General features: G+C 38.0%; 10 protein-coding genes across 24 annotated transcripts; 6 read left to right on the top strand and 4 right to left on the bottom strand.

The window, feature by feature from the left end:
* Positions 1-9,422: 9,422 nt before the first annotated feature.
* Positions 9,423-40,183, top strand: kcnk2b (potassium channel, subfamily K, member 2b). 3 transcript variants are annotated; one of them, XM_043220216.1, is made up of 8 exons: positions 9,423-9,644; positions 15,643-15,953; positions 22,120-22,237; positions 27,455-27,615; positions 33,725-33,836; positions 33,915-34,054; positions 34,981-35,744; positions 39,082-40,183. In XM_043220216.1, coding segments are annotated over exons 1-7 (1,167 nt in total). In that variant the 5' UTR covers positions 9,423-9,643; the 3' UTR covers positions 35,305-35,744; positions 39,082-40,183. The 3 variants fall into 3 exon arrangements, with proteins under 3 accessions (XP_043076151.1, XP_043076149.1, XP_043076150.1); XM_043220214.1 differs by having other exon boundaries at positions 9,425-9,644; positions 33,614-33,836; XM_043220215.1 differs by lacking the exon at positions 39,082-40,183 and adding an exon at positions 37,271-37,901 and having other exon boundaries at positions 9,425-9,644; positions 33,614-33,836.
* Positions 40,184-40,233: 50 nt separating this feature from the next.
* prkg3 (protein kinase cGMP-dependent 3) lies at positions 40,234-51,633 on the bottom strand. Of its 2 annotated transcripts, none has more exons than XM_043220212.1 (22): positions 51,574-51,633; positions 49,773-49,899; positions 49,603-49,665; positions 48,828-48,954; positions 48,318-48,484; positions 46,014-46,127; positions 45,819-45,924; positions 45,610-45,673; positions 45,059-45,136; positions 44,843-44,931; positions 44,548-44,613; positions 44,406-44,453; positions 44,156-44,197; positions 43,652-43,763; positions 43,432-43,568; positions 43,259-43,348; positions 42,837-42,978; positions 41,797-41,960; positions 41,501-41,617; positions 41,112-41,174; positions 40,835-40,910; positions 40,234-40,721 (listed from the first exon to the last, which is right to left on the bottom strand). In XM_043220212.1, exons 2-22 carry the CDS (start codon positions 49,858-49,860, stop codon positions 40,635-40,637), a joined length of 2,040 nt encoding a protein of 679 aa, XP_043076147.1. In that variant the 5' UTR covers positions 49,861-49,899; positions 51,574-51,633; the 3' UTR covers positions 40,234-40,634. The 2 variants fall into 2 exon arrangements, with proteins under 2 accessions (XP_043076147.1, XP_043076146.1); XM_043220211.1 differs by having other exon boundaries at positions 49,773-49,903; positions 51,574-51,624.
* A 15,623-nt stretch (positions 51,634-67,256) lies between these two features.
* nrl (neural retina leucine zipper) lies at positions 67,257-72,358 on the top strand. The gene is made up of 4 exons (XM_043218622.1): positions 67,257-67,853; positions 69,651-69,923; positions 71,477-71,692; positions 72,145-72,358. The coding sequence occupies exons 1-4, from the start codon at positions 67,257-67,259 to the stop codon at positions 72,292-72,294; spliced, it is 1,236 nt and encodes a 411-aa protein (XP_043074557.1). The 3' UTR covers positions 72,295-72,358.
* A 5,588-nt stretch (positions 72,359-77,946) lies between these two features.
* Positions 77,947-95,398, top strand: senp6a (SUMO specific peptidase 6a). Of its 3 annotated transcripts, XM_043220163.1 has the most exons (23): positions 77,947-78,356; positions 79,584-79,677; positions 80,568-80,631; positions 81,556-81,653; positions 82,555-82,704; positions 83,946-84,007; positions 84,219-84,307; positions 85,026-85,413; positions 86,428-86,669; positions 86,798-86,935; positions 87,265-87,298; positions 87,388-87,576; positions 88,214-88,401; positions 88,493-88,728; positions 89,773-89,889; positions 89,986-90,108; positions 90,725-90,817; positions 91,750-91,934; positions 92,011-92,084; positions 92,532-92,620; positions 93,427-93,495; positions 93,594-93,744; positions 94,955-95,398. In XM_043220163.1, exons 1-23 carry the CDS (start codon positions 78,326-78,328, stop codon positions 95,168-95,170), a joined length of 3,120 nt encoding a protein of 1,039 aa, XP_043076098.1. In that variant the 5' UTR covers positions 77,947-78,325; the 3' UTR covers positions 95,171-95,398. The 3 variants fall into 3 exon arrangements, with proteins under 3 accessions (XP_043076098.1, XP_043076099.1, XP_043076100.1); XM_043220164.1 differs by lacking the exon at positions 79,584-79,677; XM_043220165.1 differs by lacking the exons at positions 77,947-78,356; positions 79,584-79,677; positions 80,568-80,631; positions 81,556-81,653; positions 82,555-82,704 and adding an exon at positions 83,166-83,238.
* Positions 95,399-98,427: 3,029 nt separating this feature from the next.
* On the top strand, positions 98,428-134,592 carry myo6a (myosin VIa). 6 transcript variants are annotated; one of them, XM_043219215.1, is made up of 35 exons: positions 98,428-98,580; positions 108,478-108,601; positions 110,951-111,020; positions 111,964-112,037; positions 113,397-113,526; positions 113,710-113,815; positions 113,942-113,997; positions 114,090-114,187; positions 115,643-115,807; positions 116,061-116,141; positions 118,776-118,956; positions 120,093-120,237; positions 120,317-120,474; positions 120,589-120,680; positions 121,129-121,201; positions 121,321-121,448; positions 121,525-121,620; positions 122,333-122,503; positions 123,006-123,044; positions 123,150-123,243; positions 123,741-123,871; positions 124,022-124,099; positions 124,269-124,398; positions 125,204-125,294; positions 125,448-125,598; positions 125,680-125,888; positions 126,283-126,361; positions 126,760-126,920; positions 128,375-128,413; positions 128,719-128,757; positions 129,240-129,343; positions 129,672-129,803; positions 129,931-129,960; positions 130,500-130,718; positions 133,684-134,592. In XM_043219215.1, the coding sequence occupies exons 2-35, from the start codon at positions 108,485-108,487 to the stop codon at positions 133,881-133,883; spliced, it is 3,867 nt and encodes a 1,288-aa protein (XP_043075150.1). In that variant the 5' UTR covers positions 98,428-98,580; positions 108,478-108,484; the 3' UTR covers positions 133,884-134,592. The 6 variants fall into 6 exon arrangements, 5 of the variants coding, with proteins under 5 accessions (XP_043075150.1, XP_043075152.1, XP_043075151.1 ...); XM_043219217.1 differs by lacking the exon at positions 128,719-128,757; XM_043219216.1 differs by lacking the exon at positions 129,931-129,960.
* A 1,182-nt stretch (positions 134,593-135,774) lies between these two features.
* LOC122324792 (interphotoreceptor matrix proteoglycan 1) lies at positions 135,775-151,206 on the bottom strand. Its single transcript, XM_043219472.1, has 18 exons — positions 151,110-151,206; positions 150,137-150,352; positions 146,613-146,779; positions 145,609-145,640; positions 145,448-145,494; positions 145,270-145,367; positions 144,450-144,599; positions 143,937-143,995; positions 143,776-143,796; positions 143,470-143,654; positions 143,289-143,350; positions 141,225-142,881; positions 140,436-140,702; positions 139,597-140,045; positions 139,098-139,317; positions 138,739-138,949; positions 138,058-138,243; positions 135,775-135,814 (listed from the first exon to the last, which is right to left on the bottom strand). Exons 1-18 carry the CDS (start codon positions 151,204-151,206, stop codon positions 135,775-135,777), a joined length of 4,164 nt encoding a protein of 1,387 aa, XP_043075407.1.
* Positions 151,207-155,326: 4,120 nt separating this feature from the next.
* Positions 155,327-166,615, top strand: mei4 (meiosis-specific, MEI4 homolog (S. cerevisiae)). Of its 3 annotated transcripts, none has more exons than XM_043219245.1 (5): positions 155,327-155,462; positions 156,434-156,673; positions 160,745-161,259; positions 164,561-164,692; positions 166,293-166,615. In XM_043219245.1, the coding sequence occupies exons 1-5, from the start codon at positions 155,432-155,434 to the stop codon at positions 166,503-166,505; spliced, it is 1,131 nt and encodes a 376-aa protein (XP_043075180.1). In that variant the 5' UTR covers positions 155,327-155,431; the 3' UTR covers positions 166,506-166,615. The 3 variants fall into 3 exon arrangements, with proteins under 3 accessions (XP_043075180.1, XP_043075181.1, XP_043075179.1); XM_043219246.1 differs by lacking the exon at positions 155,327-155,462 and adding an exon at positions 156,246-156,308; XM_043219244.1 differs by lacking the exon at positions 155,327-155,462 and having other exon boundaries at positions 156,352-156,673.
* Positions 166,616-172,756: 6,141 nt separating this feature from the next.
* On the top strand, positions 172,757-184,684 carry nt5e (5'-nucleotidase, ecto (CD73)). The gene is made up of 9 exons (XM_043219243.1): positions 172,757-173,113; positions 174,669-174,891; positions 179,857-180,045; positions 181,287-181,484; positions 181,911-182,065; positions 182,658-182,766; positions 182,947-183,096; positions 183,210-183,410; positions 183,481-184,684. The coding sequence occupies exons 1-9, from the start codon at positions 172,757-172,759 to the stop codon at positions 183,639-183,641; spliced, it is 1,743 nt and encodes a 580-aa protein (XP_043075178.1). The 3' UTR covers positions 183,642-184,684.
* snx14 (sorting nexin 14) lies at positions 184,343-215,149 on the bottom strand. Of its 3 annotated transcripts, none has more exons than XM_043219242.1 (30): positions 214,992-215,149; positions 214,411-214,552; positions 214,072-214,192; positions 208,123-208,199; positions 207,079-207,157; positions 206,949-206,992; positions 206,781-206,868; positions 206,581-206,665; positions 206,219-206,375; positions 205,440-205,515; positions 204,684-204,728; positions 204,513-204,593; positions 204,232-204,346; positions 200,628-200,783; positions 200,422-200,546; positions 200,278-200,336; positions 199,582-199,605; positions 195,968-196,100; positions 193,888-194,080; positions 193,700-193,783; positions 193,511-193,611; positions 193,027-193,138; positions 191,052-191,092; positions 189,710-189,829; positions 189,170-189,293; positions 188,856-189,020; positions 185,582-185,677; positions 184,983-185,074; positions 184,839-184,895; positions 184,343-184,747 (listed from the first exon to the last, which is right to left on the bottom strand). In XM_043219242.1, exons 2-30 carry the CDS (start codon positions 214,545-214,547, stop codon positions 184,706-184,708), a joined length of 2,829 nt encoding a protein of 942 aa, XP_043075177.1. In that variant the 5' UTR covers positions 214,548-214,552; positions 214,992-215,149; the 3' UTR covers positions 184,343-184,705. The 3 variants fall into 3 exon arrangements, with proteins under 3 accessions (XP_043075177.1, XP_043075175.1, XP_043075176.1); XM_043219240.1 differs by having other exon boundaries at positions 214,909-215,147; XM_043219241.1 differs by lacking the exon at positions 199,582-199,605 and having other exon boundaries at positions 214,909-215,147.
* Positions 215,150-217,598: 2,449 nt separating this feature from the next.
* On the bottom strand, positions 217,599-221,342 carry cnr1 (cannabinoid receptor 1). Its single transcript, XM_043220386.1, has 2 exons — positions 220,995-221,342; positions 217,599-220,266 (listed from the first exon to the last, which is right to left on the bottom strand). Exon 2 carries the CDS (start codon positions 220,240-220,242, stop codon positions 218,794-218,796), a length of 1,449 nt encoding a protein of 482 aa, XP_043076321.1. The 5' UTR covers positions 220,243-220,266; positions 220,995-221,342; the 3' UTR covers positions 217,599-218,793.
* Positions 221,343-230,699: the final 9,357 nt, after the last annotated feature.

Below are 230,699 nucleotides of genomic sequence, written 5' to 3'. Positions count from 1 at the left end.
GAGAATGTAATAAAACGTCTCTCACATGGCTCCAGGGAGTGAATTAAGGGCCCCTGTAGTGAATACATTTTTGTAAGATATATGTCCATATTTCAACCATATTCAACAACTCTCACTTCTACAATATATATATATATATATATATATATATATAAATATAAAAGTGTTCAGTAACTTTTGACAGGTACTCTAAATAAGACTTTGACGTTGACGAAGTCTCCAGTGAGAAAAAGCAGATGTGGTTCAGGCAGCACCCTCTGTCCCGAATTCCAGCTAATCTGTGACTTAGAATTAATAACTTAATAAAATGTGCACTTTAAATACAATATAACTTGCTTTGTGTTTACACTTATGTATTTGCCATATTCATTTATTCATTGTAAAACAAAAGGTTTTGGTTTACCCAATTCTGCATTTCTGTAAAATGGACAGCTGGCTGTAGAGTATGATGATTCTGCCCTTCAGTCAGGATGCTGTTTTTGCTTGGAGAAATCTCCTGTAACAGACAGTGTCACAACATGGTTTTTGTGTTAGTTTATGATCCGAAAAAAATGACTGTGTAGTAAAAGAATTTACATTTTACTAAAATAAACATTTTAAAATATTTATCAGCAAAACGTATTGCTATATTGTTAGCCTATTCCTTTCTTTAAAAGTCAAGCTATTCTGTGAGCTAGTGAAGAACGGCAGATAAAGGCTACTTTATGTCATTTAGTAACATTATAAAGTTGATAGAAGTTAGGGTGACCTATGTGCCATTTTTTTCCAGATGTGCCCTGGCCAGGATTTATATATTGCTTTGATTCAAAGCACCTCGAGAGCGTTTTGAAAACATAAGTAATCGATGTCATACACCGATCGGTCTGCACACGTAAGCAAAGCCAAAACCTAGCAGTTTTATGTTAGTGTACTTCTGTCTGTGTATTTTTAAAAAAGTAACATTGGTACACACATTTCTAAGTTAGTGAACTTGGGCTAAATGAGATTAACTTACCAGTTAATGTTACTGTCAATATGGCATTCACAAGGCTCAAAAATACCCCTCAAATACAAAAGACATTACTTGAAAAGTTAGAAAGTACTGTGTAAATTCTCCACTGAAACAGTGGTGTTGCCTAACTCACTTTACCATAGTATTTCACCTTGCATTAAAGGGCAAGTGGACATACAAATGTGTTTCTTGGTTTATTCATAGAGTTTATTTCGACTAGTATCTACAATAAGCCTCTTATTAAGAAACCACATCTTGATCCCAAAGACTTAGTAAATTACATACCAATCTCTAATCTCCCTTTTCTGTCAAAGATACTAGAAAAGGTAGTATCCTCACAACTGTATTCCTTTTTAGAAAAAAATGGTGTCTGTGAGGATTTCCAATCAGGTTTTAGACCGTACCATAGTACTGAGACTGCTCTCATTAGAGTTACTAATGACCTGCTTCTATCATCGGATCGTGGTTTTATCTCGTTATTAGTGCTATTAGATCTTAGCCAGCATTCAATACTATTGATCACAACATTCTCTAGGATAGACTAGAAAACTATGTTGGCATTAGAGGAAGCGCCTTAGCATGGTTTAAATCATATCTATCTGACCGCTATCAGTTTGTAGCATTAAATGAGGAGGTATCATATCAATCACAAGTGAAATATGGAGTTCCTCAAGGCTCAGTGCTAGGACCGTTACTTTTCAACCTGTACATGTTACCTCTGGGAGATATATTATCAGGAGTCATGGTGTTAGCTTTCACTGCTATGCTGATGATACTCAGCTCTATATTTCAGCGCAGCCTGGTGATACACACCAAATTGAGAATCTAACAGAATGCATAGTCGATATAAAAAGCTGGATGATGAGTAACTTCCTAATGCTAAATTCTGAAAAAACAGAGATGCTAATAATTGGACCTAAAAACCCCACATATAATAATCTAGAACACAGCCTATCACTTGATGGCTGCTCTGTTAATTCTTCATCATCAGTTAGGAACCTAGGTGTGCTGTTTGACAGCAATCTTTCCTTCGAAAATCATGTTTCTAGCATCTGTAAAACTGCGTTTTTCCATCTTAAAAATATATCTAAATTACGACCTATGCTTTCAACCTCTAATGCAGAAATACTAATTCATGCGTTTATGACCTCGAGGTTAGATTATTGCAATGCTTTATTGGGTGGTTGTTCTGCACGCTTAATAAACAAACTTCAGCTAGTCCAAAACGCAGCAGCCAGAGTTCTTACTAGAACTAGGAAGTATGATCATATTAGCCCGGTTCTGTCAACACTGCACTGGCTCCTTATCAAACATCGGATAGATTTTAAAATCTTATTAATTACCTATAAAGCCCTGAATGGTTTAGCTCCTCAATACTTGAGCGAGCTCTTATCACATTATAGTCCTGCACGTCCGCTACGTTCTCAAAACTCTGGCCATTTGATAATACCTAGAATATCACAATCAACTGCGGGCGGCAGATCATTTTCCTATCTAGCACCTAAACTCTGGAACAATCTCCCTAACTCTGTTCGGGAAGCAGACACACTCTGCCAGTTTAAATCTAGATTAAAGACACATCTTTTTAACTTAGCCTACACATAACACACCAACACACTTTTTATTATTCAAATCCGTTAAAGGATTTTTAGGCTGCATTACTTAGATTTGCTGGAACCGGGAACACTACTCCTAAAATACGATGTACTTGTGACATCGTAAAAAGAATGGCATCTACGCTAATATTAGTCCTGTCTCTTTCTCAATCTGTTTTCACAGTTTGTATCCAGACTAGATGGTGGATCAGCACCCAGAGATTATGTTCATCAGAGACCAGAAAACCTAGATGCGCCTGTTGACAGATCACCAGATCCTGATGCACACACACATACACACACACACTAAGTCATTTACACTATCTGACACAGTTGCGTTTAAAATTGAACTGGAAGTTAAGTGCTGGGCGTCCGGTCAGAGGAGAACTGACCCTAACTGAGTCTGGTTTCTCCCAAGGTTTTTTTTTCTCCATTCTGTATGCATGGGGTTTTGTTTCCTTGCCGCTGTCGCCTCTGGCTTGCTTTGTTGGGGACACTTAACTTCTAGTGATTATCGTTGAATTGATTAGAGACCGTCTCTGCATTTAATAAGAAATTGGTCACTCTCGTCATTATACATCCCTGTCATTATACTGTACAGTGCTTTGATGCAACCTGTGTTGTTAAAAGCGCTATATAAATAAAAATGATTGATTGATTGATTGATTGATAGTATAGGTGACGTGTCACTCATAGTTTTAAATGGGGAAAAATGCAACGCTTAAAATGACCTGACGCTGATCAATCACAAGAAACCCCACCTTCTTAGTAAAATAGCCAATCGCAGATCTGTGTAGTCAGTGCATCACCGCATCTGACTTTAGAAGTTCTGGTTGCTATAGAAACGGTCAGCATTCTGAGATGTACGCCTAGGACTGCACATACACACTGGCTGATCTCGCCTGAGAAATAAGCTTTTTATAATGCTATTTAAAAAAAAACCCATCAACATTTATTGTACAGTTGTTGTTAGATTTCATTGGTGATTTTAAATGTGAAATTTAATCTTAATCTTAGTGAACAGTTTGGGAGGATTTCATGTTTCCCAATACAAACAGTTGGATGCCCAAAAAGCGCTTCAAAGATGGCCACCAAGTGACATGTCTTAAAAAGACTTTCCTTACTCACCAGTCAATGTTGTCAGTGTTTTGGTGGCATTCTGGTCATTAGTCAGAAAAAAGGCTATGACGGTGAATATTGTTAGTTTGCTGAAGTGAAAACATCTTAAAATATTGTAAAAATAATATACTGGTGTGATAAGGGCAAAGTGTGTGACACAATGTATTTTAATTGCTTTTTTAATCTATGCATGATATCACTTGAATTATTTGATGTGGATTGCTGTGTTTTTCTTCTCTCCAATTGTAAGCAGTATTCCAAGCCATACCCCTAATTAGGAACTAACAATTAAGATTGGACGCTGGATTAGAACTGAAAATGTTCTTCTATAAAAGGCCATTGGTGACTGAGACACAAAGGGGCAGCAGCATGTAATTGAAATTGAAATGGAACAAATGGGAGATGAGCCAAAGAAGAGGTTTTGATACAGCGAGTACTTTGCATGTGGTGAGATGGCTTATAGCGAGCGTGCAGTACTTGGAAGTGTGTCCAGTCGGGGAAACCAGCGGCCTATGGTGGCGGTTGGACAAGCAACGTGAGACTGGTGGATGCCGGCTGCGAGAGTCAATGGTGTATGCTGAGCTGTGAGGATGGGAGTGAATGGTGACTCTGTTCTTCTGCATGTGATTACATTGGACTGGGTAGCAGGGTTGGTATCCGGTCATGCTGTGAGTATGAATTCCATCAATTTAGTGGTGGGCCTATTCTTGTTTCATCAATCCCATTAAAGGAAGGGGATGAGTCTATGATTGATTGAATTTTTAAGTGACTTTTAGTCTGCCATTTTTAGCCAATTTTAAAACCAATTTTATTGAATAAACTGTGGATAGTTGTATTATTTGGATACTTGCAGCTGCTTTCTCTATTTTTTCAGTATCACCATTCTAAGATGTTCTTTAGGACTGTGGGGATAAAAGAACAGCGTTTCTACTGCGTGAGGCCTAACTGAGACCATTTTGAGTCTGGAAAGCTTTGAGGGTGGATGTTGTATCCTTTTTTTTAATTGATTGTAATGTGGATTTACAGTAGTGGAGAAATACAGTAGTGACCATATTTTCCCATAATCCTTTGTTATTTACAGTAAAATGTTAAATTAATACTGCTTCAGAGTGTATTTGGTCCCACTCAAAATAGTGTTAAAGTAACACTGAAGCAGAGTTAAAGTTACTACAGCATTAAAATAAAACATTGCAATTTTATTTTATGTGCATACGATTTTTCGAACATCTGCACCTTGCAGACACACAGACATCAAGAAGCAGCATATAAATCTCAGCAATAGTGACAAATCAACAAAACATGCTGGGTAACACCATAGTAAACACTCCCATCATGCACCGCAGCATGAATAATTATCAGGCTCGTTTGAGATGCTTCTATCCTCACCTGAAATGGAGACTAGAGTAGGCAGCTGCAGTGAAGGGAGGAGTGAAATAAACGCAGTAAAGACGGGTAGTTCTGGCCTCTTGGAGTGAAACAGCAACTGCGCTTAACTGCTTAAGTCGACACACCTGCCTCACCGTCTTCTACACACCTGCTTACCTTCAGCTTCTTGCCACACGTCAGCATGACATCAGAGCAAGGCAGACATAACCTAGACACTTTTGTAACCGGCATGATTTTGCTCATTGCAAACAAGCCTATTGTTACCACTGTGTGTGTGTGTGTGTGTGTGAGAGAGAGAGAATTCTGTGTTTAGTATTCAAGTGCTTGATAAGCAAACAACCTAAATAGACGTCAAATAGATATCTCCTAGATATACATATGCTGTCAGGGTCTATGGATGGTCAGTTGTAGGGCCCAGTCAAAATATCCAGAGTTGTTGATGCAGCCTGCATGCTAGTGCAACTTACTGAAGACACACTGGTTGGTTGTGGAAGAGGAGGCTCTTGACTAGGTTGAAAAGACAACTTAGAACAAAGCCTGTTGTTTGAAGTGGCTACATTTGAATTTGTAATGTGTAATGCATCAGTCAGGCGTGGGTTATACTGTTTATGGTCACTAGTCCTGCTGCTCGGGATAGGGATGAAGATCAACGAATAAACGCTTGGATTTGGGTGTGTTCCTCTCAGTCGTATGGATCTGGAAGACTCGCACAAATAAAATTATTTCATTTTGTAATCATGTTGCATTTTGGTATATTTTATAAATACTGAAAATGCGTAGGTATTTTTACGTTCAGATGCTGAAAATATGTCAGTGTTTTAGTGCCGGTAAAAATATATTTTAAAGAACAACATTTTACATGCATACGAATTTTCATGAGATTACATTGCAAGCTGAGCTGACAGACCAGAACTCCCAGATAACATCAGAATTGCAAAGAAAAGATTTGAGAGCCTTCAGAGAAGGTTGCGGTCGGATGTAGTGCTGTGTCACAAATGTAATGAAGTTGTGAATAATTACCTTGAGCAGGGGAATCATCGAAGGCATGGTGGATGAGGAGTCGTCTCTGACAGCTGTAAAGTACTACATGACTCATCACGCTGTCCTGGGTGTAAACAAGGCAACAACAAAGCTGTTTGATGCCTTATCATATGGCACTGGCTTCCCATCACTTGTCTACTTACAGGTCCTGATCTAAATCGAAATCTGCACAGCATTTTAATACAATTCTGACTGTATGCAATTGTTTTTACAGCACATATCGAAAAGGTTTTTCGCGGATTTCTCTTGCTCAGAAGGATAGAGTTGCGGTGTGGTTCCTCTGGCGTAACATTTGCAAATGGATGACTAACTGTCCAGAATCGAAAGACAAATTGGAGACAATGCTGAAAGAGCTTGCAGAGACATCTGGCTCTGTAATGAAGGTATTAGGCTTGGTCTGGAGAACTAAAAAGGATGATCTTTGATCTGACTGCATTGCTGGATGCTGTAGCAAAAAGGGAGAACATTAAACAGAGCATTTTAAAACTCTATGGTTGCAGTTTAAACCGTGCAAGTGAAATGCCTTTTACAAGAGATGTGGACAAGAGGCCTCAGCTGGGATGAAGAGCTACATACATATCTTGTCGAAGAACGGCAAAGATGTTGTTTAGAATTTCCACAGATCCACCCCTATAGTCATCCCAGGTGAGGCCTAACGGATAGAGAGCCAGACCTATAAGGCGAAGGTTGTGAGTTTAAGTTCCAAGTCCGGCAGAGATTGTATGTGTAGGCTGTGAATAATCTCGCTTTCTCTGCTTTCAATTCCACAACTGAGGTGAAGGCACTGAAACAAGGCACTGAAACCCCAACTGTACTCTGTGTTCACTGCTGTGCTCTTTGGATGGGTTAAATGCAGAGCACAAATTCCAAGTATGGGTCTCCAAACTTGGCCACAAGTCAGTTCACTTTCCCCTGCTGTTACGATTACTGATGGCACATTTTTGTGTACTCCATAAACTCAGAATGTAAGCCTGAGTTGACTAAATTGATGATCTGTGTCATGGTATCAAGGTGGATTGAACTGCTTTCAATTTAAAGCTTATCTTGTCACCCTGATTTTGTTCAATCATCATGATGGTAAGAGTTTCTGGTCCTGCCCTGATTATTCGAAATTAGGGGCCCAATCCTATTTCTACCCCCTTAGTCCTTCCCCTTTCCCCTAAAACTCTGTTTGGCACATTGGGGGGTAGGGGAAGGGGTATAAAATAGAATTGGGATTTGGCCTAACAGTTAATGTGGTGTTGGACCATACAAGTAAAACACTGGCCAGATTGCCAGACTTGATTTCTAAGCTGTTGCTGCACCTCTGGTGAGTTGAACCTTAGAAAGGTTCATTTAGAGTGCCCCGAGCTCGTGAGTCACCTGACTCTAAGCTAACAGAGCAGGGACATTGCCACTTAATGCATCCTCACATGATGCCAAGAATTGCAGCTACTGTATTGTATTTAATGCCTCACTTCAATAGAATCAAGCATTAAAGCTATGGTATACAGGCTTTCTTTGATCTCCTTCAGGCAACATGAAACCTGTGCACTGGAGAATTCTGTAAAGTCCTTGCATGGTGGTAATATAAACATTTGTATCAGAAGCTTCCCCTTAAAAGACGGCACAAACAAACCATGTGTACAACCGAAGCTGTGTCACACAGATATGATAGGCCCATACCCAGAACTACTTTCCACTACCGGTTGGAAAACTTCCTCACATATTTAGGTCACATGTGTGATTTATAAGTACTAATAAAAAGCCAATATGCTAGTAATATGCATGCTTATAAGCAACTAGTTAATATTAAGAACTGGTCAGCAAAAAGTGTCAAGTAAAATAAAAACAAAAAAAAACCAAACAAAAAAACATTAAAAAAGGCTCTGTAATTGTCAGATATGTTAGATTCGGCCATCTCCAGTTGCTAAAAGATGTGTTCCCGGTTGCTATGGCAACTCTACCTTTCTGCCACCACTGTTTTTTTAACAGTGTCACATCAGCAATAGTGATGTTGTTACAAATACCAGCACAATCATATTTTGATTAGAGGCATAAGTAATATAGTGTAAAAAAAAAAAAAAAAAAAAAAAGATTATTGAATTTTAAAAAAATAGTAGTAGTAACAGATTTTCATCATTCATGGTTCCTTGACAAACAATGTGTGAGAAAAGAAAACAATATGACTGTGTTTTGGCTGTTTGGACTTTAGAGGGACAGCTGAATGAAAGTCTATGCAGGTTTGGAATGACACGAGGGTGAATACGCGATGACAGAATTTTCATTTTTGAACTATCCTATTTATAATAAAAAATGTGAGCTTCATTAATAATATAAAGTATAGTGTTATAAATGTACATACATTATTAAAATAAATAAATAAAAGTTTGGAAGATGATGATGATGCCTACTGAAAAGTGTCCTCACAGTGTTATGAGCAGGAAAGTTTCATCCCAGAAGTCAGTTTCCTCTTTACAATAATGTGAATGGTCATAAAAAGTTTTGGGTGAACTATAGCTTTAACTGATTATTCTATAATAGTAGTAGTAATAATAATATAATTTACACAACTACAATTATATAATAAATATGACTGTGTTAAGGTCATGTGTGTGTTTGATTTTGTAAGGACAGCTAAATTAAAGTATTTAACATACATTTAATATATATATAGTATATACACACACACACACACACACATTACAAACAACTAGCATAATGCTAGATGACACATTTAAGAAAATATACCAAATAAGGACTGTATATTACCAAAACCACTTTAACTCAATTATATTATGTGGCTGATATTTTTGACCAGGTGTGTTTGTTTTAATATTGTGATACTAACCAAAAACAGAGATAGCATAAGATGGTGTACCAGCCACTGGCTTTTAGAGGTCTTCCCGGTTGCCATGACTACTCTGCTTCAAAAGTGCTTATGTGTAATATGTCAAATTTTCTGACTTGGCTAAAAGAAAGAATTGTGCTATATCTTATAAAAATAAAAATAAAAAACCTTTCTTATGCTGTGACGGGGCTGCACACGTTATTATTACAAAGTTGTATAGTAGAACTGGCTCGGGGACGTTGCGTTTTCTTAGAACAACATAAGACGCTGATGGTCCTGCATCAATTTTTTAATTATTAAAGTCATTAAAATGACCATGATTTCGAGTAAATTATTTATCTGATACTTCCTGTGTCAACCGGGCTGATTTTGAGGGTAAGGAACAACATTTACGACGGTTTAGAAATCAACGCGGTTCAAACCTATTACCTTTAGTTACCGTTCAGATCCCGGTCACTCTCGCGCGTCTTGCGTCATTTGGGTCTGCGATCTAGAGGAGGCGCGTTTCAGTTCCCTCCGCTTTCACTCATTCAACAAGCTGTGCGTTTTTCGAGAGGTTCTGGCAGTTTTAACAGCTAAATACAACCCTGCCACTGAACAGAAGAAATGGAGTTGGAAACATCGAACCGAACCTCTGCGACTACACGGTAACGCGAGCGTCGATGAGGAGAAGACTGAAGAAGTAAGTTACATAAACAGGAATACAACCGGCTTTAAATACATCGGACGTGTTTTATTTTGCGCGCGCGCGCGTGCTTAAGAGAGGATGCGCGTGAGGTTTAGATTTGACACGGTCGTCTTTGAAGTAAAGACGGGAATAAACGACATTCTAAATGTGTGTTAAATGATCGACATAGCCTTGAATAATTTCACCAGATCAAAAGGCAGAGCATTCAAGAGGGGGATAGAGAAAGAGAGAGAGAGAAAACCTGCAGCCTACAGAAAAGGTCCATAAATTATCAATGTGTTGCGTGTAGCGAACTGCGTAATACATGCACGTGCACGTATCACATCATTTCATATCACCTGAATATCTCTTATTTTAATTTGGAGGACTGTTCATAGGACATAACTGAATACTGATCAGATGCTTTGATCCAATGTGTCTTTTAATAGAAAACTTTTTCAGAAAACATTGGTGCTGCTCATTCATACATACATGCTGTGTATACGGTAGACTTGTTTTTACACCTTATTTGCAATATGAATTTCAATTATCAAGAACATTAAAGGATTATTTGGGTTTCAATGCAAATTAATTTGCACAGTCGAAAGCGTGTATTATTTGTTAACGTTGATACCTCACCTCTCCTTTATCAATGAGAATTCACAAATAACATCTAAAGCTTATACATCCATGAAAGCACTTCAGTTTATTAAAAACGTATGTATTATTTAAGGTATAAAGTTGTTTTAAACATAATCATTACAGTAAAATGGCATAAAGTATAGCTTTGTTAATGCATTGAATCTGAAAAAAAAAATAGAATAGTACTAGATTAATCACGTTATAATTCATACTATTTTAATATTGTGGCTGTGAATATTTCAATATTTATAAATCACACCATAAGTGTACATGTTTTACTGTATCCCAGATTTTTGCTTTTTTTTTCTGGTAATCTGAACATTATGCCACACATGCTGGCAATTAATCTTAACTTGTACTGAGTATCCCTTGTACAATTAATAAAATCTGAACTCATTTTAAGAATGAAAACATAAAATTTTAGCAAACTGTTAAATGAAATATAGGTTTATAACCCACTGCGAAAAATGTATTAAAGGTGATTTAATTTTAATTTAAGTGTATTTAATGATTTGTGCCTGTCTTGTGTATTTAAGCCCTAATTTACTAAATGACTACACATATGAAATTGTGCGCAATTTAGTTTTTTTTCAGTGTTTCTGTTGCGTTCTTTATGGTTCTCAGGCCTATGTCATGTGCATCTTTCTGGCAGTGCATCAGTGCTGAAGTCCTTCATCAGAGTAGACACCATAATTAATTTTACATGGATGACAACAAGGCTGTGAGAGGCAGACTTTACAATGACATGTGCTGTATATTTGTCCTAGATCACAAATATTTTCAAATCTCAATTTTTAAAATAGTTTTTCCAAGTTTCTGTCTGCAGAAAGAAAATCTTTGAAAGACTTTTTATATTTTAGCATGTGGATAAATAACTGAAATAAGATTTCAGTTCTGTCAAAAATAAAATGAATATTCTCTTATATTCTCTTCTTCTCTGTCTACTAGAAACGACTAGATAACTAGATATTATGAATAGTTAAAAGTTAAAAACTACATTTTTGAGGTGTGAAGAGATTTGAAACTACCTACCAACCTGCTTAGGATGAACTACAAGTAATAAATGTTCTGTCGTGACATCTCTCAGAGGGATTAGCATGGAAATGGAAATGATCACGTAGACAAACATGCCACTGTGAGCATGTAAGAAATATTGCTGAAGCACATATAACAAATATGATTAACACCCATATAGTGCCCCAACCTGTCCCCCAACCAATACATACGTATAGGTTGTTTTTTTCAAATCCCTGAAATACGACCCATCAGAGCGCACACTACAATTGCGCCCCTGTCTGCCTTGTGATTCAGGGAACATTTAGCTCAGTTTGTAGAGTGACACATTATAAGATGTAATCATAAGATCATGAGTTTGAACCCAGAGAAAGCATGCACTCATAAAACGTTCATTTTGATGACAGTAATACATCATTTGATGACAACAAACACAACAGAACACTCATTATTTTTACGCCCGCTAGAGGGTACTTACCTTTAAAACGTATCTGTAGGTCATAATAAGGTACTTGCGCAAACAATCTGTAGGGTAATTTTTGTTGTAGGACAGGCTCTAGAATACATATAGCAGATCTGCATACTGTAGGTAGAGCTTACTAGCCATAAATATTTTCTAGGGCCATGAAACTGAATTCTACTATACAGGGGTTGGACAATGAAACTAAATGCTTGGTTTTAGACCACAATAATTCATTTGTATGCTGTTGGGCCTCCTTTTGCGGCCGGTACAGCATCAATTGATCTTGGGAATGACAGATGTAAGTCCTTTACAGTGGCCAGAGGGATTTTGAGCCATTCTTGCAAAATAGTTGCCAGGTCCACGTGATGCTGGTGGAGGAAAATGTTTCCTGACTCGCTGCTCCAAAACACCCCAAAGTGGCTCAATAATATATAGATCTGGTGACTGTGCAGGACGTGGGAGATGTTCAACTTCACTTTCATGTTCATCAAATCACCAGTCTTCAACCTGTCACCAGTCTTGCTGTGTGTATTGATGCATTATCATCCTGATACACAGCACAGGATATAATGTTTGAACCACTGGGTGAACATGGTCCCCCAGAATGGTTTGGTAGTCTTTGGCAGTGACGCACCCATCTAGCACAAGTATCGGGCCATGATATTGCAGCCCAAACCATCACTAATCCCCTCCATGCTTCACTCTGGTCATGCAACATTCTGGGTGGTACGCTTTTTTGGGCCTTCTCCACACCGTAACTCTCCCGGATGTGAGAAAGACAGTGAAGGTGGACTCATCAGAGAACAATACATGTATCACATTGTCCACAGCCCAACCAACGTTTGGCATTGGCACGAGTAGCAGCCCGGCCATGTATATTGACCCTGTAGAAGTCCAGGCAGACTATTTTGGTAGAAACAGGAGAGTTTTTAAGTTTTTAATTCTGCAGTGAGTTGGGCAGCTGTGGGTTAGCACCCAGACAATCCTTTTCAGACAGCTTCATCTTGCATACAGTTACTCCTGTTGGATGTAGTTTGTCCTTCTTGTTGGTATGCTGACAATACCCTGGATACCGTGGCTCTTGATACATCACAAAGACTTGCTGTCTGGGTCACAGATGCGCCAGTAAGACTTGCAACAACAGTTTGTTCTCTTTTGAACTGTTAATATGAACTACAATATTTTAAGCAAAACTGTGATATTACTCTGTTAACCTTCACACTCTGCTCTTACTGGTGGAATCTGTGTCAATGAAGACTGGCCACCAGGCTGCTCAAATTTAGCCATAAAACCGCCAACACTAAATTGGCCAGTGTTTTAGTTTCATTGTCCAATCCCCAACTTACCAATGGCTATTGTGAGTCATATTTAATGCTTGGTGAATTCAGGAATTATTTGAAAAATAATGAAAAAGTTTATAGGGGGCTAATAAATTCTTTCTTCAGTGGAACATGGTAAGTACATTTTTAGCAAGTCTATTTATGGTTTTTAACAAACTGCAGAGACAAGTGAGCAAAAGAGGCACTTTTTACATGGACGATACAACCTTACATATTTTCCCACCGATTCTGAGACACAGATTCCCACAGACTTGTACACACAGAATTTCAGAGTCAAGTCTAAAACTGTGTAAAATGGCATTAAAAACAGCATAGAATGCAGGCTTTCTCACCCTCAAGGACTTAAGTCTCAATGGTGAGAGGCTGCCCACACAAAGAAGCCTTCGAAGTCTTCTTTGTTTTGCTTGTCCATCGCATACAACAAACGACGTCTTGGCTTTCAAATCAGAATCCAGCTGATGATTTTTTTGGCTGTGTCCCAACTCATCAGAGCTCTATGGTATAAAGCTGTGGATTTCAATCTTCAAACTCCATACACATATGCAAGACCTCAATCTGAGGTCATGTGACAAAAATGGTGTAGTTGGGCTAGTGTGTGGCACTATAATAGGAAAAAAATGGCACTTGAAAACATAAAAATTCTCATGAACCGCTGTCCAAAATTAAGTGGCATGTCGGTCTATTTGTGTTCCTCAAAAAAACATGGCCTCCATCAGCCAATGTAATTTATCACCTATTAGATGGGATTAATGTAGACTGATTGGAACAAAGTTGAGTAGGCCTTTTTGACCCACTGCCCTAAGGTCTGTGAGAAATTTGAAAGAAATCGGCCACTGGGTGCAATATTTCATTTAGAAATAATTATACAGTATACACTGATCATTTTGAAGCAATAATTGGAACAAAATTCTGTTTAATGATAACAGAACCCAGGTTTGTAATTATATTTTTAGGAGGTACAACCCTCATCCTCCTGCAATTTTACAGCCCTGGTTTATAGTGTGATGTTCAGGTCGTAACAGTTCTGTCAGTTTCAGTTCAGACATTCATGCTGTTGTCTTTGTTGTGAGCGCACTTGTTGAGTGTTCGTTCTCTCACCATGCGGTCTTGTCTCATGCCTTTTTTCTTGTGTAATGTTTGTTTTAGCATACGGCTTGTGAGCGGTCTCACTGGACATGTGTTCCTGTGTTATGTTTTGTGTGAACAGATGGCAGTGTTCTTTTCTCCATTGAACACTCTTATTACCTGATCATTGGATAATTTGTTCACCCGTCCTCCTTTGTTATCCTCACTGTTTGCTTTCCAGTTGATCTTTTCTTTGTGTTTTCAGACCTGTGATAATTCGTTGTCTTTAATATCCTTGTGTTTTGTGTCCTGACCCATTTTTTCAATGTTGTTTTATTGTTTTATTATTCAATGTCTGCGAGGCTGCAGACCAAGAAAAATTATGCATATAAGAAACATGTGCTTTGGTCAGATGAGACAAAAAAGTTGTTTGGCCATAGAGGTAGTTCTAATCCTGTATAAAAAAAGTTTGTAATGAAGCTGTTTTGGGTCACTATTGACTTCCATAGTATTTTTTTTCCTACTATGGAAGTCAGTAGTGACCAAAACAGCCTGGTTACAAACTTTGGTAATACTTTATTATAAGGTGTCATAATACAGAGTAATTACCTAATTAGGTACTTAGTAGTAGCCATTGTACTTACATGAAATAAAATGTACTTATCATGTAACTAAGTTATGGAACAGCCTGTAATTACAGTTTGTAACAGATCAAGTTACACAGGTAATTACACTTAAGTACAAACTTGATACCATTTTTTAAGTAGCTATTCCTGTGTAATATTCTGTAATTTTAATGTAATTAGAAAGGTATTACATGTATTTAAGCTGTGTACTAATAAGTTAAATCAAACGAAGGTGCAGCTAGATAAGATGTACAGTATAGATACACATGCAGCACACTGAAGTACACTCTTGTTACACTATGTTTTAAGTAGCTTATGCCTGTGTAATATCATGACTCTGTCTTTTACAAATGTGTAACAGTAGCAGTCTGTTACATCTATGTAATTACAAACTGTAAGTACAAACTTTTCCATAACTTAGTTACATGATAAGTAAATTATTTTTATGTAAGTTCAATGGCTACTACTAAGTACTAGGTATTTGCTCTGTATTATGGACACCTCAAAATAAAGAGTTACTCAAGTTTTTTTCAAACTAGTGTTTGTGCTTCAGAATCAGTATCACTGCCAAGGTCTTAGGTTTGGATTTAGAAAATATATGAACTGTACTATGAATGCAGTGAGATGCTTTGGGTACAAGTGTTTTATAAACATATAAACTAAAGGTTATAATTAATTTAATTTGTGTAAGCAACGCAGTTAGTACTTTGAAACAGTTTGACATTAGCTTTATTCTGTGCAGTGTTGATGACTTCATATTAGAGCACACATAAAAAATTCAGTTTATCAGTAAATTGATGTTAGACTACTGATGTGAATGTCATGTAATATTATATTATGTCTTTCTTTCTTCTCTGTGTTAGTGGCTGCTCCTGACCTCCTTGATCCTAAAACAGCCACTCACAACTCCAAACCACGTCTGTCGTTCTCAGCTCAGCCTGTGCTGCTGAAGTCTCCGGATGACTTTGAGCCTCGCGTGACTGTTATGCGCTGGAAAACAGTGCTGAGCGTCTTCCTGCTGGTGGTACTGTACTTGATCCTCGGAGCAACTGTGTTTAAAGAGCTGGAACAGCCTCATGAGACGTCCCAGAAACTGGCCATCCTGGTGGAAAAACTGGAATTCCTTGAGCAGCATTCGTGTGTCAACTCATCAGACCTGGAAAACTTAGTGAAGGTGAAACCGCTCACATGCACACAAACCAGATATTGGACAAAACACATGTTGGGCTACTTGGGTTACACATTTTAGGTTTCTCATTCAGTTTACTTACTTTTTTGGACCATTTTACTGATTATTTTCATTTTTAAAGTAAGAATGTTGATGTTTGGTATCAAGCAATTGTACAGCTCTGAGGTAAGATTCTTAGGTCACACGTTTTGAATGTTGCTGCTCTTTTGTTGGTTTTGATTGCTTCTATTGTCTTCACTTCTAAGTCACTTTGTATAAAAATGCTACTTTTATGCAAATTGCTAATTTTCACATCCTGTCAAACCAGTGTCAGGATCAAGACTCTATACTATATTGCTTTCATCACTTTAGTTGAACCTGACAATTGAAGATTGGTTGATTAAAAAACACATTAGGTTAAGCACACATCTGTAATACAATGTGCCTCACACAACTCCATGGCGTGAATAAAGACCCCCTTTAGTGAATCCATGTGGATGCCTCTGAGATATGCTAGCTTCACAAGTTTGTTTACAGGTGCAAAGGAAGCAAAGGAAAACCTCCTTTTGTCTTTTATCGAAATCCTTTATAGAAAACATTTTTCTATATTATAAGAGGGGGTCTCTTCTCAACCACCACCAGTATTCAGCATCCACCTGAATGATGCAAAAGCAGCCACAGCCAATTCAATGCATGAGGATTAATAGGAGACCATGATTGACATGGGCCAGTGGAGGAGATTTGGCCAGGATTCCGTGGTTACACCACTACTCTTTGCCGTGGGATTTTTTAGTGACCACAGAGAGTCAGGACCTCGGTTTAATATCTCATCCAAAGGACGGTCTTCACAGCATCCAGTACAAATCAGGAAGATAAAGGTAAGTTATGCAGCTTGACTGATTGTACAGTAGTTGAAGAATTAGCTAAAACTATATGCCAAACTAACTAACTATGATAAACTTTGCATTTTATATAAAAACTACTGTTATTCAGTTTAATACTAAATAGAATAATTAATAATAGCAGAGTAATGATATAAAGTTAAAGATGGAACACAGCACAATCATACATTGGCACACACACACAGTTAACTCTATTCAGAGAACAATTGGTCCCTCTCTAATTAGAGTTAAATGAACTCTGAAGCAGAGTTAATTATCTAATTAAGTGACTAATTAAATGAAGATTGAGCATTACTAATGAACACCTGCTGTTAACAATCAACACCATTGAAGAAAAAAAAGCACTACACCTACAACTGACTTCAGCTACAAACAAGATCTCTGAAGATCTCTGCAGAGGAAAAGCATCTCCAGCATCACTCATTACTAACCAGACTTACGTTATTTCAGTCAGACATTTACATTTACTTGGAGTTAAAGAGGATCATATGTTGGTGTTTTACTGGTTAAAATTATGTCACCATCATGGAGATCAGTGATTGCTTTAGTTGGGCTCTTGACCCTTGACTCCTGTCAGACAATCAATCAATCTTTTTTATTTGTATAGTGCTTTTAACAATACAGATTGTATCAAAACACTGAATGGTATCAAATGGGAGAATAGAATGATAGGGATGTATAATAATAAGATAATAATAATAAATTGTTATTAAATGTGGAGATGATCTCTGTAATCAAATCGATGATAATTGCTAGAAATTAAGCTAAACCATTCAGAGCTTTATAAGTTATAAACAAGATTTAAAAATCTATCCAATGTTTGATAGAGAGCTAGTGCAGTGTTGACAGAACCTGGCTAATATGTTCATACTTCCTAGTTCTAGTAAGGACTCTAGCTGCTGTATATTGGACTAGCTGAAGTTTGTTTATCAAGCATGAAGAACAAGCACCCAATAAAGCATCACGATAGTCTAACCTCGAGGTCATTAACGCATGAAATACTATTTCGGCATTTGACGTTGAGAGATAGATAGGTCATAATTTAGATATATTTATAAGATGGAAAAACACAGTTTTACCTATGCTAGAAACATGATTTTCAAAGGAAAGATTGGTATCAAACAGCACACGTAGGTTCCTAACTGATGAAGAAGAATTAACAGAGCAGCCATCAAGTGTTAGACAGTGTTCTAGATTATTACATGTGGAGTTTTTAGGTCCAATTATTAGCACCCTGCTTTTTCAGAATTTAGCATAAAGAAGTTAATAATCATCCAGTTTTTTTATGTCCAATATGCATTCTGTTGGTTTCTCAATTTGGTGTCTATCACCAGGCCACAAAGAAATATAGAGCTGAGTATCTTCAGCATAGCAGTGAAAGCTAACACCATGTCTCCTGATAATATCTCCCAGAAGTAACATGTAAAGTGTGAAAAGTAACGGCCCTAGTATTGAGCCTTGAGGTACTCCATATTCACTTGTGAATGCTATGATACCTCCTCATTTACTGCTACAAACTGATGGCGGTCAGATAAATAAGATTTAAACCATTCTAAGGTGCTTCAAGAGAATGTTGTGATCGATAGTGTCGAATGCTGGCTAAGATCTAATAGCACTAATAACGAAATACAACAACAATCAAGATGATAGAAGCAGGTCATTTGTAACTTTGATGAGACTAGTCTCAGTACTATGGTACAGTCTAAATCCTGATTGGAAATCTTTGCAGATACCATTTTTCTCTAAGAATGAATATAACCTTATCAAGGATCTTTGACAGAAAAGAGAGATTTGAGATTGGTCACTGGGGTCAAGATGTGGTTTCTTAATGAGAGGGTCCAATTTAAGGGTCTTGTGTTAGATCTCACTCTGTCACAGTACATGTGGTGTTGTGAAGCCGAGAAATCAATACTTCACATTAAGCATTTTATGAAATGCATTAATCATTTTGAGCTTGTGTGGTTATATGAACATATTGTTTTTCTTTTTCCAGTTTATGTTTTGCATTATCGGCCATGAAACTACAACAAGGTCAGCTCTAATAGCTATTGTGAATGAACTGAAGTTTATACAATACATAAATTATACTTCTGTGTGATGTAGATACACAGACATCAAGAAGCGAATTATGAATCTCAACAATGGTGACAATCAAACAAAGTTCTTCATGCTGCAGTGCATGCTGGGTAACACTATAGGAAAAACTCCCATCATGCATAGCAGTATGAATAATTATTGTCAATTATTGTGTTTACGTCTAAAAGCTTGAGCAAATGCAGTCATTTATGTTCAAAACAGAGGCATTATTTATATATATATATACATATATAGAGAGAGAGATTTTTTTGGCTTTGTGGTTTACCATTAGTTGAACGTCAGTCAATAAACCAAAGAAAAAACACTTCATGATGTTCCTTCAAAAGAGTTATAAACAAAAAATAAAAGCTTGTCTGCTATCGCAAGCTCTTGAGTCAACAACGCACAAATGTTTTGCTGAGAAACAATATTATAATTGCTCAGAAGCAAACAAAAGTTTATTAAAAGAGTCAAGAGCCCAAGTAAAGTAAACACTGACCACAATTATGGTGGCATTGACTCACTTAGAGCTTCTGTAGACATACAATAAACTCAATCCGGTTAACAATGAGTGCATCTGATGATGTTGTTTGTGGATTTGTTTAATCAAATCTTGAGAGATTTATTTATGTATTTATTTTTCGCTTGATTTCCTCCAAGGCTGTGGCTGAAATTCTTGCTTTTTTTACTTCAGTGATATTGAATATAATTAAAATATAGCTCTACATAAGTGTTAATTTCACTCTATTCAAAAATCAGACCAACAACACTCATTCATCATTAATGCACAATCATTTAATTATTCACTTAATTAGCTTATTAACTATAACTCTCATCTGGAGTTGATGTAACTCTATGTAGAGAGGGACCAAATATTCTCTGAATAGAGTTAATTTTACTCTGGGGAGTTTGCTGTGTAGTAAATTAACTGTTTCTAATGCTATAATATATGTATAAAAGTACAATACAATCCAATATAGTTGATTAATTATTAAGATGTTTATTTAATTTGTATTTGGCTATGTATTGATGGGTATGTGGGGATTTGTGTATGTATTGATTTTTTTCCCTTTTACAGGGTGGTCACGCATTCACTGTTGGTTCGTCGTGATCAGCCAATGATCAAAGAAGCATTCCTGCATCAGGCTGCATGTGGACCTTAATCTATCTGAGCCGAAGAAATCAGTCAGGCCATAGTAAATTGCATTGCTAAGGACATGATACCCATTCACACAACAGGATTTTAAAAATAGAAACTGACGGAAACTACAGTTCCAAATTACAAATTTCCCACACAGACACCAAACATAACAATCTCAAAGTCTAAAAGCATTTAGCAAAAGGAAAACCGTATGCAGCAACCACTGGCCTATAAACCAGCAGTGAAGGCACTGATCCATACGCAATCTTCATAATTCACTTGCTCAATAATTGTAAACCTCAGTCAAATTGACTTGGATACAGCATGAGGTTAAAAAAAAGGACATCATCAAAATTGCCAAAGAATCCTTGAAGTAATCTTTTATAGATGCTTTGGCTTCAGAGAGCAGTGTAAGACTGTAAGAGTAATGCTGGTGCCATTCTCCCAGACGTTCTCGACATGAAAAATGAAGACTGTACAGTTAATAAAAATTATTTGCATCCTATTTTTCATCCTCATTCTTTTTGTAATGATCAGAAAAGATCTCAATGAATATCATGTAATTAAATATCCTCTCATGCTTACAATAATCACATTCAGGGATGTAACAATTACTGAAAATTACTGGCTTCCAGTTGCCCCTAAGAACAGTTGCCTCATCCTCGCTTTTACCTTTTTCACATTATCTTCATCAGAGTCACACTTTATTGCAGGGCTCGCCAAACTTCTTCCTGGAGGGCCGGTGTCCTGCTGAGTTTACCTCCAACCCAGTCTTGCTAGGTATACTTGAAACTTTCAGGCAGGTGTGTTGAGGCAAGTTGAAGCTAAATTCTGCTGGAAACTGGCCCTCCAGTACTGACTGTGATGACCCCTGCTTTATTGGATTAGCTTTTTCCTCTTTGATGCAGAGAGATACGTTACTAGTTTTAATAAAGAAACGTAAACACCCACAACGTCTGTGCTGAATGTAATTTGCATGGCGCAGTTCATGTGGGTCGATCTCAGTGCAGTATTTTAGAGAAAGCAGCTGTGCCATTTCAGTGGTGATTGCACTTGCTTAAACCAGTCTGTGGGTGGTTAGTATAATATGATTTTTTTTTGCTAGAATGAAATAAAAAAAATGTTTAGCTAATTATTGCTCAGACAGATGCAACAGGCAATTCTATTGTGTCTTTACGTGAAGCTATTTTCATTGGACTTAAGACATCAGTGTGCCAGGAAATGGAGATAGGTCATTGAGTTTCCTTAATACAGTGCTTGGGTTTAAGTCTTCTGTGCCTTTGTTGAGTCTAAGAAAGCTCACAGATCTGTGTTTTCTAGTCACACACACACACACACACACCCCTCACAGATGTCCCAGTGCTTTCCTACGTGTTTGCTACTTGATACAGTGCACCTGTACGGCTCTTTGTCATTCAGATAATAGATCACATGTGTCACATTGGAGCTATCCGTGCTCCTGATCACCCTCCATCATCCAGCCGTGTACCTAATGGCTCAATCACAAAAGTGTACTTTATTACACTAGCACAGACTGGAAGAGTCTTTCCATGGTGTAGTGATCAGTGCAGGCTGATTACAGGTGATAGGTGTATATATGTACAAGAGTAGAGACCCCTGAATATTGATGGGGCAAACTGCATGCACACATGGCAGAAGTGTTCATATTAGTAGAATGTTTTGATATATTTTGCAGACAACTTGTTATGGGTCACAACCATTTTATTTAGAAAAAAATGTGAGTTTGCACTTAAAATGTGTGGAGCCCCAGACATGTGTTCCACACGTTAAATATTTTTCTCGCTGTAATTTTGTGTTAAAATGAAGAAATAACATTTTTTTATACTTGAGAATATGTGAATTTCCATTTTATATGTATTTATTAAAATACAGCACTGCAGTTAACTTCCTGAACATGTGAAGTCTGTAGCAATTTCAAAACATTGCTCTGTTTGTTTGAGCGGTTCAACATATTCATTTCCTTCTTAGTGAGTTGCATGATACAAGGAATTTTGGAATGTGTAATAATAGAAACCTTTTTCTCTTATCACAGCAAGTGGTTTCAGCGTTACGAGCAGGAGTGAATCCTTCAGGAAACTCATCCAATCAGAGCAGTTTATGGGATCTCAGCAACTCCTTCTTCTTCGCCGGAACAGTTATTACAACCATAGGTAGTAAAGGACACACACAAACATACATGCAGTAGAGGACCTAGTGAGTCATCTTTGTTGACTTTATCTATTGTTTCTGTTTAAGGCTCATAAGAGCAGTGATTGTTCTCAACATGTGTGTTAAAACTGCCAGAGTAAACCAAAAGGCTTTGTTCTGATGAAAACTACGGCATATTTTACTCACCCCAAGCCATCCTAGGTGTAGGTCTTCCTGCAGATGAACACATTCAGAGTTTTTAAAAAAAATATAAAAATGATAACCTAAATAACTGACTTCCAGCAACTTCCACCCACATGCACGTCCCAGAGTGTGGCTTCTTAGCTGACTTCTGACTCGTATGATGTATGACAACGCTCTTGGGGATGTGTGCCCATGTGGCCGTTGCCAGGAAAGTCAGTTATTTAAGTTCTAAATTTAAAACTAGACATACAAAAAAACATCTATCTGCTTCAGAGGATGTGTGATAACCCCCTGAAGGCGTATAGGTTAGTTTTTCAAAGCAAGTACTTGCAGATAAATACGATTTATGGAGCTTCAAAGTCACCATTCACCAGCATTACCAAGCTTAGAAAAGCCAGGATAAATTTCAAATGAAAAAAGTCATTATTTTTTGTCACTCATTTCAGAAAGTGAAATATTCAATACTCAATACTTGACTGGGCCTCCTTTTGCATGAATTATTTCATCAATGCAAAAGTGCCCTTGGCACTGCTCAAGTGGAATGGAAGCTCAGGTTTAAAAGTGGCCTTCAGGTCATCTTCATTGTTGGGTCTGGTGTCTCTCATCTTCTTATTGACATTACATTATAGATTCTCTATCGGGTTCAGTTCAGGCGAATTTGCTGGCCAGTCAAGAATAGCAAAACCATGGTCATTGAACCAGCTTTTGCTATCTTTGACATCTCCCGCTGAAAAAAAGAAATCAGCATCTCCATAAAGCTTGTCAGCAGATGGAAGCATGAAGTGCTCTAAAATTCCCTGGTAGATGGCTGCATTGACTGTGGACTTCAGAAAACACAGTGGACCAACACCAGCAGATGACATGGCAGCTCTGATTGTGGAAACTTCACACTGGACTTCAAGCAACTTGATTTCTGTGCCTCTCCACTCCAGACTCTGGGACCTTGACTTCCAAAAGAAATTTAAAATTTGCTTTTATCTGAAAAACGGACTTTGGACCACTGAGCAACAGTTCAGTTATTTTTTTCCAATGCCCTGTTAGACGTTTCTGATTGTGTTGTCTCTGGTTCAGGAGTGGCTTGACACAAGGAATGTCACTACTGACAAGCTCAATGGACTTGGCATCCATGGCCTCTATGCCACACCCTATTGATGCAGTAATTCATGCAAAAGGAGGCCCAACCAAGTATTGAGTGCACAGAAATGAACATTCCTTTTAGAAGCCTGACATTTCTGTTTAAAATATACTTTTTTTATTGATCTTATAAAATTTTCACATTTTTTGAGAAACTGAACTTTGGGTTTTCATTATGTGTTATCAAAATTTCAAGAAATAAACTAATGAATGTATATCCATCAATCACTTTTTTATATAGCGCTTTTAACAATACAGATTGTATCAAAGCACTGAACTGTATCAAATAGGAGAATAGAGTGATAGTAATGTATAATGATGAGATTTATTTTTTTTACTGAATTCAGAGATGCTCTCTGTAATCAAATATAATATATGGGTTTCACTTTCTGAAATGAGTGACAAAAAATATTAACCTTTTTCATATGTTTTGAGATGTATCTGTACACATAGGATGGCTTGGGGTGAGTAAAATATGCTGTAATTTTCATTTCCAGTTAAACTACTCCTTTAACAGTTAAAAATGTTGGAGAAATGTAATATTTATTGGTCACAGCGGAAGAGCAGCTAACAGATGGTTTGGTGCATACAAGGCATACACATTAAACAGGCACTTTATATAGCAAACTCATTTTCACTCAAATTCCAAGAAAGCACAATTCTTAGAAAAGAATGCTGTTATTCGTTGGACCCCTATAGTCTATGTTGCATCTTTCTCTTCTTCTTAAAGTGCTTTTGTGAATAATGTTATATGATGTTCTCCTTTAGCTCTATTCATTTAGTTTAAATTCTGAATTCTTCAATTCTTAAGCCAACTTTTGAAATTTCATGTACCAATTTAGACAGGACTAACATCTCCGTGTTTATTACTGAGATGGGTGTGTCTTATAGATGTGATGTGGTTGCAATGCATTACATATCAATCAGTCACTTTTTTATATAGCACTTTTAACAATACAGATTGTATCAAAGCACTGAACAGTATCAAATAGGAGAACAGAATGATAGAGATGTATAACGATGAGATTGAACCATTTTTTATTGTATCCAGAGATGGTCTCTGTAATTAAATTGACGATACTTGCTAGAAAATGAGTGCCCCAAGTAAGCAAGCTAGGACCAACAGCGGCAAGGAACCAAAAGCCCATCCATACAGAATAGAAAAAAAAGAAAGAGAAACCAGGCTCAGTTGGGGCCAGTTCTCCTCTGATCGGACACAGCACTTCATTTCCAGTTAAATTTTAAACACACCTGTGTCAGATTGTGCAAAGAACTTCCAGTGAACGTCATCTCTTGGTGCTGATTCACCACCTGATCTGGATACGAACTGAGAAACAGAATAAGAAACAAACACACTGATATTAGCATAGATTCCATTCTTTTTACAATGTAACGAGTACATTGTCTTTTATGAGGAGTTCCGGCTGATCTAATTAATGCAGCCTAAAAGTCCTTTAACAGATTTGAATAATAAAAGTGCATTATGTGTAAGCCAGGTTAAAAAGATGTGTCTTTAATCTAGATTTAAACTGACAGAGTGTGTCTGCTTCCCGAACAGAGTTAGGGAGATTGTTCCAGAGTTTGGGTGATAGATAGGAAAAGGATCTGCTGCCTGCAGACGATTTTGATATTCTCTGTATTATCAAACATCCAGAGTTTTGAGAACGCAGCAGACTATAATGTGATAAAATATGGCGTATTTGTCTAAATAAATATGTATTAATATAATAAAATTTATTCTTCAACTCACATTAATTTATAGAAGTGGCTGATAAAAATTAACTCATGTAAGAGAGCAGTAAAATCTAGAAAAGTATTACCTGACGCTGATTTTAAAAGGGGCCAGTCACAGCATTGACCTTGATTTTCATCTCTTTTCTCACGTAGTATTAGTTTCTCAGAGGACTGTTGAGTTTTTGAGGGCCTACATCCACTTATGTATTCCTACCTAATTTAATTTTCATATCATAATTGAGTTCTTGAAAATATTTAATTGCCAAGAACAGTGGCTGTAATCAAACATGGTCTTAAATAATTCACAAAGAACTCTCAAGAGATTGTAGGACAGGCAATCCTGCTCCTGGCCATTGACTGTCCTGCAAAGTTCAGCTCCAATTCTAATCGAACACACCTGCCTTTATACTTCATTGTCTGAACACATGATTGTATCTGTCTATCACCTGAAAATTGAAATACTGCACAGAATATGATTAACAGAACGTGTGTAAACTAATTAGGAACTAAGGAGACTGACTAACTCTGAAACAAAAAACAGGACAGAACGTAGTACACGCAACAAAACCAGAACATAACCCTGACAGAACGCTGTGCTGGTGTTTTTATTATTACATTTCATAAATATTATAATAAATGTGTTTAAAAATTCAAATATATTAATTATACATTATTGCCGTTTTAATTATATACAACTAAAATAGACATTTATATAAATCTTAGAATTATGTTTCAGATGTATTATTAAATATAGAAATAAATAATAAGTACAACACAATATAAATATTTGTTTTAGTGGTTTACATTACCCAGGCGAAGTTAGACAAGACCAGTGTTGCTTTCTTCAACAAAAATCATGAGTAAATATCGTCGTCAACACCCCTTTTTCACGCAAGGAAAAAGATTCAACGTTAATGCTGGTGACTACAATTATAATGCAATATTGTTGACGAATAAAAACAAGATTAAAATATGCTAAAATGTCTCTTAATTTTCGTTAATTAGTCATGTTATTATTTTGCAGTATTTCCTGTGTCTCACTTCAGGGGCTGCATCAGGTCACTTCCTAAAGCCACACTCGAGGAATTATTTAGGAGATGACAACAAACTGAGCTTTTTGCACAGAACGGCACGGTTCCGTTAGGTTTGAGTTTCCACTGCATTCACTCATTCAGATGCCCCTTTCATTCCTCGTCAGCCCATCAAGCTCTTGCCTGATCCGCTCCTCGGCTATCACAGAGAGTCCATACTTCGTAACAAACCACAAAACATGTTTTTGGTTGTTGAAGAATGTACGCTCGTTCTAAACAGTTGCGTTCGTTCCTTCACTGGTTGTGCTGATTCAAATCTAGCGGGTCTGTGTCTCGCGCAAGTCAACGCAGGTAGTGACGTTTGGTTAAGAGTATCTTCCGTGGTTAGAATCGATGTATTCTTGAATCTATAAGGTAACAATATTATAATATGATAACGTTGTTTGAAATAGTTTTGGCTAAAAGAAAATTTTGGTTTCCTCCAAAATTAGTAGTTAGGCCTACTTATAGTATATTGAGTTAAATAGCATTGCATTACTAAAAAGAGACTAAAATACAATTTTCATTGACTAAACTAGACTAAAAGTTGTCTTCAACTAAAACTAGATGAAAATCGTCATGAATAATGACTAAAAGAAGACTAAAATTCTCACGCTTTTAGTTAACTAAATCTTGACTAGACTAAAAAGAGTATGACTAAAACTAATAAACAAAAGTCTAGACTAAAACTAAAATGAAAACTGTCAATAACAACACTAATACAGTCGTATCATTAATTACACAAATTAAAGATGTACATAAAATGTTATTTGATAAAAAGACCATTTAATTTAATTTATTTTTCGTAGATGTTGAGGAACATAATGAGCATTTAGCGGCACTTGTTGTTTCTTCTTTATTTTTTTAATTTAATGTTTTGTTTTTTTTTTATCATGCAAACATATACAATTTACAGTTGCATAATTGAGATTTTATTTATCACATCATGTCTCATCAAGTTACATTATTGTATTAAACTGCTTGCGCGTTTTAAACAAATGCAACCTCAAGAGGTAACACCAATCTGTACAATTTTGAAAAAGTAATTTCTCAAATACTTTTTAAACACCTTTTATTATTTTTGTTTATTCACTCCAGGATTTGGGAATATCTCACCTCACACAGAGGGCGGGCGCATCTTCTGTATTATCTATGCCCTGTTGGGAATTCCTCTGTTTGGGTTCTTGCTGGCAGGAGTGGGAGACCAGCTTGGAACCATCTTCGGAAAGGCAATTGCTAAAGTGGAAGGGATGATTGATGTGAGTTAAAGCAGTTTTTACATTGATATTACATATTGATATTACATGTCGTTTTACATTTATGTAAAACAATTGTCAAAACAATTTTTAACATCCTGCGCGATCTAAGTATAGCATTGGGTTTTGGTTTAGGGGATAGAGCATTAATCTTTAGCGGTCTAATAAAAACGCAGCAAATAATGCCTCTACCAACATAATAAAAACGCACCACCATCACATTTTGAATGCGTGTTTTAGTGCAACTTTCTGGACCTTCCACTTTGAAACTGCTGCAAAACATGCCGTGAGGTATGTGATGTATAGAACCACATATTTTCATGAGCCTGGGTTGCTCAAGATTATATTTTCGATAAAGGTACTAAAATATAAAGTCAATGCAACAAAAGTCAGTAGTGCAATCCTATTCCTGGAGATTACCTTTATGCTAAATTAAAGCTGTAATCCTGATCCAGCTGTACTGGATCTTCACGAGCACATGATCACGCTGCGCTGAAGCAGGACTGGAACTGAACTCTGCAGGTAGACACGGTAGATCTCTATGCACCCATGAAAAGCGAATACAGCTGTGATCACAGTAAAACTAGTAAGGGCATCTGTACGAACATGGTGAGAAAACGGGCGATTTTGAGACTGCACAAGAATACAGGAAGATTGCTCACAAACCAAAAATCAGTTGAAACTTGATTGTGGCAGAAATCTGTATGAATGGTACGATTAATCAGTGCTGCAGTGGCCATCTTTCTGACGTAATGATACGGGCAGCGTGCTACTTGTACAACCTCAGTCTGAAAAGCAGACCCAGCTCAGGGTTTATTAATGGAAATCAGAAATTCTGCGACTGCTCAGACAGCACTAAGGACATTTCATTTCTTATTCTTTATGTCTTCTACTTTTTTTTTCCGTTTCTTCAGGAGATTATGAGTATATGTCACATCACATTCCCAATGCTGCCCTGTCCCAGCTGATAAAGTCCCTTTAGCTTTTCTATGCCAGCTCTCTGTTGACTTCCTGTTTGTACAGCATGATCAAAGACAGCACAGATGAAAACACGCTGCCAAGTGCTTTTGCTGATCGTTGATCAAACATGTTCCACTTAATTAATTGTACTTTCATTCGGTCTGTCCCGGAAGCCATTTCATTAAAACAGGTGACATTTATCGAAGTGGACACTTCAACTAGGTAGCTGATAGATTTAATATGTAACATAATAACTACTGAATATTAAACAATTAAAATGAGTGAGGCAGAGAAGGAGAACTGTCAGAAATATAATTAAATATGAATTGTTATATGTGACAAAAGATTTAAAAAAAATGAATCACACATGATAACTAGTGTTCTTAACACAAATGTTTTTTTTTCTCCTTTTCATTTAATTAAAAATCATGACATTACATTTTTAATTACTCCCTCTAACTCCCCCATCCTGACAGCCTAATGCAATACCTATTAAATATTTATTTAACTTAGGGCACTGCATGCTCAGGGTCTTTAGTATTCAATATTTCATACAGCCTCGTTTTTACAATTATATTTATACAGGTTTTGACAGGAACAGGCATTTGTAGCCTTGAATCTGAATATCTGAATATTCAGCTGCTGTGAATTTTGTAGTGCCATATAGTCTTGGCATGTAATCCAAAAAAAACTTTCCACTTCAGCTTGCGATGACAGGTTGCTGTTTTTATTAGTACTCCCTAATGCAATATTTAAAGGCGCATTTAGTTGATGCTTCTTACTATGTTAATCGATATTTCAACGCTCCCCCAGCCTGTGACCAGAAAATCCATCGTCTGTCATCATGAAGGATGTATTAATTCTGTAACTGAACTACAGCTGACCCTTTCTGCTTTTTAAGGGCAGGTGCTTTATCTATGTCCTACGCAAAATTATATCAAGGGATGGTTTGTTTACTGATGCAGTCAATGGTTTCGAAATAAATCTGTTCGAATGCAGTTCATCACCGCGTGAAAAAAATCACATGCACTTTCAGAGACGAATATCCCAGCTATTTTAAGGGAGTCAATGGAGTGATTTGTCACACCAAGGACATTTTTGCCTTAAGGCTAAACAAACCTGTCAGGGTTTTGACAAACAATTAGTTAGTGGGTCTCGGGCTAAATTTACCCAGCTACATTTTTACCATTAATTTGTGGTGTACGTATGGAGATGTTCGAAGCTCTGAGACAGGTCTTTCGCAGGCTGAGAAAGGACCTGAGTCCACCAAAGGTTGCTACAGTTGGTGGGTGCTGTCTTGACACAGAAACGATATGATGGCAACCTGTCACATACAGTAGTCTGCAATCCAGTAGTCTGATGTATACTGACAGCTGAAAACCAGTCGCTGGCAGTGATTTTGGAGTGTGAAAGACTTTACAGGGTTTCATATCTACAGGGTCTGCAATTCGCTATACATAGTGACCATAATCTTTAAAAAAGATGAATCTTTTAATAATAATAATGACTAAAAAAGCATGCTTTTGAGTAACAGTATCAGTAATAGCCAATGCCAATTGTGAGGGATGAACTGGCAATTAACAGGGGCTTTGTTGCAAGAATGCCACCAAAATGAACAAAAATGGCCACAAATTCAAGATAATGGGGCAAAAAATGCCACAGTTAAACAACTGGTACCAATTGTTACCTATTATCTATTGAAGTCACCTTCGTTTCTATTGCGCTTTTAACAATATTATGTCAGAGCACTTTATCCGGCTATTAACTTTTCCCTCAATAAATTCTTAATTTGCTGCTTATTAATAGTTAGTAAGGTAGTTCCCAAGTTTAGGTATCGGGTATTAGGGATGTAGAATGAGGTTGTATAGAATAAAGGCCTTCATATACTTCAAACAAACTTGTTTTTCGGTCTTTGTTTGAGGGCAAAAAGAAGTTTGAAAAGGCTGAGTGACCTTTTCTGAATGTAAACATGACTCACGGTGCTTGCACATAGCCTATTAGTTGATTAAAAAGGTTTATTTATTGTATAACTTTTTTATTTCAAACAACAATGCAGCAGCAGCAGTATGGTGTCATATTTATTTGCTTGCTACCTTTCCTTTCATTCTTTTAATGAAAAAAACGTTTCTGTACGTCGCTTTTTTGCATAACTCTGGGTCGTTGACACAAGCTTCATTGTGACTTCTTTGTGAGAATGTCTTAATGTCTCTCCACGGATTGATCGTAGAGGTGCAGATATATCTGTGGCATCTATGTATATACTGACTTGGAGATGTTGCTCCCCTAATTGACCTCGGCTGAATAAGAAATGAACCAGGAAGAGAAAAATCTCACGTCAAAGAGTGTTTAGGAGCTAAAACGAAAAAGTTTGCTCTAGTGAGCTGAAACAAACTCATAATGAACCTGGTTTTGGCCTAATTTAGTTCGAAATGACATCATTTATCAAGTAATATATGTGCTTAATTAGCACAAAAAATTCTAATATTCTAGTAATGTGCATGCCAATAACCAACTAATAGGTGTAGCCATAAAATAAAGTGTAACCAAACAGTCTATTGTGGCTGTCGTGATTATGATCTATTTGCTCTAGACTAAACTAACTTCATTAGACCGAGATGTTTGCTTAAGCCGGAGCCAGAATATACGACAAGCGGTTTCCCCAAAACACAGACACAAAACAAACAAGTTTATATGTATTCCGTTAATCAACATTGCACATTATTACATTATTACAGGGAAATTGCCCCTTAATGGAAAAGTCCATTTCTGACCCTGGTGACCTGGTATATCCTCAAATAATCACCAACAGGTTGCGCGAGGCACACATATAATCAGCAAAGACTCTCTCATTGTGAACCACCACTACCTACTTCTTTTCTAGCACTTCCTTGGCAAAAAATGGATCACATATAGCTAGACCTGTTAGATATGATTCACAAGGAAGAAGAAAAGGAGAAAGCACCAGGCAGTGAAGTACATCATATTCAAGCTGCATCACATTTGGAGAGATAGGGGCACCGCAGAGAAACAAATCTCCTGATAGACTTAATGTTTTATGAAATTAAATTAAATAGAACTATAAAGGGTGAAAAAAATTGCTTAAGATGTTTTTAAATAAATCCTGACAAGAATGTGTTGTTAAGAAAAGAAAAAAAAGAGTTCAAATTATCTTGCACTAAAAATAAAATTGTGTCAAAGGTGCTGTATGCAAGTATTCAATTTGAAAATATCATATTATGTTTGCAGATATTTAAGAAACATAAGTTAACATACTTGTTTATCTGAAAAACAATGCTGGTCAGTTTTTCTCCTTTGAAAATTTGCGCTCTGGGCCTGAATGGTCGGTTTTTATTTGGTCTTTTTAACCCGGCCACTGCCGATTTACTCAACCGTATTTCGTCACCCTGGGCTGCCAGTTAGCAGAAAACACAATTTCATTCATCGTCATGTGTGCTCTTTCCGGTTGGTGTCCAAGTCCCAGCATAAGCAAATCAGTGTACGACGGGGCAGGAAGGAATAAACACAGATCTGGCGAGAGGCACCCAGGTGCCGGTAGTCTTGCTTAATGTCATTGCTGAGATGATAACCGCTTTATTAACAGATGTCCGAAGTGTTTGTCTCATGTGAGTGAAATGATTTTTCTCAAACGTGTTTTTCATTATGCGTAAAGCATTTTTAATTTGAAATTGGAGTGCAACCTGAAATGAGCAGAACCGGACCACACTGTAGTGTACAGTAACATTTGTTTCAGGGACACATGAAGATAATGCAAAGCATTATAGAGACATGTTTATGGGTTCAAGTTCTGTGTGGTAGTTTGCTAAGGTTTAGCCATTATTTTCATATCTCTTGACCAGAATACTGTAGAAAATGTTTAAAAAAAAAAAATTATTATTTGGGACAGCGGGAAACAACTCCTCAATGCAGTCCGTTGGTCATTGACCATGATTGTTTGCCATGCTGCTTACTTTATACTGGTCTAGTTACTTATTCCGTTCTTCACATGACAGGTAGACACATGAACGTTTTAAAATGATTAAGAGGATTAAAATGGCTAAGGCAAGATGTAAAACCGTTAAAACTCAAATATATTGATATTTATTGAAGCGGTATAAAACGTGTGTCTTTGTGTGATAGTGTCACAAGTGTACTCTTAGGGCTTTTGGGGTCCTTAGAGGGTAAACTCTTCAGGGCCAGGTTTGGACACTTCTGGTCAAAGAACAGGGGTTATCTAATTGACCTATCAGTAAGCCCCTCCCCTTGAACGCAGATGAGCCAGTGGCAGTTGGGTGTCAGTTGCATGGGAAGCGTAACTCATCACAGTAACATTGGAAGATTCAAAGCCCTCATCAGTTTGATGACGTTAGGGTTAGTGGAAAAAATGTGCCTAGGGTTCCAGCTATCATGAGAAGATAGAAAATGGAAACTGGAATTCATTTTATTATTCAACATTCATTTCTGGTTGTCATACACGCTCTGGCTAAAGTTGTTAAAGCTATGAGTCCATGCCAACATACAAACCTCTTCTCAAGCCATGTACAATGTAGGCCAAAAACACATGAAGTAAACTCAGTTCATTTTACATTTACTGATTAAAAGTTAATGAATTTAATCATACCCTGAACAGTATTGATTCTAGAGAGATTAATTTAAACAACAGTTGTCTGCGACCATAGCATGAGTCTTCTGCCGCTAGCTTTGTGCTCTGTAAACACTTGCTTCCAAATTTATTTTTAAATCTTTTATCCCTCCATTGTATATTTAAGTCCCACTTGAATGCTCCTTTTGTGTCCAAAACTAATCAAAAAACATTTTCACACAGTTTTCACACTGACAGCTGTCATTGTGAATAGCGGTAGCTAAAGGGGCTGGGGCTTACGGATATATCAGTTCTGTTTCTTGAGGTCCATCTTCCTGCATAGTTTAACTCCAACACAATTTACTGGAAGTTTCTAATGATATGTATATAGATGTATGGATATCTATATATACACCATCTTTGCCTTCATCTCTCCAGCTATGCTCTTTTTTCTTTCCACAGAAGTGGAATGTGAGTCAAACCAAGATCCGTGTGATTTCTACCGTTCTTTTCATTTTGTTTGGTTGTCTCCTCTTCGTCACCCTGCCGGCCATCATATTCAAACACATTGAGGGCTGGAGCGCACTGGAGTCCATTTACTTTGTCGTCATTACCTTGACAACCATCGGCTTCGGAGATTTTGTCGCGGGCGAGGGCGAGCGACGCCAGCAAGAAGAGAACAGCGGTGAGCATAAACGGGACACACTTGCTTGTGCTTAGTGGTTTGCAAAATGAAATATAGCATCTTGTGGTGTTTGTTCAGGTGGTTCTGAGTTGGAGTACCTGGACTATTACAAGCCGTTGGTGTGGTTCTGGATCCTGATTGGTTTAGCCTACTTCGCTGCTGTTCTCAGTATGATTGGAGACTGGTTTCGTGTCATATCCAAGAAAACAAAGGAGGAGGTATGTTCTCATGTGAAGCAATAAATTATGCAGTCTGTAAACAACAGCTGCACCCCCATATCTATGCAAGGCTTTGAAACCAACATGAAATTAAACCTCAGCGTTAGTTCACCACAAAATAAAAATTCTGTCATAATTTGTTACTCCTCATGCTGTTTCAAACACAATGCAATGTGATGTACAGTATGAGTGTATAAGTAACTATTTTAGAGCATATCTCTTCGAAAGACTTGGATTCATATGGATAACATTTATTTTAGAATCTCAATTAAACATTATTTTAACATTATTATTGTTTATTGACTTAAACATTATTATTGTTAACATAATTATTAAATATGAGATATTGGTTCTCTATTTTATGATTCCCCATGATGTTGTTCCAAAACCAATTTTCTGTATTTGTTTTTTGTTCTCCAATGGCAGATGGTCATATCTGTCAATTGCTATATTTACATATAATAGCATTTGTGTGTAGAACAAACTAAAACACTTTTAGAACTTAAAAGAACTTTTAGAAGAGGTCTTTCACTATTAACATTCTCCATGGGTCCAAATGTCCTAAATGTCGTTCTCATTCCACAAATCTGAAATGAAACACTGTGTTTATTAAGACATGTGAGAACATATGGCATTTGGTTTCTGCTTAGTTATGTCTAAATTTGTACTTGCAAATAATGATGAATTTCATAAAGGCAACCATATGCTTTCAGAAAACTTGGCACATGAGTGACTCAGACCGCTTTATGTTTTTTTTTTTCCTTTTGGAGCATGTGGCTTGATCACAGTAAAGTGCTATTATGTTGAAAAGAACTATATGTTCCTTTAAAAAGTTACTTCAAAAATTTCCCTGCAGAGGAGGAAAAAGAGTAGTTAGTGTTTGAACATTTCGTGCACTAACCAAAAAACTTCTTTTTGGCATATAGGTAGGAGAATTTCGAGCTCATGCCGCTGAATGGACTGCTAATGTGTCCGCTGAGTTTAAAGAGACACGACGGCGACTGAGCGTCGACATTTACGACAAATTCCAGCGCGCTGCATCCATCAAGCGCAAACTGTCTGCTGAAATTAACCTCAGCCCACCTGTCAATCAGCAGATGACACCAGGCAAACGTGCACGTTCGGTTAACCTCGGAGATGAGAGGGAGGCGTATCCCTACACGTTTGTACGAAACGGAAGCTTGTTCCTCAACGGTCTCATCCCGGATTACGCTGACCATCGGGATATCACTAAAATACAAACGAAATGAACTGATAAACTGTGAAAAGATAAAATGTATAAAACAGAATGCAATGAAAGAAGAAAAGACAAAATATGCTTTTAACGTTGGCATGTGGACAAAAATCATTGTTTTCCACTGACGGCCTTGCGAAAGTAGCCATGTATTCTAATGAATCATTTTGTTAAGCCACGTATAATAAGTTATTTGAATTTATATGATTGCAGATTAATATACTGTAGATGTTTCACAAGCTTTCTGGGTCAAGGATCTACAAGGCATGACGGTCTTTCTGCTGCAAGAATGGCGTAATATAGACAGCCGAGCAACGGCAATTGGCGTGAACGGGAATGCTAACGGAGAGCTCTCTTGAGGTTGTGTCTAACACGCTATAAGACTATGTCTACAAAGCCTGACTTTTGATTCTGCCAGCATAATGAAGTCACAACCAGAAGAGACGCAGTCAACAGGTAAGTGAATGTGACCATAGCGGTCAATCATGTCGACACAAGCACACATAAACATCAACACAACGTCTCCATCTCCAGTGACAGACTTCTTTAAGGATTGGTTTAACCCTCCTAAGAAAAAAGGGTCAAACATTGGCTGCTGGCTGGTTTTATTTCATTTATTTCATTATTTTTGGATCCGATTTGTGTGGCAAATTCGGTTTCACCGTTATTTGCACACTCAAACAAAAGGGACCGCTGGGGCAATACCAAAAAGGTTGGCTACTAATATCATTTTGTTATATTTACACATTTAAAATACACACTTCTGATGTGTTTTTAGACAGGGCTGCTTTCATTTGAAGAAAATATATAAATCCCACTATGATAGCTTAACTGTTCTATGCATCCTGCACAACATTTCTAGATTATTCTTAAAATTGGGGATATGTTGTCTAGACTTAAAAGTATGACTTTTTGTAAAACTGCTTTGAAAAGTCACTATACACATAACTGTAACTCATCTTACGACCAAAGCCAACAGCATACTTTTCCATGTTTTCTGGTCTCACCCACATATTGATCTCACTCAAAATAATTAAAAACATTTTCTGCCTTACAGTCCTTCCCATTGATTTCCTATGACCAGTCACCTTTGACCGCAGCCAGTGTGTGCCTTTTTTATGACCACTCATCAAATGAAGGCCCTTTTTTTTCCAGATTGTGTATATCAAAAAGTAACAAGTTTTGGACTTGCGAAAACAAAAATGAAATCAGTCAAAAAAGAGTGACTGAAAAGCTTTTTGGACCCTTTGAATGTATCGATGTGTGACTTGAGGTCTCAAGTTGTCGTCAAAAGTATTTGAGCACAGTGTAGGGGGTCATTGTGGAGGCAGGCATAAAAGCCTTCTTTATATAACTTATTCCTTCAGATATAATCAACAAAGCTTTTAACGCTGCAAGTATTCGTGCAGTGCATCTTCAGTTGAACCATTTACGTTTTTGATGCGCTGCGTGACTACTCCTGGCACGTTTTCCTGTGTCCTTGCAATTTGCTGTTTCTGGACCCAAGCCTCTACTTCGATTCAAGAGAGAACGCTCTCAGCAGCTGTGTATACTTTTAAAAATTCACAGCATACATTAAAGTCTGTGAATTCATGGAAAAAAACGATTCAAAAAACACAAATCCCTATTGAGCCATTTGATATATTGGCATGGAGATAAAAGTTAGGGTCTTGATTTTTATGTGGTAATGTAGGTGTATATCAGGACCGTTTATTTTTTGCTTGTGGGGTCTGGAGCATCATTTGGAGCTGAAACGATGATGCATGACATTAGACTTAAGCGCATGAGGATTTGACCTTCTTTCTTCTTAACCTCCTTTCATTATTATGTTCTCTTACAATATCAGCTTTACTGTACAAAACAAAGAATTCCACTGAATGTTACTGATATATATCTCTAATCTCAAGCTGATCCATGGCTGGTCGGCAGCTTAAACATATGCAGATTAGACAAGCTCAAACCATTGACCTTTTTCCGTGCAGAGACGGTGAAGGAGGATATGAGGAGACTAATTGGATTTCAATGGGAGAACATACTCACCTTCTTGCTCATAACGATGATGTTGCTCCTTATGGTTTGTGTTTAATTGGGAACAGGTGCCTTCAGTTCATGGTTAATTATTGTTTCCCGTGGCAACCCTCACAGGCTCACAGAGGGCCATCCAGTATGTAATCAACTAAAGCTGTTTTCATTATTACCAGAGAACACATTTGAAACAGTCACTTATAATCAAATGTTTAGTTTCAAGTGTATCCTTTTTGCCAACATTAACTACCACTCAAAAGTGTGAGGTTTTACATTTGGTCACTTTTAGTGTCAGATATTCCTGCTGCCCTGGACTAAAACTCAACTTCTGATATTCCTGACAAATATTGCTTAACCCACACTAACCAATTAAATTTCGAATATCTCTCTGTAACCTGCAGCTGAGCAGATTACTTTTTTTTTTTGTAACATAATCAAGGTTACTCAGGAAATGTTTTCTCTGCACTTTTCAGTTAACTTTTTTTATCAGAATTGTTTTAAACTTACTATTAAATGTACAATATTGAGATATGTGACCCTGGATCTCAACTGAATCAAATTGCATTATTTATTATATAAACCTATATAAAACTGTAAAAAAAAAAAACTGTTCTTATGAATATTCGTGAGAAGATACAATATATTATAAAGTTATTTATAATGCATTACATGTAAGAACACCGTTGTAATGTATTATATATATATAGGATTCATTATCTTAATCTGATTTTTGGCATAACAGAAAAATCTATGATTTTGACCCATATTATGTATTTTTGGCTATTGCTACGAATATATCTGTGCTACCTAAGATGTGTTTTGTGCTCCAGGAACTCATATAACAAAGGGAAAATATGGTATTGCTTTAGTATAGTGGCAAATTCACATGCTAATAGTTTATTAGTGTGCATATTACTAGCATATTGGCTATTTATAAGCACGTTTTGCTCGGCCATATTCTACATCCCTAATACTACCTAACACCTCAACTCCCTCATAACTATTAATGGGCAGCAAATTTGATAACTGAGGCAAAAGTCACAGTTAATAGCAAGAATTGGACCTTAAAAATACATTTGAACACTAAAAACCTACTCACATTTAACTCACACCAAAGAACTGCAAACGTGTTGGGAAATTAATAGAAATATTAACTTCCTCAGAGATGTAAATACTTTGTTTTGCTGACAAAAACATTTGAAATCCCTGCATTATCCAAAAACATGCATTATTGAACATGAAAACACAAAGGATTATTTAGTTTTAGAAAGGAATATTGAAAAAATGTATTAGGGAGAATCAATAAATTATGAATCATTTACAACCCTTATGTATGAATAATATGTAATCAAGTAATCCATAAAAATGTAACTAATTATTATGATCAAATTACAAGTACTTTTTGTTACCATTTTATTTTATGGTGTTCTCAACTCAACAGGTACTTACTATTATAATTACTATTAATGAGGCATAATTACATGCAAGCAACCCCAAGTCAAGCCCTAATCTTAACCATATTGTACGTGCATGTAGTTCATCAGTACTTGTTACACTGTGAAATAAAGTTTTGCATCTGATTATGTAAAACAGATTACATGTAATCAGTTACTACCCAGAAACAATCACTGAGCTTACTGGAGACATCACATTTGCTTTTCACGAGCGTTCAATGCAAACCAAGCACACCAAAATATTTTAGCACGATGTTTTTTGTGCTGATGCCTCGTTACAGCTCGGTTTAATGCATCTGTATTGTTCTGCTTAGCGAGCGCCTCAACCTCTGACATCCAGATCGCCGGGCTGAGATGGAGAGATTGCAGTTGCCATGGAGATCCGAGACACGTTTTAAGCCACAGCTCCACTCCGCTGCGGGGGAATACTACGGGTGCCGAGCCACGAGCGCACATTTCGTCCTTCTCCTACCCACTTGACACTCTTCAGGGAATGACGAGAGACAGACAAATCACACACGAGACCGTTTACAGGAGATGAAATGTGTCCTCAGATTATTTACTCTGAAGGAGGCAGGAACCGACGTTTCTTTCATAGTAGACTCACAGCTTGAAAACGTTCAGGACTTGGTGTTTATAAACGAATCATACCAATTTTTCTCTCTCTCTAAAAAGTCTGTAGGCTACTAAAATGCCTTTTTTCTTGTACAGGGTAGCTCCGGCTGAACGAAATGCACTGATTTCAATATGACTGCGATATTTAAGCGCTATTCCGTTTCGCCTCTGCTTGGTTAACAACACAAAGAAAGAAGCAATTAAGATCTTCATGCTGTTTTTTTTAAACTGTGCGCGAAGCAGATTCTGACCATTTCATTTATCGTGCAGCATAGCCATAGAGGTGCATCGCGTTTCATTTCTGAAGGCGTTTCAGAGCCTCGTTTTTGTGAAATTCACAAAACGTCACAATGGTGATGATCATGATGAGCATTTTCAGGCATCAAAAGGCGAAGAGCAGAGGTTAGTCGGTAAACTGTTATCGGAACCAAATTATGTGAAATTGAGCTAGAAGCATTTACCTTCCTGTTTTGGATGAAGTTAGTTTCAGACTAGAAAACTAGAAGAAAGCTCAAAGAAACTTTGCGAAATCCGCCATATGTAAGCACGCAAATTCTGCAGTTAGAATTTATATTGCATTTTGTAATAATACACAGTATTTATACACTATAGGATCACCATGGCATAGGTCAAATGTTTTAGGGGTGAAATAAGAATCATAGTTGACGAATGATTGTATGTTAGTATATTGGTGCTCTGCATCTTTAAGCCAAAATAGGAGGAGTAACGCTGATAATAAATGTGATTGTTAATGGGTTCTTAACTGCACCAGCCCGTTTCAAATATACTGAATCACATACGTTTGATGTGTTTTCAATGGCTGTTCTGTGGCAATAAATCTTGACAACAAATAGGAATTAACGGTGTTTCATTTTGTGAAAAATTATAACAATACAATAGAGGATCACGGAATCTAAAACTTGCTCTGTAGGTGCACTTTTCTGCAAAGATGCTGTTGATGACTTGACCACACAAATTTTTTACTTTAAAGGTACCAGTCAGAACTTCATTCGTTTCATAGCTATTACTTTTTCATGCTTTTAAGAAGATATCACACATTCTTTTAATTACTGTAAATGTGTATTATATAAAATACTATTATAATGCATCACATGCATTTGAATTTAATATGCAATATGCACATTCATTTGAATTTTAATATGTAAGGTAAGTTTATCGAGCTGGGCGTATTTCAGAGTAAATGACTTGAAAAGTGAAGATATCCTATGGATGTCAGAGACCTCAAGATGGTTCAAAAGTCACAGTCCCAGCCTGAAAAGTCCTCCTCTGCTTGGGTCTTATCATAGGGAAAGCGGTCAAAGTTTATATAACAAGGACCCTGTAAACCAAAGAAACAGTAAGCGAAACAGACTTTGTTACTTTTCAGGTTTTTCACATGTGTGTTACTTGTTTACTTGCGTGTTACTTTTAAAAGTTGTGAAAAAAATTGACCTTTCTTATGAGTCGAATAGTTGGTGCCTCCAGCTGCCCCATTCTCAATTTATGCCAGTTAATGCTGTTAAACCACCTGAGAAATAATTGACAAAAAATGTCAATACGCACATTCAAACAAAAACAGTAATAACAAAAAACCCAGCATGCGTCACATGAGTATACTCAGTACCCTAGCCATACTCAATTTAGTACTCAGTACTACTCAGTGTGCACGCACACATATTTAAATTTAATATACACTATATAATAAGCAATATACATTGATAAAGCTTACCTGTGATGCCGGACATCTTTTATTCCATTTTTTGTATTGCCCAGACGCTGGCCTGGACGTGATCTGCATGTCATGTATGCACATAATAACGTGAATACCTTAATAACGTTAAGGGTGACACTTATTCACAATTTGCTATGATGCCTCCATGAATTATTTGCTGCTTTAATAGTTAAGATTAGGTACTGGATACGATTAAAGATAGGATAAGGTCATGTAGTATAATTTAATTTATTAATTTATTTTTAATTACTACCAATAAATGACTAATATTCTAGTAATATGCATACCGGTAAGCAACTAGTCTCTAAAATAAAGTGCCACCAGGGTGATGTTTAATTAAAATTTAAAAAAGTAAAAAAAAAAGCAAAAGTCAAGGATTAAGTCACCTGCACAATTTACTGATGAGAGATTTGGCGCCTTCCCCCATATACGATGGGAAATTTAGCAGACCATCCAAGATCTTGGCATAGATCTTCTGTGGGTCTGAACTGGAGAACGGCGGACTTCAGGACAAATAAAACGAGAAAAATACATTTAAACGCGCACATAAATCAAATCGATTTATTTTCACTCACAAAATGTATTCGCAATGATTTAAAAAAAAAAAAAAAAAAAGTACAGATTACAGATTCTTCCAATTATTTAACTGCTACACGTGTGGATTACATGAGAACTTTATTACCTGCCCACAAGTAGCTCATAGATTAAAACGCCAAGTGACCAGAAGTCGGCAGCAAAGTCATGACCCTGGTTCTGGATGATCTCTGGAGGGATGTACTCAGGAGTACCACAAAACGAATAGGTCTTCTCACCACGAGAAAGCTCCTTTGCAAAACCAAAATCAACCTGAAAAGGATAAAAGAGCACGAGAGAAAAATGATACAAATAGCTGTGACATCATCATAAATGCTTAAAAAAATATTGATTTGGACTTTATTACGATTGTGTTTTATTGACAAGGTTTGTCGCCTATTACAGATATATTACAGAATATTTACCCTCAGCTCTATTATACCAAACCAATCAATAAATAAATACAATTATATGAAAAGAAAAGGACTGATAGTGAGAAAACATGTGCACAAACTTAATAACTTTCATTTACTTACAATATTTTTCCAGTTTTATCAATTGTGCACATCATATACTGTGATTTTTGAAAAAAACTACCAGAATTATTCAAAAAAGTTCTGACTATAATTCAAGCAAAATTCACATTTCAGCCTTCGTTGGACTTATAGGTGACTAAATGCTTTAAGATATAATTTGATGCCTTTAAATTTGGTCATTAGTTCCTCTTAAGCCTCTTATACTTTTACAGCAGCTATTATTATTCATTAAAACTGACATAAAAGGCAGAGTTGTCATGTTTATCGTACCATACTGTAGTGTACTGTATTGTACTGACCAGCCATATCATGCGTATCATTTACAAATCTAAGATGCAAAGAAGTAAAAAGGAAATATATATTGTATACTTCATCCTTTTCTATTAAGGTAACGAGGGCCTATGATAGCCTGGCAGCATGAGGACTGATAAAATGTATATTTTAGTGGCCTTGTTGAATTGTCACAATACACAATACTGTTAGCTTATCAATGTAAATGCCTGTAATTGCCAACTACTTGTTTAAACACGTCACAGTTGCATGCTGCATCCCATTAAAAAAGAATTAAAGGGGGAAAAGTAGCAGGGGAAAAAAGGAAATTCGTTTATTTTACCAGTTTCACATATCCTTTAGAGTCCAGCATGAGGTTTTCTGGCTTCAGGTCTCGATACAGGATCCCTTTGTTATGAAGGTATGCAAAGGCTTCAACCACACACGCTGTTACGAAAACGGCTATATTCTCCTGGAAGCGCCCTCTGCAACACGACATCACATGCGCCCACATTCACACGTTCACACAGCGCTAATTAGGGAAATACATATCTGCAGTCCAACATTTGACAGAGACAGGAAATGGATTCTAATTAACGGTCTAGATTATGCATTTTCTAAGAACGCATAAGATGTTCTGAGTGGTTGTTAATGCAACGTTATGCGGTGTTGCAAGGGTTTTCCTGCTAGTTTCTATGCGGCGCAGCAACAACATAAGGATGCTTCGCTTAGCAGACAACGCTAATTCATCTGTGAATGTCTTACGCCTCTTTCAGCTTGGTCCAGATTTCCCCACCGGGACAAAACTCCATGATCATGTAGATGTAGCGAGAATCTTTGAAAGCAGCATGCAGCCTGAACAACACCAGAAAAGTCGTGTGTGAACAGCTTGAGCGAAATAAGATACGATTGTAAGCTAGGTAGGGAGCTGCGCTAACCTGACAATGAAGTCACATTGGATTGCTTGGAGAATTTTCTTTTCTAGGAGCATGTGCGCTTCCTGCTTCTTTGCAACAACGTGCTGTTTACTGACCTTCTTCATAGCGAAGTACGTTCTGTGCTGTAAGGTGGTCACCTGGTAAATAAACAACCGATCGTCATTAACCTGGCCCAGTTGGTGTTTTGACATTAAAAGGACTTTCTTCTTTCTTCTCGTACCAGTTCCACTTTTCCAAAGCCCCCGACTCCAAGAGTGACAGGCTCTCCTTGATAACTTCCCTCCTGGTACAGTACAGGGACGAGATCTCTCAGCTTTAGAGATGTTTCTGGCCTGGACACGGCAAAACTTACGATGTATAATTCAACAGAATTTACAACATGATGTTTAATTCATATTATAACTCATTTAAAGGCTGCGTTTAGCTGTAGACAGGCAGCTGTATGCTTAGAAAAACACAGATTCATTCAAACTCAGATTAAAGATGGGCTTATAGAGATGCCACTGAACAATTATATGAAAATAAATAAAATGCAGTAATACTGTACATGATTTTGAGAGAGTTTTTTTTAGTAGCACTTGATGGCTTTAATTACTATGTAATATAAAGTTCATAATACCTCTTTTCGTTTGGTAAATAGCTTAAAATGTAACTGAATTAAGCTTAATATGAATGCAAGTTTGTTCTCTGTCCTGTTTGAAAAATAACAAAATATCAAACGTACCCAACTTTCTCTGGCTTTGCATCATCCTCCAGTAAATCAGCACTGCAAAAAATTTTGGAAACTATTATTTGAAAGTAATTAATAAAGTTAATAATGAGCCAGCTGTAAACATGCTTATGTATACTGCACACCAGTTGTTTGCAAGATAATTTTCTGATGGCCTTTCCCCTTTAAATGTTAACTCCACATGTTAAATGTGACTATATAGAAAGTTTTCACAAAGCTAAGTTACAAAAGCAGTAAAACTCACTCGTCATGGAGCTCAAGGCTTTCAAAAGGAATGGTCTCCTCAAAAACCCTGTGAGAAAATAAAGGACAGTGATTTATTCATCAGATTTTGTGATTGCATCTACCAAGAAAAGCGATATTGCCATCACTGACATCAAACTCACTCTTTATCAATGGAGAAGCAAGTGACAGCTCCCACCGCTGTGCATGTGGCTGTCCTGAGGATCTCGCTGCATTAAACACAATACAAGATTTACCTGACTCTATCAGAATTCTGTGATACCTGTCTATGGCTCACATCATTTACAAAGATAGCTACCTGATAGCCGTATCTGGAAAATTACATCTTTAAAAACAATCATTTAAAATAAACAGCCGATCAAGGATTAACAAATATTTATTCATGCTATTGTATAATGATCCCATTATTTGTCACTAAGTAACAGTGACCATGGTTACCGTATTAGAGCCAGTTCTCCAAAGTGTTCCCCCTCACCCATCTTACGAATGATTTTCTGCTGTCCGTTCACTTTTTTCGTCACTAATACCTAATAGACAAGAAATAGACACACCAGTTTTGAAAAAAACGTATTTTAGTATTGAACAAACGCAAGTTTGGCTCTTTCATGTGTTGTTTCTGCTCGAATACAAATAGTTGTAATATGTATCTTTCACCTCTCCTTTTAGAATGATGTAAAAAGTATTGCCCTCTGCTCCCTCTCGGACAATCACTTCATTATTCTGAAACTTCACCTTGCGGGGGAACAAACACAAAAAAGACTTTGAATCATCATGCCACGCTTTGCTAGAAGACAATATACTGGATTTTGTGTCAAACTAAAAAGATAGAAATCTTTCCCTAGCCAGTCACTGAATGACTACAGCATCTCTTTTGAGTTTAGATACTTTTATGCTGGAAAAACTTCTCTCAGACAGACGTACGACATTGTGAAGGAGGTTCACTAAATCTCTGGGGGTTGGCAAAACACCATTGCGCAAATGCTAGTTTTAACATTTTTAACCGAATGGAAATTTTTAAGCTAAAGACCTGACTCAAAATACGTCTTCATTTGTGAAAAGTCTGGTATATTATCTTTTCTTCTATATATATCCTTCAAGAATACTTCAGAAATCCTCTATTTGCAAAATTCATGAGTCTGAGCTCAAACATTTAATCATTTAGCAGACATGTTATTTACTATTTATAAGAGAAAAATCACACTGACTTCTTCCATGGAATCAATGATTTTCGACAGCTGCACATCTTTCAGGGCTTTCAAGGTTTGAGCCCTGAGGAAACAATTGAAAAAAACCCACAGAACTCACTCAACAATAATATATACAAACAGTGAGAATCAGAAGCACCTTATATTTTACTAATGCAAGTGAAATCGCAAGCAGGAATTGATGCAAAAGTGGTGCCAAAATGTCTTACGTTTTCAGGAAGCCCATAATCTGCTCTCTTTTCTTCTTGGATTTGTTGGTCATGATACTTCGATATGTTTGTCGCTCAATACACCATAACTTCACCGTAGTGATGGCTGTCGAAAAAAAGCATCAAAACGCTTATTTACCACACCAGCAGAGGGCAACCCAAATCAGCAGCCATCACTCCAAAACAACAGCTGACCTTTGACAGATGCTGTGCGTTTACAGTTGTATAGAATGGCCAGTTCTCCAAACACATCGCCGGAGCTCAAAGTGCGTAGACCGCGTCCAGCCTGAGTAACTTTTAGCTCCCCCTCTAGAATAAAAATGCTCATCAACTATTTCACATTTTATTTAAGATTGATCTGACAACATTCAGTGCTCCACTCAGAGATCTGATCGTCATCCAGTCTCCGTGGAACGACATGAAGAAACAGAACAACCTGAGGAAGACCAAATCTAGAAGAACTGTGGAGACGGCTCCAGGATGGTTCAAGAAAAACCTCCTTGCAAAGTACCGTTAAAAGTTTTAGGAATTTGTTTAAAATGGCAATGCTGTCAAAAGTAATTTCATAAATAGATTTTCTTTATCCATTAACTAACTCAAATCAATAATTTGGAGCCCTTTTGCCCTAGGTGCACTTGTGCATAGTTTTTCAGGAAGTTTAGCAGGTAGGTTTCTTGAAACATCTTAGAGACGTTGTCAGCCAAAATTCACACTGGATTATTAGAATTAATGGCAAAATGAATGTTTGGAAATGTAAACTGATATTTCCTATCTTGAATAACAAATTGGGCTGCCAATCTCATAGTGAAAACCGTGTGGCCAGGGTTGCCAGGTCTGTGAAAACAAAACCATCCCCGGTTTTATTAGCCCAAATTTAAAATATAAACTTCTGGACTTGGCGACACTGTATGTAGTGTACCAAAATGTAATTTTGTAAGTTAAATCATATTGTAGTCTTGAAACCAGCCTGAGAGAAAACAGTAGTGCAATAAACAGTTTAAACAGGCCTCGCTTGGCTCCTCAGATCATCTATTCCTCTGCCTTGCTGGGTTCACTCTTGTTCTTTGGCTCCACCGGCTCCTCTCACAGAAGGTCATCCTCACTCCCCTCCACAGCATCTGAGATGCAGCATCTTTTGAAGCGGCTGATGATGCTCTCCGGGGGAGGATTCGATCACAGAGCAGCCTCACCGCAGGCTCCTGGACGTTTCCAGATGGTGCGAGTGTGTTATTGCCAGACAGCACCCATTCTGTGTATCTCTAGCTCAGATTATCTTTGAATGGCTTGTTTACCACTACATCCAACACCTGTAGCTGACTCGTCATCCCTCAGGTAGGATCACAAGTACATTGCCTGCAGTTGAGTTTTGACAGGTGCAGTCACACGTCTGCGGAAAGTGCAGTGACGGATGGCAGATGTCGGCATGTCAAAAAACACGTGTTTGATCCACAATGCCTATGTGATCCAGCCATCTTCTAAATGTTACACATCTTTCCTGGCTGCTCGAGAGTTGTTTCCGTTAATCACCATGGGCTTTAAGTTTGCATCATAACCAGTCCTCAGTCGCTGGTTCACTTGCTTCACTTTTAAATCGCTCTGTTTAGAACAGTCACAGGGCCAACCTGCTTCAACGCTGACTACTTTTACATATTTGGCGCCACCTATTGTTGTGGGTGTATCAATGACGTAAAAAAGTCTGGAACCAGATTTTCGACTCCAATTTTCAGCTTTATTACCATGAAAAACATGTGTACCATACGGTACCATATTGGAGTAATTTCTGAGGAATTATATTGGTCGCCAAAATTAATAGTGTGTATTTTCAACAGCTGAAAATAAATCAATGTGTCAGTAGGAAATGAGTTTACATTTCCAAACATAATGAATGCCATTCAATTTCTATCAATTCTAATAATCCAGTGAGATTGTTGTCCTTCTGATCTGATCATCATCCAGTCTGTCTAGAATGACATGAAGAAACAGAACAAACTGAGACAGATTGAATCCAGACGAATAGTGTCAATGTCTCCAAGCTAATTGAAAAAAACCTACATACAAAGCTTCCTAAAAACCATGCACAAGTGCAGAGAAGGCAAAAGCTGCTTTAAACACAAAGGATGCTCAAACCAAATGTTTATTTAATTTAGTCAATAGTAGTTGATAAAGAAAATCTATTTATGGCATTACTTTTGACAGTGTTGTCATTTGACTAAAACTTTTAACAATACTGTAGCTTTGCAAGGAAGTTTTTCTTGATGCATCTCAGAGACGTCTGCACAGTTCTTCTGGATTTATCCTTTCTGATTTTGTTCTGTTTCTTCATGACAGACCGGTTTTAGTGTGATCAGATCTCTGTGTGAAGCACTGGCTGTTGCCAGGCAAAAATCACACTGGATCAGTCAAATAATACCATTAAAAAGTCATATAATATTTATTAGTAATTAGCCCAATTTTAATAGTAAGGGTGGTACGTTAAGGCGGTTATCTCTTTATACACACCAGCGACAATGTATAGGCTGTCTCCCTCTGTGCCCTCTCGAATGATGTCCTCACCAGGCCGACAGTCCAGGACCTTCATCAGATCCACCATCATACTGATCTGCTCCTCATCCAGACGACAGAGGAAGTCATTCTTGTGTATGGCCTTCACTATCTGAGCCTTCTCACTGATGGCAAAGCATAACTTTTGAGGTTAGTAAAACAAAAGCGTTTGTTAACTTATTTTGAGACTGTTTCTAAAGTAGGCCTTGTTCAGTTTTTTGCATATCCATATATTGAATGTCAGGACAGCAAAAAAAATACCTAAAACATAAAATTGTTGTTCAAATATGATTCAAACAAACACATCAGGTGGCTTGAGATTCAATTCAGATTTTTACAATATGTTTCAGTCTAAATGCCGTGGTTTTTCAAATCAGATTTTAAATAGTGTTTTTCAACACTATTGCCTGCAGTCTGAACACAGCCTTTAATTCCCAGGGTTCAAGATTGGAATGTGTTTAAAGGAACCTGGCAGTTTTATTGACTCTGTTGGTGGTGATTTCCAGGACTTCTGGTACTCTCTCCGGAGCCATGACAGCTGCCCGACTCTGCCGAACTTCAGGCATTTCATTACTGTTTTGTTGTTGTGCAAAATCTGACAGAAAACATTACGAGTGAGCCAATATATCAGACTTATAAAACTTTATACTCAATAACAATCAGACTGAAATTATATGGGATAATACAGGGATGTTTTTATTATAAATAATGGCGGATTTTACACAGAATATACAAATAATTAATAAAATCAATGTATCAGTTACAGCGACTGAGAAAAAATTGTAATTAAAGTCTAATTAAATTACAATTACTTATGAAAATGTCATTGATTTCAAAAGGAGTTACATCCGTTTTTTCACACCCACATACAGATTTCATTGTTTTCCTTCATAAATTGTTCTGACCGCTCTATATAACATTTGGGATAAGACACAACTATGTATACATTCTATATATTTTTAAGGTTAGTTTTTTTTCCAAGTTATTGTTAGGTACTAGTGTTTCCTGTCATAGCTATGCAAAGATTTGATTTCAAAAACAGTATGATATAGCTATTAAATTGTATAATGCTATGGTTTGGTCTGATTTTATGGTGGCTGTGCTTTAAATAATTATAATCTTGATTCAAGTGAAATTTTGAAAGTCACAGTATAACCTTCCCAACCTGTTTGGCAACTAAAAGTTTGTTAGGAAGCAGATAAAATAGGATGCAGATAATATTCATTGGTGTGTTGTGTCTCACCAAGCTCATCCAGCTGTCCTTGCAGCAGCTGTAATAATCTGTCTTTCTGTTCAAGCTGTTTCTCTGTAAAAAGAAAACAATATTTTATTGTGCATTAAAATATCATAAAAATGTGTGCTCAAGAAATCAGATAAACAGTGACAGAAGTCAGGGCTCAGATCTTGTCTTACTCAGCTCTTTGTTCTGGTTCTGGAGTTCCTGGCTGAGCTGGCATTCTTTCTCCAGCATTTGTCGTAATTTCTTGAGTTGGGCTTCCATTGGCCTGGTGAGATTCACCTTTACTAGAGCAGCATGACACTGACAAAGAGCAGTAAAAACTCACACGTTAAACTAACAACAATTAATAACATGAAAAAAAGATACAGATTTATTAGACCAGTCTTAAAAATTATGAATAACCATCAGTTACAGTGACAAAGCACACAACAAACAAAATTTTAGGAAGACTAAATTAAAAACAATGTTCCTATAACATTTTATACTGTAAAAATCCTTTAGCTAAATACTTGGTTAAGGGTATGAATACTTATGCAGTGTACCTATTTCAGTTTTTGTGTAGATTGATGTGGGGAAAAAAGCAATTTAAAGCAGTTTAACATAAAAATTAAGGGGTATGAATACTTTTGCAAGCCACTGTGTTAGTTCTTTCCATCCCCTTCAACTAGTCCAGAAAGCAGCAAAGAGTAGTCTTTTATGAGCCATTAAAAAAAAGCATGTCTCATTCTGTTCATCAGTTTGCACAATAGTTTTCACATAAAATTCATAGCACTGAGGTTTGCGTACAAAACTACAACTGGTTCTACACCTCTTTAAATTCACGATAGATGGCATTCTGCAAGTGATTGACACATTATTGTGCCATCACAACAAGTAGCATTAAACTCGTAGTGGAATGACCTGTTCAACTCAGCCAAGCCTTTCAGCCATCTAAAGACAATGTAATGGCTAACAAAAGTTAAGGTTCTTTACTGGCATCAGTGGTTCTATGAAGAACCTTGAACATGTATTGAACTTTTCAAATGCAGAAATGTTTCATTCTCAGAATGTTTTTTTTTTAGGAACTGTTCATTGAAAGGTTCTTTTGGGAACCAAAAATAGTTCTTCTATGGCATCACAATAAAATTTAAATGTTATTATAAGTCATTTTGCATGCATTTCTTAAACTTTACCCCTGAGGACCATCTTGCAGTGGGATTCTTCAAATAATTGTACATTTTGTACTTTGACAACTCAGTTAGTGAACGTTTCTGTTTACTTCCCTTCATTACATGAGCCAGTGTATCATGAGCCATCACCAGGACAGAAATTGTAAAATTACATATGTTATTTTACATAAGTGTTTTTTTTTCACAGCCAGTAACAGACACTGTTTCACTACCATTTAATATTTATCCTTGTGCAGGTCTGTTACTGTAGTACTGATCAACTTAAAAGTCATGTAGAAACAAAGCAAACTGTTAACAGACACGTCGGTGTCTTTCTGTTGACGTGGATGGTTCTTATGCTTCTAGTCAGGCTTAACTAGGAATGACTCTCTTTCAAATGGCATCCATTTTATAAAGTGTGTTGAATAGCAGCATTTCAAAACCATTGTTAACTTTGAGGAAATGATTAGCTAGCCTTATTACTCTCTATGCTGTACACTTTATGACTGAAGAGGCGGCCAGGGTCTACTAAAATCCTGCCGGTGCCCAGCCATCATTGCTTGCTAAAGGAAATTTGAGGGTTTAGATAGGATTGGTGGACAACATAATGGATAACGCTATCGTTTATACTGGTGCAGAGATATAAAATGATCTTTGGATTAAAGCTCTCTGCCCTGTCACGTGTCTAGAATATTGTCAATTGTAAAGGCACTTGACAGAGTACAGCTACAAAGAATACCCACTGCTAATCCGTGCAAATAAGACCAGTTTGTCACCTCTACTGACTACAATCAAATCTCGGGTTGTATTTCTTAATGAAACCTACCTGAGCATTCACGCTCTCACTTCCTTCAGATCAGTGTGTGTTCTGGCAGAAAGATCAGCTTGATGGATATAAATCATTAACCTGACGCTCCACCCTTCCTCTCAGGTAAAAAGAGAAAAGTGGTTATGCTAGAACAGAACCATAAGAACATGTTTATATGCTTAGGCAATATAAGTTTTACTGTAGCTTTTTTAGTTATGTTTTATTTACCAATATCTCCTACCATTAAAAGAAAAAATGCACGCGCGCACACACAAAAGACTCGAAGGACAGTAATCGAGGCCAGTAAGAAAAGCTCTTAAATTTCTAATCCTTAGTAGCCTCTATTGAACAATCCTGTGCCAATCCATCAGTGTTATTATAATGTGCTCACTTGTAAACAGTGCAGGCCTGCATATGCTAAGAGAAAATCAATCACATGAGCCAAAACAGTACCTAATCAGTAATGCAAAGGAGAATTTCCAAATATGTCTAAAACAAAAAAAAATGTTATACAGAAATGAAATAATAATAATAAAGAATGGTGTAAAGTTTTGTGTAAAGTTTGAGCTTGTCTGAAAACACCTCTGGGTGTCACTACAAAATCACTTTTAATGGCCGGTCAAAAGTCAGTTTTTCCACAGTGAAAATAGTTTTCTTACTCAACCCTATTCTCCAGCCTGTTTTGTCTAGAAGGGCTAGAGTATTTCTGTTTATATATATATATATATATACACCATGACAAAAGTTTTGTCGCCTATCCAAGCTGTAGGAAAAATAAATAATAACTTGATTTCTAGTTGATCATTTGAAATCTAATATCAAGGTCTTATCATGCCTTGATTTTAATTATTTATTTAGGACAGAAAGGTCAGACTGAAAAATCTTGTCACATCTTTAAAGGATTCAACCAATCACAGATTAGAGCGCCACCTGTGTGTACAAATACTTTAATGAACACATTCCCAGGTGTGCAGAAGAAGAACCCGGCACACCCAACCTTCATTTGAAAGGCATCCTGACCTCTGACAGCATGCCAAAGATTCAACTCAGATGAAAGTCCTGATTGTCAAGAGCCTGAAGACCAAGTCTCCTGCTGAGGGGGCAGACATCTTTAATGCAACTAAAGGTCAAGTGGAGAGGATGAGAAAAAGATTTGATGAAACTGGTGAAGTCCATGACAGGCCCAGGTCAGGTAGATCCTGTAAGACAACTGTTCGAGAGAACCGTTTATTGGTTTGACAGTCGAGGGCCTGAGCTTTTTCAATTACATAATTACAACTGGTCACCAGAAATCCCTGTATCTATTAAAACAGTTTGTCCAATTCTCTCATGCAGTGGTCCCAATGGCCTAATTAGTGTTCAGAAAACAGCATTAAACAGAAGACAAGTAAAAAATCGTCTTGCATTTGCCAAGGCCCACAGCTTGCAGGAAGGATGGACATCAAAGTTCCTGAAAGCCAAGAAGGTCAAGGTGCTCCAGGATTGGCCAGCCCAGTCAGCAGACATGAACATTATTGAGCATGTCTTGGGTAAGATGAAGGAGGAGGCATTGAAGATGAAATCAAAGATTCTTGATGAACTCCAAGAGTCATGAAATAATTCTTTCTTTGCCATTCCAGATGACATTAATAATTAAAATTTTAACTTAAGTTATTTGAGTCATTGCCGAGACGTATGGATGCAGTCCTCCAAAGTCATGGGAGTCATGCACAATATTAATAATTTTTCCACTGCACCATGACTTTATGTTCTGTACTGTTGTCACATACTTGGACTATTTGTTGTTGTTTTTCATGTCCCATGTGCTCTGTTTTCTAATGATTGTCTCATTGTGTTCAGGTGTGTTGAGTCATTTCCTTTGTCTTTGAACTTTATAAGTTCCTGTTTGTTCCATGTTAAATTGTTCAGTCTTGTCTATGTATGTGTGTGGTTCCTCTTCAGGAGCTGCGTCACAAACGCTTTGGGAACGCCTTCGGCGTGAGCCGTTCTGAACCACGTGTGAAATCTGTCCAATGGAGAGGAGCGACGTCATGGACGAGATGACGTCGCCGACCAGGAAGTATAAAGTCACGCTCTGCGATGCCGGCACCAGCTTTCTGCTGTTCAGTAAGTGCTACGTGTTATTTTGTCTGTCTGTTTGCTGTCTGTTTGTCCAGCTTAAATACTGTATTATGGCTGATAATCAGGGGCTAAAGAGGAAATCTAAAAAGGGTGATCCGTCTGTTTCAAGCGGTGTGCTGATCCCTGTCCTCGTGGCGTGCCTGGGAGCGGAGCACTCGGCGTCAGCCCTCGAGGGGACTGATTGCCCGCACTGTTCGCAGCTACCACTGCGAACACTCCGCTCCCGGAGGGCTCTCTTCAAGGAGGGAGCCTTCACCTGCGTTCCCAGAGGTGCGGGACCCGCTGCCGCCGAGGCGGAGCGGCGAACGCACGGCTGGGGATCGCAACTCGATCTGGCGGAGGAGATGGAGACGGGCTCGTCCTTTTTTCCGTCGGAATCCGCCAGATCGGGCGCTCGATCCCGTGTGTCCGAAGCCCGAACCTCGGCTTCTTCGGCCACGGGGGAGACGTCCACTCGCGCTCACTCTTCCTCCGAGGAGGTTGATGTTGACGTGGTGGACGATGCGCCATTGCACACGCCCCAGTATGAGGAGCTCTTGGAGGTGGTTACTCGTGCGGTAGCTAGACTTAATATCGATTGGCCCGACGAGCAATTTGCTGAGCCTCAGAAGTCTAAATTAGAGGAGAGATTTCTGAGAGCGAAGCAGCCACCTCTAAGACGGAGCCTTCCGCTCTTCCCAGACCTCCACAGTGAGCTGTCGAGGTCCTGGGAGGGCCGACTCGCTCGCGCGTTCCCCCACCGCTGTTAGTTATTATAGCAATGTGGCGGGAGTCGCGGAGTGCGGCTATAAGGCGATGCCCCGGGTAGAACAGTCTCTTGTTACCTATCTGTCCCCCGGTATGGCATCGTCTTGGAAGGCTCCGACCTTACCATCGAAGCCGCTGAGAACAACGTCGGCTTTGGTGGCTAAGGGGTACGCGGCAGCAGGTCTGGCTGGGTCTTGCATGCACACATTGGCGGTGTTGCAGGCATACCAAGCCGACATGCTGAAAGACATCGATCTCAGGGGGCATCAGGACGAGAGATGCCCCCACCGCGTACCAGCTCCTCATACAGGCGAGCGCAGAAACAGAGCGTAGCCTCTCGTTCCCCCTCCTAAAAAACAGCAGGGGGGGGCGAAGCGACGCTCTGGGCCGGGGACTTCCGGGTCTAAAGACCTGAGGGCCTTTTTGGACAGAAAGTCCACGGCCAAGAAGCCCTGAGTGGTTCAGGGCTTCTGAGGGCTGCCCCTCCTGGGGAGGATCAGGTTACGCCTGGTCAGACGGCACCCGTTCCTCCTCAGGGCCCTCAGGGAGTAACTCCGCTATCTCTGCCCAGCCGGATTCACCCGAGGGTGCGTCACGGTCAGGGAGCGCGCCACCCCCGCGGGGGTCCCGTTTACAGCTAGCCCGGTGTCTGCCTGCCGGTCAGCCGCTTCAGGCCACCGAGTTACCCGTATCTCACATACCAGAGGTCAGCTTCGAGGGGCTGATTCCCTTAGTAGATTATTTGGCAGCGTGGAAACTTCTGCCAAATGTATCTCAATGGGTCATACGAACGATAGAGAAAGGCTATCGAATTCAGTTTGGTTTACAGCCGCTACCTCATTGTTCCGAAGAAGGACGGGGTGGTTGCGTCCTATCATAGATCTGAGGGTCTTGAACCGCTCAGTCAACAGACTGAAGTTCAAAATGCTTACCAATCAAGCATGTGGTGACTCTAATCAGATCCGAGGACTGGTTTGTCAACATAGATCTGAAGGACGCATACTTTCACATATCCATCCTTCCTCAACACGGGAAGTTTCTGAGGTTCGCTTCGGGGGCGTAGCAAACCAATATCGAGTACTTCCGTTCGGCCTAGCACTCTCACCCCGCACATCTACGAAGTGTATGGATGCAGCCCTGGCTCCATTGAGACTCCAGGGCATCCGCATACTCAATTATATCGACGATTGCTTGATATTAGCTCAATCCGAGCAGATGGCAGTTCAACATCGAGATGTTGTTCTGTCTCACATGGGGGAGTTGGGTTTGAGACCGAACGCCATCAAGAGTGTATTGCGTCCCGCTCAGAGGACCACATACTTAGGCGTGGTGCGGGATTCGACCACGATGTGGGCACGTTTGTCTCCTGCTCGTGTGCAGTCGATCCTCATGTCAGTCGAGAGAGTCAGGGAAGGCCAGTCACTCACTGTCAAGCAGTATCAGAGACTGCTGGGCCTGATGGCAGCTGCGTCCAACGTGATACCTTTTGGCCTGCTGCTCATGAGACCCCTACAGTGGTGGCTCAGGACCAAGGGGTTCTCCCCGAGGGGAAACCCACTCCGCAAAATCAAAGTGTCACGCCGTACAGTTCGGGCCTTAGACTTGTGGAGGAAGCCTTGGTTCCTGAATCAGGGCCCAAGGTTAGGAGCTCTATGTCGCCGGACTCCCCTTGCGACAGATGCATCCCTAACCGGTTGGGGCGCGGTGTTGAACGGGCGCCCGGCCCACGGTCTGTGGATCACCACCAGAGGTGGCATATCAATCTGCTACAGATGTTAGCTGTATTTCGTGCGTGAAGCACTTTCTCCCAGACCTGAGAGCACAGCAGTGGTCTCTTACATCAACCACCAGGGAGAACTGTGTTCGCGCCCCTTGAACAAGCTGGCGCACCAGATCCGGGTGTGATTAAAGGCTCTCACCCAGCACAATTACAAAGTGTATGAATGCAGCTCTGGCTCCACTGCGACTCCAGCGCATTCGTATACTCAACTATATCGACGATGGGTTGATATTAGCTCAATCAGAGCAGATGGCAGTTCAACATTGAGATGTTGTTCTGTCCCATATGGGGGAGTGGGGTTTGAGACTGAACGCCAAGAAGAGGTATTGCGTCCCGATCAGAGGGCCATATACCCAGGCGTGGTATGGGATTCGACCACGATGCGGGCACAATTATCTCCTGCTCGTGTGCAGTTGATCCTCACGTCAGTCGTGAGAGTCAGGGAGGCCAGTCAATCACTGTCAAGCAGTATCAAAAACTGCTGGGGCTGATGGCAGCTGCGTCCAACGTGATACCTTTTGGCCTGCTGTACATGAGACTCCTAAAGTGGCGACTCAGGACCAAGGGGCTTTCCCCGAGGAGAAACCCACTCCACAAAATCAAGCATCATGTCATGCCTACATGGATTAACCTTGGTTTCTGAATCAGGGCCCAGTGTTAGGAGCTCTTTGTCGCCGCATCTTGCTTGCGACAGATGCATTCCTAACCGGTTGGGGCGCAGTGCTGAACGAGCGCCTGGCCCACGGTCTGTGGCTATCACCACCAGGGGTGGTATATCATGCAGCTAGGGATGTTAGCTGTATTTCGTGCTTTGAAGCACCTCCTCCCAGACCGGAGAGGTCACCATGTGTTGGTGCACACCGACAACACAGCGGTGGTCTCTTATATCAACCACCAGGGAGGTCTGTGTTTGCGCCCCTTGAACAAGCTGGCGCACCAGATCCTTGTGTGGTCCCAGGACAAAATCTGCTCGCCGAGAGCGACCTACATCCCTGGGCATCTCAATACGGGAGCCGACACCCTGTCGAGACAGGGGTTGAGGCCGGGGGAATGGATGCTTCACCCCGATGGGGTGAAGCAGATCTGGTCGGCATTGTACCAGGCAGAGGTGGACCTCTTTGCTTCTCGAGGGAATGCACAATGTCCCCTCTGGTTCTCTCTAGTTCATCCAGCTCCCCTGGGACTGGATGCCATGTCACAGGCGTGGCTAAGACGTCGCCTGTACGCATTTCCTCCGATTGCCCTGCTCCCAGGAGTTCTGGTGAGAGTGCGCCAGGACGGAATCAGACTACTGCTCGTAGCCCCGTTCTGGCCGGGCCGAGTATGGTTCACGGACCTCATCGGCCTAGTAGACGTGGGAGATCCCCCTGAGGCCAGATCTACTCTCTCAGGCGGAGGGAACAATAGTTCACCCTCGCCCGGAGTTACTGAAGTTGTGAGTGTGGCCCCTGACGGGGCACGACTCATAGCCTCTGGTCTTTCAGCTGAGGTTGTCGAGACCATCCTCCAATCCAGAGCTCCCTCTACGAGGAGCGTGTATGCCAGGAGGTGAGGAATGTTCACTTCCTGGTGTGGAGACCGCCACTTGAACCCAGTTAACTGCCCAGTAGGTTCAGTGCTGGAGTTCCTCCAGGCGACATTCTCCACCGGGTTAACCACTCCACCCTAAGGTCTACATGCCAGTCATATCTGCATATCATGACCCTATTGGTGGCCACTCAGTGGGCAGACACCCATTTGTTACACGATTCCTCCATGGTGTGCTGAGGCTGAGACCTCCAGTGTGGACCAGAGTTCCCCCCTGGGATTTGGTTGTGGTGTTAGAGGCTCTGTGTAAGGCACCCTTCGAGCCCCTCGAAGAGGTTCCCTTACCTGTCTTATAGGATAAGACAGCATTTCTCCTCGCCATCACCTCTCTTTGGAGGGTAGGAGATCTGCAGGCCCTCTCCGTGGCCCCTACTTACTTGGACTTTGCCCCAGGCATGGCCAAGGTTTTTGCATACCCAAGAGTGGGTTATACACCTAAAGTGCCCTCTGTTACACCGCAACCGATCGTACTGCAGGCCTCCTGTCCTCACCCCTTCCAGGCAGCTAAAGTCCAACTGCAAATGCGTCCAGTGCGAGTACTGGACATGTAGTGCAGAACTGTGTCTCTGCGGAGGTCGGGCCAGTTACTTATCCGTTTGGCCCGACAGATAGGGGTTGTGCTGCTATTAAGCAAACTTCAGCAGGTGGATAGTCGAGGCTATCCACCTGGCCTATGAGGCCTCGGCACTCACGTGCCCTCTTGGGCTCAAGGCCCACTCAACAAGGGATATGGCGGCCTCCATGGCCTACCTTAGCAGTGTGCCCCTCGGGGACATTTGCAACGCTGCGGGGTGGTCCACGCCCTCCACTTTGCCCTTTCTATAATTTCGACACTCCTGGCTCCTCTGTCTTATTCTGATGGGTGGTCTGAGGACCCCTTTTCAGGCAGGGCCTTGGAATTATGGCGGCGTGGGCATCTCGTTCCCAAAGCGTTTGTGACGCAGCTCGAGTTCCTGAAGGGGAATGTCTCAGGTTACGAATGTAACCATAGTTCCTCTAGGGAACGAGACGCTGCATCCCGATGCCATACTTCCCGCACCCCTGCCGGCGCTTACTTCACTACAGAGGCTGGTGCCGGCATCGCAGAGCGTGACTTTATACTTCCTGGTCGGCGACGTCATCTCGTCCATGATGTCGCTCCTCTCCATTGGACAGATTTCACACGTGGTTCAGAACGGCTCACGCCGAAGGCGTTCCCAAAGCGTTTGTGACGCAGCGTCTCGTTCCCTAGAGGAACCATGGTTACATTCGTAACCTGAGACGTTCCATTCTGCCTACCTGCCTGCCTGTATTATTATTTACTCTTTTGTGGAAGATTAAAGACTGTTAAGAGTGATATTCTTGTTGAGTGCTCTTTCCCTCAACCACACTGTGACTGGACAACCCTAAACAGTTAGTTAGCGATGTGCTTTCCCTGTTTTTTTGGTTTGTTAGCTCTAATGTACGATCCAAATTTCCTCATCGTTCTCTCGAGGACCACACAGAGGATTTTGTGTTCCTCACCAACGGCTCACCTTGCACGGACATCTTTCTGTGCACAATTTACTTTCGCTGACTTAATACCTAATGGTCCTTGAGAGAGCGTGTCCGCTTAAATCGAGTGGGTGCAGGTGTCATGCCATTCTTTGGTCACTGTTCAGCCCGTGGACGACAAAAACAGCCCAATTTTGGATCCAGAGCCCAGCCCACCATTTTACCATGACGCGGGGTCAGAGCCCACCGGAGATGGAGTTTCAGAGTTTGCAGCGACCACTGAGCCATCGCCAGAGAGAGCAACAGAGCAGAGGATTACCACTAGACCCTAGCTGATGTCAGACCAGGTGCGTGAGCTGGCAAAGCACGCCACGGTGGAGAAAGCCTGGTACATTGAGAGCATGGAGTGGAGACCCGCCCACTGCACCAAAGCGGAGGGTGAGCTCATCATCCATCTGGGGCTGCTGGATCCACAAGAGGAGCTAGAGGACTGGGACCTGGAGATGGACATTAACCCTTCCCTGTATCCTGAGTCCCCACTGGTTCCGTCCAACCCTCCAGAGACTGCTCCTCCAGTGGCCGGGCATTAAGAATTCCCACTCTCCCACCTGTTACAGTCTCTGTCGATGCCTCCTGGCATACCATCTGGTGGTGGGATTCGCCACGGGTCTGCCAGTCACCATCGCCTTCGTGGGTGGAGGATCCCTCACCTCGTCATCCAGTCCCTCAACCACACAGTGACAACTGTACTCTATTTCTGTGACAAGACTTTTGTCTAAGCAAAGTCTGACCTTTCTGTCTTAATTAAAAATCAAGGCATGGTAAGATCTTTTGAAGCAATTTGTTGAGTGTAGTGATCTGAAGGTAGCTCAACATGAACAGTGAACAGTTCCTGTGAGAGTGAATGTTGATGCTAACATACACCATTGTACATAGCAAACGTCCATTGTCCATTATAAAACTTTTGCCAGACATTCGGCCAAACTGAAATGTGCTCGTAAAGCAATCAGAGAGTGCACAGACATGGTTTGTTTATTTGCACACTAATAATAACGGACTCGTCTCTGCTTTGGTTTCATTGGTTGAATCTGTAAACCAATCATTTTCCTTTCTGCCCTCAGGACTTTCAGAGTTTGAAGAAGTAAAACTCCCTGAATAATCACAGAAGAGCGGGAACACAGAAAGCTTTTAATGATGTTTATAAATTAAAATACATATCTTCACATGGGCATAAAATATTACATGAAATATTACAAAACTGATGATTTTTGCTTTAAAAAATTTGTTTTCTTAATGCTGAAAATTAAATAACTCACTGTGAAATCATCATTAGGTGAAGATTCATATGAAATAATTCTACAGCACGTTTTCTTCATTTTTCAAATTAAGAAACATTTTCGACATTAAAGTATTAAAATGTTTAAGTAAAAAAAGTTTCATCGCTTTAATGTACTCTCAAAAAAAAACTTTCAAAAGTAATTTATAGGATATAGGTACTGATATGCGGCCTTAAAGTATTAAATATTTTTCGTTTAGGGATAAATAAGGCACAAAGGTCTAACTTTTTAGAGTTTACCACCCCAGTGACTGCATCTGTGCCTTTTTTTCCGAGAGTGTGTGTAAATGGGCTATACCTAGTGACTTTAACCTGAGCTTCTCTAACACTTTAGTGCTCCCTTCTGGTGCAACAGAGGGTTACACGTCCTGCGATTACGTCTCTCTAATTCCATTATTTATTACATAACTTGTTCAAACTCGGTATGAGAAAGAAAGAACAGCCTTTTAGTGATATTAGAAAGCTGAAAACATATAACATTATAAATGCCATTTACCTTGCCAGTCACTTTTTTAATGCGTTAATTGAATTATTTATTTAATGCATTAATGCTAAAAAAAGTATTGTGTATATGTATATGTATAAAAGTAGATACAATTTGTTTGTTGAGCAGCAATACAGCATATTAGAATGATTTCTGAGGGATCATGTGACACTAAAGACTTCTGATGCAGAAAATTTAGATTTGAAACAGATTTCATAAAATTGCATTGTTTATAGCTATGTATATATGCTGATGGGACTGACAGAGTGGGGTTGGATGAGAGGTGGGAATCATGGGTGGGTGAGTTTAACAGATTTAGTGTCATCTTTCAGACTGGAGGGTAAGATAATATGTATCGACCTTGCTAATCCTCTGATCCCTTACTTCTTCCCCTCTACTTAACTTCTTTTAACCCTCTTTTTACCACTTACTGTCTGCCAGTTCTAGCAGTTTTTTTTGCATTGGTTTATCCAGATTACAGCTAATGCCCATGTTTGTGTGGTTGTTTTGAGGGTTTCAGGGTCAAACACAGACACTGTCACCAGACAAGCGTAATTAACTCTAGCCAACGGCACCTAGACAAAACACAACAAAACCTACCAGGAGCAGCATGGACTAATCTTACCTTATTTTCATAAACTAGTCATATCTGGGGGTTAGATGGTCATTCACTGTAGTCGAGCACCTCTTTTTTTTCTCCCACTTCAGGTACAGTCCAGACCACAATTTGAGGGAACACAAATATTTAGATTCAAATTCAGAAATGATGTGACTGTAAAGCTACTCTGGTGAAAAAATGTAAAAAAAAAAAAAAAAATAGAATAAATAAAAATAATAAACTTAAAAAATGAGTTGATTTTATTATTTTAAATATTAAAAATTGTATTTATTGACAATATGACACAACAGTGTTGAACAAAAAGTGCGCAAAAATGACATAAAGGTGTGTGTGTTCCTAACAAACACGCTTTATACTTTTTTTTGCACTTTTAACACAAATTTCCCACTTATTACAAAGAAAGGTGATGGACAGAAACATGAAATAGCTAATAATCCAATGTAACACAATCATATAAATATCAAATGAATGTTTTATTTGAAAAGTTGAATGTATCGGATGCTGTGAAATGCTGGATTAATCTGCAGGAAATGACTGAAAAACATCTTTTGTTCACTGGATTTGGTGTTTTTCTTGGTTTAAAGCTGTGTGTCTTTACACAGGTGGGAGGTGTGTCTACATTACAGACAGTTTACCAGATCAGTCAAATCTGCTAATCTGACACCAGATTACTGCGGTAGAATCAGCCTCTTAATCCAGAGAGTAGTCTGTTAATCACACACAGACACGGCTGCATGCCCCATGCACGAGCTACATTCACATTCATGCAGTCATGTTCTTAAATATTAAAACACACACAGGCAATACTTCCACATACATAGCAGGACTATCGCTTTTTCTGCTCAGTGTAAAATGCTGAAACCTGCTCAGTTAGTGCTTATCAAGTCATGCACTTGTTCATACTTTGATGCTTCAAACTGTTGTTTAGGAGATACTTTAGGAGATGTTTAGGACCACTATCATGATTTGTAGCGGACATGCTGTCTAGTGCGGCCCGAAATTGTAGCGGCGCCCCTGATTATAAATTATGCAATTATGAAAATCTATCTAATCTTAAACTATTAAACCGAAGATCGTCCGCACGCAGCAGCGTAAAGAACCATTATTATGCATTATTCCTGTTATTATGAACCTGTATAGAGCAGATCTTAGGCAAGTATACTGATTAGAAAACAGTGAACTTCCACATTCAAATAAACACTATTATTTACTTCATTCCTTATTCAGAGTATCTTGTTAGATAGTAGTAGTTATTAGAGCGCTAATATTCCTTTACTTATGTGTTCTCATGTAGTTATTAAGCAGTGATGCAGCAGTACACTGAACATTTGTTAAAAGAATCTATTGTTTCTCAGTGTGAAGAACGGTGACGCTTGGGCTGGGAAGCAGATTCACGTAACTCTATCCAGGATTAATCGCTATTCAGTATTTTCTTGGGGACACTACAGAGACTGGGAGTGCTGGATGAAATAGTTAATCTGTAGCTTGTAACAGTGTTAAGAGTGGATTAGGACATGTATCTCAGGATCAGATGGGGTGCTGGAAGGTCTGCTTGCTCACTTTGGAATTTGTATTAAAGTGTGTGTTATATACATATATTACACATACATATACATATATATATATATATATATATATATATATAGAATATAAGATGAATTTCAGAATGAGCATTGGCCAAATTAGCTTTCTCTCCTTTGCATATCATAATCTTTTTCAATCTACATGACCTCGTTTGAGGTTATGTTTGGGGTAAAATCCAGGACATTTAAGTAATCCCAATTCCAGTTTATGTATGTATGTATTTACTAGAGTACTGGTAGTGGTGATTTGTGAAAGGTGTTATTCAAGAATGTATCAGACAATTCTAATTTAAAAATGATATGTCAGACCTAAAGATAACTGGACATAATAGAAGAGTTTTAGCCATCCTGTTCACTGTATGTGACATTATGTATATGCAGTTTTATCACCTGTCATATTACCGTAATGTCTGTTTTATGCAAGAATCATGTAATTGTAAGCTTGTGTCTAATGTGTGTGTGTGTGCTGTTTTTGTGGTTTATGGGTAATGACATGAGTATGACAGAGATTTCAAGGTTTTTTATGAGGACACTGCCAATGTCCCCATAATTCAAAACTGAAAAAGCATACTAAATGGTGCGCTTACGTTTTTTACAGTATAAAAACCATTACGCCTATGGACTGCGTGTGTGTGTGTGTGTGTGTGTCAGAGAGATTACATATCTCACTGTATTACTCCCGGTGTCTAAATCAGATTTACTCAGACATTATTACCAAAACTGATTCCTCAACGAGACATTATTAGGACTTCAGATTAACAACTTCAACCCCCCAGGATGGCTAAAAGTGCTAGTTTGGCAGTTTCTGCCCAACCACTAACCCTCTGCAGTTACACTGCGCTTAACACATCAACCCCACAGAAACATGTATTATTACTTCTGAATCGCAGGGAATGTCACCCGCTTTCCAGTCCTGCTGATTCTCAGTCCTATTAAGTGTCAAACGAAAATCATCTATAAATATATAGAAAGAGAATTCTACATTTTTTGGCGGAATTTGTACTTATGTCAGAATAAGGAATAATGGGCAGTCCTTTTGGGCATTCAGAATGTTTAGTTATATAACATACAGTAAGATTATTTGGGATTGCTTCAAAATGAAGATGTAATTGCGCTTCTGTTACAGTTTTATTAGATAGTTTTGTTACAGCACGACCCAGTTGATGTTTCAGTCAGTGCACTAGGTGGCAGCATGACTCTCTGATTTCTGTGAGCCAGTCTGTCTATTTACTCTATCAATATAATATAGTATATAATAAAAACTGGTCATGTTAGACATATATATATATATATATATATATATATATATATATATATATATATATATATATATATATATATATATACGTGACAAAAAACACCCAGTAAATTCATATATAAATTTCCTGTATCAAGTTTTGGAAGTCAACATCTTAAATATAAAGCAATGCTTTTGTAAAGGGCCTTACGTATTAGACTGAGAGAGAAAAAAACAATATTTCTGTTAATAGTTTTATTATTAGATTTGTAACGTCTTGTTTTAAAACTTTACAGGAGAATTTAAAGACGTGTGCTGCTCATTTGACAGTTTACCATTTTAGTTTAAGTTGATTGGAGGAAAAATGACAGGAGAATGAGAGAGAGAGAGAGAGAGAGAGAGAGAGAGAGAGAGAGAGAGAGAGAGAGAGAGAGAGAGAGAGAGAGAGAGAGAGAGAGAGAGAGAGAGAGAGAGAGAGAGAGAGAGAGAGAGAGACAGAGAGAGAGAGATGAGAGAGAGAGAGATTTGGGGGATGGATGGGATTTGGGGGGTTCAGAGGGGGAGGGCTGGGGCTCTGTTAGTGGCAATCAGCTCCAAAGTGGCTCACACACACACACACACACACACACTCACGTCAAACACATGCTCTCACAGTGACACACACTCATATACACACACTGGCAGGAATCAATCTGTCAGTCAATACCTCAGGATGTGTGTAAGCTGTCCACATGAACACACGGTAAGAAACATGGGCATTTTAAAACAAACTTTTTCTCCCGTTGTCTTTCCTTTTCTCCCTCTGTCGCTACGTAGTTGTGCTAGTTTTATCCTGACACTCTTTTTTTTTACCCTCTTTTGTTCTCTCACTCTTTTATCCCGCTCTCAAACCCTCACTTTATCTATTCTTTTATTCTTTCTGTAAAACGAAAGACCATCTAAAACAACCGAAGGCAAATCATTTTCTTATCAGCTAAAATAGTTATTTAAATCGTTAAGACTTAAAAGGTGTTTTAGATGTTTATTGGCAGTTTATTAACTGTTAATTAATTATTTTACAAGTTTATTAATGCTAATATTTCAACATGAACGTTGTAATTGTAGTTGATTGTAATAATTTAATTATTTTAATATATAAAAACTAATCATTACTGATCAAATTGAAATAAGTAATTTTAGTAGTTATCAGTTTTATTAGTTTATAATCTAGCCTCTTAATTTAAGCCTACTTTATATCAAGCAAAACTTATTTATCATTATAATACACGTATTAACTTTAGTAACAAATACTGTATGAATGTTTTCAGCTATTAAAATGAATTACTGCCCGACGAAAATAATTTAAAAAAATTATTTCCTCTAAAGAGAAGATTTAAAGGTGTTAAACGTAACTCTTGGCAATACTGGAAATTACATTTGGATTTGTTTAAATTGGGATTACTTGAAGCCTAAAATATTTCTTTATTATTTAATCTCCAAATCAGTTTTTTTTTTTTTTTTTTTTTTGGCAGATTTAGTTTATGATCTAATCGTTTATGTGTGCCTTTTTGCTTGCTACTGTATAAAAAATAAATGAAAAAATTGACTTTTTTGTAAATTTCATCATATGGATTGTCAATTCCAAAATATGTAAACTTGTTTTCGGTTTTTAACACAAAATGCTTTAAATGTTTTCAAAGATGTGTCTGCTCCGTGTCTGTTACAGTATAAAGAATACCTGACAGCATTAAATATTGTATGAGTTGTGCATAACACTTGTGTTAAGGAGCAACTGTTCAGTGGAATAACTAGATTGATGGATTAAGATTATGGGATTGGATTTAGGCTTTTCCTCTATTAATCTGATACTGTTTGCGACCCATACATCATCAGGATACATAATTAGCCAATAAACGAACAGCCGTTTATCACAAATGTTCTATAATTTCCAATAAATATGAACACACTGTGGGGTTTTTGTTGTTGCTGTTTTGATTATTTAATAATCACTATCAGCCTTTACTGTAATATCAGACCAGGCTTTGGAATCATCTGATGTGACATAACCTTTAAGAACATCAGACAGTATGTTAGTCATTCCCTGCTCATGTAGAACTAGTATAATTGGTCACAGATTACCATATGTAACCAGTCATAAGTGGCGGTAAATAAGTTGAATAAATACGTTTTCCATTGATAAATGGTTTGTTAGAATAGGACAATATTTGGCCAATATACAGCTGTTTGAAAATCTGATAGTGTAAAAAATTCTAAATATTAAAAAACAAAAATCACCTTTGAAGTTGTCCAAACTAAGTACTTATTAAAAATTTGGTTGTGATATATTTGCAGTAGGATATTTACAAATCATTTTCATGGAACATGATCTTTGTTTAATATCTCAATGATTGTTGGCATGAAAGAAAATCAATCATTTTGACCCATACAGTGGTTTTTAGGCTATTGCTATAAATATACCCGTACTACTTATGGCCGGTTTATGGCTGCCCCATGGTCACATTATAGAATCTGCACCATATAGCTGGAGAAGACTAATGGCTAATCACTATTTTTTTCTCTTTGCCAGTTTCAGATGCTAAAACAGGAAGCCCTAAAATCAAAGGAACAGGCATTTTAACTACCGAGTCTAATTTGGCCCATTAGTGTTTCCATTTCTGTGTAAAAACCAAAGTCTGTTGTTGTTCTCTTTGAAAACTCAAAGACGACAACTTGCATACTTCCTGTCGACACAGCAATGTCTTCATCTCTGCCGCTGCCCTCTTTACCTCCAAGCCCTCTGGCCATGGAGTATCTCAACGACTTCGACCTGCTGAAGTTCGAAGTGAAGCCTGACACCCCTCCACCTCCTCCAGCCTGCCTTTACCCCAAACCAGGCGTCCATCAGGAGACGGCCGGTTCTCCTTATGCTCCTCACCCTCCTCCTGACTCCAGCCTCAGCTCCAGTCCCTACACCTCCCTTCCTCCGTCACCCACGCTAAGTGACGGACACCCGCCGCCATCTGCGTCCTCCTCTTCCTCCTCTCTCTCGTTCCCGCTCTCCATCTCCACCGGGTACATGTCAGGCCAGAGCTCCGGCTCTCAAGGAAACCTGGACGGGAGCCCAGAGGCCGGAGGCCCCACGCCGTGCTCAAACCCCACCTCTTTGGAGGACCTGCTGTGGTTGGCTGCATTGCAGCAGCAGTTCGGTGGGGAGCCCGGAGGAGCCGCGTCTCTGCTGGGAGCTCTTGGAGGAGTGCCGGACCGAGGGGACCGGGATCGAGGAGGGTTCCTGGGATGTGAAGATGCAGTGGAGGCCCTGCTGAACTCTGCTGCAGCCGCCGTAACTTCACAGGTATGAGATATGATATTTAGACAGTGTATTTCTTTGTCCTTCTTTGTCCCAAAACTTTGAATGCTTTCCATTATACATTCGGCGCAATGCAGTTATCATTTTCATGGTTTGCATCACGTTATTTTAATAGCAAATGCATTTGCTCCCCAAACTGAAATAGACTTAGCCTTTGACCAACTAAAACCTGCTCTAAAGTCATTGTCAAATGTCAATGTCAAAATGCCTACATGTCATGATGTACCTATTTGCAGTAGCAGATCTGTTTCCTTGCTAGAAAAGCGCTCAGTTTTTCCTCTTCCAAATTTTGCACTGTAAATATCTAATCAACCATGGCGCTAGCACAAATGGCTTTTAAAGGGAGATGAGACTCTGAATGGTATATTGCACATTAAATCTGAAACATACCCAGGACTCTTTAAGAGAACAGGAGCAAACCTTTTAGACCACGCCGGTCATTTTTCCCATCGTTAAACAAGCAAAAGTGGATTCAGACTGAGGGACTTGCATCATGCTTTTTAGACCATGTGCATAGAAATAGCACCATAAAGCACAATTTCAGACAGCATTCCATTACAAAATAAAGCAATGGGAGTATGTTGCATTCTTAAGCTGAAAGTATGCTTCCCTTTGGTTGCGTATGCTAGCATGTGGTTACAGTTGAATGCGCAGCCCTTAAAATATCTTTTATTTGAAAACGCAGGCAGCCAACACATGCACTCTAGAAAGTTGAATCTAGAAGCTGTGACCAATTAAATTGTTTTTGTATTCTTTTATACTTAAGTTATTTCATAAACCCCTCAAACAAGCACTTAACATTTTCACACTTCATTTTCCACCATTTTCCAGCAGCCTGGCCCAGTGCGACCTGCATGTGTAAGGTATATGCGGTTAAAAAAAATCAAAAGGACTGAAAAACCAAAGTATACTTTGGGCTTTATCATGAAACTGAAATGTTAAAATAGCATTAATTATGTTCTGTGGTTAGTCTCAATATTCCGGTCATATACTGCCAACATCCTGAAGATAATTTTTAAAATGCGCAGCTTTCTCTAACGCCCCTTTGAGTACCCAGGACTACTGCGGTAATGAAAGAAAACCTATTTAATACTCTGTGTACAACATGTATTGCTGATTAGCTGGTTCAGGCGTGTTTGACTAAAGTTGAATTCTGCAGAACAGGAACTCTTTAGCACTGTATCCATTCCTAATTGTACCCAGGAAAGCATATGCCTCTTATGATGTACTTTTTCTTAGGTTATTGAAGCAACATTTGCTAAGAGATGAGTCCACTGGTTTGTTTAGTAATCCAATCACATGAACTGTTGAGGCAGTCACATGAGTTTTTTCTTGTCTGCAAGGAACTTATTTGGTAAATGTATTTCCATCATAGTTTATCTGCGTGTTTTATTACTTACCTCACACGAATTTCAAAAACTAGTACATGCGGGTTAGGTATGTTTTGAAGCTGGGATGCTTGGTTAAGCTGGTTTAAGATGGCCCTTTGTTGGTTTAAGCTGGTCATATGCTGGTCTTAAACTGGTCGGACCATTTTAGGACCAACACATGACCAGCTTAAACCAGTTCACGCCAACATCCCAGCTTCAAAACACACCTAACCATCATATGATGACTGGTGTTTTTCCCTGATAGGTATTTTTGATCGGGGAAACACACAAAACATTTTTTTTAAAAATCTGGTCACAAGAAGCACTGGCCGAATGAGTTTGTCCAAATGTAGCCATTTTCATCATAATCTCTTTCTAATGTGCTCTTTGCCTCTCTTCTACTCTTTTGCAGTTCCCAGTTTTGTCGCAGAGTTCGAGCAGCAGTCACATGGGTGACTCCAGCAGCGACAGCGGTGTCGATGTTGTTCTTAACAAGTCGTCAGACATGTGTCACCGGCCTATACTGGTCGTTTCTTCCACCCCTCCATCTCTCTCTAATGTCAACACATCCACCAGTCCCTTCTCACAACCCCTCAGTCCACAGAGCCGCCTCCATCACCCACACCATCCAATGCAAGGCCATTATCATCATCATCATCATCATCATCATCTGCAAGTCACTCAGGTACTTGCAGTCACTAAGTTTTCCTCCTGAAATGGTTGTAGACACAATCGCACGCACGCTCTCAGCACAGAGGTCCGAAAATCATTTAAAGCATTTTAGGAAACACTTCCAAAGCTGAAGAAAACATCATTTTGCCATCACAAAAGATGATAACCACATTCTTCAAATTCTTCTGTGCTCACAAGAAGAAAGAAATAAATTTTGAACAACATCAGGTGGAGTAAATTATATCCGCTTTCATTTTTGGGTGAACTATGCCTTTTCATTTTATTGTCGTTAAGTTTTAAATATAGATCTAAACGCAATTAAGCAGACTTAAGGGTTTGCACAAGTTTAATGAGAATGGTTGGCAATTTTGTTTTGAAGTGTGTTGAAAACTGGCTGGTGCCTGTCTCTAAATGTGGAGCAGCGCTATCAGATTATGGTAATATCTACTATTATTGTGATGTAATCCTGATCACTGTCACTTACACTCAGTCAGATTATGCTGTATGGAAATGTGCTGCCAAAATCACACACACTTTACACTACACCTCTAGGCCAAACTACGTTACACACAAAGCTCATTTTTGATATATTATTGTATTATTATCCAACGTGATGTCAAGAGAATACAGCACAGTCATACAGTATAGCATTAATTATTTAGTTTGGCTGCGAGTAGTGAGTGTAGTTTGTTTTCTCAAGGCTTTTATGTCACTGCTAGAGTTATATTCAATCCAGTTATCGAGAACATAAGGAAGTTCGCTGAGAGTTATTCGACTGATAGTTACTTGAGTCGATTGATTGGTTTATTTTCAGTTAAGCACTTTTGTTTCAGTGTGTATATACTTTGCCAGCACTTCCCAATCCTAGTTCTCGTGCCCATAGGAAATTGGATAGGATTGGAAAACACTGTGCTGGTTGATGGGTAGGATTAGGGTTGCGCGGTAGATGCATCACATGTGTGCGAACAAATCAACCTAACTCTCCATATTATATGCACGCCAAACACAAGTACAAAATAAAAGTTGAAATTACAAAGTACATTTTTGGCCAATATAAGATGCTGATACTTGGTTGCGATGTCGAGTGACCAAAATTCAGTGTAAATTTAAAATCAAACGCGTCAACGTTGAATTGATTTCCAATACCGCCATCAGCTGACTTGATATTTAGTTGTTTTTTGGTTGTGCAACCAAATTCCAGCGATAAAATCAATGTCGAAATAACGTAAAATACTGACATCGACTTAATTTTCGCTTTCAACTAAAATAAACATAATTAGTAACAAAATTTTACTCGTTCAACTATGTGAATGCTTTTTTTGGTACTGTTGTGATTATTATTATGGCGTTTTCGGTTTGAATTCAATTCTACCTGTTTTCATTTTGTTGTTGACACATCAGACATTTTGTTGCTGTACATCAGACATTTCAACCATTGGGTGCTCAATATTTATCCGTTTTGCCCATGTGAGTGTTTGTTAAAGCTTTGATTGTCATTATCACACTTTGTTTCCATCCCCTGACAAATCTCTCAGACTTACCTCTTATTGTCTCTTTGCCTTTCAGTGCGGGATGGATGAGCGTTTTTCCGATGAGCAGTTGGTAAGTCTGTCAGTGCGAGAGCTGAACAGGCATTTGCGTGGGGTAAGCAAAGATGAGGTGGTCCGTTTGAAACAGAAAAGACGGACGCTGAAGAACCGCGGTTACGCCCAGTCCTGCCGTTACAAACGCCTCCAGCACCGGCACGCGCTCGAGTCCGAGAAACACATCCTCACACAGCAGGTACAGCGCACACACACCAAGCACTGAAATATGACACAAACTAGAGAAATGCAACCACAAACAACAAAAGTTATCAATAATAACCAGTGTTGGGGAAAGCTGATATTCAAAGAAATGCATATCAATATGTGTTTACTCGGGTAACTTTAAAGTAACATAATGTTTTCTCATCTAGCCTGGGCATGATGAATAGGATGAGAGTGAAGAACATTCAATGCTCTTTTCTCAATCACACAAAAATGTAAAAAAAAAATACATACCGGATGATTAAAGGTCAGCATTGGTTAATAAAATGGGTTTAAAAACATAAAGGATGTTTTCATAAAGGCTTTTTCTCATCGCAGAAGCAGTTTCATTCACAATCTGAGAAAGATGATCGCTAGTCCCGTTAGAAAGTTCATATGATTTCAGCATTGAAAGTATATGATTCCTCTCTGTTCTGGTTCCTCTAGCTGGAGCAGCTGCAGTGTGAGCTGTCCCGCGTGTTGAGAGAGCGAGACACGTACAAAGCTCGATACGAGAAGCTCATCAGTTCAACCGAGACTCAGCCTTCCCACCCCAACACCTCGCCTTCTCCTACTCCTCCGGATTACTTTTTGTGACAAAATGAACATTGTACAGACGAGAATTGAAGGAGAGCTGATTATTGTGATGGGTGAAAGTAATTCAAAAGAGCTGTGACTACAACTCAACTTAAAATAAGCTATTAAACCAAAGCGGACTGATTGTGAGGTGGACCTGGATTGTGACATAATGGCGTCATGCTACTGCTGATGGGATTGCTTTTTTTGCCCATTGTGAGCTTGTGTAGCGCCAACACGATTTCATTAGCATTCATAGGTATTCGTGCACAAAAGGGTACATTTCGAGATTTGGATAGACACTTAAAATATACAGAATCAGCAATCGCAGCATTTAAAAAAACGAAGCATTTTCTGTATTTATAACGGATTGAATTTAAATACCGAATTTTTATTTATTTTATCAAATTATATTGGGTTTATTATATTATATTGTACAAATCAATACATTAGTAATATTCTAAATCTTAGATGACCATAGAAAGCCTACATGTGACTTAAAGGGAAGATTCTGTCATCATTTAATCACTGTTGATCTAAACCTTTATGAATTTCTCTCATTAGCAGTATGCCGACATTCCTCAAAATATCTTACTTTGTGTTAAGCAGAAGAACAAACTTCACACGGGTTTAAAACAATGTCAGGCTTTAATCGCTTCAGGAGTGCATTTATGAATACATTTGACATGAAAAATGATTTTCCATCATTTACTTGTTCTCAGCCGTTAGATGATTCCGCTAAAGAAAAACCGGTGTACCTGTGTGAAAACATTTTCATTTCAACTGCTGTTAATATTGATACTGTAAAGTTTTAACGTCTGAACGTACAAAAAAGTACGTGCGCACATTATCTGCTAATACCTATGAATAAGAATGAGATCATCCGTGGTGGCACAAAAGGCTCGCTATCTCATTGTGTTGAGCTATTTGTCACGACGAGTTCGAGTTTCATTAGCACGTTTATTTGGCATTCACCAAAATGACTGTTGGAGATATAAATCTATGAAGAACTGCTGACTTTTTGAGCGAGAATGCAACACACGTAGAATCCATGATTATGTGTATAAGCCATCTGTGTGATATTTTCATAGTAGCTACTGCAACCCGGAAAAAACAATGCAATCGACAACCAAACTCAAACCAAGTGAAAATCATTACAAAACTTGGAGTGACTGTGTCTTTGGAAAGTTACATCTTCTGATTAAGTTAAGGGTGTAATTTAACTGTGACATCGAAATCATTTAGCAATTCACAGAGCTGGTCACTGTGGGTGTTAGCGGATGCCTGTTTAGATGCGGACGTTTCTAGGAGGTTAACTTGGCTCGCCATAGGTTTATAAATTGAAATTTATCTGGCTATTTTCATTATTTATTCACAGTATTTATTCATCGTTTGTAACGTGATAATTGTGTTCAATTGATAGTGTGTATTCATTTCATTAATATTTTGTAGAAGGGTAAAACAAATATTATAAGAAAGATTATATTGATTATGCTCTGTTTGTAGTGGTTTCTTATGAAATAAACATACTTTTACCAATAGTTATTTTATTTTATTTTGCTGTTTTTCCATGAGGCCCACTTATAATGTTCGTGTTGGGGCATCTTCTCCTCTCAGGATATAGTTCACCCAAAAATAAAAATGTACTCGCTCTCAGACTTGTTTCTCCATCTAAATGGGTACCATCATTCAGCCCATCAGTTAACATCTTGTGAAGTGAAAAGCTCAGTGTTTGTAAGAAACTAATCCATCATGAGGGCCATCTCCTGTTGTCCTTTCTCTTCAGATAGGATAGGTCCAGGCTATCTCAGAGAGGTGCCTCAGGGCTCAGTCCTTGGACCGCTTCTCTTCCTACATGGAATCACTAGGTTCTGTAATTCTTAAACGTACTTTTCATCTCACCTCTACCTCTCATTCCTGTCTGATGATCCAATGATAGCTGCTCACATCATAGCTTGTCTAACAGACATTTCTTGCTGGATGAAGGACCATCACCTTCAACTCAACCTTGCCAAGGCAGACCTCCTTGCTAAAGCTACGGTTCTGTACATATTGCAACACCCTCTTGGTAGATCTTTCAGACAGTTCTATCAAACCTCTTCAACTAATTCAAAAGGCGGCAACAAGATCAGAAATACCTCTGTTCATCAGTTTGCGATTGGTGGCTACCAATAGCCACTCGCATAAAATTCAAGGCATTAATGCTTGCCTAAAAAAGCTCTAGGCCTTCACCTCTTCACTTCAGACTTAACGTGTCCAGAAGCTTATGTTCTGCAAATGAGGGGTGCATTGAAGTGCCACAAACCACTTTTACTGACTTTTACTTCCCAACTCAATCCTCAGTCAACTCGGTCTTGAACAAAGTAATAAAAAGATGCGAGATTGACAAGCCATTATTTAAAGGCCTTTCATTTTTTGAGCAGGAACACCAAAATTGGTAAAAGATTTCAGCACAGCACGAGGGTTAAAGTATATCATTTACATAAGTACTCTTTTTGTAAAATATGCTAAAGTTCAGCAGTGAGCAAGGTATAACATGACATGTCTGAAAATAAAGACTACTTAAAACTAACTATGTTATATTACGGCATGTGTCTGAAAGCTCTTAAAGAGGTGCTCTTAAAGAGACAGTAATCAGATTAACTTGGGTAACAAAAATTTATACACTAAGGAAAGCAGTATAAGTCAAGCAAAATTAATAAAAAAACTGAAGAGATAGGTAAATAGTTTCAACCACTAATAAATAAGCGCTTTAAGGGGAAAAAATACGAAATAAAATTATTCTTGGCGAGCAAGATGACTAAAACCACCTTGTTTTTCACTCAATTCAATTTGAACAAACCACCAGACCAGCCAAGAACACACTAATGTCACGGTTTCAAGTTTTGCAACGACATATTTTCTTGTGCAAAATGATCACATAAAACTAAAACTTTTATACAGCTCCGGTTTTTGAAAGCTTTATTTCCTGTTCGTCTCTTTGGCTTCAAACGCGTCTCTGCGATTGTTTCTTTTCCACCGTTCTCTCTTTGTGCCTCTCTGTGGATCTGACCCTGGATGAGAGTTGTTTAGGATGAGCTCACGTTTGTCCCTCCTCCCTCTTTCTCTCTTTCTGTCTCTCTCGCTCTCTCTCTCGGCAGAGCACAAAGCCACGGGGATTATGGGTATAATAGAGCGCGGGCCGCTCTCTGCCGGGCCTCATTGTCTATTAGAGGGGCGCTATTGTGGACAGGACATACACACACTCACCCCACGGCCGTGCTATACACACATATCTAAACAACCACACACAAAACACGAAAACACAATTTTCCCAAAATTACGTCTACATTAATAATTGATAGCAACAGCTTGTATGCTGTCGAGAAAAAAGGTACAGAGCTGTCACTGGGGCGGTAGACCTAAAGTGCAAAATCTAAAAGGTACACTTTTTGCACCAAATTTACCCTTAAACGGTATACATTAGGAACCTTTAAGGTACATATCAGTTATTTAAAAGTACATTTTACCTAAAGAGTACCAGCCAGTGATAGCTTTGTGTAGATAAATATTGTGGAATTTAAAATAAATTATTATTGTGGAATATTGTGGAATTTAAAATAAATGATTTGCATTTCAGCCTCTAATTAAATAGAAGGTTATAGAACTTTTTAAAAAGTAAAATGAACATAAAAAAATGATAAAAAGATATTTAACATTCTGCACATTTCTGGGTAACTTGTTACATATTTACACCAAAGGGTGTTCTTTTCAGACTGTAAGATGTTTTGGTTGTTAAACTGATATTGATTTAGCAGTCTTAATGAAAATGAATAGCAATATTTCAGAATTTCAGCAAAATATTAAAGCATCAGAGCAGCGATTTGAGTTTGTATAACATACTTAATATGGTTAGTGATATTTCTTATTCACTATAATTTAGTATGCGTGTTTTAGAATAATAAGGTATGTTGTAACTTAAGATATGGTTTGATCTGAATGACATTCGTGTAAAAATATGATTTGAATTGTTCTCTGCTGCCTCCCAGCCGATCAATGCTTAAACTGCACCTGGTTTTATTCCGAAAAAAACTTTGTGCTCATTCTTTATTATTCATTTCATTTCATTATTTATTTGAATGATCAATAGCCGTTTAAATAAATACATTTTAGAAGCCAATAAAACATTTAAATCATAGCTTACTAGGGATTTCTCTCCTATTATTATCTATTGGAATAATATAATAAAATGCATTTATTAACATAAATGTTATTTTTAAATGTATACTTTTATTTAAAATTGTCTTATTAAATTGTATTATAATAGTCATAATTATTATTATTATCAATGTTAATATTACAAAGGATAAAAAACTAAAAAAACACAAATGTTGTTTCATTAAGCACCATTTGTTATTAAAAGACTATCCGACACTGTCGACTGGAGTAACGATGCTGGAAATAAATTACATTTGATTTAAAAATATATTCACATACAGTTAGTTTAAGTCAAAGAAATGGCTCGCAATATTATTTAATCGCATTATCAAATCAAATAAATGCCTTGGTTAACGTAACAATCTTCTTTTAAAACAAAATACCGATCTCAGAGTGAACAGACATTTATAAATTGATTACATTTATTTTATTGTCCCATTTCTGACAAAGTGTGAAAAGGTATCACGTGTTATCTCTTGATTGACAGCGCCACCTGCTGGAGAACCTAATCAATGATCAACGATGACTCTAATCAAAAGCCTTTGAAGGCATCTCTTTATTATTTTAACTATGCTGAGATGTCTTCAACAATCCTGTGTGTGTGTGTGTGTGTGTGTGTGTGTGTGTGTGTGTGTGTGTGTGTGTGTGTGTGTGTGTGTGTGTGTGTGTGTGTGTAGATCAGTAATGGCGTGATCTGAAGAAACAGTCACTGGCGTTTTCTGTTTTAACTCATTGAAGTGTGCAACAAGGGCTGAAATTATTATTTAGTCTTCCCCTGAAACCTTTCTTAAAGGAATCATTCTCAGCGTGAAGAACCTTTTTTCCCCCCGCTATAAAGAACCTTGTGGAAATGTCGCAGATGTTAAACGATCTTCACGGAACCGTTGATACAAATAAAGAACTTTTTTTTTTTTTTTTTTTTTTTTTTTAAGTGTGATGTTTTTTCAACCAGTTGTTGTTTTTGTGTATTTGCGTAAAATAGACAGTTATTTGTCCAGTTTTATGACCTGTGAAATAATCTTGCTATCGATGCACTTTTTTCTTCTTCTAGTTAACTGCTTATTACATTACATTACATTAAATAATAAACCAGCCTTTTAATGTGCAGTGTGCATAGAATCAGTTTTTTTAAAAAAAACTATTTTCCCAAATCATAGCTGGGTGACGAGCAAGGCGTTTTCAAACAGAAATAAGCATCTATTATTTATATTAAAGTTAGTATTCTCCAAACTTTATTTTCTAGTTTTCATATGGCATGCACTTGCATGGAATTCATGAATCATGGCATTATAGGATCTACAAAAATAAATATTCATACGGTCAAATGTATTAGTATTTAATTTTTACATATTTCTGGTTGTTATTCACTAGTTAAGAAATTTTTTTATACAGTTAAGAATGATATTTAGACAGAATATGCCAAAGCACTATCGAATAGATTTACGACATTTTAGTAATATTGCACAAAAGTCTTGGCGGAAGTGACTCAAAAGCGCTTCATGCTGCAGAATAATGCACTTATTACCGCTTTACAAAATGTCTTAAAATCCCATGTTTTACTAAATGCATATTAGTTTCTCACGCTGCTCGCTCAAATACCTTCGTGAGTTATTAAGCCTTTATCGCCGCAGTCATTTTTTTTTTTTACTTTGGTCATGTTTTCAGCGGGATTTCTACACGTTTGGACTTAAGATGGACTGAAAAACACAAGGCGACATAATTCGATAGCGTAAATTGAGTTAAATCGGGTTAAGAACCCACGGAATCAAATATTAAAACGTTTTAAGCGTTGAAGGGACAGAAGTCTCTTAAGTGCGGTGCGCGAGATTAAACTCGTTTGAAGGGATGGACCAATATGAATCATAAAAAGAGTCTATTTATTGAAGGTAAGAGGCGAGGTTTGTGTATTTGTGTTAATTCGAGCCTTTATTGTGTTGTAATGTGCCGCTTGTCTCCTGTTGGTGCGCAAATCTATATTATTAGCCGTCAGATTTCATCGCGTGTTCGTTAGCGCGTGTGCTAACCGAGCAGCTGCATTCACGCTGCAAAAATATAAACGTCTGAGGTGATTAAACAACAAATACACTTTATATATCACATTATATACACGTAGTGTAAAGGTCTGTCCCCTTGCTAACGTATTTGTTAAAGTGCATGGATGCTAAAACAGACAGAGGCCTGTCGCTATGCGCCGATATAAACAAAGTTCAGAAATCAATGAATTAAAACACACACATTAAATCAACGTAAATTTACTCATTCTAGCTTGCCCTAAAGAATAAACAAGAACGCGTTGTCACCGCTGTCTTTATATTTCTTAACTGTGTTTCTCATTGGTTCAACGTGGGCCCTTGCAGTAATAACGTTAATATGTGCATTAAAATGTTGTTTTCCTCTCACGTGAGAATGGCTGTGTTCATCATAATGCCATTCAAATACATAAAACACAGGAATAACATGTTGGCATACACTTGCATAATACTCCAATGCAAACGTGATACTGTTAAATATGTTTCTAATTTCTATTTTACTAATAAAAAAGCTTGGCCTTCGATGAAGCTTTGCCTGAAGAGTGGTTTTAGGTCGAGCTTTAAGTGCTTTATTTTACAGATGAGCTTTTTTGAAAATAAGCTTTTGCTCAATAGCATTTAACTGATCAAAAATAATAATTGACAGACATAATGCATGCTTTGCATTCACAGAGCTCTCTAAGTTCAAGAGTCTCTAAGGAACGTCCTGCTTGTTCAGAAAATGACTTAAATTGTTAATGTTACATTTTTTAGTAACATTTAGTAAGTAACATTTCAGAGCATACCACGTTTATGGCAGTCTAGTGTGAGCAAAACCATCTCATTAAAGTACAACTTTGTTCCTAATGTCATCGTTCTTTGAAAAGTTAGCTTAGCAGGCTGATGGTGAACGTAGCCGTCGTTCCCGAAGCTAAATTGTTGTATGATTTCCCGTCGAAATGCACCTGTTTCAGGAGAAGAGCGATTACGCGGATCATCACGGGCTCGTTGTTTCGTTCAAATTCTGAATAATTTCACATACAGCTAAAAATGATAAACCATCGTTTGTTTTAACAGCGGTGTTTGTTCTGATGTGTTTGATAGCTCTGGATAAATGTGAGGACAGGAGAGATGGAGGCTTTAAGCAGTCCTGGAGGTGTTCCCTCTCAGATGATAGTGAAGACGACAGCAGACACGAGTAAGGTTATTTAGCACAGAGCGGCTTCCAGCCCACTCGAGCATCTCTGCATGACCGCTTCCCGCACGCTTAAAGCTGCTTCGAGTCAGTGCCATTATTGCGCTTTACAGAAACGTCAAGGCCGAATGGGAGGTAGAGAGACACCGAATCAAATGTGTCTGGAGTGCATACGTAAGCAATCCCACTCCAGTCTGCATGATGTAGCTTTTCTCATCGGCACCGCGCTTCAAATACGGATGTTCAGTGAATGCGCGCTTTTTCCTATCTGCAAAAGCATACAGTGAGCAGAAGAAAAACGCTCCATTTAAAACACGGTACGAAGTAGACTCGGCGCATATTAACGTGGAGCAAGGAAGCAAACATTCCAGGTCAAGAAGTCAAACCAAGTGTGACACAGAACACATTTTTGCATTGGTTTTGTATGCAAGTGCTTTCTAGGCAAGCAGAGCTGGGTAGTAACTGATAACATGTGGTCTAGATTAGGTAAGATTAAAAAAAATACTCATTTGCGTGTTCGATGTTTTGACTTTGGTTAATATTTACATGACATGCTGGCAAACAAATCAAATAGTTCGGCGCTTTTAGTAAGTGTTTTGATGGATGTTATTTTGACATGATTTTAATCTTACGTTTTCTTCTTTAAATCGGTGTGATAAGCGGGTTTGGTCCAAAGTAATCAAAAATTGATTATGTTAACTGAATTGTGTAATATATTTCATTACTGACTACAGTTTATAAGTGATCTAGCCAGCTCTGTAAACAGGCATCTTAGTTTGGTTCTTAAAATGCAGGCTTCACGTGTCTTGAGACCTTGCGTTCCAGCCGCCTGTGTGGTTCAGCTCGCTCAAAATCGGCCCCTAAATGTCTTTGTTTTTTTTGTTTCTCTCTAGCGCCGCCCTTGTGACCATGGAGCGAGTGAGTGGCCAGCAGGAGCTTTCCTCCGAGGGAATGAAGGTATCCACGATCTTTCTATCCTTCTCATGCGATCCATCATCTTTCGTTTATCTGTCAGTGATCCTCTTTCCCGATTCACCTTGGGTGCGGATTGTTTTTCTACTGTCTGTTTTTGCCCACTGTTGCTGTATAACAAAATTGTACCGTAATTATGGTGTGGGTTGTCTTCTCAGTCTGTCATATCACGATCTTGTCACACAGTCTCTACGATCTGAATTGTGATCTTCCTAATTTTGAGAGGTATTATCAAGAATATCCAGACTAGTGCTTGTCAAACGATTTAATTGTGACTAATCTCATCCAGAATAAAAGTTTTTGTTTACATAATGTGTATGCTTTGTCTATTTATTATGTATATATAAATACACACATAAAGGGTGTCTTAAAAATTATATATATATATATATATATATATATACTGGACCAAAGGCCGATTACTTTTTTTTTTTGCCTTTTCTCTTTTGAACTTTGAACCCTGGCCAACAAGCAGGGTTCCTGCAGTGTGATTGGAATGGGCTATCCGTGCATTAGAAAACAACCGTTTGCAGTTTATTTACTAAGCATTCGGCATTTCGCAAATTCGGTCAACGGATAGTTACCAGCAACAGCCACCTTTTTCTTCCCATCGGTGACATGAGATGCAGTGCTAATCGGTGCTTGTAATGATTGTAGCATCTCGGACACTTTTAAATGCCTTTAAGCTGCGACATGTTTGCTGCTTTGGTTATTTGGGCGAACGCCAGTTTTGAACGAACAGTTTTGGTTGCGGAGCATTCAGCGCATCCCTAAATACAACCTTCTTTTGGCCTTGTAGAGTAATTGTGGTTAGTTACATGTTAATGAGCTCTGGTTTGGTGGTAGTTAGGGTTGGTCTGCGTTGAGCTGTGATTTTATAACCTGAGCACTCTGATCTGTCTTTGGCAGACTCCATCCATGAAGCGCTTCAGTGCTAATGGTTCTATGGAGACTCATGAACGACGTCCAAATCAATTAAGGCCACTCAACAGAACCGGCAAACTTAGGTATTGTATTGTGTGTGTGTGTGTATTAGTGTTGCACAATTATTCTTATCTAAATTTCTCTCAATTATTTAAATGTAAAATATATGCCCTCTGGTTCAAATAATTAATTTTCAGTTGATATTTCGATATCTTGCGTTGGTAACAAGCTTTCACCTCCACACCCCCCAATTAGGGCTTTTTTCTAAAAGTTGCTTTTTATAGTGTTTTGCTGAAATTCACATTCTGGCAACCATGCAAGAACTCATTAGTTGACAACATGGCAAACACGCAACTTGGAGTTTAGTGATCTGACCTGATCTGTGGCTCAATCTGTAATCCAAACTAAATAAATCGGAATATGATTCTCTATTATATTGTTTGCAATTGTGATTGCTGAATCCTATACAGTTATACAGTTCTGTCTTTTTAATTTTGTCAATAAAAGTTTAAATAAATTTCGTTTAGCTATTAAGAGAAGCTTATTGCACCATTTTCTTAATGTAAAGAGTGTGTTAATTTACATGATAATCATTACATTAGGATACTAGTTGATGTTCTCTTGATTTGAAAGTGCGATGATTCTGATGAAATGAAATTAAAATTCTAAAATGGATCTTGATTTGATAATTGTCATGAATATTTAATTAACCATTATCGTGTGACCTATGGAAAATGGGCAAAAAAATAAATAAACAAAATGTAGTTCTATAAATGCTATAGTTTAAGATATTTCCATGAATTAGAAGTATATTTTATTTTTTTCGGATCCTTTGTATCATCATTTGTTTGTTTTTCTTGGCATGGCATTAAAATTAAATGGGAAAAAAAAACATTTATTGTTCTTGAAAATTTTTTAAAAATTCTTTTTATTCATATTGAATGTATATACTCATGCCCTGTGCTGTTGTTGATGGTCTCCCAGTGAAGCAACTCATTCAGTGAGTGTATCTCCGCTCCCCAATCGAACCAGCTATCTGATAATGAGTCCAGCACCATCCCAAGGAGTCATGGTTCAGGGGCGGCTCTTCCAGCACGCACAGTTCACTGCTCCCATCAGAAAGCTGGAGCAAAGGTATGGCAAAATTAGTCAAATCCAGCTTTGGATGTTTGATATAAGATTAAGTAGAAATGCATGCATTGGTAGTAATGCTGTCTTACTTCCTGAGCATTTGTGGTATAACGTTGATTACCACAGAAAATGATTTTTCCCTCTAAAAATGATCAAAAAAGGCTTCTTTTTTTGAACCTGGAAGATCAGCTGTGAAGTTTTTGAGTGAATCTGATATATTTCATAGTACTTGTACAGGTGCATCTCAATAACTTACTGTTCATTTATTTCAGTACTTCAACTGAAATTGTGAAACTTGTGTATTAAATTAATTCAGTGGACACAGACTAATTGTGATGATTTTGGCTCACATTTAACAAAAACCCACCAATTAACTGTCTCCACAAATTAGAATATGATGACAGGCCAATTAGCTAATCCGCTAAACTCAAAACACCTGCAAAGGTTTCCTGAGCCTTCAAAATGGTCACCCGGCTTGATTCATTAGGCTACACAATCATGGGGAAGACTACTGATCTGACAGCCTTTGCAAGGAGGGTAAGACAACATTCATTGCCAAAGAAGCTGGCTGTTGACAGAGTGCTGTATCCGAGCATGTTAACAGAAAGTTGAGTGGAAGGAAAAAGTTGGAAAGAAAAAGATGCACAACCAACCAAGAGAACCACAGGCTTAAGAGCATTATCTATTCAAGAATTTGAGTGAACTTCACAAGGAACGGACTGAGGCTGGGGTCAATGTGTCAAGGAATTTGGCTACAGTTGTTGCATTCCTCTTGTTAAGCCACTCCCGATCCACAGACAACATCAGAGGCATCTTTCCTGGGCTAAGGAGAAGAAGAACCAGACTGTTGCACAGTGGTCTAAAGTCCTCTTTTCAGATGAGAACAAGTTTTGTATTTAATTTGGAAACCAAGGTCCTAGAGTGTGGAGGAAGGGTGGAGAAGCTAATAGCCCAATTTGCTTGAATGAACACTTTCCAGAAGGTCAATAATTCACAAAAAAAAATATTTCACTAAAAAAGTATTTAATTTGTTGAGAATAGGTGGATTTTTGCTAAATGTGAGCCAAAATCATCACATTTACAAGACTTCGAAACCAAAGACCAAAGTCTGTGTGCATTTGAATTTATTTAATACACGAGTTTCACAACTTGAGTTGAATTTCTGAAATAAACCATCTTTTCAACAACATTCTGATTTATTAAGATTCACCTGTATGGTGTCTGCTGACGTTTCTCTCCTGCAGATCTGATATGATCCAAAGAGTTGAGCTGGATAGCATTCTTCTCACCTGCCCCGAGATTACAGGTGAGCCGATGAAGAACAATGTTTGTGTATGTATGTACTATATATTGAGTTTGTGAAAATTCAGAAACTGACTGGTTACTGTAGTTACTTTATAAGCAATCAAGGTAGTAGTGTTAATTTAGTTGAGTAGTGATTATTCTGATATGGGAATCACTCATATGAACATGAGTTGAAGGTAGTTCATGGCTGTTGTCCTCCTGTACATCCCTAGAGTCAGAAGACATCAGTGTTAAGAGGCGAGCCCATCAGAAACGGCGGCCAATAAACGATAGTCCTGTTCCTGTGGGCAAACCATCTGAGGTGAGACAATACCTGCATTCAGACGGAGAGGGTATTCAGAAGTTAAAGGAGGGTTGCTGCGGGTCATAAAAAGGTTCTGAAAGGTATAATAATTATGCAGCGCCAGAAAATAGTCAGCTTAGAAAATCACAACTTTTCATTTTCCGTCGGTTTTACTACACAATGTAACTACAGAAGACTCCTTTAATAAAATTATTAAAACACTTTGGTCATTTTTGCGCTGGATACCTTGAGATTGACTGAGTGGATTTAAAAACGGTACACAGCTCAACAACTCTAGGGGAGTTAAAAAAACAAGCCTATTTAAAACTAAATAAATAAAATATAATGGCATGTTTCTTTAAACTTAGCAGAAGTGAGCTTATGCTTAAAACAAGAACAAAACAGATGTTAGTGGGTTATGTGATTTAACTTGATTTATCTGAGCCCACCGGCAAATGTGTTCTTGCTTTAATTGTAAAAAATTTGCATTTTCATTCAGACTGACACGAAACGACCAACAAGTGAGCCGTATGCTAATATTTCATGTTGACTTTAACATAAAATGACTCGTTTCAATGAATTTTATACACAGTGCACTTTGCAGGATGTTTTCACACCGCACGAATGCTCATTTTCAAAGAACGATGACTTTAACCTTTATAAAAACCGTCCAAATGTTAATTTGTATGTTATATTAAGAGTAAAAGGTGTGTTTTTCGGGTCTTTCCACATACAGCAGTCCCTTCAGCCTGACGATTACCTCACAGTTTGTGGTAAATGTAGCCAGCCGAGTGAGGACCATGTTAAATGTGACAACTGTGGATATATCCTACCTGCTGAGACTCTGCCCCTTCCTGCTGTCGCATCAGCGCTGCCCCCTCGGCCCTCCATCCGCTCGCAGCCGTCGCCTGCGCCGCCCAACCTTCAGATACGATCCTCTGGGGGCTGCTCCCAACAGATAGATGTTGTAATGAGTCCGTCGGTGCGGATCACCCATGGCAGTATGCTGCTTCCTCACCATGGAAGACTCGTCGTCACTTCTGCAGGCTCGGTGTGTAACGGATTCAAGCAAGCCGGCGGCAAAAAGCATCAGATCACCAAACCATGTGAATTAAACGACCCGAGTAAGTACACCACACTGCGCTCTGAACATCACAAATGATCAACTTGTCAAACGTGTTAGTTATGTTTCAGTTCGCTGGCCCCCGTTAGCAATACCCAGTATCAGGAACAGTACGAGTGATCCGTACACTCACTGGCTGCTCGTAAGTCGCAGGTTGTACACCCTTCACCTTAATTCTTCATGGCATAGATTCACCAACAGATTCATCAGAGATTTCGTTCTTATTGACGTAATGGTAGGGCTGCCACTTATTATATTGGTAATCAAGTAATTGTTCAAATATTCAAGCTAATTAATTTAATATAAAAATAGATGCATGCCAAATGTATTGGGAAACCCTCTTTTAATGAGTAGGGTCAGTACAAATTTTAACGTTAAAGCAAATAATGATATACTATTCTATAGTGTGCTTCTAATTTTATAGCAGTAGTGAGCAGGACTCTTTTGTAACGTGACAATGCTGCGTATAAGGCAAGGGTCAAAAAGAAACAATTGATTCAGTCAGTGGGGGATAAACTTGTATTTTCATAGCCTTGAGTTTCTTTAATTGTTTGGGGGACACTGGGCAGGATACGCGATTTCATATATAATAAATAGCTGACTCTAACATTATGTCCCTCTACAACTTAAATATCATTTGTGCTGTTACGTATGAAACTTTGTACATCATGAAAAGTTACGGGATGTTGTTATTATCACAGAGTTTACAATACCAGGGATCTTTGTGCTTTTAGCTAACTTATGGCTGTCATACGATTTATTTTGCTTTTAGAACATCTTTCAGCAAACCCAGGCATGAAACGAAGAGCTTACAACATACAGTCAATGCTACTAATAATATTAATCATCACAACTTAAATAGATCGTTTTATGAATGTTCTTGTACTGGTTAACTGTGACTGTACCGAGTTAAAAAAAAATATCCGGCTTAACCACAAACTGAGGCATATGAGATGAGAGCAGTCATCCTGATTGTGTTTGCGTTTTTTTTTTTTTTTTTTTTGATGAAATGCAGTTGTGCTGTCCAGCGACGAGGATGAAGACAGTGATGATGTCAGCAGTAGCGGGACCGGGAACCGTCTGGACAGCGTGTCCCCGCGGCCCGCCGACTCTGCCCACTCGTCTCCCGCTCCCTCCGGTGGTCGGGTGGAAGCGGCCGTTAAAGCGGCTGGCGAACACGAGGACCCTGGCAGCGACTTTTTCACACAGACAAGCCAGAGAAACCCCGTGCCCAGAAGGAAAAACATGAGAGATCCAGTAAGAAGTGTTGGTTTTTTTTTTTTTTTTTTTTTTTCTTATTGCTACATTTTTGTTCAGTAAAGTAAAAAATGGTCTGGTATTAAAAAGTGAATATGTTAATAAATGATACAATTTGTATCATGTAGTTTGGGAACCCTGTGTATGAAGATCCATCTCCCAAGAAGAGGAAAATGGGTCAGATGATAAAGCTGAGCAGTATTATTCTGGAGTGCAGGAGTGTAAGGATAGGCACTCTGCGCAGGATGGTCACCAAACCTGTTGTGGTGAGATGATTCATATCACCTGCAGGCTACTTTTGTACGTAACTTAAAGTTACGCGGCTGAGGGATCTGTCAATTTTTGTGAAAGCTGTCTGCTCGTTTATGATTGTCAATGTACAGATGAAGCAGACTATTTGTTTAAAAGTTTGTATTAATGTGAAAGAAAGTAATGTAGGAAAAATGCACGCATAAATACAGCATTCGAAGAATAATCATTGCAAACTGTTGCTGTTAAGAGTTTTTCTGAGCAGTAATTGCTTTCTGTATGTCAGTTCATCTTTAACGTAAATGTACTTTAAATGTAGTGTTTGTTTTATTTTTTTCCCTTCTAGTTCACGGTGGAAAACATACAGCTGGAGACAGAAGGTAAGATGCCGCTTAAAGTAGAAAACAGTGTCACGTGTGGCCCATTTTGTGTCGGATAAGATTGAGTTGTCGTTTGTTTGCGATCCAAGGTCCTGATTTGAACGTGTTGGAGAGCGTTTTCTTGCGGTCGTCGGAGCTGACCAGATGTGAGTGGTGTACGGTCAGGAAGCTGCCGGTCCTGTTTCTGCAGACCACCGAGGACGAGTGCCAGCGATTACAGACTCAGCTGCAGATGTCTCAGGACGAGGGAGGAATATGGTACGACTGCAGTGGCAACAGTGAGTATCAGTCTTTTTAAAAGCCAATTGTGCATTTTCTATACCACTAGTGTCAAAATGCATATTTCGAACAATATTTGAGAATGCCCCTTAAAATTATATTTACCAGAATTTTAGCAGAAACATGTAAAAAGCAAATATTTTTATTGGATCACTTAAACAAGATAATTTTTTATTTTTACTATTTAAACTGTTAAAATAGAATCCAAAATATTATTATAACACACAGAATTTGATTAAAAAAATACATTTTATAGGGCCTTAAAATGTTAATTTTTGGTAGATTTAATAAATTGTGTTTCATGATTTAACTTAATTTTTACTAATGAATTTTAATTTTAACCATTTTAACTATTAAAACAGAGTAGAATCATTTAAATGGAGGAAAAACAGAAACCAGAAAAATTTAATTGGAAACAAACGACAGAATCTGAAAAAACAACAACATAATGACTTCATAATGCAATTAAAATGTAGATTTTTAGATCTGACTTGTTGCCATATGACACAGTCCTAAACTCTTTCTTTTGGTAGTGGTTCTGTTTCGCCTTTTTTGGTTTTGTTGGTTATTTTATTGCATGTATTTGGACTTGATCTGACTTCTTCCTCCTTGCCTTTTTCTGTTGGTGCTCTCCAGATGATGAGAAGTATATTGTATTGATTTTCGAGAGCGGCCCCTCATTGCAAGAGCAGATGATTCTGGAGGACATCCTTGCTGAAATCGGCAGAAACAACAATCTGTCAGATTTCCCCAAAAAGATCAATTTTGATGAGGCCAACGTTCGACTGGTGGAGTACAACAAAGCCTCCAAAGAAAAAGAAAAGGTGATATATGTTGTACTCATTCGTGATAATTAAGACTTGGTGTGTTTTATTCTCATGTATTAAAGGTGCCAGTGTTTGTCCTTCGCTTTAGGTTAAAGACGTGAGAGCTGTAGTATCAGCAACACCTTCATCTTCAACCCTGTCAGCCTCAGCATCCTTTTCGGTGGTGACTGTTACCGTGGCAACAGTCAATACAGCCCCAGCAGCCTCCGTCACTTGTGCAGCGACGAGCGTCCGAACGCGCATGTCTGCTCGGCTCCAAGAGTACTGTGAAGAGGACGACGAGATGTCAGAGCTCCAGCCGACCTTCACTGGTCCTATCATAAAGTAAAACTCTTACCAAACACATCAGCATGTGACTTCTTCTGTCCCATGGCAGTTTTCTCTTAAGATTTGGCACAGTGATTTTCTTATGTTCCTTTATGTTTGGTTGCAATGCTCAGTTTTTATTTTATTTAATTTTTGCCGATTTAAACGGTCACTTCCCACTTACTCTGGCTCCGGCATTTAATTATATCTCAACAAGAAAAGAAATCATGTCCTTCCATGATTTTGTAGTGAAAATTCTCTCTGCTTGACGATCAACTGCCTGCAAAAAAAAAAGCGCGACGCATCAGAGAATAAATTATTTTCAAAAGCAATATACAGTGTATGGCGTATGATCATAAAACTTTAGCATTTGCAAGTTTTTGAATTCTGCCTATTTAAATGTTTAAGACATTAAACCATTCAAATCTGATGAGAGGTGAGAGAGAACTCTATTGGCTGATCTGTGTGGACCACAAAACTAGGCATAAGTGTAAATGTTTCGAAAGTCATCCTTCTACATCACAACTAAGCTAAATAAGTAATTCCATGGACGTATGGTTTGCTAGAATAGGACAATATTTGGCCGAGATCTAAATACTCAGAAAATCATGTTTAAAATTGTCTAAATTAAGTTCTTAGTAATGCATATCTCTAATAAAAAAAAAAATGTTTACGGTTAGAAAATTCACTTCATATCTTTATGGAACATGATTTTTAATTAGAATTTTGGCATGAAAGAAAAATCTATACATTTTACCCATGCAATGATTTTTTTTTTGTCTATTGCTACAAATATACCCCAGCGATTTAAGACTAGTTTTGTGCTCCAGAGTCACATATTAGTCAGACTAGTAGTTCACTAGTATATAAAATGTTGGTTTGGTAGCAGGCTTATTTATTACAGTACAAGGTTGCATGGGTAAAAAACTATTTTTGACAATTTTGTGAAGGCAGTGAACATTGGAGCTGATGAACAGAGAAAAATCAGGAAATAAAATATCCCATGTGTATATATAATGCTAAAGATATATTGAAGTTGTTGTCGTTTTTGTGTTTCTGTAGGTTGTTGGTTTACCCCCCACCGCCTGCTAAAGGAGGAATCTCTGTAACCAATGAGGACCTCCACTGTCTGAACGACGGAGAGTTTCTCAACGACGTCATCATCGACTTCTATTTAAAGTCATTATCTTTATTTCAGTCGATAATGTCATGAACAAAGTGTTTTATAAAAAAAAACATCTCATAAAATTTTTTTTTTATGCCGTGTGCTACTAGATATCTGTTTTTGGAGAAGTTGAAGAAGGAAGATGCTGGCCGCAGTCACGTGTTTAGCTCGTTCTTCTACAAGAGACTCAATCAGAGAGAACGGAGAAACGCGGTCGACACGTCCAACTTACCGTGAGCTCACGCCATCATCTCAAATATTCTCATTTGCTTGGAGCTCGGTTACTGTTAGGGATGCACCGAAACATTCTTAGCGGATACCGAAAGTGCTTCGTAATGATTGTATTATTATATTAAATAGTAATATTGTAAGACTTTTTAATTTGACGCGGTTTTGAGGATACTGCATTAAAATAAAACAAAAGCTACTTAAAAGTAACAAAACTGGACAGAATTTATATTAATAATGGTAAAAGTTTACAATAGGGTTCATTAGGTAAGATTAGTTAACTACTATAGTGAATGAACAGTAGTTTGATTAATTTATTAATCTTGGTTAATGTTAATTGCAACATTTAATAATGCATTATTAAAATTAATAGTGCTTGTTAGCCGTTAATAGACTCTGAATGAACGTGAACTAACAGCGAACAACTGTATTATCATTAACTAACATTAAGACAGATGAATAAATGCTGTAATAAATATATTGTTCATTGATCATTCATGATAGTTAACATGCTATATATTGTGTAGACTATTTTCAGCGGCCTTGATTTCAGAGCATCCGTAGTCACTGTCATTTGGTACTGAGATTCATTTCAGATTTCTGCTTTCTGGTGTGTTGCAGCATACAGAAGAGGAAACACAACAGAGTGAAGACATGGACACGTCACGTGGATCTCTTCCAGAAAGACTTCATCTTCGTGCCCATCAATGAGTCGTAAGACACCGTTTATGCATCTCCATTCATCCATCGATTATAGGAGGAATCGGACAATTCAGGATTAATTGGGACTGTCAGGCCAATTCCTTAATATTTGCTGTAGATTGAAAACATTTGGGTTTGACATCAAACGATGAAAGCTTTTATTTCAGGTATTTACATCTGGATCTGACAAACTAATCAGAAGATATCACCTTTTGTTTGAACCCACCCATTTTTCATGTGAGCAAAAGTTTTGGAACCGATTGTAAAGAGTAAAAGGCATGCTCTATAGGGATTAAGTCTGGAGATTGACTCGGACGGTCTAAAACCTTCCACTTCTTGCCTTTTAATGAACTTTGTTGTTTTGGGTGATTGACTTGCTGCATGATGAAGGATCTCCCAATCTGTTGCATCTGTCTTTAGAAAGATTAAATGTTTCTGTAAAGTTTATTTTACATCATGCGTTATATCATCAGCGACTCCCAGAAGAAGCCATGCAAGCCCAAGCCATGACATTACTTTATAGATGAGCTTGTAGTATGTTTGGGATCATGAGCAGGTCCTTTAGCATTTCCTTTAGCATTGGCCTTCCTATTCTTCTTGCTAATGAGTGGTTCTCCTCTTCTGGTGTCGCTTCTATAGTTCTGATAGTCTTCTGTGAACAGTAGACTGTGATGCCTTCAAATTAATAATATCTAGGTGCTAGGAGATTTGTCACATCACCCACCCTGAGGAAGAATGCATGTGAATGTCTTTCATTGTCATTCAGATAATAGTTGGACAGCGCAGACGGTCTTTCTTCGGTTGTATCATGTGGTTTAGGGAAGGGCATTGCCTGTAGCATCAGCTTGTGCTCTTTAAAAACCTGTTTCCTGACGACTTGAATTGATCAGATACTACGCAACGAGACTTCTGATCTCCCGATCCGTCTTTCTGTGTTTGTCTAGTGCACACTGGTATCTCGCCATTATCTGTTTTCCGGGTCTGGAGAAGGCTCACGTTGAGGCGAACCCGCTGTACCACGCTCAAACTCAAGCCCATAGCACCGCTGCCTCCACCGATGGAGGTTCAGAGGAGCTGGACGACGTCAGGCAACACACGGCCGTCCCGCACAGACCGCAGCAGTACACGGGTGAGCGCGTGAGCCACACATGATCATCGCAGACTCTCGCTGGGTCCATGCTTGATGCTTGGTTTTTTTATTCCAGATGGTTTATACCGAATAATCGAGTGTTATGGGACAGAGGACTCTCATAACTCGGATGACCAAAGCTCATGTCAGGTAGGTCGCCTCAGAAGTTGACTTGTAATGTAGCCATTAAAGTGAGCGAATATCGTAAGGGATGTCAAAATGTATTGATTTTATCTGTGCAATGCTACAAAACATTTCTAATTTAAATAAATGCTGCTCTTTTGAACTTGTATATTCCTCATTGAATTCTAAGAGATAATTACCACCGTTTCAACAAAAATGTTATAAAAATAAAACATTTTTAAGCTAGTGAGATTTATTCAATTGGTGATATTTGATTCGGGTTACTGGTTTGAGATTACCTTTACTGGAATACACGGTTCGGGGGGTTAAAACAGGCTTACTTTCATAATGGAAAAAATACTATTTTTAATTATCAACAAAAGTCTAAGTGAGGTGTGTATTTTGTGTGTTAGATTTTGCAATGTTTGGATGATTTGTGAGAGTTTTGTTGCATGTTGTTATCCGTGTTTTCAGGACGAGTGTAGTGAAGATGACAGTTTGGTCGATGACTCTGGGAGCTTTGAAAAAGCAGAGTTGACGTCCAAACCCACCGTCTGCAAACAGTGAGAGCAAATATTGCTTAAACAACTTTGCCTTGCTAATCCAACAAATATTTTGATTCAATATAAGCATTAAGAACAGAGTGAATCAGTTAAATCAAATGAGATAAACGTGTTAACTAATTCTTTAACTATTTAATTGCATGTTAGCTTTGATACAGGATTAAACCTGTTTGCATATGAACGCTACATAAGTGTTTGAACTAGAGATGCACCAATCGGTATTTCTTATTCAGACTTGTATCTGCTGATACCAATGCCAAGTGAAAAAAAATCTCTCCCAACTAATGCTGTAAACTAAACGGGGAGATCCCTCCATTTGGTACATTAGTCGTTGAAGTGATAGCAATTACTGAGCCTCGTGTCATTTCCAAACCATAAGGCTTTTGTTCTTCTTCAGAACATTAGTATTTTTTATGAAATAAAATAGGCATAAAGCGCAAAGGTCTTTGCAATATTTGGATCAGAGATGCTTTACAATTGATGTTTGCTGAAGGGGAAACTGGACCTGGCAACGTTGGCTTGAATTATTATTCATAGGGTCATTCACAGCTCTGCGTTAATGTCTTATATGACAGTATGACATGAAATATTCAAGTTGCTGTCTGATGCATTTCATGCTCCCTTTTGAGTGACAGGAAATAAATAGTCCCTGATCAACTGCTGTTTTTAACCAATTACTTTTATTGGCTGATGCCCGTTATTGGCCGAGACATCGGTGCATCTCTGCTTTAAACGAGTATTTTATAAACGATGACCAATTCAGTTGTGTTTTTAAGCACTCGTTATCGTGTCATTAAAATCCTCAGGCCTTGTATTCTGATCATGGACTCTCTGCGTGGACCAACCAGGTCTACTGTGGTGAAAACATTACGAGAGTAAGTCATAGCTCCGGCACAAACAAGTGAAAAAAACCCTTTTATATGCATGTGTTTGCATGTGATTCCTAAACTAATCGTTGTTTTTCATGTATCAGGTATCTAGAGGTGGAGTGGGAGGTGAAGAAAGGCTCCAAGAGGAGTTTTGGGAAGGACGTGATGAAGGGCTCGAGTCCGCGAGTGCCGCAGCAGGATAACTTCAGTGACTGTGGAGTTTATGTGCTGCAGTACGTGGAGAGCTTCTTTGAGGTGAGAGGACTCGTGGGAACTGTATACCTAAAAGTGGACCGGACAACATATTCCGGATCCCTCAGAATAGAGTCTGAAAGATCGGAGCTTCCTCGTATTCTACACTGGGGTTCACGCACATCCCAGACAACCGCGTGGTAAAGATGAATGATAGTTTCAAGTTAAATCTAATAGGTAATCCAGGTCTCGCTTTACTTTTGGATCAGTTCTCAATCACTTTTGTTCCGTTTTGATTTTTCGCATGCGTAGCAAGCATTATGAGAGGTCTTTTGACAATTCAGAGCCACCGTACAGTCAAACGCCAAAATCCAGAATGGTTATTGTAAAGTTAACACAGAGTTCACAGAAATTGGTGGTCGTCTTTTTAATATGTGCCTCTAGTCAATGACATCCTGAAGCAAACTTTAAATCGCTGTGATAATGCCCTGAAGGGGGAACTCTCCTTCCTCTCTATATCTCAGGATTGCATTCAATCTTTCTCTTTTTCTCTTATTAAGAAGCGAAAGGACAACAAAATCATCCTCACTGCTTGGAAGTCTTCATATAGTACTGTCTCACGTTTTTTTTTCTGATCATGGACACACACAGTGTGCAAGGTTTCTGCATTTGACCATTTTTTTTTAGGATGACTAATATGAAAAACCGCATATGAAAACTTAGGACTCGGTATGTAAGGACCTTTACAATTAACTACAATGCTACAATCATCTCTTGTAGCAATAGTAAGGTGGTAGTTAAGTTCATCTATGGGGTAGGTTTAATTGATTTAACATATGACAGAGTAAGACATTAATATGCTCTTTAAAAGCTCTAGTAAACAGCCAATATGTTAGTAGCATGCATGCTAGTTAATAGTGAGAATTAGTCCCTAAACTAAAGTGTTAGCAGATTTTTTTCATACAATCGCTAGCTGTCAAGCGCAGCTTTCGTGTGCTGTGTAATAAAACAAACACTAAAAAGTTCTAAGCTTGTTCAGTCTCACATTTTTGCAGGGATTACGTGAACTGATCTTCACATTTTGGCAGAAGTGTTTCTGTGGACAGATGTATTAAAAGAATCGTTAAAGTAACCAATACCTTCATCTGGATGGAAACCGCATTGAATTTCTGAACACCTGAAAATGATTAAAAACAGACTTTGAGATTCAGACTTTTTATTGAACCTGATCTGACTGTTGAGTTGGTCGATTGTTTTATCTGTTTTTTCCCAGAAACCTCTTCCAAGCTTTCACCTCCCAATGAATCTGTTGGATTGGTTCCCGCAGCAGCGGATGAAAACCAAGCGGGACGAGATCAAGGATCTGATTCTGAAGCTTCAGACTCAGCAGCAGCTCAATCTGGAGAGCTCTGAGCAGACCGACGGCTGTCAAAGCCCCTGCGAGGATACCTTGGAGTCGGCCGATCTCATCCCTCCAATCAGCTCCTGAGCTCCGCCCACGCCGCCATGCTTTCACCATCACATGACTTATAAACACTGAAAGCCAATCATGGCCTTGTGTGATTGTACGCTGCTGGACAACTCTGCCGTTATTTCTAATGACCTTCTTATAGTTTTGATGATATGAAATTTAAAAAGAGTGTCTTTTTTTGTTTGTTTTTTTTATTTGTATCGAATAAACTGTGTACATAAGCTAGGCTTTTTTCTTTTACTTTGCTGCCTTTTGAGTTTCACATCTCATTTATTGTCGGTTCATCAGTTTTGCACCATCTGTAAAATAAAAGTTTGTGTTCATCTTGATTATTTACTCTAATGTGCCTAGAGGGTTAAATACAGTACTGTTCAGTATTATGTATCTTCTTGCCTAATGAAGAAAACGAAAGCATTTTTTGTAAAAACAGTATCCGAGCAAACTTTGTGTCCACAAGAAGATAGAAGTCATTTTATAGTGTCCTGCTACTTGCCGTTTAAGAGTGCACATTTGCCTTGGTACAGTCTAATACAGCAATATGAAGTGTCAAAAACAAGGCTTTGCTTCTTTATGATATCATGTTTTCATATTTGAGCTGATTCACAACATTTGAATCACTTTCACGTGATTTGTATTTGCATTCCGTAAAGCATAAGCTGGAGAAGGTCAGGTATTGTAATTGGTCAGACACGATTAGTGATAGTCAATTAGTCAATTATGAATCTGTGAAATGACCTTTAGCTTGTAAAGCCATTTTCTAAGCATCAGATCTGTTTCGCTAAGCATTTGTGTCCATATAGTCCAAAACTAAAGCGTGCCGTTTCATTTAATGTGCTTGGTTGATGTCCTTATGAATCATCATACTCTAATTGTAGAGCCGACAAAATATCTGCTGGAGCCAAAGAGTTCGATAGTATTTCTGGAGAAAGCCATCCGCCATCTTGGTAGCTCTTGAGCGCTCGCCAGCCTGAATGTTGTCTGCTAAGTTTTTCATAATGTACGTTGTTTCAAAGTAGCTTTAGAGAAAATGATGTTAATGTTCGCAATAGGGTCTCGTATGTTTTCATGCCTCATAGTTGCGTTTAGCAGAGGGCACTCGGTCTATTAGTAAGTTACAGAACAAAACCATGAATTATTTGGAAAAATGGATTGGTATTATTTGTTTTAGTGTGTGTGTGTGTGTTTGAAACCTTAATAACATTCCTTTTGATGTATGGCTTTTCTCAGGTTGTACTGATTGATGGCAGCTTTGCAGAAAACACACTTGTAAAGACGTGCCACGTGAAAGGAGCTTCAGACGTGAAGGAGCCCATTATATCATACCAGTGGTGGGCGCTGAGGAGTGATAATAGTGCTTTGTAGCATTTGAGCTACTTGGCTAGCTAGCATTTCACAAGGCTAAGGCCTCATCTTCATGGTCTTCCTCTCTAAAAGCACACTTTATTGAGGTAATGCCGCTTTGACCGTCAGGTGGTCTGCTGTTGAGCTGCCAAATGTAAATTGTGTAAGTGATAAAATATAATAATACAACGCACCTCACTTATTTTATGCATGTTGGGCAGAATATATCATGCATTTGACCTTTTTAGATTTATTGTAGAGGTTTCATGGAATTAAGTGGAAGACCTGCCACGAGAGCATTGCAATAGTCAAGTCTGGAAAGAGAAAGAGGTTGAAAAAAAGAGTTGTTGCATGTTCCTGAAAGAAAGAGCCTGATCTTCCCAAAACTTTACAAAGCAAATTGCAAGAATGCAAGGTAGTTTTAGCAATGTGGCCTGAGAAAGTCAGCTGATCATCGATCACAACTCCAAGGTTGTGGCTGTTTTTGAAGGAGTTATGGTGGATGTGCCTAACTGGTTGGTGAAATTCTGATGAAGCGGATGGGCTTGGTGGAACCACAAGGAGTTCTGTCTTGGCAAGGTTGAGTTGAAGGTGATGGTCTTACATCCAGCAACAAATGTCTGTTAGAAAACCTGAGATGTGAGCAGCTAACATCGGATCATCAGAACGGAAGGAGACGTAGAGACGAGTGTCATCGTCATAGAAAAGCTCTGTTTCTGAAAGACAAAACCTAGTGAATTCATGTTGAAAGAGAAGAGAAGTGGTACGAGAACGGAGCCCTGAGGCACCCCAGTAGCTAGATGTTTGAGATGTCTCACCTCTTCAAGCCTTGAAGGACCTATCTAAGAGGTAGGATTCAAAGGCAGTCTCGGTTGAATGTCTTCTTCTGAAACCATTGGTTGCTGTTGTTGGAAACTTTTTTTAGCTTCTTTTTAAGAAGAGACCAGGAGATTCTTGGTAAAGCAGGAGTTCGTTTTTTCTTTCGTTGCTGTAGTCATCTGCAAGAAGTCTTCAAGAAATCTTTAAGAAAATCGTCAAGAAATCTCCAAGAAAAAAATCTAACTGAAACATGCTAGTTTGAAGTTTATATGTTTCAAGGGGGAGGAGTACACAGAGGTGGAGACCAGTAAAACAAAAGTATGCAAATGTGATCAGGAACTTAGCCCAGAACAGGAACTTTCCCTTTTATAAATTTGTAATACAACACTGTTGAGGAGGTTGTTCTGTACACACACACACACACACACACACACACACACACAGACCTCTAAAATATAATAACAGAACCAAACAAGCTTTAAGGTCAAACTTAATGATTTTTAACAATCTTCTGGTTGGTTTCAGAGCATGGCAATATGGTTCTTAATTAAAGGGACACTGTTTCTCTAAATGATAAGATAGTTTTGGTTGATACAACACCTTAAAGGAGGAACGTGTGTAATGGTGAAGGGTAGAACACCTTTCAACAAAAAAAAAAAAAAAAAAAAACCATCCAGGTATCTAAATGGGAATATTTTACAAAAGAAACTTTACCTGAATTCAGCCTAAATGTACACAGACTGTATCGGCCAGAAATGAACTGTGTGTTACTGAATGAATACCCTATTAATAAACTACACTAATTAATAACACCAAACTGATATGATTTTTTAATTTCCTTTCATTGACATTGAATTTGTATTTCATTAGGCCTGCATTTTTACGTGTAAAAAAATAAGTCTTGCATTGTACAGTATTACTTGTAAATCACTTATAATATAAAATATAAAAACGCTTCATTTTTCAATTGGAAAACACTGGAGTGCGCTGTTCTCCCATTCATTTCAACCAACAAACAAGGCGTCGGAGATCAAAATCCCGAATACTGTACGTAATTTGTTATGTCATGTTATCAGAAAATGCTTTATGTTTCTTTCTAGGTGAATTCTCGCGGGATGAAACGCACACCGACCTCGGAGGCAGCCAGGCGCTTCCCTGGGCGCGCGTGACGTCACAAAGGATCAACATCCGGGACAACGGGACCGAGTTCACGCGGATGCCTACACACTTCGCCGACGGACCGTACAGACGGGCGGAGAGCGACGGAGGTGAGTTTCGTCTGCGCGTGATGTTCGCTTGCGCTGTTAACGCGGACGCGAGGGTTTTCGGTTCCTGGGAAGCGAACGGAAACGGGACGAGTGCTCGTTTCGGCAAGGAAAAGCTGCTCGGACGTAGTATTGCTAAGCAAAACACGGGAAATCATCCCAGCGTGAGTGTATGCTGGCTTCACGCGCGTCTGAGCGAGCGCTTTTATACCTCTGTGATGCGCGCGCTGTCCGGTCAGTGATCGGCTGCTGATGCTCAGGGCTGTCCGTATCACCGCCGGGCGTCACTGCGTCTGTCTTAGTCCGAGCGACCGCTCATTAGGCCTTTACTTCAGAAATACACTATATTTCCTGCTCGCTCAGAGCTCATTTTCCTTGCAAATGCTGGCGCTTGTGCCTGCGTAAGAAATTCAAATGGTCGACCCAGAGCGAACTTTCACTTCCAGGCGTTACTTTGAATCGTGTCGTTTATTACGTGTCTGTTTTATACCGCTAAAAGACCGAATGCATCCACGGACGTTGTTTAATAGGTCACCCTTAAGGTGAGTTGCTCCTGCTGTGTCACAAGAAGTTGTAAATGCCCTTTGCACCTTGGGAACTTTTCCTCGTTACGGTTCCCTCAGGTTTGACTGGCACGCAGCTGTCGGTGTGTGTGTGTGTGTGTGTGGAGGAGACCATTTCGGAGAAGATAAAAGAGAGCAGATATGTTGTTATGCTCTCTTTGTCCGGTATAATGAATGAAATATGAGAAGGACATACTCACGAACTGTGTGTGTGTGTGTGTGTGTGTGTGTGTGTGTGTGTGTGTGTGTCTGACCACAGTGACACACCTACAGGTGCGGCTGCCAGGGAGTCATGACTCACTTCACTTGCACTTTAAAGACATTTCTGTAATTTGCGCCATAATTGAATCCGTTGGCATGGAAAGCTTCACATTCGAACCGTGTTGTCGCTTCTGTTATTTTTTTTTTGGTACAGTCCGCATTTTCCCCAAACGAGTGAATTCAATTCAGGCTTAGAATGAAATTCTATTAACTTTTCATTCCTTCATTGATTGACCGATTAATTTATTCATTCGTAGACGCTCTTAATACATCGTCATTGACCCACTTGTCTAAGAGCGATAGGTCCTCGGCTAATATGATATTTCCTTGTCGTCTGTACTATTGACAGTCATTTTTCATCTCTGACAGCATTCAAATATGTCCACTCTAGGTGGAAGATAATCATAGCGACTCTCCAAAGGTGGCTCTTTATAGAATGGCGGCAAATAACAAGAAAGCCGGGTTCACAGTCTCCGTTCCGATTCATCAAACTCATCCAACCACATCTTTGTGGACCTTGCTCTGAGCGAGTCACAGCCATGCTAGCATTTTTTCCCACAATGTTCGTCCAGAACGACTTCTAAAACCGGCGCTGTCAGGCGGGCGATGTTCTCAAACCCAGAGTCGCCCGTCAAGCTGTCACTCCATCCGACGTTTGGCGTAGTTCTAGTTGAGGAGAAGTTTGAACACAGCTGCTTGGCCATTAAAACCTATTCCGCGAAGCTCTAGCCGCACGGTTTTTGCGCTGATATAAAAGTTTGTAAGTCTGCGTACTCTTCAGTGCTCAGCACCTTTTTTCCTAAACGTTTCCGCTTTTCTGTACTACCGCTTATAGTGGTAGGAAATTTCATTGAAAAAGTGGTGTTTGATAATGGTAATATGATTGAATTTAGTCACAGTGAATCGATGTATGTTTATTATGTAGAATTATACACGCGTGCATGTGTATATTAAGGAAAAGTCTGTTAGATTTATATGCAAAATATTTGTTTAAATACGTACAAATGCATACAATACATAAAAAAAAAAAAAAAATATCAGCTCTTCAAAACAATAAATTTTTTCTACATAAATGTGTAGAATTGGCAATGGGTTTAGTAATTAATTCTATAATTAAAAGGTGTGCCCCGATACTTTTTACCATGTAGTATATAGTTTTCCATTTCTGCCACAAAAAAAAAAAAATACAAAAAATAAAACAAGGCAATTGTGACCTTTTATTCTCTTTTATTTCTGCTGTAAACTCACATCTCAAAACCTTTCTTACGATTGCGAGTATGCAATATTGATTTTTAGATAAAGCATGTATTCTTTGTGGAAAATAAATCCCATGCATTGATTTTTTTTTTTTTTTAAAATCGAATTGAAAATGTAATTGTTTCTTTCAGTTCAGCAAAGCCTCACTTAAAGTAGTTCAAAACGTGGCGCATTTCGTGGTTTTGTTAGCCCGGTCATATGCTAATATCTCTATTGAAATCGATTGTGAATTGAGTTTCTAGTAAGTTTAGTGTGCGGTACAGAGGCCTAGTAGAGGTGCTGTCTATGCAGAGTTGCAAATAGGTCACTTATGAGGTTCCATTTCAGTTGATGACTACAGCCTAAAACACGGCGTTATTAGCTTTTGGAACAGAGCCGCTGAGTGTGAAAAGCTTTGTGTGGTGCTTAGCAGCCAAAAACTCGCTGCGTAATCACAGCGGCCCCAAATCAGCTTCATAATCGTGGAGGAAATATTAAATGGGATCTGACAGGAACTCAAGATCGACGTTGTCGTGTGAATGGCTAAGATCATTTGCATATTGATTGCTAACTGGAGCAGGTTCACCTCAGAAAGAGACGACAGGTGTGTGTGTGTGTGTGTGTGTGTGTGTGTGTGTGTGTGTGTGTGTGTGTGTGTGTGTGTGTGTGTGTGTGTGTGTGTGTGTGTGTGTATGAACAGACCGGTTGCATGTGTGACCTTTCTGCCGGGGAACAGGTTTTGGCACTTTAAACTTTCGATGATCAGTAGAACTTAATATTCTAAACGGTCTCTGTAAAGAAATCAAATCATTAACCGTTCTTCGTCAGAAATGTAGCACAGTTATTTTAAGAATAGCCTGTCTGTCACATGTGCCTCTTGCGGCGTAGAAACCTCCGCCACTGATTAACTTTTTTTTACCAGTGCTGTCACACCGTGGTCAGGTCTTTTACATTAGTGCGAGTTGGACCTGCGATCGAAAAACCAAAATGGTAATTAATCTGCATCCAAAATAAGTTTTTGTTTAACTAATACATGTATTTGTATATTTATTAAATATATTTATTTAATATCTCTGCTATTTATATATAAATACACACACATATATACCATGTTTAAGTTTTATATATATATATATATATATATATATATATATATATATATATATATATATATATATATATATAAAAATATATTTTTTTGTGTGTGTATATATATTATATATTATATATATATTATACATATATTATTATTGTTACATTGCATTACGTTTTTACAAAACTCTTTAATAGCACTTTTCTTAAAACCATGTATAATGCGTTATGAAAGCAGTTTTAATGTATAAGTTATGCCCCTTATAATGTATTGTACAATCGCATGATTAATTGTAAGTTAATGTTAATTTACGACAAGATATAGGCCTAATGTATATTACAACGGACATTATGAATAATTGTAGCCCTTAATAGCTCTTTATAATGCATTATACAATAAGGCTTTAAGTAAAGTGCCCTTCTTTTATCGGAGAAGTCTAATTTATGCACAATAACGTGTATAGCACTGCTATGCCTGTGGGAACTCCTTTTTAAGGGAATAAATCGTCACTTTCATCGAACTTTTTGTCAGAAGTAGTTTAACCGTCTTTGATGAGACGAGAACCAAACATTCGGCAGACTTCTTGACCGCTGGTGTTTTTGTGCGCCGGACACAGAGTCCTCTCATGATCTCATGCGCTGTGTGACAGGGAGCTCTCAGTCTCTGCCAGCTCGCTTTCAACAATCCAGATTTGTGTGCCGTGAGGAAGAGTGGGCCCGCAGCGAAATAACTCCAACCCAGACTTCCCTCGCTTTCCCTCTCAGTCGCTTTCTTGAACCACCGTCAGATTATCGCGATCACGAATTGTTCAGGAGAGAGTTATGTCATTATTAAAACATTTTTAATGAGATTTATTTTTTGGTGACTGATTAACTAACTTGAGCTGCGTCCATGTGGTTTACGGTGAATGTAAATGAACTGGTTCAGCTGTAAAACCCAGTGTATAATCGGTATCAGCGCACAGTAAATCTGCTTTAGTGCACCGTCATGCTCTTTACAGGAAACACACACTAGTCTTCCAGGACCATCATTTATCTAATCAGTTAGGATTTACAGTGCAAACATGAAGTAATGCCACAGTATACACACAAGTGGGTCAGTAGCAGTTTATAGTTACACAGTGCAAGTGTTCAGAGACAATCGCACAGTATCGTTTCAATAAGTAGTGATAATAACAAGGAGATACTGAAGTGTATTGGACCGGAGAGACTAACTTATAGAGACTTTGATTGGCTTTAGGAACCATACATGAATATCATGTAAATGTAGACTTTTACTTGGTATTGTTCTGATTTGGGCTTTATAAATACTGTCTGTGACTAATTTATTTATGTTTTATTTTATTTTATTATTTTTTTATGTTTGTATATATATATTATATATTATATATATATATATATATATATATATATATATATATATATATATATATATATATATATATATATATATATTTTTTTTTTTTTATTATTTTAATTTATTATTATTATTATTATTATGTAATTTTAATTTATTATTATTATTATTTATATATATATATATATATAAGTATAAACCTATAAATTGAACATTATGGAAATTATGGAAAGGTGGATGCTTGTATACCTGTTGTAGGGTTATAAGAAAAGTCAATAAAAAAAAAGTAGTGATAATAACAACAAATGATGTTCAAAATGTCGTTGCTAATCCTGGAAAAGATTTAAACATAGATTTAATTTTTAAAATATGTAACGCAGCGTAAACGTAGTGCCATGCATACCATTAGTATTATCATTTATATATTTTTTGCAGATTAACCATTAGCCTGGAGGTGACGCAAATGAATTACAATAAGATTATACATCATTTATACATCATTTTTAAATCAATAACAATTGGACTATTTTATTGAACACTTCTTGTTGTTATTTTGTTGAGTTTGTGAGCGAGTCTTCAAGGGCAAAACATGGTCCTTGTGTTTTGTTTTTTTGTTTCTTTTCATGTCTTTTGAGTTTTGTAGCAGGCCTGTAATAATGACTGTACAAGACTGCTGAAGACACTGAACCTTTAAAACGGCACCGATGAAACCATTCCCATCCGAGTTGTGGTTAACTGAAAAGTGAAAGGCTCCGCTCTAGCTCTGCTGCAGACATTCTAAAAAAAAAAAGTCCTAAACAAATGTTCCTTATTGTCTGCGTAATACGTTGACGTTTACATATGTAAATTACATTTGGGTTGATAACCAAATATCTCTTTCACTTGTAGTTTGCAAAGCATGTAGTGGCAGTAGTAGTAGTTTTGGGGCAAACCATACAAAAAACATGTTGAAATAATGTTGTCATCAGTTTAGAGTGATTTCTGAAGGATCATGTGACACTGGAGACGGGGGCAACGATGCAGAAAATTACATTTGTACAGTTTATTTACATAGAAAAGCTATTTTAGGCTATAATTAGCTCCTCCGAATGATCAATTGTGATTAATTGCATTCAAAATAATAATTTAAAAGTTTATATAATATATATTTATTTTAATGCACACATACATGTATGCATTTAGAAAATATAATATAATATAATATCATTTTATATTATTTAAACATGTATTTAATGTAGAAACAAAATATATTTAATATATAAACATAGCATTTTTGTTAAACGTACACATGTATGTGTGTGTTTGTTGTAAATATACACACAGTACAGTCCGTGTGATGAAGTGTTCCTGCTGCTGTGATTGGCTGGATGCTAGCTGCCGATGCATTTTGGGTGATGGTGACTCGAGCGACGCGACCTTCACCCAAATTTATCATCTAAATCACTTAAATGTCAAACCTGTGGGAAACGACAATGCTGGTCGGCTGATGACATCACAACAACTTCCTGTGGTGTCCTTCATCAACAGACTTGGGACAAAATAGATAGATTTAAGTCACCAGTGAATTACTGATAATGTGTTCTGTGTGAATACGGAACGAGATGACGCTCTGTAGTTTGGTTTGAAGCCTCATCAACACATTTTTGAGGTAAATGCTGTGTTTTTTATTTGCTGGTAATTACTGTGTAAAAAAAAATCATTACAGAACAGCGTAGTTGTACAGCTTAAGATACTTTTGATTGGCATTTTAAAAAAATCGTTGCAGTATGTATGTAGAACCATATGTTAAAAGTGGACCAGATATGATTTGGACCGGCCCTGCTTGTACTGTCAGGAAACAAAGCATGCTTTCACGAACAACATGTGTTTTTTATATTCCAGTAATTTACGAGAGAGCAAATTGCTGACATGCACTTTTAAATGTGTGTATGAAGAGTTCAAATGCCAAAGCCTGTTAAAAAAATTCCCTGGAAAAAAAGATCTTATTTGTGTGTGTGTGTGTGTGTGTGTGTGTGTGTGTGTGTATACAGTGTGCACATAACAGGATCGGTATTGCAGTGTAAGAACTTGTCCTGCTCAAACCCCAGACTTGAAGTAAACCGCTTTGAGATAATTGTGACGCTCTGAGCTCTGCGTCCGTGTTCATGCATCCTAGTGAAAGAAGAACAGAAGCTGTTCTAGCAGCTTTCATGCTCGTCATCATGCACACATTTAAATATAGCTCCATTGTATGCTTTTTAGGTTTGTTTTCACTGGAATTACAACTCGGGTTTCTCACACACACACACACACACACACACACACACACACACAACATCGCTATTTATCAGTAGATCGTGTAGACAGCAGACCTTACAGGTCACTTATTCATGAATATATTAAAGTGTCATTATTATTATTTACACAGTGACGGGGTCCTGGAAACGGAAACCCCTGATTCTCTGAGCAGATCGGTTCATCTGAAAAGAGCTTGTGTAGTTTGGATGTACACACACACGAGTCATAGATGTTTTGAGTCCATCCACAGACGTTGTTGACAAAATAGCATAGATTATTACAATGTGTAAATGACAGAAAACACTCCAGTTAGACAACGTCAGTCGATTCGTCTCTGTCCGCAGTGTTCGTTTTGATGAGTTGATGTAGCTCACGGTACTGGAGGCCTGCTATCAATTTACAGATAAACGCTCCGTTTGGTTTTATTGTTTTATAGGAAACAAAATCTGTGACGGTCATTTATCTGGGTCAGTCTGATTAGGACAGGGGTGCCCAGTCCCACTGGCGATCGACGCTCCTGCAAAGTTCAGTTCCCGCTCTAATCAAACACACCTGAAGGGATCGCTTGGAAATTAAAAGCAGGGTTGGGCACCCCTGGATTAGGACTTTTATTTTGAAAATAATAATTTGTTTAACATGGTATTTTAAACTCATTCTGAAAGCGCCGCCTCAGCCTTAGCTTTGTTTTGCATCCAGTTAGCGCTGTGACATAATTGCGATGTCGTCACATTTGATTGGCCCGGTCGTGAGTCACTCAGACCAACAGACCAATCAGAAGAGAGGCCCATGAATAGTAATCAGACAGGCCAAAATCAAGCTGGTTTTGACAAGGAGCTGTAAAAACCCATCGAGATGGTTTTTGTTACTTATACCACAGATATATTTTCTTGAGGGCATCGAAACGGTGTACAATATGGGACCTTTAAGAAACTGGCACAAATGTGTTAAGCTAAACTTTTTCCCTTATCTCTATCATGGGCATTTTTATATGGCACTGACCCATAAATGGAAATGATTATACAGCAACACGAGACCAGGTGTGATTGATGTTCAGTTTGCACAGATCCACTTGTACTCAATAAATTTTACAACATCGACAATGAGTTACTTTGTGAACTTCGGCCTTATTCTTTGTCTTTTTCTAGTCTTGAGTTTGAAGAAGAATTTCAAAATGTGTGTAACATTTATTTGAATCGGAAGAACACAGAGAGCGCGTGCTATTAAAGTCTCCAGGCGGCTCTGAAAGTGGATGAGGGCGGTGATACAACGTGTTCTGGGGCGGCTAGGGAATCTAGATCCGGGTGGCGGGCGACTTTTTAGTGATCTTGCTCTGTTATGCCATTCGCAGACCCTGAGGCTCTTTGTAGCGCCAGGGAAGTGATGGTGGACTTCAACAGAAGGCACAATAGGCATCAGGTGTCTGCTCACACTTTTTGGTCCATGTTTTTGACCTGGATGTAGGCTGATACTCTGGGAATGTGACCTGCGTGACCAGGGTGACCTTCCAGTATTTGTAGATGTCACGCTTGGCTGAAGAATTCACTTTTTTTATCTGTGAAACCATGGGTAGTTATTGTCTTGTCAGGAAGGACACACCTAACCTATATAAATCTGACCCAGCTCCGCCACAGAGACATTGCTCAAATCCAATAACTGCAACGATTTCTTTTACTTGTCAAGCTGCAGTAAGCAAGGAGACTGAGTTTTATGACACGTTATGACTTCAGGCCAAAAAACAGATCCGGAGTAGATCAGTTGGATTGAACTGATGGAAGTTCAAAAGTTACAAAAGTTTTTTTTTCGTTAACAAGAATTGTGGCAATTGTTTATTCACAGATTTTCCGGTCATTATTTTCTGAATTTCTCCAGTAAACTTCAGATTGTTGCCTTCACTGAAGTTATTAAAAATGATAAAAATGATAGCCTATTTAATAAGTAAGATACAAAACATAGTCAGCACCTGTTTGTATGCTGTTTCTCCTTGCACAACGTCACGGAAATGGAAATATTTCCAAAAATAGAATCCCCGTGTTATATATTACTCTTCAAGGCAATAGAAAAGAAAAAACATTTTATCACACACCGAGTCATATGCATAAAATACTGTTAAAAACTACAACTTAACACAACTTAAATAATTAAGTCTTTCATTTGTTTACACGGATTACATGGTTTTTGTCAAAACTTTCAGTAGTGCTTCAATTGATCTGTCATATTGGCCAAGGTAAAGAGGAATAAAGTGCTGCATAAGGCTTACGTTGTACACAAATAAAACAATAATCATATTTAGTAGCCGAAATTCAAACCAAGAAATTGCAGATTTGGTCACACTTTATTTTGGGCACCAATTATCACTTTTTACTAACTGTTAACTGGCTTTTGCCTCGATAAACGTCTAATTAGCTTCTTATTAATAGGGAGTTTGAATATGTGTCAGACTGAGGGATCTAAAAATACGGTCCTGCAGAATAAGGCATTGATATGTGCTTGCATGCAAATAAGCAGCTAGCTAGATGTGAGAACTGGTCCCTACACTAAAGTATACAGTATACAGATATAGGTAGTGTTCACTATTGTAATTGCCTCATTCATTTAGAGCAGCTCCGGTGCAAGCAGCGTAATATCACGTGTTAAATGTAGAAACTTTTGAGCTGACTCAACAAAACAAAACGAACACGCATGGTGCGTCAATCCAATGCAAAAATGCATACTAGGGGTTTATAAAATGTTGCGCTCGGATGTGGAGCGTCGCAGACTATCGTTGTATTGGCTGTGCTTTGGCATGTTGTCCCGCAGACAGATTTGCGTTCATTCTGGAGTCTGAGTTATGCAATCCGGATGAAGCGTCTCTCTGTGTTTTGCTCCATTTTATCTTTCCCTCAGTCTCAGTCTTTCTTATAAAGCCCATCCCAGTATGTCTGGCTGCAGAGTTATTGATGTTTATCAAACGTTCGTTAAGTTACACAAAGGACGTTGTTATCCATCTAAATCTGATTGTTGTTTGTGTTTTGTTTAGTTTTTTCTGATATTTCTGACATTTTCAGTGATGTGTCAGTACCGTAGACCCCAGTCGTGCTCTGGCCTCTCATTCGTTCTCCTGTGTTTCTTTCTCAGCGGTGAAATGGATGATGGAAAGCCGGTGTGGGCGCCCCACCCTGCAGATGGGTTCCAGCTGGGCAGAATCATCGACATCAGTGCCGATAGTCTGACCATCGAACCTCTCAACCAGAAAGGGAAGGTGAGGAGGAGTGCCTGCAACGGTGGCGCGAAACATACCACACGCAAGAGCACAAACACGCAGGCAATACGTCGTTCGTAATGCAGTGTTACGAGCGCTCCGCATAAATGCTCTTCAGCTACTGTTATGGCAGATCAACAATGTGAAGAGAATCTTGCTGAGCGGGTTGAAGTCAAACTGTCTTTCAGTGCGATAACACACCTAAAAGGTTCAGCTAAACATGTCTACCTTCATTCATCTCAAACATGTATGATTTTCTTCTTCTGACCGCATTCTAAATGTGAAAATGGGTCTAAATGGGGAAAAAACAATTAGCACTTAGACATCTTTTGAAATATCTTCTTTTATGTGCAGAACAAAGGAAGTCATATAGGTTTTGTGTAAATGAAGACTAGATTTTTAAGACTAGATAATTGTTTTGGTGAGCAATTCCTTTTATTGTACAAAAAAAGCTTTTTTTTGCTTTTGTTCTGACATCAGAGGGTTTGAAACAGTATATGGTTTATTGGGAGATGTTCATGAAACAGTGAATGGCGGTTACTCTCCCCTGGGTTTGTTTCAGTTTTCAGTGGGGAAAAAAAATGCACGGTTCTTTATGAAGGTATGAAAATATATGACAATTGGTTAGTTCATAAGCTTGAGCTCATTGTTGTGTAACTTGCAGAATGATATGGTTAGGTGCATCTTCTGCGTGAACAGACCCGACTGCCTATTTTGTGTTTTTACCCAAGTTAAAAAACTCCACTTTTTAAATTTGAGAATGTGAATTTGTAAAGAATGTAAACATTTCTAAATAAAATGTGGTGAGACAATAAGACACCATAATTCAAAAACATTCTCGCAAACATTACTTGATTGTGAACCAGTTATTATAGTGAATCAATTGGTAACTTCTAAAAGCTTCTAATGAATCCTTGAGTCAATAAAGTCCTTGAATCCATAAGAGTAGGTAATGACTTCCGAGCTGAAAGTTATCACTACTTATCTTGGAGCTCTATGAAACTTTATCATTACTGGCTCAATGTTCATCTGAATGTAGTTTTAATGTTTTATTTAAATATATATCTTAAACTACGTGTTGGCATATGAGCAGTCAGCTAGTAATAATGAAACGTTTGATTTATTTATTAACCTTAAGCACACACGGCTTCATTCCAAGACGGGCACCGTTTAAAGTAATGGGGCAGGTTGAAGAGGAGACGCATTTCTGGAGAAAACACAGGAAGACAAACGTGACCTATACCTCAGGCTGGAAATAAAAACGCTCGCTCGCTTACCGGTTGTCAAGGAACACCAGTGAAAATTTTCATTAAAAACTACATTCACGCGTTAAAGTTCGAATGATTTAATAGCTTTTATTAAAGGGAACTGCTAATGCAACATCTTAATGAAGGTACTCACGTTTCCTGTTCTGTTTCTGTCAAAAGCAGTTTTGCACTTCACAGATTCTTTGCAGAATGATTTCAACTCTTCGGGTGAACGCTTCTGTTTTCAGAGCCACTGCAAACACATCCTGTTGCCCATACGGAGTCTGGCCCTCTCTGGAGCTTGATAGAGATTACAGTAGCAATAACTGTGTGTTTGGTGTGTGTGTGTGTGTGTGTGTTTTCACATGTGACAGCTACAAGACAGAGTGTTGTGTGCAGCATTACATCTAGCCCATGTGATTTGTGTGCAGTGTGATGTCGCCGGGATGTGAAAGCACAATGGGCCGTCTGTTCACACGCTGTTAATGTGTGTGTGTGTGTGTGTGTGTGTGTGTGGAGCACGCTACTGTCTGATATTAGAACAGAAGCGTGGAGGTGGAAGACAAAAAGCACTGTTGCGTTTGATGCGTTTGTTACGGCGAGCATCAATATTGCTTTTGAGCAATCTAATCTTTAATCGCACGCATTAAGGGGGCAGTTCACACAAAAAGGAATGATGTTGTTCCAGTCCTGTAAGGCTTTGTTCATCTTGAAAAACATTTGAAGATATTTTAATGAAACCTGAGAGATTACCGGCCCTTTATTGACAAGCCGAGAAAGCAAAGCTTTGAAAGGCGCATAAAGGGAGATTTAATTACAGAAATATAATACAGAGAAATAGAGAAATTCCAAAAAAAAATGGATCACTGGACATTACTGTTGTTGAACATAAAATAGTTTTAAAATATCAGGTACTTGCATCTTTCACTGTTAAAACTGAAGCTGTGCACTTTCAGTGGTGGGACTCTCATGGTTCATTACTTATTACAATATCTCCATTTCTTATCTTCAAGAGTTTTCTGAATGGAAAGGCGTGAAGCATGCAACTAACACTTGTTGTCTTGTGTGCTGTACCCTTAATATTAAAGTCGTTGTGTTCCAGAATTTTCAAGCTCCTGTCAATCAAGTCTTTCCTGCTGAAGATGATGTCAACAAACATGTGGAGGACAACTGTAAGTGTCACTATGTTTGAGGTTTTCAACCATCCCGTTTGGATTATTAATCTTGTGCATTATGTAAAACTATTTACATGCTAAATAACGAAACCGTAACAAGCTGCTCCCAAGCTGAAGCACGTTTTCATCATTTTTTGCACAAAGCGGTTCAAGTGCAACTTTTTACAAAAAAACAACGAAGACTGGCATGATTTTGTCTTTGATTACAATTTAAGACATTCCCCTGAGATATTGTACTTTTGACTGTGAGGGGCAGAGACAATAGGAGAGCTATTATCCAACTTTAGAGTCCAAAAACTGTGAGATGAAGCACATTAGACTACAGTTAGAATCCCCTCATAACTCAAGCAATGAAAGAAAAAATACTCATGTTTTTATATTAATTGCACAAGCAGTGTACTTTTTGTACTCTAGCACAAATCTGCTATACATTTTTTACAACAGTACAAAGCAAAACAGTGTTTCATTTGATGTTTCAACCTGTTTTTGAATGAATCAAGCGAGCCAGTGATTCAACGATCAATCTGAGATGGACTCACTTTTTTTTTTTTTTTATTGATTAAGCTGTTTTGAACGAATCATTTGATCTGAATGATTCAATACGTCACTTAATAAAACAGACACTTGCTGACACCTACTCAGATTCATTTATCCACGAGAGACCTAAACAAACACATTTTTCAATTTCAGGCACAGGAAGGAAAAAAACGTGTAAATAAAAGTGAATTTAATAGCAAATTTTAATTAAATGGAAACCTTTTTAATAATAAGACCATTTTTGTGACCATTATGTAAAATCATCCCCACACCTTCCCCCCTGATTTTTTTTATTTTTTTTTAAACGACCACTGGTTATATGTTAGATAAAATGAGTACTGACCAATGCTCTTATCTGTTTGTGTGTGTGTGTGTGTGTGTGTGTGTGTGTGTGTGTTTACAGGCTCATTGATGTACTTGAATGAAGCCACACTACTAAATAATGTCCGTGTGCGCTACAGTAAAGATAAGATTTATGTGAGTATTTTTTTCTGTTGCATTTGTTGCCATGAAGTTCTGTATGTCCCCTGCACTTCATGTTATTCACCCTAAATGGCAAGATGTCTTGAGTATTGTGGCTGAGAGAGATCAATGCTCTGCAAATGAATACTCGCAAAACAACCAAATACAGAAACGCTATGCTAATACGCACAGACCACTTCGGAAATGTTAAAAGTGACAAACATGGTTGGGATACCAGTGTCTACTCTTCCTCATCATGTGATTCCTTGGCTTTTTTTAATATATTTAGCTTAAGCTGACAAAATATATAATCACTGTGAAACATAATGTAATCATGGGCAACTTTCACAACTTCCCAAAAATGACCATGGTTTTACTATAAAACCAAAACAAACCATTGTTAGTATAGTAGCAGTATTTATTTATGTATTACTATGTGTATAAACACAGTTTTATTAGGAAAATCATTTTTTAAGGGATCTGATGAAGTCTGATGCACATTTCTTAATTTGGTCGTGTTGTGAGCTGCATGTTTTGTCCAACAGAAGACGTTTTCATAATTTGCTGGTGTCCGTTTGTTGCATGTTTTGTTTTGTTTTTTGGCTGAATGTGAACAGCGGTGCATTCAAAGCTCAAATGGAAAAGGTTCACTGTGTACTGCACATATATCATCTAGACCAGTGGTTTTCAAACGTAGTCCTGGAGACCCTCTGTTTTGCACACTTTTCATGTCTTCCTAATTTACACACCTGATTCAGATCAACAGCTTATTAGGAAGGAGCTCCATGAACTCAAATGAGCGTGTCGGAGAAACATGCTAAGTGTGCAGAACAGTGGGTCCCCAGGAACACGATTGAAAACCACAGGTGAATAGAGTATACTTTTAACAACGTGTGAAACAAAGAAAACAGCAAAAAAACGGAAAACTTTACTGGAACCAGAAGACCGCTTAGAGCTGAAAAAAAGGAAGGAATATTTATTTTTAAACATTCAATAAATACTGTTTTTAATATTTTTGTACATTATATTAAGTTATTAAAAATACAGGTGTTTTTAGAATAATTATTCTTTTTTATTAAATTATTATACAATTATAATAATATTACAATTTAAATTTTATTAAATTGTTAACAATTTGATGCAAAGACTGAAATGTTTACTTTCTAAATGAAGATTTAATTAAATTTGTCCTGTACTGTTATCGTAATGAATAAAAAAGCCTCATTTAAAAAAAAAAAGATTAAATAAATAAATAAAGGACTTGCTCATTTATATTATTTCTTTTTAAAAAAAATCTTGAAATGGTTGTTTGCCAAAAAATAAAAATGCATTAATTGGGTGCTTTCCTGTTTCTCACGCCGCTTTGTGTTGCAGACGTTTGTTGCCAACATCCTGATTGCTGTGAATCCATATTTTGAGATTCCCAAGCTGTATTCTCCAGAGACCATTAAACAGTACCAGGGCCGATCGCTGGGCACTCTGCCTCCTCATGTCTATGCAATTGGTAAGCAAGGCTGCAGGAAAAAGCAAGGGCTGTTTATGTGTGAGTGGGTCTAGGTGTGCGATACATTTAATGCAGGTGCAGTGTAATTAAGGCATCTACAAAAACATATACTATCAGCTTGTATAGATATTAATATTCTATATATGTATTTGTTTTTTTAATGTTTTTATTTGTTATATTTAGCGGATAAAACTTATCGCGACATGAAGGTGTTGAAGATGAGTCAGTCCATCATTGTGTCGGGAGAGTCAGGAGCTGGAAAAACAGAAAACACCAAGTTTGTTCTCAGGTATAGAAAGGTCTCAATATTATGTGCTGCATCATTAATAAAAGTGAGTTTATATAAGGCTAAGCACATCTCCATAAACCTTTTTACTCTTTACTTGTTTTATTCGCCTACGCTTTCCTCTCACAGGTACTTAACTACATCTTATGGTACAGGTCAAGACATTGATGAACGAATAGTTGAAGGTACGTTTGAATATACCAATGTGCTAATAACTAATTCAAGTCATAGAAAATGTGGCAAATAAACAGCTTTTTTTATGTTTGTTTGTTTGTAGCAAACCCGCTGCTCGAAGCGTTCGGAAATGCCAAAACCGTCCGAAACAACAACAGCAGTCGCTTTGGGAAGTTTGTGGAGATTCACTTTAACGGAAAGGTGTGTTTTGTACAAAACTCAAAACTGTGACGCTTTTTAAATAACGACGTACAATTTCAGCTCGTGAATGTGTTTCAAAAACACCATTATGCCAGCTCTACGTCAAAGGGTCCCATGAGTCCAGGCTTCAGGAGACATAAACACAGCAACAAGCACTCCCAGGATCAATCATGTCATCCTTCATTAGCCTCTTCACTGGTAATCAATACAACTAGAGAGTAAAGACAGGGCAGAAAAAGAGAGATACATGGCAAACACTTAAAATGACTTTAGTATATCCTCAAATAACTCTTAACTACTAACTACTTACTACAGCTTTTGCCTAATTACTGTTACTATTACTAGGAACTATTACTAATAGTTGGCAAGCTAGTTTATTAATCAGGATTAAAAGATAGCAATATGATCATGCGGAATAAGACATTAATGTGGGCTATGTAAGTAGTAATAAATAACCAATATGCTGCTGGGTAGAGGCCACCTACTATGCACAATTCACTTTTTCATGTTTTTAGAAGATATTTTTGCGTTGGCAGTGTGTGTGAACAGCCACCCTATAATGAGTTTTTTTTTTTTTTTATGTATATATAAATTGTAAGCAGCGTCTCAGAACAAGCCATTCTCAGTATCTGTAAAATGCAATGTCACAAGCCCTGCCCACGCTCAATCTGCCGTGTTTATCTTTACGCTAGAGTTTTTAAAAGCAGCATTCAAGCAAGAAATATCTTCTTGACATGCATAGCTATTATAAACATTTCTTTCGCCACTGTTTTCTTTCACAAACATATCCTGCTGTGTTTTTGTAACCGTTGCATGTTTATAACATAAACTTGTGACATCTAAGCGCAATAAGACGTGAAAGAAAGCCATAGATCTGAATTTAAAAATGATATGGCTTTATAATGCATGATGTCAATGTGGTAGACATGAGAATCAAAACCAATTACACGTTTTTTTAGCAGAGTATCTCAGGGGTGAACTATAAAGACAGCCCTATTCTGGAAAAAGGCACATTGAGCAGCAGCTTATTTGCGTTTAAAGAGAATTGCACTAAAACAGCCTCTTTCCACTTTCACTCAAAATAGCCGTTTTCAAAATTATATTAATATGAATGATCTGTGGGTTTTTTACAGCTAATACTTGACAGACATGTTCTGGGGACTCCTGAGGCAATCTGTTATTATTATTATTATTATTATTATATGCATATTACAGTGCAGTACAAAAAGGGACATAATAGGTGTCCTTTTAATCAATCGATTAATCACTTTTGTTATTGTTACATAGCGAACTTTTTAAGACTAAAACCTTGAGTTTGTAATTGTTGTACGCAGAGTGTGACTCTATAGTATTAGTTGTTGTTGTTGTGATTAATGTGATGTAATGAGTACTGTAGTTATGTTAATGTGCTATAGTTACACGTTTATTTGAACGCAGTGCTGGTTTGTTTTCCAGAACGCAGTAGTAGGTGGTTTTGTGTCCCATTACCTGCTGGAGAAGTCCCGTATCTGCACGCAGGGTCAGGAGGAGAGGAACTATCACATCTTCTACAGGCTGTGCGCTGGAGCTCCTGAAGACATCAAGGAGAAGTTCCACCTCAGCTCTCCAGACTGCTTCAGGGTTTGTGAACACCACTTCAGTCTGACACATACACTTACTCTACAACATGTGATGTCACAGTCTCTGTGAAGACGTCAACTAGCACCACGTCAGGTATTTTGACGTGCTTCAATTCAGTTAGAAACATTTCTGAGTGCGATCATGCAAGGTGTTGAGAAATGTAAGATTATGCTATTTAAATAAAGTAATTATTGAATGTCTGCCAGGTGTTCTTTCAAAAACATTTCTTGTGTACATTTTCTGTTCAATCCAGTATCTGTGTCGAGGATGCACAAGGTACTTTTCCACCAAGGATTCAGACAAGCTGATACCTCAAAACCGCAAGAGTCCAGAGGTAATGCATTCATTTTCAATTCATTCTCTGAATAATCTGATAGACTGCCACCAATTGTTTTTGTTAGTTTGGATGGGAAAGAATTGATTATGGACATCGGGCAAGACACTACAGTCAAAAACAATTTACTTTAAGGTCCAGTTCTTGCAATTAGCTAACCATTTATTGCGATGTTTGCCTCCAATAAAATCCCAATTTGATGCTTATTAATAGTTAGTAAAGTAGTTGTTCAGTTTAGGTATCGAGTAGGATTAGGTATGCAGAATAAGATCATGCAGAATATGCGCTTGATAGTACTAACTAAAGCCAATATGCTCGTATTACGCAGGCTAATAAGAAACTAGTTAATAGAATTGATCCCTAAAGTTTTACCACAACTTTTTTTTAGATTTTTATAAAATGTTTTAGGATACTGGAAAGAAAATGCTCAAAATACACTTAGATATTTATTTAATTGCGGTTTACATATGTATATGTGTATATATGTATGTATGTGTGTGTGTGTGTGTGTGTGTGTATAATATATGTATGTAGTTAATGTATGTTAAGGATTATATGACAGTAGGTGGTGGTGAGGTCTTTTAAGGGTCAGCCGAGGGTCACTGGTGGATTCTTGATTTATGGCATGAGTGATTCATCTCGTCCTTTGTCTCCGTTCTATGGCTTGATTTTTAATTCTCAGATACTAGGCCTTTTGTTAATAACCGTTTATCGTGAGTAATTGAGGCATGATTATGTTGGTACTAATCTGATCACCGCACTAATCATATGTAACATCATTGTCTGTGGTTGTGTGTGTTTTTGTGTGTCTGATACATCAAAGGATGAGAAGGTGAATATGTGTATTGTTCAATCAGAGGGGCTTCGCTTTTCTTTCCCTCCTTTTGTGTATAAATACATGACCTGGGTCCAATGTGTTTCATAATTACATAATTACAATTGTGGACTGTTGTATTGCATGGAAAGTGGTTTAATTTAATTAAATCGATTTTTTTTTAATATTCTGGTTTCAATACTAGTTAGTAGGGCTTCACGATTATGGCAAAACTCATTTTGATTATTTCCTTAATTCTAATTGCATTAATTACAAATATCACTGAATATTGTTAGCACTATAGTTTAAAGCAGCTGCATTCCATATTTTTACATGAACGTAAACAGGCTGAAAACAAAAATGTATTGACACTTTAAACGATTACTTAATTGTGTTATCATAACTGTAACAGCGATTAAAAAAAAAAAATCGATTAACTGTGCAGCCCTAATAGCTCATTTTGATTTGTCCCTTCCTTAAAAATCTGTGTAACGCTGGTTAAATATGAACTTTGTCAATGCAAACTTTATATAGTCTAACATCGTAAGATTTTCTTGCCATTTCCATGTAACACTTAAAAAAAAGCATATGAAATATATTTGACTCAGATCTTGTAAAAATGGGAACTTGCTTTCATTTCTTGGTAGCAAAACTGACATTGCCCTCCACTGTTTTGGGTAGCTAGTTTTGGCTTTTGCTAAGGTCATGGGATATTGTTCTCTTAATATTTCTATTTTTGTGATAAATAGTGGTGGTATAGCATTACAGCAGGCTGCTAGTGCGCTTTCAAAATCCACTACATTGAAGTAAACGATATTAATAGTGTACTCAGACACCCTTGCTGTCCATTAGCATCATCTGCTCCTCTCAGAGGACACTTTTCTCTTCAGCAGCTGCATTTGTGTACCAAAATACCTTTAGCTTCCTTTCGAGACTTTTTAAACAAAATGCCAGCAACTTATCAATTTATTGACAATAGTTTTGGCTCGGTTTTATCAGGCACCCGAGGGATGAAAAGGCTCTTGCCATTTAAGAATATTGACACGGTTACGCGAGTGTCACGAGGGGTTGGGGGTTTTGTGAAAAGCCATGGATAGCAGTAACGGAGTTTATTTTTGGCTGTCTCCAAATCACGTCTAATGGAGACAACTCCCAATTCACGCGGGTTAAGATGAGAAATCTTTCCACCGTATCACTGCTGCACTCGGATAATTGAAGAAAATCTGTGTTCTGCAGTGTCAAGATTGACCGAATAAAATACACATGGGAAAATGTTGAGGAAAACGAGTGCACTTCACAATATCAGACATCAAAGACTTGACTTGACCGACCATTTTCCTTTTGTCTGTACCTCATTTTATATCTTTCAGTAAATTGAATATAAATGTAAGTATGAAGATATAGGCTAATGGCAAGCTTTGTATGTAAGATTGGACTAGAGTTGAAACAACGATGAAAATACATTTTCTATCACAACAATATGAGCTCAGTTCCTCAGTCCCTGTGGCTTAACAAACCGGTTGGGAGACCCTTTGTTATTCGATGCTCCATCACCTTAGTGTCAATAGATAGCTGCATGTTTGTGCTGACAACAAACCGACCGGCTCGTGAATCAGGGAGCTTCTATGTTAGATCATCTTACATATCATCTCATATACATATATATAAGAGATGTTCTTCAAGCACACATGTGCTTTTGGTTATGTAGCACTGAGTAACAAAACGTGCAAATAAATTGATTACAGTTGCTGCGCTGGGTTTATTAGAAGTCAGGCTCCTGGATGAGCTCTTCTGAGTCTAACTTGACCGTTGCTCCTCAGTATCTGAAGGCAGGTCCTCTGAAAGACCCTCTGCTGGACGATCACGCCGACTTTAACAGAATGTGTGTGGCCATGAAGAAGATCGGTCTGGATGACACGGAGAAGCTCAACATGTTCAGGGTGGTGGCTGGGGTCTTGCACCTCGGAAACATTGATTTCGAGGAGGCTGGAAGCACCTCAGGTAAACGGAGGGCTTCGGCTATTAAACGCACACTCTTTGGGTGCTAACAATTAAAATTTCTCTTGCCAGCAGCTCGAGATGAATCATTTAAAGGTAATGACAGGGAAAATAAGCCCGTCTATAACAGTGTCTAAAAACTTGGAGGATTTATATCCTACTGTTTAGTTTGGAGAAAAATCGGTCAGTTACCAGTTAGACAAAATATGCTGACTTGAGTATATTTCATATTTTGTACATTATATTTTACGTAAAAGCGCAAGCCAGACGTGGATCTACTGGCATCTAAAAATATTGTGTATAATTTGTTAAAAAAATATGATATTTAGACTTTTTTAAATTCACATTAAGTTGACTAAAATACTAAAACTAAAGCTAAATATTGATATAAAAATGCCAAAATCACATAACGACATTGCAAAAACTAAAAACGAATGCTGAAAATATTAAATAAATAGATTATTGACAATATTGATATGTACTATGGTAAACGACACAAACTGTTCACACTACAGCGGTTTATTAAAGAGACTAAATAATCAGAATCAACTTTATTGCCAGGTATGTTTGCACATACGAGGAATCCGTTTTAGTGACAGAAGCTCACGATGAATAATACAAAAAACATGTCTCGTAGGGTATGATTTATTGAACCCATGTAACATGCTATGTACATATAAAACTGCAAGTCATTGAAAAGTCATGATGATAGGAATTACATTTGTGTGGCAGGTTGAGAATGCTTTTACATAAGTGACAATGGACCACAAATCCTGCTGAATAAATAAGCTTTGCACTGATGCGTGGTTTGTTAGGAGAGGACAGCTATTTGACAATCTAGACTCTGAGGCTGCACAAAAATCTATATATTGAAAAACGTTTTGATATATTTACAGTAGAACATTTACAAAATATCTTGGAAAATCATCTTTGACCTATACTGTGTATTTTTGGCTATTGCTATAAATACAAGTCAGCTACTTAAAGCTCACATGTTGGCTTAAAGTCATTATTCAGCACTGAACGTGGATCGCATGACATTTCCCTGACAAGAAGTTCACATTAGACATTAGCATGATTATATTTTGATGGAAATGTTTGTATTTACTGACTGGTGTTCACGTGTCTGTGTGTTTCAGGTGGCTGTGTCTTGAAGAAGACATGCGGTCAGTCTTTACAGTTCTGTGCGGAGCTGTTGGGTCTGGACGAGGAAGATCTGAGGGTCAGCCTGACCACCAGAGTCATGCACACCACTGCAGGGGGCGCTAAAGGCACAGCCATCAAGTAAGAGCCGCTCACACCCTCCGATGAGCAGGTGAACTGAGAGTCCAGAGGTAGCCATTCAGCTTGTTGTCTTCTGTAGGGTTCCTCTGAAGGTGGAGCAGGCCAGCAGCGCTCGTGATGCTCTGGCTAAAGCCATCTACAGCCGTCTGTTCGATCATGTGGTCACCAGGATCAACCAGTGCTTCCCCTTCGACTCGTCTGCTCACTTCATCGGTGTGCTGGACATCGCTGGCTTCGGTACAAGGCCGCCTACGCTCATGAATGCACTTTCCCACAAACTCACGCACCCGGTCATTCAACCGACCATCCCCTGACGTCTGCTCATACTGATTTTTGTCTTCTTTCCCCCAGAGTATTTTGAGCACAACAGTTTTGAGCAGTTCTGCATTAACTACTGTAACGAGAAACTCCAGCAGTTCTTCAATGAACGCATTCTCAAAGAGGTGAGTGTTTCAGCTGACGTGTGTGTGTGTGTGTGTGTGTGTGTGTGTGTGTGTGTATGATCTGCTCAGTTACTGCAGCTCATCCAGTTAGAATTGACGTCTTTCTCAGTACTACAGTAAACACACAAAATAAACATTAATGTTACAAAAAGGTCCAGTTTTTAAAAAATTTCTGTTGAGCCAAGAATCCTGAAAAAATGTGGGGTTTTTTTACACAATATTGCGTTACTTGTTTGCGTAACAACTTTTTGTTTGTGGCAAATTCACTTCAAGGGAATCGTTTTTTGCATGTACAAGTTTTGTAGAATCACCTAAAACAGATGTTTTGTTGCTGCACTGATTAAAAATGCTAAACGTGTCCGTTCAGAATTGTTCAGCGGTCAAAATTATTCATTGTGAGGCATGAACCGGACTGATATTATGTCTGGTGTTCGTGTCTGGTTAACAGGAGCAAGAGTTGTACCAGAGAGAAGGTCTGGGGGTCAATGAGGTCCATTACGTTGATAATCAGGACTGTATAGGTCTGTGTCTCATTGAACATGACTACACTACACTGATTTGATGCATCTAAATAAATCAGAACTCAGAAACCTCAGTTTGATGATTGAATGGATCTGCCTGTGCATCTTCTCTTGTTCAGACTTGGTGGAGGCGAAGTTAGTGGGCATCTTGGATATCTTGGACGAAGAGAACCGTCTACCTCAACCCAGCGACCAGCACTTCACCGAAACAGTCCACAGCAAACACAAGGACCATTTCCGCCTGACTGTGAGTCACGCTTCGCCTTTACTTTACGGCGCTCCAGTTCAGTGGCTTTATTCTTCGAATCTTTCACCGTCTGCAGGTTCCCAGGAAGTCCAAGCTGACGGTGCACAGGAACGTCAGAGACGATGAGGGCTTCATCATAAGACACTTTGCCGGAGCAGTCTGCTATGAAACGGTACTCACACGCTCTATTTAGGGAGAAAACAAGGCACTTTTTTCAGATCTTCAGGATTTCTAAATATAAGAGATTTTAGACGGTCGTCCATGTTATTGCATGGGTTCACCAGCATTAAACTAAAACTAATCAAAAGTGACAGTACAACAGTTGTAATAACACACAACTTCTATTTGACATTCACTTCTGAACAAAGAATTCTGAATAAAGAATGTTTTCCTGTGTGTTGCCAGAATTTGATCACTTTGATTAATTTGCCTAAAGTTATACTGAGCCTGTATATCACTTTTAAATTGAAAAAGCATCTCCCATTGTGCATTTATCCCAGTGTAAATAAGGCTTTAAAATATTTTTGATATAAATAACTGTTATATTCTGTTCATCTTTTTTTTTTTTTAATCTTTGAATTCTAAAACTTTGAATAATTAAAAAAAATAAATAAATCAGATGGATATACGAAACAGCAAAGCTACATTGTAACCAATGCCGAAGGTAAAAAATTAATAGTTTAGGTTACATTGACAGGGATGTTGGTATATCTTGGATCTGACACAGGGGCACGTTAACGGTTCTGTTCAAATAAACTCTCATCCTGCTCAGTGAGTCAAATATCAGCCTGTGATTGCTGCGTTTTAAACCAAACTTTGAAATCATCTTCTTTCTAGTGAAGGAAGTTTAGTTTGATGTAGATATTTTCCCACTCTCTTTTCAGACTCAGTTCGTGGAGAAGAATAACGATGCTCTTCACATGTCCCTGGCGAGTCTGGTGAGCGAGTCGAGGGATAAATTCATCGGGGAGCTCTTTGAGAACTCTAACCACTCCAAAGACACCAAGCAGAAGGCCGGCAAACTGAGCTTCATCAGTGTAGGCAACAAATTCAAGGTCAGTCTCGAAATCACGGTCTCATATCTTATTTGGTGTAACATAGGCCTTCAAACAGGAATTGCGACACGGCAATAATGTGATTTATTAAACTCAGTCAAAACATTTTGAATCCATTCACAATCAGTGGAACGTGATCTTAACTTAATGTCCTAATGTTTTTTTCATAAAGAAATATAATAACACTTATGACTGGTTTTGTGCTCCAGGGTCACATATTAAACTCCATCTGCTATGTATTTCACCATAAACTCTTCTCTGTGCTCGTCCTGTCAGAAAGACTAAGATCATTATCTAGCACGTTCAATATTGAGAATTTAAAGGCATCTTTCATGCGTTTCTTCAAAAAATATTACTATCGTGTTAGGAAAATCCAATATCAGTAGACCTATAAATCATACAGAAAGCTTCAGTTTAATTCATATTGAATTAAATCGGGCAGGCATAAAAAGTTTTGCAATTAATAACCAGGTGGAGTTGTTTATTTCTTCATATTTTTCAGACACAACTGAATATTCTTCTAGAGAAGCTGCACAGTACTGTAAGTCTTCATGGCCGACTTCGATTTTTGTTGTTGCTTTGGCTAAATGCTTAAACTGGAAGAAACTAGGTTTGTGTGAATTACAACAGGTCACTTGTGTTTCAGGGTTCTAGTTTCGTCCGCTGCGTGAAGCCCAATCTGAAGATGGTCAGCCATCATTTTGAGGGAGCTCAGATTCTGTCTCAACTACAGTGCTCAGGTTAACACACACACACACACACACACACTCATCACATTACACAGAGCTGCCGGTGTCACATTGTTTCCTGCGGGTTTTGATTGATGTGACGTGAAAATCCAGCGAAAACTATTTTAAACAGCATTTCAATAGCTGTTCATTATGTGTTCATGAGAATATTTGCATCTTCCCCAAATTTCTCTTTTTCTCTTGTCTTTTGAGTTTCCGAATAACACTGAGGTTTTTTTTTTTTTTTTCATTGATGCATAAAAACAGATGCAAACATTCTTTTAGGTTTTGCCTAAATGATCTATAAACTGTTCAGTTTTTTAAATCTAGATATTTTAGACTATTATTTATCCTACAAGACTACAAAAATTAAAAAATTCTACAAAATTATTGAAGCGTCAAGGTGACAAACAGTGTTCAGTCAGAATTTGAAGGACTGCTTCGGGATGAAATCAGTTAATGTTCTGCTTGTCCGTTCTCTGACTGTGTTTCTGTGTTCGTCCGCTCAGGGATGGTGTCAGTTCTGGATCTGATGCAGGGTGGCTTCCCCTCTCGAGCGCCGTTCCACGAGCTCTACAACATGTACAAGCAGTATATGCCCGCCAAACTGACACGACTCGACCCTCGACTCTTCTGCAAGGTGCGTGTTACGTCCGCGACTTGACCACAGTCAGTAATGCGCTGGATGTCAGTAAAGCTTCCCAGCAGCTACCGCAGAGTGTAGTAACTAACTAGCGTAATAACTAAATGAAAAGCATTCATATGTTGTTTTTTTTCCTCTCCACTACAGGCTTTGTTCAAAGCTCTCGGCCTGAATGAAAATGATTATAAATTTGGTTTGACAAAAGTTTTCTTCAGACCTGGAAAGGTGATGTATCTTCCTTATGTGCGCTTTTTATTTCATCAAATGAAAAGAAAGAAACTATTTTTGGAAAAAGAAAAGTAATTTCTTCATGCAAAGTGCTCTTTTTTTGTCCTATTTGAATTTTTCTGGTTGTGACCGTAAATTCATTTACTGACTGATTTGATGTCACTAGTTTGCAGAGTTCGATCAGATCATGAAGTCAGATCCCGATCATCTGGCTGAACTGGTGAAGCGTGTCAATAAATGGCTCATCTGCAGCCGCTGGAAGAAGGTGCAGTGGTGCGCCCTGTCCGTCATTAAATGTACGTAACGAACTGATTGCTAGTCTTCAATTAGGGCAAGCTACGGCGACGTTGGGTTCAGTATCGCAAATTAGTCTCCTACAAAAGCGAACGCGATATTGCTGAGCTTGTCAGTGATCTACGGGTCTGTGTGTTAACTGCCGCTTCAACGGCTGATGGAGATTTATCGCTAATCAAAGAACGTGCTTTACTGACGAAATGTACGTGAATATATCGTTTGTGTACAAAATACAGATACTCTGCAGAAAATGCCATTGGTCTAGACTTAGACCCATTAGACTTTAGATTCAGATTAGATGCATCTTTGTAAACACCGTTGAGAGAGTTCCCTTGCATTCTGAATACAACCCGGAATCCGGGATGTTTTTTCAATTTAAATTAAAACTAAAAGAATTTTGTATCGCATGAATCTACGATAGAACATGGTGAGCATACATCTTTAAACGGAGAAATTCTACACTCTTATCTACTAAATGCGCTCATTTCAGATGAGATGCTTGCTTCAGGTCTTGGAAAAACAAGACCGTTACGTGATTAGCTAAAAAGATTTAAACATTTGTTATGTTGTATGTGTTCTATCGTGAATAAAATGTCGGCTCGTGTGATTTTAAAGTCTTTTATTCAAACATTTCCAGAATTCAGGTTGTATTTTGGCTTGCATTTGGAGAACAAAAAGGAATAAAACAGTATGGATACAGCTAAACCAGAGAATAAATACAGAAGAAAAAAAATAATCACAGAAATGAACAAATAAAGGACTAAAATAATGTTGTATACCCTGTTTTTTGTTTCTTTGCTCTGTCAGTAAAAAACAAGATGCAGTACCGAGCCAAAGCGTGCATCCAGATGCAGAAGACAGTTCGTATGTGGCTGTGCAGGAGGAAACACAAACCCCGGTGGGCAGCTCTTCCTCTCTTCTTCAGCGTTTTTTTAGTGATGGAAAATAGTGGCATGCTGTCGGTTACTGCAAGAAATCATTGTCTAGCAGGCAACTTTGTTCATAACCATTTAAAACTCAAATATCAAGCTTATTATTGTTTGTGTGTTAGGATTGATGGGCTGGTGAAGGCGCAGAACCTGAAGAAGAGGATGGAAAAGCTGAACGAGGTGGTGTCCGGACTAAAGGAGGGAAAACAGGAGATGAGCAAACACATGCAGGAGCTCGACTCCTCTATCAACGCCCACATACGGAAGATAAAGGTGTGTGACGTTTTCCTGAAAAGCCCTGTTCCTCTTTTAACCTACAAGAGCTGCAGATGAAGAGCCGTATCTTCTCTGTAGAGCACTGTAATGAGCCGCATAGACATCGACCATGAGCACCAGGCTCTGGTCACGCGCTCACAGGAGCTGCTCAGCGCCATGCAGAAGAAGAAACAGGAGGAGGAGGAGATGGAGCGCCTCAGACGCATCCAGGAGGAAATGGAAAAAGAGAGGAAGAGACGTGAAGAAGAGGAGCAGAAGCGCAAACGAGAGGAAGAGGATAGACGCCTGTGAGTATATATCTGGATTAACACGTGACTAACCCAGATTACTTTTTTGGTTAATTGTATATCAGACGGTATTTTCCGTATAATAAATCCAGACGAGGACAGTAAAGCACCATCAAACTATTTCAATTAAAGTAAGTATTAAATCAATTAAAGTCTGTCTGTATTGGTTCCATTGCTGATTAAATGAATAGGTCTTATTATTCATATAGGCGCGTTTTTGTTTGGTTGGTTTTTTTGGGGGATATCTACAATGATCTCCAATCATGTAGTCTTTAAAATGCACAGATTTTTCTTTTCTGATAACTAATTTCACTCGGAGAGAAAAGATCAGTCATTAGCTGTGGCTTTATCGTCTCTAACTCAAATGAAGCTTCTATCTGTCTGTCTGTTTTAGAAAAGCCGAGATGGAGTTGAAGAGGAAACAGGATGAGGAAGAGCGCAAGAAAAGAGAGGAGGAGGAGAGGAGACTGCAGGTGACCTCGGCTTTATTATTTCTTCTGCGTTTTCCCTTCACATCCATCCCTTAACATAGTCTGAAATTAACCGTCTGCCGATAGGTGAGAACTTCCTGGCTGGGAATGATTCCTAAAAGCTGGCTATTTTGAAAAAAATAAAAAAGATAGATGGACATTTTTTTTTTTACATTTTTCAAAATTTACTGTAACCATACTTAAACATTAAGTAGTTTTTTTGGAATTTGATGCAAAGATTAGTGTTATAAATGGACAAAAAATTTAAACCTAATGCTTTGAAGTATTTACAATGCTGAGGACCTGTCTTGTAAAAAGGGTCAGTTATAACAGCTGTTTAAAAAGCGCCGCACATTTGTGTTGGTAGCAGCTGATTGGTTGAAATGTGACTGGTGTTTCAGGAGGAGATGGACCTGCAGCTGCAGGCGGAGAGGGAGCAGGAGACGGCCCGGCAGGCCGTGCTGGAGCAAGAGCGGAGAGACAGAGAGCTGGCCCTGAGGATCGCTCAGAGCGAGGCCGAGCTCATCCCGGAGGAGACGCCCGTGGAAGCCGGGCTGCGCAGGTATCGCCGCTGCTCCCAGCTGCCCAGATAAACGAGCCCCATAGAGCAGTCACAGTGACCCCATGACACTATTTTTCATGCAAATATTACCAATATTCAAATATTCTCGCTTTTAAAAGGCATATGAAGGCACAGATGGGGGGCTTTCGATTTCTCACCTGAGGCCAATAGAGGGCGTGTCCAGCTAAATATATAAAAAGGCATTTTTGACCGACTATTTTTGAAAAAGGCACGTAATCTTTAAAATGTTTATAAAGCAAATATAATCAAGTTGCTTAAACAAAGATTAGGTTAATACAAAAGAGCAACAGTGAGATTTGCAGTGAGATTCTGCAGGAAAAAATCTACCATAAGGTTTTGAGACATATTTGTAAAAGTTTGCACTTTACATGGCCTTCTAAACATGCGACTCCTTATGCGCTCCGAACGGCTTGGTTCCGGTTTTGACACAAAAAATCTCCGCGTTGATGCTCCGTTTTCCCCGCAATATTTTGAACGAACAACTAGCAGCGTCAAATCTAGTGGGTTCGGTCTAACAAAATCATACGAACGCAAAAACATCGTCATCACATCATGTGAGCCATTGACAAGACAGCCTGACGCACGTCTGAAACTCAAATGCAGAAATTTAGATTTCAAATACGACAAATATTCAAAACGTACATTTTGAAACAGCCCTAGTACATGCACGTACCGTTACACATGCATTTATGTGTTTAGAGCGTTTCTTGTCATGCAAAGAAACAGCTGTCGTACAGCTGCAGGCTAAAGGAATGTTCTGCGTTCAGTGCAAGTTTACCTTAAAAGCGCATATACTATAACACCTTACTAATGCAGCGCAACCAGATAACAAGTGCTCAAATAATAATAAACCTTTACTAAAGAATTCATGTGAATTGATCGAAAGCGACCATAAAGACAATTATTTGCATTTTTGAATAAATGCTTTTCTTTTTAATAGCACATTCTCTTTCTGACAACCCTTTTACAATGAGTTATCATTTGTTAACATTAGTTAATGTGTTATCTTACACGAATGCATTTATTAATCATATGTGTTAATGTTACTTAATAAAAATACAGTCGTTCATTGTTTGTTCGTGTTAGTGCATTAACTAATATTAAGTTGTTTGTTAAAAAGTAATTGCTGAAATGAACTAATATTAATACGTCTTACAGAAGTGTTCGTTCTTAGTTCAGATTAACTAATGGACCTTATTGTAAAGTGTTACCATTTATTTTTCTAGCATAATAAGCTTGAATATATCAAAAGATACGAAAACGTCAGCCATAATTAGATTTTTCATTATTTGACTCCTTTTCTTTTATCTTGAACCTAGAACATTCTTAGAAAGTATTAATGGTGGTGGGATTTAATTTAATTACCGGCGGAGGCTTTTATTAGTTTCTCCGTCACTCTATTTATTTAATGTTCTTCCTGTCTGTTTTTACAGTGTTGCACCACCATCACAAAAACTCAAGAGCTTGACCATGTAGGTTACATTTTTTACTGTCTCCTATTTAAATCTTTATTTTGTACTCGTCATTCCTAGTTTAGTTTAGATGCAGCTCTTTGTAAACTCCATTAAGCTCCATTGGTTTTAAATGGATCTAGCTTTCAGCCTACAGCATGTCAATCAAATGTCTCAGCAGACAAGCAGAAATCACGACATTCAGACGTATTTGCTTCAGTACAGTAACTCTGTATCCTAGTTAGTCAACTGCACAAGTGGAAAATCATATGAGCGGTGTACTGATGCCATATACTAACATGTACCATGGTCCGATAATCCTTTAGGGAGGAAATGGCCAAGGAAATGTCCGATCTTCTGGCTCGGTGGGTAGATGGGTTCGAAACCTACAGATGTACACAATCACCAATCAAAACGTGATCCACTGAAATGAAAACAAAATGCACTTTCTGAAACTTTGCATTCAGTCCAATCACAATTTGTCAGTAATTTCTCACAATGTTTTAAATCAAAATGAATCCCGTCACTTCTTTTATTACTTCGGTCTGAGAATTAATGTTCCTTTCTCGTAATTTGTTAAACGCTGATATGTGCTTTTCTCTTTTCCTGAAATTGATTTCCATGTTATTGCTGTTGTGTAAACCAGATCTGTGTTTATTGTAGCGATGCTTAATATTGTTTGTTAGCATGTGTTGGATTGTTTTCGAAATGAAGGGGCTTTGTAAATTTGATTAACTGTATGTCGTGTAAATGTGACTTTTTATTGGAGATCCGCGTTATTCTTTACCCATCAAATTGTATCCGTTGTGTAACTCTATATGTTTATGTCTTTTTTTTGTGGCTTCAGAGGTCCACAGGTGTCTGCCACAAATGCTCAAGCTGATGTGAAGAAATTTGAACTCAGCAAGTGGAAATATGCTGAATTACGGGACGCCATCAATACATCCTGCGGTAAGAAAGTTGTTTTCGTGACTGCGTATGAAGAATATGAAATGGATGTGTTTGTGACACTATACAGCAGTCCAAACCACACATCAGATGAGATTTCGTTTGAATAGTAATCTTAAAATCCTATAAAAACTTTTTTTGTTACGTGTTATAAATAATTGAAACTTTTTTTTTTATTTTGTGCTTACGAACCAGGAACATATCATATAATCTGCTAAAAAAAAGTTTGTTTGTTACTTACACATTATCGGCTTTAAACCTAATTCTGTGCTGATGGGTGATGATGTGGTTAACGTATATGTTCCGACTGTTTTTTACGATGTGCGTCTAGACATCGAGTTGTTAGCTGCGTGCCGCGAGGAGTTTCACCGCCGGCTGAAGGTCTATCACGCGTGGAAGTCAAAGAATAAGAAACGCAACACTCAGGATGAGCAGAGAGCACCAAAAGCCGTCATGGACTATGGTAAGAAAAGAAATCTCACTGGAGATCTCCTTTAAAAACTGAGATTGGCCCGATCTAGAGTTAGGATGAAATGCAAATTAGATGCTGTGGACAGAAATAATTTGTGTGTGGGTCTTTTTTTTAATAGTTGACATAATTGGAAGCCAAGGCTTCATAGGTGAGTAAAGGCCAAAAAAGAACCAACGGCTGACTAACTCCCAAAAAATAACTAAAGGACCTAAAAAAAATCCTATATTTAGCCTAACTCATAGAAAACAATATTTATAGTAAACAAAATACCCCTTTCCCGCTGCTTTCCTAACTATTTAAATATACTGTATATTTTTGGAAAGAAGTATCTTATGCTTGCCAAAGCTAGGTTTACTTGACCACGAATACAGTAAAAATAGTGAAATATTGTTGCAATTGAAAATAAATGTTTTCTGTGTAAAATGTGATTGATTGCTGTGATGTTACATGATCCTTCAGAAATGATTCGAACATGCTGATTTGATTAAACAAAAAAAGTTATCCTCGTCAATGTTGAAAACAGCTGTGCTGCTAAAATGTTTTGTGGAAATTCTTTTATAGTTGAATAATCTAATGTTATATAATATAAGGTAATATAATGGGTTAACTTTAGACTCTGGAGATGGTTGTAACAATATCAGCACACACATTATTAACGCTTTTATTAATACCATCGTCGTCCTGCAGCCCAGCAGAACCCAGTTGTGCCCGCCGTGCCTCGGCAGCAAGAGATCGTCCTGAACAGACAGCAGCGCTTCTTTCGCATTCCATTCATCCGACCGGGAGACCAATACAAAGACCCTCAAAACAAGAAGAAAGGATGGTGGTACGCACACTTTGATGGGCCTTGGATTGCCAGACAGATGGAGCTGCACCCAGATAAACATCCCATTGTGCTGGTGGCAGGTCTGATTCACTTTCACCGTCATCTTTTTCTCTCATTTGGTTACATCCCTTTAATTTCTCACAGCATTATATTTGCTCTTGGGAATGCAAGCGTTTCTATTTTCAATTAATACAACTTTTAGTTTGGCTGTTCACGTTTTTTTGATGATCCTGAGCTGACCTATATGTGCGAAAGAATGATAGCAATATGGCATAAAGCACACTTATGTAAGCGTTTCTGCGGTTCATTTATTAGCAGATGTTCTGTGAAAGCCAGTAAATACAGTAAAGGAGGGCAAAGAGGAGGAAAAAGAGTGCAAAGTATTTAAGCATTTATGTTCAGCCCCCATGTTTAGCTTGTGGAGCTGTCACTGTAATATTTAGTGAGTTTAACACCTCACTGAATACACCCACAACTGTCTGTCATATTCACTGAGTGATCAAAAAGATGTGATGTGAAAAGTTATTTCAATACTGCTGAATATTCACTATTCTTCAGTCAACAGGGAGTTATTTTTCTCTTTGCCCACATTCTTCCGCAGTTTGGTGTTTTTTTGTTAACAATGTACTGTACTTTATGCTGTAGTTTATTGCTTGCATACACCATGGCTGAAATTGGTGTTGTCGGTAATAAGTACTAACAAGTACATATTATATTTTGTTCACTAGAATCATTAAAATCTAGATTTCATTAGAAGCACATAGAACTTTAGTGTTCCCTTTCAGTCGATCATTCTTGTTGGTATTGACTGTCGAAATTGGGATCTCGTTTAGAAAGATCTATTTCAACTGTAAACAAGCCAGAGCACATTGGCATGTGATGATTGCATCCAGCTGCAGCTGTTTGCAGTGTAAGTATAATGCTCAGCTTTTTTTCACTTTGGAGCCGATCAATCACATCAATCCACTCTTGGCTACTCTACAGAGAAGACTGAAATTAGTTCAGCTTGCTCTTTGAAGCTTCTCGGTGCTGGCGGTATAGTGCTTCAGCAGTGGTCAAGTGGGTTGCACACATCAAGCTGTTTGTGGTTGTGTTGCAGTCAGCCATGTCTTCTGCGCGCTTCAGCATGCTGAAACATTTTTTCCTTAAAACAGCATTAACGGTGATTTAATTTATAGATGACATTTTGTCTTGCTATAGACAGTTACTTTCTGTTTCTGGATTCAATAGTTACCTGGCATCTGGGTAATGGTTTTGATCAATGCCTGATGTGCCTGGGCATTAAGCATGCTGAGGTGGCGTTTGTGGATTAGTCATGTTCTCAACATGACTCTTTTGGAGTTGACCAATCCTGCATTGGAGGGCAAGTCAGAGCTTTTTGGATATGAAGATTCGGCTGCGCTGTCCCCCTCTGGGATGGTAGCAATGCCTGAATCGGATCCATAATTTGACTGCTATGCTTTTCTGGCCCTATCCAGGCCCTCTGTCAAACCTGGCAGTAAGCCTGGCAGAGAGTCACAGACAGACAAAACCCTGTACTAGACTCTTCCTCTTATGTTGCCAGTAGGCAGCAGCTGGTGGTTCGAGAGCATCATCAAAGGCCCTACTTTTCTCAACCATAGAACACTCTTCGTTCCGCCTATGAGCTACCCAGGCTGGGTTCCTGAGTTTCACCTCACCGCAGGTACGTTCGGTAGTACCACGTGCTAGGGGAGCCACATACGATGGCCAAAAAGTAAGCTGTGCTTCCTGGAGAATGGAGACTCCATCCCCTAGATGATCCAGTTGATTTGGAAACATTTCAGAGATGCTCTGATAAACCTGTTTGCCTCTCCACAGACCTCTGACTGGCAGTTGTTTTCAAGAAAAGCACAGATGCACTGAAACATAGCTGGCCACAGGGCCTACGAAAATATGCTTTGCATGACCCCATGCAAGATAAGTCAGTAGGGAGTGATGACCTGGCCATCAGGTTCCTTAGGGGTGTGAGAAAGTTGAATCCTCCCTGGCCCCACTCTATGACCTCTTTGAACCTGTCTCTAGTGCTCAGGGCACTACAGCAGTGCCCACTCAGTCAAGCAGAGGTTCTCAATGAAAACTCCTGCTTGCATTGTCCCTCCATTACAAATCTATGGGACCTGCATGCATTTTTGGTCGAATAAAACATGCATAAATTGAGGCCCCAGCCTGTTCAAGGTTCCCACTACTCCCTACAGGAATGAGGTGGTGAACCTGCAAGCACTGCCCCTGTAGGAGGCAGACACAGCCCTAGCTTTGCTCCATCCCATTTGAGCCATATGTGGACCGAACACGAAGCTTCAAAACCTGAGATCAGATCTTTGTCTGTTTCGGAAGCCATCAGAAAGGCAATTCTGTCTCTAAGCAGAGGATGCCCCACTGGATAGTAGATGCCATCACCCTGGCTTATTAGGCAAAGGGTGTGCCCTGCCTGTTCAGGTTGCAAGCCCAGAAGTGTTGCATCCTCCTGGCTGCTGGATCATGGCACCTTGCTGACAGTTATTTGTAGAGCTGCAGGCTGGGTGACCCCCTAAGATTCTTTAGCCTTTGCATGGAGCCGGTATCCTCCTGTATTCTCACCTTCAATGGATAAAAGCACCATTTAAAGTGCCCCTTTTAAAAATAACCTTTCATTGAGTGGGGTACACATCTAAGTGAATAAAAACATCTTGCTAAGTTTTAAACCTGAAAGTGCACTGTGTATAATGTTATTGTTTCTCAAAAGAAATAACTCTCACGTCTCGTATGTACCTAAATGGTTATTCATATGTGCAAGTGCTTCCAAAGCCTTCTGGGTCACAGAACACTCACACAGGACACTGGAAGGTGGACCGCTTTGGTAGGGATCCTAATTTCATCTGTCAATACCAACATTTTTCCTCCTCCTGTGAACAAAGTTTACATACGTAAATGTTTTAAATTGTAGCTGTTTGAATACTGGCAAGTATGAATAGATAATATAAGCCAGTTTATTGCTTAGTTTCTAGATTAGTTCCTAATGTTCAACTTGTGTTTTTGTGTTGATAGGTAAGGATGATATGGAGATGTGTGAGCTGAGTCTGGAGGAGACCGGTTTGACTCGGAAACGTGGTGCTGAGATTCTGCCTCGTCAGTTTGAAGAGATCTGGGAACGCTGTGGGGGCATTCAGTATCTTAAAAATGCCATCGAGAGCAGGCAGGCACGACCCACGTATGCCACTGCCATGCTGCAGAGCATGCTGAAATAAACACACACACACACACACACACATATATCACATCACTGCCATGCTGTCAGGCATGCTCAAATACACACACACACACACACACACACATACCCCACATCACAGCTCTAGTTCCATAAGGGAATCTGTCAACTCCTACATAACCAGCACTGACTTTCATTTAGTTCTTTTTTTTTTTTTTCTTTTAATATTCTTTTCGGTTTTTAGTCTTTGGACGTTGTTTTTGCTTTGTTCTTTTTAAGTGCTTCTTTTAAGTAGCCGTCTCATTTATTCTGGATTTATTTGAATATCCGGTGTGTCGAATCATCTCATTGATCTTTAATTGCTGTTCTCGACAGTGTAATTGCCTCTAAACTGCCTCTTAATATAATTTACTCAATGTAATATTTTTGCTATGATATGCGATGAACGTCAGTAATCCGTACTTCACTGGCTCAATGTTCTTTTGAGATAAATTCAACAGTCTCTTCCTAACGTTTGAATCGATCTCGCGTTGAAATAAAGATCCTCTTTGACTTGCAGATGTAAATACTGATATTGTTCAGCACTTTACACTATTCTGAGTTGTTATTCACTGTGAGTTTAACTGCTTGCATAAAGTATTTACAAAAGCTACAATACAGTAAATACAATAACTCTGGTAAGTAATGACAACTAAATTATGACTTTGAATGAAAAACGTTTAATAAAAAAAATAATGATTTTAATAATATGATTTAGTCTTCTTGTGATATTTTTATTGTCCCTAAGTCAGTGACGATGCGTGGTTCGCAAAAGATGCGATATGATACACGAGGCTTGGGTTGTAATTGTGATAGCAGACCAAATATGTATAAGAGCAAATGGAGTTTATTTCTATATAGAAAATCAAGATTTGTATGAAACGAAACAAGGTACTGATGCAGGCATGAGATCGACAGCTAAATAAAGTTTGAGTTGATATTTTAAAAAGACATAAACCAGCACGAAAGTCATAAGAGCCTCGTTTCAGGAATTGCCTTCTATAACATTTCACAACATAATAACAATGATAAAAATATATATATTTAATGTAGTAGAAACGACTATTAATGGTCATTGTGAAATATGTTGACGAATGTTGTTAACTAAGGCTTTAGAATGCAAATAAGTGATGCTATTATTCAGAGCTGCCCAGGGACATCACTAACATATCTCTGGATTTAATATTAAACTATACATTTTGCACAATTACAGCGTTTTGGGTAAATCTTACAAAATTGGTTCATATCACTTTTAATATAATTTTACGTGTTGCTCTATAACAATCAAAGAACATTTCCAACAAAGTTCTTCTTTTCACAAGACAACTATGCTAAAATACAAAAAAAAATAAATATTCGCTATGCATGTGAAACAATGAATAATTATTACACGGCAAAACAAAATTATGTTCCATACTATGAGAATTTTTGAAGAGCGTGAAACTAATTTCCTCATTGTGAGGAAACCCGTAATGCTTTCCGCCGTGTGAAAACATTCGATCAGCTTGACGTTCTCACGAGAACGACAGGTTTGCATAACCATTCAGCTTTGATCTCCGTCTGTTCAGGATGTTTGAGGCCTTCGTGAGTTGTGGGATCATGGGAAGTCTTTTCGAACATCTTTTTATCTGCTGGATAAGCACCATCGGAAAAAACGGTATGATGTGACGACCCACCTCTGTTAAAAGAGAAACGAGTTGTTTTGCGTTGATGTTGTTTAGCTAATAGCTACATGAATGATTCTGGACTTTTATCTATAATGATGTATTCTGAAACGCTGCATTTAATGCAATTGGCCACTGGTCTAATAGTGGTTCTTACAACCAAAGCAAAAGTTGATATATGTGATCATACCTCAGTGACGGTGATTATAATGAGTAAACGTTTTGTGATTAACTCGTCAAGCCTGGTATGGTGGTCTGGTCTCTGCCTCTATAAAATAGCAAATACAGCAATATTAAGCCTAGTTGTAAAAGACAAAGACATCAATATCACCTGAAAAGAAATAAAAAAAAAAAAGACACATCCAGAGGATAAATTCACAGGTGTGTGACGCATCGGTTTCTGTAAAAAAGACACGTTAGTAAAGGTATTTTAGTTACAAAACGGCATTCCTGGAGTAAAGTGCACAACAATATGTAAATGACATTATTGCTTATTCACAAAAATATTAGTTCAAGTACTAATTGTCTAAAAAGTGTTGAATTTCAGTGTGGCGATCCCATGGAATGATGCTGCAGAATTGGAAGCCAAGCATTTAACCAAATGTGCTTGCTGCCACGGTAAAAAAAAAAAAAAAAAATGTGTAAAACTTTAAAAAAAAAAAAATTTTATGGAAAATTGTGGATAAGTAACTGTAATGGTGATTGCAATACAGAGCTGCAGTGCAATCCCAAACTAAATGCCTGAACTCTAGTATTTGAGGAAACCTTGTGTCCTAAATAGATCACTGTTAAAGAGAAAGATGCATATTTATAATGACTTGTATTCTGAAATCTTTGGGTTGTTGAATTTGTTGAACTGTCGAATTTGTGGAGGCTTCAGTTGTTAATCCAGAGCTTCAAGACGGGGACAAAGAAAAAAAAAATATCTCAAAAAGAAAAGGCAGAGAATGAAAATGAAGAATGAAATGTATCAAAGGAGGTAAAAAAGTATTCATAAATGTGTTTAGAACAGAATGACAAGACGAATAGACAGGGAAGCAAGTTAAGACATTTTATGCAAACTAATTTTGTGAATGACGCTCTTATCATAGTGCCAAATCTACTGTAATTCGCTGTGAATATTTATTCTAAGAGAGATTATACAAAATACACGTCTTCGAATGAGTTTAATCCACAATCCGAATTCCAGAAATGTTGGCAACATAAACGTTAAAACAGAAATGTTACATTTGTGTCCACTAAATGAGCTCATTTTAAATGAAATGCCTGCCATAGGGATTTTAAAAAAGTTGCCATGGGGGCAACAAAGAGCTACAAAAGAAAAAATAATAAAAAGATTCCAAGACCGTGGTGAAATCTGTGCAAAAGGGACAAAACCGAATTTATCCTTTGTTAAATACCTTTGGTCTTTGGGCCCTCAGGAGACATCACTCATCACATGATTCTGTCATTGACTTTACTGAATGGGCCCAGGAATACTTCCAGAAACCACTGTCGGTAAACACAGTCCTCCCTGCCATCTGCAGATGACTACTAAAGCTCTATCATGAAAAAAGGAAGCCATATGTGAACATGGCCCAGAAGCGTCGTCGTGTCCTGAGGACCAAGGCTCATTTAAAATGGACTGTTTTAAAGTGGAAAAGTGTTCTATGGTCAGACGAGTCCAAATTAGCGTTCAGTTCAAAGGTCAGCATCTCTGATGGTATGAGGGTGGATAAGTACAAAGTTATGAGCAGCTTGCATGTTTTGGAAGGCACTATGTATGCTGCAAGGTATATAAAGGTTTTAGAGCAACATATGCTCCCCTCCAGATGACGTCTATTTCAGGGAAGGCCTTGTGCATTTCAGCAGGACAATGTGAAAACCATATACTGCAGTTATTACAACAACATAAAGAGTCTGGTGCTAAACTGGCCCGTCTGAAGATCTGAAGATCTTTCACCTATAGAGAACATTTGTCACATCACTAAACAAAAAATATGTCAAAGACAACCATGAACTCTTCAGCAAATGGAAGCCGATGACAAGAATGGGACTATATTCCAACACCAAAACTCCAGACATCTTCAAAGTGTTGCTACAGCATGGTAAACATGCTCCTGTCGCAACTATTTTGAAACCTGTAGCAGACATCAAATTTGAAATAAACTTATGCACATAATAAACATCTCTCAGTTTAAACATTTATGTTATTTGGTGTGCTACTGTCAATAATATATTGGCTTGTGATATATATTTTATAAAAATGTAAAAAATAGCCCAACATTTTCAGAATTCAGGTTGTATATATACTTTTCATATATTGCTTTAAAATAAATACATATAATAAAACCAGTACTTTAAAAACTACATTTGGTATGCATAGATTTTGCCATCAATCAATTAATTGCATTTATGTTTGACTAATCAGTATTTTTACTGTAAGTCTTGTCTGTTATCTATGATTACACAACAAATGATTTGATTGCAAAAAAATGTCAGAAAGTCTGACGGAAAAAAAGACCTGCTTACACTAGAGTTAGTGTCTTTCTGGTCCGTACACATTTCCTGCACATTGTTAACAAGAGAGAAATGATGGCATAAAGAAAGGTGAGCGCGCCCACGAGGCACACTAGGGAAAGAAAGGGGTCTAGTGTCACGGAGACCAGCTCTGCACATCTCTCTCCGATAAATTGCCAGAATTTACCTACAGGACATCTAAAAGGGTCGAGAGAAACAGTTAGAACATGCACAGTGGAGGATTATTCTTAAAGAGATCCATCAGAGCTACACATCAAACATCCTTGTATATACATATTACTAAAAAAACTAAGTAATTACTTGATTTAAAAAAAATAATAATACTGGAGTGCTGGCAAAAAGGTTAAGTTTGCCAACATATAGTCAGAAACTTGAAATACCTAGTTAAGATAGAAAAAAAAACTAGATATCACATTAGAGACGAGCATTCAATTCGAAAACAACTGAATTCGATATAGATCAATGGAATCTAACTGATCATAACTTTATTTGACCTAAGTTTTGATATAGTTATGGTAGGAAATTTACTAAATATCTTCATGGAACATGATCTTGTCTTAATATCCTAAGGATTTTTAGCATGAAAGAAGAATCTATGACCCATAAAATGTCGGCTGTCTACAATTACACCCATGTGATTTAAGTCACATATGTGATTGTTCTCTGAGGTACCTGCAAGCGGCACCATGCCCTGGTACAATCTCACACTCTCCTCCATTGAGACAGAAGTCTGGCTGGACCACACAAAGGCTCTGACATGGCAGTCCATCCACCGTCACGTAGCCTGGGTCACATAAACACTGTGCTTCCTTCGTCCAGAGGTTCACCACGCAGTTGGAAAACTCGTTGCAGGCAAGAAACTTGCAAGGGTCACCTTGATCAGCTAAAATGAAAGAAGAAATTGGACTCATCTCAACTGTAGCAATTCCTGACCTTCTCTGAGAAATTCTGCCCGTGTCCAGAGAGACTCATGCAGTTTTGAAATGAACCAGCCAGCTGATGCATGAAGCTTACAAAGCCCTTAGACTTACCTGGTTCTATGTCTAGTGAATGGCTGTCAACCTTTATGTCCAAACGCTGGGCCGCAGCATTACAAAACTCCTCCAAAACGTGCTGGACAGCCTGAGTAATGTTGTATGGCACAGACTTGGCAAATTTTGCCTTGCTATTGACCACCACGCTTCCGTTTCGGAAGTTTAGGATTTCTAATTTCTTAAAGCCTGTTAGGTTAGACTGGAGATATGGGAGTAGCTGTGCACAGAAGAGACAAAAGCATAGTTTAAATATATTCACCATTCAAAATACACTAGACAATTGCGAAAGTTAGCAGAAGAAATTTACAGTAAGCACAAATATGATCAGCATATGGTCTTATTTTTTAAAAACTGTATAGGCTATAGTTAACAATGAAAAGCATTAAGATGAAGCAATATGCTGATGAATGAAGAAAAGTTTTATGTTTTCTTAATGTAATATCCTACTATTAACGTGGATGTTATTAAGCCAGCTAATTTAAAAAGCTGCACTCACCAATTCAACAAATTTGTTTTCCAGCGATCGGTATTCTGAAGAGCTCTTATTGAAAAGATCTTCAGAGAACAGCATGTTTGTGACTCGCATACTGAAAAACACAACTAGTTCTTTGCCTTTGTTAGCTGTGGTCATTGAAGGAGTTGTGAAATACTTCAGTGATGGCGCTCTTGTTGTCTCCAAGGGATATCTTTCATTTGGGAAAGAATATCCATTGTCATAACTCAAGAGATCGATTGTCTCTGTACTTACTACATCTATTTGGTCTAACTCTTTTAAATGAATAAATGGGTCTTCCGTTTCCACATCCAGTACTTGGTCATTTTCTGACTCGAATATAACATCCTGAGCAACAGTTGGTTGTACTTTTTCAGTTGGTGAGTCATAATCCTTTTCTGAAGGTGTAACGGTCTGGTGTAATACGTCTGTTTGCACTACTTCAAAAAGGTCTTCAGGTAAAGTTGTCAAAGGTAGATCAGTTGCGAGTGTCTCCGTTGATTGTGATGCAGTATCTTCTTCTTGTTCTACAAGATCTTCTGTCGGAGTGTCTTCCTCTGCGAAATCGTTAATGATAGATTATAAATTACATTTTAAATGGTGAAATAGTTGCGTACTGAAATATTTAATTCTGTGGATCTAGTTTTAAATTCTTTTCCCTAGTAGTACAGCTTTCACTCCTGCACTTTTATCCTGCCTCAATTTAAATTATGTACTTATATCTGGGATTAAGAACTATATAAGTGGGTTTCATATGATAGCTAATGCTTGGCTTTTTCAAAATATATCTGGACTTTGACCAAACATTTTTTATTGAGAAACACACATCATGTCTCTCTTACCCATCTCTGTAACCTTTGGCTCTTTAGTATCTCCAACATCAGATGGTAACTCCTGGGCAACAGTTGATTGTACTTTTTCAGTTGGTGAATCATAATCCTTTTCCAAAGGTGTTGGCGTCACGACCGATACATCTGTTTGTACTATGTCAAAAATGTTAAGGTCTGCAGGTGAAGTTGTGAAAGGTAGATCAGTTGCAAGTGTCTCTGTGGGTTGTGAGGCAATGTCTTCTTTTTCTACAAAGACATCTTCTGTCAGAGTGTCTTCCTCTGGGAAATCATTAATGATTGTAATATAAATTACATATGAAGTGCAAAATAGTTCATGTGTGATAGCTCATAAGATAAAAAACTTTCTGTAATAAAATTTTTTTTTATTGAGAAGCACACATGACATGGCTTTCTTACCCATCTCTGTGAGCTTTGGATCCTCCGCATCTCCAATATCAGATGGTATATCGTGGGCGATGGTCAATTGTACTTTTTTAGTTGGTGAATCATAGTCCTTTTCCAATGGGGTTGCCGTAGCGACCGATACGTCAGTTAGCACTACTTCAAAAAGTTCAAGGTCTGCAGGTAAAGTTGTCAAAGGTAGATCAGTTGTGAGTGTGTCTGTGGGTTGTGATGCAGTCTCTTCTTCTTGGTCTTCCTCTGGGAAATCATTAAAGACATGTTAGAATTTATATTTGAAGTGCAAAATAGTTCAGTGTTTTATATAACTGCTACAACACATTTTGTGAACATTTTAAATGTTATATTTAAATATTGAGAAACATAGCATAGATCTCTTACTCATCTTGTCGAGATGTTGCTCTTTAGTATCCCCAACAATAGATGGTAAATCCGTATCTTTCATTGAAGCTGAATCTGTGATCATTTCAGGTAGAGATTCTGAGGCACTTGATACAGTAGTGAAAGCATCAGACACTTCTGGTCTTAGGGTTTTTTCCTCTGGAACCAGATCTGGTATCTCAAAAACTTCTTCAATAACTTCAGGTTTAGAGAGTTGATCCTCCACCCCAAATTCTTCCACATATTCAGGTTTACCAATGTCTGTGCCTGGTTGAACACTGTCAACTGGCACAAAAGGCAAATTAGCACCTTCTTTTGGTTGGTAATAGTCAATATCCTCAACAAGGTAGGTTTCTGTAACATAAATTTCCAGTGGTTTAATCTTAATCATCTCTGCAGGGGGTTTGGTTGAACCTTCAGTGGTTCTGGAGACCTCACTCGTGATCTCTACAGCAGGCTGTTCAGTTATGATGCTGCCTTCATATTCTACATCTTCAGCAGGTTCTAATTCATCTGCTTCTCTTTCAGGTTTCACCACCTCACTCTTTTCTGTTAAATCAAGTTCCTTCTTAGGTTGTCCTCTGTCAGATTCTGGCCTCCTGGTGGCCTGAACGTCCTCTTCTTGTTTCACTTTAATGTCCTCATCAGTTTTATGTTCCTCAGCATCATCTTTTGATTCTCTAACGACCTCTGTTTCTGGCATTAAAACCTTTTCTTCAGGTTCTGCTACTTCATCATGTTTAGTTGATTTTCCAATCTCATCCTCTGGTTCGGGTAGCACAACTATTCCCACAGGCTCTAATGTGCCATACTCAGCATACATTTCTGTTACTACAGTCACTTCTACAGGTTGTAATACTTGATCTTCTACACTAACAGTATCTTCAGTTGCATCTGTATCTTTCTCAGGTCCAGATAGTTCTACAGTTTCTGTTGTCACAACCTTTACTTTGGGTAACTCAACCTCGGACTTGGTCTCTACTTCAGGTTCAGGCATCACCACTTTGGTTTCTTCTTCTCTTATTACTGTTCCAGTGTCCACTGGTTCAGGGATCTCTGGAATTTCATTAGAATCTGTCACTATAGTTATTGGATCAATTGGTTCAGTCACAGGTTGCAGGGTGATACTAAAGTCTGTTGTGACAGCCAACATTGGTTGTTCAGACCTAGGACTAACAGTTGTTGCAGTGGTGAACAAAATGTGGGCCGTGGTTACCGGGTGAAATATGATGTCATCTTCTGGTATCGTGTTTAGACTAAAGTCACTATCTGGTGTAGGTTTCTCTGTAGTCCTAAGCTGTTCTTCACTTGGGAGTAATGCAGAGGCAGCAGCTGAAGATGTTGGGGCCAAATTGTTGTCTTTTTCAGTAGTAACAACTGATTTTCTGTCATCCTCACTAGGAGCTTCCTTTACTGGTGGAACTTGAAAAATGTCTGTTATGAGTTCACCAGTTTCCCCTTTAATGGTTTTAATCTGGTGTATAATGACTGCATCACTGTCAAATGTTTCTGATTCTGATTTTGTTGTTGTCGTGGTGATGTCTGTCTCCAAAGTTGGGTTTAAAATGGTCTCATCATCATCTGATGAAATATGAACTTCAATCTTTGGTCCTTTTGTTGAAAAACTGAGGTCATCATATGAATCTTGATCAAAGGGCTGCAAGTTAACAGGTGTACAATTACGTTATTGCATTTAAAGATGTTATGTTAACCCTGTTTCTGTTTCATAAACATATCAAATATACAACACAGAGAACAAAAGACTAAAAACAAAGTTCTGGTCTTGAATGCTGATTGGCTGATATGGCACTCCAATATAAATACACTAGAAAGTGTGAAATGTTCCCTAGCTGCTGTATATTACTATTTACGCTTATTTTACATGTATATAGTTCACATATATATCGAGTGGATGACACTTAATATTTTAAGCACATGAGGCTTTACTATGTGTCAGTATTGAAAGTATCACACACATAAGGCTGTGTCCCTTAAGCCATGACTATATTGACCATATAGAATGGTCTCCAATTCCTATTTGCTTAATTATATTACATTAGTCACCTCAGTTTTAATGTCTTCAGAAACCTCAGTGACAGGCATTCTCGTTGAAGACTGGTCTTTGCCTGATGTGAGAAAATGTGTACACAATTTATAAATACAATGTGATGAACTTATACAAGACAATCAAATCAATTCTTTTAATAAATTGTAAATAGAAATATGTGTAAATATATACATTTACCTATCTCAAAGGTTAGCGAATTAAGATCAAGAAGAGATGCCTTTTTGCTCAGTGCTTTAACTATCATATCCTTCAGACTTGGTCCTGTAGATGAAACAACCGTGCCAATGTCTAGATTTCCATCAGAAGTGGAGGGTATGGTAGTGTCAAATACAGCTGAGTAAACTGCAGATAGTCCTCCAGCTCTGGATAAATAGAAGCAATGTGCATTCATGTTTATAGATGTGACAGACATTTTATTGAAGCAATAGAATTTATGTACACACAATATGCAACACACATATAAGCACATTATGCAACTTTTACCCTTTAGGTACTTCTGTCTCACTTGCATGTATGAAAGAAAACAGAAAAAAATCAAATGCAGCAAGTAATGCAAAGTTAAAAGAAACAGCAGTAATCCAGAGCTCAGGTGGTCAGCTGGACACAGCTGTTCTAATTAAATTCATATTAAAAAGTATGCCTACCTAATACTTAACACTTGGACATCCAAAAATCCAGGTAGGTCATTAAAAGCGTGTTGCATCTGCAAAAAACAAACATGCATGCACGTTAATATTTAATCTTGCCATATGGGTGTATAGGCAAATGTATTAACCAGAAATACACTCATGATCAAGACAGGATAGAACAATGCCCAACAGATTCACAGAATTAGCAGTTTTCTAGAAAGACTCTGCAACTCTAATAAAATATGATTGAAGGGACTTGCGATTCAAATACTGTATTTGCATAGTTGGAAGTTCTATTATTGTAACATATCGTTTTAAATAATGTCACATTATTTTGGTTCTTTATCAGCCTTGTAATCATGTTAATTTATTCTTGCAATTATCATTTCTCCAATGATTTTAAGACTTGCAGGAAAAAATGACTCAATTTAGCATGCAAATGGAAAAATGTCCAAAAGGAAATCTACAGAAAATCACAGTATGTGTTATTATATGAATACTTTGATTCATCATTGTTTGGTCACACACCTGATCCTGGAGATGCCTTGACAGATCGTGATATTGAGGTGAATCGGTGTCTCTCAGTATCTCCCGATACCCATAGTCCATCAGTACAACGCTGAACTCTATGACCTGATTTAATGGCTGCTCAGGAACTACATTGTGAACATCCAATTCCTGCAAATGTATTACGTATTAAGAGTTTTTAATAATTGGTGCAAAAAACATATAGAATCCCTCATCATCCCTTCTCTCCACCTCCAAATTGATCAGAACATCATTCTCTTTGCCACATCTTCTGCCACCACCTAAAACATCTCTCACTAATAGAAAGTGTCTCTCTGTAACATGAAATGTAACAAACATTTCATTCTACATCAGTTGAAAAACATTGCCTTTTTTTTGACAGCCTCTGGTTTGTTGTTACCCTAAGCTTCATTCCCCTACAAAGTCATTGTTAGCCTGACATTAAGTATGATTGCTACCAAATTGTTGTATTGTTACCAACTGTTCTGCGATTCAGTCTTTCTACAACCCTGCAGAGTTTAGCTCCAAATTGCTCCAACATACATTTGAGGGTTTTTTATTGCCTTCCCTCGCTAACTGCCCTCTGTCTTGTGCCCTCGGATGTGTGGCATTATGATACACCTAAGACAGCTATGAATCCTGCACAGTTTATGCAAATCCATACTTTCTTAAGCCATTGACCTGGTGGCCTAAAATGAAAGCAGAGCTAAGGCTGCATATACTGTAAACAAAAAGTTGACACTATATATAAAAAATTAATTTCTATCAACCACAGCTGCCTGTGGTACATGTAACATGTTATGTAAATTGTGCTCAAGACCTGTGAGACAGTAGAGGTGTCTGTCGTAGTACTGATAGTACTATATAGATCTGGGGGAACAAATTCTTCTACTGCTGCTTCAGTCAGGACTTCTGACCCTGAACAACAGAGACCGAACTTAGTTAAATCTACGAAAATGATAAGATCTCACTGAATACCAAAAACAATTAAACTATACCTTCCGTTCTTAGTGCCCCGTCAGTTGTTGGATTTTCAGTTGCATTTCTAAGAATTACAAAGTAATACATATCATGATATTAAAATAAATCATGGTTCACCATTTTTGTTATAGATGAAGATGTTTCCAGAATATGACATAATAATCAAGTGCTGTCTTACCTTTGTAATTTGTCACTATTCATATTCACCCTCTGTAAAAAAACAAGACAAAAACAAACATATCACAAAACTAATTGTTTAGTTTAGCCCAAAAATTGTACTCGCCCTCAGGCCATCCAATATGTAGATGGCTTTGTTTCTTTATCAGATCAGTCACCATTATTTCTATAGCGTTTATACAACAGCAACAGATTTGTAAAAATGATTTGCAGTGAATTGGTGCCGTCAGACTAAGATTCCAAATAGCTGTTTAAACATCACAATAATCTTCAAGTGATCCACATGAATTCAGTCCATCAGTTACCATCTTAAGAAGCAAAAAGATGTGTGTTTAATTAACAAATCCATCAAGATGTTTTTAACAAACTTCCTGTTAAAATATGAGCACGCTATCAATAATATTGCTTTCTCCTGTAAAATGTTGACTCATCTGAATCAAGTTTTTAGGTTTTTAATTAATTTGTTGGTGGATTTTCATGTGTGAAACAACAGGGGAAGGACTTACTGTCTGGTGGAATTATGGAACCATATTTTTCTCCAGAATGCATTAATGATGCATGTAATTGATGGTCATATGGATTACTTATTATGAATTACGAATCATAATTCTCATTTGGTCTGGACTCTGGACTGATGGCACCCGTTCACTGCAAAAAATTAATTGGTGAGCAAACGATTTACTGTAAATTTCTCCAAATCAGATCTAATGATGAAACTAACTCCTCTACATCTTGGAGGTTCTGAGATGAGTACATTTTCAGCGAATTTACAGTTTTGGGTTGAACTGTAATATTCATAAATTGCTAATGTGTAAATGTTGCTATTTATAAATAGCAACATTTACACATTACACATTTTTCATAAATCAGAAATGTTATTTAATATAGATAAATAAGCCTAAATACCGTGATGTACAAAAAACAAACCACATGTACAGTTTTCTCAAAAAACTTTTATGGCATCTTTTGAACGTATAGTACTTTATGATTTTTTTATTTGTTTACCCTGTAGACCATGTCTATGTGTTCCTGTGAATTGCTGAAATCCATGGCAAGATCTGAGATGCACATAGATTCATGCTGGCATTTGTGAACCCATTTCTGGTACTCTGAGCTGCTGGGAATTCTGTCCAGAAAGATCCGGAAAGCCTCCCATACAGCCTCCTGGCAAACTGAAAAGGTCAACAAATAAGTGTTCCAATGAGAAAATCCACCGTGTACATAAATCTTTCTGGTTTTGTATGAAAAACAAATTTTTTTGTATTGCTAAATTGCAATCATACAACAGAGGTATTTCATTAATTAATTCGTATTTCATTCATACAATTACCTTTCTTATTTTGACTAATTATACCAGTTTATTCTCTGATATCTAGTTGCGGGTCAAAACACTGCTCTTCTGCTCCGCTCAGAACATCAAACAGGTTCTCCTGATGAGAGCACTCTAGTAATTGGCAATTCTATTGCACAGAACGTGAAAACAGAGACACCAGCCACCATAAAACAATGTGTACCGGGAACCAGAGCTCCTGACATCTTGGCAAATTTAAAAGTGCTGGCTAATGCTAAGCGTAAATTTAGTAAGATTGTTATTTGCTAATGATTTTCGAATTCACCAGTTAGAGGTCACTAAAAAGAGGTGTTTGAACTTGCAAGCATGATGTCAGACAGTGTTATATGCTGTGGTCCCCTCCCTGCTTCCGGGGGGACAAGATACATAGCAGACTGTCGTCACTCAATGGCTGAATGTCTAAGTGGTGCCCACAGAATAACATAGGTATCATAGACAATTGGACGAGTTTTTGGGGAAGACCTGACCTGTTGAAAAGAGATGGTCTTCATCCTTCCTGGGGTGGTGCCACTCTTTTCTCTACAAATATGGCACATAGTGTGTATTTGACAAACTAGGGCCCAGGTCAGGAAGCAGACAGACCGGGTAATCCTACCGTTTGCTAGCTGCCTCACATCACAAAAGTCAGATAATTCTCAGCTTATAGGAATTCTTTCGCCTAGATATTACACTTTAGGGGCAAGACATGTTGATATTTGCAAAGATGCATTAGGAGTAGCGTTCATAGACATTCTGAACTCTTTTGGGATTGAACACCACATAGCAGGACCTACTCGTTGAAATCATACTGTGTATTTAATACTGTCACATGGAATTAATATTAATGGTGTTAAAATTCTGCAGCAAAGTGATGATATCTCAGCTCATTATCCAGTTTTGTTTGGTGGACTCCACAAAGCTAAATCTGTTATAAGTATGGTAGAACCATCATGTCCACCACAAAAGATTGCTTCTTGATTTATTTCAATTCCTTAGCAAATCCATTAGCTCAGAAAAACTTGATAATGTAACATCTTTTCTAGCACTTAGATACAGTACTCCTTTACTCTTAAGAAAGATCAAAGAAGACAGTCTGACTCTGTGGTGTAATAAGCACACTCTCACCCTAAAGAGAGCAGCCTGGAAATGGAACACAGTCGCAGGAAAACAAATCTAGAGGTGATTGGTTTAGCTTGGTGGGAAAGTTCCCTGTCCTACAGAAAAGCATTAAAACCTGCTAGATCTGATTACTTTTTGTCTCTTTTAGAAAAAAAGCAAACATAAACCCAGTATTTATTCAATAGAGTGACTAAATTATTGAAAAATAAAACATCATTAGGTGCTGACATTCCCCAAGATTACAGCAGTAATGACTTTATGAACTACTTCACTTTCAAGATCGATACTATCAGAGATAACTATGCAGCCGTTAGCTACAGATTCATATCAGAGAGTGCACTTTAAATCCACTCATTCTCTACTATAGGAGAAGAAGAATTGTATAAACTTGTTAAATCATCTAGACCAACCACATGTATGTTAGACCCTATTCCATTTAAACCACTAATAGAGCTGCTTCCAGAAGTCATAGATCTTCTCTTGGCTATTATTAATTTATAATTGTCATTAGGATATGTCCCCAAAACCTTCAAATTGGCAGTTATTAAGCCTCTCATTTAAAAACACACATCTTGACACCAAAGACTTAATTACAGACCAATTTCGAATCTTCTTTTTCTGTCAATATATTCTGTTATATTCCGTATTATTAATATTATCTGTGAGGATTTCCAGTCAGGATTTTGAGTATCGACTCCAACATTTTCTTGAATAGCCTAGAAAACTTTGTTGGCATTAGTGGAAAGTGCCTTAGCATTGTTCAAATCATACTTATTTGACCACCAACAGTTTGTTGCAGTAAATGAGGAAGTATCATATCGATCACAAGTGCAATATGGAGTACCTCAAGGCTTAGTTCTAGGGCCATTACTCTTCAAGCTTTACATGTTACCCTTGGGAGAAATTATCAGGAGACATGGTGTTAGCTTTCACTTTTATGCTGATGATACTCAGTTCTGTATTTCTCTACAGCCCGCTGAAACATACTAAATTAAGAAACTAACAGAATATAAAAAACTGGATGACATTATCAACATTATCATTATTGTAATAATCTATATGTAATAATATAATAATCTAGAGCACTGTCTAACACTTCATGGCTGCTCTGTCAGTTCTTCTTCATCAATTAGAAACCTAAGGTGTGTTGTTTGATAGCAATCTTTCCTTTGAAAGCTATATTTCTAGCACAGGTAAAACTGTGTTTTACCATCTCAAAAACATATCTAAATTGTGACCTATCATTCATGTGTTTATGGCCTCCCGGTTAGACTAGTAATGCTTTAGTGGGTGGTTGTTCTGTACACTTGTCAAACAAACTATAGCTGGAGTCCTTACTAGAATTAGGAAGTATGTCCATATTAGCCTGGTTCTGGCAACACTGCACTGGCTCCCTACAAATATCATATAGATTTTAAAACCCTGTTAATTACTTATAAAGCCCTGAATGGCTTAGTGGGCGGCTGATCGTTCTCCTATTTAGCACCCAAACTCTCAATCTACCTAACACTGTTCAGGAGGCAGACACACTCTGTCAGTTTAAATCTAGATTAAAGATACTTACACATAGCACATTAATATGCTTCTATTAATCAAATCCTTTAAAGTATTGTTAGACTACATTAATTAGATCAGATGGAACCAGTAACACTCCCTATAACGCACAATGTACTTGTTACATCATAAAAAGAAGACGTTTTAACTTGAAAACGTGGCATCATAATGATGTATGTGTGCAACGGTACGAATGCTAAAGTGCAATGTGAGCGCAGACCAGGGAGGAGTGGGAAGGGGGGACAATCATACTCAAATGGTGGATCAGTACCAAGAGATGATGTGTATATCCCTGATTGTCAGGGATCACCTTGGTGAGTTCCACAGACAGATTAAGTGCTGGTTTTGTCTGGCCAGAGGAGACCTGGCCCCTCGACTGAGTTTGGTTTCTCCCAAGGTTTTTTTTTCTTTCTTATTTTCATGTTTCATCTAAAAGAATGATTAGACATACATTTACACTGCACTAAAAGAGAACCATTGATTCGTTTGGATGGTTAAACTTTACTTTACAGCAGCCATGAGTTACCTCTCAGTGTGTAGTATGTTTGGTGACTTGCAATGACTTCCCTCATTGTTTCCTGTGGACACACTTTCACCTCTGAGTGAAAGAACTCTGACCTCTTGATGCGATGCTTTTCCATTTCAAATATAGTCCTGATCGCCGAGTTCTGCTTCGGTGGGTTTGGCAGGTTTGTTAAGCTGATAGTGTGAAGGGTCTCTGATGGGTTTAGCCTGCTTTGGTCTGTGAGAAAAACAAGGTTAAAGATTAGTAACTTTTCTGGCTTACACTTTATTTTGATAGTCCACTTTAGACTACTAGTCTAGTCTACTAACTATAAGTAACTTTGTAAGTTCATCTCAACTAATTCTCATTAAACTACATACTACCTCTCAGAGTGTTATGGTAGGTTTAGGGTTACTAGAATAAGTTCACATATACTTGTAAAGTTTCTGATAGCCAGTAAGTAGTATGTTGTGGACCCATCAAAATATAATGTTAGAAGTTATTAAGCAAACAGTCTGCTTATACTCTAATGACTCCTAGTTGACATGTAGTTGCAAATGCAATGCTAACAGACTCTCCTGCTTCAAGGTCATTAAATATGTTTTGGTGAAAATGTTTTGGCTATTTTTTTAATGCAGAGAATTTTTTGTTTAGCTCAGGCCAATCTCTGGACACAAACTGTGCTGTTCTTTGGTAGTTGAGGGCATGATCTGTTCTTTCAAACTAATGGTTGTTTTGCACTTACAGTATTAGAAAACAACTTAAAACACAATTATATGTTATTCATCAAAAACTCCCATTATTTGGGACCTTCTACTTACTAAACCTTTTACATTATTTCTTTGATAGATTACAATACTCATCACTGTATATGTCCAAAAGAGTGTCCTCATTCCTAACTGTAACACTGCACTGTATAAATCAGCCATTTACAAGTTTAAACCAAAATGACCATCCTCATCTACATTTTGCAACGAAAAGTTAACTTTGTTACCTTGACTTCCTGTGACGGACACAATGAAGAAAATGAGTGTGAAGAGATGCCCACATTTCAAAGACATGCTGACTTCAAGTCTTACATCTAACCCCATGCTGTTAGATATCAGCACAGCACTTCAGGTGCTAAGTCCTTTTTCGTGGATGTATCCGTAAAAAGCAGGAAATGCCATCATGGTCCCTGACCTTGTAGCCAAGCACTGAGACCTACAAATGTAATGCAAAATGGAAATGCTGGAAACTGGAAATGAAAACAGAGTTTTTGGTGCCTGACAGAAGACAAAACTGTGAACATAAAAAGTAGAATGCAAAGAGAGAGCGGTTACTGAAAAAACGATACTAAGACTACTAAGGTACAGTCTTGGTGTAGAGGCATGACATTGTGTGACAGATTACGGTGAATGAGTTAAAAAAGCAAGATCTGTTTCTGGAATAATCTGATTATCTGATGCTCAGACATAATCCCCACCTCATCCAATTACTGGCTTTTCCATTCAAGCATCTGTCACCAGCAATGCCAACTCAATCACCTAATTCATGTTGGTCCCTGACCTCAGGAAGTAGCAGGGCTCACCCCAGGTTCTGTTCCTGTCAGGCATCCCGTGTGAGTGCATGTGTGGACAGAGCTGTCAATGATTGCTGGCTTTAAAGTGCATGTGCTTTCTCAAAAATGCATGCTATTTAAAGCCTGTGGAGTCTGAGTGCTTTCAAACTATGACCGCCATGATAGGGATGAGTGGAGGAAAGCACTACTTCCATTGACGGTCCTAAGACTTAGTCTATAAATACTAAAGCCTTGGCAGCAGATGAATTGCATGCTAATTCACTACTGTTTTTTAAATATCAGTCCATAAATCAACAGTTTTTTTAAAAACCAGTTTTCATTGCCAAGAACTGCTTTAATCTTTTCAGCCTTTTAATAGAAATGATGTAATATAATTTCAATATAATATTTTGACGTTTGTAATATGTATTATAATTTATGTATATGCACCTATTTGATTTTGGTAAAATGTTAAGTTTGGTAGAAAGCTTGTGTTTACGTTTTAGATGTTTTATGATGACTCTCTGATCAGAGGTGCAAGCTGGAGTCTATTTGCTGGAGCACTTCAAATGACGACAGAGAGCTTACGTCATGCGATGCGATTGCGTCAAGGATGTCAACGTGACTCTGACGAAGACTCCAGGGAACTCGTGTGTCTATTTCTGTCAACATATTGTTCATTTTTTGCATCGCTTAACTTTTTAAAAGATAAAAAAATAAAGCTAGTGCGTAACAGTCATCACGCAATAATTTGTGCTTCTTCAATATAGTCCACGCAAAAACTTGTCATTGTCTTTCCTCATCACCAAAACGAACAAACAAAGAATCTGTCTGTTCCCACTGTGTAAACAGAATTCCTGAAAAAGGGCTAATGACATTTTGTAAGGAAGTCTAATCCAATTGAACTGTCTTGTTTTGATGACTGGAGTGCTGCATTCTGTCTGGTCCGTTTACTTCAGAGGTCTTCAAATGGGCCAGAGCTTTATGGAGTATTTCTGGTTATCGCCACTAAAATTTGGAATCACTTCCAAACAGTTTTATATTTTTGGAAGCAACTAAACCAAACTAAACTCAAAAACAAAGAACAATCTGTTTACCATTGAAACTAGAATGTAAAACAGTAATAATCTAAAGGATATGTTTCTTTTTTTGTTTTTTTACTTTTATCTGTGACTTTTGATCTGTAATTTCAAATATTCTTCATATTCTTGAGTTACAGGTTTATTTTCATGAATACCACGATAAGGCTATGTGGATCTTAGCCTTAGGATAGGTTTGGATTCAGACCCAAATGTAGAAAGTGGATGCACCTGTTGTATACTACTCCAGTTGCTTCAGTGATTACTAATAATGTAGAATAAAATACATTCATTTGTCAATTTAGTCCCCTTTTGTTTAAAGTTGCAACAACCACTGTCTCTACCATTAAACTCAATACCCCTTTTAGGTGGTTTCAAGATATTGTTACATGCATCAATGGCATTATCAAAGTCTGCACAATTCTGAGGCCTTCTTATGGCTATAAGCTGAATATCTCTAAAATACAATATTGTCAGAGATCTCACCAGCGCTCTATCACAGCGCACACCCTTACTACCAATCCAGTTGGTCATTACACTTAAAATATAGACTATGTAAGCATACGAAGTTAAGACAAGCACTCTTGTTTCAGAGTCCAATATGCAATAATCATGCATTCCTCCCCATGCATTTTAAAATAAATTATAAATTGACTTGCAAGACAAACAAGTATTTGACCCCTTTACAAAACACAACTTAGTACTTGGTGCCAAAAAACGTATTGGCAATCACAGAGGTCGGCCGTTTTCTTGTAGTTGGCCACCCCTTTGCAGATCCTCTCCAAGTCAGATTTTCTGTGGGATTAAGGTCTGGACACTGGCTAGGCCGCTCCAGGACCTCGGTGTGCTTCTTCTTGAGACACTCCTTTGTTGCTTTGGCCTTGTGGTTGGGTCAATTCAATTGGCATTTTTTCATATAAAAACTTGATATAATATTTGAAAAGTAGAAATAAATGCCTTGTTAATAGTACAATGTTATTAGATGTGCTAAGCTGTAGGGTTTTGTCCTAATACACTTTATGTGATCATTTACACTCAATATTATTGCATATTGTTTTATAATGTACTACAGTACTGAAGTATATCTGCCAGCTAACTACTATTTACAAACCTATTGATCGCTGTAATGGTGACTAATGGTGACTATTGTTTGTTGGTTCTGCTTGTTAACATCAGGTTTCTTCAATAAGGGAAAATCAACACTCAATGAATCTCTTAATTACTTTATTGTTCATTTTAACACTCTGTAGTGGGGACACATATAGATATTCATTTAACCCTGGGGATTTCGCGGTGTAGAATACAGCCTTCTGTTTGAGTAATGGCTACACACAAGTGACAAATATCAACCAGAATGCACCGTTTTAAAGAAAAACAGCATGTTACTGTCAAAATTTGACTTGTTTTTACCAGTGCAGTAAGATCAGTGTCTGCTTTTTACTTAAAAAAAGGAGGCACAAAAAAGTGAATTGTAGTAAATAGGCCTACATTTTTTTAATTATACAAATGAAATGTTTTATTTTATTTTCAGTCTTGTATTAAACAATTGAGTAAAGCATTCAAAAAAAAAAAAAAAAAAAAAAAAAAGAATTCATCACCAAACAAATAATAAAAAAATCCTGAATGCAATTTTCACAGTGTTTCTGACTTTACTATTATATTTTATAATAATTTGTTCATTTAATTATTTCATACATTTATTAAGAGAAACTGTGTAATTACTGCTCAAACATTAACCGCCTCTGAACCATAAAACAGTGTGAGTCAAGCGTTCTCACACTTCTGCTCCCGATGGCCACCAATATTTAGATCAAGGTATGTCAGAATTTCATCATAGAAATATTATCATCTGCACAAATTCATATTTTTGCGCAGTTTCTCCTCAAGATTCTCACTATATCAGATTATATGTGCCATAGAAGTTATTGGCATATATATATATATATATATATATATATATATATATATATATATATATATATATATATATATATATATATATATATATATATAGTTATCTGTATGTAATATAAACTGTATATATTATAAAACATGGTATAACATAAGTTATAGCTAGCAGTTACACGTCATTTCTCTATGAATGCACGTTAACTAACGATTTGTTGAAGTAATTGGTAATATAATATTTTGTACTAATCACATCAAACTACAGCAACCCTAAACAGACCTATAAAAGTTTAACATAATAAGAAACAGCGCCGTCTTTCGGCCTAACAACGCTTGACCGCTGTTTTGACTGGAGAGAAAAGAAACAGCAACCGTTGTTAAGACAGTAACTCATACCTTAATAATAATAATAATAATAATAATAATAATAATAATAATAATAATAATAATAATAATAATAATAATAATAATAATAACAACATAGAGAAAGCAGCCTTTTTAAATTGTGCTCATTAAAATTAAAAAACCTGTGTAATACGCTTTGCCTCGACGTGCCTGACCAATTATATGGCCGCATTCTGTCTTGTGTTTCCTTTTAATGAATATTCAGTAAAAAGGGCGGGGCTTGTCTGATATGTCGGTGGTTGACTGTTTAAATTACACTTTCGTCAATTAAATGTGATTTATCAATGGATTTAATTTTTTTTAATCAATGAATAGTTTGAGATGTATTAAAAGGGTATACTCTATGTAAGCGTCTCCGATTTACATCCTAATGTTTGGACAAGAATGGAGGAGAAATCTGCCTCAAGTTATGAAGGTAAATTCGTATTACTCAGTAACATCACGAGGCAGGTTAATGATATTTAATCTAGGTTCATAAACTTTAGTCACAACTGCTACTGAGTTAAAGTAATTATTAAATGGTAAAATGCGAACAATATGTTGAAAAGCCGTTTTAACTACCACCCCACATTAGCGTATCAGTTAAAAAAAAAAAGGTAAAATCGTTCTCTGTGGACATTAACGTAGTTATCGCCGTTATACTGTCGCGAGATTATCGGTGATTTCTGTGGAAAGAGTTCATCAAAGACCAATCGTCAACATGTTTCTTCTAAACGATGGAGTTTACTTGAGTTGTTTGAACTAAAGTTAGCGTTACATGTTTTTTTTGGCACCGCCTTAAGCAGGCCAAGTTTCATTTCATACAGTATTTCAAAATACTTCAAATAAAAAACAAGCGCAATAATGAAAGTAAATAAAAATGATTAAAAAAGTTAATTCAAACAGTTAATAATAAAATCTTGTAGCTATGGGTGGCCTAATAGCTAAAAGCAGTTTCTTTGGTATTTCTGACTTGATCCTAATAATCTGAATGGTCTGTTAGGTCTATATTCAGTTAGCATCTCTGTAGTGTACTTGCACTACACACTACACACTACACACTAGTGCAGCGCTGTCCAAACTCTGTCCTGGTGTCTGGCAGAGTTTAGCTCCAGCTTGCCTTAAAGTTTCTAAAATGCCTAGTAAGAGGTTGATTAGCTGCTTCAGGTGTGTTTAATTAGGGTTGGAGCTAAACTCTGCCGGACACCTGACCTCCAGGACCGAGTTTGAACCACCCTATACTAGTGCGTCCCATTACACACTTCTTCACTATTTTGATAGGGTACTGTGAAAAGATAGTTACACGCTCACTTATGTGGCTTGTTGTTGAATGAATGTATCAGTTGCTTTCAAAAACAGAAAGAAATGTCAGAAGTTCACTAGTTCTTGCTTATCTTGTCTCTGTAGGAGCGGTGAGCTGGTACATGAGAGTCTCTAAACTGGCCGTGGCCGTGGCTGTAATAAAGATCAGCCCATCGGGAGGAGCCAGACAGTTCATTGAATCTCTGGCTGACCGACTCAGACAGCAGGATGAAGGCTGGAGGTCTACAGCTCGAAGTCTCCATGAAGATGTGCTGCGTCTCAGACAAGAGCTGCTGCTCACCCGTTTACTGCTTAAGACGAAGAGTACTGAGGGGCCAGGGCATGGTAGGACTTTATATCCATCTGTTTCAGGCCTGTAAATTCAAAACTGTTTATTTTAACAAATTGTAAACGTGTTTAATTAACGTGCCTTTATCTGCAGAAGTCCTAAGAATTATCTAAATTACACGAATGCAACACTAGGTGGCTGTATGGAACTGAATATAACTGATAGGGTACACATCCACCTTACCGTGTTCATATTGTTGGGACAAAGAATTATGCGATATTGGTTTCAGTGCTAACAAGTAATTGTTAAATGTTTGAATCAATGTGATTACGTCCTTATCCATGACTCCTCAGTTTCATTAGCGCAATAGGGTTTGGTGTGATAATAAACATAATGCTTATTGATGTCATTGTATAGTATTTTGTTTGCATATATCTTTTTTGTGTAATGGGGATTATGTTTCTCTAGAAGGTGCTTCAACTCTATTTTTTATGTTGTGTATTTGCAATGTACATTTCGTCCTTATCTTATATTTTTAATCATTAAATCATATACTCATATACTCATCATTCATATACTGTATATTATATTAAGCAAGCAAAATGGAAATGGGGTGTAGAAAGTTTCGCAGATGACTAAATCATATGACCACATTGCATTTTGTAATGGAAATGCTATCCTTCCTGGATGGGGAAGCTGAGTTTACTCACTGTTCTGTCACTCGATATTTTATCATGCTGGGACACGCTGTGAGGAAGTGCAATAACTGGGATTCAAAACTAATTGCAATGAACCAAAACTTCAAATTGCAATGATTCTTGACCCTTTTTTTGCATAACTTTGTGTTGACGCAAACGCTGCATAACATGACTTGTCAGTTTCTGTGTTTATGTGTGACACTTGGCCTTTCGTGAAAGTGATCCAGCTTGTCAGTCGTGACACAATAAATGGGCTGATTTTTGCCAAAGAAGATCAGATCACAGGTGGATGTTTTAGTAAGCTCAGGTATATTTTAAGTGACCTCAGCTACCTCTGTTAGGGAGTGTATTTTATTTCACATCAAAAGAAAGTACTTTTGCACAAAACACTATATAGAAGACTGCAGTGTTAGCAGTGGTATATAACAGAGAAATTGTCATAAACTAAGAAAACTATTTCTTTCTTTCTTTCTTATTTTAACAATAACTAAAAGGTTCAAAAAGCAACTATTGTTGCTGGATAACAAGTAGAACAAGTACATAATTCAACCTTTAATCTAAACACATGTTACACTATAAAGGGTTTGAAGAGCAATTTCAGTTCGTGAATTTGTATTTGAACAGTGTTTCACTTTTCGTCCAGGGCAGCATTTTCGTGTATACCAAAATGTATTTATGCAAGTCACGTGTGAGTAAATCTGTCTTCTCATAGGTCAGAGTGCATCTGTTTATGTTGCGGGACTCTTTGGTTTCACTTTATTTTGATGGTCCCTTATGACCATTCTGTTGACAATAAATAACTTTGCACCTACATGTCAACTAACTTTCAGAGTATAAGTAGAGTGTTAGTAGACTGTTAGGGTTAGAATAAAGCTACCTATAGCCAGTAGGATGTCTGTTGGTAGATTTTCACAATAAAGAGTTGGCAGATAACAATCAGACAGTCTACTTATACTCGGATGAAAGTTAGACTTGTAGGGGCAAAGTTACTTATTGTCAACAGCATGTTCATAAGGGACCATCAATAAAGTGTTATCAATTCTTCTAATAGCGTTGGGAGTTAGCTCTGCTAAGCTATACTTCTGTATATCAGTAAGTGGGAATAAAGGCTTTTTAAGACAACATTCTGTTATAGAAAAATATTACAGTTTTTGTTAAAAGGCTTTCTTACAAGTTGTTTGTCCATGGGAGGGAAAAAAGCTAATTTGACATAATGTCACACAAAACTCCAAAAATGGGCTGGACAAAATGATTAATTATTAACACCCTTAACTTAATATTTGGTTGCACACCCTTTGGAAACCATCAATAAGCTTCTTACATCTCTTACCCAGAAGTTTGGACCACTCTTCCTTTGCAAACTGCTCCAGGTCTTTCATATTGGAAGGGCGCCTTTTCCCAAAATTAATTCTAAGGTCTCTCCACAGGTGTTCAATGGGATTTAGATCTCATTGCTGACCACTTCAGTACTCTCCAGTGCTTTGTTACCATCCATTTCTGGGTACTTTTTGAAGTATGTTTGGGGTCATTCTCCTGCTGAAAGACCCAAAATCCCGGACACTGGGCCCTACATTGCGACCCAAAATTCTTTAATATTTCTCAGATTTGACACCCAGTGCCAGAGGCAGCAGAACAATCCCAAAACATCTTAGAACCTCCACCATATTTGACTGTAGGTACTGTGTTTTTTTCTTTGTAGGCCTCATTCTTTTTTAGGTAAACAGTAGAATGATGTGCTTTACCAAAAAGCTCTATCTTTGTCTCATCTGTCCACAAGACGTTTTTCCCATAAGGATTTTGGCTTACTCAAGTACATTTTGGCAAACTGTAGTTTTGCTTTTTTATGTCTCTGTGTCAGCAGTGGGGTCCTCCTGGGTCTGCTGCCATAGCGTTTCATTTCATTTAAATGTCAACGGATAGTTTGCGCTGACACTGAGCCTGCAGGACAACGTGAATTTCTTTGATACTTGTTTGGGGTTGCTTATCCACCATCCAGAGTATGCTGCGTTGCAACCTTTCATCAGTTCTTCTCTTCCGTCCATGCCCAGGGAGATTAGCTACAGCGGGTTGCAAACTTCTTGATAATTTTGGACAAATTATGGATTATTGGAAAATATGGACAAAAAAATTGACAAAAGCAAATCTAGATCTCTGGAGATGGACTTGTAACCTTGAGATTATTGGTATTTTTCCACAATTTTGGTCCAATCTTGTGTGGCTTGTGTGATGTTCAGTGGTATTGAAAATTTAACATTGAAGATGACTCTGTTTAGCGAGTGATTTCAAACAGTGAAAGATATAGATATAGACACAGAGGAAGTTTTCCTGTTGTTATGTTGTGCATTAGCAACATATTAGTACGCTCTCTCACTGCTTTTTTGTGTTATTGGTTCCTTTGTGGCTACTCGAATATTTTCACTCAAGCAGTAAGTAAATTGTTTTATTTGCTTATTGTTTTATAAGTTGCAGTTACTTAATAAAACCTAGTAAGTATAACAGCTAAGTACAGCTCACTAACTATAACTAAGGAAAATATTGGATTTTACAGTGTGTTTATCTGAGCACGATAGCTGTGTTTATATATCCCTAATATCTAATATATATGTCTTTGTTTATGTATGTCTAAACAAGCTGAACTGAAGGAGAAAAATATGCCAGGTTCTCCTGCTCCAAACAGACCAGGCATGAAAATGACCCAGGACTATGTTTGATTTTACAGTTGTTGTTTTTTTCAATTGCTAACACGCGTTTTCCAATACTTAAAGTATTTTTTCAAAATTTTAAACACAGAAACACACCAACATCACACAATCAGCTAAACAGTACACTTTCTGGCTAAAACCATATTTTGTTAAATAAATACAAACTCTCCATTTTCAAAATGCCGAGTAACCTTTTCTATATATGCAAACTTTATCAAAACAGTCATTCGGTCAAAACACGTGCACTAGTTTTTTATCCAACAAAAACAAAGTCAGCCATAGCATGTAAACTGACAAAATCCTAACAGTTGATGACTTTACAAAAACCACATTACTTGTCGTGTTTCATTTCTACCTGTATATTATAGACAATATGAAAACATTTGGGTTTTTTTGTAATTTAGTCTTCAGTTTACGGTCAACTGAAAAACTACTACAGTATCTAAAACTGAATGTTGGTTTTATGTTTTTAATGTTATTTTGGTATGGGGTAAAGTTAAAAGAAAATTGAGTATTTTAGAAAGGTTTTAATTGACCGAATCATGTGTGAAAACACAATGAATTGTGGTTACAACAAATGGATGTTGTACTAATTGTGTTAGGGTTTTGAAAATGTAACTATAGTTTGGACAAAAGGATGTTAGCAATAGAAATAAAACTGTAATTGTAAAACAGTTTTTAGATTGCTACTCTGGACACTGACTGTGTCTGTGTTTTGCCTTCACAGGTCAAGAGATCGCCAGAGAGCTCTCTCAGGATGACCCTCATCAGTTAAAGGGTGGCTCTGGCTGTGAGTCACAAACACAGCTCACAGAGTGCTCACAAACACAGATATGTGTCGCCCAGGAACCATGCTTTCCTCCGACTCCTCCAAACAGTCAGAACTTTTCCCACCAGGACAGGAAATGGAAACAGGATGACAGGCTGCTAAAACACATGCGCTTCCTACGCTGCCTGAGTGGCTTGAGCAGAGGCTTTGAGTCATCTCTGTGTCCTGATGGTGACGTGGTCTGGGATTCGGTGGTGCAGTTGATGGATTGTGTGGTGGAGGTTTTCCGGCAGGCACATGTTGGACAGCCTCTGCATCACCCAGAGCGGCTGCATCATGCCACACGGGTGCTGGCACGGACCCTGAGTCGAGAAGGGACACAGCGTGGGTGCTCAGCGCAGCACTTCAGCAAAGTGGATGATCTGTTGAAGGAGATGATCAGCTTAATGCTCACCCAACAAAAACTCAATTCGGTAAGAAACAGAGGTTTATGTACAGTGGGTAAAACCTCTTGCAAACTAGACAAGAAGTGTGCCAGGAAACTTGTGGGCGTCACGCACCTGTGTGTCTTTCCTGCATGCTTAAGGCTGCGGATCAAAGTAGTAGTTTTGTTTCCTTCACCCTGTTTTTATGTGCATTTTAAATGATTGCATTAGAAACGAGTGATGGAAACACCAAATTGTGAAAAAAATTGGGTTAATGAGAATAATGCATTAGCAGGATAAATTCTTCTATTCTCATCATGTCATGTGGCTAACCGGCACACCGATCTCGTTCCATAGCATCTGAAATGTTGTTGTGGTCATTCTAAAATGCCATAGGAAGGTCTGCCATCAAAGTATTTTTGTATACTTGCCTCTCAGAACCGTCTTAACGATACCGTTCACGATAACGATAAATATATAGATCTGAAAATTGTTCTCAGTATTAAAGAATAGCATAGTCCACGCAATGCACAGAGAAACAATATTGTTGGAATCACTTTCAAAACGATTTTTTTCTAGCTGTTGAACAATAAAAACATTGACAGCCAATCGGAATCAATCTGGTTTGAGAATTTAAAGCAGCAGGCAAGCATACGCTTAGAAGAAAGCAGCTTATTAATCAAGTTAATCAAGATAAATCCCACCTAACCAGTTTTAAGTGAGCTTGAAACAATATTCACAAAAACCCATCATGATAAATGTATTTTCCTGTGCCCTTAGGCGGAAATATAGGAAAGTAGGAAATATACAAAATTAAATAAAGTTAGGGTTAATATATTGCATTAGTATTGCCTCCTTGCTATGGGAATTTAATATTTTTTTGACATTTTTAATCTTAGTTAAATCTTTTTTTCTCTCATGGAAAATTATACATCACTTATAAATGATTAAATACAAAATTAATAGTAGTTACAAAGAATGATGTTGTTTGGAATTGGCAAAATGTGCTACATTCTTAATGACAACAGTTTAAATGTTTAAACTCGTATGATATGTAAATCTATAAAGTTATTGTGCGTGCCTCTATGTACATGTTGAGTCAAATCAAAATGATTTAAAACGGGTTCAAGTTCTTGTGCAGAATTGATTCTAGCATTGTCTATGGGGATATTAAAATGTTAATAACAGGCTAGAGGTTAGAAAATAATAAATACAATATGTGGAGCACTCACAGTATCATTTGTCATTATTTAGCAATAATAATTAACAACATAAAAGAATGTTACTTCATGTAGTACACAAGAACCTTTTTTGCCGCTACAAACAAAAAATTTTTTTAAATAAAAACAACTAAATATGAATCAAATGAATCCATAAAATGCATAATATTAAATGCAAACCAGAAACAGTGAACACTCTTTGCCGCTGCAAGTTATTTATCTGTGGAAAAAGCACCGGTCTGCTTAGGTTCATAAAACTATTCAGGCACGGCAAGCACTACTGTATTTACATAGAAATGCATCATAAATTATAAGAAATTCACTGACTGCTAAAATGACCTTCTTTCTCAACTTGCTACACTCCACTACAGAATGTAGTGAAACAACTTTTGGCCTCCACTGACTTCAATCCTTTTGGCTGTGACTTCTGTAAGTTGCTCGTCACTTGCATAAAGCTAAACATATCTCAATTTTGTCACTGGACATCCCTTATGTTACCAGAATCACCATTTCTCTATTGAAAACAATGGGATTGCGGCTTGCAGCTTGATTAGATGGGTTTGGAGGGCCTTAGTCTTAATGGAACTTGTATATACAGAACCGAGAAATCCTGCACTGGTTCTGTAAACATCCTGCTTGTTCCGTAAACATTTGTTAATGTTGTTGCTATCGTGAGCAGAGGTTGCTGGTCAGTCAGACACGATCAGGTGTGTGTGTGTAATTCAGGTTGACAGATGATGGAAGTGAATCACGTTTTATGCTGCTTAGTTATCTATTCAAAATCGTAGTGGGATTCGTTGGAATATTCTGTAGTTCCACTGTAGTGACATCAGAAACAGTTGCTTGAGGCAAGTAGTCGTTATCGTGTTATTTAATATTTCTGATTGTTGAATCAGTTGATCTCAGTGATCTCGATGTGCCTGCTAGCTACAAAGTTCGCAACTGACTGATGCAATCTGTGATTGATCATGCTTGAGGATTCTTTACGCACACAGTAAACCCTTCAGTGTTAAATTAACCCTTCAAGTGTTTATTTAATCCACACCACAGTTTTAAAATTAATTAGTTTAGTAATTGAGTGATGATTGAGCATTAATGAAGAACACCTGCTGTAAACAAACTGACCCATCGAAAGACGGAGAAGAACAGAAAAATAGAGACGTGAAGAAAGATCTGCAGCTGATTTCAGCCTCAGCCTTGGATGAAATTAACTGGAAGAAAGAAAAATATTGTCATCATAACTGTGGTCAGTGTTTGCATTAGTTGAGCTCTTGAGCCTTTTACTAAAGTTCAAAGACATTTGTTTTCCGAGCATTGCAAAAATGTTTCACCAGAAACATTTGTGGAATACTGAATCAAATCATGTAGAAGTTTATGCTTTCTGTTTATAACTTCTGATAAGTAAGCATTCTTGGTTTAAGGCTGTCTGGTTTTAGTATTTCTGGTTAGTTGTTTTTTTTTTTTTGACTATTAATGGAAAACAAATCCTGTTTACAATTCAATTCTAAACACACCGGGAGTATTAATTTAACACTGGAGGATTTACATATCTATGCCTCAGATATGACCGGTGTTTGCAAGTCTGATCAAAGCTGTACAATATAGGATAATAGCACACAAAGCCAAGAAATGTCGCAAATGATAATATTGAGGAAGAGACAGTCTCTGATGAAATCTGTGTGACAGTGTTTGTGTGATTTATATGAAATCTGTGATGCCTCAAGGTAGCTAGCAGGCAGATGGTTAAGCCAGTCTGTTTCTTGGCTGGGGCCCCAGTGAGTCAAACACTAACATTTATTAACACAGATTCCAAGGAAGGACAGCTGCACCTTTTCATGAAGGATGGATGCTGTCATTTTTACCAGGCCTGATCTATCCCAGAAAGTATCCTACCAAAATATGTTTTTGCGTGTGTCTGACGACTCCTTCATTAACTAAATGCATTCCACAAATGATAAATGAATAAAGTGCATGAAAGAGAGTAGCTTGCTATAATGTTTTCATTTTTTGATTTGATTTATTTATTTACCAAACGCACCATATCCAGTTTTACCAGTCCGTTTATTTCATTATGGATGGAATGGATGTTGTATTTTGGAGGGTAATGTGCTGTCTCTTTCTGCTGTTAGTTCTCAGTCCACGGCGTGCTGTCAGAGTGTCTGCTGGCTCTGGGAGGAAGTCCTGTTGTGAGAACTGCACTCGTTCGACTCCTGATGTCTCAGATCATTCAGCTGGCACAGCAGCTGTGGGACACTTGTGAAGTAGGTTACACCACACTACACCTAGAGATCACTGTAACATTTTTACCAAATAAAACATTCTCCCTATAGAGGGGCTTTCTAATTAGTGGGAAGTTCTTCAATCGTAAATAACGGTTCACAAAAGTACTTAGAATTCATAACGATATAACTTCATCTTTGCAAATAATTTGACGGAATCTGAGAAAATGGTATAAATAAACTTCTGTGTCCACCCTTAGAATAAATATGTTTCTCTAGAAAAGAAAGAGAACAACAAATGGAATATAACAACATAAAGGTAAATGAACTAAAATGCATTTTATCACAGAGCTTCATTCTAAAATTGTCTTTTGTATTGAAAATTATTATTGAAAATTTTTTTTGGTTAAATAGAGCACAGAAACAGACAGCACAGCATCTAAAATATAACTTGCTTAATATTAATTTGGTTATTGTGTTTATTGGTCTGTTGTTGAATGAAGTGTAATGTTTGCAATCATGCAGATATTCGAGAAACACCACTCTTGCTCATGAGATGTAGATTAATGCTATCACGTTATTTATATTAGGAACAAAAACTCATGAGGACATTTTTTGCTTTCACATCTGCTACGTAAACTTGTACCAATGCGCACAAATCTGTCGTAGTATGCTGCTTCATAGTGAATGTATAGGGTTTTTGATTGTGGGTGACATACTTATGTATGTTTGTTCACCCAAACAAAGGACAAGAGAGAAAAATAGGATCTGATCCATACCAGGTCCCAAAAAACATCTGGACAAATCTGAAGTTAGCACAGACCTTACCAATCTTAACATTTAAGATCTTTATTTCTGTATCTATAACACCTTTATGCAAAATATCATTCACTTGTGTTAACTAGCTTACCGAAGAAAAATGGGGAAAATTACCCAATTAATATTGTAAAATATTCTTATTTCAGACAGTTTTATTAGTAACCTTTTACAATAAGGTTCATTAGTTAACATTATTAACTACATTAGTTAACATAAACTAAGAATGAACAATACTTCCAAAGCACTATAGTTGAACAAAAAGCACTATAAGTAATCTCAAAGCCACCACTCAAAGCAATGCAAAGGCAGAGACAGACAATCATCACTGTAGACCGAAATGTTGCACATAAGCTATACGGATCCATTCAGAATCACTAAACTCACTAAAATACAAATACAAATGTAGACATTCTGATGAAATTATCAAATGAAGAAACTCAGAATCTATGGAAACTCTGATCTGAGATCTGAAGGCAGGTCAATGTCATTAGTGAATAGAGTGAATTTGGAGCATCTGATGCCCATATGAACACCACTGATACTTTCATTTTATTTTGGTGTAAACGAACGTGACGCAGCTAATATTGTAAACCCCTTATATTCTGCTGCTTATAAGCATATTTACATTAACCATTTATCCAAACTGCAGCTATATTTAAATGTTAAGCAGCAAGTTTATTGGCTCAGCACGTTGCCCCATTAAAGCCTTGATCTCATCTTTGGCTTAGGCTTTGGCTTGACCTCTACAGTTTTTCCCAGCCCTTACTTATTACGAATATTGCAATGTTATCCGTTTTTTCTCTACCTAAATTATTTTGTGCAGAAGTCTAGAGAGGAGCTGCATCATCAGGTGGACTGGATCTGCTATGAAAATTCATTCTATGTGTTCTGGCTTCTGGAACATCTTGCCCAGGACAATGATTACAATGCGAACAAGGAGCTTGCGATCCAGCTGGAAACCAAAGCATTTTCTCTCGCAGATGAGTTTCCCTTGTTCTCTTTGTATATGTGGCGGATCGGAGGTCTCTTCAGATGAAGCCTCACTAATGTCTTTTGCTAAAATATTTGCTCCTTTCAAAATCTCACTTTCCATGAAGTGCCTTCATGTAAAAAAATAATTATAATAATAATTCAATTAATAAAATTTTTACCCAGTCAGTTGTTGAGCTCTTTGGCTATTTGTTTTAATTAATCATATGTTGAGGTCACTGTAAAGTGTATATAAAAAAGAACTAAGTAAATATCAGCATATTAAAATGGTTTCTGAAAATGGAGTAAAGGGTGCTGAAAATCAGGAAATAAAATTAGGAAATAACTAAGCATTAACCCTCAACCTAACCTTACTCCAGGTACCCACCTTACAATACTTGAACAGTCTTAGGTAGGTACACTGTAAGTACACGTAATATAAAATAAAGTTTAAGCTGTCACGGATCAGCCAGACTCTCACAACCAATCACAATCATCACTGTCACTTGAGTTCTAAGCACCTGCACCTCACTCAATCATCCAATCAGCACAAGTATAAAAGCACAAACCTCACCCTCAGATCTTGTACCAAAAACCACCTACCTCCTGTGTTCCTCCTAGCTCTCCAAGTGTCTCCATCTGGAGAGGTGTGTGCTATACCAGTCATCCTGCAAGATACAAAGACCTGTTACTTCAAGATCATCTACAGTGAAACTGTAGGGACCGCTCTCTTACCTGAACCATTCTCTGAACCATTAATCAGACTAAACAAAAGAGTTAAATAAGAAAAAAATCTAAAACAAACATTTATAAACGGACTACACAATGCAGGAGCATTTTCCATGTTAGTATTTTGTATTTATCATAGTAACTGTACTATTTGTAACCTAAAAAATGTCACATGTAATGTAAGAGTGTGATGGAAAAAAATGGATCCAAAAAAAGTTTTTATTAAAGCGCATAAATAAAACTGGAACAGGGTACTGAACACCAGCAAATGGGACGCCTGACAACCACAGCTCCACCAGCCACTAAGATTAAGCTGATGGTTAGGAAACCAATGCAGGTTAAACTGGAACAGAGAGGTAACAAATCAGAGAGAGAGTTCTCAGATGGCTCTCACAGTTCATTGGAGAGTTCTACCGCCTTAAGAGGTTCTGCAGCAGAAGCTGCCACCTCATGAGGAGCCGAAGAGAACGCTAAGGACATGGGAGGTTCTGCAGCAGAAGCTGCCATCTCAGGATATATAAGTTGAATCAATGTTGAACTGAACTACAGCTCCACCAATAATAGGATTAGAGCTGATGGTTATAAACCAAATTGAATTTCATTTATAATTGACATCTACATTGCAGAGAGAGAGACTTGGCTTGAAAGTTCATTGAACAAAAATGAGTACTGAGTTTTCTGCACAACTGGTCAGTTGGAACTGGAGTGATTTTAGAATTGATTCATTTTGCAAGTATTATTTTCCTGTTTATTTCTATGGAGCAGTTTTGACACAATCTGTATTGTATAAAGTGCCATGTAACTTAATTTTTTCCTTATGTGTGCAAGGAATTGAAATACATATAATTGTTTTCAGTTTCTTCTTTTCAAGTTCTCACCATTACATGGTGTGTTTAAACTTTTTTATTTTTACTCTCCTACTAGACTTATTTGAATTTTTTCTGTGCCTTGTCTGTGTGTGCATACAGCCCTGTTAGAAGAACCCTAGCTGCCATGGATCCAGAGACAATAGAAAGCGTTCTATAGTCAGAGCTGGTTCCCACACATGTCCTAGTCTTTTATCGCCAGACCTTCAGAATGATGTCTGGAATCCATGGTAGCATTCATTGGCCAAGGCCTGTCCTTGAGGCGTTTGACCAAAACGTCAAACAACCAGTCACAGTTCGCTTCATTCAGCGTCACAATTTGGGGCATTGAAGTGTCACCACAATAACAAACTTGTGTAAAACTTATTGTAAATACTCTATGTTGCAAACGTTAAATATTTTTAATACTTTTTCAATTCTAGCGTTTTGTTGATCCTTATAATCGCTCTTGGTCACTGGCATAAACTCGATGGCTTTTTCCTTTTGTGAGGGGTTTGGCATCATGGCAACTTTGTTCTAGGTAGAATGTTAAAAAATACGACACACACATCTCCCAAAAATCCTGTATAATTCAATCAATCCAATGACGACTTCGAAACTTTTGTGTGCAATATGCATCAGACATTTCACCAACGTTCCATGGGAGTGATGTCTGAGGCTGAGACTACCCATGACCTCAACTCAGACTGTATCTTCCTCATCCTGTCCTATCAGGCTACCTGAATGATCTCAAATGGAATATTGTCTTCCCCATTGCTCTCCTCTGTGGTCTATCTTCTCTTGTCTCTAAAAAATCCTAGCTGCCATGGATCAAGAGACATGGATCCCATTGACTTCTCTGTCTGCCTTGGTCCTTTGAAATCCAGGTTCTGCCATGGACTTCCCTCCATCACTGTCTCCTTTACTCCTCAAGGCTGCTTTTTCCCTCCAGTTCCTCCCTCTGGTTTTTTCTCTGTCTTCCGTGTCCTTGTCACCATTTTAGCCCCACAAACCAACGCTCTCTCTTGGCTTTCCAGATTTTCTGTCACCCTGGACAGTTGTTCTCTCACTTCCACTCGGGTCTGCACTTATTCTGGCTCTGCCTTCATCAATTATTTGCCAGGTCCTGCCCAGACTGTCTGCCGAGGCTCCACCTTGGTTTCTTCTCCAATTTACACTGTCCATGCTGACATTACTCTGCCTAGACACACACTTACAAACTTCCCTAAGCACTTCTCCTTGAGGGAATTTGTGCTGCCAACTTTTTGAGTTGCTGTGTTATGTTTCAGTTTATTACTGTTTATTTTATTAGTGCTTAATTTCAGTGTAGTCCTGTTTTCCCGTTTACATTTTGTTGCTTTCATCCTGTAGTACCACATTGTTTAAGCTGACAGAAAAGATACATTTTTTGCTGTCCAGGTCACTGGATTATTTTGCTGAGGCAAATTCAATGCTGAGCTTTATTCTACCACATGCATTTTTAAGTTGGGTGTGGTGGTGGTTGTTTGAGGTGTGATGGTGCGGCAAGCCAGCAGACACAAAGACAATGGATTCGAAATCCATTGGGATATCCCAGCACAGGTTTGAAACTTGCTGACTATGCAGCAATTTATAGTTCTTAATATTGTCCTATAAGTTCACTTGTGACTGTGCCCTTCATCTTGTAGTGCCACAAGAGCTTGAATAGCAGTGGATAGATCATCATTTTAAAGTGATAGTTCCCCCTCCTATCATTCCAAAAGCATAAAGCCTTTGTCCTTTGGAAGACAATTTAAGATATTTCAGTTGAAATTGGATAGCTGTCTGAGCCTTCTATACACAGTAAGTTCCTTCAGATTCAGAATCAAAAACTCAAAATAGTGTTAAATTAACACTGAAGCAGAGTTAAAGTTAATGAAATAATTAAGTGATTAATTAAGTGCTGATTTTGCATTAGTGATCAACACCTGTTGTTAACAAGCAAAATCACTGAAGAAAAGATATATACAAGAACTTCAGCCACAACCTTAGATAAAATCAATTAAAAACAAAAGATTTCAGCAGAAGAGGATTAAAAAACTCCACAAACAGCATCACTAGTTTTAACCAGTTAGACTTTATTTCTGTCAGATGACTACAGAAACTCTTTATTGACAATTTTCAGAGCATTAAATGTTGATGTTTTATTGGTTAAAACAATGAGGTCCATCATTGAGGTCAGTGTTTACTTCAGCTGGGCTCTTGACCCTTTTAGAACTTTCAAATAATTTGCTTCTAATGCACAATCAGTACTTAATTAATCACATCTCATTAACTTTAAATCTGCTTCAGTGTTACTTTAACGCTATTATTGGGACTAAATACACTCTAAAGCAGTGTTAATTTAACACCGGAGATCTTACTATGTAGACAGCAAGGGTCCTATCACAATCAAGGCACAGTAATGTAATAAAGACTTTGTTAAAATAATCCCTGTGACATCAGTGGTTCAATCGTAACAATGCTGCAATATGGCTTCATTGACCTTGGACCAACACAAGCAGATTACATGGCACCCCAAACCAACACTGACTGTGGAAACGTTACACTGGACCTCAAGCAACGTGAATTCTGTGCCTCTCCTCTCTTCCTCCAGACTCTGGGACACAGATTTCAGAATTAAATGCAAAATTTACTTCCATTATAGAACATAACTTTGGACCACTCTGCAGCAGTCCAGTCCTTTTTGTCTTTAGCCCAGACGAGACGCTTCTGACGCAGTCTGTTGTTGAAGAGTGGCTTGACACAAGGACTGCAACAGCTGAAACCCATATCTTGCATACATCTGTGCATAGTGGTTCTTGAAGCACTGACTCCAGCTGCAGTCCAGTCTTTGTTTCACAATCTTCTCCAGGGTGCGGTTATCCATATTGCGTGTACACATTTTTCTACCACATCTTTTCCTCCCCTTCACCTCTCTATTAATGTGCTTGGACACAGAGCTCTGGGAACAGCCAGCCTCTTTTGCAATGATCTTCTGGGTCTTGCCCTCCTTGTGCAAGGTGCCAATGGTCGCCTTTTGGACAACTGTCTAGTCAGCAGTCTTCCCCCTGATTGTGTAGCCTACAGAACTAGACTGAGAGACCATTTTTGAGTTACTTAGCTGATTAGAGTGTGGCACCAGGTGTCTGCAATATTGAATCTTTTCACAATATTCAAATTTTCTGAGATAGTGAAAACAAAAAGGGCCATAACTTGATGATGTTTTATTGGCTATTCTACGTGAGTACTGTGTTTGAGATACATCATCTAGCTTCTTCTTAGATTTGTCTGTTCAATCACTATGATAACCACGATTTTAAAAATCTTTAGGTCAAGTCGTCGGACCATCTGGAGTAAGACTCCTCCATACTACATACTCTACGAACACGTTTAAACCGGCTAATAGGAAAGCTTTTAATAAAAGGGTTTTGGATGAAAACTGTCACCCCTTGTGTTACGATCAGTTGGTTTTTGGAGTTTACCCTCAGAAATGTATAACCTCACATTAAGAAAACTAATGGTCTCAGTGTTACATTCCATGGTAAACTTCAGATGTTCAGTTCTTCCTGTTCTTCCTGTTGATGGTGTTCTCCTCGTCACACTTGATCTAGAGTTTATATAATAACATCTCTCATGAAGAGGGTTTACAGGCAATGGAACAATTTCTGAAACGAAGAACAAGTGGAGTAAAACCTAGCACGACATGTTTGTTGGATCTTATAAATATTGCTTTTACTAATAATTAATCTGCACAAGAGAGATTTTTTTCCCAGTTAACAATGTAATTGCATAATAACAGTATTCAAAAATACCATTAAAGCCAGTTTAAAGTAAATCTACTTATCTTGGGATTAATCTTTTTTAACACAATTTTGGTAAATTTCTCAAACATGAAAAAATGGTCCCCTCTATAAATGATTCTTATTGGACATATTAATTCTATTAAGACCTCAGTTCTGAGTATCCCTAAATTCCTTTATTTTTTATTAGTTTTTTAGTGCTCACCTTTATATATCATGCCATTTTTCAAATCTCTGGATTCCATTATTTCTACATACGTTTGGAATGGCAACCATGTTTGCATAAAACATTCCTTTGGGGTCCAGATAAAATGGTGACATTGCCTTGCCTTAACTATAGTTCTCTGTTTTCAGTTTTCTCTCTAGTTTGTGAATAGAGGGCAATGAATAAGGGGACAACTGCAAAGTCATTTTCCAGCTAAAGTCAATTCATTAAAGTCAATTCAGTGATGTCATCATCCAGTTCAGTTTTCTTCCAATAGTGTCTGCAATTACTCAAACGTCTCCAACTAAACAAGCCAAATTCGACTGTGGCACAGAACCAAAACACCATCGGTGACAGAACAGCCTCAGGCGGGGGGCCACTTCTCCTCTGGCCAGATGAAACCAATATGGCGTGGTTTTTTTCCAGCTTGCAAGACAGATCAGGCTGAGCAGAAGACTCTGCTTCCCGTGGTCTTGTGCCAGTGTCATCGAAGCGATGAGGTCTGCGCAGACTGTATATTGGAGGCTATGGTGAATTTTACCGATGTCTACGTTTTTGAGCCTTGATCATTGCTGTTCATGGGATGCATCAAAAATACCTTAACTGATGTTCCAAAAATTAACAGGTTCTTCTGAAAAAAGGCCGTGTTACTTGCATATACTGTTATAAAGGCTATCTAACTTTTTTTTGTGCTGCCCACTAACCCCGCCTCCAGAATGAAGCCCGCTGAACTCCTCTGATGGGTCTGTCAGTTCAAGAGAGGGCTGAGAAGATGGTGATGCGGTGGCTCAATGCTTTATTTTTCATCTGGGTTCACTGTCGTATGTGCAGGACAGAGTTCGAGCTGACTTTGCTCCACACGAATGATGTTCACGCGCGAGTGGAGGAGACCAACAAGGACTCGGCCAAATGCACCAAGCAGCCTTGTTTCGCCGGAGTCGCGCGGAGATTCACGAAAATCAAAGAAGTTCGCAGCAAGGAGAAAAATGTCCTTCTGCTGGACGCGGGCGATCAGTTTCAAGGGACCGTCTGGTTTAACTTCTACAAAGGCGCGGAAGCGGCGCATTTCATGAATAAACTCGGATATGATGCGATGGTAAGAATAATTAATTCGGCTTTATGCGAACAGCTTTGGGTTCCATAGGGGCCGATGAAAATGGGAATGGCAAACGCTTTTTTAAAAAAAGTGTAAAAAATTTAACTCTGTGTGGGAACGGTTTTGATTTGGTTTTTTAATGTGTTTGTTATGTCGGTGATGTACAGTGAACGTGAATAATAAAGTGTAGACAAAACATTATAAACAGAGCATTTTATCCGTTCCATACACAAAACAGCTCGATGTAATTTTTTTCTTCGCGGAAAAAAGTGGGAGGCAAAAATCAGATATTTCTGTTTATTTAATTCGGGCAATCCGAGTGTTATTTTAAGAAAGTCACTATGAGAACTGCAAAAAAAAAAACAGGCAAACAGCTTCTAATAGTCCCGTTTTAGTGTTTTGCGCACATGGAAAAAATTATGGCTTAACCCTTTGGGTGATCAGACATCAGTTAACTCTAAAATCTAGTCATTTCGGTTGCTGGAAAGAGTGAGAAAGAACATTTAGGCTAATGAAAAATACTTATTAAAAGTTGATCTGATGTAAGCAGGTATCAAAGGTGTTGACAGGTTTTCCATCAGGGATGTATTCCTCGTTTTGTCATTGACGTAGAGCAGAAGTGGACAGGTCTTCATGAGCCACTGGAGTCTTCATTACAGTGGACAGAGCACCTGTTCAGGTGTAGTGGGACTCAAACTTGTGGAACATAAACAATATAGGTGTTTCCCAAATGCAGACTCCCTATAGGTACCTTATCAGCCGCTGTCAAAGAAGATTTAGAGACGGTCGGGTGAATTCTTCTGTTCTGCATTTAAAGTTCTAAAAAGAGCATGCAATAGCAAACCTTTTGAACTGAAATTGTTGATACTGGACTGTTATTATAATTTTAAAACTATATACTATTTATATATATTATAGCATATTTATATACACGTATTTTCCTATTTAATTGTTACACTGTAAAGAATTTAACCTAAAACGTATTTTTAAAATAGTAAGTAGCGTTATTTTACTAATTCAAAATCACAGAAATCCACTATAATATTATTTCCTGGTATAATATTATCCGGGAAATCAACAATAAAACATGCCCTGTTTTGTACCACTTTAAAATCTTTATAATATGATCGCAAATGAAATCTGCATTGTTATCAGATTGAATTCATTTTGTTTCTGACCTGTTCCTCTCAACGTGATGATAACCCTTTTGTAAAGCATTGTTGTTGGTTGTCTTCTAGTCTCATAATTCATAAATAATCACGGAAGGTAGCGTTTTAAAGCTTCCGACCACATTAGCCTTCATGCTTATCCGATCTGTTCGAATCTTGAAGCATATATTTTTGCAAATCCTACTTTTGTTCTTACGTTCGGTGGCGTTACGGAAACCTATTTTCCTTCAGAACACACGCGCTGCTTTAACATGCCTTTATTAAAAATTTTAAATGGAATTTTAACCAGGTACCGGTGCACGCGCACAAAATGCAGATAGAAAACCCTTGCCTTTGAGCTGATGTTGTGTTCATGACATATATGCTATATTTTACTGTTTTTTCAGGCCTTAGGAAATCATGAATTTGACAACGGAGTCGATGGTCTCCTGAAACCTTTCCTCCAGCAAGTGAACTGCACTGTTCTTAGTGCGAATATCAAAGCCGATCAAACGATTGCTCCTCAGATCAGCGGCTTCTACCTCCCGTATAAGATCTTCACTGTTAACTCCGAGAAAGTGGGCGTTATTGGTTACACGTCAGTGGAGACCCCTGCTTTGTCTCTTCCAGGTAAGGTACTTTATTACTGCCAAAATAGCCAGGTTTACACATAATCTTGCAAATCGCACTTCATATATTATTGCGCTGTAAGTCTAAAAACCATCTAAAAACCGTTGTCGACCAAAGCGACTTTACCTTACAATAATCTAATCTAACTGAAATAAAAGCATGTGTTACAGACTCCATGTGTCTTAATGTTAATAATGACTTTTTCGCAATGCTCTTTGGCTGATAAAAACTGCTTCTGACCACAGCATTGATCTGTTTGCCAAACGTCAAAGCGGAGACGTATCTGTAGAAACAGGAGAGACAAAATTGAAGTTCCTCGTGTTAAACGATTCTGAGACCGTCACTGTGTAACATCTCTCAGACAATCAAACTAACAGACATCCTTTGGATGCTGTGGAAGCATGGCTAGCCAATAATAATGCAATATACAAAATGACAATGCAAAATTTTAAATGGCAATGGATTTCTGTATTTAAATGTACGTTCTTCCCATACATAATCATGTGGAAAAAAGTTAGCTGAATTTGCAAACTGATCAGGAGATTATGTGGTCCCTAAAATGTGGAAATAAAGCCTCAGATGAACATTATCGCATGATATCACACCATATCACTATTTGATAAACAAAATTAAGCCAAGATTGGACAATGTTTGGACACCCTATGATTCAGTTGCCTGTAAATCCACTTTAAGCAGCAATAACTCGAAGTAATCGTTTTCTATACGACTTTATCAGTCTCGCACTCTTCTTTCCAATGTTAATCCAGTTTATTGAGGTTTGAGGGTATTTATTCATGCACACGTCCCGGTCAGGGTGGACTCTGGACTTTGCTGATTGCAGAAACTTGATGCTTTTCTTTTCAGCAGTGTTTTAGATGGTTGTCCTGTTGCAGGACCCAACCTGTGACCGAGCTTTAGCTGTTCAGTGGATGTTCTCGCATTTGACTCTTCATGGTCGACTCAGTGACTGTGGGGAAAACCGTTCAGAAAACATCTGTTTAATCTACCTTTTTTCTGACGCGAAATAGGTGCCTCCATTTGTAAATTGTAAGGTTACGGCTTCCGGTCTCATCCGCGTGCAGCTCTTTTTAGCTGTAGAAAACAGTTTGTTTTGCTGCTTGATATTGAGAATTGGTGTGTTTTAAAGTATAATCCTAATTATGAACACACTTTATCTAGTACAATGTACAAGCGGTTTTACTGTTGCATGTTGTTATTTTCCTATAGAGTCTTAACAAACTGGAAGCCTAATCAGTTAATCAAAGGCATTTGGTTAGTAGTGCCTGACTGCTACGTACTCTCTTAATTCTTATGTTAACAGTAAGGGTATCCTAATTATGTCATTCTTGGGCTTTTCCGTTTTTTTGGTTAAATAAACAATTACATGGTGCAATATGCAATTCTTCTTGTTCATCTGGGGTTTTATTTTCCAAACTGTAACCAGTATTTTTTTTAAATTGTGTCCCAATAAGAACTCAATAGGGTGTCTTAACTTTTTCACATGAATGTTTAGTGCAAAATGAAAATGAAAAACATTTTAAAATTAAATCACATGCATTTAGACTTAGCGTTAGGACACTTAAGATTGCGTTTTCTTCAAAAAGCCCTGTGATGACTGTAGCAAAATTTCTGAATGCATTCTGTGCCAAAGGTGCCGCAAAAGCGAAGTAGTAGAGGCTCCATGTGACTGCTTGTCAAACACCGTCCAATTTCATTATAAGGTGAAAGGTGTCATTCTAAATTCTAGGTTTTTTGTCATTATTATGTGTCATTGTCACGTACAGAAAACTTGCACACTGAGACAAAACGCTAGATGTGAAAAGTGCAGAAAATTTTACTGGAATCAAATACGTCGGACGAAAATTTAATAGTGTGCGACGACCTTGAAGCTGATTGGAGAGATTGTGCAATCGTCCCCATCGCTCAGGCGCTTTCTCAACTGTGCTTGTTTCACCACTTTCATATCTGTTGTAGGTTTATTTTGTTTTGAGAGGAAAACCAAGCACGTATTTTAATCTCACACTAAAATAAAAGAGGAAGCCACGGCTGTGTTGCCACCGGAAATATGTCACTCATGGGATTGTGAATATCATCAAAGGAAGAAACATTATAGAAGATTGCTTTGAGGCGTCAGGATGATTGCTAACAGTATAACAGTGTAAAAGTACTTTCTTGGCCCAAACTGAAGAAAAGAAGTTTAGCTGGGTGTCTGTGAGTTTTAGGGACAGCAAGCAGTTTGTCCTTAGATGGAAATCTGAAGGTCTGCATAGACACTTTGAGTTACGACAGTTACTTGACACAGATGCCAACTGTAGCTGACTGACGACGACATATGTGACCTGTGGAGGCAAAATGAGTCACTATGAACCCGTGTTCGAAAAGTGTATATGATTAGTTTGTGTACAATCACCTACAGTAGCGACATCATTCCCTCCATTTTGTGATGGATACACCTAAACAAAAACTACAAAAACAGTTTAATCAAGATCTTTCACAATTGGGAATAGAATCACCATCGTTTTTTTTATAGCATTAGAAAATGATCAAACTTTAGTAATCAGAACAAGCACGTATATTTGTGTTTCTACCCACCTTTTTCTTGAACACTAGTAAATCTATGGGTCAGGTTTCCGGGTTCATTAGACGCTCCAAGGAAGTAACGTGGAAAATAACAGTGCAGTAAATGTTAAAACTGTACTAGACACCAGTGTGTTCATAATTAAAATATTAAAACAACATGATAGCACACACCAATTTTCAATATCAAGCAGCAAAATTACAGATTACAGTAATGCCACATTTTATAGTCAGTAACGGAACAACCATAAATATGAACAGTTTGCTAATACTCAGGTGACTGCTAGTTCCCGGGTAAAACAAGAAGTGCTCTGTTTTTCCTACTTATTATACTAAAAATGATTCTTTAATACTTCCTAAGATAAACTTAATATCATCTCAATCTTAAGGACCATCTCTGTAGTGCTATTTTTAAACACCATGAATTTGAACTAAAATGCATTTTTAACATACTGTCTTTGTTTTTAAGAATGTATTTAGTTACCACATGAAGCACACTTGAGTGTACTATTGCATGAAAGATGGTTTAAAGTGTGCTCCAAGTGGTAACTAAATATCGTTTTTAAAATATAGTATGTTAAAAGTGCATTTTAGTTCATATTGCTGGTGTCTCAAAATAGCACACTTAGATGATCTTAAGTTTATCTCAAGTCATCATTTTTAGTATATTATGTCTTATTTCATGCAAAGTTACTAATTTCAAGTGCACTTTAAAAATGAAGTGTTACCAGACTAACATAAGTGTAGATGGCACTTTATTAAAATTTTATTACATTAATTAATTAAAATCTTCTCTTCATTAAATTTAATGATAAAGTGATAAAAGATCCAACTAGTTGCTGCACATTTAAGAGTTGAATATGAGGGTCTTCACCTTTGTATATAGCTATATTGTATATGTAGGGACTGTTTCACTGCTTCACGGTGAACAGGAAAACCATATAATCATTCATAGAAACTCAACTAAAGAGAAAGGTCATATTCTCTAAATGAAAACAGTGAAACTCAGATGAAGTTAGATTAGTCTCGATTCTGTTTAAATCAATAACAGCGTGATTCACTTCAAACCCAGCTCAAGCAGTTCCGCAAAGGACAGCTGTGTTGTTATTCATTTTGTGCTTAAACTGTCTTGAAATCCCGTATTTCTACACTGTTTAGATATCACAACTTTGTTTTTTTGAAAACTGTGAGAACAAGGTGTGGTATACTTGAGGGTCAGTGGAGGGGTGGGAAAACAACAGAGAAGTGACTACGCAACAATGACTTCTAACTCTAACTTTTATTTCACTTTCAATGAGTTCGAAACATCAAGGCATCCCACAAAGGCAGTCTGCGGTTTACTTTTGCACACAACGAAGTAACACGTATACAATTCAAGCTCATAGAGCATCGCACAATGTCGTGATCTCCATTTATACATATATATACACCTATATATACACGCACAGTATACACACAACGTTCATTCACAAATATAAGCTGTTCGATTAGTTCTACACTGTAAAAATAAAATAACTAAAAATGTTTAGTTGAGTCAACTTAAAATTTTTAGTTACTTCGTGTTACGTGACAACTAAAATATTTGAATTGACTGAACAAAAATACTTTAGGCATTTGAAATATTTTTAGGTACTCTAGGAGCTCTGAAGACTGCGTTTGTGTCAAAGACTTGATTTCAGTCAAGATGACATGAATTCATTGCATCCATTTTCATGCATTTTTATTAACATTTTTGTGAATGTAGTTCCTTTAAACTCAACAATCAATAAACAATCCAAAATAAAGTGATTACACGGTGTGGTTGAAAACAATTATTTTGTTTTATGTCATATTTTTTTATGCAAACAGTTACACAAAATTCACATTTTGTCTTATGGTTCAAATTTTATGCAGTTTCCTGTTATAAATAGGCAACTCCTCTTCGGCAACGAAATGCCTATATTTGATATTCTTTTCTTTTGCATTCAAAGCTGTCACCATTCATTTAGTGTCTTTCTCTTGTATAAAAGGCTGCGCAGGAACAAATCCCAAATTTGATCTTACGATCATCTAATACATCAGTAGCATGGGTGTATTTGCTGCAACAGTCAACACTACATTGTAGGGGTCAAAATAACGCATTTTTATTTGATGCCAAAAATCATTAGGATGTGAAGTAATGATAAATTGTAAATTTCCTACCATACATATATAAAAACTAAACTTTTGACTAGTAATATGCATCCTTTAATTTAGAACAGTGAGCTGCGAGAACAGTTTGTGTTTCCAAAAACCTGCAGTAAAAATAACTTGACCTAGAATTACTTTAATTTGACAGTAGAATATACAGATTTGGTTACAGCCATCAGTAATATGATGGCATTTTTCATATTTCTGTGGTTTTTACAGGCCCCCATCTCCAGTTTGAGGAGGAGGTTGCTGCTCTACAGCCTCACGTGGACAAACTCATCACTTTGGGTGTTAATAAGATCATCGCCCTTGGGCATTCTGGGTTCAAAGTGGACCAAAACATAGCAAAGAAAGTCAGAGGGGTGGATGTTGTGATTGGAGGGCACACCAATACATTCCTATACACAGGTACGTATCATTTAATTGTGTGTGGAGTTATGTGTGTTGTTATCAGTGTGTCAGTTTACACTTGGATGATTTATTCAAATTTATTACTATTTCTATTCCTAAAAATGATTTTTCGTATAGCACAGAAGCCCTACCAACTCTTATGCCACGCACAGTTGCAGTCAAGCTGATTTGGTAAAGGATACAGTGCATATTTGTTTTTGTAGTTTTTGTCAAAGTATCAAAGTATGCACTGTACCAAATGATTAATTTAAAAGTACACAGTAGTTAAGGCCACCCAATATAAAACGGGACTGTTTGTTCCCAATACGTTTCATAACAAAACGACACTCTTAATAAAATCAAGAATTTCGGTCTCTTAATAAGTGCTCCGTTCTCCTGAAATCTCTTCACAAAATTGAAAGCGCTTACGGTGTATGCACAGGTGAATTTCCCAGGGACTGTGCTGATCCCATCACAAACAAAGTGACGCCCAAATGCCTCTAATACCACTCTCATTAAATATGATTAATCTGTGTTTTAATAAAAGACGTGAGCTTTGTGACCACAATGGGTGTGATGGACCAAAGGTGAAATGGTATTATGCTTTGTTTTGGTCCAAACAGCTAACCAGTGCAGTGCTGAAGTGAGCTTCTTCCGCTTCAGAAACTCTGCCAAGTGCTGCTCATTAGCATGTTACTCACCTCTGCTGCAGCCTTTGTTTTCTAGGCAAGTAGGAGTAAACCACTCTCCCCAAGAATTAGACATGGGTGTTCATGTCTGTCCACTGGGGATAAATGATGCCGTAAAATCGGTGACTTGCTCAGAAGTGTGTCGTTATTTTTGCGCTATTGGGGAGAAACGCTCAGACTTACATTAATGGAGAGACCCGAGCCGTATCTACACAGCTGAAAAATACACTCAGAGGTGGAGAGGTTGAACTTTTGTTATTGTGTAAGAATACTCCTCTTTAATGTGGTTATTGCATGACATTTCACAAATCCACAGTTTAATCTATAAACCGTTTTGCTTGAAAGTATGGGTGGACTTAAAAGTTATGTAAGAAGAATGTAAGTTAGCATTGTTTAGACACAGAACTGTCCAGAAGCATTTTTTTGTGGTGTTTTGTCCTTAATTTTGATAGAACAGAGCATAGCTGACAGGAAGTGCCATCACCGCTTGGTAGAGATGGAGGGGGCGGGATCAGGAAAGTTCTGCTATACATAATTTTAATATTTTTATTTTGTTGCTCATTTCTGTAGGAACGCCACCATCCACAGAAGTTCCTGCAGGAACATATCCATTCATGGTCCAGTCAGATGATGGGCGGCAGGTTCCCGTGGTCCAGGCCTTTGCTTTCGGGAAGTATCTGGGATTCCTAAAAGTGACTTTCGATTCAAATGGAAATGTGGTGAAATCTTCAGGCAATCCAATTCTTCTGGATAACTCAACAATACCAGGTAGGAAATTTGAGAATTTGAAAGCACATGGCAACTCACTAAAGCTTAGCACAACAGGCCTCCAGAAGGAAAATCCCGAATTTGCAGTAGGGAAACAGACCCTAAAAATTTTTTTAAATAGTGTTTAATTGTGTCGTGAACTTGGTCTGGTTAGTTTAGTACAAGTCTTAGAACTCCTGATTAAATCATTTTTCAAAATTCTTAGGGAGAAAATAAACGAGACAAACTCTTGGGTGCCCAGTCATGCTCCTGTTCTACAGACTATATCTCCAACCCTAATTAAACACTCCTGAACCTGCTAATCGAGGTTTTCAAGAGTACTAGAAACGTCCAGGATGGTGCGTTAGATGTGATCCGTTTCTACTGTGGGTTGTCCTTTTGAGATGCCAGTTTTAATCTGTCAACATGTGTCCTGATTTCGTCTAGATCCAGTCATTCAGGCCGAAGTGGACTCTTGGAAGAAGAATCTGGCCAATTACTCTGCTCAGTATGTGGGGCAGACTCTAGTCTATCTCAATGGAACGACACAGGAATGTCGATTTCGTGAATGTAATTTGGGAAATTTGATCTGTGATGCCATGGTGAGTGAATAAATCTGTGACTTAAATGTTTCATATGGGCATGAGGACTGCTCTAGATGGGACAAACCCCTCACTCTGTAGAACATGATGTATGTATAAGTATTGTGTACAAAATCACTCAACATTTAACACTTAGACGTGCATTCAGTGACAATGCAGATGTTAATCTGCAGTGTGGAGCGATCTGAGAGAAATCTTTGTGTAAACTGTATCTAGAGCGCTCTGTAAAACCCAAACACGTTTAGAGGAATGTAAATATCTTATATTTGTAGGACCTTCCACTGATCTCATTAATCAACCACTGCTGGTTACACACAGCTTTAAGCAATTGCATCAAAAAGTTGGAACTTTCTTCAGTACGCCTGTGTCACTTTTACACTTTAGTCCATCATTAAAAACATAAATAAATACATGAAAAGCTATGATTTTTGGTTTTAGCACACACAGCAAGCATTTTTTGATCCAAAAAAAAGCTCCGGACTGAGTGTGCAAGGACTTTACATCCAATCTTAAACTAATAGAAATCCGACTAAATTAGAGTACTGAAAACTCGATGGTAGATTTGCTGTAAATTGTTCTGCTTTTATTTCAGGTCCATAATAATATTAAACATGCTGATGAAACCCAGTGGAACCATGTCAGCTCTTGTATCCTAAACAGCGGCTCCATTCGAGCACCTATTGATGAGCAAAGCAGAAATGGTACGCTTTTATCCTGCTCTCATTTACACCAAAGCAGGTGAAACTGATAAACGGCTGCTGTACGGAATGACATCCCTAAGCTTTAATTGAATTTGTGCTATACCGTGATGATTAAGAATTTCCTGAGCGGTAAATCTAATACTGAAACACATCTAATGCATCAATAACTATTAATGCAAGGCTCCATCACAATGGAGGATCTGACCGCTGTGATGCCGTTTGGAGGTACGTTTGACCTGGTCCAAATGAATGGATCTACTCTGAGAGAGGTCTTTGAGCACTCCGTTCGCAGACACGAAGGCGGCCATGGTGAATTCCTACAGGTGTCAGGTAAGTTTAGCGTGTCAACCAGAGTTCCCCCTCAATGTCGTCAAGCTCTCAAAACGAACTCGAGGGTTAATTCTGACGAACTAATATTCATATGTTTATTATTTCCTCTGCAGGGTTTCAGGTGGTGTACGATTTATCCAAATTGCCTGGAAACCGTGTTCAAAGTGTGAATGTGCTCTGCACTCAGTGTCGAGTGCCTCGCTATGAACCTCTCAACCCAAAAAAAGAGTATAAAGTGGTGATGCCCTCTTACCTGGTGGACGGAGGAGACGGATACTCTATGATCAAAGAACAGAAACTCAAACACGACAGCGGTAAGTCGTTATATGTGCACGTTTCCTCATTGTTTAGTGTTGCGATTACACTATGTACCGTATTCCACAGGCGACCTGGATTTAGCAGTGGTTGCCAGCTACATCTCAGAGAGGAAGAGAGTTCACCCGGCTCTGGAAGGACGTATTCAGTTCACTAGCTCTTGCATCGGGCTTCGAGGATACATGTCTACTATTCTGCTGGCGGGGGTACTCTGGGTCGTGTTTGTTTAGTCATTTATTATGTAACCGTAAGAAAAAATGATGTAGCCATTTGTGTGTAATTGTACAGTCAGAGAGAAAAAAGGAAACCTTTAATCCAAAGATTAGTTACGGTCAAATAAGCAAACAGATTAACTGTGACGTAGTAATGATGAAAGAAAGTTACACAAGTTCTTATTCTGTAGAAATCTTCAATACAGGCACTTTCCATATCTTTTTAAAATGTATAGAATTTATAGAGGGTATTTTTATGCTGAATCTCACAAAAAAATGTCCAGATCATGTTTCACTCCAAAAAAAAGCCCATTTTTAGGCCCATTAAGACACTTCGGTAATATCCTAATCCTAACTTCAAATGATTGCATGATTATTTTGTATTACACGAATGTTATTCTTTATCCAAAATGTACTCATATTTTCTTCTCAATTATGACCTGTACATCTTTTCATGAGATTCTTATAAAAAAAAGTGTAAATTTATTTATCTGTGTTTGTTTCTTGATGGTGATTACATTGAATTATACGGCACAGCTTGTGATGATTAGAGATAGTGGATCTCCAGCCTCTTTTCCTAAGATAGCTATTAATATTTTTATAAAGCATTTATTTTAAATAATTATATATTTAAAATGTGTGTGTGTGTGTGTGTGTGTGTGTAAAACACATAACAAGGGACGATATATTAAGGTTTGATTTACTGAGCACAAAGCCAGAACATTTACAAAACATTTTATTTTCAGTACTTTGCCTTTGTACATGACTGACAAACAATATGAAATGCCGTCTTTTTCACTTGTCTTCATCTTTTTCCTTTTTGAGCATCTTCAGGGACTTGTAAAATGGTTTATTTACATCTGATCTGGAGAATGTTATCATGCTGATAATGACATTGTGTGTTGAATCGCGCATAGTCTACTCGATGTTATAATGCTGTTACTAAACTGGAAAAATAAGGCAGGCCTCCAATCATTCAATGAAAAGCTATGGTATACAAACCCCATTAAAGTCAATAAATAAATGTGTTTTTAGTAGTGCAATAAACGCTTTATAATGTCGATGTTATGTCCGACAATCTTTTACATCCATCTAGTGGAGACGGAGAGACCGGTCTTCTGATTCTACAAAAGACAAAAAAACAGCAGAAGCTCCATTAAAAACCCTGATAAGCTGCTCTGGGTCACAGTGTGACTGTGGTGCAGGAGAACGTACCTCACTGAGCTCTGGGAACAGCTCCTGGACGGCGATGTCCAGCAACACGTACGTCATCTATGGGCAAAGCAGAGGTAGAAAATGTCAGTGAAAGAGAAAAGGCCACGCAGCAGAGAGCGAGAGGACGTTAGATGCGGTTTGAACCTGTTTGTTGAGCAGGGGCTGCTGAATGGCATTGAAAAGCATCTTGACTCCCTCATACTTTGCTTCCTCGCCGATACATTTCCCAACTAGATCTGAGAAACACCACACATCAATTAGGAATGTTCTTTAGCATGGTGCGTTTATTTGAAGATATGAGAGTTGGGTAACACTTTAGTATAGAGACCAATTCTCGCTAGTTGCTTATTAGCATGCATATTAAATGCATGTCAAAATTAAGCAAATTAATCTGCCAATGGCGTAAACAGAAAATGTGTATTTCGCTTTCCCAGCTGGCATATTATTTTGCCTGTTTGAAGCAAAAACTACATTTTTAATTTTTTTCTGAAAACAAGCCAATTTTAATTAATATCCAAGAAAAGCATTTTTTGTGTAATGGTTTGTTGAAAATTGGACCTCTAAATAAAGCGATCAAGTGTTTTCTCCCTTTTAACTGTACTTCAGCAGTTAGGTATATTTTATTGTATGTTGTATGTATTACTGGTATAAATGAGCATTCACAATGACAGCACATAAACATAATCGTATGGGAAAATGTACTAGAGAGGACCGACTGATAGCTGCATCCGTTTATGGAGTACCTGGCAGGTAGTTCATCATCTCCTCAAAGGTGTGCTTGGCTCGTCTGTGTTTGTCCTCAGGAGAACGTTCCTCTGTGCTCTCACAGAAAACAGCATCTGCAGAGGTGTAGAATCTGATCAGCTGAAGAACACGAATCTACCTTTGATCAACAGAAAAAAAGTGTTTCCTAACCCTGATCCTTGAGGTCCACCAAATTACAAATTTACAGTAAAACAGTATGGACTGAAAAAGTTGTGCATATTGAGAGAAGGCAGCCAAGATCATCTGGCAGTTTTCCCTAGTTATGTGTAAATGCTAATCTCAAAATACAGCTCTGTCTTTTGTTTAGGCCTATCGTATGAGCACCTAAGCATTTGATTGACACTTGTATGTTGATTATCCAGGCTGGGAAGTTTCTGGGCTGATTCCTCTACTGCATTTGCATGCTTTGTTTAGTTTACCTCTATGTACTCCTCGCCCTGAAAGGTGTAAAACTCTACTGTGCTGAGTAATAGTTAGATTTCATGAAGACTTCTTGATGACTGCAGCAACGCACAGCAAGGAAGGAACTTCAGCTTCACCAAGAATCTCCTGGTCTCTAATTATTCACAACAGTTTTGGTGCCGTGACCCAGATAGAGCGTCACGCCTGACATTGCACCAGACTGAACCCCAGACCCTTGTTTTCAGCCAAACAACAATTTAATGAGTGTAACTCTATCCAAAGAACCAGGACAACTTTGGTAACTCTAAAACTCTAAACCCTTTTTTGATGAGCTTAATAAGTTGATGTGAAAATGAATTTAATTTTAAACAAATTTCATGATTTTAATTAAGATATGCTTTTTTACTAATAAAAGAAATTGAGAAAAAAAATGCAACAAAAAAAGAAAGAATGCTAGACTGATTCTCACAACTGAAAAAGGTGGTCTCATGACGAATCTGTGGTCAGATGATAATTTCGAATCACTATTAGGGGTGCAAAAGATCCTAATAAATCACTGAGAAAGTCAGACAAGATCTCAGAAATATGAGATCCATCCAAAGGCATTATCTGCTGAGAATTTGGCTTAGCATTAGCTACACAACAGTCTCAGCATAACTCAGAGCTAGAAGAACAGAACAAAGAGCTCCGTGCTAGAATATCCGCATTGACAAAGAACCGCAACAAAGCTTTTGCGAAAACAGATGTGGAATTTAGTCAGCCTGATAACAATTACCCTGACTTGCAAGCGGTCTTTGAAACAGATGTTGCCATCCAATCAGTAACCGAGGTGCCTGTAGATTCAGTCAAGGTTTGTGGTGCTAGGAGAAAATCTCAGGGAAATGATGGAATGAAAGTGTTCCTCCCAGTTCTTCAGTTGTCCAGGTACAACAATTGCAAAAATGCTAGGACCTAAAGATTATCTCAGAGCATTTTTCTGAATTTAGAAGAGCACTGATTAGCAAAACGCAGTACACTGAAAGGTTTCGTCAGTCAGCTGCAGCATATAGTGGAACAGCTGACACTCCAGAGAAGGTATTGGATCATGAAGGACCACTCGTTCACACATGGTTTGATGAGCTTTTATCAGAGTACAGCTCCGCTTTCTCATTGCTAGATCTAATTTGGTCTAACAGATCTCTCAGAACCTAGAGACGTTAGCTACTTGGGAAAGAGATGCTGATGTTAAAGCCAGAGTAACACATAAAACAGAGAGAAATGTAAAGGTTTGGTTCTTCTCAGTAAAAAGGAACTTCTGCTATACCAAGAATATCCTGGTCTCTTCTTCAACAAAGATAAAATTTCACAACACTTTCCAATAAAACACTCATCAGCTTATTTGGAGAGATTGCTCTGCGTTCACTGACATCATAACAAGTGCTTTGTTGTGTAAGAGAGTTAAAGTGGAGTGTTTTAAGCTCTTTAACACCTGGAAAACGCAAGGGGCTAATTTATTATTTACTATAATTTTTCCTAATGATTTGGTTTTATGCACTGCTTGAGTTGTTGGGAAAAACATAGATGAACAAAACAGTAGCAATACAATAAATCTGGTTGAAAACCCTTGTTATGCACTAGAGCTGTGTGGTGTGGGACAAATTAAACACCATCTGCTGTGACGTCACAAATGATTGCAGATCAATCTGATCTATTTTGATTTGTTTTTCAATTGTCTGAATTATTGTTTTAGCCATGTCATTTTTTTTTCATTTTGTGACCTTTACTCAATTATGGTCATGAAAATGCCTGAAAAGTGTCTCTGCAAATCCCAAACTGTCTGTGAATCAAACCCATGATACCTGGGATTTTTGGTAACATAAAAAAAATCTTATTTAGATTTTAGACATAACAAAAGGAATCATAGCATAATGAATAGGTTTGCTGGCTCGCTCTCTCGCTGTAAAAAATTAATAAAAGTACATTTTACGGTAAAAAATGAATTTTATAAATGAAAAAGGATGTAAAATTTACAGGGAGAACGTAAACTGACATTCCTAAAATTTCCAGTGTTGTATTTCAAATTTGATGCTTTTTATTTGAAATAACTATGTTTCTTCAGAAGGGTTCATTGTGTGACTTTTTGATTGTTATGAGTGTAGGTATAAAACAGATTAAAGAATTTCCGTTAAAGTTACTAATTGTAAATTTTAGGTAAATCTGTAAACTCTAAAATGTTGCTACTGTATTTTTACTGTAAAATTCTGGCAACCACAGCTGCTGTTTTTTTACTGTCGATTTTTTAGGATTTTTTTGCAATGCTCTGTCGGACTTGAGAGGTTGAGGGTCTGTCAGCAGAAACCAACGTGATAGTGTTTCCCTGAGGGAACTGCTTGGGGAAAATCACAGAGCGACTGTTTAAGAGAATGAAAGGAAGTCCTGAAACAAGTCAGATAAGGTATGGAAGAAACAAATCAAATAAGGTACGGCACATGTAAAAACACTGACATAAGACATAAAAGAAGAAGAATCTATTCACTGGCCAAATATCAAAATTCAAATACCAATATTAAAATTATGCAGTGCGTTGCATCCAATTTTATACATAATTTATAAAATATGTCAGTTGGACAGTGAAAACTTGAAATGTTTTATTTGTACTTCTGCCAATTAAATAGAAGTTAAAGAGAATTAACAAATCATAAATTGCATGTTACATAATGCTTCAACTTTACCGAAACTGGAGTTCTAACTGCTATTCTGTCTGTCCATGTAGAAGTGGTTCATGATGCATATTTAGGCAAAATTTAGCATAAAGGGTATTAGGCACTGAATAACTGAAGATGTGATTTTCTAAAGGTGGAGAGCACAAACCTCGCAACAGAGTGATGAGAGAGACGACGCGATGCTCTTGCATGATCTGCTCTAATTTGAACTGGAAATAATGGCCTACATACGCCTCTACTGTCCTCTTCAAGAGAATACGAGCTCCGCTCAGGAAGTGATGCAGCCAGTCAGGCATACGGAACACTACCCGACCTGAGAGGAAAAAACAAACCAATCATATGACTTCGGGAGAAAAGCGTTTCATTGGGCAAACTGTCATAGTCTGAACACGGTCATTATGAACTGTGTACTTTGAAACATGAAAAAGAAAAAACTTAACAAGGAAAAAAAAACTCACTTACCTATGTACATCATGTAGTCATATACTCCATCAACCTCCATCAGCTCCATGAAGTAGTTCTGGTTGTGTTTTCTCTCCAGGCCCTCTGGCAGATTGGCATTGTTTCTGTACAGCTCATTGAAGAGCTAAAACGGCATGAGTGGAAAAGTTATTTCCAGGCAACATAAACAGTTAGTCAGATTTCTTTATTCATTTTTGAAAGACGGCGTTCCAGATCTATTATTTGAATACAGTTTGTACTGCCGTTGCTGTAAATAAGCAATTCCTTTAAGCTTGAAAGTGCATGTAATTCTGAAATATTGCAACTGAAAGTGCATGTAATTACAAGAAATATTGCAATGGCTCCATTTCTGAAAATGTTCAGGGCTCCAACCTGTACAACTGTACCAAGTTTCATGCTTTTATGAAAAAGTGAACACATCACCTCAAATTTTGCACGTATCGCCCGGACTACATTGCAAGATACAAAACAAGACGCAACAAGAGAAACCAAAAGAAGGAAAAAAGCCATTATTGAAAGTGTTCTGAGCAGCGAACGCACCTTTTTATTGTTTTCTGCAGTGGGGCTGAGGATGGTGAGCTCGGGTCTGCTGGGTTTGGGTTTGGGAGATTCACAGGAACTGAAGAACGACTGGATAAACGGCTCTAGGTTTTGCCCTTTCTGGAGAAAATCAGTAAGAATAAACGTCAAGCCTTAAAATTTGTATTAAATTAAATTTTGTGAGACATTTAAAAAATAAAAATATCAGAAGATTGATTATACTACTTAAATTACATCAGATGCAAAATAACTACGGTTATTTCACCCCATAAGACACAAATCTGAAGAAATATAGATACAGATATACAACCTGTACAGCAATTGTTTCTAATATTCCACTTTAGACATACTACTGACTCTTAAGTCAATTTTAACTACATGTCAACTAATTCTCATTCATGTGCTACTACATGTCTACCAACTCTAGACTGTTGGGGTAGCTTTAGGGTGAATATAATATATACCTGTTTCTGATAGTACTCTAACGACTGACATGTAGTTTCATAGATACTTACTGTTAGCAGAATGGCTAAAGTGGACCATAGAAATAAAGCGTTACTGTTTTTCACCCCACAAACACATACTACAACACAACACTACAGCTCACATGTTAAACACAGAAATATACAAAGCAAAAAAAGTTTGTAATTTTGGCACCGCTGAACAAAATGATAAAAATAATGACTGTTGTCAATCAGGCTATCCCGACACTCCCCCGTCTGTCTTTTGGTCGAACAAAGAGTCTTGCCCAGAAAAATGACATAATAAAGAAAGTCAATGTGGGAGCTCCACAGGGCAGAACCGTTCAACAACAAGATAAAAGACAGAACTGACAGCATTCCTGCCACCCTGCATTTGAGTTCTAGGGAGGCAACCCCTAGCATAATAATTTGCGCCGAAATGTTATCTGAATATTCCCTACTAAACACCATTAGTGAATCAGCGGGCTAAAACATTACTGGAACACACTTTTAATAAGGATTTGAAAGTTAAAGGAGACTGTCCCAAGTTTACTAACCAGAACATCTGCATGCCTCCCACTTTACTATTTATTATTATTGACCATAACCGCCATTTCTGTGATATCGGGAAGACTTTATCGGGTGGATCAATTACATTTTTGGTTAAAGATGAGTTTTTTTTGTCTTTGTTAGCATTCACATTCACGAGCTGAAACACAAAGCCACCGAACACCACTTGCATTTTGGAAAAATGTGAAATTGATTAATCGTTCATAACACCAGAAATTAAATAGATTACGTATGTTTTGATTTCAATGTGCCTTAAAGTGAAAATACAAAAAATAAAAATAAAGAAATAAAATAATAATCTGAATTCTTACCTCTTTGATCAGTTTTCCTGGCACAGACTTAAATATCTTCCCTGCAGACACAAACAGAAATTCAATGAAGTACATTCATTATATCGAGAGCCTATTTTTCCTGTTCTTCGTAGTTTTTTATATTTTATGCACATTTCTGAATAGACTCAAGAAGCATCTGTTTGTTAAATAAACCATAATTCTTAGTATTAAACTGTGGGATTTCCTCTTTTATTGCTAGCAGATGTTGTGGAGTTGTGTTAGACTGGACAGGGAAAGCACGTGGGATTGTCGTTTCTGCTGTTCAGCTGGGTTTCTCACAGAACACCAAGAAGAGCTCTGGCAAGCGCTGCAAAAGTTCCTCTTAAGCAGTACATCTGCCTGTCTTCAGAGACACTGCAATAATGATATCGGACTTCAAGCATGGCCTAATGAAGACAAGCAGGACAGCTTACTAATGCGTGGAAAAGTCAAACAAAATATGATCTTTCAGAACTCTCCAGAAAGTAATGGCACCCTCGAAACAACTTTTACTGCAAGATTTACCCAAAAACAACACTATGGTTTGACAGCACTATGGTGCAAAATGGTAACATTTTAAATCAAGTCAAGCACACTTAAGCAAATCTTGAAATGTTCATAAAAAAGTGGATCCTTTTGTGGCCTACTCAAAATTATATAGTGATTATTGCTTATTGTGGTTATACAATTTTTACTTAATACCTCAAACTTTTTCAGAAACACCTGTAAATCAGCCAAAGCTCCCTTAACGAGACAAAGCCGTACCTAATCTACAACTACAGGTGCATATTACTGCTTACAGCATCCCTAAACTAAAACTTTTTAGATCCACTTTCTCTTTTCTAGAGAAGAAAGCTTCCAATAATGATATCCATGGCTGAGAACATCCATAATGTTCTTGTAACACATCATTTCCTTCCTACTTAGCTCCTCTAAACAGTCACTCAACAGTTTCTTTGACCAGAAGGGTCACACCAGTTTTGGGGCAGGAAAAAACATTTGTGATAGACATTAGCAGGGTAGAACGGCACACATCATTATTCACTCTTTCACCGCACGGTGTCTGTTCCTGTCAAAACTACTGAGCTCCGAGCAACGAGGAGACCAGACCAGCTGCTAAACACGAACAACTACACAACATCTCCAGGGGCTTTCACACATTTTAAGAGTTTAGTGCCAAAAAAAGAGAGCAGGAAATGCCTCGTAGATTAAAGAGGTTTACCGAGAAGATCTAGATTAGCATGAACTGACAGAAAGGCTATGTAACTCACATGAACGCTCTGTACAACGGAACAGACTGGAAGAACATAGCCTGGTCTGATGAATATATCGAAACAGGGATTGTTTCTGACAAGGTTGTTGTCCATTTTTAGAACATTGTTGTCATATAAACGTACCCTCAGAAAAGGAAACACTCAATATTTTTAGTGTTGGGGGGCTCCAGAAATGAGCAAAAGAGGGTCTTGGTCAGGATTAGAATAGTGTTCCTTGGAGATTGTATACAGTAGGTACGATAAGTATTCAGACCCCCTCAGATTTTTCACTCTTTTGTTATATTGCAGCCATTTGCGAAAATCATCAAGGGTATGAATACTTATGACCATGTGATATTTCAGTTTTTCTTTTTAATAAATCTTTTTTAATAAAAACAATTCTGTGTTTCTCTGTCATATGGGGTGCTGTGTGTACATTAATGAGGAAAAAAAAATGAACTTAAATGATTTTAGCAAATGGCCGCCATATAACAAAGTGAAAAATGTAAGGGGGTCTGAATACTTTCCACACCCACTGTATATACAGTGTATAATATACACACAAATCAGTTTTTTTTTTCCCAATTTATTACATTATGTAAAACACAATGAAAGAAATCTAAAAAAGCCCGTTGGCCCAATAAAAGCAAACCAAACGTGCAGACGTGTTTGTGTGAAGGTAAACAGGTTAGGTGGATATGGTTAAGGGAGGTTAAACATACCCAGGTTGACATCCAGAAGCATTTTGTCATTGAACTGAGACTCAATGCTGTGAGGTGACAGGAAGTCTGCCAGCAGCTGACTGTTACTCAGTTCAGGGTGATGCAGCAGTTTCTTTACAAAGCAAACAGATTTGTGTCATTATCTTATGCATTATGTCACCATAATCAGAAATATTGATGCTACACATACATATACAGAAGACTATAGTCAGCATAAACTAATAAAACATTTAACCAATTAAATTCATTTCTTTTCACATTTAAAGATATCTAATTTCATTATATAAGTTAGCAATAATTGATTCTAATTTACTGTCTATTCAGCATTAAAGTAGTTTTAATGACACACATCTACAATGCTAAACATAATCTATGATAATGTACTTATAAGACCTGATTTCAAGCAACATTGTTGTAGAGGGATGCTGTTTATACTTTTCTTTGTTAACAAGATGACACAAGTGTACAAACTCAAGTAAATAACCTGTAAATATTCCTCAAATTCACTTCGTTTGGAGGACAAGAATTCATAATTTTTTGGTCCAATGATTCTTTTGGAAGGGAGCTGAGTGTCCTGGAAGGGGCCTGTAATAGAAAAACAAACTGAAGATATAAATAATCCATAAACATGAAGTCTCTGTCATGAAGCGAGCGAGACAACAAACAACTTTACCATGAAATTCTGTGAGTTTAGATTCCAGCACATAAAACTCCAGGTATCTTCTGTACACAGACCAGCACTCAGTCTCATGCCCCACTGCAAAGCAAATAAGCTCTTTCTCAAAGCGGCTCTGCTTGCACAGTATAAAAAAAAAAGTTCATTTGAATGGAATTTAGTGTACAGTTGGTACCGAAACTCACCATTCTTCCTGTCGTGGCGCTCCACATCGATGCAGAAGACTGGAGTGCGCTCTTTCTTAACCTCGTCCTCAAAAAAATCCACATAAGGGATTGAGATGGTCCAAGCTGCAAGGTTTCGCAATGTTCCTGGAGTTCCAGCCACCTCCACGGGCCCTGGAGAGTCATCCTCAAACACCATCACTGCTTCCTCCACCTGATCGTAAAGAGCAGTGAAGGCTCAGCCAGCGCTTTGCAAGCATTTTTATCACCACAGTGGAGTTCAGTTAAACTCGGAAATTACAGTGCCTCAAAGCTGTGTGCATGCTCTACCCAGATATGTGTGACGAGTGAGAGAACGCAATGGCCAAACAATAAGGTTTTAGTTTTTCAGAATCCCAAAAAGATTCTAAAAATGGTATAAATGAAAACGAATTGGCAACTTATTACTTTAATGTACTATGTACTTATAACTCTTATTAAAATGTAAAAAAATGTTCACTTAGATTTTTATGTTTGTTAAGTATTATTGATTTTTATTTTATTTTATTTTCATAGTTAAGTTAAACAGTTAAACTTTTGGTTAGGAGCACCTTGAAATTTTACTGGAATTGGTAATGTTGGTATTAGTTCTGTAACTGTTTTTTTTCTCCATTCTGTATGGATGGGGTTTTGGTTCCTTACTGCTGTCGCCTCTGGCTTGCTTAGTTGGGACACTTAATTTCTAGCGGTTATCTGTCGATTTGATTGCAGAGACAGTCTCTGCATTTAATAACAAATTGTTCAATCTCGTCATTATACATCCCTATCATTGTATTCTCCTATTTGATACTGTACAGTGCTTTGATACAAAAAGCGCTATATAAATAAAAGTGACTGGTTGATTGATTGAAATTCTAGTAATTCTTTGTTTAGGAACCAGTTCTTACTATTTGCTAACTAGAAGCTTATTATCAAGCATATTACTGCCATATTGGCCATTTATTAGTACATTTTAAGCATGGTCTGCATGACCATATTTTAGATCCCTTAAACCTCACCAATACCTAAACCTAACTACCTTAGTCCATCAGTGACTGGTGGGGGTGTTGCAGACAGTTATTACCTGATATTACTTATATAGTTATTCATTATTACTAAAGCTGTTGTCAAAATCGTAAAATCGTGCAAGATTTCATGTTTCACTTTTCACAGGTTAGTACTCATGGTCTGCATTCAGTTTGTGATATATAATAATATATTTATATATTATTTTATAGTAAAAATTTCAAAGTTCTATTAATATATTTCATTGTAACCATGTTTTTCAGGTTCCAGTTAATTTTGATTGGCCAATTATTGAGTGCTATAAACACATGTAATGTCTGCTTCATTCATACTTGGTACTTGAGGGAGGCCTCGCATAGAAAGTCCATGTGTGACAAAAGTAACAGAAAATCCCTAATATGCACAAAAGCATCCTGCTATTAATGTAAAAATGAGGACTGGGGGGGAGTTTTCTAATCTTGATGCAGAGACAACCAGTTTGGAGAGAAATAAAATGCATTGTAGTAAAGTATTTAAAGCTCATTCTTTTCCTATTTGGTTTGAGTACTGCTTGTGGACAGAGGTTTAGTGTAGTTTTAGTGTAGCGGGTTTAGCGTAGTTTAGAGTGACAACTTGAGTCAAAAGTTGCTGAGTCAAAAATTATCCTGAAATTATCACCTTTGAACCATTCTAGGTGTATTCGACTTCTAATAAAAATGGTCACACACAAATTGAAACGTTTCCTTACTTTAGCAAAAGAAAACCAGTCTCCTCTTGGCCCCAATCAGCCGAAGTGATATTACGTTTGAAATATGGATATTTATCATATAAAAAAATGCATGTATTCACTACAGGGGGCCTCCATTCACCCCCTGGAGCTACGTTATTTCAAGTATTCCAAATTGTAATTTTAACCCAAATTGTAACCACCCATTTAAGCCCAACTCACAAAATCACATACACCTAGGATGCTTCAAAGGTGAGTAAAGGACAAGACAATTTTCATGTTTGAGCAACATTTTCATAGTGAGAATTAAAACCCCCGAACTAAAGTGCAAACTGAAATGTTTTTCCTCACCACGTCATCTTCCCCTTCGATCATGGCGTATTGTGGTAGCATTGCGCCTTCCATCGTGCTACTCTTAAACACGCCTTTTATTTTGCTTCCAATACGGCTGATCCCAAATGACTCGCCACGCTTCGATGTGTTTCTGTACACAAAAACACTGAGTTATTGTTTTGTCACAAGTTCAAAAATGGTGACTTAGAAAAGACATAAACAGCACTCTACAATGCACCAAAGTCACGCAACCAATGACAGGGCACATGAAAACATGATCACAGGAAATGGGTATACTTAATGCCTTCAAAAGAACATAAGGAACAGAGGGTCAAACAATGCAAGGCAATGCAGACAGTCCGGTAAACCCATGCATCAGTCCTGCTGGCTGTGCTGAACTTGGACCAGTTTTACCTCCAGACAACAACCTTTGGTTTTACAGACAAGACGGCCAAACTGGTCTAAGATAAGCAGCCAGCTAGGAACGACTTCCACCCCAGACTTACTTCCTGGGGAGGGCTGGTAATACTGTAGGGCGACGTATTAAGGTGGAAGTGGGATTGGCTCTGGAATTGACCAATGGGGACCTGTGGCCAGTGATATAATTCCTGGCCGAAAGGATGTTGTTAAGTCTAAATGAAGCAAATAAGCATGCCAACAAAAATAATGGGAACAAAACGGATTAACATCAGCACTAAAGGATAGCTGGAGAAGGACAAATTAAATGGTTTGAATGCACATCAAATGATGATTCATTTATATGAAGATTTATTTAAAAAGATATCTGGTGCTTGCAGCCATGTAAGTTAGAGAGTAGTTCGACTCTTAGATGGCACAAAAGTGTTTCCCACACACAGACGTTACTTGGGCAGCCAGCCCAGGCATATTAATGTCTACATATTTATATTTGCCAACTCTAATTGAATCTATTTTGCAAATCTGTTCACATAAGATAAAGTTATTTTATCCTTTACATTATTTTCTTGGCAAGTTAAACATGATTTTTGTAATCTCTTTGAAGTTAAATGAAAATGAGATTCATGAGGTCTCAATTTAGTACTTGCACATTGTTCTGTCAGATAATGTCTCATGCAAAAAGGAGGTTACCTGTTATATAGCATGAGTACTACAAGTTTTTTTATGCTTAAACAATCAAAGCTATAACAAAATTTACATTTGGACAAGTATTGGCATAAGCACAGTTGGTTATGTCTTAAGTAAATGCAAATAGTTGGCAAAGAAATCAGATGTGTATCAGTACGCTGGATCCGTGCATTATGTCTTAAAGTGACAGCAGCCCAATAAACCTGCTACTGTCTGTGTCATTAATGTTAATCAAACAGCAATAGAGAGACAATCAATCAGTGCTCTTAATTGAATCATTTTGTTAGCTGTAATAAAATGTTTTATTTTTTATATAGGTCATGATATATCTGTATAATTTCATTTCACGGGGTGTAGATTAGTAGGAGTTTCAGAAGACAACAACCGATTGCGTAACTTCCACAGATCAATGGTAGCTAAAAGTTGTTTAAGAGCAAAAATGAACTCCTCAAAAAATTAGCTTTGGTGAGCCATTTTGAACTGGAAAACGAAGTATACACAAACTTAGTTTTGACCTAATTTTGTTCAAAATTACATCATTTCAGTTCGTTCTTCTATTTCGTTTGAAGTATATCAGGTCCTTCAGTCACATGTACTAGACCATTTTGGTCCCAGTAGGTAATGACAACCTTTTTTACCAGTACTATATTCCAGAGCTGAAATTAGTATATTTCAAATCTGTAGGAAAAACACAGCAAAGCGTATTTGCTGGTGACCTTACTCATGCTGCACCCAAAAAACTGAAGAACACTGGCAGCAAAAAATAAATCAAATAAAATATTGCAAGATCCAAACAGATTGCCCAACTAAACTGTGATGATGAAGCGAGAGCTTGGGAGAAATAACTAGATTCTGGAGGTTTTTTCAACTGCAAACTATTTCACATTGCTACACTTTGTTTTCATTCTGTGTATTAAACTTCCTTTTAAAAGAACAGCAATTATTCCCAGAATATTTTCTGTCCCACTCTGGGCAACTGGACTGTGTTCTTGTCCAAAATAAACCGTTATATGGCCCACATTTGATGATGCCACAGAAAAATCAAAGGTCTAATTATGCGTGACTGGTCAGGAAGTGAATGTTAACAGCGCCACTGAACTCCTTAAGACAACTCTATTTGGGCGGGAGACACGCTCAGCAGCTGCTGTTTGCTGATTTTGCCTTTTTCAGACAGACAGGAAAACAGATGATAAGTGACACACAGAGACTACATTCAAATTTGTGAAATAAGTTATGTGAAATAAAAGGCAGGTCTTAACGGTTGTATATGTATAATGTGTAATGATGGATAATAGGGCATTTAGCACTGCTTTAGTTCAGTAAGTATGGTACTAAAAGACTGGGAAAATTTTGTGTGAACTATATGCCAGTACCATTTAAAGGGTAGCATTAACAGTTGGATACTAAAAAGTGACATAAGCCAGTGAAGCCAAGCCAGACATAAACCATATTCTATTTTTAAGTGTTCAGTTTAAGACACCCTCAAAACCCGAGTCAAGATTTCAGTAAAATCAAAGCAGATGATGTTGATATTTCCAGATCTCATTCCCAACAGTTATGTACGTATGTATGCGTTTATTTATTTTTGGAGTTACGAAATAAACAGCTGACTTAGGAGCTAGCCATTGACAGAGTCAAAACTGTGTGATACCTAAACTCCAGCTGGGAAAACTGCCAGAATATACATGCAAAAAACCGTATATTATGCTGGTAGCTTTTAATAGGCGAGAAAAGACCCACTGCATATATTTTGACATGCATTTATGAAACTTATTTGTTCTAAAAGGTTTAAAAGGGTGAACATTTCCAGTTAGAGTAGTATTTAAAGGGATCATGAACTGCCTTTTTTATTATTTTGCACTGTTCTGTGAGGTTCGCTTAAAAAAAGTAAGAGGCCATTTTCTCTCCTTTTGACCCCCTCTTCAGAACACTCAGTTTGAATATGTGTTGAGGATTGTTGACTTGTGTGTCTGACAGCGTACATTCCTCATAGATGGATGCTGCAGGGATTCACAGGAAGTGATGTAGAATCGATGGGCGGGGCTAAACAGGTAGTGATATAGAATCGATGGGCGGGGCTAAACAAGCAGTGATGTTGAAGCAGGTGTTGATCATCTTCTGCAGAGGCGGTGCTTATCCACACTATTACATCACAGAGTAGAACATTCAAGTTCTGAAACTTACAGGATGTTTTTAATTCAATGACCTCTTGCATGTCAAATGATGGTTTCTCAGTTCATGACCACTTCAACAACCTTCAGATACAGTGAATGTTCTGTATCTACCAAATTAAACAATGTACAAAGAAAATGAGCTAAAATCATCATAATATTAACTGCACTGTCTAGCTTCTCATAGCCACCAAAACAATATATAGTAAATATCTGGTATATTGCCCAACTCTTCTATCAAGCAGTTTAGCTATTCTTCATGACACAGAGGCATGGTTTATGACTTTCAGGCAGCTTTATATGGCATGCAGTGAGAGCACTGGACAACAGTCACCTGAATTTTAACAATACACTCACCTTAAATCATCCAAACTCAGATTCCTGGAATAACAGGCAAAAGGGGTTACAGTTTTCCCTACAGGTGTCTCTCACTGCTACATACCCACACATGACTATATCAATGCGTGATACTCACTGTGTGGTCACGAAGCCCACATTTATGTAGTATGAGCTTTCTCTCCCACACAGAACATACAGCAAAAAAAGATTTAACCCGGGTGTAAAAATGACAAGTGTTTAAATCATCTACATTTTTTTAAACAAAATTAAAATGATATATAATATAATAAGAATAAAGCTAACTGCTAATAATCTAAAATGTGTTAGATTGTGTACTACTATAACACAATAACTAGTAAAATCATTATAAATGAAGGCAGTACAACCAATGTTACAAAATGTAAATGGGTTTCTCCAAAATTGGGCAGACTTAAATAATAACAACAATCATATTTTTATAATTTTTGTCAAAATATTTTGTTTTAATAAATCATGAACTTTAAAGCCTTTTTACTTTAGTAAATCAACTGCTATATAGAGAAAATAAATTAATTGAATTGAATTCAAGTTAACAACAACTCTAATATTTATGGCTTAAATATTTATTTATGGCCAAATGTGTATAAATGTATTCTGCTGCTGTCTGGGATTAGCAACAACTCACACACACACACACACACACACACACACGCACGCACAAGCAAAAAACCTCACCTGTTCAGCTTTGAATTTCTAGCAGGAGATTCAGCACCCCAGAGCAGATGCCGAAAATACTGAGGGAAGAACAGAGACAGACGCATGATGGACAATTCAAACATCATTTTAAGCAGCTCTGGTATGGCATTCCCTGGAAGTTACCTCATCGCTGTGGCAGAACATAGGGGTGAAGACGTTCTCCAGAAGCGACAGCACGTGTTCGTAGGCCTCAAACAGACATCTCATCGTCTGGAGCTTCACCACCCCTTTGTACGGCCCCTGAGCGACTGCAGGACGTGACAGAAACAGAGAGAATGAGACACGCCACGGCATACAGACGCAGCACAGAATACCGTAATGAGACTGACTGTTGTGGATTTCCTCTATGATAAAGGGGTCGAAGCTGATCTTGTCGATGCTCTCCTCCAGACAATACGTCTCATAGATCTTCTGCACCTCCTCATGCAAGCGCTGCATCTCCACGTCTCCCAGGTCAGGACACAGGATCCGGTCGTTAAACTCCTCTACACACAAACAAAAAGCACAAATCGTGGAGTGAATCTTAATTAACATTTTAAGTAGTGTATACATTAACACTACGCAGATATTGTTCACAACTCGTGATTTTAAATAAATCCGTTTGTAAAGTAATTATTCTTGATCTACTCAATAATATACGTTGTGTATGTGTATATCTTAAAGAAGTGTTAATTTAGTGGAATTAATTTTGAAAGAAATATTTAAAGCGGCTCTATTATCCAAAAATTGCCTTTCATGCAGTCTCTAATGGGAATGTAAGCAATCTACAAAGTTGTAAACTCGAAAGTGCACAATTTTTTTTAAGTTGTTAGTTTGAATTATTTGAACACATTAGCATAATTCCAAAAACAACTTGATCCCGCCACAAACGTGATATTCACCTTGCATGCATGTAAACCTATCGTAGGAGAATCCCAAAAGCATATTAGGGGCCTTAAAATGGCACATTAGGGGCTCTTTAACACATGCACCGTATTGTTCGTAGTTTCTGACGACTGACTGCATAAAGGAGCCTATTAGAATGCATTTATATACCCCTAAAATTCAAGATATGAGGGGGGAAAATATCATATGGTATAGTTTAACAAATGTCAAGCAAGCAACACTTGTTTTTCTTGAATATCTGCACGATTGCAAATGTGAACGTATAGCGTTGTATTACATTTAAGACGCAATATTGTTAGCAACTGAAAACTAAGCCACACACAGTGTATTATTTGTGGTTTGAAGTGAATATTTTACAGCTAATGTACTCGTCTGACATTAAAAAGTTCCAGGCCCATGCACTATGACGCAGCTCCTTACTCAGCGGAAGAAGTGGACCAACATAAACAAGTCAACACATAAGGCTGCTAGGAAACACCTTCCAGATACATTTTATAAGATAAGAAGGCACGGAAAGGAAAGGACTTTCCACAAGAAGTTTCATATAAACTAACTGCCCTTTAACCATCCTCTTAAACAGTCATTTCTAAGGGCCCAGACACAACGAAACGACTTCAAAGAACTAGCAGTACCGAAAGCCTGTGGTGGGTCAAAAAAAAAAAATTACAGACTTTCGAAGACTACAGCCAGCAGCCAGCTGGCATGCATCCTCTGAGCTGAACAGCCAAACAGTCTGACCCCTCACCACTCGTTTTTAAACATGCTCAACTGGCGAACAACGCAGCAAAAACTAAGCAGCAGGCACTCAGCGATGGCCGAACAGCAAATAACAAAGATCCATCCAATTCTATTCATAACTTCTGTATTTTCTGAAAAGCTTAAAATCGATGTAAACTAAACACATTAACTTCATACCTTTTCAGAGAAATAAATATTCTTAAATGGCAGCTGATAACAACAGTTGTAATGCATCTGTTCTGCACACAGAAATAAATGCATGCAAGATCCAGATTCAAACTGTTATATAATACTCTGTGTACGTATACATCGCTTCTCGAGTGTCCATCACAAAGAGAGACCAAAGCAGACTGAGCATTGTATTTGGTCCAGAGGCGCAGAAGACATACAGACACATTTGCTTCCTAGATAAGCTCCATTAAGCAAGCCCTAACTATCCACTTTTTTCCTGATGTAAAATGGGCGCAGCCATTCGTGAATTTTATGGGTCTAGCTTCCAGTCTAATCCTCGCCCAGCTATTTTTAGCTGTACCAAACAAATCGTTTTACTGTTTGATATTGAAAATTGGTGTGTTTTATCGTGCTGTTTCAACTAAGTACCTTAATTATAAAATACAAGTTCAGACTGCGCGATTTTAGCCCCTGATTTTGATTTTTTGAGTATTTGCCGTGTGGAATGTGCTCTAACTGTAAATAACACTGGCGATTACCTACAGCCAATGAGAGAGCAACATCTAGGGCAACGGGAAGTTGGGGGAGGAGTTGCAGGACATAGTTGTAGGCGATTTTGCATGTTGTAAAGTTAAAGATCAGTTCGACGAAGCAGTTAAAAAATAAATGCATTTCTGTTTAACAAATCAGTGTCATTTTATATTTTAAAATAATATCAAAAATATAATATAATGTCATATAATATCAAAACATGTTATTTGCCTTATTATTACTTTCAATGGTATTACTTTCTGTGGTCACAATTTCATTCGCTGATCATCCATGTTGGATAAGACAGATCAATGGTCATTCTATATAAACCCTCTTCAGAATCTTATTAATCCTCAGCAAACTTAGAAAGTTGCATTTGGTTCTTTTAGAATCTACTTTGGCTGTGCAGAAATGTCTCAAAAGAATGATTCGTTCCACAATCGGACATTATTAACGCATGGTATTACCGGGAAGTGGATGCGTTTAGGAACGGCAGCACCCCGTTGGATGGGGTGGGCTAAAGAACACCTTCACAGGACTCTGGAGTGACGAGTCATGCTTCTGTGTGGCAGTCCGATAGGTTCAGCAGATGCCACAAGAACACAATGCAGTCAGGTAAAGTATGTTGGAAGACGAATAATAGTATTGGGCTCTTTTCCAGGAGTTGGGCTGCTCTGCAGTGAAGGAAAACCTTAATGCTTCAGCATATTTGGACAATGCTATGATTCCAACGTTGTGGTAAAAGGTTGAGGAAGGCTGTTTTTTTTTACCATGACTGTGATTCAGAGCACAGAGCGAGCTTGTAAGGCATATTTGGATGAGTCTGATGTGGAAAAACTAGACTGGCCCACAAATGTGCCTTTCTCACTAACGCAGTCTGAGTGACGGTTTGGAGCCACAGCCTAGTTTCAAATCGGCTCTTTGTTTTTTTTACACCCAAAGCACAAGCTCCAAACGAGAAAAAGTGGTTTGTAGGTATCACGAAAACATAGCTGGGCTAGAGGAAAGAGCAGCTTTTGTCAGGGGTTGAGAGCAGGGTTACCGTGATCAACAAAACACTGATGACAGCTCTGCTGAAAAAAACTGCATAAACCAGCAAAAGGACCAGTTTAAACTAACGTAAACCAGCAAAAAACGGCTTAATCCAGCATCCCAGCTTCAAAACATGCCTAACCATATGTTGTTTTTTTCAACAGGGAGCTAAACTCGAACACATAGCTGAGATGAAGTGGAACGGAGACTTGGAGTCAGGCCTTCTCATCCAACATCAGTGGTTGACTTCACAAATACTTTACTGGGTCTTTGGTCTGAAGCCAATTTTTATAGATTTAAGAGATTTCTTTCAAACCCAACCAGACCTGTTTTTCTAGCTGGGTATTACATAAACCAAAATCAGAGACAATAGATAGAAACAGTCACTGGAGTAGGTGAAGGTTTAAAGATGAAGTTCGTTCTCTAATCTGTCTTTGTAATTTTTCTATTAGCAGATGACTGCTATATAATGAATATACTTGTACATATTTTGGTAACAGAAAGCCACATCTTGCCTTCAGTTTATCGACTAATTAGACTGTCATGCATTGTGTGTCGTGAAATGCATGTCCTCACCCACTGTCAGACAGAACTGCAGGACGTGTACCGCCCCTTCCTCCTTCAGAAAACTCATAAAACGAAACAACAGGTCCTGCTGCTCTCTGATCTCCTTCAAATCCAACTTCAGCACCTGACAGAAAACATACAAAGACAACCTTTGAGGTTAGCCTGTTAGAGGCTTTTGAGACAAGTCTGGAACAATATCTTTTTACACTTTTTTTGAAAGCAGGTCAAAAATATCAGTCCAATAATTGTGAAAGTTACATGTCCATAATGAATGTATATTAAGTACACACCGAGGACTTCTTGTTGCGTGGGTCTGCAAACTTCTCCAGGAAGGGCACCAGCGTAGATGGAGGGTCAGTAACTGGCTCAGGCTAACGGTGCAAATTACAGAAAAAAATAGTTTAAATGGCAGGAAAAGGCTTGATTGACCAGGCTATAATTCAGTTGCTTGAATCACTCACTGGAGTATCATCGATGAAAATGAGCACCATGTGATTCACTGTGTCCTGAAATGAATGATATTCATGAATATAAATAACAGCAACAAGATTCCCTCATATTAATACATTGTTTACATCAGATATTTACATTTATATGGTGTATTAAAAGCAGCTATTAATATATATATATATATATATATATATAAAACATTAAGATGTCTGCATCAAAAGAAATTCACAAAAGGACACATTTTATGTCCATAGAATGCAAGTTTTTGTAGAATAAAATGTCAAAACTTGATTTAAATAACGTAACATTGTCATTCAGTGCATTATTCATGCTTTATCTGACTTGTACATATTAAAAATATATAAAAGGAATAAGAATTTTTGGTGTTTTTAATGAATTAAAAAAATACTTCCTTTGACAAATGGGTAAAATCTAGGATAGTGGCAAACAAAAAAAAAAAAATTACAACAAATTATTATTTCGGGTCGGGTCAGGCTTTTAATGTGTCATAAATAGATTTTTGCTGTAAATATGCCTGACAAGATTGTTACACTAAATGACATTTTAGTGGGTAAATTTAGTAAAATCTGGGAAAATGAGTGATATTTATTTTTGGCTCAGAAAAACTAACCTGTAGTAATTTAAACAAACACACTTACACACACACACACACACACACACACACACACACATATATATGACAACTGTAATTCATTTCATGTACTAGTGAAAGACAGTCCTCATTTATGGTAAGCTGTTACACTCACAGGATCAGCCACAAAGTCCATTATTGGCAGAAAAACAGAACCTGTCATGACCTCACGAATCAGCAGGGCCAAAGATCTGAGAAGAAAAAAACAGAAATTGAATATAGCACAGAAATAACAACTGATCCTGTTTACACTTTTCACAAAAATCATACATAATGGCTAAAGGCATGCATCATTAAAATGTTTTGCAAAGTTTTGGGGTAATTGTTTTTGGGGTTTTTTATGAAACCATTGTGTTTTTTTGGTTTGTTTTTTTAGAAAGGACACATTAAATTAATTCAATGACAGCAAAACAAAAAACCTATTATATTGCTACAAATCGAATTTGAATCTGCTTCAAATAAATAAATGGTTTTCTTTGGAAATTTCAATATTTTATATAATCCTAAAAAAAATTATTCTAAAAAAACATAAAGCAGCACAATATAGTATAATAAGAAATAATCATTCTTGAGCAGCAAATCAGCACATTAGAATGATTTCTTAAAGATCACGTAACACAAAACAAAATCGAGTCATGCTAAAAAAATAAATAAATAAAATAAAATAAAATTATATATTCAAATACAAACCATTACTGCATATTGTATATATTATTTCACAATATTACAGTTTTTGCTACTTTTAAAAACATAAAAAACTTAGTGACCCCAAACCTTTGAACAGGAGTTTCCAGTGTGTGTGTGTGTGTGTGTGTGTGTGTGTGTGTGTGTGTGTGTGTGTGTGTGTGTGTGTGTGTGTGTGTGTGTGCGTGTGTGTGTGCGCGTGAGACGTACCTGCAGTCTGTAGCTTTAGGGGGCATGACGTAAGGAAACAGCAGCTCTGTGAGCTTCCTCAAGTACAGCAGCTCATCTTTGCGGCTCCGCAGGGCCACATGCAGATCGGCACCGTACTCGGCTAGTGCCGCCTGCTGAAGACCCTCTGTATTCTTCACTGTTCACACAATTTAAACAAAAAGACGGTTGATTGATTAAACTGATTGTGATACCACCTTCAAAGCAAACTGAAACGCTCTACGGGTGACTATGGGTTCAAAGAACCAACCAACCAACCAACCATCTTTTTGACAGATAGGTCTAGAATTCCACTAAATAAATTAAGCTGCTCTGATACTGAATGGTTGCTTCACAGGACGCACCTTTCTGCTGTGCTTTTGCTACGATCTCAATGTGCTTCATAGCTGCCTTCATCATTTTGTCCATCACAACTAAGGGAACATCCACCTACAAGACAGTTTCAATCAGTATGCCACTTTATAAATCTATAGAAAGTTACAGTATGTAAATCGCGATATAAGCCCCGAATTGAAATAAATATCTCGAGTGAAGGTGTGTGTACTCTTTGTGCTCGGTGAGCCAGAACTGCAGCAAAGAAACGGATCGTTTGTCTCAGTTCATCAACACATGCCTCGTCATCTGTAATATCTCTGCAAAAAACATCATAAAAGTCTTTTTTCCAGCTAAAACACTGTAATAAAAGTACATTTGGCATTTAAAGCAGCCATACCTGTACCAGGGGTACACAAAGTTCTCTAGAACTAACTCCAAAATCTGAAGAGAAGTCAAAGAAAGGATTTATTAGTTTGATTTATTAATTTGCTTATATAACATTTTACTCATGATTGGCATTAGTCTACCTCAGAAATACTGGCATCCACTTTGGACGGCACTTTTAAGTCCAGCCATGGCTGATAGTTCTCCAGCAGAAGAGTAGGTCTTTGGAATAAAAAAAAAACACAAATTGTTACATTTACATCTCCATTATTTAAGCAAATATGTTTCCAAATGCAAATCGCAGAAAACTACATAATTATTTGCTTGGTTTTTTTTTTGACTGAATTTATTTATTTTTTTTTAGTTAACTTAATGAATACTGTAAAATGCAAAACATGAAAAAGTCTTTAAAACCCAGGACACTGCAAAAAAAAAAAAAAAAAGAAAGGGGGGTGAGTTGTTTCAACTTGAAATAACTTGTCACCCTGCTGTCTATTTTTTGTTTTAGTTGAGTCAACTTAAATTTTTTTGTTACTTACATTACTTGGTAATGTTAATTTAAGTAACAAAAATATATAACTAACAATTTTTAGGCAACTTATAAACAACTTTTTTTATAGTGTATCATAAGACCATTGCCTGCTAATAGTTAAATTACATTCCTGACAAATAATGACTTTTAAACCCTTCACCACAAGCCTGCTGTAATGTAATGAAGCAATGTGAACATAATATCTCGTCCAAAAAAATAGACCAGGTTCTTTATAGAGTGCTGGAGTTATTTTGTAGACGTTTGCAAAACCCCATTTGCTTTTGAAATAAAATAATCTTGAACACAACTATGTGAATTCTGATGTCAAAATACATTAGCTAGAATGAAAATCATAAGCTATACATGAGCTATTGTCACATGACTTCCAACAACTCTTTCAGTCTTTTTTTAACACTTTGAGTTATAATTTACAAGAAAACCTTACAAGTGGATATTACTGGTGTATTGTTATTGTACAAAAAAAAAAAAATACTGAGCTTGTGTTCACCACAGACGACCACAGGCATTTAACCAAAAACACATTACAAAATACACTGGAAGTGCTAAGACGCTTACAGATGTCACCCCTGCAGCACTATAATTTCTTATTTCTTTCTTTTGGTTTTGGGTGGACATATGCCCAAGCTGATCATACCTGTGGCGTTTGCACTGGTTTTTCCCACATACAGCGCAACTGTGACCCAGCGGGAACAATTCTTGCTGTTTCTGCGGCTGAGGATACATAGATTTACAGTATATTAATTAGGATACACAGATATACAGTATATTATATTAACAACGCTGAATAATGTGTTATATAAATATATTAATTTATAACTTGCAGTCAATGGAGGTTTTTCACTAACATCTAGAGGCAAGTTATACTATATAATGCTCATAATAATTTGTACACAATATTGTTGAAATAACCAATACAGATTTATTAAACATATACTGAAAATTCACAAAAGGATGGATTTTGGAAATGGCCTAAAGCAGAGGTAACACTTTTCCTAATGGTCAAGTATTGGCCACGTCAATATATCAATTGACATAACAGTCAGCTCTGGTCGTCAAATTTGATTGGGTGAGAAGCATTCTAAGATTGCTGATTTGTGACCGGTATCATGTATCATCTCCCATTTATCTGTAAACCCGTAGCAGTGCCTTGATTATCCTAAAGGTCAGAGGAGAACGGGACAGACTGGTTCCTAAGGCAGTGGTAACTCAAATAATCACTTGCTTCAACCGGGGTATGCAGAAGGGCATCTCTGAATGCACAACACATCAAACTCTGAAGCAGATGGTCTACAGTGGCAGAAGACCACAGCAGGTGCACCTCCTGTCAGCTAAGACCAGGAAACTGAGGCTACAATTCTCACAGGCTCACCAAATAAAGATGATACGAAAAAAGTTGCCTAGTCCCAATTTCTGCAGTGATGTTCCCATAGTAGGGTCAGATTTTGGGCTAAACAACACGAAAGCACAGATCTATCCTGCCTTGTATTAACGGCTCACACTTTAGGCCCCTTGGTACCAAGTGCGCATTGTTTAGATGCCGCCCGCCCGCCTGAGAATTACTGCTGACCATGTCGATCCTTTTATAACCGCAGTCTACTTAGTGTGGGATAGCGTGCCAAGCTACACAGCTCAAATCATCTCAAATACTTTTCTTGAACATGACAATGAGTTCACCATGTACTCAAATTTTGTCATTTTGCAGACATTTAGCCAGACACTTTTATCCAAAGTGACTCACAATTGGGGAATATATAAAGCGATTAATTTAGTGTTGGAGGTTTCATGGATACATTTGACCAGCCTGGTGGCCAATCTTCATTGATCGCAAAGTCCACCAGTAAGACCAGAGTGTGAATGTTTAATTAGCAGAGTAATAGCACAGTTTTGCATAAAATATTGCAATGCACACAACATTATGGGTGACATATCAAAGTTCAAAAGAGGACAAATTATTGGTGCACGTCTTGCTGGCGCATCTGTGACCCAGACAGCAAGTCTTTGTGATGTATCAAGAGCCACGGTATCCAGGTTAATGTCAGCATACCACCAAGAAGGATGAACCACATCCAACAGGAGTAACTGTGGACGCAATTTAAACTGTCTGAAAGGGATGTCCTGGTGCTAACCCACAGCTGCCCAACTCACTGCAGAATTAAATGTGCACCTCAAAACGGGAGCTCCACAGGGTCAATACACAGGACTGGGCTGCTGTAGTCACTCATGCCAATGCCAAACATTGGTTTCAATCATGCCAGCAGAAAAAATCTTGGGCTGTGGACAATGTGAAACATGTATTGTTCTCTGATGAGTCAACCTTCACTGTCTTTCCCACATGTGAGAAAGTTACGGTGTGAAGAAGCCCCAAAGAAGCGAACCACCCAGAGTGTTGCAGGACCAGAATGACGCATGAGGGTGGATCAATGATGGTTTGGGCTGCAATAACAAGGCATTTCCTATACCTAATACTTGTGCTAGATGGGTGCGTCACTGCCAAAGACTACCGAACCATTCTGGAGGACCATGTCCACCCAGTGGTTCAAACATTGTATCCTTAAGGCGGTGCTATGTATCAGATATGATAATCCACCAGTGCACACAGCAAGCATGGTGACGGAGTGGTATGATGAACATGAAAGTAAAGTTGAACATTTCACCAGATCTAAATATTATTAAGCCACTTTGGGATATTTTTGGAGCAGCGAGTCAGGAAACGTTTTTCAGTCACCTGGCCACTTAATAATTATTGAGGTCTAAACAATAAAATAAAATACAATAAAATACAGCAATGAAAAAAAAAATAAAATATATATATATATATATATATATATATATATATATATATATATATATATATATATATATATATATATATATATATATATATATATACATATATATATATATATATATATATATATATATATATATATATATATATATATATATATACATATATATATATATATATATATATATATATATATATATATATATATATATATATATATATATATATATATATATATATATATATATATATATATATATATATATATATATATATATATATATATATATATATATATATATATATATACATATATACATATATATATATATATATATATATATATATATATATACATATATACATATACATATATATATATATATACATATATATATATATATATATATATATATATATATATATATATATATATATATATATATATATATATATATATATATATATATATATATATATACATATATATATATATATATATATATATATATATATATATATATATATATATATATATACACACACACACACTATTATATATGTATACATATATATATATATATATATATATATATATATATATATATATATATATATATATATATATATATATATATATATATATATATATATATATATATATATATATATATATATATATATATATATATATATATATATATATATATATATATATATATATATATATATATATATATATATATATATATATATATATATATATATATATATATATATATATATATATATATATATATATATATACACATATATATATATATATATATATATATATATATATATATATATATATATATATATATATATATATATATATATATATATACACACACACACACACACTGCCTTCTGTTGGTTATATATGTATACACACACATACATGGTTATATATATATATATATATATATATATATATATATATATATATATATATATATATATATACACACACACACACACACACTGCCTTCTGTTGGTTATATATGCCACACACATACATGGTTATATATATATATACACACACTGCCTTCTGTTGGTTGCCAAAAGACATAGGTGGCTATAATTTTTCATAATTTGGATGAAGCACTGAAGGTGTACAAACAAACTGACAAAAGACTCACACGAGACTGAAAACTCCCAATGTGAGGAGCATATTGAGGGCCTTAAATGATAAACTGGAAGAAAAAGTTAGCAAGTTAGTGATTGTTATGACTAAGAACATATATTTATCTAGTTTTATTTATTTAATTGTGGTTACAATGTGTTTGTGTCTAGATGATGTGTTTAGGGTTTTCTCCTGCTATTATGTGCACTTCTACGCCTCTCTTTTTTTCAATTGCCTCTTGGCTTAGATAATTACTGTAATTACAGTCCAAGCTGCGAGTGATTCGTGTGGTGCGTATAATAGAACACTGAAAATATCAGACAAACAAATTCCTTTCTCCCTCCTCAAGATGATGTATTTTACATATTTGTTTTTGCCTCGATTAAAGCTGTTTTTCAAAAGTTGTGGAAATCTCTGCATGGACCATCAATTATGTTTTTTTTCTCTGCTTTAATGTTGACTTAGAGCCGTAACAAGATGCACAATCTACAGGGACATCTGGGGAACATTTGAAAGTGAGCGGCAGACTCCCAATGGCAGCACTGGTGCGAGCTCGCAGCAGACTTCTACCCAACAGTCAAAGCGGCATTACATAACTAAAGTGTGGAAGACCACGAGGGTTTAGGGTGCCATTTGGGAAAGTGGCCATCTGGAAGCCAAAAGGCTGAATGTAAAAGGAGGCACTCAGATGAGCCCCCTTATGGTTAACAGCAGTACTAAAAGTAGAGGAGATGAAAGAAAAATGAGACCAATCACAACTTTAAAGCACCAGATCAAATCACACTTATTATGTGAGCTAAGAAAATAGGTAACCCTGTAAAAAGAGCATAAGTCACACTGAAGCTGGAGATTTCTTGTGCCTTAGGAAAGTTGACCACAAGGGGAAATTATATCTGGGAGTTGAGTATAGAGAATGAAAGACAACGTTTCTGAAAGTAAACTTAAAGTCAATATTAAATGTGTGTTCTGAGTTTGTCACACACAGACATATTATTAACCATCTTGCCAAATTTGAATGCTTAAAAGTAAGTAAATAAAACAAGGTATCAAAATCACAGACTTTAAGTAAAACTGACTGGTCCAATGTAACGTCTTAATCACAAGGCCAGGACCGAGGGGACAGACTTCATCATGATACATTATGCACTCTGGTATGGTAACAAGAGACACTGACCCTAATGACTTGCTGAAGCGGCAGGGTAACAAGGGACCATTTGTTGAAATATGACCATAAGGCCTGAGCCCTGATCCAAAAAAGCACCGGTATCAATGGTGACTTCTTCACTTGACCCAAGAGACAACAGGTCAGCTTACCCAGCTGCATAGGCACTTGGAGTGTCCCCTGCTTTTCAGAGGTCCCAATGACACAAGCCCATTATAAATGAGTGCTGGAATTTGTGGGAAAGTGGAAAGAATGTAACGAGAAAAATCAAATCAAGCATCAAGTCAAGGAAGTAAGAACCAAAGATCAAGCAAAGTGAGCCGTGCTGAAGAAGGTTCCAGATGATTTTGCTATTGTATTTGACCAATATTCTCTATCATACTCCTTTGAGGGTGTATTTTACAGTAAGACTGTTCCGAGAAAAAAAACGGTCAACTATTCATGAATAATCCCATCTCAAGAAACAAGGAGTTGTGACATAAGAGTTTATCTCAGTATCAAGACACACTCTACACTCTACAGTTGATGACGCAAAAATACCCACTGAGTGTGGATGCGGTGGACAGATCCAATGGCTGGTTGAGTGAGGGGTCATAATTAGGTGCCAATCTACTTGAAATGACTCCATGTGAACCGCGAGAAAACCTGATGGTACCAATTGGCTGACTGTAGATTACGGAGTTATCGGTGTATTGGCAAATTGAGCCATGTTGTTGCAGAACCACATATAATTTTCTCTGCCCTTCCAGATGCTTAGAGCCAATTTTTTAAAAAGGGCCCAGAATCCTTAGAAAACCTAGTTGTGTTCGTTTGTACAAGAGAAGGTGCCAGGTAATCATTTTGAAACTACCTTAGCCGTAAGACTGACTACGACTTCCACCATACTCCTAAGCACAAGCTGGCGTTGAAAGTGCATCGTACAACATCCTTGAAAACAGCTGGCCACACTCTACACGGGGCTGTTGATGAGTGGGCACATCTAGATCTTCAGCCCTGGGCCCAGGGTGATCAAGACTTCAACCAATCATGATTTCAGATGGTGAATGTTTTCTTGCACACACAGTGAAAGGCTAAGCTTCGTGTCAGTCTTCACCAGGCTGGAGTCAGATAATGACATGGTTATAAGGGGTGTATAATTGACTCTACTTGCAGCTCTAACAGTAACCGTCTAGCTCAGCATCTCCTAATTTAAAAATTTGATTGCACCTACAAGTTGCATTTAATATCAATCAGTTGAGAACAGTTCATCTAAATAAACATCCAGGCATCCATGAACGACCATGAAACAATTTACCAATTAAAAGTAAAAGAAAAAAATCAAGCAAGGTGAAGTATTTTAGTTTATTTACTCTATAAAGCCAATTTTTGTTCATTTTCAGAATGACTAAATACAAAAATAAATATATCATGAAATATGTTTCACCATGATATATAATTCGTCGATTTGTTTTTCGCTAATACTTACTTTCCTCTTGGTCTTTATTGAGATGAGAATATTTGGCAGCAGGTATTCGGGGCTGAGAGAACAGTAGAACGTGATCACCCCAGCCAAAAATGACCAGAATATCATGAGAATATGGAGATATCTGGGGGAAAAAGTGGAAAGAAAAAGACATTTTCTGCACGCGGAGGTATAGATTTGTTAATCATCAATCATAACAGTGATCATTTACATATATAGCTCTTAAAAGGTACACCAGTAGACCTGTTAAACTAAAAAAGTCAATGATCGTGAAAAACTAAACCGCTAGAGGAAAAAATGTAATTCTGCAGAATATTTCTCAATTATATGTAAGATACTCACTGGTTGAGGATGACGGTGGAGGAGATCATAAAGGTGAAGATGCAGAAAATGACTGGATATTGGCGGGCAACATCCTTAAACACATCTAAGCGCAAACCTCTCCTCACAAACCCCAGAACTGAATGAGGGTCTGACATTATATCTAAAAAAAAAAGAGTATCAATCCGAAAGTATCACACCTCAAGTCATGTTTATTGCTGGTATATTATTGAGATTTTATATTGTGTATACCATGGTACTAAATTACCATATTCGTGTATTTACATGATACTCAATTCCAAAACAATCATAATATTACCACGGTACCATCTGCTAAACAGGGTAATACCATAGTACAATACCTATTTACATAAAGTTACATACACAACACTTAGAGAATACTCATTTTTATCATATTCACGTCGTATATTAAATGATTCTCCAAAGTACGTGCCACCTTCGATACGTATTACAATTATATCTAACAATAGTGGATGATGATAGTCTGATAATCGTTACCTGCATATGTGTAAACAGTGCAAACAACTCTCATATATTTGCTCTTAGAAGACAGTTTAAGTGCGATATTATAGTTCTCTCACCTCGCAGACAAAGCGCAGGTATGATATAAACTGTAAAAACATATCAACGCATCCTGACACCAATGTTTTGATCATTCAGCTGATTGTTTCACATGATCAGATTACTGATCATTACGAGCGCTGCACTACCGGGTTTAACAGGACGGCTGCAGCCGAAACTGCGTTTCAAAATAAAAGTCCGACCTCTCGCTGACAATCTTTACAAAATAAGGGTAGTTACGTTTCCATAGTACGTTGGAAAGGAAAAATATAAATATATAAATAGAAATATAACATTTTCATTATATATATATATATATATATATATATATATATATATATATATATATATATATATATATATATATATATATATATATATATATTTATTCAGAAGGACCTGCAGTTCATGTTGTGTTTATCCAACGTTTATCTGCAATAGACACTTATGTCACATTCCCATAGTCATGATATCTGTTACATGTACATGTTTGATTAGATTAAAACTATAAAATTAGATTATACCAGGTTTGTGTATACTATATAAACATATTATATTATATTTATTGTATTATATATAGCTGTCAAATGATTAATCGCATGTGTGTATTGTATATATTGATTATAAATACATACACATACACGATATATTCTGAAAATATTTCATATTAATATAATTTATATCAAATATTTAATATATAAACAACATATTTTTCTAAAATGTATGTACAAGTGTTTATGTGTACATGAGTACACAATAAATATACACAACACACACGTTATATATATCATTTATTTTAGATGTGATTAATCGCACTTAATTATTTGGCAGCACTAAACGCAATTAATCACAATTTAAAAAATTGTTTACATAATATATGTGTATACTTATTACGTATATATAAATGCACATGCGTCTATATATTTATCATATTTTTATATATGAAATAAGTTTGTTTATAATACAATGCATATGAATATAAATATATGTAAATACATGTATATTTTTTCAAAATATATTCCGTGTCTCTGTATATTTGCAAACGCGTTTGATCTGAATTTGATCATCTAGTACAGGTCACTTTGTTTACTATAGTGCTATAAAATGCATCTTAAAATATCATGAAATAATAATCTAAATAAAATTATTTTAATAATAATTAAAATCTGGGAGCAATACTGAATAGAACACCAACACTCAGGAACATTGTTTTATTTATGACAGATTTATGCCCTAACAGTAACTCCCATTTCTCATTATGCCATATATATATATATATATATATATATATATATATATATATATATATATATATATATATATATATATATATATATATATATATTATTACCCAAAGCATGCTGTCCCACATTTTCAGGCATATTTAATAATGTGGGACAACAACAAAAAAATTTTGAAAGACAAAAAACACTTTAATACATATTTTGATGACTAAATTTTATCAGAACAGGAAATAAACGCACTGGATCTTAGGCGTCCCAGATCACCAGAACTCACCTCATATAGCATGCAAACAAAAACTATTTCGGATGTGATTAATTAGCATTAATCCTTTCGCAGCACTAATATAGAAACATCTCAATAAAATCCGTAACGATTACAACAAATCGAATCAAAACGGGTAACAGGATTGTAGATTTAGCTGAAATGAACCTCGATCCAAAGCGTTGATTTATGTTAAAATTATGCATTGCCTACGCATTAAAATAAAATACCGATTAATTTCACTGGCGGTTAATGATTGAGGAAGATTTGACAATATTCTTTAAACCAGCGGTTCTCAATAACCACACAAGAGGGCCTCAGCAAACCTCTAACTGTGCTGTAGCGTAAGTCAAATATAAATTCATTTCTATTCAAATCCAACAGAATGAAAACCTAAATCATTTTGTGGCTATATCAGTCACAGAAGGTGGCTATAGAAGTGAATAAATGAATTAAAACTCCCATCGATTAATGTCTGTCTAAAATCAGCAGAAATAAATAATAGGCGCAGTATTATTAGATGCATGGACCGTGACAGTAGCAACATAATTATGTTTGCTTTCACCAGAGTTATTTCTCCGTGGTAAAGAGCTTATTGTAAACCCGCTCTGCTCACTTTTCACACGCGCGCATTATTGACGTCTCGGGAGTGTGTGAGCACATTAAAACCACTTTTTTTCTTCTGACGCCCGCAGGTGGTGTTTACTAAGGTTTGACAGAAACCCTGTGTTGCGAGGTCGCCGGTCCGACCATTAAGCTGCGTTACAATGGATTTCTGAAAAATCGCTTAATGCAAAAATATTGTCTTTCACCTTCGGGTTATGGTGGCGCTCCTCAGAGAGAAACGTGGGTCTTGTTCTAGTGCGGTGAACATCTAGCTACAGGGGTTTTTTTTTCCAAATGAAGTGTTTAGTGTTTTTGTTAATGCTGTTAGAGTGGGATGATGTTTCAGAAGATGTGACGATAACTTTATATAAAAAGGAATACAATTTTTCATAAAACAACGCACTTACAGGTAACCATACACTATTGAAGTGTAGCTATCCACTAGAGGGAACCAGAAATAATACGACTGCAGTGATTCGACACAATGGTTTAAATAAAAGCATCCCAAAACACGGTTTAGGTCAGCACTGACTTTATTTAAAAAAAAAAAAAAAAATCTAAATTGTGATACATAAGTGTGCAAGCAGCTTCTGTATTTTAAGACATAATTTGTGACAGACTTTCAAGAACTACTTTTGGACAAAAGCCACTGACGTTTTATGATTTTTAAGCTTCGATATTTAAGTAGATGCATTTCATGTAAAGAATGTACCTTTACTTTTGAACAGTGCAAACAGAAAGCACCACCACACCATATCACGGTTTTAAGGAATATTACTAACTATCATGTTATGTACATTTCAGTCGTTCGTTTAATTAACTACGAGCTCAAATACAAATGTTCTATTAACAAGTATTTCTTTTTAGCCGTTTTATTTTTCTCTGGGCTTTGTGCATATTGTAAAATTTGACTTTGCATCTCAGAGAAATACATCGGCAAGAATGACTGAATAAAAACCGACAATCGGATTGTGACGACAAACCACAGTTACAGGCCATCTTGTTAAAAAAAAACGTTGAAAACGTGTCTTTTTTCTGATCCTCACAACAATAACACTGTAACGGACCAAATATATCTTAGTAAACGAGATTCAATACATTTGCTAACAAATGACTTTTCCTGCTTTCATTATTCACGAACTTTCTCCTCTTATAATACTTTCCATTATTTCATTGGCAAAACAAGACGTCTCAACAACAGAGAGTCTCATCTTTTGTCGCTTATCACAATAATGTTGGATACACTAAATCACCATAGAGTTTTACACATATTTACATAGATACCATATATGTGTGTGTGTGTGTGTGTGTGTATTTTAATTCATACTTACACGGTTTTATTAAAAAGATCATTAGCCCCTTATTCCCATGTGAGAAGATATCATTGTTCAAAAAAACAAAAATTCAAAGTATAAAAATATAGTAAACTTTCATAAAGCACGCACAACATCCACACACGTTACAGTTAAATATAAAGGCAAACGACGACGACGACAACGACAAATAAACACCCCCAACAAATTCGTTTACTGGGTGAGTACCTTTTCTGAGAAGAAAACAAAAACGAAAACCAAATTTGGCACTTAAGCGATGAAACGTCATGGCGGACACTTCATCGGACCAGTGATAACTTAAGCAGCTTTTGTGTTTTGAACTTCGCGCGTGTAGCTTTCCGTGACATTCTTTCGAGACGAGGTGCATCCCGCGCAATCAAACGGCTTCCGCCGAAGTCTCCGCTGAGACGGACATTGTCAATTTGGCAATTTTCACAGTGGTCTTGACGCAGCTCTCGGCTGCACGGTTGGCGGCGATGTGCTGATTCCTCGGACAATCCGACTCCAGGCTGTTGTCCAGCTGCAGGCTGGTGCTGGAGGTGCTCCTGCAGCCCTGGCAGGCGGCGAGGAAGGCCCTCCGCAGGTCTTTACTCCTGAGGGCGTAGATTATGGGGTTAACGGTGGAGTTGAGCAGGCAGAGCATAGTGCAGAACGCAAACACTGTCTTAATGTTGTCGTCCATCCGCCAGAACAGGTCGTACACCATGATGGCCAGCAGAGGCCCCCAGCAGATCACCAGCACGGCCAGGATCAGGACCAGCGTTTTGGCCAAGCGGATGTCCATGCGAGCCTGATCCGGCCGGGCCGTCTGGACCTTGGTCCCGTCGGAGGAGTGCACCACCAGGCTCTTCTGAGACGTGCGCCGCAGCATCCTCACGGCGTGATGGTGCGCCTTCCACAGGATGTACATGTAGGCGTAAATAATGAAGACGACCAGGATGGTGGTCACACTGATCCAGAACATCAGGTAGTTCTCGTCGATGAGCGGGAAGATGTCGGAACAGACCGAGTTGAGCTGCTTGCAGTTCCAGCCCAGCAGCGGCAGCACGGCGATGATGATGGAGATGGCCCACATCATGCAGAAGGCGATCACGGCTTTGGTGCGCGTCACGATGCGCCGGTACGCCAGCGGCCGGTGGATGGAGACGTAGCGATCGATGGCGGTGAGGAACAGGCTTCCCACAGACGCGGTGAACGAGGCCGTCACGCCCCCAAGCTTGAACAGAAACACGTTGGGGCTGTCTTTGCGGTGAAAGACGTGAAAGTCCAGGAAGCTGTAGACGAAGATGACGCTGCCGAGCAGGTCCGCGATGGCCAAGCTGCCTATGAAGTGGTACGAGGGCCTGCAGCGCAGCGTACGCGACTGCAGGATCACGCAGAGGACCACCAGGTTCTCCAACACCGTAAAAGTCCCCAGAGTGAGAGACAGCACAGCTATGGCGAGCTGCTGGCTGGGAGTCAGTATCATGAAGCATTCCATGTCCATAAAGTTCTCCCCGCACTGCAGGCTGCTCCCTTCGTCTCCGAGGCTGAAGTTCCCGAACCCATCGGAGCTGTTGGTGGGGTAAAAGGGGATACCTTTTATGATGAGCTCCTCATCCGGTCCCACTTTGTCCGCGAAGGAGCTTCGGCGGTAGGCTGCGAACGGCTTCGGCAGCGGGTATCCTCCGCTCTTGCCAAAGTCGCCATCGATGATGTGGTCTTCGTAGGCGCCGACGTCGTTGTTAGCGATGTACTGCAGTCCAGAAGTGATGGTTCTGAACGTGGTTTCTGCCACTCCGTCCAGAACAGATTTAACATCGGACTTTGAGGCAGGGAACAGCATGGTCAGAGATGCTCTGAAGGAAACCTATTGGACGAAATCGAGAAAGCGTTTGTTCAAATAAGGCGTGCGGATTCTTATCATTCCAAGATTACAGAGAATACTGAGCTCTCAAAAGCTCGATCGATGCTTGACTGAGCGCAGAAATAAATGCCCTCTCGGTAGAGCTCTTGTATTTTGCGCTTGTTGTTTCTCTTGCATGGATGGGCACCTAGGGATTATTATACTCTGAGAGACGGGCTTTGAATAATTGATGCCTGCAGACTCAACCTAAAACACCATACATGCAGTTATAAAGCAGCAGGCAACTTAGACGCAACTTTACACTGGTGAGGAAAAACGCTCTTTTTTCAATCTCATAAATAAAAACTATAAATACCGATGAAATGTATAAAATATAGCTTAGTTAGAAATTCGAATAGCCTTGTGTAGGCTATGCCTACATACTGTGCATCATCACCCGTGTGCTCTCATTAATGTTTTAAATCATTTTTCGGCATTGGACGAGCAAAGAATCGCAATTTACGTTTAAATCCGCGCGCGTCGCAGTACATGAGTCACGGAGAGCTTGTAATATCACGGTATTTAATATTTAATAGGCTAGCGCTCGAACATCCTGTCCTTGCAAAGGCGAGCTGTAGATTAAAACAACTAACTTTACTGTTTGCGCCGGCACAGAGTTCACCAGAAGGCAGTTTAGTTTAACAAAAGACGTATGGCATCAGGTCGACGGAGTTGAGAAACGCGGGTTTTACCTTCACATAGTTCGCGCAGGTGTCGCTCTCCGGGTGAACAGAAGAGAAGCTCTCTCTCTCTCTCGAGCGCGCGCGCGCAGAGATCCCGCTCCTCCGCAGCCTCGCGCCTGAGTGAGAGTCCAGACGCGCGCGCCGCTGTCTCCGGGTTCGCAGGGAATGAGACGCTCTTCTCCTCGGCGCGCATCATATACGACGCGTCATCCCGTGTCACGCGACCGCCCACGCGCGCGCGAGCGTCTTCAACGTCAAAAGTGAAAATCACTCAAAAGTGCGATGCGCGGGTCGGTCTGGCTTCCCGAGGGCTGAGCTGTAGAATTGCATTTCGCGAATTACTGTTTTGTTGGACCGCCAAAAGTTAGGACATTTTTAGACGAAAGTGGAACATGGCTATGCAATAACTTCGCATGAACGGCACACGGCGCATAGTAAGGACTAGTAGATTACATTAGCGTTACATTAGCGCTTATCAGTCTGTGCCAGAGATACATAAATACAGCTCGATCCGCCTAATGAACAGCAAAAGCACATTTGATAAACCTTGCTCATAGCCCGATTATTTTAATTCATGATCAATATTACAAACAAACCAAAAATAATCTTGGTAACGCTTACAGTAAGGTGTCATTTGTTAACAATGCATTTATTACACTATTTATTAATCTTTATTAACGGTAGTTAATAAAAATACAATAGGCTTCGGGCATGTTAGTTCACAGTGCATTGGCTATTGTTAACTTGTGAATGTAATAATGCATTAGTAAAGGATGAAATTAAGTAATATTAATACATGTATAGGTATGGTTCACTTTTAGTTTATTTTAACTAATGTAGTTAACTAACGGAGCTCGTTGCAAAGTGTGTATTTATATTAGGAGATGGCACTGAGATCATCACTGATAATGACGTAATATGTCATAAATATAATATAAAACTTGATTTAAAAATGTTCAATATATGCATATTGCACAAATATTAAAGGTGTTTGAGAGTCCGGGGAAACCGGGTATACAGCATTTGCTTCATGCCAATGAGCAGAAAATTACAATCTGCCATGATTCACTCATTCATGGTTTTCTGAATGGTGGACATTTCTCTGCAGAACAAACAGGTTTGTCGTTAAACTCGATCGTTTAAAAGAACATGTTGAAACGGAGCAAACAAACGAGCTTTTTCCCGGACTGTTGTGCTCTGTCTCCTATAGTTTGATATCTTCACGGATGAGCACATCACCCAACACCCACCCCGTCCTTAGCCCTAAATTTGTTTATTCAGCCTACACGCAGATCCAACGCTGGAAACAAGCCATGAACAATAACATGAATCCCGCTTGTCAAGACTACGGCACAGAGCGTAATTGTTGTTTGTCACAACATTTTAAGCAAATAAATGAGTCAAAGTTCCCACATAATGTGATAAAACTTGTTTAGCAAATGTTCGCGAAGACAACAAAGCTAACGTTAGCTAACCCACCAGAGGAAACTTTTTTCCCACCCTGCACTAGACATTGTCAGCTAGTTGACAAGTGCTTCAAAACTATTTGTCCCAGAAGGCCGCGGGAGGAAGATGTTTTTCTGATCACCGTAAACTCTGGAGTAGACATGATGGTTTTATCGAGGGAGAACCACCGCAGCGATTATGCTGCTTCCCGCTGTATCAAACATCTGGATCTGGTGCGTGGCCTCTATGGCGAGGAGCAGACAGACTCAAGATCTGAAGCTCAGTATTGTACAGCATATGAATTTCTCCTCGCTGCCTACTGTGAGTCTCCCTAAAGAAGTGCAGGGGGAGCCATCCATTCCTGCTTACTAGCTAGGGCGTCCTTCGGGTATTGGTTGGATAAGCCAACACAATGACGTCTTCACACTATTACAGAACACAAAATCCTCACCCTCCATCTGATAAAGACCATGCTGACTATCAGAAACGTATTTGACTAACCCTAAACCAACCCTATTCTAACGTTGATGTTATTGATATTGTGGATACAGCACATTTTTATAACGTTCTGAGATCACTATTCTCTGAACATCATGTTATCTGGATACTTGATGAACGTTCTCTTAAAGAGAAAGCGCTCTCCGAACGGCTTACTCAAGACCTTCTCGAAATGCCCTTTAAGTTACTTTCTAATCACGTTTATCGTAACATTATAGAAACGTTCCTGCAAACCTACATTTGTACATGCATACATACATAAAGCCAATCAGATATTTCAATTTATTCCACTTCATTAGCTTTAATAATTCATAGAATCGTCTATTTAAAAGGAGCACGAACCCTTTCCATCATTTAATCTTGATGCTGGGTTCAGTCCGTATGAATCGGTTAGTCAGTAAGACTAGGGGTTCTGCACTGAAACACCACACGCAAAAGTGGCACGATTTATTGAACGCCACCTATAGGACTCTCCAAAGTTGACTTGGGTTGTGACCAAGAAAGAGGCATAATAAAACCGCAGGTACAGATAAAATTAGAAGCTCTCTGGAAAGTTCTCCAGCCTCAAACAAAAAAATGGCTGCCCCCTCACCAGCCCGAGCACAGCCAGAGACATCTCAATCTGCTGCTATACAACAGTGGCGTTATATTCTATGAGTGGGTAACAGCTTTACCAATCAAACGGTGACTCACCGGCTCCCTGCTGTTTGAGCCTCTCTGGACGTACATCCTGTTTTATGGAGGATCCTACTCACAGTCCCTGCGTTCATTTGTTTTTGTGATCACAGAGCTTTATCGAACCGATGCACAATTTTGGACAGGGAGTACTTGTTGCGAGTTACGCTTCGGCATCGCCCTTTATAGAGCCATAGCCATTCTAATCATATGTTTTGTAGATGAAACACCATTCTGATTCTGAATACCAACACACTCCTCGTCTTGCAGACCGGGTCTGCGGCTTGCTTTACCCGAACTGTTCTGCTTTGCTTCATCACTGCCTGAATCGATCGAGTGCGTTTGACTAGGTGCCACATATATCAATAATGTATTTCTGACCATAACACACTTAATCATTTGATCATCAGATGCCTGGATGAAGTAAAATGCAGGTACTTGTGCTGAAATATTGCACTGAAAACTCCAGGGACTAGCATAGGATCATCTGGAGTTTTGAGATTTTTTTAAAATGTTGTTCTCTTTCATCAACATCTTCCTTCCCATGGATGCTTCGGAGAACAGGGGTTACACACAGTAACCTATTGATGTGTGTGTGGGAATTTTTTATTTTTCATTTTTCATTTTTATTTGCATGCAGAAAACACATTAGTATAAAGACCAGTCCTCGGTATTAACTAGTTGCTTATCAGTCTAAATATTATTAATATTGGCTATTTCTGTAAAGCACGCGCCTTCTAACTATTGATAAGCAGCAAATTAAACGTAATCAATTGTACCTTAAAATAAAGTGTGACAGAAAACAATAAATGCCAGCAGGTACGGTGAAGTCTTGTTGGGAAAGCCGGTAGAAAGGCAGAATCGTACGCCAAAAGGACTTTAAAATCCACAAACACCTTTTCTTGTGGGCTTTTGTAGACGACAGCGAAACAAAACGTGAAAGTGGCGGCGGGAACATCGCAAAATATGATATGAAACTCCATATGCCGCAGCTCTGAAGTGTCGCAAACGCACAATGAATTTGCTCCACGGTTTTGGAGGGATTGTTTTCTTCAGTCAAGTTTTCTTCACCGAAATCCTGCGCGGTGGAGTATGATCAATAAGTGAAATGCTTTTATACGTCCCGTCTCGTCCAGCGTTATAAAAGGCTCAAAGGAAATGCGCGCAAAAAAAAAAGCCTAATTGCAGGGTTTTCGCTTTCTGAGGAAAATGTTCTCTCTCATAAGAACGTTTTTCGTTGAATGTTTTACCTCGCTGCGAGGTTACATTTCTCTCATTCGAACAAATAAACACGCCGAGTCTTTTGTTCCCCGTTACCTTGAGTATCGTTCTGAAAGGCGCCGTGGACGCCGTGCTTTGAGTACTTTTGTGAGCTTCTCCTCGCGCGACAAAGAAAACCTGCGGCGGGATTGGTCTAAACGGCCCGTGATTACCAGAGCTGATACAATATGTGCACAGACGAGGAGTGTGATTAGTTGTGTGCGGAGAAAAAAACAAAATCTTAGCCCATCTGCCTCCCAGAAGACAACGTTCTCACCTACTGTGCCGCGATTCGGTCCAATTCTCTGCATATGACTCTTCAAACTATCCATTTCTCTCTCTCTCTTAATCTAAAATACATAAACGGCATGACAATAATCATCACATACTTGCCGTCATGGCAACCAGGCTGTTATTAATGAGATGTTACTTCATACTTGTACCAAACGGCTGAGAATGAGATGGGAACTGCGTTCTTCGATGCAGTGAAATTTTCCGTCTCGGTCTCGTAATGATGTGGCGATACACACACACACACACACACACACATATTATAAACAAATATTAACACACCTGTTTTGTGTGCAATGACAGCCAGCTGATTAGTGATAGGTCTTTGTGAATATCTAACGGTATACAAGTAGTACTTTAGAAGGTCAAATAATAAAAAAAAAAGAAATTCAAGAAACATGACTATGTGAATAATTTCTAAACATGCAATCAAAAAAGCACCCGAGTCTGATTGTGTCTATTTTAAATGTGATATAATTGAATCGCAAGTATGCGAACTAACCGTATGATAGTGTTCATTACGAAGTAGCTACAAGATATTTGGATATGTTTTATAAATCAAACTGTAACTCGGTCCTGCAAAGACGTCCAGGCGTTCTCATGCTCCACGAAATAAAGTGAACGGAGAAAAGGCAAGTGAGAACTTGAGATTGCCACTTTCACACGAATGCGTTCGGTAGCTGAAGTGTACCCGTCACCCGTTAACTCACAATCTCACGCGAGACGGGTCATAAAACACGGCGAGCGGCGGCCACCTGCTCCGAACGAGAGACTACATCATCCACCTGTTTTCACAGCCGTTTGTACCTTCCAGTGCCAACCCATACAAAAACGGTATTCTTCGCTTGACATCGCAAAACTGCTATCCGTTATCATTTTATTTTAAACTAGGCCGGATAAATTATTTATCCGCCAAATTAAAAGCGCTCCAAGTAAATGGCTTTTGATTTCTCGCACAAAATGTCCCTAAAACCTGACAGATAGATTGTTCTGAGACATCCCATACCTGTGTGTGACGGAAGTGAACTCCCAGAGGAACGTTTTATTGCTCAGATGGGGCTGTTTGGTGCTATTTTATGACCCGTATCTGAAGTTCTAGCTCACGCATTAGGTCAAGCATCTGGGTACGGCCATTATGGTCATTGTCAAATTGACCCTAGTTTGTTATAAACGAAACATTAATACGTAGCACTGTCACCTCACAGCAAGAACGTCACGAGCCGGGAAGTTTAGTTGAACCGAAGGCACTGAAATGTCTCTAAGTACGAATGTGTGTATCTGTCTGTGTGTCCCTGAGATGCCGAGACACACTCCAGACCCCAGTGATCATTCAAGGAACAAGCACTTTGGAGACAATGAAATAAAACCGAAGAGCACTTTCTTGCTTTCATGCTTCTTCAAGAGCACGGTATTTGCTATTAAACATCACGGGAATTGGAATTTCACGCAAACTGAACGAGCATGAAATAAAAAAAAGTATTTAGATTCACAACCCATCAGCATTTTGAAAATTTGTGGGCATGTACGTGGCTCTAAGTGAGAAAAAAACCAGGAAGAAATGTCCACGAGATACGCGAGATCATCTTATGCTCTCATTCCGCTTTAGGGTTAGGGTCGGGTGATATTACTGGGCCTTAATTACTACGCTGATGTGATGCTACTGGTCTAATTGAATTCGGTGATCTATGCTAAGCTATGCTAAAAGTGCTATCGCCAGACCCGGAGAACGACTGAATAGGTACAACTTAACTTATCAACTTATCAGCATATTTCTAAAAAGGTGTGGTGTTCCTTTAAGCAAAGCTTTGTGGCAAGTGGCATTAAAAACAAACATAATGATCCACAAAGTCAGTTTAGGTCTGTATCGGTGTTAAAAACAGATGGTTGCATGAATTAAGTGCTAAAAAGCATTTGAAATACCATCACTTAGATTTTTGCTCATATGTACTGTACATTATTGGACACTGCTGCATCTATTACACAAATAAATGAACTGCAGCGTCCCACATCATTACACACGTATCATTTTATCTTCTACCTAGGCAAATTATAACACAGGCGGACGGCGAGCGTAGATACATATTTCAAGGTGCAGCGCTTCACAGCTGCACTCATTTTCCCACTGGACTTTTCCTCACCTTTCACAGCAGCAAAAACGTGTTTGTCCTTCAGCGCGGTTCTGAAAACACGCTTTATTAAAGTTCACAGTGACCGCAGAGCATCTGTTTCTTGAGTCACCGCGCTTGTTTTTCATTACGGTGAATTCCATGCCCGTGCTGAGCGTTGAGAAGATCTGCCGCTTGGAGCACTTTCATCCATTCAGGCGTCCTTTCATCTTCCTTCGTCCATCCCACGCTGTCCCCGGCATCCGTGTAGAGCTGATGTCACACGGAGTGTTTTAGAGATGTCTTTCCTATGTTTCTGGACCCGGGAACATTTCAGTTGTGTTGCTGTCTATTGAGGGTCAGAGAGCTGTCAGATATCAATCTTGGAAGTTTGGAGCAACATGAGGGTGAGTAATGAATGACAGGATTTTCTTTTTTGGGTGAACTTACCCTTTAAGCATCAGGTCTGGATGGGCAGGCGAACTTGACATTGAAAGAAAGTGTGATCATTCCGATCGCACACGGAACGGGAGCACACGCACACACACACACACTCAAGCAAAGAGAACATATGACTCACAAATGTTTGAAGAGTTGCAGTTTCATAACTCTTTAAGGACATCACAGAACTATACCTTGACACGAACAACATCAAACCAGTGGCTGAAGCATGACTTACATCGGTGTGTGTCTGTGTAAGGACAGAAACGCCTGTGACCTTGAGCTGCGCAGACATGTTACATGACGCTGTTTACCGGAGAGCTCAAGGCATCTGCTTTCCAGCCGTTCTCATCTACCGCCTCGACGAGCGATGTATAAAACATGCATTACTTTTACAGCGTGCATGATGTGCATAATACGCAGATTTGTGCATTTATGGAAAAGCCTGCGTATCCCTGGGTGGAATATAATATCCCACAATGCAGTGGGCTCCACTCAACCTTTCATTTTCAGTATAAAACATGAAAGCAGTATAGGCTATCAGATGACTAATCTTTTTGACAGTAAAAAAAGTTCAAAACAAATTTTTAATAATGCAAAATGCTGTTTTTTTTTATTCTCCTTTTGTTTTAGAAAAAGAATAGAGTGAATAAATAACGATTTTTGGGTGAACCATCCATTTAAGTTTCCCAACAATCGCTGTGTATATGATCTGCGCCCATGCAGCTTTAACACAATAGATCACTGAAGAATAAACGAGACGGCAACCGGCCAACCTTCAGTTTAATATTTGTCAAAGCTTGTATTAAATTTAAATTGTTCCCACTCTCATTTCTGAAAAAATAAATAAGTTAAACGTCACACCGCAAACTGCTCTTTGAGATGCTTGCCTGCGAGCACAGCTTCACCTTTTTCTTGTTCTGCTGGTGCGTGAAGTCACTGACTGCAGATATTTGTTTTTCTGTTGTTGTAGTGTGGGAGTTTGCTGTAAGTCTTTGAAAGTTGCAACCTCAGGCTCCCCAACATCTATTTGCACTCACACATGTGAATGAAATAAACACACACCAACAAGATTTTGGTATTTCTTGCTCGGTAAAAATTTGTTGAATCTCTTGTTGAACCAACTTTATTTGTTAGCGTTTTTTTTGCATTATTACTGACAGCCTAAAAGTAGCAGTCTTGTAGTTTAGCCAGAAGGGCTTCATTGCAAAATTCAGTGCTGAAGATTATTTTTCATCTCACTTTTATTAACCAGTATTGAACAACTGCAATTATTGTCAAGATTTTAGAAAGGCTGCCTTTGACACCAGTATCGACCACAACATTTTGAACTATATAATGTTGTCATTAGTGGCAATGCTTCTGACCATCAGGTCTTAGAATAAAAGATTTCATATTGATAACAAGTGCAGTATGGAGAACCTCAAGGCTCAGTACTAGGAACATTACTTTTTCGCACCTCGCGTGTTACCCTTGGGAGGTATCATCAGGTAACATGGCGTTAGCTTTCGCCGTTATGCTGGTGATGCAACCCTAACACTGTTCGGGAGGCATACACACTCTATATTAAATCTAGATTAAGGCCCATACCGAACTAATATGCTTCAAATATTTAAATTCATTAAAGGATTGTTTGAAAGACTGCATTAATCAGGTTAACCGGAACTGGAAACACTCCCCATAACACTTTTTAGGTTTCTATAGTAATATTAGTCTGTTTCTTATTCTGAGATCACCTGGATCCAGTCCCTACAGGTCAGATGGTGGATCTCCACCTAGAGATGACCTTTACAGCCTTGAACAGATGAGCCCCAGAAATGACCTCGTCATCGAGACGGCCACTGGCACAAGACCACGGGAACCAGATGAGTCCTCTGCACAATATGATTTTTCTGAAGTATGTAACAACCTGCTGGTTTGTCTGGCCAGAGAAAAACTGGACCCACGTCAAGTCTGGTTTCTCTCAAGTTTTTTTTTTTTTTTTTCCACCGATGGAGTTTTGGTTGCTTGCTGCTGTTGCCTCTGGTTTGCTTAGTTTGGGACACTTTAATTTCCAGCAATATGATCAGCTTGATTGCACAGATACTATTTAAACTGAACTGAGTTCGAACATGACTATACTGAATTCAATAATGAAATGCCGTTAACTGAAAATTGAGTGTTACTATCGTCTTTTTGCTGCAATGAAACAATATATATTGTTAAAAGTGTTATATTAAAAAATGTTTAGAAAAAAGGCTACAACAGCAACCAAACCGATGTTTAAATAGACATATGGCTGTTTGGTAATAATACTGCTAACATAATTTCAGTGTCATCACATGTACTTACTACAGTAAAAATAAATTCTGCAGAATTTAACCTTAAATCAAACGCTAATCTTACAGTAAGTGCATGTTGTTAATTAAATTTACTTCCATAACAAGGAAACATTTTAACACATGAATTTGAATAACGCTAACGCTAATTTATTAATAGGGTCAGTTTCATGAATGTCTAAGTTCTGAGTATTCAGTACCACTCAAATGCTATATGAAGCTCGTCTTCCTCCGTTCTCATCTCGCTGTATGTCTTCCAATCAACTCTATGAGCGTTCTGAGGCATCATAAACCCATAAGAAGTGAAATATGGAATGCAATCAAGGTCTAATCACTTCAGCATGCAGATGAGCTCAGCGCAAGCCTCACAGCGTCACATTTCAGGGACTTTTTCCTTCATTTGCCCTACGAGGAAACAATTCCAGATGAGACGAGAACATTAATGTCAGGTGTGACTCACTCCTCAGGAGACGGCGATAATGTCATCTCTTCTCAGACGTATGGATCTGCTCTTTGCACACCAGGTTTCAATATTGTAAACACCAGATGAGAAATGTGAGAGCAATATAGAACGCCATTAACTTCTGATGTGACACTTCAATTACGAGTGACAACTCCCAAAATGTTCACACATCCGTATAAATGACAAAAACAACGATTTAGGCCCATCCTGAAATCTA

This window comes from Puntigrus tetrazona, chromosome 20 (assembly GCF_018831695.1).
Source record: "Puntigrus tetrazona isolate hp1 chromosome 20, ASM1883169v1, whole genome shotgun sequence".
NCBI lineage: Eukaryota > Metazoa > Chordata > Actinopteri > Cypriniformes > Cyprinidae > Puntigrus > Puntigrus tetrazona.
This window is presented reverse-complemented; position numbering and strand designations above follow the sequence as displayed.

What these genes read in the sequence shown, in the direction of transcription:
- kcnk2b (XM_043220214.1), top strand. An exon ending in AAGTGGAAGGGATGATTGAT is followed by an intron (nt 27,616 to 33,613) that starts GTGAGTTAAAGC and finishes TTCTTTCCACAG; the next exon opens with AAGTGGAATGTGAGTCAAAC. An exon ending in CCAAGAAAACAAAGGAGGAG is followed by an intron (nt 34,055 to 34,980) that starts GTATGTTCTCAT and finishes TTTGGCATATAG; the next exon opens with GTAGGAGAATTTCGAGCTCA.
- prkg3 (XM_043220211.1), bottom strand. An exon ending in CAGCCTATACATTGTCGCTG is followed by an intron (nt 46,128 to 48,317) that starts GTGTGTATAAAG and finishes TTTTTATTCTAG; the next exon opens with AGGGGGAGCTAAAAGTTACT. An exon ending in CTCATCAGTAAATTGTGCAG is followed by an intron (nt 41,175 to 41,500) that starts GTGACTTAATCC and finishes CATGACATGCAG; the next exon opens with ATCACGTCCAGGCCAGCGTC.
- nrl (XM_043218622.1), top strand. Translation starts at nt 67,257, where the DNA reads ATGTCTTCATCTCTGCCGCTGCCCTCTTTACCTCCAAGCCCTCTGGCC. An exon ending in CAGCCGCCGTAACTTCACAG is followed by an intron (nt 67,854 to 69,650) that starts GTATGAGATATG and finishes ACTCTTTTGCAG; the next exon opens with TTCCCAGTTTTGTCGCAGAG. An exon ending in ATCATCTGCAAGTCACTCAG is followed by an intron (nt 69,924 to 71,476) that starts GTACTTGCAGTC and finishes TTTGCCTTTCAG; the next exon opens with TGCGGGATGGATGAGCGTTT.
- senp6a (XM_043220163.1), top strand. Translation starts at nt 78,326, where the DNA reads ATGAATCATAAAAAGAGTCTATTTATTGAAG. An exon ending in CACCTGCCCCGAGATTACAG is followed by an intron (nt 84,008 to 84,218) that starts GTGAGCCGATGA and finishes GTACATCCCTAG; the next exon opens with AGTCAGAAGACATCAGTGTT. An exon ending in CAGACCGCAGCAGTACACGG is followed by an intron (nt 91,935 to 92,010) that starts GTGAGCGCGTGA and finishes TTTTTATTCCAG; the next exon opens with ATGGTTTATACCGAATAATC.
- myo6a (XM_043219215.1), top strand. Translation starts at nt 108,485, where the DNA reads ATGGATGATGGAAAGCCGGTGTGGGCGCCCCACCCTGCAGATGGGTTC. An exon ending in TGATAATCAGGACTGTATAG is followed by an intron (nt 121,202 to 121,320) that starts GTCTGTGTCTCA and finishes TCTCTTGTTCAG; the next exon opens with ACTTGGTGGAGGCGAAGTTA. An exon ending in AGGAGGAAACACAAACCCCG is followed by an intron (nt 125,295 to 125,447) that starts GTGGGCAGCTCT and finishes TTTGTGTGTTAG; the next exon opens with GATTGATGGGCTGGTGAAGG.
- LOC122324792 (XM_043219472.1), bottom strand. Translation starts at nt 151,206, where the DNA reads ATGGGGTTAGATGTAAGACTTGAAGTCAGCATGTCTTTGAAATGTGGG. An exon ending in GTCCGTCACAGGAAGTCAAG is followed by an intron (nt 150,353 to 151,109) that starts GTAACAAAGTTA and finishes TTTTTCTCACAG; the next exon opens with ACCAAAGCAGGCTAAACCCA. An exon ending in TTCGCTAACCTTTGAGATAG is followed by an intron (nt 143,351 to 143,469) that starts GTAAATGTATAT and finishes TTCTCACATCAG; the next exon opens with GCAAAGACCAGTCTTCAACG.
- mei4 (XM_043219244.1), top strand. Translation starts at nt 156,361, where the DNA reads ATGTATCAGTTGCTTTCAAAAACAGAAAGAAATGTCAGAAGTTCACTA. An exon ending in TACTGAGGGGCCAGGGCATG is followed by an intron (nt 156,674 to 160,744) that starts GTAGGACTTTAT and finishes TTGCCTTCACAG; the next exon opens with GTCAAGAGATCGCCAGAGAG. An exon ending in CCCAACAAAAACTCAATTCG is followed by an intron (nt 161,260 to 164,560) that starts GTAAGAAACAGA and finishes TTCTGCTGTTAG; the next exon opens with TTCTCAGTCCACGGCGTGCT.
- nt5e (XM_043219243.1), top strand. Translation starts at nt 172,757, where the DNA reads ATGGGTCTGTCAGTTCAAGAGAGGGCTGAGAAGATGGTGATGCGGTGG. An exon ending in CCCTGCTTTGTCTCTTCCAG is followed by an intron (nt 174,892 to 179,856) that starts GTAAGGTACTTT and finishes TGGTTTTTACAG; the next exon opens with GCCCCCATCTCCAGTTTGAG. An exon ending in CAATACATTCCTATACACAG is followed by an intron (nt 180,046 to 181,286) that starts GTACGTATCATT and finishes TCATTTCTGTAG; the next exon opens with GAACGCCACCATCCACAGAA.
- snx14 (XM_043219240.1), bottom strand. Translation starts at nt 214,942, where the DNA reads ATGAGAGTTGTTTGCACTGTTTACACATATGCAG. An exon ending in AACCAGTGCAAACGCCACAG is followed by an intron (nt 207,158 to 208,122) that starts GTATGATCAGCT and finishes TTTATTCCAAAG; the next exon opens with ACCTACTCTTCTGCTGGAGA. An exon ending in GATGATGAACTACCTGCCAG is followed by an intron (nt 185,075 to 185,581) that starts GTACTCCATAAA and finishes GGTGTTTCTCAG; the next exon opens with ATCTAGTTGGGAAATGTATC.
- cnr1 (XM_043220386.1), bottom strand. Translation starts at nt 220,242, where the DNA reads ATGCTGTTCCCTGCCTCAAAGTCCGATGTTAAATCTGTTCTGGACGGA.